The sequence below is a fragment of the Ursus arctos genome, unplaced genomic scaffold, assembly GCF_023065955.2.
Source record: "Ursus arctos isolate Adak ecotype North America unplaced genomic scaffold, UrsArc2.0 scaffold_23, whole genome shotgun sequence".
NCBI lineage: Eukaryota > Metazoa > Chordata > Mammalia > Carnivora > Ursidae > Ursus > Ursus arctos.
In genome coordinates, this window is record NW_026622908.1 from 20,615,588 (window position 1) to 20,834,775 (window position 219,188).

The 219,188-nt window shown below is 39.3% G+C and overlaps 3 protein-coding genes across 8 annotated transcripts; 2 read left to right on the forward strand and 1 right to left on the reverse strand.

The window, feature by feature from the left end:
- Nucleotides 1-1,823: 1,823 nt before the first annotated feature.
- Nucleotides 1,824-18,315, forward strand: DEPDC7 (DEP domain containing 7). Of its 2 annotated transcripts, none has more exons than XM_026512160.4 (9): nt 1,824-1,974; nt 10,566-10,956; nt 12,549-12,676; nt 13,504-13,693; nt 16,073-16,284; nt 17,049-17,191; nt 17,385-17,510; nt 17,606-17,684; nt 17,995-18,315. In XM_026512160.4, exons 1-9 carry the CDS (start codon nt 1,902-1,904, stop codon nt 18,186-18,188), a joined length of 1,536 nt encoding a protein of 511 aa, XP_026367945.1. In that variant the 5' UTR covers nt 1,824-1,901; the 3' UTR covers nt 18,189-18,315. The 2 variants fall into 2 exon arrangements, with proteins under 2 accessions (XP_026367945.1, XP_057173032.1); XM_057317049.1 differs by lacking the exon at nt 1,824-1,974 and adding an exon at nt 2,529-2,695.
- Nucleotides 18,316-22,701: 4,386 nt separating this feature from the next.
- TCP11L1 (t-complex 11 like 1) lies at nt 22,702-59,565 on the forward strand. 4 transcript variants are annotated; one of them, XM_057317050.1, is made up of 11 exons: nt 23,039-23,340; nt 24,582-24,680; nt 26,046-26,232; nt 35,810-35,942; nt 37,262-37,382; nt 38,420-38,640; nt 43,789-43,925; nt 46,104-46,300; nt 49,237-49,418; nt 51,027-51,199; nt 54,737-59,565. In XM_057317050.1, the coding sequence occupies exons 3-11, from the start codon at nt 26,070-26,072 to the stop codon at nt 54,937-54,939; spliced, it is 1,530 nt and encodes a 509-aa protein (XP_057173033.1). In that variant the 5' UTR covers nt 23,039-23,340; nt 24,582-24,680; nt 26,046-26,069; the 3' UTR covers nt 54,940-59,565. The 4 variants fall into 4 exon arrangements, with proteins under 4 accessions (XP_026367942.2, XP_057173033.1, XP_026367944.2 ...); XM_026512157.4 differs by lacking the exon at nt 24,582-24,680 and having other exon boundaries at nt 22,702-23,056; XM_026512159.4 differs by lacking the exon at nt 24,582-24,680.
- A 1,712-nt stretch (nt 59,566-61,277) lies between these two features.
- CSTF3 (cleavage stimulation factor subunit 3) lies at nt 61,278-128,237 on the reverse strand. Of its 2 annotated transcripts, none has more exons than XM_026512156.4 (21): nt 128,012-128,237; nt 114,519-114,620; nt 114,301-114,396; nt 81,330-81,362; nt 80,839-80,936; nt 79,468-79,534; nt 79,350-79,384; nt 79,138-79,264; nt 76,988-77,065; nt 76,053-76,215; nt 73,872-73,981; nt 73,368-73,484; nt 73,036-73,110; nt 71,330-71,473; nt 70,876-70,978; nt 67,218-67,287; nt 65,605-65,800; nt 63,358-63,511; nt 62,619-62,713; nt 62,413-62,473; nt 61,278-61,988 (listed from the first exon to the last, which is right to left on the reverse strand). In XM_026512156.4, exons 1-21 carry the CDS (start codon nt 128,036-128,038, stop codon nt 61,786-61,788), a joined length of 2,154 nt encoding a protein of 717 aa, XP_026367941.1. In that variant the 5' UTR covers nt 128,039-128,237; the 3' UTR covers nt 61,278-61,785. The 2 variants fall into 2 exon arrangements, with proteins under 2 accessions (XP_026367941.1, XP_048069617.1); XM_048213660.1 differs by lacking the exon at nt 128,012-128,237 and adding an exon at nt 83,715-83,748.
- Between the last annotated feature and the right edge of the window lie 90,951 nt (nt 128,238-219,188).

The window sequence follows — 219,188 nt, forward strand, 5'->3', positions numbered from 1 at the left end:
AATTCCTTGAACAGAAATGAGGCCAGGTTTCACGACCACCAGGGGGAGAGAGCATATAGAAAAGGACTAACCAGTTGCCAACCTTTTCTAAATCAGCAGAACAGCGGTGCCCTGAGGTCCCGTGCACTAAGCTGGGGTTCTACGGTCATAGCTTTCTAAGGTTGCATTCTTTGAAACAACCACATGTCTGTATTTTTAGTATTGTATTCTTTGAACCACATGTAGGAGCTTCTTCCAATAAGCTAATGAATTCCCACCTAAAACCGTTCTAATTTACAACCTGATCACGCAAGCATCCTCCTTCTAACCAAACATTGTATGTACCAAAGGTTTAAAATCGTTACAAAATTCCCAAATTTGAAAAGAATGGGCAAGGATCTGGCCGTGGAATTATTGGTCCTTTAGGTCATTCATCCTTTCAGAAGTACCCGAGCAGTGGACCTCTGGATTCCCTAGCTTCCAGTTCCCGTTAACAACCCTCCCTTCCCGTCTTTCCTAGCCTTCACTCCCTCTGCATAGCGAACTCTGTCCCTACCCTCCTGACCCAGAGTTACTTCAGAGGGCACCGATTTCCTTGGCAGTCAGCCCCATGGCCAGCCAGCTGCTCTCTTAACCATGACCTCTAGACATTGCTCTCCTGGGCCAGATACAGATTTGTTTGTTTTTTTTTTTACAGGGAGGGATGCATGAAAAACTCCGCGTATTTGTCATCATGACATAATTTTAAGCACTAACCTTTCAAAAGCAGCTACTAAAATTCTGGACATGAATTAGGTTGTATAATCTTCTTCAAAAAAACCACATGCCAGGGATACCCCTGGTGGCTCAACTGGTTAAGTTTGGGACTCTTGGTTTCTGCTCAGGTCATGATCTTGGGGTCCTGGGATAGGCTCTGCACCCAGCCCAGAATCTGCTAGCGATTATCTCCCTCTCCCTCTGCTCCAAACCCTGCTCCCCATCTCTCTCAAATAAATAAAATCTTCCAAAAAAAAACCCCTAACAACAACAACAACAACAACAACAACACCACTCCACACCAGGGGCGCCCAGGAAGGCTCAGTCCGTTAAGCTTCGAACTCAATCTCAGCTTAGGTCTTTTTTTTTTTTTTTTTTAAGATTTTATTTATTTATTTGACAGAGAGAGACAGCGAGAGAGGGAACACAAGTAGGGGGAGTGGGAGTGGGAGAAGCAGGCTTCCTGCCCAGCAGAGAGCCCGATGCGGGGCTCAATGGCAGAACCCTGGGATCACGACCCGAGCCGAAGGCAGATGCTTAACAACTGAGCCACCCAGTCGCCCCTCAGCTTAGGTCTTCATCTCAGGGTCCTGAGTTCAAGCCCCGTTGGAGTCCATGCTGGGTGTGGAGGCTACTTAAAAACAAACAAACAAACAAACAAACAAAAAAAAAAAACCAAACTCCACGCCCCAGGTGAAGGCACTGAGCAGTTAAGCCACTTGCGGAGTCCCAGGGCTAATCAACGGTGGGACAGGGTTTGCACCCAGGTGGGCTGAGCCTGCGGGGCACTAACCGCTGCCAGCGCCTGGGAGACGCCAAGCAGCGGTGGGAAGCGGGCCGCGTAGGTGTCGGCGCCGGTCACAGGGCCCACACCGAAACGCTGTCTACTTGACTATCGCCCACATCACGACTGAACAGCGCAGGCCAGGAGGGCGGGGGGACCGCACCTTTTCCTGGCCCGCGGGGCCGCAAGTTACACGCTACCGCGGCGGGCACACGTGACCCGTGGCGGGTGGTGCGCGGCGCCCTGGGCGGGCCGGGCCGGCCGGGGGCGGGACCTGACGGGAGCCCCGCCCCGTCCCGGGCCAGTTAACTGGCGTTCGAGGCGCGGGCGCCCACTCGGCGGTGCAGCGGTCGGTGGAGCTGGGTACCTGGCCGCCACGGCAATGGCCACGGTGCGGGAGAAGGCGGCGGCGCTGAATCTCTCGGCTTTCCACAGCCCGGCGCAGAGGCCTCCCGGTGGGTGCTGAAGACCCCTGTCCGGGGCGTGTGGGGGTCTCAAGGCGGGCCGGGGGGGCTCAGGCTACGGTTCTCGCGCGGGACTGGGACCCCGCCGGGTCCAGCGGGCTGGGCGCAGCTGTAGCCACTTGGGCCGGCACCCCGTGGTCTCGGCGTATGGGGTCCCTCTCCCGCGGGTGGGCTTCGGCGGGCAGACCCCGCCGCCCTCACAGACCAGCTTTTTACTTGGTTCCCCAACTTGAACTTCGCCGCGCGCTCGTCGGTCGTGCCAGGCGCTCTCACTAGGTCTCCAGACAGGCTCCACGTCGTTACTCGTAGCAAGGATATCTGGGCTTGGATGGCTCTTTGCCTTCTGTCCCAACCACAAATCTCGACTCCACAATATGGCCAGGGACCGAGCGCCTCTCTTGCCCACTCTCTTCTCCAGACTTCCTGGGAGTGATGAGTGGTTTTCGTTCGAGGGGAGGAACTTGGCATAAAAAGTATTTGTTCGTTAAATTTTCTGGATAAGCAGTATTTCAGTGAATAGAAGTTGTGAACTTTTTTTTTTTTTTTTTTAATGGTTATATGACGTTAGGAGAGACGTTGGTGAATACTGCCGCTAGGTTAATCATATCCTTGGGGGCAATTTGCTTAGCCTTTTGCTTTCTTTGAATCTCCAAACAAATGAACGGAATGGATGATCAGTTCTAAAATTCGGATTCTGGCATATCACAACTCAGTAAGTAAAGGTATTCACATAACACAGCTTTTTTTTTTTTTTCCTCCCCTTTCTAGAGAAGTTACAACCTTTCCCCCTTTCTGTATCTGCTGCGTGGGGTGTTATAGGTTCCCTATCTGACAAAAACTTTTCCTTTGGAAAATACCTACCAGTGAAACTGACTCCTTCCTCAAGAAGACAGTAGTCAGTGAATTGACTTAGGTCATTTGGGTGCATCTCAATGGCTCTAGTCCTGTGTTGACTTATAATTACTAATGCTCCTTTTAATCTTCAAAATGCTAATGATGAATTGTGATAGAGAACTGCTTTTCTAGGAACGGTCATAATATTGACCTTATTCTCCTCCAATTTAGAGAATTCAGATAAGCATATGATGGCTACATTCAGAATTTCTCTTTGTTTTACGTTGTGAAGAGGAGGGATTCATTCATCATTTGAGAATTGAAAGTTGGAAACAGTCTTGGGAAATCTTTAGGCTTACTTTCTGAGTGAAAGAAATTGCCAACTTTTATGTGATTACAACCATAGCGCCCTGTCTTCTCTAACAGCTGAAATACCAGTTCTGAGCTTTGGGCATTTGTGAACAGGTTCTTAGATGGCACAAGAGAATATGTATTCAAGACTGTCAGAGGGAAGAGCTGAAGTGCTGGTTAGCAGATTTGAACCCAAGGAAAAGACCAGTTTCCTGCACAGCAGGTGCAGTGGAAGGGTCCACTGCCTTTTCTCATTTGTTTTGCTTGCTGGGGTTGGAACCCTACCTGTTAGCATTTGTTAATCCCTCTTCCACCTTTTAGTTCCCTGTCACAGTCCCAGGGAGCACAGTAATAGGAGCCTGTACTTCTTGGTTCCTTGCTATTGGCTTTCCGTGTGCTCTGGCAAGCAGCTTTGTACTCTTCTTCGTTCTCTACTGAATAGAGACCCTAAAGGGGCTGTAACGACCAGGGACCTGATTTATGTAGAAGAAATAAATGCTATAAGCTAATTCTTCACCATGTACTTCGAAGACATTTGCCTTTTAATAGAGACAAAGAAGAAAGTGGTATGTTATCCTGTTATCCCTTCATACTGTAACCTAATTCTTTGAATTCACCTGGTGTCACTTTTCCAGGGAGCTCAAAGTACTTCCCATATGCTATCTCATTAATCTGTATGAATTAAAGTAGGGGCCAATGCCTACTTTTGTGGATACTTCTCTTAACCTCTTTTAAAATTGTTCCTATTAGAAGAGATTTCTTTTACATACTCTACCTACTTGCAGCCTTCTTTTTAGAGGTAGTCCCAGGCTTCAGCCTGACATCTCTAATACCATGTAAGAGGAAAACAAATTTGGACTACCAAAACCAATATGCAGTTAAAAACGTTGCATATTGGTATCAGTGTATAGCAAGTTTTTCCCATGTAGTCACAGCTGCCTATTTGAATGCCAAAAACTCAGTTCTCTACATTTATCTATTTTCATAAGGTTTTGGTTAATGTCCAATAGATGTAGTTCTTTTTGTTTGTCTTGACAATTCTGTGAGTAATGTTTTAAAACCTCTTGAAAAAAAATAATTCTTTAAATTCTCTTTAATCCTAAATGACTTAGGGTTTTTTTTTTTTTTAATCTTTTAAGACTTTATTTATTTGAGAGCGAAAGAGCAGAGAGGGAGAGAATGAGCATCAATGGGGGGAAGAGCAGAGGGAGGGGAGAAGCAGGCCTCCTGTGGAGCAGGGAGACCAATGCAGGGCCTATCCCAGGATCCCGGGATCATGACCTGAGATGAAGGCAGACACTCAACTGACTGAGCCACTACATGACTTAGGATTTATATATAATTTTCTGATGAAGAGTTAAATCCTCTGGTATGTGACACATCTTGTCTTATCTGCTAGCAGTCTTTATTGAATACTATTTAAAGCTTGACATCATCAGGTGGTGTGAATAGTTAAAGGATAAATTCCTTGAAGGTAGAGACTCTGTCCCCTTAGTTCAGAGGAAGGAAGAAGTAAGATACCTTCCCTTTTCTTTTTATTTTTAAAATAAACTTTTAGAATTTTAGAATAGATTTAGATTTACAAAAAAGTCATGAAGTTGGTATATAGAGTTCCCGTATGCCCTTCACTCCTTTTTCCTTACTATTAACATCTTACATTAGTGTACTACATTTGTCACAATTAATGAACTAATGGTAACACATAATTACTAACTGAAGTCCATACCTTATTCAGGTTTTCTTAATTTTTGCCTAATGTTCTTTTTCTGTTCCAGGCTCCCGTTCAGGATATTACATTACATCGAGTCCTTAGGCTCTTTTAGACTGTGACAGTTTCCCACTTTGTTTTGAGTTACACATCTGTTCATTGCTGGGTACTGATGGTAGCCGCTTCACGTATATTGTCTCCTGTGATTCTCACAGTAACTGAGAGAAGTGGACCTAGCTCTCTTTTGCAACAGAAAAGTTACGCTGTTTGCCCAAGATTGCATTATTAGTAAATGATGGAGCTGAGAATAGAACCCAGGTATCTGGGACTCCAACACTCATGCTTTTGTCTTACTCTTTGTCTCTTTGTATCCACAGAAACTAGCGCTGTGCCTGCTGCATTAACACAAGTTTCCGTGTCCTAATAGTATTCAATTAACCCACAGTTTCTGAACTTTGGGCACTGTTGACATCTTCTTTGTTGTGGGGGCTCACCTGTGTTTAGCAGCATCCCTAGCCCCTCTACTCACTGAACTCCAGTAGCACTTCTCCTTCCTCAGCTTGTGACAACCAACAATGTCTCCAGACATTGCCAAATATCGAGTTGGGAGTAAAATCATCCACTAAGAACCACTGCATTAACCCTCCTTTACAAATTTTTAGTAGCTGGCAATCATCTACAACTCACAAGTATTGAGCAACCAAATCTATTATGTGAGGCAGTCTAGAAGGCAATTAAATAATTTGAACTTCTGCAAACTATAAGGACATTTGAAAAAAGAAGGCACTAACTCACTGTTCAAGTTTTGTGGAAAACTGCCTAACATGAGCTATCTGAATTCTTTTTTTCCCCCCGTGGGGTAGGGGCAGTCTAATGCCCGAGAATGAAAAGGAGATTGTTACATGTTCATTTCGAAGTAGCTTTTTTTTTTTCGCCATAATTCTGTGTGTGTTTACCTTGCATTGGGATCCACTTTTATAGTGTGTATATGATCTTCTAAGGAGGTGACTAATCCTGCTCATTTGAAGTGATTATGGAATCGTTTTTGCCTTTAAATAGGTTTCACCAGCAGGGCTGTAGTAGATGTGTCGCACAGGTTATAGTTGAAGCTGATTATCCCTTTGTAACTTTTGAGTAAATGTACTTTCTTGACACGTCTCCCTTATGACTTGATTTTTAGGGAATAACGTGATTATTTAGCGTGTATTTATGGAAGGGGAAGATAATTGTTAGTTTCACACATATATATATCGGAGTTCAACGTTAGAAATTCAACTCTTTTATTGTTGGTGAACTTTTCTTGGGTAGATTTCAAATACATGCAAAGGACAGGTCTTGGTTTTGAAAAGTAACTGTTGCTTTCCGGCTAATAAAGATGAGTGCTTGAGAAATGAATGTTAACTAGCCTAGCTTCATATAGCGCCTACGAGCATGTATAGTATGTTATAGATCTAGTTTAAAACAATTTCTGAGCCTCTTGTTAGGCCACCTTCCAAAAAGCTTTTTATCTGATAAGGTCACATTTGTTCCTATGCCTCATTTCTTACCATATTTTCTGTGGTGTTCAATGTCCATATCTAAATGGAGATGGGTAGAATTTCAGTCTCTAAAATCCTATAATCAGATGTTTAGACCAGAAACCAACCTTAAACACAGGGTTCAGCTCTTGTATCAGTAAACGAAGAAACCAACCTATAGAGGTTAAGTCTCTTATCCAAGGTTATCACAGCTAATCTCTAGAATCTTTGATCCTTTCATCATGATGCTTTTAGAACATTCTTGACCAAATGTAAATAAGGAAGCATCAAGATGCAGATAGTGATGGATTTTATTTTATTTTATTTTATCTTATTTATTTTAGAGAGGGGAGAGAGGGGGTTGGGGCAGGAGCAGAGGGAGAGGGAGAGAGAGAATCTCAAGCAGGCTCCACCCCCAGCATAAAGCCCGATGTGTGGCTCCATCTCACAACCCTGAGATCATGACCTGAGCCAAAATCAGGAGTCGGACGCTTAACTGACTGGGGCACCTGGGTTAAGGTGAGCATCACTAGTAATTAGATAGTGATGACTTTTAAAGAAATGTCTAGCTCATATGCAAGTGAGAGCTGGGGACAAGCTGAAGCTGAAATTCCGATGCTAGATTTACAAAGCACTCTTTGTCTACTTCTGGTTTCTTGAACCCTATTTAGAAGTCACAGTAATTTGTCTCACTGGGCTATGGTCTGCTATACCCATATTCATTTCAGCTCTTAGATGATGATAAATAAGTTTCAAACCAGCATGTGGGGGATCTGTGTTCAACTGGTGAAGTCAGCATTAAAAAAAACAGGTTATCCTGGTGTGGGTTTTGGCACATGTACTTGTCAAGTGCAGGGTATATTATGTATTAAAGTATCTGTATGAACATGAGCTAGTTTGGGTCTGTGGGTGGTGGTGCTTGAGGGGAAATATCCCAGGATGCAATGTTGGGAATTAATGGTCAGTGAGAACAGAGGGGACCTGAAAGGGCTGAATTGTATCATGCCTGGAGGACTCTGGAAACATTGTGTGGTTCATAGGTGCCTACCATCCTGCTCTAACCTGTTCTTTAATCTTTTATGCTGTGTTATCCAACCTGCAAAACTTCCTGATTTCCCATATTCAAGCAGCAAGTTAATATGCGGAAATTTATCCTTCTTCCTTCCCCTCGAAGATTAGCCTTTCCCATGTCACTGAAACCTTCTTACTTACCTACTTGTAGCTCAACTCTTATGACTGAGGTGTTTCAAATTTAATATCATTACCAGCCTATTTCACTGCTACTTAAAAGGCCCTCTGATCTCTACAAGCTTGAATCTTATTTTCCTCTCCTCTCCTATTCCTGTGTACTGTGACTAGTATATATTATAGAATTTATGATATCCTACTTTATTTTAGGACTAATGTCTACTGTTTTTATTTATTCATTTATTTAATGACTGCTTTTTAAAAAAAAATATTTATGTATTAGAGAGTGGGAGCAGGAGCGGGGGGAGGGGCAGAGAGAGCGGGAGAAGCAGACTCCCCGTGGAGCAGGGAACCCAATGCAGAACTTGATCCCAGGACCCTGAGATCATGACCCAAGCCAAAGGCAGACACTCAACCGACTGAGCCACCCAGGCACCCATGACTGCTGTTTTTGAATAGCTTTGTTAAGGGTTCACAGTCTTTTTTTTTTTTTTTTTTTTAGTTTTAGTTTTTAAAGTTTTGTTTCTTCTAATCTCATTGGCTTGCTTAAAGCTCTTTCACTAAATCCAAGCCTTCAGTGAAAGGTTGATGCTAATAAAACTGTCCAGTGACTTACTTTTAATATATTTACATTTAAGTCCTAGAAAAAGTATATATTTACTACCTGTGAAATTGGGTTTAACTCAGGAGCCTCAATTTCCTCAAATTAAGATTATTAATAAGTATTTCAGAGAAGTTTATCAGGATTAAACAAGAGAAGGCAGAGCTTGTCATATTTAAGTATTCAAACATTAGTTGTTAATAATAATATAATGAAGACTTGAAAAAAGACTAAAGAGCATACATTAAATTTATTTAAATCTCAGCTATAATCTCTAGTATTTTAAGAAGTTAAGAATATTAACTGTGAACATTCCTTTTATTTAGTTGTTGTGACTGGAAACAGTGCAGCTACTCCTGGGTTCTAGACACCAGGAATGACCTGGACAGATTTTGAGATTTCATTAAGTGCTCCATTCTGGCTTTATTCAGTAGATATTAAATACTGTGCCAGTAGTAAATCTATTTCCAGCTTGGTTTATCTAGTTGATTCTCCATAATTCAGTCCTTAAAACTGCTTACATGACATTTGGAAAACAGGCATCAATCACTGTCTTCTTTGTTTAGTACTGGATTATGAAGTATCTTGAATTTTAAAATATAAAAACAGTCTTGCTGATTATTTTAAACTAACACAATAATTGGTAGTTAAATTACCCATCTATTTTTGGCGTGGGAAGTATACAAATAAATAGTAAAGGGCTTTATCTGTATGCCTGTGTGTATGCTAGTGATTTTCATGGTGAAGATGTTAAAATTTCTAGTAGCTACAAAATGACAGTATAAGTGAATACAGTGTGATGGTTTACTGTGATTCTTTTATTTATTATAATATAACAGATGAATTCCAAATGACCCACTTAAAATTTATGACCCTAATACATTAAGTGGCGTTTTAATGTCCTTCAGGAACTTATCTTTGTCTTCATCTCATACATTCTATTTTATCTAAAAAGGCAGGAAGGTAATTTCAGGTAGCAGTTTCTTTAATTATAGCTCCCCTTATTCCTTACGTTGTACTGATGCATAGTTTTCCTTTTTACGTGACCTTGAGGGAAGTAATAAGTTTTCAACTTCTCTGTCAGAGTATCCTAAAAATAAAGGAAGTAATACACTTAGCAAAGCTGGGGGCTTAAAAATTAGAACCACTGAATATCCAGAGGATCATTGAAAAGCGTAACACATAAAAAGGCGTACTCTGTGTTTATGTAAAGAGAGAGCCAGCCAGCCAGCCAACAAGCTGATGATTAGCTGGACTCTGTTCCATCAGCTTATTAAAACTAAGGGCCATTTTTTTCCTTTTAATTGTTTCTCCTTTTCTTTGTAGCTTTGCCAAATATCCGTTTATTACAACGAGGAAAAATGTGATAAATCTTTGGAAGCATGTTTTCTTTCTTTTCTGTTTGGCTAAAACCTTGCTCAATTTCTGTGCTTTTCCTATCTTTGTGGTAGGTTGTGAGCTCCTATTGGGCAGGAACCAGTTTTCCCTGTTACAAAGTACTTAACTCATAAGCCTGCATAATAGGAAGCTTTAAAAATATTAGTTTACTCCAACCTCTGTGTGTGTGTCTATAACTATACATCTATTTACCGATAAGTGCTTTAAAATGATACAGACCATGAGCCAAACTCCAGTAGCACCTCTTAGAATATAATGTCTGGAAGTTACACTGAACCTCTGTGAATCTATTTTCCGTCTCTCAAATAGAGATTATATCTACCTCATTTGCTAATGACCTAAATGTGAGGCACTCAGTAGAGTTCCTTGCACATAATTAGTAACTGCCACAAGGACCTGCTTGATCTGCACTCCCCCACCCCGAAGACCATTTCCACTCCCCTCTGATCTCACTTCCTACTGTTCTCCTCCTGGTCACCCACTCAGGCCATGCTGGCCTTGTTCCTCCTCTCCTGGCCAACCACACTCACTTCTTGGGCCTTTGTTCTTTCTGTTCTCTCTGCCCTTTCCCCAAATATCTGGATAGGTTGCTTCCTGGTTTTACTCAGTCTTCTGCTCAGATGCCACCTTCTCAGATCTTTCCAGACATCCCCTTTAAAATAGTGTTCTCCTCCTCACCAGGCTTTACTTTTCTCCTTAGCATTCATCCAACACGTACAGACTGTCTGTATCTTCCCACAGAGTAAGAGGTCTGTGAGATCAGGGACTTTATCTTGCTCACCGATGTATCTTAGCCCATAGAACAGTATTCAGCATACAGTAGGCACGACATTGTAGATGAGCTGCTCCTGATTGAAAGTTCAGTAACGAGCTGACCTCATAATTGTTCCTCATTAATAACTTTGGAAATTGCCACGTTTTGCTTAAGGATTGCTCCGACCCGATTATAAATGAACGAGGTTACTCTGCGTTTTTCCCATTGCAGGTTTCAGTGTGGCCCAGAAACCATTCGGAGCCACATATGTGTGGAGCAGCATCATAAACACTCTTCAAACACAGGTGGAGGTGAAAAAGCGAAGACACCATTTAAAAAGACACAACGACTGCTTTGTTGGTTCGGAAGCTGTGGATGTCGTTTTTTCTCACCTAATTCAGCATAAATATTTCGGTGATGTAGATATTCCTCGGGCCAAAGTGGTGAGAGTGTGTCAAGCACTTATGGACTACAAAGTATTTGAACCAGTTCCAACCAAAGTCTTTGGAAAAGACAAAAAGCCTACGTTTGAAGATAGTAGTTGCAGCCTTTATAGATTCACAACCATACCCAACCAAGACAGTCAGTTAGGCAAAGAGAATAAACTATATTCGCCTTCCAGGTTCGTATATAATGTTAGATTATCCTGGGGATATTGGCAGGATTTCTTCTACTTTTTAGCGAGAGGTTGACTGGCTTTATGTTATTTTGGGAATTGTAAATTAGGCCAACGTCTGGGTCTGTGGGGAAATTTGATAAAATACAGTTAATTTCTGTTTATTTGCTATCTCCTGGAATTCTTACTACTCGTATTTTATATTTATCAGAAACAGTCAACAAATTTTGATTTTTTTCTGCTTCAATTTTCAATTATAGTGTAAAAAATATGTTAGAAAGTTTATCCCCAAAGTGGTATGAGAACAGAAAAGGTGAAGGGAGGCAAGTGGGTTATCACAAGAATCCAGGACATGGCAGATGTTGAAGTATGAAAGGCAGGTGGGACCCAGATTGCAGAGGATTTCACTGCAGTCAATCATACAGGTGTTGGGGAGGCCACAGAAAATGACAGTGTGTCTTAGAAAGGTCATCCTGGCAGCCATACTGAGAGCCTGATGGGGAGAGCCAGATAGGAATCTATTCCAGTCTACAGATGAGGGTAAAGTGAGCAGCGGTGGTAAAGAAGGAATCATGTCAAGGGAGCCTGGGGGACAGCACTGTAGAACCCAGGGCTTGAAATGGATGTATGTGATGAGTACATAATTAACTTGGTTATTTGTCATGAAATAAGACGTTTCCCTTTTATTTCCTTCAGCTAAACTGTGTAGAGGTGACCGTGTAACCGAAGCTCTTATAATTCGGATGTGACCCAAGGAGTTTTAGTGTTATTGACTTTCAATTATTTTTAATGTATAGTGTACCAAATATTGTGTATTTTTAGTGTATTTGGTGTATCAAATATCTTAATGTCTTAACTTTCAAGACTCTCTATTTAAAAGATGATAACACTTATTTCTCTATATAGGAAGGATATATGAGGGTAAGATAGGGCAAAATCACTGCTTTCCAGATCCACATTCTTTTTCTGAAACCTTTGGGGCCACGTGCATTTAGAAATTTGGAACTTTGGAGGTTTTAAAAAGATAATTTTGTACAGAGACGATATATTAGATAACACTCCTAGAAGGATCTGGGAGAGCATCTGGTAACCAAACGCATTAATATTTCTGCAGTAAACAAAATACTCATACTAACTGGGATAAGTAAAGACTTTGGTAGTCTCAGGACAGGTTTTGTCACCATGTGAGTTCTGAATAAACTTTAGATTTCTCATAGCTTTTGGGGTATCAGAATTGTAAGTAAAGGATTATAGGTCTATATTTGGAAAATGAGCACTACCCACCAAATAATGCCCCAGAAATAGACATAACTGATAAAAACAGTAAGCATAATGAAGGTGGGATTATGTTTTAAAATTGGAGATAAAAATTTTAGTCATCAAATTGCTTAAATCTAAAATATTCAAAGGAAAAATTTAGAGTATATATATTTAGGCTCGAGAGAGAGAAGGTGGACGCTTTTGTATTCTACTCTTAGAATTTGCATTTGTTGTGTTTTTGCTCTGAAATACACAAACTTTGTAGAAACTCAGCTCTCTGATAGTTAAGTATTTGGGCTTACTAATAAACATTAATTTAAAAAATAAATTCATTTTAGGTATTCAGATGCATTATTTAAGTCATCTGATATCAAATCAGCAAGTTTAGAGGACCTGTGGGAAAATCTGAGTTTAGAGCCTACTAACTCCCCTCCTGTAAACATCTCTGCAACCTTGTCTCCACAAGGTAAGTAAAGATGATACAAGTAAGAAATAGAAGACCAACTTCAGATAAAATTAGTTATTTAAAACTTTTCAATCTTAACCTTTATTAGAATTTAAATATTCAGAGCACAAAGAAAGAGTACACTGTGTATTAAAGCTGTTTATATTAAGTTTTAACAGAGGTCTATTATCTTTAACAAATAGATCAGTGTTGCAATTCTTGAACACTGACTTTTGTCCTATCAGCTGGCAGAGGTTCAAATCTGCAGTGTTTTGCGTGCAGATTTTTACTTATTTAAAATATGCTCTCAGATGTTTCTTTCTCTAACACTTTATTAGGTTAAATAAAATTTTCAAAATCACATTAAAACATTAACAGAACTCTTATGTTCTTCCTTGTCTATCGCGATGGAATGCAGATTAATGACCGATTTCCACCTTCCCTCCCCCATGCCAGTTGTGGAAACCCTGAGTGGAACAATCTGCAGCCAATAGTTTCAAACCAGTTTTCAGATTGAATAATGAATCATTCTTTCTTCCAAAGTCCTTATTAACATGTTATATGACTTGATCTCTTATCTCTGCCATATTGCTTTTACAGTAAAAGAATGAAAAGAATTCCTGTTGTCGAAAGTCTGTTCTCCTACACTTTAAACAAATCTCGAATTGTTTCACTTTGTCATAAGAAACCACTTCATAAGTAAGGTTGACTTTTTTCCTCTTCTTTTCTTTTTCTTTTCTTCTTTTTTTTTTTTGCCACAAATTTATACCTTAGGCTTGCCTAGACAAATATCATGGTGAGCATTAGTAAATATGGTTACTTTTCACTTTGTCATTTTTCCTGTGTAGTTATTAATGAAGTATGGCAAGAAGAAACAATTGGACGTCTACTGCAGCTTGTAGACCTTCCACTTCTTGACTCCTTACTCAAACAGCAAGAGTTTGTATCTAAAGCTCCTCAGCCTAAGAGACAACCTGACTTGGTCAACAGCAGTAACTACCTGGATCGAGGGATTCTTAAGGCTTACAGTGACTCTCAGTATGTGGAAATACATCTATCTCAATAATTTGAGTGTTTTGTAGGAAAATCGTAGATAATGGTTTTAAGAGAATCTTTTGAATTCTTCTGTCCACAGGATCAGATATGCATTAGTCAGTTGATAATTATCAGGACTTGGGAAAGTGAAGAACAAAATTACCTTGGTCAAAATTAGAAAGAGATGTAATTTTCATTATTTTTATGTTTGCATTTTTGTTTCTCACATAACTTGCACATCAAGTGAAAATGATTATAGTCCATCGTCTTATCTTTGTTAAAATGTAGGGCTCTCTGGTCTTTAAAGGAATCTGGAACAAAAGTAACAGATTTGGCAAATTCTTAGACTCGTTTGACTATCTATACTTTTATGCTTCTCCAGAATATCTCGAATATGTATTTTTTAATTAACTAGTTTTATTAAAGAAATGGAATGACAGTGGGGCGCCTGGGTGGCACAGCGGTTAAGCGTCTGCCTTCGGCTCAGGGCGTGATCCCAGCGTTCTGGGTTCGAGCCCCACATCAGGCTCCTCTGCTATGAGCCTGCTTCTTCCTCTCCCACTCCCCTGCTTGTGTTCCCTCTCTCACTGGCTGTCTCTGTCTCTGTTAAATAAATAAATAAAATCTTTAAAAAAAAAAAAAAAAAAAAAAAAAAAAGAAATGGAATGACAGTAACTCTTGCTCTCATATCTGACTATCATTCTTCTGAATATAAATCTTAAGATGTGAAGGCTTAACTTCGGGTGCTAAGGGAAGTATGATTTTTTTTTCCCCTTAAGGAAGAGTTCTATATTCCTTAAACCTTCGATACTTTTCCTGAGTAAAATTATTAAAGGTTAAAATTTTGCATTTTCTAGCTTATTTTTTAATTGCTTTGCCTCAGCAGATCGTGTTCAGTAGTTAGGGAGATGGGAGTGTTTAAAAGAAACGTAACATATTTTTCAGTACTTTTTCACAAGTTCCACAGTCCAATGAACCATTAATAGTTGATTATCAAAAGGTAGTTTAAAACCTTAAGCAAAAAAAAAAAAAAAGTTAATCCCAACATACTAGTTATTGAACTGTGTGTATAATAGGAGGATTACTATTCAACAAGAATTTAAATCATGAGAACTGAGGGGAAAAAAAGATAAATAAAATTGAATAAATCACACCTATAATTCTTTTTTTTTTTGAAGGTGGGGGAGGGCAAAGGGCTACAGAGAATATTAAGCAGATTCCACCCCCAACATGGAGCTGGAGGTGGGGCTGGATCTCAGGATTCTGAGATCATGACCTGAGCTGAAATCAAGTCAGACGCTTAACTGACTGAGTCTCTAGGTGCCCTGCATACCTATAATTCTTAAAAAAAAAAAAAAAAAAAAAAAAAAAAAGAATTTAAATCCTATTCTATAATCTAGTTTTTTTTTTTTTTTTTTTTTTTTTTTAGATTTTATTTTTAAGTAATCTCGATACCTGTCATGGGGCTCGAACTCACAACCCCAAGATCAAGAGTTGCACGCTCAACTGACTGAGCCAGCCAGGTGCCCCATAGTTCTACAACCTAAAGTAACATATGAAGACGTTTTATAATTACCTTACATTTTAAATACAGAGTTAGAAATTGTGCTAGAAGTGCCCTTCAATATCACCTCACTGCATCTTACTGTGAACTTGAAGCTGATGCTCAGAAAGGTGACATGACCTGCCCGATATAATGCTCCTGGGTGGTGGGAGAATTAGTCGTCCTGGGTTCATAGCAGAGCACAGGATTGTTCTTTTTTAAAACTACATATAAAATATATAATGTATATTAACAAGTTGAATATTAAAAGTTATTCTAGAATTCTATTTCTTGAAATGTAGCATTTTTCTGAAGTTACCCAAGTGGCATTTTATTACAAATGGAAATTAATATTTAATTATTTTTGAAACCCTACCTTATCTTCCTCTGTTCTCTCCTAGCCAGAGTGAGAGATGATAGATCACAGAGCTCTGAAGTACAGCACATCATGTTAGAAAAATACTGGCCCAGGAGTCAGATCTGGGATCTAGTCCTAACTGGGACCCTGAGCAAGTAACTTAGAGTTTCTGGGCCTCTGTTGTAAATTTAAGAGTAGACTTTGAATTTTGATATCCTTTTCAGTTTACATTGTATTGGATAGCTTCTGTTTTCACTTCAAAAAGCAAAAGAAGACATATGAAGTCAAACTTTTTGTCTGTCATCCATGATCTTGCTGTATTTTAAAAATAATTACACATATCTATATCTAAGTGTAAAGAAATTTATCCTCATGGCAAACTTGAAAGAGGTAGTAAATTAGGTACTGTGTGTATATTTGTTTTTCTTTGCTTTTTAAAATAATTAAAATAATTTTTTTTAAAATAATTTTTCCCCCGTAGGGAAGATGAATGGCTCTCTGCAGCAACTGACTGCTTAGAATACCTTCCAGACCAGATGGTGGTGGACATAAGCAGAAACTTTCCTGAGCAACCAGATAGGATAGACTTAGTGAAAGAACTTCTGTTTGATGCCATTGGCAAATATTACAGTAGTAGGGAACCTCTGTTAAATCACTTATCTGATGTTCATAATGGCATTGCAGAACTCTTAGGTAAGTAAGATCTTACTGGCTACTGGAATTTGTCTTTTGGAGGAAACAGGAAAATTTAATTATCCTCAGAATGAACCAAAATGGCACTGCTTTAAGCTCGACGTGGATCTGGATTAATCCATGGAAAGTATGTTTATTCCAAAACTTCTAGGTCTCATTTGCAAGGAGCCTTTAATAAACTCTAAAGTTATGCAGGAACTTCTGGTTCGCACAGGAGAACGCTGCCCTCATTCACTGGAAGTTTAATAGGTATAGAGTGGCAGTTCTCTTCTTTAGAAAGCACTACCCACACCACCACACTCCCTACTTCGTTGTCTTCAAAATGGCGGACACTCTGTCCCTCTACCAATGAGCTGGACTGTTCCACATGGTTTGTTGAAAACAAGTTGGGGGTTCCAGAGAATCCATTCTGTTTTTCTCAGGTAGAGTTGGATACATCAGTACTTTACACATAGTGTATCCTCGAAACGTGTTGAATTAATGAAAAGCAGGCTGGGAATTTATTTACAAAGCCAAGAGTTAGATTTAACATCCTAAGATAGTCATGACAAGGATTTAGGGTATCAGTTGCCAGTCTGAGAATAGGCTGCCTTGATGGTTGGTATTGGTCATTTACTGTAATTCCTAGTCATTTTGTTTTGTTTTGCTTTTGCAAATAGTTTTGAGTAAGTTTAGCGTTTAGCTTCAGCTTTACCTTGAGTTTTGTTCCCTCTTTTAGTCATCTTTGGTCAAAATTAAAAGCAGTTTTTTTCTTTTGACTGAAGTGAACGGGAAGACTGAAATAGCATTAGAAGCCACTCAGCTCTTTCTAAAGCTTTTGGACTCCCAAAATAGAGAAGAATTTAGAAGACTGCTGTATTTCATGGCTGTTGCAGCACATCCTTCTGAATTTAAATTACAGAAAGAAGTAAGTCTTTTGTCTAAATGTTAATCGTATTCGAGTAGCCTTAGTACTTACAGGACCCACATGTCAAATTATTTCACATCGGTATCAAGTATGCTGAAATGAGTAATGGCTACTAATATTCAACATTGCCTTTTCTATTAAACTCCTTCTTTTAAATATACATTATTGGGTGTGTTTTGTTTTATTTTTATAGAGTGACAACAGAATGGTTGTGAAAAGGATATTCTCAAAAGCGATTGTTGACAATAAAAATTTATCCAAAGGCAAAACTGATCTTCTTGTACTCTTTTTAATGGATCATCAAAAAGATGTTTTTAAGGTAAAATTCTGAAAGTAATCAAGTTGAGCTTATGTAATAGATAAGGGATTCAATTTGAATAATCTGTATCCCTCCTTTTTTTTTTTTTTTTAAAGATTCCAGGAACTCTACATAAAATTGTTAGTGTTAAGCTCATGGCCATTCAGAAGGGAAGAGATCCAAATAGAGACACAGGTAATCTGAGACATACAGTTTTCATGATCTTCCAGAGATAAATTCCTAGTGTTTATTTGAAAGTGTTTTGTTTTAAGTAGTTGCACTTTAATTTCAACTAAACTTTAAATTCCTCGGACTTAGCAGAGAGCCTCCTTATGTCAAAAAGTAACTTGACCAGGGTTAGAAAGTCAGCAGTGCTTAGCATCTTCAATGCATTTTACAAGCTGGGGAATAAGAATATAAATGTAAAAATATAGCTAATTTTTTTTTTTTAGTTAAATCTGAGGAATAGATTCATTAATTGAACTTTTTACTTTTAAACATAAAGGATATATATATTGCCAGAGAATTGATCAAAGTGATTATTCTGACCATACACAGAAGACAACCAAGGATGAACTAATGAATTTACTAAAGACTATTGATGAGGATTCAAAACTGTCTGCTAAAGAGAAGAAAAAATTGCTAGGTCAGTTCTATAAGTGTCATCCAGACATCTTTATTGAGTATTTTGGGGACTGAGTTTTTAATGTCTGTATATAACTTATGTATTTTAAGAATAAATTATGTATCCTAAATATCTAATCCCATTTGTAATTTTAGATGTTCTAAATATGAAATTGTACTTAATAAAACGTTTTTTGTATAACCTTCCGTGTCTGAAACTATTAGATGGTGTATTGCTATTAAGTATTGACCTCCTTAGGGTGAACTGATATATAAGTACTGTGCCCAATACTTTAAAGAACATCGTAGGAACTTAATAATACGACACTGTGGTGTTTACATAACAAAGTATTAAATAGTAAGGAAGTCTGTAATTACAAGTTAATAGGGGTGTAGTTTTTACCTTGAGAGGTACTCCTTAAAGATACAAGATAGAAACTCAGGCTATGATAAAATGAATTTGCTAATTACTATAAACAGTAGACAAGTCAGAAATTGAACTGTCCTAATGATTTTGAAAACTTCAACATCTTTTAAAGTTTCTTGTGGAAAAATTCAAACAAATATAAAAATGGGGGAGAATAGAATAATAGAATAACTTCCATGTACTCATTATCCACTTTCAACAATTGGCAATTCATGGCCAATCTCATTTAATCTATAGCCCCGTGCATTCCTTGCTCCCACCCCAGCAAACTTCAGACATCCTGTCACTTCATCTATTAAATTTCAGAATGCATGGCTAAAAGATAAGGGCATTTAAAAAAAAATAACCACAATGTCATCATTACATACACACAAACCCACAATTCCTTAATACCATCAAATATGCAGTCACTAGTCACATTTTCTGATCTCAAATGACTTCGACAGTTTATTCGCATAGGGATCCATTAAAGTCCATAAATCGCAATTGGTTAATGTGCTTCTTAAGTCTCTTTTAATCTATATGTTCTTCTTTTAACTCCTCCTTCTTCCTTCTCCCCCTTTTCTTTTCTCTCTCTGCCTCTGTCATTGAATGAACCCGGTCAGTTCTTGAGTTTCTCCACAGTCTGGATTTTGCTGATTGCAAGCCTATATTATCTTTTATCAGTTTCTTCTCATATCCTGTACTTCTTGAGAACTGGTTGTTAGCACTAAAATCTTCAACTTTTCATTCAGGGTCATGATCATTTTGGAACTGCACTGTCAAGATATATTGGATAATCAGGACGCCTGGGTGGCTCAGTTGGTTAAGCGTCTGCCTTCGGCTAAGGTCATGATCTCAGGGTCCTGGTATTGAGCCCCGAGTCGGGCTCCCTGCTCAGTGGGGAGTCTGCTTCTCCCTCTCCCTCTTCCTGCTGCTTCCCTGCTCATGTTTTCTCTTTGTGTGTCAAATAAAATCTTTAAAAAAAAAAGATTAAAAGGAAACTGAATTTTTCTATTTAGACTTTTAAAGAGAGGTAGGGAGTGTGGGGCACCTGGGTGGCTCAGTTGTCAAGCATCTGGCTTTGGCTGAGGGCATGACTCTGGGATCGAGCCCATCAAGCGTCTGGCTTTGGCTCAGGCCGTGATCCCAGGGTTCTGGGACTGAGCCCCGCATCGGGCTCCCTGCTCCGCTGGGAGCCTGCTTCTTCCTCTCCCACTCCCCCTGCTTGTGTTCCCTCTCTCACTGGCTGTCTCTCTGTCAATAAAATCTTAAAAAAAAAAAAAAAAAAAGGTAGGGAGGGGCACCTGGCTGACTCAGTCGGTAGAGCGTGTGACTCGATCTCGGGCTGTGAATTTGAGCTCCGCAATGGGTGTAGAGATTACTTAAAACCCCAAAAGAGTAGTAGAACTGAGGTGCACCAAAATGCTAGCATGTCAGTCTTTCATTTTCTAACATCCAATACCAACAGTCTTTCAATGGGAGGAGGTTGAGGACTCTATAATGTGTGTGATCCCAGTTCTAATAAAGCAGGGAATAATTTTGTCAGGTTTTTTGTTTTTTTGATTTTGTTTTCATATGCAAGGGAAGGCAGCTGTCTTTATGTGAAAAAGAGAAGAGAAGATAGTTTGTGATTTAAGTGTGAGGAAGTTTTCAGAAACTACTGAAAGCGTGGTGAGACCATACTTGGGGTGTGGAGGTGGTTCTTGCCTGGCTGCACACTCGAATCACCTGGGAAGCTTAACACTTCTTTCCTGGCATCACCCCTGGAGTCTCAGATGACCCTTTTAGAACTCCTGCCACCCCTCCCCCAAGAGATTCCAAGATGTAGTCTGGAGTGAGAACCACTAATCTAGAGACTCTACCTCAGCATAGAGCAACTGCGCGAACTGACTTGCGACCTTTACTTTGCACGTAATCGAATGATTATTTGGCAAACAAAACTAACTTCTCCTTCAGGGGAAGCAGATCTAACTGCCTAGTTATTATATTCATGTTCCTAGAAGCAGCAGGATTCTAATAGAATCAAATGTCATGGAAAAATCCAGCAAGATCACAGTTTACCTCAAACTTCCTAAGCAAGAGTAAAACAAGGTTTTAAGAAAAATTGGTCCTGTTTACTGCAAGCACAGTTAAAGTTTTCAAGTGCGGGTCCCATGCTACCCCGAATGCTGTGGGCAACTCTCCTGCATCACTAGAACCGTCAGCTGCCCACTGTGGGCCCTCATTCACTCATCCATGATATCTCCTGGGGGACCCGGCCCCACTTAGACCCCCGATGCCTAGGTGCCTGTGAGCCTTGCCACCACCCTAGCTGAGGAGATGAGGGCTAAGCACTGATCCAAGGACAGCTTACCTATATGCACACAAATCAGCTTGGCCAAGCAAGGAATTCTATATAGAAAAATCAGGAGGGAGCAACAACTAAGAAAGTAGAGACACCAGCCTGTGATTCAGAGGGGTGCAGGAGATTACAGCCAGGAGCAGAGATGTGATGAGAGCCACCCCGTGTGTCTTGGAGAGACAGAACAGTCCTGCTCTCTAGAATAGCTGCTGGCTTTCTCCTGCCAAACCCCAAGTAGCCTTGCAGTGAACTCCCTTTATTTTGAAGTAGTTTGAGTTTCCAGTGGTTGCAGCCAAAAAAATCAAACAAGGTGTCCATATGTTTTTAATATTTAAAGGAAACAATTTCAAATATACCAGAAGATAACAAGTAACCATTACAAGTCAAATCAACAGTTTTGATATTGTAACAATGTCCCCTCCACAAGGGAAAATTGTTTATATTAATCGTTCAAGGAAGGTAGTCGACTCTCACTAGGGGTGTGGATGCTGCGTGGGCAGGGTGGATCTCTCTGGGGAGGTGGTTCTTGTCTGGCTGCACATTCGAATCACCTGGAAAGCTTAACGGTTTTCCCCCCAGAGCTTCATATGATCGTTTTAGAACGCCCACACCCCAGACGATTTTAGGGTGTAGTCAGGGTCGAGAACCACTAATCTAGAGACTCTATTGGTATATTATTCTGGACTCCTCAGTGAGAGCTAAATATTTTCTTGGTGGATCTTTATTCTGGTTAGTTGAGTATCTTAAGGGTTTTGTTTTTCTCTCTCCTAAAGTGAATCCTCATCTGAGGACTTTTATGGGCATGCATATTTAAGAAAAAATACCTAATGTGCTAGTTAGTGAATGGTTTGAGGGTGTTGTGTTGCACTCAGCCTTCAATACTTTAGGAGTAATTGCCCACGTGTGACCTATTTAGTAGTGTTTGAAAGCACTTATTTCACTTCATCTTGCTTTTCTAGTTATTTAAATTTAACAAGTTTTATAGGCTACGGGTAGGAGTCTTGATTATTACCCTCATTTTGCTTAATTAAGGCATGCATGAGTTATGCTCAGTCTTATAGCATCTTTACAAATGAACAGTTAAGAATTGCATAGCTTTTATTTTTTAAGATTAGGAACAAAAGCTCTCTGTTCACGTAGTCTGCTATCATACTGCTAAAAGGTGAGAAAAGCATGTTTTTTCGGAGCAGCCACTAATCCAGTGCGGAGATAATCACGGCGCCCACTACCTGTGATGGAGGGAGATGAGGGTCCAAAATGGGCTTGTCTTAGCATATTTTCCCCTTCTAGAACACAGTTCATAAAATGCTCCAAGTGCTCACTGTTGTTTATGTACCGACGTCGAGCTGAACCCTCATGGGAACTGTTCGTCCCCTTGCCCCGCGTCTCTTCCGGGCTGAAGTCTCGTTCTTTCTATAGACAAAGTGTAGCAACCACTTAGATAAAAGACCGGACCCCCAAACCAAAATGAATCTGTGCCATTAAAGTGGGGCTTGGCTATCTAGGCGGAAGGCATGGCTTTTTTTTTTTTTTTTTTTAAGCCCGAATGAGGTAGAATAATAAGTGCAACTACGAAACATGATGGTAATATTGAAGTTCGAAAACCCGGGCGGGGAAGGCTTTGAATGAGGCTGCGAATAAGCGGCCTTTTGCTTTCATTTGACCGACTCCGCGCAGGCTCTACCACGTGTTTCTCTCCCGCCTCGCACTCTCGCAGCAGCGCCCACCTTTCTGTACGGAAACATGGCGCCGCCCTGCGTGGGGCTGGCACCACCTGGCTCCGAGCCACCGCCCACAAAGCCCCGCGGACCGACTGGGAGCCTACTTCTCACATCTCCGTACGGAAACATGGCGTCTCCCGGCTCGAGCCTCCGCCCACTAAGCCCCCTCGGCCCTCACCGGACCGCGCCCCCCACCTTTCCGTACGGCAACATGGCGCCGCCCTATGAGGGGCGGGCGCCTCCCGGCTAAAGGGCTGCCTCCTCCTTCCCGACGCTTGAGGAGCGGCCGCACTGGCCGGTACCCACCGGAGCCGGGCTGGGAGGACGGCCCGCAGCGGGGCGAGGGATGCGGCCTCGGAAGGGCAGAGGCTGAACGTCCCGTGCTCGCCGCGCATCGCTCCGCGCCTCCGCCGCGGCGCCGGCGCCCGTCTCATTCCCCGCCCGAGCGGCAGGAGGGAGAACTCCGTGGCAGGTGAGGGAAGCGGACGCAGAGGCTGGCCGCCCTGCGGGGCCCGCACGGGCGGCGCCAGGTGGAAATCACAGGCATTTCTTAGCCTCCTCCGGGCCGGTCGGGTCCGGTGCTGTCGGGTGGGGGCGAGGGAGAGGCAGGGACGGCGGTGGGGTGCGGCGTAGGGCGGCCTTTGTCCCACCCCTCGAGGCCGTGCTCGTAGCGCGCCCCTCTTCCATCGCTGCTGCCGGCCCGCCACTCCCTCGCCGGCCCGAACAGTTGTTTACAACGGAATCCGGACGCTGAGAGTGAGTGGCTCTGGGTGCCGGGGGGGAGCGGTTCCCGGCGTCGGTGGACAGAGCGCCTTGCCTTTGCTGAGAGACCCTTTCTGCTGGGGAGTCTCTTGTGGCGGCTTGGGCCCGGCATGTAGCTCGGATAGGTCGCCAGGGCCAGGAGCCTCCTACCCTCGGTTCCCTTTTGGGGCGGAGCAGGAGTTGGTGATCGTTGAATGAATGAGCACGCTGTAAGCAATCCGTGGTTGCTGTAGCCCTGTAATTATAGCTAGCATTTGTGGAAAGCCTGTAGTGTGCCACGGCTGTGATGCACATTCTGCCGTCTAATCTTCCCCCAAATCGAAGAAGTAGGTAGCTGCATTTTACAGATGAGGAAACTGAAGTGCCACAGCTAGTAAAGAGCCAAAATTGGAACCCAGGTACGTCTGAGACCAACGCCCATCCTTCCCACACTCACTGACATCACAGAGATGACACAGCTGTCAACAAATGCTTAGTGGGCATCTGTTTGGAAGATAGACTTACACGGATGGAGCATATGTGGGAAATATGGTTGGTGTTGGGCACGAAGAAGTTAAAAATCTCGGTGAAGAGGTTTTTTTTTTGTTTTTGTTTTGTTTTTTTTCTTTTTAATTAGCAATTTTACAGGCTGGCCCCAACCCGTCTTTCCCTCTTCATCACCTGCCACTTGTTCTGCTCATTTTCGTGTGCCTTCACATGTGCCCTCTGAGTGAAATGTCCCCCCTTTCACCTCCTCTCTCACTCTAGACATTTTTTAATTGGGTGAAATTCTGGTCTTTTCAAAAGAACAGCTCAAATGTCACCTTTTCTGGGAAGGTTATCCCAGCCTCCTTCCAGGTGGAATTTGTTTCTCCCTCTACTATGTTCCCTTAGTGGTTTCACCGTGCCAAGGCTTAAGCTTCACTCTGTCTCCTTGTGAGCATGTTTCCCTCTCCAGACCTATTTAAATAAGTATACATTGAATTGGATCTAAAGCAATGATGCATGCCAGATGTGCGGACACTAGCCTGAGGAGAGTTCAGAGAAAGGGGCAAACACTGTGGGGAAGTGTCCTGGGAGGAGTCGGACTCGAGCTGAATCTTAAAAGGATGGGGTTGGTTTACTAAACTGAGTGTTAGAGAAAAGCGTGCCTTCCTCCTCCCTGCGCAGTAAGAGTTACTTCATCCTTTCTGAGCTCATTCTCAGAATGTGAAGAGGATAAAATTAGAAGTGTGTGCGTTTGTCCTTTCTCATAGAATATGCTGGCAATGTTATCTTTTGGATCTTGGAGCATATCCAGAGCCTAATAGGATTTAGGACGGAGGAGATGGGTGTCTGGAGTGGGATGTTGGAAGGTAAGGGGAACTGCATTAAAGCAACCTTCATATTAATAATACAGGCCTGGTAAAAAAAAAAAAATACAGGCCTGAAAATGTCCATTCCGGTAACTTCATTCTATTTAATGGAGGGATCTGAAATTTCAGATAATTATATCAAGTGCTTCTTCTCTGTCTAATGTGCAGAAGAGAGTCTGCCAGACGTTTTGGAAGCAGTCATCATTTCTTTTGATCCCTGGATTACCCTCCAGGTGTATAATAAAGACTAATTAGTGTTTATGAAAATGTTTTGTGATCTCCAAGTACTGATGGTACCAGTGCTAATTATTTGCAGTATTGCGAATGCAGAAACATTGTGTCTGTCTTTTCCCTTAATTAGAAACACCTTAGGAAGAGAGACCTCTAGGAAAAAACTTGGGGAAAAAACTTGACAAAAACTTTTACAGTAGAAAGAGGCTACAATTTCAGGGCTTTTTTTTTTTTTTTCTTAACTGGCCCAAGTAGTAGTATTCCTGTTCTAACCAGCAACTTAAAAAATTAAAACCGCACCCAACCCCATACATTGTGGTTGTTTGCAACTTCCTCCTTACCATCTTTTCCTGCTGACTGGCAAGAAGTTAATAAAAATATTTGCCCCGGGGCGCCTGGGTGGCACAGCGTCTGCCTTCGGCTCAGGGCGTGATCCCAGCGATCTGGGATCGAGCCCCACATCAGGCTCTTCTGCTATGAGCCTGCTTCTTCCTCTCCCACTCCCCCTGCTTGTGTTCCCTCTCTCGCTGGCTGTCTCTATCTCTGTCGAATAAATAAATAAAATCTTAAAAAAAAAATAAAAATAAAAATAAAAATATTTGCCCCACATATTCTTACATGCTTTGGAAGATTCTACTTTCTATGTGTCATCCCTAGTTATCCACACCACACAATCAGAGAACCAGCTCCTCAGCCCAGTGTGTGGAAGCAGAAGTTAAAAGCATGATTTCCGAAGACTTTTCATATCAGCTCTCAGGAACGAAAGTAAAGAATTGAAGAACTGAATCACTCCTAGATTAAAATGGAGGCAGGCAGTTGATAGTATTATCTTCCAACAATGTACGGTCCTGTTTTCTTTTGACATGGTACTTAGGAGTGGTACAAAAATATTCAAACTCGTCACTCTCTATCTGAGGTCCAGGTCCATAAATTTGATAAATCACCAGCGTTATTTTACAGGTATCTGTTTAATCATTGAGGTAGAATATGATAGCTGGATAAGATCTTCGCAAGCCCATTCATTTTTACAGGTGAGAAAATTGAAACCCAAAGAGAATGGTTTGCCCAGAGTCATGCTGCTAGTTAGCGACAGAGCCAGAACATTTGGTTCACTTTTTTTTTTTTCTTTCCTAGGAAAGTGAATAAACTTAATTGAGAATGTCTGAAAACCCTGACAAGCCCAATATAAATGAAGCAGGAAAATCAAAATCGGATGATTCTGAGCAAGACCTTGAAGATGCTGTGGAAGGTTCTGATGCAGCTCTGCAGAAAACAATGAAGTCGGGCTCTCCCAGCACCCAGAGAGTGCAGAGACCTCATTGTAAGCAAATTTGACTTTGGTTAGAAGCCATATTATCATTGTCTTCAGATGATATTTTGATTAGGCTGCCTTGTACTTGTGGCCCTGAGCTGGGTTCTAATAATAGGATAACATCGCCAATAACTAGTATTTAAGAACAGCAAGTTTCTCAACTGGCAGCCTAGTCACTTGTGGGTTTTCTTTTTTCCTTTTTTTTTTTTTTTTTTTTAGATTTGATTTATTTATTTGAGAGAGAGAGAAAACTCGAGGTGGGGAGGGGCAGAGGGAAAGAGAAGGAGAGAGAGAAGCAGATTCCCTGCTGAGCAGGAAGCCCTGCGGGCTCCATCCCAGGACCCAGAGATCATGACCGAGCCCCCCAGGTGCCCCCACTTGTGGGGTTTCGATTGCTTGAGAAATTAAAATTTTAGGATCATGTCCAGAATATTCCTGTCTTCCTACAGTCTCTATGGCATTCCACTCTCTCTGAAGTGCTCTGAGAAACAGGGTGGAGTGCAAATTGTAGCTTTAATTTAAAAAGCATCTGTAAAGTCTGAGGCAGGTTCCAGCCAGGACTGTGCTTGTGCAGGTTAAAAAAGAAATAGGTTCTGAATGTGAGTGTGGTCACCACACCCTAACTTCATTGCCTGAGGGGTTAGTTCCCACGAGGTTGAGGGGATTCAGTTTGCTGAATGTGTGGTGAAGTCATTTCAGATCCCTGGCAGGGAGCGGGCCTCACGGATGAAAGAGGGGTAATTTCCGCAAGTATTCCCAGCAGTCGCCCCAACTCATGTCTTTTATTAAGAATACTTAAGCTTTTTGAAGTGAGTCCAAAAATGAAAGTTTTAAGAGGGAGTGTCACAGTCTAAGAATGTCAGTGCTGATGTTATCTCTTTAACGTGTAGATGATCAGTAGTTCTTCTTATTTGAAAGAAATATGAACATTTTTGGGGTTTCAGGCGTGTTTCTTTCAATGATCAAAGCCCATCCCAGATAATTTATTAGTCCCCACAGTATTCTTTTTTTTTTTTTTTTAAATTAAGGAAGCTTTACGCTCAATGGGGGCTTGAACTCACAACTCCGAGAGCAAGAGTTGCATGCTTTACTGACTGAGCCAGCCAGGCGCCCCTCAACATAGTATTCTTCTAGCAAACATTATGGGCCCCATATTATTGTGGTTTAGTATCACATACATTTTTTTTTTAAAGATTTTATTTATTTATTCGACAGAGAGAGAGACAGCCAGCGAGAGAGGGAACACAAGCAGGGGGAGTGGGAGAGGAAGAAGCAGGCTCATAGCGGAGGAGCCTGATGTGGGGCTTGATCCCATAATGCCGGGATCACGCCCTGAGCCGAAGGCAGATGCTTAACCGCTGTGCCACCCAGGCGCCCCCTAGTATCACATACATTTTGATAGATATACCAATAGGTTCAGGGAAACATGCTGTTGATAAGTCTATTATGCATGTGTTAGGCCATACAGAAAAAAAATATTTTTGCAGAAAAAAGTTAGGTTCTCCCAGCACCCAAAGAGTACAAAGACCTCACTGTAAGCAAATATGACCTTGGTCATTTTGGTCTCAAATACATATAGTAAGGAAGCTTCTGTTTTCTTGTTTTTATTTATTTTTTAAGATTTTATTTTTACGTAATCTCTGTACCCAACGTGGTGTTCGAATTCACAACCCTGAGATTAAGAGTCTCATGCTCTCCTGACTGGGACAGCCAGGCACCCCTATTTTTCTTATTTTTATTTTTTTTAAAGTAGGCTCCCTGCCCAGTGTGGGGCTTGAACTCACAACCCTGAGATCGAGTCACATGCTCTACTGACTTGAGCCAGCTAGGAGCCCCTGTTTCCTCATTTTTATTTTTTTAAATTTTTATTTATTTATTTATTTTTTATTTTTTAAAGATTTTATTTATTTATTTGACAGAGAGAGACAGCCAGCGCGAGAGGGAACACAAGCAGGGGGAGTGGGAGAGGAAGAAGCAGGCTCTTAGTGGAGGAGCCTGATGTGGGGCTCGAACCCAGAACGCTGGGATCACGCCCTGAGCCGAAGGCAGATGCTTCACCGCTGCGCTACCCAGACGCCCCTGTTTCCTCATTTTTAAAATGAGGAAAATACACTTATCTCTTAGGATGGTTGTAAAGATTAAACGAATTCATATAAAGCATTTAGAATAATGCTTGGCACCTAATAAATGCTCAATAAATATTAATTATTAATACTACTGGCATGTCATCTGTTGCATTTAAAGATACCAGGACTGGGTGCCTGGGTGGCTTAGTCATTAAGCGTCTGCCTTTGGCTCCGGGCATGACCCCAGGGTCCTGGGATGGAGCCCCGCATCGGGCTCCCTGCTCTGCTGAGAGCCTGCTTCTTCCTCTCCCACTCCCCCTGCTTGTGTTCCCTCTCTCACTGGCTGTCTCTCTCTCTGTCAAATAAATAAAATCTTAAAGAAAAATAAAGATACCAGGACTGATTGCTGTAATTTGGATGTATATGGTCTACATGATGGTTTTATCACCTACAGTTTCTGATAAAGGAGGACCATTGGTATAGATCTTTAGTCATTCTTTGATGGCCTTGCCTTTGGCATCCTGTCAGTCTAATGGCATGACTCCAAATTAATGTCAAGCTAACACTAGACTATATTATCTGAGACTATGTAGTTATGTCCGTAAGGCAAGAGTACTTAAGCTGGGACCCATGATTAAGTGTTAGGCGGTCCTAGGAACAGCTAGAAAAGTATATCAACATTTGTGTGCATATGTATTTTTTTAGGAAGAAAGTCATGGAAGATTTCATTAAATTCTTTGAGAAGTCTATACCAAAACGAGATATAAAATCAGTGCCCTAAAATATTCCTCTGGCTTCCTTGCTCTTTCTCCTTATAGTAATAAGTAGGCACAGGGCTGTGAGCCTCTGTGGTAAAGCTCAGACCGCATAGTCTGGGGCCTACCGCATCAGGAAGCAGCACTGATCACACAGATCATAAGTAAGAATTTATAAAATACGAAATTAACTGCAGACATTTGAGTTTATAGTAACTCTAAAATCACTTCTGGAATTCTACAAATTAAAATGTAAATAGCAAAAAGATAACCTTTAACCTTGCAAATTACGATAGAGTAATAATTTATGGGCAGAATTGCTATTGGTAACTGTGATATTGTGATTTATAAAGAAATCTATTTGTTTTTTTGTCCAGTTCCTGGCAAAGAGCTTCTTCGGAATTTCCTAAGTGTTGAACGCCAGAAAGGTGTCTTTTGTTATGTTAATGAGGACTTTGGGAAAGCACCTAGGTCACCTGAGGATGGGGGCTGGTTGCCAGGGGACCCAGTCATGTGATTAGAGAGTTGGAACTTTCAGTCCCATTCCCCAACCACCACAGTGGGGAGAGGGGCTGGAGTTTGAATCAATTGCCAATGGCCAGTGAGATTTTTTGTTTTTTAAGATTTGATAGAGGGAGAGAGCATGCCTGGGCATGTGGGGGGAGAGGCGGAGAGAGAGAATCCTCAAGCAGAGGCCCCACCAAGCAAGGAACCGGACCTGGGGTTCAATCCTAGGACCCTGAGATCATGATCTGAGCTGAAATCAAGAGTTGGCTGCTTACCTGACTGAGCCACCCAGGCGCCCCGCCAATGGCCAGTGATTTAATCAGTCATGCCTATATAATGAAGCCATACAAACCCAAGAGGACTGTGTTTGGAGAGCTTCCGGGTTGGCGAACACGTGGTGGTGCTGGGAGAGGGGGGTGCTCCGAGCACGGGGGCTCCGTGCCCTTTCCCCGTACCTTGCCCCCTGTGTCTCTTCGTCCGGCTGCTCCTAAGTTACATCCTCTTATACTAAACCAGGGATCTGGTAAGTGAAATGTTTCTCAGTTCTGTGAGCTGCTGTAGCAAGTTAATCAAACAAGAGGAGGGAGTCTTTGGAACCTCTGATCTGTAGCACAGGCGACAATGTGGACTTGCGACTGGGGCAGTTTTGTAGAACCCAGCCCTAACCTGTGGGATCCGATGCTACCTGCAGGTAGATAGTGTCAAAATTAAGTGGAATTGTGGGTCCCCCGGCGGGTGTCTGACCACGGCTTGCCCCCGCACACGTTGGAATTTGGGTGCAGAACCTTTAGTAACTGATAGAGAATATTGAAAAAGAAAAAAATGGCTGGCTCGTGAGAATTGGTTGACACTAATCTGAGGTGGTGATTTGATTCTAAGAGGTGATCTGTTCTTTAAACAGAGAGCTCCTCAGAGTAGGTAAGGATCAAACTGTAACTTAATGTCTCCTCTGAGATTCTCTACTTCCATCTGCTTCTCTGCTCACAAAGGATCTTCTGTTCTGGTGTTTAATCACCTGTTGACCAGTGAAAGATGCTGTATTCAGATGAAAAACACCAATTGTTATTCCAGTTAATATTTTCCATTTAGCATTTTGGTTTATTAAATCAGGTCTTTGTGAGTTTAATTAGTAGATCTCTGTCATCCTTAGATAAATGGATGACACCAAGTTCTTACATTTCTAAAAAAAAATTTATTTTTATTTATTTTTTTTAAAGATTTGTTTTAGAGGGAGAGTGAGAGAAGGCACACATGTGCGTGTGGGCGGGGTGGGAAGGGGACACAGGGGAGGGGACGGGAGGGGTGCTGGTGGGGGGGGGAAGGGAGAGAGAATCTTAAGCAGACTCCATGCTGAGCACAGAGCCCAATGCAGGGCTCGATCTCACAACCCCGAGATCATGACTTGAGCCGAAACCAAGAGTCAGACGCTCAACTCATTGCGCTACTCAGGAGCCCCTAAAGATTTTATTTTTAAGTAATCCCTACACCCAGCATGGGGCTTGAATTTACAACCCCGAGATAAGAATCCGTGTGCTCTACCGACTGAGGCAGCCGGTGCCCCTGTGAGTTTAATTAGTAGATCCCAGGCATCCTTAGATAAATGGATGACACTAAGTTGTGTTTTTTTTTTTTTTTAAGTTTATTTATTTATTTAAGTAATCTCCACACTCCGTGTGAGGCTTGAACTCACAACCCCTGAGATTGAGTCACAGGCTCTTCCAACTGAGTCAGCCAGGCACCCCTAAGTTCTTACATTTTTAAAGCTCATGACTAGACTTTGAATTATGGTGTCTCCGTGTTGAGTCAGTCAGTCAATATTTATTAAGCTCCTTCTGGGTACCAGGAATCCAGCAGTGAGCCAGCAGGCCCACTTGGTCTCTTTGCTCATGGAGCTCACCGTCTAGTGAGGAAGACAAAATAACAAGCAATTTCTACACAGTGCAGTAAGTTCTGTGGGTAAACTTTTCCCTTGCTTTCTCTGTACTCGGTCTATAGTAGTTTGGGGTGACATTTGCCATTTGGGAATTCTGAAACACAAAATAGTCCCACCCCACACCCCTGTAATTAGTATGCCATGAACAATTCCTGTGTGTAGATCTGTAATGTATTCTGATCGTGTCTTAGAATTGGAGCTTTTCTGTCTTTGATCAGGTACTCTTCATTAATAAGTTTGGTTTTAAGTACTCTCTAAGTTGGACAGCTCCTGTAAGCGGGTGTCTGATGTTCTCAGCACTTGGTACAAACTGTTTTGTCCCAAGTGTGCCCAAAACCCTGAGAATACTTTTAACCTGTAATTTGGAAGAGTCTCCTCTTTCATAGAACATTCCTTCGGTTATCTTCTTTTTGCATATTAAGAAATAATGGCCCTGGAAGATTTAAAGATTTAGGGGCGGAGGGAGATGGAGAGAGAGAATCCCAAGCGGACTACCTGCCGAGTGTGGGGCTCCTAGCCGGCTCGACTGCACGACCCCACGATCACTACCTGAGCTGAAACCGAGAGTCAGACGCTTAACTGACTGAGCCGGCCAGGCACCCCTGGCCCTGGAAGATTCAAATAACTTGTTCAAGGTCACATTCAAGAGTCTTGATTAGAGGGAGCTGAATTTCTTCCTGACATGCTCTGTCCATTGTGTTTCATGACTAGGTAGCATGTGAACTGTGACTATTTCTCATCACCCAAATGCCCTAAGTTGTTGAAAAATGGTAAATTTATGTGAAAACTTGTTGTGTTTCTGTTATTTTCATAAGTTTAAGATGATTAGACATTTGAAGAGTTTTGCAAAACGAGGGTTAAAACAGAACTTGGAAGCCCTGGTGACGATCCTGAATCTCTAAGAGATAAAAACTTGGCGCGCCGGGCTGGCTCAGTCGGTAGAGCGTGCGGCTCTTGATCTCGGGGCTGTGGGTTCAGGCCCCATATTGGGTATAGTGATTACTTAAGTAACATCTTAAGATAATATGAAATTTAATAACTTCTGATGCTTGTTGTTGATATACCACAATGGAAGTTCCATTTTCTGATAAATGGCAACAGAAAACATTAGCTTGAATAAATTTAATAATCAGTATGCATATAGCAAATTCCTGCTTAGTGCCTTTGAATTTTTAATCAACTTTATTGAGGTAATTTCTACATAATAATTTGACTTTTAAGTATGTATTTGAGTTTTGGCGAATGCATTTACAGTTGTGTCACTACTGCCACAATTATGAGCTGCTAGAACATTTTCATCACCTCCCTGAATTCCCATGCCCCTGGACAGTGAATCTTTCCCACCATTTGATCATAGCGTATGACCCATTTAATGTATTGTTGAATTTGGTTTGCCAAAAAAATTTTTTTTTAAAGATTTTATTTATTTATTGGACAGAGAGAGACACAGCGAGAGAGGGAACACCAGCAGGGGGAGTGGGAGAGGGAGAAGCAGAGTTCCCACTGAGCAGGGAGCCTGACGCGGGGCTCGATCCCAGGACCCTGGGATCATGACCTGAGCTGAAGGCAGACGCTTAACTACGGAGCCACCCAGGCGCCCCCATTTCCCTGATTCTAAAAGGAAAAACCTACAGTGTTCTATCTGCGTGGGGCAAAACCCAGTCCTTCCTCCTGTATTTTTTTCCTGGGTGTCTCTTCTACTAAGCACACAGAGTATATCACTTCTTGTTACCAAATGTGTGGGGTTTTACCCCCCTTCCCCCCACCAAGCAATTTTCTGTGACACCAGCTGGGTGCCTTACACTTCAACTAAATTCTGACACTATTTACCCAGAGATAACATCAGATCTTACAGGTGAAGGGCTTAGTCCCACAGGAATACCCCCCCCCCCAATCCCTCTGCTTTGGACACTAGTCACAAGTCTAAGTTGTCACCTGTGCTTCTGACCAATCAGCTATAGATTGGAGATTCCAACGACACCTCTATGGATTCTATTAATTTGCTAGAGTAGCTCATAGAACTCAGGGCAACACTGTTTACTGGCTTATAAAACTGGTAGATGAAGAGCTTATTGTTTACCGGTTTATTAAAACCAGCTAGATACATGGGGTGGTTTGGGAGGGTCCTAAGTGCAGGAGCTTCTGTCCCTATGGAGTTGGGGTGCATCACCCTCCCAGTGTGGCTGTGTTGGACAACCTGGAAGCTCTCTGAACCCCCTACTATTGGGACTTTATGGAGGCTTCCTCATATAGGCATGATCAATTATTAACTCCGTTCTCAGCCCTTCTACCCTCTCTGAAAATTCCAGCCTTTTAATCATGGCTTGGTCTTTCTGGTGACAAGCCCCTATCCAGAAGCCAGCCAGGAGCTCATTCAGAGTCACCTCATCAGAGCAAAACATGCTGCTTGTGCTTAGCACTTAGGAATTAACAAGGGGTTTAGGAGCCCGGTGTCAGTGAAGGGGTCAAAACCCAAATATTAAAACGAGATGCTCCTAGTGTTCTTATCACTTAGGAAATTAGAAGGATTTTAGGAGTCTTGTGTCAGGAACCAGGGGCAGAGACCAATATACGTATTTTCTGTTATCTCACCCTGATGATGAATGACGCTGAGCAGCTGTTTGTGGCCTACTGGCCACTTGTGGATCTACTTGGAGAGATGTCTGGTCAGATCTTTGCCTATTTTTTACTGGTTGTCGTCTATTTTTAAGTTACAAGAGTTCTTTCTGTATTCTGGATACAAGTCCTTTATCACCTACATGTTTTGCATATATTCTGTCCCATCTGGCGTGCCTTTTCATTTTCTTGATAGGAGTCTTCCACAGAATAGACGTTTTAAATTTTGGTAAATCACAATTTATCAATTTTTATTCTCTTATGTTGAGTTTTTTGTATCTTCAAGAAATTTTACCTAATTCAAGATAAAGATTTCACCTGTCTTTTCTTGTAGGGGTTTTATAGTTTTAGCTCTTATATTTAGGTCTGTGGTCCATTTTGAGTTCCTTTTTGCTTATGTGAGGTAAGGCTTGAGGGTCATTTTCTATACAGAGAACCACTTGTTCCAGCACCACTTAAACTAATCTTGCCTCACTGACCACATGCATGTGTATGTACGTATGTGTGTATCAGTCTGTTTCTGGGTCCTCCCTTCTGTTCACTTGATCCTGTAGATCTGTCTTCATGCCAAAAATACACTGTCTTGATTGTTGTAGCTTTAAAGTAGCCCTTGGAATCAGTTAGTGTAAGTCTTCCAACTTCGTTCGTTTTCCACAATAGTTTTCATTTCTCTAGGTCCTGTGCATTTCCATGTAAATTTTAGAATCAGTTTGGCATTTTCAACAAAAAAGCTTGCTGGGATTTTTACTGGGATTGCATTTTATCAATAGATCAATTTGGCAGAGATTGGCATCTTAATAATACTGAGAATTTTTTTTAATATTCTGTGGAAACACTGAGAAGAATTTTTGTCGAGTGTTCCCAACTTCCCCTTATGTGACTGAATAAAGATTTTTTACCAGACAGGATATGACCAGCTCTTAGATTTGGTTCTTTTTTTTTTTTTTTTTGGTGAGCAAAAGAAAAAAATAAGTGGAAGGTAAATAATTTTTGGCTAACCTAAGACGATCTTTATAACCATTAAACCCCGTGCAAACCAGTGACAATTACTTATCTCGTTTTAAGCCTAGATCTTTTCCCCATCACATAGAATTAATATATCCTTTTAATCATCTTCTAGGTCAGTGCTTTTCAACTTATGGTTTCAAAACAGTTGTGGTGTCATATACAGGGTAGTAGCTTTAGAGTTTTTTGAAGAGCACCTGCTGCCCTAAACTACTTGATGAAATTTTAATTTGGGGAGATTCATTCCTGGCACAGTGTTAGTGGTGGCGTGAAATGTCAACTGCTAATGGGAACAAATGAGGAAATTCTAAATTGGGGGTCTCCTTTCTTAAATTTAGGATAGACAGAAAGCAAAGAGATTAGGAAACAACCCTCCACTTCTTGGAAAATTTGATAGTCTGTGACTTAAGTTTGCCTAAGTCTCAGTTTAATTTAATCATTTCCACTGACCAGCCTCAAAAAAAACAAAAACAAATACTTTGAATGTTGGAAGTGGTCTCTGTTTTTAGGACTCTAGGTTAAAAGAAAAATGAAATGGGTGAAATTCTGTTGTTTGAAATTGCCAGAGTATTTTCATAAATAGAGGCATAACCAAAATTACCAGCTCCCTTCTGCTCACTGCTCCCAGAACCACTCCCTTCTGCTCACTGTCATAGAAATTGTAATCTAGAGAAGCACATCTCTTACACTGGGTTTTGTTACAGCTAGTCCTCCTCGATTTGTGACAGTAGAAGAACTTCTAGAGACAGCGAAAGGAGTCACTAACATGGCTCTAGCCCATGAAATTGTAGTAAATGGAGACTTTCGGATTAAACCGGTTGAATTACCAGAAGACAGGTAAGGCTGTTACTGAGTTACCTTGTTTAGCGGAACTCTGCCATTTACCAGTTCTGGAAAGGTCTTCTCCCCTTGATGTCAGTATATTCAAATGTATTTTTTCCTTTTGTATGCTGTTGCTAAAAAAAAAAAAAAAAAAAAAAAAAATCACAATACTTTTATACTTGGAATCACTAGTGTTTGGACATGGATCCCAGGACCACTGATCATAAATGAAAGGTCTAGGAAATCTCCTGTGGACATCTTTCATGTCAGCTTCCCCCTGTTGCCTAGGACTTAGCTGTCCTATCTGTGTTTTCGTTGTATTGTTTCATTCATTTCTTGTATCTATCACATTGTGCTGTGGTTGTTGGTTTACTGTGTTCTTCACCAGATTGTAAACTCTACAAAGATAAGGATTATGCGTTATTTTCTCTGTCCATATCATATTGAATCTAAAACTCTTGATTGTAAGGTGTACCTTTTAAGATGTCATAAGAAAGAAAACTCATTGCCATTATAATTGTCAAAGTGCCGTGATAAACACTGGGAGTCTGTTAGCCTAGGAGGAGGAATGGCTGCTGGGCTGCCAAGCTGTGTCGTGTCGCCCACATGAGCCTTCTGTGACTTTACAGACATTTCTTCCGTGTTCTGCAAAGATAGTACTTTTTCACATTATAAATGAAGAATCACTTGTTTTGCTCTCACAATATAAAGTCTATATATAAAAATATATAGACTTTTTTTCTTAAAGATTTTATTTGTAAGTAATCTCCAAAGGCTCAAACTCCTAACCCCGATATGATGCTCTACCGACCGAGCCAGCCAGGCGCCCCTAAAGACTGGTTTTAATGAGATGTTATATGTTAGTTGTTACAGTTTGGTACCTAATTGAGCAAGTGTCTCATAGATCTCATAGGAATAGGATATTTTCTAAAATGGAAATAAAGTCCTTCAGCCTATATACATGCTGAGTTGTTATCTTAAACTACTTAATCATAAATATCTTAAGAAACGTGCTGGTATCAGGGAAAATGAAGACAGCAGCTCTGAACACTTCAGTATGCTTTTTATCATATGGCACTGTTACCTGCTATTGATTGGCCCAATGTAATCTGTCAAGTGAGTTGAAAATTATTCTGTCCAGTAAGGTCTTTATTGAAATAAACCACTAAACTTAAAATAAGGCGTGTACTTGATTTAAGTATATCCAGGAAATCTTTCCTTCATCCAGATTATTTTTAAAATTTCTCACCCTCAACCTGTAGAATTTGTGCTTTTGAAAATGATTTGAAGCTCAAATATTTTATTTGTTTTTTTCTTTTTTCATTTGTTTCCAGTTTGGAGAAGAGAGTAAAGGAGATTGTACATAAAGCTTTTTGGGATTGCTTGAGTGTCCAGCTAAGTGAAGACCCCCCGACATATGACCATGCCATCAAGCTTGTTGGAGAAATCAAAGAGGTGAGGCAAAGAACAAATTGTGGTGCTTTTCTGGTGTGTTAGGCGTATTCAGCCTCTCTGTGTTACTGCACCAGAAGACTTGAAAGAAATTGAAGGATAAGTTAAAGTACTTGCTGAAATGTTGATTGAGACTATTTTTGGCTCAATGCCCTTTTAAAAATTTGAAATGAGCTATGATAACCTGAAGGCTTTACTTTTGTAAATGAAGGTATATATATATTTAAAGATTTATTTAGAGAGAGAGAGTACACATGCAGGAGCAGGGTTGGGGGGAGGGAAGAATCTCCAGCAGACTCTGCACTGAGCGCGGAGCCCAACATGGGGCTCCATCTCGCGACCCCAAATGACCCTGAATGCATGACCTGAGCTGAAACCGAGAGTTGGGCGCTTAACTGACTGAGCCACCCAGCTGCCCCTGAAAGTTTCTATTTTTAAAAACAGAATTATTTAAAGAAAACAAAAGTTATTTTACAATATAGGTGATTTATAAACATTTTAATAGGTGTGGATGTGTTCAATTTATAGTGGCCAAAAAGTGATTCAGTCTGTGCGACAGAGAAAGCATTAGGTAGAAGACTCTTTGCAAATACCTTTAGCAGTAGTATCAAAGAAGAAGTGTCCCCGTGGAACTTGGCATCTGTGCTTGGCTCAGAAGCTCACGTTACGTTTTTTCTTGCTTTTGACAGTTTATCTTGTATCTGGCTGACTGCTACATAAACCTTAAATGGAAACTTAAATAGCCGGTGTGAATGATTTGCAAACAGGGGCACCTGGCTGGCTCAGTCGGTACAACATGAGACTCTTGATCTCAGGGTTGTGAGTTCAAGCCCCATGTTGGGCATAGAGCGTACTTTAAATGATTTGTAAGCATGTTTTCTATAGATTGTTAAGGAAGAGGTTAAAATATGTTTCACAGTAGCATTTGTATTACAGTAACAATTGATAAGCCCTTATTTGGGTAATTGTAAATTCCTTTGCATATGATAAAAAATGATGTCTAAGAAACTTTGATCAAACTTGGCTGTGCTCTTTTGTAGACTCTCTTATCTTTCTTGCTGCCTGGTCACACTAGACTGAGAAACCAGATAACAGAAGTCTTGGATCTGGACCTGATAAAGCAAGAAGCAGAGAATGGGGCCTTAGACATTTCCAAGCTGGCGGAATTCATCATCGGCATGATGGGGACCCTGTGCGCACCTGCTCGAGATGAGGAAGTCAGGAAACTGCAGGACATTAAGGAGATCGTTCCCCTTTTCAGGTCTGTTCTCTGAAAGATGAAGGTTCATCACCTGCAGTGAGCTTAAAATACAGAGCTTTTTCTCTTTCTCTTTCTCTTTCTAGATTTATTCATCTTAGAGTGGGGGGAGGGGGAGAGGGAGAGCATCTCCAATAGGCTCCCTGCTGAGTGCAGATGCAGGGCTTGATTAGAGCTTTTTTTCAAATTTAGACTTCAAGGGTAGATACTCATGAGTTAAAAAAAAATTAAAAAGCAAACATTTTGTAAAATATAGAAAAGTAGAAAGACGGAAAAAGAACCACCCATAATTTTATCATCTAAAGGCAAAATCACTGTTAATCATGTTGATATTTTTTTTGTTTTTCCCCCTCAACATTTTATTTTGAAAAATTGCAAACTTACAAAAAAGTTGTAAAAAAACCCCAAGAAAACAAAAACAGTGCAGGTTAACACTCATATACCCTTTACACAGATCTCCCAGGTTTTTTTGTTCGTTTGTTTTAAAGATTTATTTATTTGAAAAAAAGAGAGGGAGTGGGGTGAGGAGGGTTCAGTCTCACGACCCTGAGATCATGACCTGAGCCAAAATCAAGTGTCAGACGCCTAATCAGCTGAGCCACCCAGGCGCCTCCAGACACCGTGACATTTTAGCCTTAAATGTTTGAGCAGGTGTTTCCCAAGAATGTGGACATTCTATATATTCAAAAAACAGAGGCACCTGGCTGGTTCAGTAACTAGAGTGTGTGACTTTTGATCTCAGGGTTGTGAGTTCCAGCCCCATATTGGGTGTAGAGATTACTTAAAAATAAAATCATGAGCAAGGGGGTACCTGGGTGGCTCAGATGGTTAAGCGTCTGCCTTCGGCTAAGGTCAGGATCCCAGGGTCCTGGGATTGAGCCCCGTGTTGGGCTCTCTGCTCAGCAGCCTGCTTGTGTGCTCACTCATTTTCTCTGTCAAATAAATAAATAAAATCTTAAAAAATAAAATAAAAATCTTAAAACCAAAAAGCAGCCAGGACATTGAAGAAACTTAACACGAATATAATCCCATTAACTAACATATAATTCATATTAACTTCCTTTAGTCTTTTGGGTGCTTATTTTTAAGATTTTTATTTATTCATGAGAGAGAGAGAGGCAGAGGCAGAGGGAGAAGCAGGCACCCGATGGGGCAGGGAGCCCTATGTGGGACTTGATCCCAGGATGCTGGGATCATGACCTGAGCCAAAGGCAGACACCTAATGGACTGAGCCACTCAGGCACCCGGGTGTTTATTTCTAAACATATATAATTGTGATGAAATTTATGTAATTTAAAAAAAAATAGGCTGCACACCTAACGTGGGGATTGTACCATGACCCTGAGATCAGGGGTTGCATGCTGTACCGACTGAGCCAGCCAGGCACCCCAAATTTATATAATTTTTATGCTAATATTATTGACAGAGGATTGACATGGTGCTGCCTGAGAATTTGACTTTTGGTTAACTGCTTAGCTCTGTTTTTCCTGTGAACAGATAAAGGTGTGCACATCAAAATGCTACCATGCAGCGTGGCTTATGGGGAAAGTGACCTCTGACTGGTAAATTGCATCTGGAGTAAAAGACATGATAATGAACTATAAAATACTGGATGTCCTTTACATCCAGTACACTTTGGATGTCCTTTAGGGGAGTAGCTTTTATAACAGGTCATGTCCCTAGTGGAGACACTAGAAGCCATGCCGTGGAATTATTACAGAATATATTAGCATATATATATGTACACACACACACACACACACACACACACACACACACACACATAAATATGTCAGCCAGGTGGCCCCCACACGTCTGTCTGCTCTTGGCTGTTACTGTAACTTGCTGAAGAGGAATGCTCGGTGCTGCTTGTTGGCCATCTGTGTGACTGGATGATGCCAGACACGGGGCTTATCGTAATCTCGTGAGTCCAAAATGTTCAGCTGAATCTAAGAAGTCCTCCTGGTGGGCATTGCAGGCCTGACTCTTTCTATAAACATTATACCCTAATCATTTCATTTTTTTTTTAAATTGAAAATGTCATGGGGATAATCGTATATTCATGTGGAGTTGTAAGAAACAATACAGTACACGTTATCCAGTTTCCCCCAAAGCTAACATTTCACAAACCTATAGTGTATCACAACTAGAACATTGACATTGATACAATCCAGGGACCTCACTTAGATTTCCAGTTTTACTTGGATGTGTTTGTGTGTGTGTACATTAATTTTTATATCATTTTATCCCCTGTGTAAGTTTGTGTCTCCACCATTGCATTCGAGCTCTTGGGCAGTTCCAACACCACAGCATCTCTTTTATAACCAACTTAGATTTTTTTTTTAAACTCTCTGTAAGCATTTGCAATGGCTGCAAGATACTCATTTGCAGAGATATGGTTAACTATTACTCTGTTAAGATGGACAGTTAAAGTACATATAATTATTGAATCCTGCCATGAACATCCTTGCACATAAAACTTTTTTTTGTATTTTAGGTTATTTCGTAACTATAAGTTCTTAAATAGGATTACTGTGTCAGAGGATTGGAACAGTTTTAAGACTCTCATTGCATGTTACCAAGTTGCTTTCCAAAAGTTCCTTTCATTTTCAGCTCTTTTTTTTTTTTTCTTTTTTAAAGATTTTATTTGAGAGCGAGAGAGAGAGAGCATAGCTGGGGGGAGGGTTGCAGAGGGAGAGGGAGAAGCAGGCTCCCTGCTGAACAGGTAGCCCGGATGGACGGATGTAGGGTTTGGGATGGACAGATGTAGGGCTTGATCCCAGGATCCTGCGACCGGGACCTGAGCCACCCTTATTTTCAGCTTTCTTCATGTCCTTATATAAGTATTTGGTTCATATAAAAATACTCTGCATTGTGAAGTTACCTCAGGGTTTAGAAAACATTGAAAAGACCTCCCCAAAAGGGGCTTCTGGCTGGTTCAGTCCGTAGGGTGTGCGACTCTCAATCTCAGAGTCATGGGTTCAAACCCCACGCTGGGTGTGGAGAATACTTAAAAATAAAATCTTATTGGGGCACCTGGGTGGCCCAGTCAGTTGGGCATCTGCCTTCGGCTCAGGTCATGATCCTGGGGTCCTGGGATCGAGCCTTCCACTGGGCTCCCTGCTCAGCAGGGAGTCTGCTTTTCCCTCTGCCCCTCACCCCACTTGTGTTCTCTCTCTCTCTCTCACTCTCAAATAAATAAATAAGATCTTTTAAAAAAATCTTAAAAAAAGAACACAAAACACCAAAAAACCTCCTAAAAATGGATTTGTTCATTCATGCAACAAGCTCTTACTGAGCATCTCTTACGTGCTGGGCATGGTGCTGGAGTTAGAAATAGTGAGAGCTGCTTTTTTTTTTAAAGATTTTATTTATTTATTTGACAGAGAGAGAGACAGCCAGCGAGAGAGGGAACACAAGCAGGGGGAGTGGGAGAGGAAGAAGCAGGCTCCCAGCAGAGCAGGGAGCCCGACGTGGGGCTCGATCCCAGGACCCTGGGATCACGCCCTGAGCCGAAGGCAGACGCTTAATGACTGAGCCACCCAGGCGCCCCTAAGTGAGAGCTTCTAATAAGGCCAAGTGAGGAGTTCCTAGGAAGGGAGTCCTCTGAGGAGAGAGCTTGCAGCAAACTCAACCTAAACTCAAATTGCTATTGGGAAGAGAAGGGCCTGGGGAGCCCAGCAAAGTGGGAGTCCGTACACCGTTGAAAGGGAGGCTGCTGATTGTGGCCATGATGGAATGTGGCCATGTTGTCAGATCTTCTGATTTCGCCAGAGACGCTGGAAATGGAGCTTTTTAAAAACACTTTGTGGGGGCACCCGGGAGGCTCAGTTGTTAAGCGTCTGCCTTCGGCTCAGGGCCTGATCCCAGGGTCCTGGGATCAAGCCCTGCAGTGGGCTCCCTGCTCGGCTGGGAGCCTGCTTCTTCCTCTCCCACTCCCCCTGCTTGTGTTCCCTCTCTCGCTGTCTGTCTCTCTCTGTCAAATAAATAAATGAAATCTTAAAAAAAATAAAAACACTTTGTGGGCACAAACGTCTTCGTGGGCTACGGCAGTCCGTGGCTGCCAGCGGGCAGTTTCCAGCAGTTGCTGGCCTGCAGGAGGTGGATTTGGGGAATTGCTAATGAGCATTCAGAGGAGAGGCAGAATGTCCCCTGGAGAAGTGGGCTGTGCCATGTACTTGGGAGGTGGACGGGATGGCAGGGGAGAGGCCATGAATCGTTCTTGAACTGTGTGTCTTTTCCGTAATAAACTCGCCCACACGTAAGGTCATTGTATCATACAGCATTCAGTCAATCCCAGAGGGCGTCAGGGAACTCAGAGGGCATATGACCCTGTTCTTCCTTCCTTGTGGGGCCACACCCAAGCCTGTACCTGGGTTCTCAGCTACCTCCTGCAAGTAGGTCACTCAGCTCCCAGGCTCTGGAGAGAGAGGTTATGGTATGTGACAGGCGGGACTGGGGCATCCTGAGCATTGGGTCAGGTCTGCCCATTGGGCACATTTAGAGTGTGAACTTGCAGTTCTGCCACAAAACTAGAACAGAAACCGTGCCCTGAAACTAAGAGCCTGGGGGAAGAGGAGAGGAGAGAGTTCTTATTCTTTCTTCCCTAGGAAAGTGAATTAGCCTGTGTGAGAGTGGAGACTGGGTGGTCCACTCTCTGCCCTTGAACTTGGGTCCTGGCTGTCCTTCCTCTGTGGCTGCCAGGGGGGCTGACCCAGTGCCAAGGAACCAGTTCCTGCCTAGACAGACAGTGGGGGAGCTGTGTTTGCTTGGAGGTAGGGCGTGGAGGAGTGGGGACAGAAGGCAGCTTAAAAATTTGCAGTCTTTTTAATTCGTTATTTAAATTTTTGTGTTTTCTAAATTTTTCTTTTTCATTAAGGTTATTCGTTGCTTATTTTTTATTAAGTAATCTTTATGCTCAATGTGGGGCTCAAACTCACGACCCTAGGTCAAGCGTCATATGCTCTACTGGCTGAGCCAGCCAGGAGCACTTCTAAATTTCTTTTTCTTAATCTACACACTCATGATTTTCCAACTTGCTGCCTTTTTTGAGATGAAAAGCCTCTCTCAAATCTGCTTCCCTCTTTCCTCTAAGACAGTGCTTACTTGACACGTGCCCAGTTCTAAATGCTTCTCTCCCTTTTCTCTCAGGGCAATTTTTTCCGTGTTGGACCTAATGAAAGTGGACATGGCGAACTTTGCCGTCACTAGCATTAGGCCGCATCTCATGCAGCAGTCCGTGGAGTACGAAAGGAAGAAGTTTCAGCAGATTTTGGAGAAGCAGCCAAGTACGTCTAATGCTTTGTGGTGTCCTGCACTGTTTTTCCATTTCAGGTCTGTAGCTGGTTGCACAACGATACCGTTTGCAAAAGAAAACTAAAATTTTTGTGTGGGAGTGTTCTAATTTCAAGACCGAAAAGCACAAGACTTTGGACTTGACAATTGACAAGCAAGAGAAACAAGTAGAATATAAGAATAGAAATTTAAAAGAACAAAGAAGGCCTAAGTTAAATAGGTTTTTAATGAAAACACCAGTTTGGGGTATATGCTTGGCCTTGACTTTTAAAACATGACAGACTTCTTGTGACTGTTTAATTCACTTTCCCCTCTCTCGGAGGTACATGAAGAAATTTTACTTTGCCTCCTTTCTATATGCAGAAAATCTTTCTGGTTTTATACCCAGAAAAAGTCTCATTTTCATAAGCCTCTCAGACGACTGCAGGAGAACAGGGGACTATAGAACCCAAATCTGTGTTGCATTTCTAGGGTGCTTTATTGAGGGGGTGCGTTTTTCATCAACAGCTGACGTTCTGGGTAAATTACAGTCTTTGGATCCCATTTATTTATTTTAGGATTTTATTAATTTATTAGAGAGAGAGCGAGCACAAGCAGGGGTGGGGCAGAGGAAGAGGGAGAAGCAGACTCCCACCAAGCAGGGGAGCCCGATACAGGACTCGATCCCAGGACTCTGAGACCATGACCTGAGCCAAAGACAGGTGCCAACCCACTGAGCCACCCAGACGCCCCTGGATCCAATTTATTATGAGTCCCATTTAGCCTCTAACTTGGGCAGTCCCGAGGTGAAAATGGCAGTCTCCGGATAGACTGTGTTGCCCGACCAGAAGTTACTGCAGCGCCCAGAGCGGGTGTTCCTCCAGCTGCGGACAGCGAAGGCCGAGATGGCCCGGGAGGGGTCAGGAGAGCAGAGCAGAAGAAACTGTCGCAGAAGACTGGCTGCTGTTCCCGCGGCGCGGGGCGCGTGCCGGCCGTGTGCGTTATCACAGATGGCCCTCACACCGTAAGCCTACGAGGGGCGCCCTACTTCGTTAACCCCTTTTTACAGATGTGGACATCGATTTTGAGAAATTTTTGACCCGAATGGCTGGACCACCCAGTTCACTTTCTCAGCCAGTGTCGTACTGCTCCTCGGGAGGCATCCAGCCTGGCAGCTCCCCAGGCCGAGGAGCCTTGGTGGGAGAGTCAGGTGCCGGCAGCCAAGGGTGAGCGAAGGAGCCGCTGCTGCGGGCCCGGAGCCGGCCAGCCTCCTACTTCCTCCTCACGTGCGCGAGCTGGTGGGCTGCGGAGCGTGCCGCCTGCAGAAGGCTACGGGGACAGGACGGCTGGCCACCGGGACAGCAGTGCCACTGGTGTGTTGACACAGGGGCATCCTGCAGCCGTGGAGAGTGGGCCCCGCCATGCCCTTGGCCGCGCACTTGGTGTGAAGGTGACCTTGGCCGGCAGAGCCGCGGCCCGTTCCGGGCGCCGTCGGAGGGATTTTCTGCTCCCGTCATGTGGGTGAAAACCTCATCTTTCTCTCGTGCCCCTCGGAATCCCTCCCTGGTGCATTTCTCAGCTTAGAAAAGGAGGGAGCAACTGCGGGCAGATGAAAGACACTCGAGACCCTCCCGACAGTGCTCCAGCCGCCGCAGAAACCGCATCACAGGGGTGGCAGAGCTCCCCTCCCATGAGGCTGAAAGCAAAGGAGCTTGGTGGGAGACTCCGATCCAGACAAGGAAAAGGCCTCATTTTCAGTGTGGAGGATGCTTTACACTGGGAGACGCACGCCAGTGTCTTCTCCTGTCTGTGGGCAAGAATGTTTGCATCTCACTGAGCTGGAGTCCTCAGAGCCCCCAGCCTGGCTCCTGCCGCGGTCAGGGTGGGAGCGAAGACCGTGGTTTGTCGAACATCTGTAGGTGGCCAGGCCTGGCCGTGTAGTCACTGTGCTCTGTATTCCCTATCTCGTTTAGTCCTCGGAACTGCCTGTGACGTGGCATCGTCCATCTCTTTTTACTAGGAATCTGATCATCCTTAGCTTGTAATGGGCAATACTGTGATTTAAACTGAGCTTTATTTGATTCCAAAGTCCGTCCTCGATACACACCGCACCCTGGGGATCTTCCCTAAGTCATTCCGAGAAGCGGCCCTCCTGAGTGTCGTAGTAATGTTCGCAGCCTTGTTTTTCACAGATTCCCTGGACTTTGTCACCCAGTGGCTGGAAGAAGCCGCAGATGACCTTATGAATCAGAAGTATAAAAATGCCCTGCCAGCTGCGGGAGGGGCCGCTGGCTCTGGGGACGGTCCTGTGCCAAATCCCGTGGCTGTCCAGAATTATGCATACCTGAAGCTTCTGAAGTGGGACCACCTCCAGAGACCTTTCCCTGAAGTAGGTGCTCCAGAGCAGGCGAACTGCTCACTTCTTTTTGTGCTGCAGAGCTTTTAAAAACTAATGGTTTTGTGATGATACAGTTCTCTTGCCAGAAAATTTCCCTTTTGAAATTGAACAGATCGGTGGCTTTTTGTCTGCTTACAGCTAGAGGACCATTACCACGGTTTAATGTTGAAACATTTTCATCACCCGAGAAAGAGACCCTGTCACTGCCCTTCCCCCTTCCCCTACCCCTTGGCAACCACTAATCTTCTTCCTGTCTCCATGGATTTGCCTATTCTAGACGTTTCGTGTAAGTGGGATCCTGCGATGTTGGCCTTTTGTGTCTGGTGTCTTTGACTAAGCATAATGTTCATCTAGGTTGTAGCATGTATCAATACTTCATTTTTTTTTTTTTAAAGATTTTATTTATTCATTTGACAGAGAGAGCACAAGCAGGGGGAGTGGCAGGCAGAGGGAGAGGGAGAAGCAGGCTCCCCGCTGAGCAGGGAGCCCTACTCCGGGCTCGATCCCAGGACCCTGGGATCATGACCTGAACTGAAGGCAGATGCTTCATCGACTGAGCCACCAAGGTGCCCCAGTACTCATTTTTTTTTAAGTTGTATTTTTTTACTCTCGAATATGCATAATACAAAATTTACCATCTTTTAAATTTTTTAAGTAGGCACTACACCCAGCGTGGGTCTGTACGCACAAGCCCCGGATCAGGAGTCGCATACTCCACCAACTGAGCCAGCCAGGCGCCCCGAAATTCACCATCTCTATGTGTGTAGTTCAGGGCATTAAGGACGTTTTCATGGTTGGGCCACCGTCATCACCATCCTTCTCCAGAACTTTTCCATCTTCACAAATTCAAACTCCTTCAACACCTTTAAACACACCTCATGCCTCGCTCCTCCCTGCCCCTTGGCAACCACCATTCTACTTTGTGTCCCTGGATCTGAGTGCTCTGGGGGCCTCATGTGAATGGAACCCTACAGTATTTGTCCTCTTGTGTCTGGCTCATTTCACTCAGTGGATTGTCTTCAAGGTTCCTCCATGTTGTGTGTGTCAGGATTTTCTTTTTAAGGCTGAGCGATATTCCAGGGTCTGTCCCACGTTTTGTTGAGTCATTCATCAGTTGACAGACATTTGGGTTGTTTCCACATTTTGGCTGTTGTGAATTGTGCTGCTCTGAACGTTTGCAGGTTTTGGTGGGGGCACATGTTTGCGGTTCTTTTGGGTAAATACCTGGGCTGAGAGTTGCTGGGTCACGCGGTGACTCGAAGTTTCCTGCTTGGAGGAGCTGCCAGGCTGTCTTCCCGGAACAGCCGAATCCCTTTCCCTCCCCCAGCAGTGGATGGGCCTTCCCGTGTGTGCTGCTGAGCCGCTCTCCTGTTTTTATACAACTTCGTTAAAACCATAACGGTGATGCTGCTTTTCAGTATCACCTAAAAAATATTGCTTCCCATTCCATGTGGAGCATAGAAAAAACCCAACAACATAAAAGTTTTTCGCAACAAGTACTTCTAACTGCAGTGGTCCTTTAAGAAGACAAAGGATTTCCCCCATTTTGTCTGTAACCTGCGGGTTTGGCGTGTAGACTCGTTTTTGAGGGCACTCAGGCTTTTTATCTCTAGCCTCAGAGCCTGCTACTTCTCTAAATCTTTCTCCTCTAAGTTCCTTATTTTTCCTTTCAAGATGCTGTAAGCCTAAGGCTTCACTCTTGCCTCTGAGTTCCCTGTTTCGTGCCAGAGGAGGCTCTAAAGAGGGTGTTGTATTAAGGGGGGGGGCCGGGGAGGCTCCTTTCCGAATAGTAGCATAATCTCTCCAGAGGGCAGTTTGCAGCCCGACATTTCTTTTAAAATACCGCCGTGCGGTGTCTTCCGTTGGACAGATGTCTACCCTCGGGGTTGACCGTTGGAGATCTTTTGTATCCTAAACCCAAGTCCCGCACAAAGCCGGGGTGCTGCTGTGTAACCAAGTCAAGGGGGAGGCTGAGTCTGGAAGCATCTCTGTTTAACAACAGAGGATCCTGAATCTTCAGAGATAGTTTTTGCTCCTTGAGAAGAATTCAAGGCTAAGACCCTAAATTGTTAGCGTCTTGATCTGCTGTGTCAGACTTTTCTAGCAAGACTGGTCCTTAACATGTATTTGGCTCACCTGTAGAAACTCCCATTGGGAGGCGTATCTCGTCAGCCTTTCCAGTGTTCTTGCCCTCATCCCACGCGGGGCACTTTGGCCTGGGAGACGCACGGGTGTCTAGCATGGGGGATGCAGGCGTGGAAATTCACTCACCGCTTTCTGGGCGGCTTTGGATTGTTTCCTGTCATTCCTCCTTTTTCTACTTACCGTTTGTTTTTCAGTTTCCTTATTCACTTGCTGATTCTTGAGCGCCTCTTTGTGCTAGTTAGTGAGGGGGTGCCAGGGTGAATCACAGTCACGCAGGCTCTCCCTTCAAGCAGCTTCTCCCCTCCTTCCCTCCAGGGCTCTGGCTGGGGTCACTGGCTGCCTGGTTTGCCCTGGACCTGGGGAGGGAGGCGTTCACAGGACTTGGGAGTTCCCGTTTTAAAGCCAGGACGCCCCGGACAAACTGGCATGAGTTGGTCCTCTAGCTCCCCATCTCCTTACTCTTTCCTGTCTCACGAGAGAACTCCCAGCTCTGGGGCGCCGGCTCTGCCGGCCCACTTTAGATCCATGGCCTTCCGCCTGTAGGACGGCCGTGAGCCGGGATCCCCGTTTTGCGCAGAGCTCGGCTGAAGGCATTTGCCTGAGGTCGTCCTGCGCTTCCGTGCCGTTCTTAGTGTGCTCTGGGGCCTCCCTAAGGAGAGGGGGCCTGAGGGGAGGGCCGATTCATGGCTAGGACGTTCTGAGGGGACCTGTGGAGGCGCGTGTGCCCCCTGCTGGCCAGCGCATCTCCCGCTCAGGGATGACTTCTGTCGCATCTGTTACAGACCGTTCTGATGGACCAGGCTCGCTTCCAGGAGCTCCAGCTCCAGCTGGAGCAGCTCACCATCCTGGGAGCCGTGCTGCTGGTCACGTTCAGCATGGCAGCCCCAGGAATTTCCAGCCAGGCCGACTTTGCTGAGAAACTCAAGATGATCGTGAAGATTCTGCTGACAGACACGCATCTGCCGTAAGTGGCTCCTGTGGGACGGGTGGGAGGCGGCGGGTGGCGGAGGCAGACTGCGGTGGGGTCTCCCGGTGGGGGAGACCCTGGGGCCGCTCTCTAGGAGCTGAGAGGAAGCTTGCTCTCTGGTTTTTTTCACCCCAGCAGAACGGATTGGGGTTCATACGAACGGCGTTAGGGTCGCTTCTAGGGTCCGCAAGGCTCTAGGAGCGTGGCTTTCACACGCTCAGGACCCAGACCCAGAGGAAGAAATTCCGCTGTGGCCTAGGACACACTTAAGCACACATGTAACTGAAATAAAAACGTCACAAAGTGAAACTTAACCCGAACTATGCTTAGTACACATTCTTATAACATTAGGAAAAAAAAGATACTGGTTGCTGCCCACTGAATTGCTCTCACAACGTCCTAACAGTGCGGGCAGCACAGCCCTGGGGAGAGGTCCTCCAAGACGCGGGCGGCGTCCCCCCGAGTCACCGGGCCGTCACGGGGCCCGAGCTCGTCTTCCGCCCTTTGCCCGTTCCCCGCGGCCGTCGTGTGCTGCGTCTAAATGGGTCAGTTCATCGAGCAGCGCGAAGCCACACCTGTGCGGGGCAGCGGCTCCGGTCGGGTTCTTGGGTTCGAAGCGTACAGGATGCTTTGAGGAGGAAACACTACCTGACAAGGCCCAGTTCAGAGGATTCCTTGAGGAGAAGGACCCCAGACATTTCCCATCCTTACAAGACGGAGGCATTTTAAGTGTGCCCGAGCCGGGGGTGGTGAGGGCCGTGTGCACTTGCTGGGCTAGGCCGCGAGGGGTTTGCTGAGCTGATGCCCTTGCGCAGAGAAAGCCCTGGGCTGTCACCGAGGTCCCTGGTAAGCAGACCTGGTTGTCTACTGCTTAAAGCTACCGATGCAGGGCCCTGTCTGGTGCTGGGGACCCACTCTGGCTCTCGGGTTGGCACAGAGCTGGGACCAGCAGTGAGTCCCCGGGCGCACACATTTGCTCCCGTGACTTCTGCTGTACAGAGGGTTTAGGCCCAGAACAAAGGCCTTCTAGGAAACCCACCAGCAGGAGGGCTCCCACAGACACTCCAGGAGAGCCTGAGGGCTCTGGAAAATCAAGGTGCGAATTTTCTTAACTTTGGGATTTCAGTGTTATTTATTCTTTTATAGTAGTTAATACATTCCCATGTTTCATAAATCAGAAGGGACAGAAGGGTATCCAATGAAAAGTTTCTCTTGCACGCCTGCCCCACAGCTCCCTGATTCTGGGTCCTTGCCTACTACTCCAGTGGGATTCAAGATACTCGTAAGCCAATTTCAGGCTCATTTCAGCACACAGATGCTGCAAGAAGTTGGGTTTTGGGTTGTTAGCGCTGGTATAGTCTGAGCCCTCCCCTTCCCAGTGTCCTTTCTAGTAGAGTGAGACTCCTGAGTCAGGTGCCCGCAGCCTGAAAGGTTGGGGGCAGGGAAGAGAGTCCTAGATTTTGTCTTTGAACATATCGGTCTGTGAACTGACTCAGATCGTGACTTTTATCGGGGGCCTGGGCTCCTGCTTGGCTTGAGCTGGGTGGATGTGCACTTGACTTACGGGCTCTTTCCTCTCTGCCTTCTTTCCTTTCTGTACCCAAGCTCCTTCCATCTGAAGGACGCCCTGACTACCATCGGGGAGAAGGTCTGCCTGGAGGTGAGCAGCTGCCTTGCCCTGTGTGGGCTCACCCCCTTCACCACGGAAAAGGAGGCCGTGCTCAAGGGCCAGATCCAGGCTGTGGCCAGTCCCGACGACCCCATCCGCAGGATCATGGGTACGTTTGTGGGGAAGACGGACAGCAGGGATGTGCCCTTGGCGGGGCTGGCAGACCAGCGCCTCTGAAGAAATCTGGAAGGTTTTGATTGGTTATGAGGGCTGATGAGTGAGGAGAGAGTGAGTAATCACCACCAGACCGTGAGGACGACCCGAAGTTCTGGGCAGGCGACCGGGCAGCCGTCATTGTTCTCAGGGCTCTGACTTTGGAATCACAGGCTTTGTTCAGAACCCTCCTCCAGCGCTGTGAGGTCATAGAAAATATAGGAATTGGTCTCTGCCCGGGTTCCTAGCACCGAGCTCCTAAAATTCATGTAATTTCCTAAGTGATAAGAGCGCTAAGAGCATCTTTTGTTCTAAGATTGATCTTTGACCTGGATCCTGACACAGAACTCTTAAATCCTTCGGAATTTCCTGGGTGATAAGAGTGTCTTTTGTTCTAATGAGGTGACTCTGGATGGGCTCTGAAAGACCAAGCCATGATTAGAAGCCTGGAATTTTCAGCACCCCCACCCCCCCATTCTCCAAGAAAGGAGAGAGGGGCTGGAAATGGCTATGATGAAGCCACAGTAAATATCCCGGAAGTACAGGGTTCGGGGAGCTTCTGGGTTACCCGTGTAATGGGAGAGTGGGTACCCCAACTCCGCAGAAGCTCCTGCCCTCAGGACTCTCCCAGACCTCACGCTTTGTGTCTCCTGTTCTGGTTTTCATCTGTATCCAAATCCTTTATTATGTGATAAGCTAGTAAACATACGTGTTTCCCTGAGTTCTGTGAGCTGTTCTAGCCAATCAAAATCCGAAGGAGAGGAGGTCATGGGACCCTCCAGTTTGTAGCTGTGGGTGTCCTGGGGCCCTACTACTTGCAGTTGGCTTCTGAAATGGGGGTGGAGGGGCAGCCTCGTGGGGCTGAGCCCCTGGCCTGTGGGATGTGACACTCCCTCCAGGTAGTGTCAGAATGGAGTACGATAGTAGGTCACCCCGCCGATGTCGCAGAGAAGCGCGTGGGGTGGGGAGCCCCTGCCCTCGCCCACATCTGGTGCTGGCGTGTTTGGGATGTGCAGTGTGAGGGAGGGAGGAGCCGGGGTTTTCTTCACAAGCACCTGCTGTGTGGCTTGAGCAGGTGACCGGACGCTCGAGGTTCCTCATCTCTAAAAGGGATAATACTGACAACCCTACACAGTTGCTGGGAAGACCGCCCCGCGTGAGGTCCGTGAACTGCTTCTCAGAGTATCGGCAGCCCATTGCACGTACTCACTAGAGAGGAGCTGTCATTAAGATTGTGCTAGCCGTTACTCTTCCTCATCCCACCCATCGCATACGGAACATTCTGTTTGCTGGTTGATCGAGAAATACCTTGTGTTCATCTAATTTTGGGGCACCTGGCTGGCTCAGAGCACGTGACTCTTGATCTTGGCCTTGTGAGTTCAAGCCCCACGTTGGGTGTAGCGATCACTTGAAAAATTTTCTTAAAGATTTTATTTTTATCTAGGGGCGCCTGGGTGGCTCAGTCGGTTAAGCGTCAGACTCTTGATTTTGGCTCAGGTCATGAGCTCAGGGTTGTGGGATTGAGCCCTGAGTTGGGCTCCACACTCAGCGGGAAGTCTGCTTGAGATTCTGTCTCCTCTCCCTCTGCCTCTCTGCCAATTTGTACTTGCTCACTCATTCTCTCTCAAATCTTTATTTATTTATTTTTTAAGATTTTATTTATTTATTTGACAGAGACAGCCAGCGAGAGAGGGAACACAAGCAGGGGGAGTGGGAGAGGAAGAAGCAGGCTCATAGCGGAGGAGCCTGATGTGGGGCTCGATCCCATAACGCCGGGATCACGCCCTGAGCCGAAGGCAGACGCTTAACCGCTGTGCCACCCAGGCGCCCCTCAAATAAATCTTTAAAACATTGTTTTCATCTAATTTTAAAAACTCCTATTTCTCTTTAGTGTAATTTAATTCTGGAGTCATTCTTTAGCTTTTTTATGAAAGTAAGTAGGTGTTCAACATATAAATAATGAATAGTTAGCAGGCTCAAGCAAAAGCTGAGTGATCTGTGGTTATCCGATTTCAGGTGGGAGTAGAGGCTGAACCAGTGACTCGAGCCTGCTTCTAATACTCTGACTTCCTTTTTATCCTTAACTAATATTTTATGGAAAAAGTTACAGGGATCAACAGTTTTTTAAAAATTACTTCACCCCAGCCCGCATCGGTCACAATGTCATCTGTGGGTCACTCAGGGGGAGCCTCTTGCAGGTAGAAGGACCATCAAGACTAATATTAGTGACTTTGGTAGAGATTCAGGAAAGTGCAGTGAATAGACCCCGGCTAGCAAGCGGGTCCGTGTCCTGCCGTGTTGGGTGTTGAGTAACAGCTGGTTACAGACCTGGGGATAAAGACCAGCTCTGGGGTAGGAATGACCTGAGGATCTCCAGTTCTGTGTGAGGCTTCCAGCTGTGAGAACCATAGAAAACCAAACTAACTTGGGAACGGGGGTGACGGGACCCATCTGGTCAGCAGTTGCTTTGTCACTGTGTATTGGGGTCCGAAGGGTATAGGTCATTCGGACCTGAGAGGGTCCCACAGGGCAGGCGGTGGGCATGCAGTTTGAAAGAACCGGGTGAATATAAATGCCCCTATTGCTTCTGTAGGAAAATCCGCAAGAAGTGTGCCTTGCACGCTCTTTTGGTTGGTGAGGACAGCGCAAAAGCAGCATAGAGAGGAACGGCTTAAAAGCATCAACTGAGGGGCGCCTGGGTGGCTCAGTCAGTTAAGCGTCTGCCTTCGGCTCAGGTCATGATCCAGGGTCCTGGGGTCGAGTCCCATGTTGGGCTCGTTGCTGGCGGGGAGCCTGCTTCTCCCTCTGCGAGCCGTTCCCCCTGCTTGTGCTCATGCTCTCTCGTGCTCTCTTTCTCTCTCTGACAAATAAAATCTTAAAAAAAAAATCAACCTGAATTATTCCTCAGAGTAGCACAAGTTTGCAGATGCCCACAGCTCCGTGACCTTCCACTGGGGGCGTTCTTACATGTGGGCTTGGTGGGAGAAGCTCACAGACCCACAATGCTGGAATCTTTGTTTTTCTTTTTTCGGTTTTGAATTTATAATTCCTGCTTTATCTCCCCCTCCCCGCGCCCGCCCCACTTTCCGTGTGCCCTTCAGCACGGCTCATGGTGGTCTCAGTGTGTCTTTCTCCTCAGGGAGCAGAACCTGCTAACACTTGAGTCTCCTTTTATTGATTCATGCATTTATTCTCCCTTTCCAAATGTATTTTGAGCTTCTCCTGGGGCCGCGTCTCCTGCCAGGCCATGTGCTGAGTGCTGGGGGGGAATGACGAACGAGTGTGCTTCTACCCTCAAGAAACGAACCATCTAGAGCGGGAGAGGAAATGTTCCAAACGGGCTGAATGTTCGAAGTGCACAGTGCGGTCTAGGGGCTGGGCAGGGAAGACTTTCCCGGAAAAGGCGTGTGTGAGCTAAGCAGTGAAGCATAATCAGACGTGTGCAAAGTCACCCTGAGTAAGAGACAACCAGCTGCTTTCTTTTCTATCACAGATTCCCGAATCCTGATCTTCTTAGAAAGCTACCTTGCCTCAGGTCATCAGAAGCCATTGCCCACGGTACCTGGGGGATTGGGTCCGGTTCAGAAAGAGCTGGAGGAAGTGGCTATTAAATTTGTCCGCCTGGTCAACTATAACAAGATGGTCTTCAGTCCCTACTACGACGCCATCCTCAGTAAGATCCTCGTCCGGTCCTAACACGCATGCGTTCTGCGGCCGCAGCAGTATTAGCCTCTGACGCAGAACACCTATTCTCAACTCTAGTGTTGCTTTGGAAAACGGCTCTGTAGTACATTTCTCTGTAACAGCCCTGATTCCAAAAGGAAGAATATTGTGTATCACTGTTGAAAAGAGTTGTTGAAAAAGGCACTGAATTCTATTTTGAAGGTTTGTATTTATGAGTGCAAGTTTACAAATCGAGAAGCTTCTTGTTCTCTTAAGTTTGAGGTAGCACTCCGCTTTGAAACGGCTGACTGCCGTGTGTCTCCACCCGACCTTGTCCCGATTATAGCTGCCTTGTCTTTCCCAGGGGGCTGGGGCCTCTCCTCCGCCATCTGGGTAGTTTTTCTTTCAGACACACAAGAGGATCTGCCAGCCACCCCAGGATGAGAGACCACGCCACGACCGTGTTGAGACTCCTGCCCCTCCCTGGCAGCGACCCTCCCTCTTGCCTCCGGCTGTTGTGTGTAGAAGGGCTATACCTAGTCTTACCGTCCCCCCCACCCCCGTGATTGCTTTCTCCTCCCCGGGCCCAGCCAGAGCCCCGGAGCCCTTTTGTTCTAGAGGGGAGCTTATTGATTTTAAAAAGCTTATTCTTTTATACAGAATTATTTGTGAGCCTGGATGATAGCAGGTATGACTTTTGGGATCTAGAGAAAGGAAATTCTTTGACTTTTAAGCTTTGAAAGTTAAGGAGGAAATATTTTTTTAAACAGTATATATGTTGGTGTAATTTAAAAGACAGATGTCTGGAGTTTTTACTGAAAAATTCACTGATACAATACACAGATGTATTGATTGGATTTGAATTTCGGAAATAGATTTAAGTGTTTTCAGATAAAACAGTATAGTGTAAGCTCACTGATTTCTTGGATAAGGAAGTCATAGAAAATGCCTGGTTTTGGAGCAGTATTTTTTGAGGAACTTCAGTGACTGGAATTCCTGACATATCCTGTGGCTGAAAGGGTAGCTGGGGTCTCACAGATGACCCACTCTGTTAAAAAAAAACAAAAGAAAAGAAAAAAGTAAAAGGTGTGCGTGCATGTGTGCGTGTGTGTGCGTGTGTTTTAGACAGGGACAGTGTATTAGAAGCGGAGCCGTGCAGCTGGGAGTGAACTCCAAGTGCGGGAACAGCACCAGGCAAAGTAATGCAAGGGGTCCCTTACAGCGCTGAGGGGTGCGGTGGGGCGGGGGGCCGGCGAGGTGGCCGCCCCCAGAGGAACACTCGTTCTGTAGACTGTCGAGTGGTCCCAAGCTTCAGAAGAGGGTACGGTTATGTTGGGGGCGTTGTGATTCCTCCAGATACATGCTACAAACTCTCTTCTCATGGTGTTTTCTACTTGCAGTCAGAAATGTGTGCTGTGTTATGTGGTCAGAAGTCCTATCATTAAAGTTGACACTCAAGGACACATCTTCCCTGGTTTCATTGGAAGGGAGTAAAAGTTCAATAAGTAGAACTTTTAAAGGACAAAATCACATGTTTTATAAGTGTCTTCAAACGAGGTCACTTCTAGAATTGTTTCTGGAGGTGAGGTTGCTCTGTGGCCGGCAACAGGGTTGCTGGTTGGTCGTGTGGTACCTCCCACCCCAGGCTGAGGAGCCCGAGCACTCTTTAAGTAGGCTCCGTGCCCAACTCGGGGCTTGAACTCACAACCCCGGAATCAGGAGTCACAGGCTGTACCGACTGAGGCTCCAGCCTCCCCCCGCCCCACCCTTTTGCCTGCCTCAGCCTCCAAGGGTTTGGGGTTTAGTCCCGCACCGCCAAGGATGAAGGGGAGGAGCTTTACCCCCTAATACACGGGGTGGGTCAGCATTCTGTAGTCATTCTTCTTGAATCTTACAAATTCTCCTTTTTTGCCTTCTTTTCTAGGGGTTAGCTTCTTACAAGATTTTTTTTTTTTTTTTTTTTTTGCCCCTCATGGGTTGCTAAATTCACAGAATTAAGTTTGTACCATTTGAAATCTTGATGCGTATTTTACAGGGACCCGCGCGGACTCTCGTGCCCCCTGCAGCCCCCCCCCCCCCACCATTGTCCACTGGTGGAGTTCTCCAAGTGGCAGAGCCAAGAACGGAGGCAAAGCTCAGAATCACAATATTCATATTGAATTGTGTTGTTCTTTGAAGATAAGTGAGCTGTTTTCTTCCTGGAATCTCATAGGATTGTCACTAAGGGCCAGGAAAAATCATTTAGTCCCTCAGGAAATGCTTGTTGAGCATCTCTTTGTAAACTCCCCCCCCCCCCCAAGGTATGTATCGTCTGGAGCAGAAATTATCCCTCAGAATTGAAGTGGTTCTATAGAATGCATTCTGATCGGATTTGACATGATTTTCTATCTGACAGGTTTGTGGAAACAAGCGTCTCTTAGGAAGGTCTAGGTTTATGGGGCCGTAGTACCTTGCTGTGGGTGGAACTGCGTGCCTTGGGCGCTCGGTCCATCACAGCAGGAGTGTTCGATTCTCGGATGGGCTCGTCTGGACTGAATGACTGCCTGGAGCAGTACCTGCCGCGTTGTCAGCTCTTGGTGGGGTGGATGGATTCTCAGCCTAGATGTTTTTCTGAAAAATCTCATTACGTTTAGAGCAAGCTGTACAGTGCGACTGTTTACGTGACCGTCTAGCCCGACTACAAGAACACTTCAGGTCAAGGCGTCTTACTGATGAAATGCAGTAGGCAGGTGCCTACGGGCTCTTCTCTCTGAGGAAAAATCACAGCGACGTCTGACACAGCAGGCATGTCACGTGCACGTACTGGCTGACGATTGAGGGGTTATTCAGCCCTGCTTTTGTGGAGGCGCTTACGTTCATGTCTCTAAAACCGATTCCTGGGAATAAAGTGGGGTCGCTGCCACCCCCTTTCCTGCTGAGGTACAAAGGGAATAGGTGTTTGCTGCTTGATTCCCAGGGACTCTTGGCGTGCTGTGGTTTCTGCGTAGAACGTTTGCATTTCTTTTCATTTTGAGGCCGGTGGTAGAGTGGAAAGACTGGGAGCTGTCCGGAAACCCCGTTCTGACCCCATTTCTGTTATGTACTAATTGGGGCAGATCAGGACCTCTTCCCAGCACATGCAGAATGAAAGACTTGGTCTTTAAACTGCTTTCCAGCCCTGACGTTCTGTGCCGTGTCTCATTGGAGTGACTTGAGCACACAGCGGCAGGACCGTGCGCAAAGCTGATTTAGAGACGGTCTGGGTCGGAGTCTTTCCTCTGTTGCCTTCCGACTGCTTGTGTGATATTGGGCCAGCCGTCCCTTGGGCCCCAGCAGTTCCATCTGTAAAACGGGGAAACGACTCACTCACACTGTGAGGATTAAATTTGATAATTGATATTAGGATGCTCTGTACATGGGCAGGGACTATAATCGCCTTGTTAACAACCGAGGAGAGCATGTAACCCTGTCCCCGTAGGTGTCCCTGTGTCTGCGCCCAGCCTCCCTTCAGTCCGCACATTCCACGGGCTGGACGGAAGGCGGGCTGGACCGAAGGGTTCCTCCTGTCCCGGCCTCGTGCTGTCTTCCGTCGTCTCTTCTGTGCCAGAGCTGCAGCCTTGCCTTTGTTCCTCCCCCGCTTCCACCACCAGCCCGCCGAGGCCGCCCCGCTCTCGCCTCTGTGTTCTTCGAACTAAGTGCATGAGTGAATGAATGAAGGACGGCAGATGACGGGCTGTGAAACCCGTTTAAAGGCACTTATCTCACTGAACACGTGATCTAAATAAAGAACCACATGATGTTTGCTGTTGTGTCTTTATAGTGGATTTTGTATCCTGTAACCGTTTTGTTGGCAGTGCTCAGAACACCTTCATAGAAGCTCGGTAAGCTCATTTAATCCGTCAAATGCTCACTGATCTTTTGCCAAATAGCTAGAGCCCCGGAAAGTAAGTGTCTGGAAGCTAAATGGGCAGGATTCAGTTGCACCTGGTCCCCTGGGGGCTTCTGTTTCTATTGCCTTCAGAACCTGAGAACCAGGACTCGTCTGTAGGCCTGGTGTAGGTTTGAAGTCAGATGTGTCTGGAGTTAGGGGCACTAGTCACACTTCACCATCTTTACGTTCATCTGAACTAGACACAGAACGGTTTAAGAGTAACTTCTGACTTAAGAACAACCCTAGAATTGAAGAAGCACCTTCCTTCCTTTTTCATTCCTGCCGCCTCTGCTTTCCGAAGTGCTGTCTTCGTTGTGCTCAAAGCAGAACTCTGGTCAGGGCTCAGGGAAGAAAATTTAGAAAATGGACGAATTGTTTTTCTTGACTTTTATTCCCAAAGCTTGGTAAGGTCGCCCTTTTGTTGAATATGTCAGATTTTACTTAGATCAGGAACATGGTACCTGAGTTTTGTTACTTTGTATAAATGATCTGTCAGGACTTCTGAAATTTTTATTAAATAGAACTTGACTTAAAAAAATAATAATAAATAGAACTTCACTTGCTGAGCGTCAGGTAAGAGGACTGCTGACATTAATGAAGTTTGCTTTGGAAACTGAAATGTAAAAAACAAATTTATGAACATGGTAATTATGCTTTTACTGTCGTGTAAATGAACTCTTGGTTTAAGCACAGGCCAATAGAGGGTTATAAAATCACCAAATAAATTCATAATTATTGACCAAGGTTAATATGCTGACAAAAGTGTATTTTTTCATTCTTTCCTAATGGTACAAATTTGGTTGTTGAGTTTAACATTTACTAGGTAGCTACAACCTTTTACTTTACTTGGTGTGGCAGTATAGATAAAACCTCTTACTTGAAATTCAGCGCTAAAGGCTAGAGTTTGACTGGTTTTGTTCAGGAAGGACTTAGAGTCCTTACATCTTACTGGGTTCTAGAATTCTCTAGAAAATGTCATTGCTTTTATAAAAAGGAAAAATATGGATATCTTTTGGAAATTTCTGGGTCTAGCACTATGGACATAGGTGAGTTCCTGGACAAGTGGGACTGGCTGTATGAGCGTCTGCACATTAGAGTTCTAAAAGTAAGTTCACATTTCTAACGTGCTACTTGATCAACTGTGTCTGCAAAAGGAATGATCAAATACTCAGAATCATGTTAAAATCTAAAAATTCATATATGTATAGCAGAACAATAGAAAATGGTTTCTCCTAACAAATAATCCTTTTTGTGTTTAAAGATCAAATAACATCCAGGGGGGAAACATCTTAGAAATAAGTGCAGTAGAACAATTATAATACCCCTGTGGCTGCTCAGCGGCACTTTTCACCAAGCTAGGCACGTGCGTGTTTTCTCTGTATTATGATGCTAAAAAAATCATTTTTCATGCATTCATGTAGCTTTGTTTTGTCGCTCATGCAGACATTATTCCAGATCATTACAGGCATTTGAAGCCATTTGTCTTTAAACACTGCCCCAAGACAGCGCTTCAGGAGGGATTCCGTACCTCTGTGTTTTAACGCCTGTGAGGCTATTTGGTACTACTTGTGCCTTTCAGATTGTTTTGGTGACAACCATATTAAAAAAAAAAATACACAGCTTGAAAACGATACTTGAGACGATAACAAAATCTGAATTAGAGGTAGCTAACTTTGCTTATAGGCTATTTTACCTTTAATGGGAAAATACGGGAGACATATGCTTATGAATTATGTAAATATTACCTGGCTACATATAAGCTTATATGCAAGAAAAGGATTCGAGATAACGTCTTTTCCATTACAAGCAAGAGTTTTATAGAAATATTTGAAGCCGATTTTAAAATGTTTTTAATCATTTTTGAATTCAAACTCTAAATTGCATACCCAATATGTAAGAGTTCTTTGTAATATTTTTCCTTTTTTTTTTTTTCTTCCTTTTAGCTTTTATTCTGAATCATAGCCCTTAGGCTCAACTAGTTTTCTGTCTAGTAGTATTTCTAGAAAGGAGTCAAGAGGAGGTAATGTTGCTGACAAAGAGCGAAACCCCATTTGGGGACTTACCATTTAATGCTGTCTGTGCACAGCTCCCGAGGAACGTGTCCCTGAGCGCCGAGTACCTTCTGAAATATATGTGTGGGAACAAGACAGCGGGTGGTTAGAGGAATCCCCACACACTGCTTTTAAGAGACACGAAAGGGGCTATATCTGCCTCAGATTAATTGGGGGGGAAGTACATTCATATTTGAGGATTTCTAAAATGTTTAATTTGCCTCTTACAATTAGATCCCTCTGTTTTCGGTTAGTACTGAGACCAGGAGAGGACGAGTCGGTAAGTGCACATACAGTAAATACAAGATGACTTGTCTTTGTATCGGCATTTATTTTTAAACGGTATTGGCTGCATAAAGTAAGTAGCTATGTTAAATAAATTCTGAATGGAAGCAGCAGGAGGCATGACATTTTTGAGATCCCTTTATTTTTTTTTAAAGGATTGTTTTAAAATTTTAAACTACAAAACCGATTCCATACATTCTGCCATAAATAAAAACAAACAATAAGGCAGGACTCTACATAAGCAAACTGAGAACTGTTTTCAGAAAATGTGATAAAATGCTTTACAATCATAAGCCATCCAGTTTTTAAAATAAAACTGTGGAAAACTCACAAATCTTCAAGCGGCACATACAAGACACCCTTGAAGAGGGAACAAAATGTGGTTCTGCCATTTTGTGCTGTTCTCACATTTTTGAAAACCTAGTTTTGCTTAGAGCACAGGTCTGGTCCATATTCTAAAATTCACACAGGTTGGTTTTTTTTCTCAAGAACCATATGATAGAGGCACCAATGACAATACAACTTTGTTTCCAAGAACCTTGTAACAAAGCATTGTCTCTTTTAAACATATGACTTAAGAGGCAAAAGGGAATCCTGGAGAAGTTTTCTTCCAGAGGCAGCTTGGAGCCCGCTTCACCGAATCCGCTTCTGCTGCCGCGCTCTGTAGATGTCATGGACAGGGGGGACGACCGCTCCCTTTTCTTCGTCGTCATCGGAATCCTCGTTGGGCCTCTTGACCGCCTTGGTGAGTACGGCGTTGCTCTCCACCGGCCCGTTCCCCTCCACGGCCAGCTCCGGGGCGCCCCCCGTGATGATCCGCACGGCTTCCTCCACAGCTGCGCAAAGCACACGGAAAGGACTGTTGGGGGGGTGCTGCCGAGTCCGCTCCGGGGAGAGACTCTGCACGCGCATTTGGGACACCTCGTGGCTGATTTCAGAGCCTACTATTTGGCAGGGCAGGGGAGGGCAGTAGTGATACTACACTATTAAAGGAAAAGACAACAGCGGGTCTTACAATGACTTTCAGAAGCCCCGTGTACTAGTGCGTGTTCCCACGAAAAGATCCGCTTTTGTGGTTTTACTCAGTGGCGTTAGAATGTGAGCGAGCCTCTCTGTACCAAAGAGGGTTTGATCACCCTGAGGCTTCACTGTACTGCAAGATGGCTAGCTGGATTTGGAAACTTCAGGGGCAAAGAATAATAATCTCCTGCCTACGGGACCGAGTGAGTTCGGCCCTAAAGTGGAGCTTTCGTCACTTACTATTTGGTATCTTGCATCTTCGGAAAATTTCCATCAGTTCATCCACTTGTACAAAAGGACCCTATTTTGACACAAAAAAATTTTAATCCCCAATAATCTGACAGGTTAAAATCACACTACTTTTCATTTTCCGTGAGACGAGAAAAAGCACACGATTATTATAACCCCCAGAGCAAGTATTATCCAGAAACTAATAGTAAACAAACCTGGAAGCAGATGGGAGGAGGGAGAAGTTTCATTAGAACGACGGCTGCAGGCGGCACTGGGAACACGCCCCCAGGAACAGGGTGTAAGCCGGGTGCTGTGACACAAGGAGAAGGAGGAATCAGGATGGAAGAATTTCTAGACAGAGCTAAAATCAGAAGTAATTTATATAGAGCGTTCTAGGTCTGTGTTGCTTTGTTCAGGACATTTTAAGTTGCTTTTAGTGCTTTACAGGTTTGACCAACTGAAGTGGAGGAGACAGAGCCGCCTCACCCCCAGGGCCGCTGGGAGGCAGAAAAGGAAACAGTCCAGGGGCAGGACTTCAGTCAGTTTTTGTCAAAGACCATTTCTAAGCTTCATAAACCATGTGTTCGGCAACCCTGTTTAAACTCAACAGTATGTTTAATCATACGGGCCTTGTTCAAATAGGATCTAGAGGGACTACTCCCCGTTAGTAAGTGTAAGTAACACCAAGCAGCGTCACCGACGTGAGCGCCCAGTTGTACGGGCAATTTGTACGAGCAGCATTTCTGCCCAAACGAGTCACTGGAATCTGGATCGTTGAGGGTATTTTTTTAAAGACATTCTTAACTTGCTTCAAAGATTATAGCCAAGTCACTTGTCAGAGTGACCCTGAGTCTAATAATTAACCTGCAATGGAAAGGTCACATCACTCCCCCCCACCTCTGGGTTAAATCAACAAACAGAGGTCTCAGTACTGGATCTAAAGTCATGGCTTACGTGCTAAATGGCGTGGCTGAAATGGAATCATCTGCTGAGTGTCTGGTTTAGGGTATTCTGGTTTTCTATCCACTTCATCTTTCAGAACAGGCACTATAGAAGGAGCTACAACTGGGTCTGGAATTATAGCTGCTAGCTTAGCACGGGAGACATCCTGAAAATGCAGAACAGAAGAATCCTAAACCTGAAAAAGGGACTTGAGTATAATTGTGCAATTCTACAATCTTGAGGATACACTGTGAATAACTGGGTTAAAATCACAGAAAGAGAACTGAGAGGGAGAAGTCAGAAGTGACGGTAAAGACTGTTACAAACACTCAACCAGGAAAGCCGCACGGCTGTCGAGGTGGGCACTTCATAACCTCCCCTAACCCTGCTCAAGCCTTGTTCGACCCCGTGCTGCTGGGTAGCACATTTGCAAGCTTTTTTTGAGTAAATACCTGACTGGGCACCAGGCAGAGAGTGGGGCAATTTGTGAGAAAATTTACAATTTCAGATATTTTTCTGACCCTTCCCTTCCACTAGAATTGAACAATATCAGTTTCTTTAAGTGAAGCTGGGTTAAGTGAAGTCCCACTTCATGAAAGCTAAAATAATCACTAAACTAGTGATTACAATTTTGTTAATGAAATAAATTATTCCCAACATATTGGTTCAGGGAAGAAAGCCGCACCATTTGTCCAGACAGTTCTAGCCATTTATTCCCTCTTTGATGAGGCAAAAAGTAACCTTTCCATTTCATAGAAGGGACTGAAGCTCAAAGAGATTCTGATATTTCCAGTAAAAAGTAGAGGAGACTGGGAGCACTGGCCTCTGACCACAAACCCATCCACCATCCTCTTTAGTTATCAGCAGTGCCTCACCAGGGCTGAGAACAGTTCTCCCAGGCAGGTCAAAAGGGACAGTTTGGCCACCTACCAGGAGGGGCCCTGCCCCAGGGGAGTTCCTCTGCTGCAGGCGCTGGTGTCTGTCTGTCCAGACCCAAAAGAGCCCCTTTTGCCATCATCAAGGTAGAAGAACATTTCCCTTTCTCAAAATTTGCTCATAGGCGGTTGGTGGCAAATGTACGAGTAGGCCCACTGGGAATGGCTTTGTTCCTCCCCCTCTCATGTTTTATATACATGGGAGTATATTTAATCCTTTTCCCCCAAAATAGTTGAAATAGAAACAGAAGAGAGAGAATTCATATTTAAGTAGTAGTACAATGGAAATAGTAAGAGCTCTATTTTCATTAATCTCCATTTTCATGTTGGCGAAGTTGAAATAGTCCTTGCCAGTAACTTCACACAGGGGTCTTAAAGGTCTTCTGCTTCTCATTGAGAAGTTAAACTAGAAGCTGAACTTAATGATCCCTGAGCAGTCGCCCCTAGTTCTAGAATAGGAAGCTGGGGCTGGCACAGAACTGGGGCTTCCATCAACGAAAAGGTCTGAAGATCAATATGGGTCATTTTCCCCAAACATTTAAATCTGGTTCACACCAGACCAGTGAGACGCAGGCCAGAAGAAGATGCTGAGGAGAAGATGGTCAAGAGCATCCTCATGCTGGTGGCTTAAAGGGACCAAGCTAGGATCTTGTGGATATGGCTTCCCTTCGGATTTCCATCTTGGTCTTTGTTTTCATGACACAGGGAAGAAAAAATCAAGAAACGATAGAACAGTGTTTTTCTCAGCAAGGGCTATTTCTGGAGCTTCATAAACATTAATCTTTCCCTGTGGCCTGAACAGTTTCAGGGGCCAGATTTCTTTTAGGACTCAGTTGTCTATATAGAGGCGCTCCATCCCAGATAAGCCCCTTTCCTCAAGCGCCCCCTGAAGTACTGTTTCAAGAGATAAATCCCTTCAGGAACCTTATGGACTTATTAACAAGCTGTGAGGCTTCTTCATTATACCTACAGGAGCTGCATTTGGTTTGAGATCTGTCAAAACACATTCATCAATTTTAAGAACTATTAGAAAAAACATAATACCTGAAATGACATTTTTCCTTCCTTCCACAATACCTTCATGGGCCCACCAGACAGAAGATACAGGGCTCTGGCGATTTCAGGGGAAGGCCGAAAGTGTTTGTTAAATCTCACTCTAATTCTCATTTTGTTCAGTACTTTTGATACTCAGTGTTTCATAAACTCAAGGAAAATCCCTCAACTTTTTTCCTGTTTTCTGAATTTGCTTTAGAGGGATGTGTATCCATAAACTATCCTAAAACACGGGAAAAGTAGGGACACTACACACCTCTCAAGTACATACCTTATAACCAAGTGCTTTTAGTTCGCTTGCTGAGCAAGGATATAAGTCCATGAACTTGTATCTGTCCACCAGTAAAGCTGTTTCTTTGCCTTCATACTCTTCTTTGAATGCCGTAAACCGTCTTTTCTCCACTTTGAGTATGCTAGCTAGATCACCGATGTTACTTTCGAAAGCTAGAAATCGGGCCCAGATTTCTCTGTAATAAATACGAACAGTACTTAATCACTCTGGGTTTGGAACAGGGAGTCCATTTACCAAAAAAGCCTGAAGTTCTCTCCTCCCTTTTTTTAATTAGAAAAAGCTTTTTTACAAACTGAGGACTTCAGAGGGGAGGGGGGTAGGGGAATGGGATAGACCGGTGATGGGTAGTAAGGAGGGCACGTATTGCATGGTGCACTGGGTGTTACACACAACTAATGAATCATCGAGCCTTACATCGGAAACCGGGGATGTACTGTATGGTGACTAACATAATATAATAAAAAATCATTAAAAAAAAAAAAAAGAAAAAAAGAAAAAGCTTTTTTAATTAAGATTTCCAAACTACAGGACAGTATAACAAATACCTACAGATCATCATCATTACCTAGATTTCATCATTGTTAATATTTTGCCATATTTGCTTCATCTTCCTTTTGCTTAAGTATTTGAAAGTAAATTATAGATATCAGAACAAGCCTTTTTTTGAGATTTTATTTAGCACATCTTCCTGTCCCCTTGTGGTAAGAGACACATGTACCTTAAAGAGGGGTAAACTCTGGGTGAAAGAGCTGAAAAAGGAACACATACAGACTTCCAGTTTCTCCTGAAGAATGTGGCTTCACCATTTTGTTTAGTGGCATGAATTATTATGTGGAACACATTCTTCACGCAATATATGAATAAAAATATATCCTAAAACCTAACATGATTGCTCTTTTTTTCCTCATTAACATGGATTATTTGGGACATATCTGTACCTCAGAACTGTTGTGACAACAGCCAAAATTAATTCTCTGAGACTCTACTGAAGTGTCACTAAACACCTCTGCCCTAAAGTAACACACTGAATGCCTACTGCATACCCAGAATAGAACTAGCACAAAAAGCCTACGTTGGCAGACATTACTGTTACTCGATGAGATAAGGTTTGGAAAGGTTATGAAATATATCCAGGGTATAATCGACTGAGCTGGAATTTGAACCCAAGACTCCAAAGTCTCATTATTTCCACCGTATCACTATACCGTGTTCATCTGTTTGACAAAACTGACAGAGTCAAAAACATAAACCAGGGATGTAATATGTCAAACAAACTTTCAATATGTAAGAGTTTTTGCCCTCGAGTAAGGTAAAATTTTCATAACTTTTATTTGTTCATATCAGTTTCTAGGGCATAGTAAACTAGGAAGATATATTAAAACAATAATAAATGGCTAACACGTCTCTCAAAACAATTTTACTCAGTATACAAACATTCCAAAAAAAATCTTAGGCAGGCATTTGTAAATTAACCTTCAAGAGAGAAGGAAAATTTCTCCTGAAACTTACAAACAAACGTTCATCCACAGATCACAATTCAAGTATTAAAGCTACCATCAGAACCCGACCAACAAGTTTTCCCAACAGCTTACCCAGACTTCTCAGGAGGAAGGCTTCCAGAGGTTAAGACTCGTTCAAACAAAACTCGGGTATTATTGTCCTCTAGGATATAAAAAAAGATTTTAAATATTGAAAAATTACATTTTACAATCAACAGTGTATTTACACGTGTCGTCTCGTTTAATTCTCACAAAAATCCTCTGCAGAAAGGTAACTATTTCCCCAGTCTTTATAGATGAGTTAACCTGGGGTTCAAAACGATTGAGTTGGGGATGCCTGGGTGGGTCAGTCCATTAAGCGTCTGCCTTTGGCTCAGGTCATGATCCCAGGATCCTGGGATTGAAGGCCCGCATCGGGCTCCCTGCTCAGTGGGGAGCCTGCTTCTCCCTCTCCCTCTGCTGCTCCCCGTGCTTGTGCGCTCTCTCTCTGACAAAATCTTTAAAACAACAACAACAAAAACAAACGACTGAGTTGATCTGGCTGTTACTGAGCTGGAACTAGAAGCCAGGTCTTTTTACCTGTAGTTCAGCCCTCCTCCTGTATAGACTGCATTTACGTCAGACCAGTTATAACAGTGTGATATCTGCGCAAGGTATCCCACTGGCTTTTTATCTTTTTTTAAAAAATATTTATTTTCTTATTTGAGAGAGAAAGAGAGCATGAGCGGGGTGAGGGGTAGAGGGAGAAGCAGACTCCCCACTGAGCAGGGAGCCCAAGGGGGACTCAATCCCAGGACCCTGAGATCATGACCTGGGCTGAAGGCAGACACTTACCGACTGAGTCATGCAGGCGCCCCCCCCACTGGCCTTTTAAAAATAATAAAAATTATATATCTGCTGATATTGTGTCAGACGACAGTTTTAAAATACATGGAATGTGATGGATGGCAAGCTCAAATTTATATATAGGTGATTTTCTTATTTTGCATCACCAGGACTACTCTCTATATAACTAAATTCTTATATAGGTACAATTAAAATTTAAGTCTTGGGAGGTCCCCTGTAGTGGAAGTGGGAAAAATGTGACACTTCTTCCTAAGGGATCTATTAAAATTTAAGAATCCAGCAGTACATTTACTAACAAGCCTTGAACTGTGTATTTTAAACGGGGGCATTTATGGTATATAAACTATTCCTCAATAAAGTTGTTTAAAAAAAAAATACAGCAGAGTGTTGGTTTTTATTGCCTCAGGGTAGTTATTCGGTGTTTGCTATAGTCCCTACGCAAAGTTAAACCAAGAGATTAAATGTATTGAACCAAAGATAGCACCCTATTCATGGCTTTCATCTTAACATATTGTACTTCAAAAAATAAGTAAATCTTGTATTTTATTCTTTTGGTTTAACCCAAGCTTTGCTCCAGACACACTTTCTACCATTCCACATAACTTCCCCACTGCTTTACATGCTGTGTTCTCTACCTGGAATAAATGCATTTTCCTCTATCTTTTCCTGGCTAACTACTGTTCGTCCTTCAAGACCCGTCTCATGTTGCCCCTAGAACGGCACTGTCCAACAGAAATATAATGCAAGCTGCATATATAATTTAAATTTTCTGCTAGCCACATTTAAAAGAGTAAAAGGTGAAATCAATTTTAATGTATTTTATTTAACCCAAAGATATCTAAATTATTTTGGCATGTAATAAGAAAATTAAGATATTTTACGGTTTTTTTTTTTAATTTTTGTACTGACTCTTTGAAATCTGGTATGTATTTTACACTTCCCACCCCATCTCATTTTGGCCTAGCCACATTTCAGGGGCTCAATTCTTAGTGGTCTAGTGGCTATCACAACTGCACAGCACAGCTCTAGAACTTAAACCGTACTCTCTTCACTGTGCTTCAAAGTAGTTCATTCAGGGCTCTATTATAGCAGCACATTTTTTTTTTATGATTGCCACCATCATCCTAAGTAGTTAACATTTACAGTATGCATACGACATTCCATGTATAAGTCAAACACATGCAAAAAGTCATCTAAATCTCTCAACAATCCTATGAGAGGCACTCTTATGACCGTTCTGCAGATGAGAAATGGGAAACAAGATTATATACCTAACCCCAGAACTCACACTACAACTAAGCACCAAACAATGATGCAGTTATGTTTACACACCCGATTCCCCCATGAGAATGCTCTGAGAATAGGAATGGAGTCCTATTCACCTTCGTATTCCCAGACTGCAGTAACCAGAAGGTACTGAATAAATGATGAATAGATGGGTAGATGGATGAACAAATGAAAGAACTGTGTAAAACACTGATTTTTGGAAGACAATGCTGATATCAGATATCTGCATTTTTAGAATAACATACTAGTAACTATTCTAAAAAAAAATACAGCAAAATAATTTGCAATTGTTGAGGAACTTTTTTTTTTAAGGAACATTAATTTTTTTTTTTTAAGATTTTATTTATTTGACAGACACAAGCAGGGGGAGTGGCAGGCAGTGAGAGGGAGAAGCAGGCTCCCCACAAGTAGGGAGCCTGATGCGGGGCTCGATCCCAGGACCCTGGGATCATGACCTGAGCCAAAGGCAGACACTTAACCGACTGAGCCACCCATGTGCCCAAGGAACATTAATTCTATAAGAGAAAAATTTTTAATTAAATGCTCTGTCTCATTTTTCAGAGTTAAGTCCTTTTCCAGAGTGTAAAATCACTAAGCTAAAATACCAAATCGTATTTAAGTTTTATTCTTTTCCACTACATAGGTATAAAGAATGCTATATTTTTTAAAAGTATCATTCAAAGCATTGCTATATAGCTGTGATATCTCACTCATTTACATGGCACATAATTGTACATTTTTTCTTTCTTTCTTTTTTTTTAAAAGATTTATTCATTTGAGAGAGAGAGAGAGAGAGACAGAGAGAGCACAAGCAAGGGGAGAAGCAGAGAGAGAAACAGACTCCCCGCTGAGCTGGGAGCCCAACATGGGGCTCGATCTCAGGACCTGGAGATCATGACCTGAGCTGAAAGCAGATGCTTAACCATCTGAGCCACCCAGGCGCCCCTGTACATTTTTTTCTGAAACCAACTTTTATACCAGATCATTTCAAAAGTCAAGAAATTACATGTACTGGACTACAGGTAACTAGACTAAATGAGACACATACATACATATACATTATAGGAATCCCCCAGCTCAGTGCCTGGTATAAGGTCAGATATTAGTAAAAGACGGCCATTATTATTACAACAGGATAGAGAAATAAAGATGGTAATAAACATAATGTTTCTTTTTGAAATCTCTTCCCCAACAGCCTCCAAGCACTTCACTTTACTACTCGGGCATCTTTGAGTTTTGGTGGCTAGATATTTGTTGTCTATTCCTCCACCCCCACCCAGGAAATAAGAGATGATTTGCCCAGAGTCGTCAGAGACGAGCATGAGTGACTCTTTTTCCCAAGGCTGAATTTGTGGCTTTATCCTACTGGTGATGGGACTTCACTGAGGAGGTATTAAAGACCATTCTGCAGAGTCAAAAGCATCTACCATTACTCAAATACAAATTCATGGTGGAGGCCACAAATATTTCCTGAGTGCCTATTAGTGCCTGGTTCCAGGGTGACAACAGAATTAGAAAACATTTGAGAAAGAAAGAAACCCAGCAACATACATTCAGAGAATGATACTGATGGTTTAGTATTAATTACATAACCATTATAGATCTAGAATTGACTTACCATTGAGGTGAGAAAGATAGTCAATATAGGCCAAGACATATTCTGGAATGTCTCCATATTTCTTTAGACCCAGCTCAAAAATCTTAAAGGCAACAGATTTGTCCTAGAAGTAGAGAGGAATGTACTGATTTCTATGAAATGTCAGACAAGATACTCAAAACAATATTAAAACTAGGACACCTAAGTAAGTTACATTAAGCATTAAAATGGAAATTAAAATCATATTAAGTAAAAACTGCTGAGTTAAAAACCAGGGTGTTTAATAAGGCATAAATTAGCCAGCAGAGGGGATCTGGACGATGCTCCATATACTTTTACACAGATACACTTAGACTTCCTTTATGATCCGGAGCAATTAAAACTTAAGGACAGAAACTAGGACTACCTTTCTTTTGATTAATGTATCTCAGATGAAAGAAACTATTTTACCTTTATATTCTATTTCGGCACTTACCTTACTACAGTAATACTCCATGAGTGCTGCAGTGACATAGACATGGTGGCGGGTTCTGGTATCTTCTCTTGCTTTTTTAAATATCATTCTTCCAGATTTGATACCTTCTGCTCTTCTTGCAAATTTCATATATTGGATATATACCTATGCAAAAAAAAAAAAAAAAAAAAAAAAAAGCATTTCTTTACTACAGATTAGGGAGAATGTGATCCCTGTAGCATCCAAAACAGTATCACCTCATTCCCATACTAGTATGTTTCCCATATAAGAAAACAATCTTGAATACCCGAGATAGCAGGAAGTAAGCTTATAGATAGTGCTCTATTTAAGTCCATAAGCAAATTTTTTCTGGTATTAAGGATGCATGCAAATTAATTTTTTAATGCAAATGAATTTTTAAAAATTGATACATAATTCACATACCACAGAATTCACCCTTTAAAGTGTACAATTTAATGGTTTTTAGTATATGCGTGAGGCTGTACAATCATCACTACTAATTCCAGAATATGCAATTAAATTTTAAGGAAGGAATAAAAGTAAAACTACTAGAAACCTTCCATTAATAAATGCCAATACCTAGAAACGCAAGATTTAATCTAATACAAGCATGTTTAATATGTTTAACTTTACATTTTCTTCGTTTAGTGCTTTAAAAGCCCACTAACTCTATTTTTTCAAAGATCATATAATGTAACTTTACTGATAAACTATTAATGAGCCATTTTATACTCAGCACCACAGAGTGTCCAATACATGATAAGTATGTAATATTTGTTCGATGAATAAATCTTTCCGGACTAAGAGTAGAGTTCTGATTTGCCCAGTTTTGACAATGTCAAACTACCTTACCCAGTTTTGACAGATGGATGGATGAAGGGATGAATGAACTATGAGTTCCTTGAGGAAAGAGATTTTCTCTAACTTGCCATTATACTTCTGGAATCTAGCATGGTGCACGGAGCAGTTTGCTACATGAATTTTGAAATGATGAATAAATGCAAGCAATGGGAACAGTGGAATCCCAACACAAACAAACAAAAAGCAGTATAGATTTGACTTGAGGCAGAGGTCCAGGGCCGCATACACTGGCCTGTCCCCCTCCCCTCTGGGTGAAAGATCTTCATTGCATTTTTACAGAAACTCAGGGCTCTGAAAACCACTGTTATGGAGCAGAATTCAGGATAAAGTGAGCTCCTGTCCAATTCCTTCCCAGACTGTTGGCTTCTCTTGTTTCCATTTATTTAAAAAGAAATATTTATTAGGCAACAATTATGTGGCATAAATGACTTTACACCACGATCATGAGGAAGACGTCAGAGAAAGTACCACTGCTTCATACTGCTGCATTTAAAAAAAAACTGAGGGGGCGCCTGGCTGGCTCAGTTGGTAGAGCGTGCGACACTTGACCTCAGGGTTGTGAGTTCAAGCCCCACACTAGGTGTGCAGCCTACTTAAAATAAGTAAAATAGTAAGAAAAGAAAGAAAGAACAGATCAGTAATTGACCAGGAAGGGGTCACATGAGGGAATTTCTGTGAGGTGATTGAAGCGTTTTGTATCTTAATTGTAATGGTGGTCCCATGACTCTATGTTATCGGTCAAGATTCATAGAAGTATGCCAAAAAAAGTGAATTTTAATGTATGTAAATGAAAAATCTTTGTTAAAGCTGACTGCAAAGGTGGTAAGAGACATAATGTTACTCACCAAGGTGGGGTCAATATCCTCAATTGCCAGAAGTCTGTTATATATACTGTGAACTTTCTCGTACTTCATGCGACTCTAAGGTGGTAGAGAAGAAGTGGATATAAATATACATTCATAAACAAGCAGGATTTGAGCTCTGAGGAATCCAGAGGCTGCACCCAACAATGGCACCTGCTTTGAGCATAAATATATAATGAGCTGAGGACTAATAACTGTTCATTTTGCATCATCTCTACTAAAACCAATATGCCTGGCAAAGAAGCAGCCAGAAAAAAATTTAGTCCTGTAGTAAAAAATCCAATTATAAGAAAGTTCTAAATATGGTTACTGACCTCTTCGTAATCTGCATACGCAAAATAAAGAAGCATATTCTTCTTTAATAAAGTGCTTATGGCTCTTTCATATATGTTAGCAGCTTCATCACTAAATAACTTGGCGTTATTCATATCCTAGGAGAACAAAAAAGAAAGTTCACTCTTTAATAATTTTCATACAGCTGAAAGAGAATGAAATAGATACTCTCATATATACATATGGACACATATGCATTTCTGGATTCTAAAAAAATTCCAAAGACTTCTTCCATATGTTACTTAACATACAGAAGAATCATGCAAGTATTCTAAATGGTTCATCATTTTAATAGATTAAAAAACAACCCCTATATTTTAATTCTAAGGTAGCCACATATAACAGTGTCACTAAGCTTTATATTGACATAAGAGTCACATTTTCAACACCTATACTTCATCACCAAAATTCAGTGTTATGTTTTTAGCAAACTATTGCTCTATTAAAACCATGAAAAGGCCAAACGTTGGGAGAGGAATACTCACCCCCTTTTCCGCCAGCAGTTTACTTGACTGCTCAAGATACTGGGCAGCTTCATACCAAATATCAGGGTGATGGCCCAGTACAAGCAGGCACTGTTCATAAGCAAACATAACTAGGGAAGACATTCACAACATTCAATTAAAATAAATACTATTTATGAACTATCAGTACAAGCATCACTATTAACTTAGTAGGCTAAAACAGGGCCCTCAATAATGAATGATAATTAGAAATAAAAGCTGTAGTGATTTCTGGAACCACTATCCACCCAAGCCCCATCAAATCAAATTAGTATTTACTGAACACAAACTATATGCTAGGGAATGTGAGCGATACCCTCTGTATCAGTGACTAAGACTTTCTATACTCAAGGAGCCTGCCTGTGTTGGGCAGGTATCACGAAGGCAATTATAAAAAGCAATCACTATTATGAGGAGGAAAGTGCAGTGCACTCTTGAACTTGCAGGCGCAGAACTTAGCATAGTTTAGGGACTCAAGAAAGGCTTCCCTAAGGAACTGACATCTAAAGCGAAACCTGAAGAAGGGACAGAATCTGGTCAGATGAGAGAGTAAGGGGAGCTCAGGAAGGAACAGGGAACATGGTGTAGGCAAGGAACACTATCTGCAAAGGCTTATAGATAAGAGTAAGACAAGACTGAGGAATTGTTTAAAGTTCCAAATTCTAGTTCTGACAGTAGCAGTTGTTTCTATCAGACTAACTCTCCTGAAAATAAAAATCATAAACCAAAAAATACATGAAACATATTTAAAGGCATGGGAGACAGATCAAAAGAAACCAATGGCCAAGACAGAAACCAAAGAACATTGAACCCTTAAAAAATCAGAACCACACAGGGTAAGACTTTTCCCCTCAGGGACACATCACTGTGTGTATAGTTCTGGGATAGATAGATCTCAAGTCAAATACTGAAGTCTTGCTGGCTTGAGGCAAGTAACATTGCATTCTGAGCTATGAGAACAGGTAGAAAATTAAGGGGGAAAATCCCCCCCAAAGAGAGAACCACAGAGGATGGAGCCTGAATATCTGAGCATAAATGCCCTCAAATCTTTAGCTGGCCTCCAACATATACTTACACAGGGAAGAATACAAAGAGCTCAAGTGGAAAGCAAAGCTGGAAGGCTGACAGAGCTGTATAGGTTTCTCAGCACCTGCCCACTGTAATGGAGATCAAGTTTAGAATCTGAGTCCCATCAAGTTAGAGGGTCTGGGCAAACACCTTGAACTTCCCATTTTGTTTAAGGACTAAAGACTTTGTCCCAGGACAAAGAGATTTACTGTGAAATTAAAAGCAAAACTAAAACAGATCCATCCTAACAAGGTCCAGGTGATCTTGTCAGTAATTTAACTCCCTGCTAAAATGAAACTCAACATTTTTCAGAGGAAGATGACAGAACCCAGTCTTTACAATGTATCGTTTGTACATTTGTATAATGTCCAAAAGAAAAATTTTCAATGTCTAGACTCTGACAAAACAGGAAGATGTGACCCACAGTCAAGAGAAAAAGGAACCAACTCCATGATGGCCCACATGTTGGAAATCAGCAAATGAGGACTTTGGAACTACTGTTATAGATATGTTCAAGGATATAAAGAAAAAGATGGTAATAAACCCAGAAACTCAATAGAGAAATGGAAACTATAAAAAAGAAACTATAAAAAAATACAATATTTTTTTTAAAGTAGACTCCATGTTGGGTGTGGAGCCCAACATGGGGCTTGAACTTATGACCCTGAGATCCAGACCTGGACACTTAACCAACTGAGCCATCCAGGCCTCCCTTTTTTTTTTTTTTTTTCCTTAAGTAGGTACCACACCCAGTGTGGAGCCCAATGCGGGGCTTGAACTCATGACATTGAGATCAAGACCTGAGTTGAGATCAAGTTGGAGACTTAACCTACTGAGCCACCCATGTGCTCCCCAAAAGTTCTTGAATGGAAATTTATAGAATTGAAAAGTATAATATCTGATGAAGAATTCACTGGATGGGTTTAACAGCAGTTTGGATATGATAAAACACAGATGGAGATAGATCTATAGAACTTATTGAATCTGAAGAACATAAGAGAAAAAAAAGACTGGAGGTAAAAAATAACTTATGGGATAATATCAAGTGGCTGAACATACATGTAACTGGAGTCCCAGGAGGGTTATTCTTGTTACCTCTTTTTGTGATAAGCGTCTGATCTTCTGTACGAAGAGGGTTGCTCTTTTCCCATTGTATGTATTTCTTCCACATATCCACCTGCTGGGCTTCTTGGGGAGTATTCTGAGGAGGCACTGAGGGAGCATTGCGGTCCAAACCTTTCATTACTGTCTCATATTCCTAGATAACAAGCATTTAGAATTCTGCGGTGAGCCTAGGAACAACTCAGATATATGGAATGGAGTTGATCCATTTGGAATACTTTGTTCCAAATGCCTATTTTCCCCAAATACCACTTTGTTAATGTAATCTAAAACTACCGAAGAGCAGGGAGAAAGATAACAGAGGGTTACTTACCGAAGAACAGGTTCCCAGGTCTGAGTGAACAGAACACCCCTGGGCCCTCTCTGCAGGTGATCTAGGAGGTCACTCTCCAGGACAGAGGAGTTGACAGAACAATATGACTGATGATCTGGTGGCATCATTATTGCCATCTTTGGAGAAACTGTCTGTCTTTTAAAATTTCAATAGTTTGTATTTCTAGGCTATCTTCCCTACTTCTAACAGTGTCAATGAATGGAAAGGTATGCACGTAAGACAAAAATCTGGCCCTGAGAGCTATGAGACCACAAAGCAGTACAGTATTCAGGTGTGTATGAGCACACTGGAGGAAAGCATAAGAACTACTTCACCAACTGTAGGCAGAACCTTGTCTCCATGTCCTGTTCAAGTATTTTAATAATTTCTTCCAAACTTGAGTTATTCTATTTTTGTCCTTCAACATGTGTGTAAAGAGGTATTTCATTTCAAATATATCTGCTCAGATGATGAAATTAATTGTCATTGGTTAAGACTGCTAATAATTGAAAATGTCAAGAAGAACACCAAACAGGGAAAGCTCTTGTATAAACAACATACTCATCAAAAGAAGTGAACTGTTGGAATTCCATACCTTTGCTACACGCCTAGCATTCATATAATCTCGACTCCTATCTTCAATCATTTTCTTAGCTAAATGAATATTGATACCCTAGGAAAAAACAAAGAGAAATGTATATTATTTTAAAATTAAGTATGTTTTAATATTAGCACAATACAGTTAATTTGTGCATTTACGAAATCATTTAAAATTCTAAATTTTAAAAGATTTTGTTAATAAAATAAAGGTCAATCACATTACATGCTTCAGGGATCAAGGAGGATCTGCTTATATCTGTTAGGGGCTGGTAGTAAGTCTCCATGTATCAAGAATTTCTAAAGATAAGGAATGATTTAGAAAGGGTCTATTATGCGGCGCCTGGGCAGCGCAGTGGTTAAGCATCTGCCTTCGGCTCAGGGCGTGATCCCAGCATTCTGGGTTCAAGCCCCACATCAGGCTCCTCCACTAAGAGCTTGCTTCTTCCTCTCCCACTCCCCCTGCTTGTGTTCCCTCTCTCGCTGGCTGTCTCTCTCTGTCAAATAAATAAATAAAATAAAATAAAAAAAAGAAAGGGTCTATTATTTCATATAAAATTCTATTAATAAAAAATGCTATACAGATTCATCAGGGTGAATAGCCAGCACTTTGCTTTAAAAGCCCTTTTCTAACTAGGTCTGTGTTAACTTTTTTTTTTTTTTAAGATTTTATTTATTCATTTGAGAGAGAGAGAGCATGTGTGAAGGGGAGGAGCAGAGGGAGAGGGAGAAGTAGACTCCCCACTGAGCAGCGCCCCCCCCTCTCCCCCCCCCCCCCCCCCGGCCCCAATGCGGGGCTGGATTCCAAGACTGAGAGATCATGACCGGAGCCGAAGGCAGAGGCGTAACCAACTGAGCCACCCAGGCGCCCCAGGTCTGCATAACTTTGAAAATAAATGCAGAAGTAGCATGGAGATATAAATGTTATCTTTCATACTTAGTAGTTCTCAAATAGAAGTTCAAGCATTCCTGTTCTCCAAGACCCTTTAGGGGGTCCAAGGAAGTTTCTAAGAGGCTACATGATGCTCAATATCATAACACTTTGGATTTAGAAGCAGATATGAAAATGTTCTATTAAGCAAGGTAGAGATTTATAAATATATAAAACCAGACCACTCTTCTCACTAAATTTTTTCTTGTTTTGGAAAATACAGTTTTTTAATGCTATTTATGTTAAAATGTTAGGAGTATATTATTGCGAAATTCAAATGAATTAAAAATTTCTTGGAAATTTCTCAGTTTTAACCTCAATATGCTAAATACTGATAGATAAAAGTCACATTAACATTAAAAGTTCTTTGTAGAGTTCAACAATTTTTAAAATCCCCAAACCAAAAAACTTGAGAACAATTTCTCATGCCTATGAGGGAACAGTTTCTTTTTTCTTTTTTTAAAGATTTATTTATTTGACAGAGAGAGAGAGTGAGAGAGCACCAGCAGAGGGAGCAGCAGGCAGAGGGAGAGGGAGAAGCAGGCTCCCGACATGGGGCTCAATCCCAGGACCCTGGGATCATGACCTGAGCTGAAGGCAGACACCCAAGGGACTGAGCCACCTAGGTGCCCCGAGAGAACATTTTCAACACCCTATTACATAGTTCTTGCCCATCACAACGGATATATGAGAAACCTTCTTTTAACGATACAGCTTATTTGGCATGTATGTTTATATATATGAGCTGATTAGCTCAGCTGCTTAAAAAATATGCCAGTGAGACAAAGATCTTGGACTGTAGCCCCACTGCAAGCCAATAAATCACAGCACTGTAACTACATGAAAGACCTGCAAGGCAACTGATCATTACTACCGGAAACAATTCTAATAAGGTCCCATTTCATAAGAGATGAATGACAATGTGTATGTATGACTGTGTGGATATGGTTTAGCATTGAATATAAGTGGTTTTGTATGAATTATAATTTCTCCTAGTAGTAACTCAGTAATATTAGAAGACTCTCAAAACCTGACAAAAACTTTAGGGGTAGTTCTCTGATTACAATCAGTATAAAAACAGACCTGTGTAGCACTAATATCCAGGTACCTTATACTAGAGAGGCTAGAATCCATAAATCCGCAATGCATAAAAATTAAAAACAAACAAAATTAAAAATGGCCTAGTTATACTAATGAACTACTCTGGCCTACTTTACCTCTTCATACTTGTTATAGTCTCTCCAGAGTTGTTCAATGTTGATCATTGGATTAACACAACCTCGTTGATAAACTCTTCGGACAGCTGTTATTCTCTGATTTTCTGCATAAGATCCAACAGCTTCCCTGGCAGTGGATTAAAAAAATGCCATCAATTATATTATAGTTAAAGCAACTGTCACATGAAAAAAAAAACTGTAAGAATACTTACACGCCTTTTAAGAAATTGATGTAATCCACCCAAATCTAAGAAATAAAATAAAATGTCAGTATCTTTCTTGATATTTTCAAATTTATTAAGTATATATATGGAAAAAATTTAACTCTACCTGATAAGACATAATTTCCATTCCAATTTTATCTAGTGCAAAGTCATATGCTTGAGCCATTTTTTCTCTGAAAAAAATGTGAAAGACATGTTTGCTTATTTTTGAGATTTTATTATTTTTTAAGGATTTTATTTTAAAACAATCTCTGTACCCAACGTGGGGCTTGAACTCACAACCCCAAGATCAAAAGTCACATGCTCTACCATCTGAGCTAGCCAGTCACCCTCTTAAAGATTTCGTTTTTAAGTAATCACTACACCCATTGCGGGTTTCAAACTTATAACCCCGAGATCAAGAGTCATATGCTCTATTGACTGAACTAGCCAGGCACCCTGAAAGACATGTTTTTTTAAAAACAAGTATTTGTTATTAAAATATATCTACAACTAAAACATATGGGGCGCCTGGCGGGCTCAGTCGGTGGAGCATGTGACTCTTGATCTTGGGGTTGTGAGTTTGAGACCCATATTGGATGTAGAGATCACTTAAAAATAAAACCTTTAAAAAAAAAATAAACCAATCATAACTTCTGATCATATGATCAAAACAGCATTTGAACCTTTGTATAAGCAAAAATGTAAAGATTTCTAAGTATATAAAGTAGTTTTTTGTGTTTAGTTTGTCAATGTCATTAATTTATATACTTTATTTTACCTACTGTTTGTGAGCTTATCAAAGATAAAGCCCCTGTTTCACTTATCCTTATATCCTTTCGATTGCCTAATCTTACATGTAGCAGATTCAAATGTGGAACTATCTGTTCTCTGATTAAGGAGGTAAGTTATGTCTGAAGATGTATCAGCTCTGAAGGAAAATTTAGGAAGAAAGAACTTCCTCTTCAACATAAGATAAAAGATAATGAGGAAAAGGAAATAAAGATAGAATTCTGGTTATAGAAATAATTTGCTTGTTTGTTATACACAAGAATAGCTACTTGAGAAAGTCCATTATTGAGTTTCCGTGAAGATGGATCCGCGGGTGTAAGTCAAGTGGGGAGTTACACTACGAGAGAACTGTCAAGATGCCTTTGAATACGTAGGCAGCACGCTGCATTGTAAGCTGCCAAGAGTAGTGCTATGACAAGTAATAAGACACTTTTTATGAAGTTTGACAACAAGCCTGCCGACGAAGTGATCTGGTGTTGCAAATGTACAGTGTTTCAACATAGAAGAAGGGCTTGGGTGATTCAATTCTCCAGAATAAGACTTTCTTTGAAGCACGTGTTCCGAGTTCTACTGACTTCGCAGAGAACCCTCACTTTCTGAATTCTTAAGTCTCTTCTCCTCGGAGTAAAGAGAAGGTGTGAGTTTCTGTGGGATTGACTGTGTGCCTGGAGATGACCTGCATTCTTAAGATCTTGTTTTAACTTACTTGTAACTTGGCAGTTTACCCTTGGTCTCTCGAACATATGAAAGATAACACTTCCATAAATCAATGTGCAAAACCTTCATAAGGCATCTCTGAAATAGCTATAAATACAAAAAATATTATCAGAATCCACAGTTAAATAAATTCCACATGTACATGGGCAAAATTGAACATCAAAAAAACAAATTCAGCTGTTTTCATGAATTTATCTTCTTACAGATAAATGGTAAATTTAACAAATCCCTCCTATTTTCAGTTTAGATAATCAAAATCATTCTGATGATTTTGGTCAGTGGAGTATAAATATTTTCTTTTCCAAAATTTTTATTATGAACATCTTCAAGCATACAAAAAAAGTTGAATAAGTACAATGAACTCCTATATAATCACTACCTAGATGCAACAATTGTTACCATTTTACTATATTTGCCTATATGTGTTAAGTCCTAAGTTAATTTCAGCATAAAATTCAAAATATGTTTATGAGGACTCACCTTTTCAACCTTGTCGTAATTTTTAGCTTTTATCTGAAGAGAAATAGAGAAAAATACAGAATTAACATTACTGTTTTTTAAGTATTAAAACACCATGCCAGAGTTTTTTGACTAATCTTGCATCCCTACACTTATGCCTTATGTAAATAGATTCTACACATACAGCTTTTCATACAATCATTTATGTTGAAATTTTATAAATTCCAAATTTTGTAAAATTATAGTTACAAGGAGGATGCAGAAATATATACAAGACATAGCTGAATAAAGCTTTATGTATCTACTGAAGACAAACTTTACTTAAAGCTTATTTTCCCTGAATAGCTACTACTAGAACAAACCGAGTATGGTAGCAAAAAGATTTGCTAACTTTGACTACAATTAAATTTTAGTCACCCAGTCAACCTACTATATTCTAGGCATTGTGGTAGGAACTGTAGCTACCACAGTGAACACGACATGTACAGTGTCTACCTGTGTCCTCAGAGGACTTAGAATTTTATGGGGAAAAGAAGAGCCAAAATGGGGGAAATATAGGGTGCTCTCGGTGCACTTAGGGGGAGCATAAAACTCAGACTTGGGGATTTGCAAAAAACTTCCTGAACAAAGTGAAGATGTCAAGGATGAGGCATTAGGCTGGTTAAGGAAGGGAGGAGTTATTCCAGGCAGGAGGAATAACATGTGCAAAGACCAAGGTTAAATATTATTAGATACCCCTTTCTTTGAGTATTTTCATCAGATGATACGTGGATAATTTGGTTCGAGAAATCTTGGCTTGTGGTCCTTTTCTCTCTGTAGTATATATAAATTTTCTCAGTTCTCTGGCTTAAGGTGATATAGATGAGAATTTTGATGACAGACATTTTTTCTTTTGCTGATAAGTTGCTCTTTCTCTCTGGAACTTGTAGGATTTCCTCTTGATCTTCGGAATTCACAAATTTTATGAGGATATGCCTAAGTTTTGCACTTTGAGGCAGCTCAGTCAGGCTCTGGAGTCAGACGTCTTGGGTTTACACTGACTATCCGCTTAACCTTTTTCCTTATCTGAATAATGGGGACGATGGTACCCATTTTGTAAGGCTGTTAATAAGGACTCAGTGAGTTAATATTAAGCCATTGGAACACTGCCTGGCAAAGTGAGCACATAGTAATTGCCATTTATTATTCTATTAGCACAGATTCTGCCTGGAATTCAGCATGCCCTCTGAAGTTACAGATACAGGTATCTTTCAGCTCAAGAATTTTTAAAAAAATTACTGCCTCTCTTCCATCTGTTTTTTTTTTCTTTTAGAACTCCTATTATACACATTAGATCTCCTTGTTCTATCCTCAAAACCTATTATTTTTACCCTGTCTTTGAATTTTGGTCCAGGTTTAAAACTATTTCTTCCACTAGATTTTCCAGCCCAATAATTAGGTCTCCATGTTACCATTCTCTTCCATTTGACTTACTGCTATAATTAGTTCAAAAATAATGGGTTTTTGGCTCATTTTTAAAAAATACTGTACTTTCAATATCATGTTGTTCATATTATTTTGTTGAAGTTATTGTTTCTCTCCTCTATTTTGTTAGGGGCCTGTCCCAACAGTTTTAGTTAGCACTCCTTTCTTGTTGCTGGATCCTTAGAGGCGTAGCTGTTTTTTCTGTCTATTCACTGAAGCTCAGTGTTGGCAGACCTGGGTAATTGACCCTTTCTATACCATAACAGCTATGTAGCAGGTGTAGACAGCAAATAGGCTGTTCATAGTTCTTGGACATAGAACCACAAAGAAATCTTTGCTCAAGAGTAGGGAGGATTCAGTCTGCTGGTTCTGCTCCTTTTCGGTTTCTTGAAGCCACGCTGATGTCAACATTCCTCTGGGGGTACAGTTGAAGCATTCCAAGTATTTTTATGGGTCTGTTTCTTACTTTTTGCCTTAAGTTCTCCACCAGCCCTCTTCTTTGAGGCTGTCATAAAACCTGAGGTTTCCTTGTATTCGTCTGCTTGGCTCAGTAGAGGTAAACAGGTTGCACTGAAAGTAGGAGTGAAGTAAGTTCAAGTCACCAGCTTCCCAAATGCAGATGACAAATTATATACAGTTCTCACAACTGGTCAGGAAAACCAACACTCACAGAGAAAACTGGCAAAGAATATGAATAGGCAATTCCCAGAAGAGAAAATGCAAATGGTTAAAAATAATGTGGCAACACAAACTTCCAAAATGGGAAAAACAAAATAATAGATATCACTTTATACCAATCAGTATGGTAAAAGCTTAAGAAGGATATTAACACTACTGAAGTGGTATGAGGACAGAGAGCTCGTACACTGCTCAAGGAAATATGAATTGTTATGACCTTTATGGAAAACCATGGGCAAAGTCTATTCAAATAAAAAAATATACCTTTTGACCCAGCAATTCTGCTCTCGGATCGACCCTATAGAAACAAAATCACCAGGATACAAAGGTGTTGCACAAAGTTATTTACTGCTAACTTTGTAGCAGCAAAAAACAGTTAACAAAGTAAATGTCCACAAATAGGGAAATAGTTTCATAAATTATGGTGCATCCACATCATGCAATATTATATATCCACACAAAATGAATTAAAGCTATATATAACAGGTAACTTGGGAGAGTTTCCATATGATTTTATTGCATGAAAAAAGATTAAAATGTGTATAATAGAATTCATTTTTATAAAACAATGATCAAAAATAAATCTTATTTGTACATCTATGTTTGTAGATGATTTTATGAGCATGGAGAAAATATAGTATACACACAAAGTTGATAATACAGTTATAGCAGGCAGAGTTCTAAGGGTAGAAGAAAGAATAGAGACAAGAAAAAAGAGACTGTACATATATGATTTCATTTATGCATTTAAGTTAAAAAAATATATTTTTGTTTAAGAAATATAAACCAAAAAATCTGGTTTTTTTTCTACATGAATTGGTCCTCTATCTTGGATTCATTTATTGCTTCAGTTGGTTTTACATTCAACACATGTATGTAGAAAAACTATAGAATTCTCTGGTCTTGAATACCTGGTCACTGATTGTCATTCATTAATTCAACCAATAAATATTCAACAGCCCCTCTCTAGAGCCTATACTGATGGCATTAACATAGCAGCTATAATCTCATTACTTTTTAAACTTTGAAAAATTTAAAATATCAACCTGCTTTGGTAAAGCAGTGTGATAAAATGGAAATAATTTGATCACCTTGTATCAAATACTGAATTTCTCCCAGCATCGGTGTTCCCACTTATAAAACAGGAATGATAAGAACATGTACCATAAACAGTTGCCAAGGACTGAAAAGAAAATAAAGCATCTAGACATTCCAGATTTATAAATCATACCAATTAACAAAATTAGGAACTAAAGGAGTATAAACTTTTCATTACATATTCTCTAAACAGAGCTATAAAAAAAAAAAAAGCAATGTTGTTATAATTGGCCCCATTAGAGAAAAGCAAAGGTTATGCTGCAGATCATATTCAAATTCCATGTTGGTGAAAAATTCCACATTGCTGAAAAACCAGCACAAGAGCATGTGAACACCCTGCTTTTGGTCACCTTACTAAGCCATTTTCTTTCTTTAAAACATTATTATCCCAGGTGTTACTGACTAGTATTTACATGAAAACATCTTACCCAGAAGTTAAATATTCTTAATATTTAGCAGTTATATAGGCTTGTACCAGAATCCACCTGATAACAAAAGCTTGGTTTAAAATTCTAAAATAATGAAAAAGAAAAAAGAAATTAAAATAATGTAAAATTCTAGATACTGCCTTGATCTTTGACATCAGAGATTCCTGGATCTGTCATTAGCCAATGGAAAATGCCTCCATTTAATAAGCCCATTAAATACATACACATAATTTTACAAAGCTTACTAGAACTTGCTCATAACTTATCTATTAAAAGTAATGCAATGGGGGCACCTGGCTGGCTCAGTTGGTAGAGCATGCAACTCTTAATCTTGGGGTCATGAGTTTGAGCCCCATATTGTGTGTGTGGGGGGGAGCTTACTTAAAAATAAATAATAAAAGTAACATTAAGTAATTTTGAAATGAAAATAACAGGGGCTCTTAGAAAAATTATCTCTGTCTCCCACTCAAACTTTGATGTGCAAACAATCACCTGATTAATGTGAACTTCTGGGGGCGCCTGGGTGGCTCAGTTGGTTAAGTGTCTGCCTTCCACATAGGTCACAATCCCAGGGACCTGGGATCCAGCCCCTCATCGGGCTCCTGCCCAGCGGGGAATCTGCTTCTCCCTCTCCGGGTCACCCTCTCCCCTGCTTGTGCTCTCACTCTCTCAAATAAATAAATAAAAATTCTTTTTAAAAAAGGAAAAAAACAAAGTGTGGACTTATGTTTTTTTAACAGGAATCCCAAGTTATCCTAATGCAAAGATTTTTTTAAAAGTAGATGGATTTATACCAAAATATGAATAATTTATGTGTTAGTGTGATGGAATGATTGTTTTTTCAAAGTTTCTAATGTGGCTATATTATTTCTGTAACTTAAAACATCATTAAAAGAAAAAATTAAGGATAATTTTTAATAATTATTCTTCTGATTTATCTACTGTTGATCATAAGAATTTGTCATACAATTACAATATTACTTTTTTGATAAATCATTTTAATTTTACCAAGACATGAAAAGTTGCTATGGAGGGAAAGGAATAAAAAAATTTTTTTTAATTTTATTTGTCAGAGAGAGAGAGTGCACACAAGCAGGGGAAGTGGCAGGCAGAGGGAGAAGCAGGCTTCCCACTGAGCAAGGAGCCCAACGTGGGACTCAATCTCAGGACCCTAAGATCATGACCCAGCTGAAGGCAGATGCTTGGCCAACTGAGCCACCCGGGTGTCCCAGGAATAAAAATTTTCTAAGTGTCAACTTCCGAGGAATTATTTTTATTTTATAAAGGGGGGAGATAAGTGGAATACTATGAAGATTAATTAAACTTTAAATTTAATAGAATTTGGGGTTATTGGAGTTACTGGTTATTTGGGGCAGGGTAGTTTTGAACATTTCCTATTTCCAGTCGTTTCTTAATTTCCACAGTTATTTCCCAAGCATTCACTGAACGTGTCTTGGCTAATTATTGGAAGTCATGATGATTTACAGCAGATTATTTAGTTTTGTAAAATATAAACTGGGTCAGAAGAGAAAAAAAGTTTAATAAACCTTTGACTAACTGTGGTAACATCTATTTTTAACAGTTTAGATTAACTACACCCTTACCTGGAACATTTTTATATGGAAATCTAAAGGAGCCCCAATATTTAGCTGTTCAAAATTAAACAATTTTCATATTTCACTGAACATTTTGTAAATGTCTGGTGTAAATGCCTATAAAACTAACATTTTTCTTATCAAATAAACCTGTATATGTCAACAGCATTTTGGCTTATTTCCTCAAATTCAATTTTTTTTTCTTATAACTTGGGAAAAGAAAACAGATCCCATAACATCAGAATTTTAAAAAAAGCATTATTTGCAAAATTTTTAATTATAATAATCATTAATAATTGTAAAATTAATTTTAAATGGCTCAAAAACATATTTGACAAATAAACCCAAAGACAGGGTAACTATGAACAAGCAAAACAATCTAAAAGAAAATCTCTATATACTTTGTTTAGGTTTTTATATAATAACCAATTAAGAAAAGTCAGTGCCTATGGTTTTGTTTTTTAAGATTTTACTTTTAACTAATCTCTACACCCAACATGGGGCTCAAACTTACAACCCTGAAATCAGGAGTCGCATGCTTCAACTGAGCCAGGCAGGCGCCCCAGTGCTTATGTGTTAAGACAGTACTGGGCTACCCAACAGAGGCGGGGCTAGGCCTCAGCTCAAGTGAATTTATGTGGCAGTTACTTATAATAAATATGATAAAAAATAGAATTGTAAAGCTGCATTCCTAATTTGTTCCCTACATCTTTTCCAAAGTAAAGCACATGCACTTTTGTGGAATTTAAGACAATTTAAATTGAGTTTGAGCTACAGAAGTCACCTCCTCCTGCTTGTCTTAATTATCTAAAAAGTTTGGCCCCAAACCTGAAAGCTGAAAGCAAATGTATCCTTATTATAAACCTATCTTCCATTCCTTTACTCTCTCCCCCTGCTCTCCAATCTTATATCCTGAGAAAAGTCGTGGAAGATTACAGAATATAAGTAGTTTTTAAGGAATTTGGGAAATACTGAAGAATGACACTTAAAGATAGACCAACAGTTTTTAAGTTGCTGGAATAGCTGCATAACATTCTCCTTTCCACCACCCAGTCCCAATATCAGCAAAGGAGTGTCTGCAAATAAATTCATTTTTATTTAACGAATAATTGCGTGCCTATGTGGTAGGCACTTTTCTAGCACTGGAGACAGAGTGGTGGATTCAACTAAGTTTTGTAACTCATGGAGTTCTATTTTCGTGAGGGAATCAGGTAAATAAAGAAACTAGGTAGTTTTAAATTTTTGTTCATCTGTACTTCCTATTTTTTCCTAACATTATTTATTAATTTCTATAACAGAGCTTTTCTACTAAATGTAGTTACAAATGTATGCCTAAATATACATACACAGATTTAGATAAACCTGTTTCTTTTAAATTCTACTTTCAGTTCTCCAAGCACTTAAAATGTGTCACAGAAATAATATATTGTTAAATATGAGTGGAAAGTATAGACCACTGTTATCGTCTCATATTATTGAAATTAAAATGTGCTAATAAGCAGGGGCGCCTAGGTGGCTGTCCGTTAAGCGTCTGCCTTCAGCTCAGGTCCAGCGTCCTGGGATCGAGCCCCACCATCAGGCTCCCTGCTCCGTGGGGAGCCTGCTTTTCCCTCACCCTCTGCCTGCCGCTCTGATTGTGCTGTCAAATAAATGAATAAAATCTTTTTTAAAAAATGTGCTAAGCAAAAATATGATTATCTTTAGTTCTAGATTAAGTTTACATTCATTTCAATACTTCATACTAACCAAATTAAGTATTAATTGATCTTCCACTTGTCTGAACTAACTAAAAAGTATCCTCGGGCGCCTGGGTGGCTCAGTCAGTTAAGCATGTGCCTTCAGCTCGCGTCATGATCCCAACATCCTGAGCTCAAGCCCCATGTTTGTGGTCAGGCTCCCTGTTCAGCGGGGAGCCTGCTTCTCCCTCTCCCTCTGCCCCTCACCTGCTCACGTGCTCATTCTCTCTCTCTCAAGCAAATAAATAAAATCTTAAAAAAACAAAGTACCCAGTGTATGCATAGGATTTACCGAGTGGATATAAGAATATGAAACTGAAGTCTTTAAGAGCTTGTAATCTACTTGACACATAGAAGTAATTATTGGAAAGAACGCAGGAATAACTTTATTTTGTATATGTTCCATGTCCTATAAAATTCAGAGGAAAATGAGTTCTACACAAATCGGAGTTACTAAGGAAAATTTCACTGAGCAGGTGGAATCCAGGCCATTAATGAGAAAAAAAGGTTTGTGTAAATCAATGACACGAGTTTCTGGAATTTTCTGTGGAATAGTGGAGACATCCACACAAGAAAGAATATGTATTAGGAAAGCAGGTTGGCTAATTGTGGTAGAGGTCCACTACAAAGGGCCTAAAAAGCTAAACGGAGTTTAAATCTGATGCACAAAAAATGGGATGTCACCAGCAACGAATGTAGAGAACTATGGCTCATCAGTAGTAGGATGGGAGGTGCAGATGAAGACTGAGGTGGCTTTCGTGCTATGGGACGAAGTAAGCAGGCACTAGTTGACAGAATAATAGCTAAGAGGCTGTTGCTGTCATTCTTAAGTGGGGTAACAGTAGCCTGAACTTGGGGGAAGGGAAGTAAGAAGAGCAAACCAGTTTGAGGGAAGAGCAACAGACGTATTTTTTCAAAAGAACAAAAATAAAAATGTTATGGTAGTTGTTGTAAAGTTTACTTTTTATTAGATTTAATATGAGATAACCTTACAATGGTACCTGACTAAAAAGTTTAAAATTAGGACATAAGGTATTTGTTTTCAAATTAGACTGGGGTTAAAGAATCTGTGTTCTAGTCATTTGTTTTAAAAGAACTTATATATATATACCAGAGTACATAATGCTTAAGACATTAGGTATATTCCCTAACGCAGAGAATATACACAAAGACTAATTTCTAAAAATATGCATTACCAGGCAAAGGAAAAGAACAGAACCCTGAGTACACAAGATGAGAGAAAGGACAAAATCACATCTAAGTAGTCAACATTGTAAGAAAGAGAACTGATAAACGGCAGGATGTGCCACAGGTCAAAAGGAATGAGGGAGTAAAAAAGATCAGTATATCTGGTAATAAAAGTTATAGCTTGTCTATTACAAATTTAAATTTAAAAGCTGAAACAATTTCTTAGAAGTTGAAATCAGTACAAAATACTGCTAATACTAGCAGCATTTATTAAATACTTAATGTATGTTAAGCACTACTCTAATAAGAGTATATATATGTATTAACTCATTTAATCCTAGAATAACACTCAAGTAAATAAAGTACTATTTTTATTAAAGATGAGAAAACTGAGGCATAGGAAGGTTTAGTAACTTGCCCATGATTGCACAACTGAGCTCTTAGCAACTACACTCTATATTGCTCTTTAGCAAGATCTACGTATGAGGATGTTCACTGAAAGATTGCTTCTAATACAGAAATTTGGAAACTTAAACCACCAAAGGCAGAATGACTAAGTAAATTATGCTTTGTCTAAACAATGGAATAGGGTATACATATATACATAAAACTTCAAAAGCAATGATGTGGATTTATAATACTAAATAGAAATATCTAAAATACATTATTTTAAAAGTGGAATTTAAAAAATATATACACGTTTGGTATGTTTACCCATCTACTTATCCTCCTCACCACCACCCCCTCTCTATGCAGAGCGCAAGAGACATAAACTAAGGAGAAATGCACACAAAACTGTTACCAAAACTCTTACCACGGGGACAACTGAGATTTATCTCAGTTACATATTTCCATAACACATTTTCTGTAACACAATTTTACTGCAGTAATGATAGTTGGGTTTTTGTTAAGAGAAAATCATAGTTGATTTGGGGCAGTATGTAATCCATTGGTATTTTACTCTGGTTATAAACATCTCCATTTTAGATTCATTTTTAAATGCTCCGAAATTCTCGACCAGGCCTACAAAGCTAAAAAATTAAATTATTGATAGGTAAATCAGGCAAAATTGATTTCAACCAAAACCACCAAAGGTAAAACTTTCACCTAAATTTGATTTTGCCCCAATTTACAAGCATCTGTCAACAACCATCACTTGACATCTACAGACGCAGCCTGTTTTACTTAATGTCTAAATTCTTTGCTCCCAATAAAAACATTTTGTCAACATTATGCCAAACGTTATTTTTCAAGAATATCCTTCAAATTTTGAGTAAAGGAAAACAGAGCAGGATGTTTTACTTTTTGAGAAAAATAATTTGGTCTTAAGTATCAAAAATCACTATCAATCGGCTCAACTGGTTTTGCTACTCTAGCGCCATTATGCCACCTCCCCATCATTCCCTCAAAATTGCTTTGTGGCATAGAAATTCTTACATTGGGGGTGCCTGGGTGGCTCAGTCAATTAAACATTGACTCTTGATTTCTGCTCAGGTCATGATCGCAGGGTTGTGAGACTGAGTGGTGCGTTGGGCTCCACGCAGGGTGTGGAGCCTGCTTAAGATTCTCTCTCCCTCAACCCCTCCCCCGCTCACACTTGCTCTAACCACCCCCCAAAACCAAGTACATTAAAATTGAGAATGAGAAATAAATACAATCATTTGAGATCTCTGAGCATTTGCCCCAATTTACAAGGCATCTGTCAACATCTGTATTAGCTAGTCAAAAAACCAACTTTATTATAAGCTACTGATCTCAAAAACAGTATCAATTCCAAAATGCACACCCTGAGTAATGTTAAAGCAGATGTACTGTTTCACTTCCCTCAAAGGTCTAACAGTTTCTTTCCAATCCATTTAGACTATTTTCTATGCTACCTTAATTTTCAGCTTTTACAAATCGTCCTCTTAATAAAATGAAAACCCTTCCAGGCAAACTTATTATTCAGTAATATAATTTCTCTAAGATTATCACAAGAACTTTATGTATCACCTTAGAAAGTATCTTACTCCGCTCATTTGCTGATAGTCATACAACTTTTTTTTTTTTTTTTAATGTGTGGAGTGGAATTTTTTTTTCAGTAATCTCTACACCCAACATGGGGCTCAAACTCAGGACCTCAAGATCCAAAGTCACATGCTCTTCCAAGTCAGATGCCCATGGAGGGGAAAATTTTTGAAGTGGAAAGCCATTTACTTAAAACTCCTTACAATTCTTTCTTCTCTTACTATACTTCTCACTACATTTGCAATTTCACAAACTGAGAACTGCTATTTTAAAAATTAATAATTATCACTGGACAAAAGCCATATTTTAGCCACTCCTCTACTATGAAATCATTATAGTTTCACCATCAATTTCCTTCCCATTTTGGTAATTTCATATCAGAATACCATTTCACTTGCCAATTTTCAATGGCATCATAATTTTTTCTATTCATTTCCTGGACACTAATTCTCTATATGCTTTTACATTGCTAAATCAACTATAACATTGATAGTAGATATGTAGTATCATGGGTAATGCTTCACCTGGACTTTCTTAAAATCACTTCTGGAAAAACAAGATTATGCTTCCATAATGAAGTGGATACAAATTTAGTGGATTACATTTCAATACTTTTGGAGCAACTTGCCTATTCTCCTTATCAACAGATTTCCTTTTTCTTTTTTTTTTTTTTTAAGATTTTATTTATTTATTTGACAGAGAGAGAGACAGCCAGCAAGAGAGGGAACACAAGCAGGGGGAGTGGGAGAGGAAGAAGCAGGCTCCTAGCGGAGGAGCCTGATGTGGGGCTCGATCCCAGAACGCCGGGATCACGCCCTGAGCTGAAGGCAGATGCTTAACAACTGAGCCACCCAGGCGCCCCTCAACAGATTTCCTTATCAACACAGATTTATGAATGTGAAAAAAATCCATTTTCTCATTCTACAAAACTTACACTGCATGCCTCAAACTAAAATATTACATTTTTTTAATCAGTGCTTCTATTCAAATACTCTTAATTTTAGATCAGAAATTATATTAAACTCTGCAGTTCTGCCCGTCATACCCTTGTCATTTTATCCAAAAAAACCCAGAATCAACATTTGTATGACTCAATTCTAACTTCCTCAATCCTACATGCATAGTTATTAAAAATGACCTAATTCCATGTTGCACTTAAAAATATGCTCACCAAATAATCCCCTAATCATCTTTTCCACCAAATTTGTACATTTATTTAATCTTTCCCTCTCTATTCCTGGGCAAACTATATAGTGGCCAATTTTACTAAAATTCGGAGGCAATTTAAAAGGCCATTACCTGGCTCACTTGAAAGATCATGGCAGCAAACTTTGATAGTGAAATACCAATTCTAAATAGTCAATCTGAAGAAATTATTACAAATGTGTAAAGGTATTTAAGTAAAAGCATATTTGTTAAGTTTCTTATAAAGCAAAAAACTGGAAACAATATAACGTACAACAATAAAGGACTGGTTAAATAGCACAGTATCTAGAATGGACTATTTTGGCTTAAAAGCAATTTGATATAAGTAACATGTGGAAAACCTAAGTTACAAAAAGTCTTAAGATTTTATAGATAGCTACACGTAGAGAAGCTAACAGTGGTGTAAGGTAGTGGGAATACAGTTTCCCCCCTTTAAACTTTTCTAGCTTTTCTGCAATGCACATATATTTTGTTACCCTTAAAAAAAAAAGAAAAATACAAGTTTTATTTTCTCTTTTAAATAAGGACAAGTTCACCTTTCCTCTCATCTTTTCTCTTAACTTCCATTCATTTGATGCCACTTTATTATGCTTGCCTTTTAAAATTGAACCATTTAATTCCAAAACTTTTATTCACCTATATATTTAGCTTTAGTGACAACTGTATGGGAAAGTCTGCTCTAGGAACTGTATTTTTTCAGTATTCCATTGGCTCATCTGAAAACAGGTGAGTCAACATCATAAAAAAAAAAATCCCACAAAGGTACTGACTTTTATCAGTTTATTTCACAGCACCTAGAATAGTGCCCAACAAAGAACATTCAATAAACAGTTGCTAAATCAATGTGGATATATCTATCACTCTTTGCATATTCATTCAAAGTTAACTTGTGGAATTAATATCACACTAAAATATCTATGGAAATGTAAAAATGTAAAGGTGTAACTTTTATAAAAAGCTATGAGTTCTGTAATTCTTAAAACTTGAACTGAAAAACCCCACCTCCATAAAACGGTTTAGAAAGAATATTATGTCAATTTAGAATAACAATTTTATAAAATAGATTAAGGACTGATTAAAATGCTAATATGGATTTTGAAAGATTTTCACATGGCTTAGACAATTCCATGCAAATACCCAAATGAATTTTTTCATTAATTCTCTTAGAACTTTTTATTCCCATGTAACGCTGCTTCAAATAACCACCTGAAAGATGAGAAATTGGGGCTCCAAAGTGAGGTTTAAATAGGTAGACATAACAAATTTTCAAGAAAGAAGATCGAGATTTGAATCCTCTTCCTCTATAATGGACACGTTCCAAAATTCAAATTCTGGTTTTACTTTTGAGTTAAGCCCTACTTTAAAATTTTAAGTATTTATTATCTCCAGAATGTTTATAAATCTAATAGGTACTGAAGTTTAAAAATTTTTTCCTTACTTCATACGTTCCTAAGTGCCTTTCTTCAAGCAGGCCTATAAAGGCTTAACAAAAGCATGCCCTATTTTCTCTGCAATTTATATAGTTTGAAATGTTTGACTTATATTTTACATTTTTATCTTGTCCAAATATATGTTTGTGAGGACACCTTCCAAAGTGATACCACCAAAAGTAAAGAATTAAGCTCAAGTTCTATATGGAGCACTGCCATTAAGGTTTCAACAGACAAGAACGAAGGATTACACTGGCATTCCTGCTATACAAAACAGACCCTCACTGTGCTGTCACTTAAATGTAAGGAAAGCTGAAGGGGAAAAGAGCTGAAGAGCAAGCTCTGGATCAAGATAATATTTTAGCTTATATATGACGTCTGGAGGCTCCTGTCATCTAATAAACAGATGGCCATTTTTTCCAGCAGATTCTAATATACAGGTCTAATTTTGTCCAGGCTTTATGTGACAGTTTAGTGCAGCTGTCAGATTATAAAAATCTATGACACGTAAGAAGTAATAGGAAAATAAGTTTCATACTGCCCAGTTTCGCTAAGAAACTAAGCTGACAGGCCTTTTCTAACCACTACCTAAACCTAAGGGAGGACAGAAGCCAGGAACAAGACCATTGCTGCCCCACCCCCATTCCCTCATTAAACAATATGCACAAAAACAAGGCATAAAATAATGTAGGGATGGACTTCAAAATGGCTACATTTGAGGTACACTGTTGGAAAGGAGGGGATGCATGTTGGAAATCCAGATTTTGTTAAGTGTTTAATTACCTCAACAATTGGGAAAACTAATTTAAAAATGTTTAATGTTAAATATAGTAAAAAAGTTTCATGTTAAATAGTACAAATATAATCCATAGAATATAAAATTCACTTCAAAGGGATTTCTATAATTCTTAAAAGTGCCTTCATGGGTTTGATGCCTGTTTTTAATTAATAGCTCAAGAAAATTAGTACTGTGAATCAAGACTGTTCTTCACGAATATTTTATGGTCAAATCAACTTAAAGGAAAAAAGCAAGTAACTAGCAAAAGAAATACATCCTTACAAAATCTACTTAAAACTAGTATCATTATATTCAGGTATTTGAGTCTTCTCATGTCTTTCTAATGCTGAGCTGCAAGAATATAGAAAGCTCAAGACGTATGTGAGAAAAATAACTTACAAACATATAAGATTTAAATAGGAAATTATAGGGTTGATCAACTTAATTAAAATCTAAGCACAAAACATGTATTTGAAACAAAAGTATTGAGAGCAAGTCAAGAATACCAAAATAACAAAGAAAAATCCTGGTTTTTCATCTCAGAGCACATTTATCATTTCTTTCGATCTGACACTGGGAAGAACATAAGCAATAAAGAAAACATACTATTTAAATGTTACGTCAAAATTACTTCAACTTTTAAATAGCAAATTGTGAAGCATCCCTTAACTCCCCTAATACATAGCGTTTCTGCAAATAAAAAGCAAAACAGAAAAATGTGGTTAGGTTATCAGGGCTCAGAAAAAGAAATCCAAAGAGTCTTTAAACATGTAAACATGCTCAATCTCATTCATAAGAGAAATGCAAATTAAAACCACACAGAGATTATTTACCTATAAATACTAGCAAAAGTTTTAAAGTGTAATAACATATTTCATTAAGAGGATGTGAGGAAGTGAGGTTTTTCAAGAATTATCAATGGGATTTTAAATTGTTACCACCTCTGCGGTAGGGAATTTGGATACAGAAAATTCAAAAAAAATCCTACATACTTTTTGATCCAGCAACTCATCTAGAAACTTAATCTACAACATATTCACACAAATGGAAATGACATGTAGAAAGACATTGAATGCAATAATGTTCGTATTATAACAAATCTAGGAAGAACCTAAATATCCCTCAGTAGAAGATGGGTTAAACAATAAAGTACTTATAAAAAAAAACTTTTAAAATTAACTTTGGTAAGCAATAAAGAAAAAAAGCAAAGTGCAAAACAAAAAAGGGAATTATTCATGTAAAAGTAGAGGAAGAAACATAGGCTGAACATTTGTCACTGAGGAAAAGATGGGTGGCTCAAGGACAGGTAGATGAAAAACTTTTCAGTGGGTCTCTTTGGTATCTTGGATTTTTGAACCATATTTAAAAAAATATATGTATTTTAAAACTCTAAACAAACCCTCCAAATACTCTAAAAATGTACAAAAGACATAGGATATGTATTATGCACACAGAAATTACAATCTCCCTATTTCATTTATTTATTTATGAAGTAAGCTCTACACCCAACGTGGGGCTTGAACTCATGACCCTGAGAACACATGTCAGATGCTCTACCAACTGAGCCAGCCAGGCAGAAATCAGATGTATAATATTGTTAAACTATTTAACTAACAATATATCCCAAGGCAAAGGATTAGTTTTGCAACTTCTAAACACGTAGAAGAATTTAAGCATTTTAAAAAGAAATCTATCACAAACTGATAAAGTACAGAGGTACTACCATAAAAATTTAACTCAGATAATTTCCAAACCTAAAAATGGGTATTAAGTAAAGAAATAAAATACTGGTATAACTCAAGATTATTTAAAGTGTTTTATAAGGTATTAATCACACCTATTATTGAAATGGTTATACATGGATAAAAATACATGGATAAAAATATGACTGAAAGTCAACAAACTGTTGAACATAAACTATAAGCTTCTGGCACTAAAGCAATCAAATAAGATTTACCAAATTTATTGTATAAATTAACATAAAAATAAAATTCATAATTGCTTTCTTGTTAAAAAATGAAACTAAAAATATACCATTAATTGCAATTCTAATAAAGGCCCACTCACTTATGAGAAGTTTCATTAGAACAGAATGAATTTGGGGGAGAAAACTTACTAAGAAAACAAATATTCAGGGTAACCTGATGAATACTTACTTAAGATTCCGTAACATACATATATTCTTTAAGCTTGAGGAAACTATATATAATTGGAAATGTCCAAAAATACATGTATATCTTTGACGATGCCAATGTTGTTTTATTAATCTTGCCTAGAATTTTTCATCTCCATGAAGATTTCTTTCCTATAGAACTTTGACAGCTGTTTTCTCTCAGCAAACCGGCAATTGCAATGTCTTCTGGCTTCCATTGCTGCTGTTGGGAAGTTGTTGATCAACCTGCCAATCCTTTGGTCATTTGTCTTTTTGTATATAGCTGCTGCTGCGATTTTTTTGTCGTTTCTACGGTTGCATTTTCGTGTATCTAGGTGGGAAGTTTTTTTTTTAAATCTTATTGGATCAATTGAGCAACCTGAATTCTGGAAAATTAGCATATAGCTCTTCAAATTGTTCTTCTGCCCAATCTCTCTTCTATTTCTGAAACTTCAAGTAGACACATTTTCACTCTATGATTTGTGGCTCTTAATCTGCTTTCACATTTTCTATCTCATGGTCTCTTTAAGGTCTAATCTGGATTCTTCGGTTCTCTCTTCAGTGTGTCCAATCTGTTAAACGCAATTCAACCTTAACTGAAGTCTTTGCAGATCTGTTTCTGCTATATGTGGTTTCCTTACATGCTTAGTTTTTAATAATTGAAATCCTTCTCCTTGGAAAAATATTTGCGGAGATTTTTTTAATGGTTTATGATGAAGGTGCATTCTTCCAGAAAGGGTTTGAGTAAGCTCATTGGTTTATTAAGAGCCTAACTCAGGTTGAGTCCACCTTACATTCATGGTTTTTCGTTTTGTTTTTGAACCACCCAAATGCTGTTTATGTTGACCACAAATCCGTGCAAGGGCCAACTCAGTGTTGTAACATATCAGGACTTCCCCATTCCACTGCTCAGGATCACAGCAAATGTCCTCAGTCTCCTAATGTTAGGAATATAGATTTTTTTCTGGTTCACTGTCACCCTGAGTATTGCCTACACAGTTTTAAAGGGGAAGAATGTCTTGTTGAGCAGGACTTGGGCTTTGATTGTTGCCTGAGCGCCTAGAATCATTAACGACTGCAGCCTGCGTTCTCCCAGTGTGGCAAAGAATCTCAGGGTAAAAACAGCTGAGGTACTCTGCTTATCTCCCAGTGTTCCTATTCTTGTTTTCTGTATTTGTTTTCCAGTTAGTTTTTGGCCTAGCAATTCCTTACTATCAGTTCTTCAATCAGGCTTTTAAGATGTTTTTCAAATTCAGTCCAGCAGTCTTAGCTGCTTTCAATGAGAGAGCTGATCTGAGCAATCGAGCTCACCATAATACCCAAATCTTCAATATATTTTATTACCATCTAGCTTTCAAAAAACTTGGGAAAAATTGTATGCAAACTATTTTAAAAAGTAACTTAAAACTTTAAAATCCAATGTTCATTGAAACACTAAATCCCAAAGGTTAAAAAAAATAGAATTGAACTAACCAAATCTATTTCCTATATTATAGAATTCCCAAGTAAGTGTAATTCAGTTCTCTGAAACACTTTATGAACCCAGCAATTTAATACTTGCTATGCCCAAGTAAGTGAAGCTTGGGTGAAAATCACAAGAACAAAAAGTAAAATGATAATTAATATTTAACACAGAATTCTACAGCTTTTTTCAAAGACAAAAGCTAGAGTAATTCACCTTTGTATTTGTTTTCAAAAATAAATCTATATAAAGTTAAGTTTATGTATTAAACAGGTATTTGTATATTTTAATATTTAATATAATTTAATAATATTTTAATATTTGCAAAAGAATTCCCGCTCATCAATTAGATGTTGGCATTGTGTACATATACGTTAGTCAAAGTTGTGAAACGGGGTGGGGAAGAATTAGAATGTCTATGCTTTACTAATCTGACAAAACCACCTGTGAAATCTGGTCAATCAACATGTGAAAATTCAAGTTTTAATCTCATATATACATATACAAATGTCTCAGAAATTTCATTCCAATATAATACTGCTAAAACTTTATTATAACTAGTCAGGCATTTACCTCATACCAAGTTTTAAAGTTTTATCTGCAACTATTTCAGAATCACAAGCAATTTTTTTAAAGTTACCTCAAAATAGTAGGTAAATTAGTAATACCCTTTAAATTGAGTAATTCTTTAAAAACACCTTTGTGTCATACATCAAGATAATTCTAAATGTCACTGAAGCTTATTCTATAATACCTAAACAGCTGGGGGTATCAGACAAAAACACTTTCTTTGTATTTTTAGAGAAACTATAAAAACACTTCTTTTAAACCTGTTAACAGTAAAGCTATTAGACGTTTAATTTTATAAAAAAAAAGAATACATTTTGTCATAAACTGGTACCATACTCTAATTCTTAGAAGTTAAAATTCAAGGGGCGCCTGGGTGGCTCAGTTGGTTAAAGCGTCTGCTTTCAGCTCAGGTCATAATCCCGGAGTCCTGGGATCAGGCCCACGTTGGGCTCCTTGCTCAGGAAAGTCTGCTTCTCCCTCTCTCTCTGCCCCTCCCCCAAAACTCGTGCTCGCTCTAATAAATAAAATATTTAAAAAAAAATTGAAATTCGAGTTGTGACACAATATGATAATCTCAATTTTACTTCCCACTGCAATTTTTCATCCAACAAATATTTAGAGTACCACTGTATATCAAGCATTGTTCTCAGTTCCTGAAACATAACAGAGTACAAAAAACACATTATAAACACAGTAAGTAAACCATTCAGTGTATTAGGAGATGCCTATTACAGGTGGAAAAAATAGAAGAAAGATTGAGTTTTGACAAGTTACGAATGGGGTGGCAATTTTTAATTCAATAGCCAGAGCGGATCTCATGGAGAAGACAACATTTTTTCTTGAAGATTTGAAGAAAGCAGAAGATTTACTTAAGCAGCTATTTGGATAAATAACTTCAGAGCAGACAAGAGCTAATTTGAAAGAAAAGCCTGGAAGTGGGAATATGTCTAGATCATTAAGGAGGCCAGTGTGACTGAAGAGACTTTACTATGTGAATTATTTACCATACAGATATCAAGCACAAATTTTTATACTTAATCTGGTATCCCAGTATTTATTCCTCAAACTGATTATTAAAAACTAATCAACCTATCTGAATTTGACTAATACTTGATGTTCAAACATATAAAATTTACAGATATAAACTCAGTTAAAATGTATCAAATTTGTTATTACTATACCAATTTCCACTTGGAAGAGAACCCTAGTTATTGTAATAGTTTTGAAGGTTCCAGAAAATAGCCAAACTCAATCAAGCACCAGAACTCACTAATTCAATGATCAAAGTTCCAGTATAATCCTCAATTACTCTTACAGTTATAAAACCACTATTTCATGTAATACCATTCTAAAAATATAAATCATCATTATCACATCAATATAATTATTAATACTTCCCTCATTATTTCAACACATTGCTATAAGTAGACAATACTCGCACCCTAACAGATTTTTGGACTTCATAAAAATTGAAAACTTAGAAACGGCATAGATTTACCAAAAATATGTTTGGAAACCAGCTCTTGTGCTTTTTTCTTAATTTTAGCCAGTCTATATATTCCAAAAATAGCCACAAGACACCAGGACATGAGTTCCAGGGTTTTCCTCAAAATTAAGTTTCAATCTTTGACAGTAAATGTGACATTTAAAAATCTTGGTTAATTGTCCCTTTGATACAACTATCCCTTTTAGTGCACACTTGCACATTAACCTCTACGTTTAACCAAATTGAGGTAGTAAAGTCTCATAATTTTTCATTAATAGAATTCATACAACAAATAAGCAATCTTCTTTTCTGTGCATAAGTCAATCTGGAAACTCTATGTTACCGAATAAGCTAGACACTGGTATGTAGTGTCCTACGGCTGGCATTTAGTAAAAACAGATTTTACTTATGGTAAACACTTTTCTAGGAACCAAACTGTCTAAAGCAACCACTCAGGTTTTATCTACCTACAAACAAAACAAAACAAAACAAAACAAAACAAAACAAAACAAAAACTAATTTCTACCTTTGAAAGGGTTTTTTTCTCCCCCAAAAGAACACTCTGGCCAATTGTTATATTTTCCTCAAACTATATGAAGACTATTTCAGGGAATAAAAGGTATCATAGCTTCTTAATTCTCTTAGTTTCTTAAGACTGAAATGCCAAGTAAAAATTAATGAAAGCAAAAGAGAAATTTCTAACCAACATGTATCTTTCTTTGAAAAGTGAAAAGGAAACTTCCACTCAGCATCTAAATTTATGTAGGCATGATTTAAAACAAGAGCCCAGAATTATGTGCTCTCAACTTGCTATTTTCCTAGAGCAAAATTACATTCACCTTACTATTTTAGCCATTATAAAGTTTCACATATTTAGGCTTTTGCTCCAGTTCTATTTCTAACAGCTTGTGTGCAATTATTAACTATCTGGCCCATATTTTTTGTAACTGAGAAATATTTCACGTAATAGTCATAAGTCATCTGTTTGAAACAGTGGGAAGGGCTAGAAAAAAAATTCAGCTTAGCAACTATCAAGCTGTTTCAACTGCTCAAATAAAGCAATGTTCTTTTTTCTTGCCTCTGTTGAGCCTTGGCACTGGTGGTTCCCTTTGCCAGGGATTCACAAATTTCAGGCCTGTTTAAAAGTCTTGCTGTTCTAGATTTCCTGGACCAACCTCACATATTGTTTTCTCTTATCATAGCACCTATGAGCCATACTGTAATTTCTCTCCTGTAACAAATGTAAACTTGTTCACTGAGATGTTCATAGCATCTTGGTGTCTAGCATCCATTCATTCAGTAGACACTTGAGAGTTAATTCCCCCATCATCCCCTAATATATGAAGTGAAAGCAAGGCCTTAAACAAAACCTTTTCATGTATTTTGCCTGTAGCCACATAAAAACCTATGAAAATACACAGATGGCGTGGGGCCTAAAAATGTACCCAATGACTTTTTTGAGAATCTATAAATTCAACAGTTGTACTACAGAAAAATAATATAACACTTTGAGCAATTTTAATGAATATAACCCAGGCAAATACATCAACCAACATCTGTTAAGTCTTCATTCCAGTAAACATCCACTGTCCTAATTAGGGTAACTTTAAAGGCTCCACATATAAAAATACTTGCCAAAAGGATATGCTAATAAAATTCTGCATATTTTAATCTGCACAGAATCTCCTAAAGGTTAAGCTACAGTTATACTTTTCTCCCTATTCAAAAAGGATTAGAATAAGCATCACTGAATACACTGAAGTGAATTCCTACAGTTCTTCCATTATGAGAAACTTAAAACTGCAAAACTTTGTAGGCAGATAATTTGAATTTTTACATTTCATAAAGGTGTATTTAGGATCAATTGAGCAGTATCAGGAAGATGAATAAAAAGGTATTTCAGTATTCAGTGACATAGACGGGAGATGTACTCAATATTTCTTAATCTTCTAATTCTGATACACTATAAATTACCAATAACTGGAAATGTTGGTCCAGTTTCAATAACTATGACTTTCCCATTAACTGTAGGAGTTAAGATCCTCTTTCACAACTTTTAAAAAGAACACTAAATATTGTCGTGCCCCTCTGACTTCAATTTTTCATTTTTATTTTTTCATGGTTTTTTTCATAATCAAGTATTTTAAAGATTTCCCCTCTTAAAAAAACCACACACACACACACACACACTCTCTCTCTCTAAATAAAACAAGTCTATCAGAAAACTTACTTTGCAAGACTTCCACACTTCTATGGGAAGAAAAGATAACTGTTTAGTAAGCAGATATTCGGAGGCTAATATTCTTCACTAAATCCTAAATTCTGGCCTTGATTTAAGAAAATTCCATCCTAATAAAACTCATGACTGCTCATTAAGAAATAGAAGGTAAATAAATGTATTGTTCTCATATTAATGTTGAATAGTTTTAAAGAATGAGTTCTTACAAATTATAAATCCAGAAGTACTAAGATTTCTGTGTTTGTATTCAGAATTCCTTTGTTATTTGAAATTAAATCAAAATATGTAAGGCTAAAATTTTTTAAAACTGTGAAGGGTAAAAATACATAAAATAACAAACAAGAATTTTAGAAGATTTTACAAACCATAAGATGAAGCTGCATGGGAGTTACTGTACCATGCCAACTTCTAAAACATTTTTCACAATTGTATGTAGTTGTGAGTGGCTACACATAATCTGTTTTTTTCAAAGGACCAGATGCCCAGACCCAGGAATTAGAACACTGCACTATAGACCTCTTTCCCACTTATTTAAACATGAGTTTTGTTGATGCTAACGAAGTTAAATAATCTAAATCTCAGAAAAGCTGATCATCTGAAAAAAAAAGGAGGGATAATACACACCTACCTCAAAAGGTAAATTGTGATTAATCGGATATCCCACTTAAGTACTAAACACACTGCCAGAATATATTAAAGGACCAATAAATTTGAGCTATTACTGTTGAGGCCAGTAAACAGAAAAAAGGAAAAACCATTCTAAGATACAACTGAAAATCAACTATGAATTTTTAAAATGTAACTTGAACTCTTTACTTCTAAGAATCTGTTTTAGAAAAATCTTTCACCTCCAAAAATATCTTCCTCATATACATTTTTCCCTTATGTAATGTCCACAGATTTTTGTTTTCCATAAAATTTAGTTTTGTAGATCTATAATGAAAATATAACCTAAGAGAAAAACATCTGCTTATATTTAAGAACTCTAGTTCAACTCCATGCATATTTTAGGTAAGAGCTACAAAAACTATAAGTTATTACAAATGTATTTAAATTTAGAAAATAAGTTGCCTCTTAGGACCCTGGGATCATGACCTGAGCCAAAGGCAGATGTTTAATCAACTGAGCCACCCAGGCATCCCAACGTTACAACAGTTCTAAAGACAACTCTTGTCTAGAATAATGGGACTTTTCCATTTTTATAGATTATTGGAATCAACACTTGAATTCACATTAGTTTCTCCTATTCTGATGGGGTAAGGATGAAAGTGAGAAATAGAAAATCTGTGTGGTAAATTTAATTAAACACAAGGCACAGCAGAAAAAAGACCATTAGGGTTAAGCGACTGACTCTTAATGTCAGTTCAGGATCTCAAGGGTTGTGAGAACAAGCCCCAGGTCGACTCCACGATGAGCATGGAGCCTGCCTGAAATTCTTTCTCCCCCTCCGTCCCCCCACCCGTTCACATGCATGCTCTCCCTTAAGAAAAAAAAAGTTTAAAAATTGGAACACTGTAAGGGCATAAAATTCGAATAATCTCATCCATCACAGAAACAGGGAATTTTAGAAAAAAGGCAATCTGGGACAGCTGAAAAATGTAAACATGAGCTGCATATTAAGTTATATTAGAACACTACTGTTCTTTTTCAGTGTGATAATGGTACTGTGGTTATGTAATAAAATATTCTTTATTAAACAGAGAAAGACAAAGCATGTATGGCAAAACATTCAGTGAAGGTAGAAGGTGTCTAGGTATTTAATATTCATGTTATTCTTTCAACTTAGATAATTTTAGAATTCTCATAATAAAAATTTGAAAAGGGAGGGGTGCCTGGCTGGTTCAGTCAACTCTTGATCTTGGAGTCATGAGGCGAGTCCCACACTGGGCATGGAACCTACTTAAAAAAAATAAAATAAAAAGTAATAATAAATAAATGAATGGATGGCTGGCTTGCCTAAGGTGACAGGAATTCAATGGGAAGAGCTTAAAGTACAAAATCCTAGGTCACCAGATTTCAAATTCCGTGCCATTTCTATTCCTCCATACTACCCTTTATAACCTGCAAATTTCCCACATTTCTTTCAGGAAACTACCAATTCTTCAAACATCTTTTCTGCAATACCAAAAATTGACAAGGCCACTGACAGCCAGCTTTTAGGAAAATACCTCTTCCACGGTTTAAGCAACCTTTAATTGTTAATAGAGAAATTATTTCCTTTAAAATGTTAGCTTTCTAATCTGTGCCTCAAGCAGCAAAAGAAATAATTTAAGTACTTTAAAAAGATAGCATTTGCAAACACAATGAAGTACTTATCTAGATAACTTTACTCGTTTTCTAAACTGTTTTAAAGCCAAAGACGTGACGATTTAAAAAAAAAAAACACATTCTTATCTGAAGTGACTTGTGCCATTTGGCCAACTAACAAATCAAAAAGATACTCATTTTCTGTGGCTTACAGTGGTTCTCATAAAAATACAAAACTAGTTAAGTTTTTATAAATCTAATGAGTTGAACAAATGTTATCTTCCCCATGTGACTTATGACAGAATTTGAAGGCATTACTGATAAAGTATACAATCTGGTAAACTTGCTACAATCATAAACCAGTGAAATCCTGTATATCATCACTTTTCTAACTACACTAACTACCGTTTAAAAGAAAATAATGTGGAGAGGCACCTGGGTGACTCAGTCGGTTAAGCGTCTGCCTTTGGCTCAGATCCCTGTTTCTCCCTCTGCCAGCTCGGTCTCTCTCTCTTTCAAATAAATAATAAATAAAATCTCAAAAGAAAAAACCCAGTTACCATTAAAAAAAAAATGGAAAGAAAAAGTGTGGAAGTAAAGAAAAACTAGTACTTTCCAATAGTTTTCAAATATAAATAAGCTTGAAGTTTGGGTCATGAAGAGTACGTATTTACACTGAACAATAAACATAGCAAAAAAACTAGATTATCTGTCAGAAGAAAAACATCAATGATTCCTAATAGAATTGTTAACAATTTCAAATGAAGTGGGTGGCTGCTGAATGAGAAATAGGATTTTTACAGTCGTAAATTATCTCCCCATTATTTTATTAATTACGAAAGGAGAACTCGTGACTACACAATGGAGAAAATGGTCAGCAGACATCACAAATAAGGGGTAAGTGAACGTCATGTGCCCCTGGATGAGATACACAATCATCTGCAGCTTCTCAGCTACACTGTATGTAACTGAATCTAATGAGGAAATACCAAACCTAAAGTTGAAGAACAGTTCAACATCAAGAGACTAAAGAGGAATGACAACTATATACAGTAACTTTGAATAAGACACTAATTTTATTAGAAAATTGCTATAAAGGGCATGACCAGAATAATAATAAAGGCAGAACATGGACTGTAGATTAGGATTTTATTAATGGTTAAGTTTCCAGAATTTCCTAAATGTATGAGAAGATATTATTGGAAAATACACTAAAATGGGGTGCCTGGGTGGCTTAGTGGGTTAAACAGCCGACTCTTGATTTTGGGTCAGGTCATTATCTTACGGTCCTGAGATGAAGCCCCGTGTCGAGCCTAGCAGATTCTCTCTCCCTCTCCCTCTCCCTGGCTCTTTAAAAAAAGAGAAAAAAAGGAAAGAAGAAAAAAAAGAGAATATACTGAAGTATTAAAGGTTGTGATGTATGCAACCCAATCTCCTACGGCTCAGGGAAAAACAGAATTGATAAAGCGTATGTCAAATGTTAAAAACTGGCTAATCAGGGCAAAGTGTATATGAGAGTTCTTGAATTGTTCTCACAACTCTTCTGTAAGTTTAAGATATTTTCAAGAAACAAGTTAAAAAAGCAAAAATGGCAGTTTATAACCGATAAAAACAAAGTTTTAACTTGTTATTCAACCCATATAACAAAGCAGATTAAACCATGTACTCCCCAGTGACTGGCATACAATCTGAGTCTTCCACTCTAATGATTAAATAGTGCTATTTTACACATTTTCTCACCTAATAACATACCCTAATTAAGAGAACCATAAAACCCCAAGAAATCACTTAAACAAGATAAATGAATAATAATTTTAAAAAATGGTAGATGGAGTTAAAATAAATGTACAGATAATGCAGGAAATGTTTTTTGTTGACAATCTTCCCCCAAATACTTTTAAGCTCTCTCCTACAATATTGTCCATACTTTCATATTTCGTTAACGTAATGAGATTTTGACATTTAAGTGTTATGAAATTTAGATATTACTCCAGTTCTTCTACAAATATCATTGATGCAAATATTCTCAATTATAAGATGGAAAGAGCCAACTCTCCTAAGGACAGATACTGACTGGAAATAATAAAATTACCATTTCTAAAAAGTCTTATTTAAAAGCTACCAAAAGCCACTAACGGAAAAATTTTTTTAAAATAAGTAAACATTAATTAAAAATGGTTGAGAAACAATGCACTCCTCTGTGTGGTGAAAAATTCAGAAACCTGACTACAAAAATAGCTAAAAATAATGACCAGTTCTTTGTTAGAACACTCCATTTCCCATCCCCCAAAAGAATGAGTAGTACTTATAAAGACTCAAGTACTAATTAAATGAATGGATGGATATTGGCTAATCTGAAAAAATGAAGATGTGCTGGTGTTAAGTTTAAACTCTTTCAGGGAAGGGTTAAGGGTTAGTCATCAAAAAAAGCTGCAGTAATTTTAAGCCATACTCTCTAGCTTAAGTGGTCCTCCCTGAACACATGGGGCTCAGAGTTTGTACTTAGATTATATTCTCTAAATAATCAAGTTTACAGAGCTAGAAATTTGGGTTTCAAACCCAGGAATAAAGTCGGCAACTATAAAACTGTCAAAGTTCAATTAACACAACCACAACCCTGATGGCAGATCTAAAAAATAGTCACCACACTGTCAGGAATACTACCACGCACACAACAGACACTTCGAAGATTAGTTCTAGATTGATTATATATTGAGTGATCTATCACAATGTAGTCAAAAGAGCAAGCCAGGAGACTAATCACTTTATAGTACTAATACAGGTAGTATTCTGTGAGGTATGAAACACACTCACAGTAATGAGATTCAATTATTGCCCTTTTAAGCCTGTTCCTCAAACTAGATGCCAGAAACACCTATTTTCCACCTGCCCATCCTGTGGTGATCGAGTCAGCATTAATGTATGCGAACTGACAAACTTGCAGGTTTTAAAAGCTTCCAAGGTGATCCTATACCACTGTAGTTTCTAAACTTTGACTCTAACGGATATCTTATTTCACTCACATATGAGTTGGCTAAACTAATTCATCTTATCTTCCAGCTCTGAATTTTGGATTTAAATTTAATGTCCTCTTGGGGTTTAAATATACAATACTTGCATATTCAGTTTAATAAAAAAGAATTTTCGAGAAAATCCTAATCACAAAATGGTCAACACTTTTTTCCTTAAAATTCAACATGAAAAAGTTACAGAAAATGTCGCCATTAACAGACCTTTTCCCTTAACACTATGTGAGGTGATGGATGTTAACTAAATATTGTGGGTATCATTTTACTACATACGTATGTATTGAATCTTTATGTTGTACACCTTAAACTTATGCAGTGCTATGGGTCAATTGTATCTCCACACAACTGTTGGAGAAAAAAGACTATTTCCCATCTAGAAATATGTAGACTTACAATGTTATCTGTATATGCTACGACTACTATCTTGTATTTAAAAAAAAGGTCATAACTGAACATGTTCTATCACATAAATAAAAGTATTAGAAATTCTAGCTTTAAAAAAAGCTTTGGGACTATTCTATTGGCCTTACTACATTTCAAAGTATATTTCAAAACTACATTTCAATCCTGTCTTTGGCATTAGATTTTTGTTTTTTGAACTATCACTTAACATTACCAAATTGAAAATTTTTCCTTGTGGGGGTGATGGGGGTCAGGTGGGTCTCCTAGCATACAAAACGGTAAAACTTACCCCAGGTTATGGTTCCCTGAGCCTTAGAAAAGCCGTTTAGTTTCTCAACAAGTTGTATTCAAAGCAAATTCACAATTTTGTTGAAATTGCTGTGGATTCTGAATATGTGGGGGAAAAAATTTATACAGACTTCAATTTATGCCATTATAATAACTGTTTTCTGTTTCAAAGTTGCTAAGAGCATGACTGTTTAGTAATAAAAAGGTTTAAAAAGTAAATTATTTACAGCAGATAAATGCATTCTTGTCCACATTTTGAAATACAGCTTTTTGTAGACATCACCAGTATATTTTAGACATCTTCATTTCTTGGAAGTGCCTTGAATCATACTCATTCAAAAAGGAACAGCTGTTTGCAAGTTGAAAGCACACATTAAACAAAATAAAAAACAACAGACCCATTAGAAAATATTCGAGCCTTTGACTTTAAGAGGTCTTTTTCCTTGTTTTTTAAGAGAAAGTCAATTAACCACCACCTGGTTCCCTTATGCTCAAGTTAGAACCAAAAATGCACAGCACCCTCGAAAGGCTTTTCTGTTAGGATTAATTTTATTTCCAATTACGGAGGTTTTACTCCATAATATGAGGAAGGGCTTATGTGTTTGTGTTTATTCACGGATGCCATGCTGCAGCATAATTTTAATTAATACCTCTTGGAATAGGGGAGGTGGGTCGTATACCAAAACAGTCCCCTAAGATCTTGTTGATTACACAATTAAAAAAAAAAAACACTATTAGATATCATATATTAAGTATTGTTATTCCACAAATGCCCAAGAAATTTAGGCTGGAGCATCACCCACAGGGAAACTACCAACTGTGTGATCAAATAGTCCTTTTTGTTCCATAACAAATTTTAGAATATGTGTACTTTTTATTAAAATCTGGTTAGAAATGCCTTTTCCACATTTTCAGAATATACCATAGATCTTATTACACACAGTAAAGTAGAATAAGAAGAAGATGGGTTAAAAATCTGAGTCTTGGGGCGCCTGGGTGGCACAGCGGTTAAGCGTCTGCCTTCGGCTCAGGGCGTGATCCCGGCGTTATGGGATCGAGCCCCACATCAGGCTCCTCCGCTATGAGCCTGCTTCTTCCTCTCCCACTCCCCCTGCTTGTGTTCCCTCTCTCGCTGGCTGTCTCTATCTCTGTCGAATGAATAAATAATTAAAAAAAAAAAAATCTGAGTCTTTTGCAGAGGAAAAAAGATGAGCATTGCTTTTTCAATGTTTATCAGTGACTGCAAAGATTGTAATTTTGCTTTATAAAGTAGAGAAATAGAAATACACAAGCAATTAGGCTGATTAGTACAAGGTTTTGTTTAAAAATAAATCACTACATTTCACATAAAATACTAAATTATCTAGAAGACAAAGAATAGAAAACAAGAGTTTAGAAAAAAGAAATGTTATCTAAATTAACTATGTCCTTTGGCAAAACAGTTTTATTATACATTGCCTGGGTAAAGAGAAAAGCCCTCAAGGAAAAAAAAATGTATAGATCAAGTTAGTATCAGTGACAAAGCCTAAACATCTATGCTACAATAATGGAAGGGAATATGGATGGGATAAAATATTTCAATAAAACCTGAAATAAAAGTGCTACTTTTAATAGTAAACACACAAATATCTCCTTTGTTTTAAAAATAGTATGTAATTATTCAAAGCACTTTCGGATATATGATTACTCATTTCTGTGTTTGCAAGTCATTCCTGTTTTCTTTTACACCCCTACACTACATTTATACATGCATTTAAGAAACTATAGGTTAAAGATCATGTTGTGTTTTAGAGTACAATCTGAATAATCACACAGACATGGACCAACATTTATTACAAACAGGAAAAGAGCAGATCTATAAGAAAAGAGTACAGATTTTTTAAAAAGAGATTGCAAGCTGAAGTATAGAAAAGAAATTATAATCTATATGATAATGCAATAGTTTTATCTGCATTTAAAAAATCACATTGCTCAGTATATACAAAACATTATAACAGTAGTTTGAACTGCTACTTAGAGGAATTAAAACAGTATTGACAGCGGAGAAGTTTATTTCAATTTAGGTCACTCATGTTCCATCCTGAGTTCACTTCCATTTTCCAAGAAGAAAGGTATTTTTTAAGAGTCATTTTTCCCAAGTAGAAAGGTTATTTTGAAAAACTGAAATGTATACTTTACAACCCATTTTATAATAGGATTCATGTTTTTAAAATTTTTTAAATAAAAAGCAATCAATTCTCTACATACTTTTATTAAAGAATTACAGCTTTCACAGATAGCAAAATACATTGTTGCTATTACCAGAAGCATTACCTTCTTCATTTCTCCTTCAGCTACCAATAAAAATCATGTTCCTTTCATAGGAAAATTTCTTATGAATGTGGCTCAATTCAAAACAAATTACTTCTACGAGTAAGATACTGTAGCTTATGTGCTGTCATACTGATTACCTAGCTACATGAAAAGCTACAGAAACCACAAGGGGAAAAAAGAACTTAAAAAAGAATATGGCAAAACCATAAATGTTCTCAATTTTGTGATATTTAGCAACCCTTCTGACCCCTAAAAAAAGTGGTTCTTTAAAAAGCAATGAGGCTCTGACTGGGTATTCCACTTAATTCTGATGTTTCTATATAATTAACATATGTAACACTAAAGTAATCTGGCCTAATTCTGAACTTACATAATTATAATAAATACACAGATGCTGATCCTAAATGTCCTTTCATTAGAACCAGAGAACTTTATCTCCAACAATTTCTATGCTTTAGCAAAAAACGAAAAGTGGGTAATGAATTAAGAATGATAGTTTAATAAAGCTATCTTTTAATTTTACACAAGTAGCTAGGTACTGCAGATGCCACTGATGAGAAAAGCTGATATACTGGCAAACATGAAAAATATCAGATTAGTGTCATTAACGTCTTTAATAAAAATTATATTATACTCTCATTTGCAACTGATGTTGATGTTTCAAATTTAAAAGCAAAAAAACCAAAAAATCGCTCTTTGCTAACTTTGTTCTGAAGTAGGATTTACAAATTTCTCTGGGGAAGCAAAATTATCTCTTGTTATCAATGATGTATGTATTTTCATCTGAAAAGAACTAAATGTATTTGGACTCACACACATAGGTCTGGCTGACCATAAATAAATGAAACATACTTTTCCCACCACGAAGTACTGAGTTACAACAAATGTATCAAAAAAACTTTATTTTCTTGAGAGTGCATACAAAATGTTATGTAAACACTGTTAGTATTACCTTTAATGTGAAGACATTCTTATTATTACTTCAGATTTCAATGTATTATAAATAGGTAATGTGTCTCCTCCAGAAACATTAAAGGCCACACTGGGTGATATGACCAAAGAAAACTTTAGCCTCTTACAGGCTAAACAAAGTACAAAATATGAAAATAAAAAAATAAAGAGCATATAAGGAAAGAGAAAAACACAGCTCAGGATACGCATTTCTGAATCAGCATTTTAACATTTTAATTCCTAAACCGAAAATGTCAATTTTACAAAACACACATATATATATTCTTTACCATTTTTTCCTCAAAAGATGTTTTATACATACATTCATATTTGTGTGTGTATGTGTGTGAAATAACTGCAAATATTACCAATTAAATAAATCAGGCAACTGCTAGCAGCTCTGAAATATTAAATGAAATGAGCTTGTTATTATTTGGACAATTTTCAGCCCCTTGAAATAACATCTGGTCTTAGGATTCTTTTTTAGAATGCAGTTGGTATTTTTAGCTAGAAATGGGAGAAACAGACTGTGTTCATACTCACAGAATGGAGTATCTAACTGCCAATTTCAGTTTAACTTATGCTATAATAAAATGCATGAATAAATACCTGAATATTTGAGAAATTTCTAAAACTAAAGTACTACTTCGTTATACAAAAACTATTATGTATCAATTATGTTCATTTCTGATGAGTTTGCATATAAGCTAATGTGTTTGTGAAATCAAACTGGAATGCAGACCAAGTACAGGTGATCCAGGTTCCTTGCTTTAATGAGTATTACAAAGCAGCACTGGGTTCAGCATACTTCAGACAGCCCTACTCACTCACCTGGTGAATTCCATGCCAGTCTACTCTGATGATAAAATATATTAAGGAAAGAAATGGTCCCAAAGGATAAGTGACGAAACCTTAAGGATATGGTCTTGGGCAAAAACCACAACCAAACTCCACGTAAGGTACAATCTCTCACACAAACACACATACCACATACACAACCACACAAAAAAAATTTAACACACACACACACACAATGTTCCTGCTATTCTCCAGTAATTCCCTCCCACTCCCAAAGTAATATACTATAAACTATAGCACAAATACAGTAAGTACACTGTAGCCTCAATTTAAACTGGCTGTTGGTTGGGTCCATCATGAGGAACACATCACAGGCAGCACTGTGTTGTGAAGTCTGTTTAGTACTACTGATGACTAAAGCCCTCTGAATAGGTCCAAAACAGACCCATGTATTATCAGATTTTAGTCATTATGGAAAATGTTATGATGAGGCTGCAGTGTATTTGATTAGACTGAGAATTTATATTAAAAAATTAACATTCAAAATAAGAATACTTCATAATATAAGTTATAAGAAGAAATGAATAGAATTTTCACTGTAATGTGGATACTATTCCCATCTCACCCCTTCCATCTTGTTAAATTATAACCTGAAAGATGATTACTTGGTGCCACTGGTATCAATACATTAACGCTTTATTATCATCTTGACTGCTAATTCCAGTTGTCAAAAATGAACATTTCCCTTCTAATCATAATCAAGAATGAGGCCCTTACTCTTTAAAATAAACATGCCTGACTTAAAATTTCAAGATAGTTAGAAAGCAAGAAAAAGAAAAAAGTATCATTGGGTAAATTATGATTACACAGATTTGAATCGCATTAGCTTATTCCTGAATAATGTAAACTTTATCCTATTAAAAAACCTTATCTTTAAATTACCGAAATGCTTACATTTATTGACAAACCATGCATTTCACAAAATTAAAACCTAACATAATTTTTCACCTAACATGTTTCATTTCACCACTCAATATAGTTACCCTATGAAACTAAGTTAACATTTCTGTATTTTCTTATAATACCATTCATATTAGTTTGTAAGTAGGAATAAAAAGAAAATGAGTTCTAAATAAATGACACAGGAGGCAATAAATTGACACATGACAAGTAAATAAAAGGCTAAAGCACTCCAATACCATTGAAACTGTTTTAATGTTGTTGCAACTCCAAAATGCAACAATCATCAGCTTGTAAAGACCCAAATTTCAAAAATTCATTTTAATTACTCCTTCAAACCTATTTTACAAAATAAAGGCAAGAGACATTTAAATCCTCCTTGTCCTAGTTGTGCTATCTATGTTCCTAACTTGTTTTCTATCATTCTAGTGTATGCTGCAATTCCCATCAGATGCTATATAAGAAAAAATAAAAATAAAATATTAACCTCTGCTTCAATGTATAGTTTCCAGAATCTGCCAGAACTGGGGAACTGGGCAACAAGGCGTTCATAAGTCTTCCGTGCTTTGTCTATAGGTTGATTCTAAAATTGAAAACCAATAAACAGCATTTACAATGTTAGGATTATGAAAATATTATTTACTGCAGAACCAAGTAGTGTGATTGGACCCATAGAGAAGGAAATGTAATCCTATATCACTAAACCTGTGCCTCTCGAATGAGAATGCTCCAAGCGTCAAGGTCATATGGATTCTCTTCTAATTTCTTTTCGGCTTTCTTCACCTTCTCTGGGACATACTCAGCTGCCTGGGGGAAAGAAAAATAAGGAACTGATGTTACTGTTTTAAAAGTTTCATGCCTAATTTAATTCAAGCACAGTTATCAGTCCCCAATACAAGCATAAAAATGTCCTCTTACAAAAGAGGCCTGCATTTTCTACAATCTGTATATACTATGCTATCATAAGTCACCTGCATAAAAACAAAATTTAGTGATCACATACTTTTAAAAGCCATTATTATAGTTAAACAAACCCATCTTTTACATTAAATATAGAGCAGCCGTTCTCAAGCTTTGTGGTCTCAGGATCCCTTTTATATTCTTAAAAATTACTGAGTATGCCAAAGAGCTTCTATGTGATTACTTCAATATTTACTACAATAGAAATTAATGCTGACAAAAATATTAAATATTTATCCATGTACAATAAAAATTATTTACATGTTAACAGAATACTTTTATGCAAAATAAATTTAAAAATTCAGTGAGAATATCCTTATTTTATATATTTGCAAATCTGTTTAGTGTCTGATTTTTTTAAAATGTAGTTGGATTTTCCTATCTGCTTCTGCATTCAATGTGCTATCACACCATGTAAAAATTCCACTGCACTCTCACGAGAGATTAAGAGTGAAAGGGCAAAAAAAGTGTTTTAAATTTATTATGAAACTGAACTCACAGATCCTCTGAAAGTCTGAGGAACCTCCCGGGTCCCTGGACCAATTTTGAGAAACACTGCTATAGAGCATTCATCCTGAGCCACAAAACGAAAAGCATGAAATGACATGGAAATTGTATTTTGATGTAAAAAATGTTTAAAATCATGTTTAAAAAAATGATTCACAAATTGTATATACAGCATCATTAAAACTATGAAAAAGAAATTTGCAGTAAGAGATTTGTAAGATCATACTAAAACGTTTAGTGGTCACGTGTGGGTGATAGTTTTTTATTATAAAAATATAATCTTCAAAAAAGTAATGTCTAAAATAGCCAGCACCTGAGGCAAAAATACAAGTACTACTTCTCAAATTGTTGTTCAGAATACCACTTTGTGCCACAAAAAGAAAGTGATATTCAAGTAAGTCAGATAAATGTTAATTTATAAAAGTTGTTTTGTCTTTTTGCAGGACTTCTTGGATCTATAATATGGCAATACACAATAATACTCAAGAGAAGATGGGGGAAATACTGCCCCAACAGCTTTCTTTTTTTTCAGTGCCAATTAACATCTCATAGAAAAAGAACATCAAAACTCCAGTTGGGAAAAAATTTTTAGTCATGGGTTTAGGGAAATAAATACACCTGGAAGAAATATACACTTCTTTGGAATAAATCAGTGTCTACCACTAATAAGTCTACATTTTATTTAGAAAGAAAAACATGTTTTAAAAGACCAATGTAATTTTGTATGAAACTTATATTTTACTAATATATAAGAGCTCTGTAAGTAGGCTAGCTCAAGAAACTAAAACTGGAAAAGTTTAATAGAGGAGGATTACTGGCCCCAATCACATATTAAAACACAAAATGACACGGCAAAATGGTTTGGTAATGGTTCATGAATTACTGGTTCATGATGGTTGAGAAAGAGAATGATATATGGAAAATTAACAAATAAAGGTGATATTTCAAATCAGAATACTGGCTTATTCAATGTACGGTGTTAGAATAAATGTATAATCATCTATTAGAATAACTGCAGTGAACTTTATCAAAATAAAGTTCAATTCCTATTTAACCCTTTCTACCAGAGTCAATTTCAGGTAGATCAAAGATTTCAACACTAACAACAAAAAAGAACTAGAGGAAAACATACTGAAATGGATCTTTAAGGCTTTTCAGAAGCCTTTGAAGAGAGTACACTTAATTCTGTTTAAATTGTGCATGAAAAAGTATAATAAAAGTCAAAAGACAAGCCTAAAAAATATCCAACATATTTGACAGAGTACTAAATGTATTCATGTACGGTCAATAAAAGACCAGCAACTCACAAAGAAAATGGGCAATGTACTGGAATAGTTCATAGAAAAAGAAATACAAATGTAAACCGTAAGACAGGGATCCAAAGTGTTTTATAATCAACACTGCACTGGAAAGGGTATGTAAAAACAAATATTCTCACATTGTTGGCAGGGGCAAGTAGCAATGTGATCAAAATTTAACATGAATGTCTGACTCTGAATTCCACTTCTGGCTATTTCTCCTACTGTACACATGCACAAAGATGTATACTGAAGAACAGTCAACTACTCAGCTGTTTGCTGTTGCATAAAACTAGAAATAATTAAAATAATCACATACAAAAGAACTGACTAAATAAATTATGGAACCTGTAGCCACCAAAAAGAACAGAGCAGGGCAGGTCTATAGACAGCAACACAGAACTATTTCCATAATACTGGGTGTAAAAAAAAATTGGAGGTGAGGGACGCCTGGGTGGCTCAGGCGGTTAAGTGTCTGCCTTTGGCTCTGGTCATGATCCCAGGGTCTGACTGAGTCCCGCGTCAGGCTCCTTGATCAACGGGAAGCCTGCTTCTCCCCTCTGCCTGCCAATCCCCCTGCTTGTGTCCTCTCTCTCTGACAAACAAACAAAATCTTAAAAAAGGAAAATTGGAAGTAAGCTGGGGAGAGACAAACTCGCAGAAACACTCACTTTACAATGTATATACTCTTCTGGTTGAATTTTTACTATTCACCTGAGAAATATTTGCTCAGTGCCCAGAATGTGCCACACATTGTTGAAGGGACACTTTGAGATACAATAAAATAAAGACTTCTCCTTTCAAAGAGTTTACTTACTTCTTGAAAAAACTTAAGAAAAATATTTTAAAATAAAACTAGGATCTTAGTTTTTAAGATACCAACTATGAAATGTTAATGATAAAATAGGAAGTGAGATACAGGAACTTTAAATCGGAAACTAAAAAACAGCTAAGCTGTACTTGAATTGCTTTAGTCAATCAATACTAACAACTAGTGTTTCAAAGCAGTCTGATGGGAGGTCTATTCACTCAAGATCCACCTGCTGAAAATTAACCTACCAAATTAGGTAACATATACCATAATCTGTAAAAGAACAGAGAAAACTCAAAAGATGGCATCTAATATTCAACGAGCAAAATCACAGCAAGAAGTATAAATGTACCCTTGCTAAATAAGTCACTCCTTTGTGATTCTCAACCCTGGCAGCACATCAGAATCACCTGGGGAAAAGATGTGCAAGCCCCACTATATAGACCAATTAAGTGAGAATCTCTAGGAACAAGCCTGAACCATCACTACTTTTATTTTTTATCACTATTTAAAAAAAAAACCCAAACTCCCCAGATGGTGCTAATGTGCAGCCTCAGGTGAAAACCATAGCTCTCCAAGGGTTTCCTAACCCTTTTTGGTGTCCCAGAACTTTCCAAAGACTTTCAGTAGACTTACTGAAGCCTATAGGCTCTTTCTCAGAATAACGTTCTTCCCTCTCTCTTTTTTTTTTTTTTTAAAGTAGGCTCTACATCCAATGTGGAGCTTGAACTCACAATCCCAAGATCAACTGTCACATGCTCTACTGACTGGGCCAGCCAGGCACCCCTCTCAGAATAATGTTCTTAAATACACAAAATAAACTATGTGAGACTTCAGAGGAAACCAATTATACTGAAATATAATTACTGAAATATTTTTAAACAAAGTTTTACACAGTAATAGATACTTAACACATTAAATAACAGGATCTAGCAATGAGTCTAGTGATGAGGACAATAATATCTGGAATATTTATGTCCAGTTACAGTTGTTGCTAACACTGCTATTGTGGTTTCTTGTCTACGTTCATAATGGAAGGAAAGGTTCAATTTCAGTTAGAGATTAGTAAAAATAAAGACTTTTATTCTCCCCATCCAACTTCACAGAACCCCTAATATTCTAACCAGACACCTAGGGGATGGGGTTAACAATGGACCTAAGAACCCATGCAAAGGATGCTGGATAGCAGATGTTAAAAAAATGCATTAATCACTCCTTGTTAAGTAATAACCCCATTTCATAATAAGAAATATAACTAAATTACATAAATCTACCCAAAGTCCAGTTAGAATCTGAAAGAACCATGGCTCAGCTCTTTTCAAATCTGTTACACTCCTCAATATTTTCCTCTTGCCAAGGGTGTAGTTAAATGTTCATAAAACAATCTACATAGATAATTCTCAATCAAGTGCATTAATTAACAAGGAAGCTAACCAAAATGGCCAAGAATACACTGTGGTAGTTATGGCCACATTTAATTCCTACAATAAAAAGTCATTTATCATCATGAACCAGTTGGGTAGCCAAGAGCATAACACTTTTGTTCTCTTGCCTGGGCATATTTCTATAGGGCAAAGGAAATTTAAACAGTTTTCTAGTATTCCACAAGGGGACTGGACCTCCATAAGGAATGGAATTGTATTACTATTTCCTTAAATCTACTGCTGGATCAGAGGAATAGGTCAGTTTAAGAAAATTTAGGACAAGTTTCCAGTGCTCATTTGAAATGGAATGAGGTCGGAACTCTGTTTAGTATAGCGAAAGAACAGCTGTCCCATGGTTACACGTCCCTAAAACTTATTACAATAAGATAAGAAATTCTATCAAAAATCCAGCTTTTGCCTTTGGAATAAACTATGACCCCACTATCATTCTTTAGGGAATGTTAATGGAGAGTGGGATGGAACCCCAAATCAAATGACCAGGGCAAAAGCTGGAGTAGTTCCCAAGGCACGCATTACCAATTATCAGTAGGACTTTGGGAATGCTTTGATATGCATAATTTTAAAAACCAGAAAATAACACAACTGTATGGTGTATACAGAGATACACACCAACATACGCTATTTCAAAGGGGTACAAAACCCAGAAAAATGATGTACTTTTTTTTTTGGTATAAGGAAAAAATGTTACTCAGGAACTATTTCTAGCAACTGTTCTATGAATTGTTTTTCTAGTAGTAGGGTATTGCTAACATGACAACTAACTTATTTTCTCTGTGAATAATAACAAGTGTACAACTGGCTAAAAGTATGAAAGAAGGGTAAATCCATTACATGCGACCTTTTAAAATTTTCCCTTTAATAATGTTTTTAAGGCATAATCATACACAAGTCACTCATTTAAAGTATACAATTCACAATAAATTTTTTTAAAAACATCTTAGCACCCAATAAGAACCATCCTAATAGCCATTACCTTTCCCAAACCCCTAGTCCTAGGCAACCCCAAACTACTTTCGGTCTCCAGAGACATGCAGGTATTTCATGTAAATGGTATCATACAAACATGTGTTGTTTCTAGCTTTTACTTTGCATGTTTCCAAAGTTCATGTTTCATCATGTATCAGTATTTTCCTAATGCCAAGTAAAACTCCATTGTATGGATAATCCCACAAATCCCACATTTTATTTATCTGTTGATGGCCATTTGGATTGTTTCCAGTTTTTGAGTGGGGTTCATTTTGTGTTTTTCATACACACACACACACACACACCCCTACAGGTGAAACTGCTAGGTCATATGGTACTTCTATTTTTAACATTTTGAAGAACTGCGAGACTGTTTTCCAAAGTTATCGAATCATTTTACATTCCGACCAACAGTGTTAAAAGAGGGTTCCAATTGCTCCACATCCTCACCAACACTTGTCTTTTGATGATTATGACCATCCTACTGGGTATCAAGTGGTAACTCACTGTGGTTTGGGTCTACATTTCTCTGATCACTAATGAAGTTCAGCATTTTTTGATGTTCTTACAGGCCATTTGTCTTTGCAGAAATGTCCTTTCATATTTTTTTTAAAGATTTTATTTATTTATTTGACAGAGATAGAGACAGCCAGCGAGAGAGGGAACACAAGCAGGGGGAGTGGGAGAGGAAGAAGCAGGCTCATAGTGGAGGAGCCTGATGTGGGGCTCGATCCCACAACACCAGGATCACGCCCTGAGCCGAAGGCAGACGTTTAACTGCTGTGCCACCCAGGCGCCCCGTCCTTTCATATTCTTAGCCCATTTTTAATTGGGTTATCTTTTTATTGTTGAATTGCAAGAGTCTTTTGTATTATAGATACAAGTCCCTTATTAGATAATCAGATTTTCAAGAAGTTTCTCCCATTATGTGGGTTTTTTCACTTTCCATGTTTAATCATTTGTTATGTGAAGCCAACCCAGAGAAACAGAATTTGACAAGGGCCTCACAGGCACTATACACTATCTCAATGGTTCTCAAACTTTTTGTAAAGAATCACTCTACATTCTTAAAAATTGAAGAACCAAACAAAAAATTTTTTAAAATGTGGGCTACACCTATCAATATTATATTAGAAATTAAAATTAAGAAAGTTTTTTAGTTCATTTTAAAATAATTTTATTTAAAAATATTTTCAAAAAAAATAATAATTAGTGAAAACAACAGCAGTTTTATGTTTTTGTGATTCTTTGAAGTCCAGCTGAAAAGAAGACGTTATCTGCTTCAGCTTGCAATCTACTGCAATATATTGTTTTGGATGAATCATGACTATATAACTACAGTTATGAAGTATATGACTACATATGTTGTTGGGAAAGGGAAAAGCACTTTTAATAGCCTTTTCATATAATTGTGGATAGCTCATGTAGCCTCTGAAAAACTCTAAGTTAAGCTTTACTGAAACTGCAAACCAGTTTCTATACGGCAGCTTAACTAATATTAAGGGGTTGATTAATCGGGGGTGCGTGGGGGGGGATTACAAACATGATCAATGACTGAAAGAATAAAATAATCTAATTTATTTTGCCCATTCCCACCAAGGAAGTACAACTTTCACAGAAAAAAAGGTAGTTCTCCTCCAAATGGCTGTTTTTGTGGTAAATGGGGAGGGTGTGATGCTAGACGTCATGCTGAAATTTTAAAAATAAAGATCAGCGAATATTTAACCCAAGGGATAAAACATCAAAAGTACAGGGGAGAAGATGGTAAGTTAAAAGATTTAAACCTATATAAACAGTTTTTGACCATGACGAACAGAACTGGAGGATGAGTCTCTAACATGGTTTTGTAATGAGTATTTTCCACTATTAAGGGTAATGACTGACTAAATATACTACAGAGAGGAAAACCATAAAATACTATCAAAAGCCGAACATCCTCAAATAATCTGCAGTTTCTTCTCCACTTATTTTATCAAGAATGTATTCAAAAATAACTTTTAAGGTTCAGATATCTTCAACCCCTACGTGGTTTGCAAGCTTTCGATTACATAAAAACCACCTGTGGTACTTGTTTCAAACGAAGATTTCAAGTCTCACACAATCTGTTATAGTAAGTCTGAAGTTAAGGTGCATGCACATATACTTGTATAGAGCACCTAAGTGGTGATGCTGCAATGGACCATGGACTCCATTTGGAGGAAACACTATCTAATCTATCTGTTCTGTAAATACATTTTTCCAAATGTTGTTTCTTTAAAAATAAAGTAACATCAGATCTAAGTCAATTTTTTTTCCTAAAACATTAATAAAGCTGAATAAATTATACTATCTGTGTGAAGTCTTTCGTCTCCCTTGGTAGTTAACCTTTATTCAAAATTAAAAATAGACCAGTAGAACTTTGCAAGACTATCCGCAAGCAGTAATTGAGACGATTCATATGGCTAGAGAATAAGGCAGTTTATGTGACAGGTGACATCAGGACTGAATGACAGTTTAGTCCTGTGTGTGTTCCCTTACCAGTGCAACAGAACTCTGTCAGATTTTTTTTTTGGTAAATGAATCTGAGTATGTATCCTTCATATAATCCCTTCGACCTTTCCAGAGACTAAAAATTTACTAAACACGTAAACAATTCAAAACTTGAGAAAAAACAGGCTAAAGACTATTGATCCAAATGATACTTATCATATTTGCTTATTAAATCTGCTATTCATTCCCTAGGAAACAAATAGACGCGAACTACAGATAAAAATCTCAATCTTTTAGAATTCAAAAAATGTGTCTTTGGACCAAAAGTAGCCAAGATATTAATTCACTAGATAAACTAAGTAAAACATTAGAACATAATCAGGACATAGTTTTGTCCTCCTGGCTTTATTCAGTGTTTACTGATTATAAACTATCCATTAATCTAAATATTTGCTAATTCAAATCCCTTTTTACATCAATTCTCACACCATTACCAACTGCCCGGCAAAACAAAACAGAAAGACTCAAATTCAAAGCTAGGTCTTGCTAAAGAGAAAAGATTTAGAGACAATGGCAGAAAAGCTTAAAACTATGCTGTTTTGTCAATATCCACTTAATAGGTACAAAAATCTCAACCCAGATTTTGCAATTCTGGAAAGTTTATCTGGGATGTAAGCTGTACTTCTGAAACTCCTATATTCTTAATGCTGAAGGAACACACAGCACCCTTCTATTGTACTAAGGAAAACTAATACATACACAGATCAATCTCTCTTATGAACAATTATTGCCAACTAGAGTATTCTACATGGTCGAAATATTAACAATAAAGATGAACTCAATTTTGGCTGCCCCCAAACTGTTATACCAAGTATCACAACAGGAGGAAAAGTAGGAAAGATTGTTAAAAACACATAAAACTAACTGGGCCCTAAGAACACATCGTCTAATACACATACTTGGCCCTTTCCCCTCCCTATTCTTAACCGCTCCCCCTTCCACTTTGACTTTATTCTTTTTTTTAAAACAAGATTTTATTTATTCATTTGAGAGAGAGAGCGCGCGCGCACAAGCAAGGGGAGAGGCAGAGGGAGAAGCAGACTACCCGCTGAGCTGGGAGCCTGACGCAGGCTCTATCCCATGACCTGAGCCACCCAGGCGCCCCTCCACTTTGGCTTTAAAGTTGTTTTGACAATACCATTCATTATCTTTTAACTGCTAGGAAGTACTAATGGTTACCCAACAAAACCTTAAACCAGGTTTCAGGTTTCAACACCGTATGTGTTTCATCTTTCATCTTAATAAGTATATAGCAGGGAACATTTTTCATTATTTTCCATATTGTCCCAAACTTATTTTTCACCAAAAGACAACGATTTATGGCCTCAAGTTCCCCTCTTTAAGAACTACTGATAATTATGCTTCTTCAAGTCTTGCAAATTTTCCAAAGTGAGGATCATTTTGTTTATATTATAGGCCTTCCTAATCCTAGGTAGGTTATGTATTGTTTTAAAAATGAAGTCTTATTTCTAAAAGATGTGTGCAGAAACAGAAGTTTAGGGATTTAAAGGCTGATATGAACTGTCTTGGCTGAGCACATTTCTCTCCCTCTTCTCATCTAACTTTAGAACCCCCCCACGCTTATGCCCAAATTATTTTACTTTGTATTACTTATGCACCTGTCCTCCGAAAATTAAATTCTATGGGAATTTGTAACGTATTGCATGGAGCCTAAATGCAAAATTCATCCATTCATTTACTGAACACCATTAAGTATCAAAACAGAACTTCCTCGATTCCTAGATGCAAGGATGAATAAATAAGGCAGTCCCTTCAACTAAGGTCCAAACCCAGTGGAGGAACAGCTAAATACTGTAGGGGTACTGCACAAGGTAAAATGGAGCTAAAAGAATGAGATCAAAAGCTGAACCAAAGCACTAATGTATGTATGTACATATGTATGTATGTGTGTATAGATACACACACACACACACAACAAAAATATAGCCATAATTCCAAACATGAACCAGATGTGTTTTCATTAGGGACGTGGGGAGGAACCTACAAGCACATAATAGCTCTATCACCACTGAACTGGCTAAAACAGTAATCAAAATTACCGATGAAAACTGCCAAGGTAATTTAAATAGCTCTCTATGCAAAATGGAACTTCCTCACAAGACTTTAAAAAAAAGAAAAAGACTACAGTAAACCTTAGCAAGTGATCCTGCTTGTTTACAATCATTTCCCTCCTCCAGAGGGCACAAAGCTATAGATTCAGTATCAAGACAGTAATGACCATCCATATTTTTGAATAACTAATTTAAGTTACTATCAGGTTTATTCAACCAACTTTTTCTTGAGCTTCAATGCTATAAGGCTAAAAGAAATCTATACCTATCTTGCCATATTCTTTGTCCATCACACCCCTTGGTGTTTTTCCAAAGCAAACGCACCATTCGGAGTGGCTTTGGTGGTTTTTTTTGTTTTGTTTTTAACTATTCTTCAGTTCTATTTAGTCTCTTTTTCTTGTCTGTCATTTCAGCTCATTTTAGGTGCTCCTTCCTCTAAATATTCACCGACTAGCTAAAAGATTATTGAGGAACACATCACCAACCCACAGAATACTAACTGCAAAGGGAAAAATAATTCTTCACAGTGAAGAAACCCAGAGATCATCACCCTACCCAAAGCAAACTAGTTGACTCATATTTTTAACCAGGTCACTCTTGAATGTATAATTTAATTATCATTTCAGTTACAGCTGAATAATACAATATCTGGGCTTTGCTGGAAAGTAATGAGGATTGGGAGAGCAAAAGAAAGTATGGGAAAAAACAAGATTAGCCACCAGTTCAAGCTCTGATAGGAACATTATACATTATACTATTTTTTTTGCATGTTTGAAATCATTACAAAGTTAAAGAAAAAATTATATGAAGATAACGCTGACAATCAGATGTCAAGAACTGTCTTTTAGGTTAACGGAAGAAAGATACAGGAGCCATCATAAAGGTCGGGACAAGTTGAACATCCAAAAGAAATATAACTATCGCTTATTTTTTTAACACTAAATACAGAGAAACCCATGAATCCACAGTAATCTCCTTTAAAAAGGAGAAAGGAAAATGGGGCGCCTGAGTGGCTCGGTCGGTTAAGCATCTGACTCTTGATTTCGGCTCAGGTCACCATCTCAGGGTCCTGAGACTGAGCCCCACATGGGGCTCTGTGCTCAGGGCAGAGTCTGCTTGAGATTCTCCCCTCCTTCCCCCACCCTTGCATGCTCTCGCACTCTCGCGTGCACGGGCACACTCTCTGTCTCTCTCTCTCCAAAATAAATAAATAAATAAAATATTTTAAAAAAGGGAGAAAGGAAAAAAAATTCTTTACAGAAAAATATGAGCCAGTCAGTAAAGACAGAATAGAATTTTTAAAACATCATTTGCCACCTTCAATGTAATAACTGGTTTATTCAAGAATTATCCACTGACAAATAACTAGTTAAAAGGTTACTGAGGAACACAAAATCAACCCACCGATTACTAACTGCAAAGGAGAAAATAATCCTTCACAAGGAAGAAACCCAGCAGTCATCACCCTACCCAAATAATCAAACTTAACCATCACTAACAGTGGAACAATCTAACAACTTGGCATGAAGTGCCTTTTGATGTAACATTATACCGTTCTACCCAAAATATTTAAGCCAAATATTATCAAAGCTCTCAGTTTAGACTTAACCAACCACAAAATTTTCAGGAAATAACAAAAGATAAAGGGACAAGTTAAATGATACCACACACACAAAAATCAAACCAACCCAGAAAATGATAAGTTTTACTAGAAAATTGTCTTGAATTCTTCAGACAATATCCCTGGGTGGAAAGGGGCGGGGGGGGGGGGGGACTATTCAAGAGACATAACTAAACGATGCATGTAAACTCAGATTAGATTCCGATAAAAAAAAGTAAAAATAAAATTAAAAAAGAGAGAAAGAAAATCCTATGAATCATACTCTTGGGACAACTGGGGAAATGTGAACAGGAACGGGGCTTCAGAAATGATACGATATTACTATTAATTTTCTTAGTTGAGAAAAACGGTATGGTTATATAACTGCCACAATGTCCTTTTATAAAAGAATGATGAAATATAAGGGGCTGAAATATGTGTTGACTTACTTTCAAATAAGTATATATATGTAGAGATAAAACAAGTATGGAAAAACGGTTAACAATTGTTGATTCTAGGTGACGAACTGTATTGCAGGCGTTCATTGCACTTTTCTTTCAACTTTTCTCTAGTACTAAACTTTGCACGGTAAAACTTTTAGGTTAATTTCTTTTCCTGTAAATTTTCACCACCATCTCTTCCATTTAGAACACCACAGTTCTGAAATATTCAAGGTCATGACATTTCGGTGTCTATAATTTTAGGTAAATTTAAGAATTAACAAGCTCTGCAAACTTTCAGTGGAACCTTAGGACATTACTACTCCTCAGCTTTCAAGTGACAAAATATGAGCCCATCTCAGAAAAACTTTGGTAGGTATACATAAACGGATTTAATATAGTAATTTTGAGACTTCAGACTTTACATTCTTGGGCATTGTGACAACATGTAAAATGTAAACAGATTTCAGTACTGAAATCAGCCAACGAGTAAACACAAAATTTAATTTAGCAAGCTTTCCGACATAATGACATTTACAGTCAACCAGACTATTCAAGAGGAACTGTAACTTTGCCTCATCTCTGTCAACCTCCAAGAACAGCCTCTACCTTCTAAGCTAGGGACTTAAAAAAAAAAACAAAAATCTAAGTGTAGTTTGTAACCACGGCAACGGGAAATTTCAGGAAATTGAGACTCTGCGGGCTAGCTAGCCTCCATTTTAAAAACTATTTACCTAAACATACCAGGACTTAAATCGAAAAACTGAATGATATCTTTCATAAGGTTGTTTCCTCTTTCAAACTAAAAGGTAAGTATTTCCCAAAATTCTGAATAAAGAGCAAAAACAAATCATTTCACTAAATATGATTTTCAAAATATTTATAGGTCACTCACATCCAGTACTAAAGCAGATGCTTTTATTTACAGTGGCCAAAACAGACTTCTCATTTCCAATTTATCAAATTCTGCAATATTTGTGTCTCTTGAAAAACGAAAATGAAATGTGGACAGAAGAAAGAGAAGCAGGAGAAAGCCACACAATTCCCAAATCTCGGCATAACCATGCTCTTCTCCTATAGGGCTTCTTTCTTCATTCGCACTGGCAAGAGACTATTTCTCCAGATGAGTTTCATCTCAACATTATTTCTCAAACTGGTAAACAATTTCTGGGCATATCGGAGAGGAGGCAGAGGAAACAGTCAAGTTTTTCGAAAACAGCGACTACACGTTAAAGTAATCAATTCCTAACCACCCTAATATCAAAACAAAATGGTATCAAAGGAAGGCATCCCACAGCAGTAGCCCCCTGAACCTAAACAGGACGAAGCAGCTTCCTGGCTATTGTTTAAATCAAGTATTTGTTCATATTAACGCCTAAGACAGAGAAGCCAAAAAATAATTTCAAATCTCAGTCAGCTCTTGCTCCCCATTCCCCCATTCCTCTGTACCCGGTCCTCCGGGTCATTAGACCCCAATTCCTTCTTCAGGCGAACATGGCTGGAGTACTCGGACGAACACAGACGTGAAGAGAAGAGGTCGCCACGAGGCCCCACCACTCTCTTTCCTCACCTGCTCCGGGGCGCCGTCTCCTGACATGGCCTCAGCTGATTAGAAAGGAAGAACTGGCCCGCGATGCGAAGCTAGAAAAGAAAAATTAAACTAAAAACCACCCCAGACCAGTAAAGTTACCCCCTGCCCAGCGGAGCCAGACCGCCAACACGAATCGCCACCGCCCACTCAGATATGAATTAAAATGGCTGCGCCCCTGCCGGACGATGAGAGAGGTGTGGCTTCTGCATTAACTTCCGGGGCAGTGGGTGGAGTTAAGAGCCCAACTCGCCAGTTACTAGGCCGCGCAGATGCAGAGAGAACCCAGAGGTGGGCCCAATGCCTATGCTGACGTCACGACCCTGGGCTTGGGGAGCTGTTGCTGAGCTGGCTACAACCGGCTGGGAGGCGGGAAACTGTTTAGCCTGGAGGTTCGCGCGCCTTTCGGAATTTAATTATCAAGCTGTGGAACCTGGTTCTTCACTGTTGAAGCCTGACTGCCAGTCAGGTTAGTTCAGGCAAACTGGCCATCTCAGAGAGCAATGCTAAGTTTAATGCCTTCTAAACTTTGGAGATAAGGAATATATCGAGGTTTTCTATGGCCTAAACTCATGCTTTCTATCCTTCTTAGGGATTAGAGGAACAAATCGAGCCCATATTAATGTATACTGCCACTATCTACTGTTGTGTTTACGATTTTAAAGTCTGAAAGCCCCGGGTTTTAAGCTCAGCATCTCACCATGATTCCTTGTATGCAAAGCGGAGATAAACACTCTCCACTCTCTCTGGAGCCAGACTCCATTCGTTTGAATCCTGGCTTCATTTGAATCCTGGCTTCGTCTCTCACTTGGTAGGTAACCATGGAAATTTTAACTTTGTGCCTCAGTTTCCTTGCCTATAGATAGGAATAACAATAGTACCCGCAATTTAAATAAGGTGTACAAGTGAAAGTGCTCAGAGCAGTTCCGGCATAGTCCGAGATTAAGTGAGAGTAGGACTCCTTTCAAGCTAATTTCCAGTTAAAGATCATACTGTGGGGGCGCCTGAGTGGCTCAGTGGGGCACCCGGATAGCTCAGTCCTTAAGCATCTCTCTTCGGCTCAGGGCGTGATTCCAGAGTCCTGGGATCGAGCTCCGCATCAGGCTCCTCTGCTGGGAGCCTGCTTCTTCCTCTCCCACTCCCCCTGCTTGTGTTCCCTCTCGCTGGCTGTGTCTCTCTCTGTCAAATAAATAAATAAAATCTTAAAAAAAAAATCATATTGTGTCTCCTTTTATCCTCCTTGCTGATAGCGGCCTACAAAATAAACTTCAACTTTTCCAGTACACACCTTTTTGGTCTCCGTGCCTCTGCTTGTATTTCCACCACCCTTTCTGTAGCCTGAATTCTTACCCTTTCAAGTAATCAGACACATGAACAAAAGACGTATATTAACACAAAGACGTAAATGTTTATTGCACCATCCAACAATAGAGGATGTTAAATATATTACAAAACATCTCTACAATGGAACGTTATGGGGCGGATAAACTGATGCTAACCTACAATGACTGACAGACATCCATGATTCTAATAAGTGAAAAGGATAATGTACAGTGACTGACAGATAATCCATGATATTGTTACCCTAAAAAGAATGCAAAAATAGTGCATATTATATAGGGGATATACACACACACACACACACACACACACACTACCTTAAAATATTAAAAGATTAAAAATAGTTATCTCCAGATTTGGGTGTCACATAATTTTTCTTTTTATCTGTTTTCTGAGTTTGTCTGTGATTAGTTAATGTAAGAATAAGTCTTTAAGAATAGTATTCACGTTCTATTCTTCAAAGTTGGACTCAAATGCTGTTTTTCCTAGTATTTTTATGAAAAACTTCAAAGAGATAAAGTTCAAAGAATAATACAATGAATGCCTATATCCCCACCACCTTGATCCAGTGACTAACATTTTGATGTGTTTGCTTTATATGTATGTATTTACATGTATGGTTTGCTTTTTGCAAAATAATTTGAAAGCAAATACAAACATCATGACACTTCATCCAAAAACAAATCAGTTTATGTTTTCTGAGAATAAGGACATTCTCCTTCGTAACTACAGCACCATTATCACACCTAAGAAAATTAATAATTATTTCCTAGCATTATCAACTATCTAGTGTATATTCAAATTTTCCCAGGCATCCCAAAAATATCTTTTTGGAGTTTTTTACAAATTAGGATCCAGTAAAGTTTCAAGCATTGCATTTAGCAGTTATATCTCTTTAGTCACTTTTATTCTAAAGATAGTCCTCTCATCTTTTCATTTTTTAAGTTTTTTAAGAGACCTGACTGGTTTTCTCTAGGAATGTCCCATATTCTGGACATATCCAAAAGTGTGCTCTAAAGGAGTGATAAGATTCAGGTTAAACATTTTGGCAAGAAGGGGTGCGTGGGTCACTCAGTTGGTTAACCGGCTGCCTTTGGCTTAGGTCATGATCTCAGGGCCCAGAAACGAGCTCCATGTGGAGTTCCCTGCTCGGCAGGGAGTCTGCTTCTCCCTCTCACTCTCCTCTGTGCTCTCTCTCTCTAATAAATAAAGAAAATCTTAAAGACAAAAACATTTTGGCAAGAATATGTCACAGGTATAGCTATGTACTTCATTTTCTATTATGTCAGGAGATACATCAAACTACTAATTTGCTGCTAAGTTTGATCGCTTGTTTGGGTGGTGACTATCAGATCTCTCCTTTAGGTACATTTCACCCTTCGTAGTTAACAAGCAGGTAATTGCAGAGTAAGGCGCTGGCACAATGCCAATCTCCTGTTCCCCAATAAATTCTCACCTATTAAAAAATCTTTCCTGAATTAATAGTGAAATACTTGGTGATTAAATAAAAAGTTTTAAATTCTATTTTTCTTTCTACTTTAAAGTTCTTCTGTGAAAAAGAAAATTCTTCCTCACTAATACGTAAAAGCAGGGCAACTGCTTAAATTTTTCCCTTTAATGATAAATTTCCAAAGTAAAAGTTTTGATTTAATATCTCCTTCCAGTAGTAGAAAATGAATTTTTTTCCTGGCTTTTTCTCTTTGAGTATCATTGTGGACTCATGAGTTTTTTAAGACTTAAGTTGTTTCAATCAATTGTAATCATTATTCTTTTGGGGCCAGTACAAGTCCCTTTATAGTGGGTGACTGGGTCCCATGTCTTTTTGACATGATGCCATTAGTTTTGGAAAACTTCCTGACTTACTGGCACAAAATGTCTTAGACTCACTTATGTATCTTCCCTCTTACAGAATTGTACCCTCCCTGTCACAGACCTAGACTCAGTCATTTCTCCAAGGTACCTTGGTTCCTTCAGTTTCGAAATAGTAATAGAAACAAAATGTGGGCAATAGATGTTCTCTTTGCTACTGGGTGCCATTGTTTCTGGGCCTTTTCAGTGTTCAGAGATAGGAAATGTATTTTTTAAATTATAAGTTCATATACTGATTTCCAATTCAAATTTAACAGATTGTCTTTTTTCTTTATTGATTATACATTTGTATCTCATTTCTCTTACTCTTGGTCCTTACAAAATATATTAAGAAGTTTCTAGATGACATCAAAATAAAAAACTTCTGCATAGCAAAGGAAACTATCAACAAAACTAAAAGACAACCTACTGAATAGAAGATATTTGCAAATGACATATCTGAAAAAGGGTTAGTGTCCAAAATATATATAGAACTTATACAACTCAACACCAAAAAGCCAAATAATCCAATTAACAAATGGGCAGAAGATCTGAACAGACATTTCTCCAAAGAAGACATACAGATGGCCAACAACCACATGAAAAGATTTTCAACATCCCTCATCATCAAGGAAATGCAAATCAAAACCACAATGAGATATCACCTCACACCTGTCAGAATGGCTAAAATCAAGAACACAGGAAACAAGTGTTGATGAGGATGTAGAGAAAAAGGAACCCTCATGCACTGTTGATGGGAATGCAAACTGATGCAGCCACCTGTGAAAACAGTATGGCGGTTCCTCAAAAATTTCAAAACAGAATTACCATATGATCTAGTAATTCCAGTATTGGGTATTTATGAAAACACTAGTTCTTAAGGTTATATGCACCCCCATGTTTATTACAGCATTATTTACAATGGCCAAATTATGGAAGCAGCCCAAGTGTTCATCAATAGATGAATGGACAAAGAAGATGTGGTACACACTGCCACACACACAATGGAATAGTACTCAGGCATAAAAAAGAATGAAATCTGGCCATTTGCAAAGCATGGATGGATCTAGAGAGTATAATGTTAAGCAAAATAAATCAGTAGAGAAAGACAAATACCATATGATTTCACTCATATGTGGAATTTAAGAAAGAAAACAAATGAATGAAGAGAAAAAAGGAAACAACCTAAAAAAGAGACTCTTAATTATAGAGAACAAACACATGGTTACAAGAGGGGAGGTGCGTGGTGCAATGGATGAAGTAGGTGAAGGGGATTAAGAGTATACTTACCTTGATGAGCACTGAGTAATATATAAAATTGTTGATCACTAAAAAACAAGAAACTAAAATTTTCTAGATTAAAATACTAATACTAAAATATCAATATCAATACATTTACTGAGTGATGTTTAGGACTTCTTTAAAATTCTTTTTGTCCTTAGAGTGTGTGCTATTAAGGCTGTTCAGTCAGGGTGGCTTAGTACAAAAGTTACTTGAAATAATTCTTGTCTCTCTGAGTTTATGTGAGCAATTTTACATACAGTTAGGTTCAACTGTTTCCATTTGGCTTCAATTTTATTGTTTGCTCTTTTTAGCTGTAATTTTATTTTTAAACATAAAACCCCCATTACATGATTCAAGAATCAAAACTGTGTGAAGAGTTATTCTCACAGGAGTTTCACTTCAATCTCTAGACCTTCCACCCACCCAACCCCATTCCCATCCTCTATAGATAATCATTTTTATTAGTTTCCAGTTTAATCCTTCCAGTGTTTCTTTTTGCAAACATAAGCAAGCATATATTTTGCTTTTTTCTTACACAAAAGGTCCACAAGTCTACACTTGCTTTTTTTCACTTGGTGTATTGTGGAGGTCACTCCCTACTTTACCAGTAAAGGTTTTCATCATTCTTTTTTGTTTATTTAACATTTGTTTAGTACTCCACCATTTGGATTACTATAAGCTTTACGCAAACTTATTGATGGAAATCTGTGTTGTTCCCACTCTTTTGCTCTACAAATAATGCTTCAGCAAATAATGCTGTGCATATGTTTTTTTATATTTCTGAATATGTATCTTTGGGGTACATTCCTAAAGCGAGATTGCTGAGTCAAAGGGTAAATAAACATGTAATTTTATTAGATTTTACCAAACCCCATTCCATGGGAATTGTGCCATTTTGCACTCCCCAAGTCTGTGTATTTATTTTTCCCATAGCTCCTTCAACAGTATGTTGTCAAATTTGGACTTTTGCCAATCTGACATGTAAGAAGTGGTATCTCAGTTTTATTCACATTCCTTTGTTTTTTTTTTTTTTTTGCAAGGGAGACTATAATCTTTTTATATGTGTAAGGGTTATTTCCTTTTACTCTGAAGTGCCCGTTCATGTTTTTTGCCCATTTTTCTATTTTTGGTCTTCATTGTCTTGATTTTTAAAAGTGCTCTCTAAGGGCACCTAGGTGGCTTAGCTGGCTAATCGTCTGCCTTTGGCTCACGTCATGATCCCAGGGTCCTGGGACTGAGCCCCACATCAGGCTCTGCTCAGCGATGAGTCTGCTTCTCCCTCTTCTTCTCCCTCTTCCCCTGCTTGTGCTCTCTCTCTCTCTGCCAAATAAATAAATAAAAATCTTTTTAAAAAGTGCTCTCTATATTATAGAGATTAACTCTTTGAATGTTATATATGTTGTAAATATTTCATCCTTATTTCTCATTTTTCTTTTAATTGTGCTTTTATGGATTTTTTTTTTTTTGTGGGGCAATAGGAGGTTGGGTGGGTTTTGTTTTGTTTTGTTTTTGGTTATGTGAAAAATGTCTTTTTAATTGTTTGGGGTTTGGGGACGAAGAAAGAAGGGCTTTCTCCATTCCCAAGTAATAAATTCATTCATGGTTTTAGTACTTCTATGATTTCATTTTTTTCCATTTAGACAGTGTTGCTAGAATTAGCAAATAAAAATACAGCACAATCAGTTAAATTTGTATTTCATATAAACAACAAATAATTTTTTTATATAAGTATATACCAAGAAGCAAATGTAGGCAACTCTGTGTTTTAACCGGCAATCCTACATTTGGATATATTAGGCAGCGTGAGTCCAATCTTATCTTCTCCCAAATACAAATTCCATTTTCAAAAAGCAAATTTTAATGAAGGAGTAGTCTTAAATAAATTAGTGGCAATATGACATTTTGCCCCGAATACTGTGCTTTGCATCTTTCAAGAATTAAGAACATTTTCCTACCTAGCCAACATAATACTATCACATTTAATTAGATTAATAATTCCTTAATCTCATCTAATATCTAGTACATATTCAGATTTTCCAATTGTCCCAACATTTTCTTCACATTTGGTTTACTTAAAACAAGAGCCAATTTAGGATGACACATTACATTTGGTTTTTCTGTTTCTTAGATCTCTTTTAGTCTAGAACAGTTCCTTTTTTCACAACACTGATTTGTTGAAGAGACTGAGCCAGTTAGCTGTCTTCTATTTTTTTAAAGATTTATTTATTTATTTATTTATTTGAGAGAGAGGGCACATGCAATTGTGAGCAGGGGGAGAGGCAGAGGGAGAGAGAGAGAATCCTCAAGCAGACTCCCCACTGACTGTAGAGCCTGATGTCAGGCTCAATCCCACGACCCTGAGATCATGATCTGAGCTGAAACCAAGAGCTGGACACTCAACCAACTGAGCCACCCAAGCCCCCAGTTAGTTGTCTTTTAGAATGCATGTTCCACCTATGGAGTTTTCTCATTGCTTCCTCATGATGTCATCCCATGACTTTCCTGTTGCAGGTGTGGTTAAAGTCCATTAAATAACATAAAACTTTATACTGGATTAGGGTGGAGACAGTCTGATTCTGTTATACTCTTCTTGCAACTAGAAAGTAATTCTATGGAACCACACACATGTTAGGTTCTTCATCAATTATTCACCTCATGGTTCTTACGCTAACTGATAATTTTTGACTTGTTAATTTAGAGGTTATTTTATTATCATTTTCTAATTATATGATTGGTTTTATGTTGATTTACTAGCATTCTTATGACGAGTTTTCCCTTACGAACCGAGCCTACTTAGTTTATTAGAAAGCAGGTTAAAGACTTAATTCTTCTCCTCTACTTATAAAATTTTAAGTAAAGGAGTGAATTAATAATACGTGCTTCTGATGGGGACAAATGAATTTTTCCTGCATTTTTCTTTTTGGGGTATCATTTTGGAATTCACAGACTTTCATAAATTCAATGTGTTTCCATAAACTACAACCAAGAGAGTGTGTTGTCCTAGAAGCCACACGAAGAAAGTTTATCAAGAAGAAGTGATCCTCCATGAAACCATGAGCCAGGTGCTAGGTCAAGTAAAATGAAGATTGGGAATTCTCCATTGGACTTAGCAATATAGAGATTATTGATGACTTTGACCACAGCAGTTTTGAAGGAGTTATGGGGCAAGTACCTGACGAAGTGGATTTAAGAAAGACAGAGAAGAGAGGAATTAGAGAGCAGTCTTTGAAGGGATTTTCCTGCAAAATAAAGCAAGTAAAGGGAGGGGGAGAATAGCTACTGGGACAGTGAGTCGAGAGAGAAATTTTTATTTGTTTTGTTTGTTTACGATAGATAGCTTTTAGTAAGTAGACAGAATTCACTGGGGGGAAAAGGTCCATCATTCTGTATCTTGCTTTGTTTGTACAGTCTGCCTTGTGAAGAACAAGAGCCCGTAAGAATTTTTTAAAAAATCAATTTCTGTCAGCAGTCTCATCAGGCTGCCCATCCCCGGAGACTACTTCTATTCACCTTATATTCTTTATCCTCACTGCCATTCCATTAGTAACCACTTCCCCTTCTTTTAAAGCCCTGCCAAAGTGTATTTCTTCCAAATGCTTCTTATTTTTTTTAACATACTGAGATGTAATTCACATATTACATTGTATTAGTTTTAGGCATACAACATAACGATGGCTATGTGTATAAATTGTGAAATGATTACCACAATAAATCTAGTTAACATCCATCAACACACATAATTACAAATTTTTTTCTTGCAATGAGAACTTAAAATCTACTCTCTTCGCAACTTTCAAATATACAATATAGTATTGTTAACTATAGTCACCATGCTGTACATTACTTCCCGGGGATTTACCTTACAAATGGAAGTTTATACCAAGAGTAATATTTGTCTGTTGTTAACGTGGGAGAATTAACAGCAAAATTGTATACTCGTGGGAAGGATACAGTAGCAAGTAAAACCTAAGAGATAAAAGGGAGAGTTGCCAGAGTAGGAGAGGTGAAGGGAATTTGAATGCTGTGCATAAATGGAGGAAGTACTGTCTTGAGATAGAAGAAGCATAAATAACAGATGGAAAAGTTGAGTATGTGAGCGTGGATGCTGAGACATGGTTAGGTGTGTTGGTGAAAGTCTTTGGAAGTTCCCTGTGATTACTTCCATCTTCTGGTGAAGTAGGAAGCACGATCACCAGCTGAGAATAGGTTTTGGAAATGAGGATTTGGAGGTTCAGAAGAAAGGCGAAGACATGAAAAGATAACATGGGGGGTGAAGGTGAATTGACTAAGGACATGTAGTAAGATTGCCTGGCAAAATATAGGGTCCACTTGAGGCGTCTGGCTAAGAATTTAAAATGGACCAGCCTGCTTTTGTGTTTTCCTCCAGCCACAGTTCAGCCACACAAATCAAATAAATATGTGGGTTAGGGGAAGACAGCTGTATTTAAGCAGAGGTATGGTTTTGTCAAATGAACGCGAAGAAACAAAAGGGAGAAACATGAGTCAAAATGTTTGGAAGGGAGTGTTTATAATGACTGACCACGGAATTGAAACTGGGTAAGGAGGGGAAATGAGGACATCAAAGGGTGAGGGACAGTAGTATCACCAGATTTGAGGACCTATGGTGGCATTAAAGATCTCTAGAAGGAATAAGCTGGAAAGATAGGAAGTAGAGATTAGAGAATGGAATGAAGAAAAATGAGATCGCAGAGGATCTGTACTTATTGATAATGGCAAAATCAAGGTTATGACCATAGAGGTGAGTGGCTGAGGTAGGTTGAAGGACAAGACCAGTGGAGGTGAATTCAAGAAATTGAACAATGTGGGTGTTGGACAGTTTGTCTAGGTGTAAGTTGAAATTAACAAGAGTGAAGAGTAGTACTGATGAGAGAAACCAAAAGCCAGGAACTAAAATCTTTGAGAAAGATAAGAATATTTCCAAATATTAGTAACGATTTTGCTACCATCAATCACACTAATGAATGAAGTCTAAGGTTTCTCTGTAGCAGAGGTTCTTAGACTTTTTGGTCTCAAGATCATTATAAACTCTTTTTAATTTCTTTTTTTTTTTAATTTTTATAAGACTTTACTTATTTGAGAGAAAGAGAGCATGGAGGGAGAGGGAGAGGGAGAAGCAGACCCCCCACTGAGCAGGGATCCCGATGCTGGGCTTGATCCCAGGACCCTGAGATCATGACCTGAGATCATGACCTGAGCCGAAGGCAGACACTTAACCAACTGAGCCACCCAGGCACCCCTAAATTTTAGTTAACATACAGTGCAGTGTTGGTTTCTGGAGTAGAATTCAGTGATTCATCACTTACATACAACATCCCCTGCTCATCACAAGTGTGCTCTTTATTTTTTTTTTTTAAGATTTTATTTATTTATTTGACAGAGAGAGAGGCAACGAGAGAGGGAACACAAGCAGGGGGAGTGGGAGAGGAAGAAACAGGCTCCCAGCGGAGGAGCCTGATGTGGGACTCAATCCCAGAACGCCGGGATCACGCCCTGAGCCAAAGGCAGGCGCTTAACGACTGAGCACCCAGGCGCCCCATACAAGTGTGCTCTTTAATACCCATCTAGCCCATCCCAACTCTACCTCCCCCATCAACCCTCAGTTTGTTCTCTATCATTAAGAGGCTCTTACAGCTTGCTTGCGTCTTTCCTTTTTTTCTTTTCCCCCTTCCCATATGTTGATCTGTTTTCTTTCTTAAATTCCACATATGAACAAGATCATATGGTATTTGTCTTTCTCTGACTTAATTCACTTAGCATAATACACTCTGCTCCATCCATGACGTTACAAATGGCAAGATTTCATTCTTTCTGATGGATGAGTAACATTCCATTATGTATACATATACTGCATCTTTATCCATGCATCTGTCTCATCAGTCAATGGACATTTGGGCTCTCTCCATAGTTTGGCTATTGTTTATAATGTTGCTATAAATATCAGGGTGCATGTACCCCTTCAAACTTGTATTTTTGTATCCTTTGGGTAAATACCTAGTAGCGCAATTGCTGGATCATAGGGTAGTTCTATTTTTAACTTTCTGAGGAACCTCCAAACTGTTCTCCAGAGTAGCTGCACCAGTTTGCATTCCCACCAACAGTGCCAGAGGATTCCCCTTTCTCTGCATCCTTGCCAACACCTGTTGTTTCCTGTGTTGTTAGTTTTAGCCATTCTGACAGATGTGAGGTGGTATCTCATGGTAGTTTTGATTTGTATTTCCCTGATGATGAGTGATGTTGAGCATCTTTTCATGTGTCTGTTAGACTCTGGATGTCTTCTTTGGAAAAGTGTCTATTCAGATCATTGTAAACTCTTAAACATCATTGGGGCCTATACAGAAATTAACACTGAGAAAATGTTAAAATATTTGTTTATTAAATAAATTAAAAATAATGATAATATTACAAGTTAACATATATAACATATGTTTATACAAAGTAACTATTTCCCCAAACAAAAAATAATTAGTAAGAACAGTGCCATTTTACAAACCTCTTTAATATCTGGTTTAATAGAAACAGCTGGATTCTCATACTCCCTCTGCGTCTAATATGTTCCCATGTCATGAAGCCTCTGGAAAACTGTCCTATACACTCATGAGAGAATGACAGTGAAAGCTGACAAACATTACTATGATATATTTTGACCTTGTGGCTACCTTGAAAGATCTACACAGTCCCATACAGCAAGATATGGTACCTTCTAGGCCTATCTTAATTTAAGTCCCAATCACTTGGAGCTCCCCAACAACATGGACAGTTTCAGTATACACCAGCCCTGATTTAATTAAAACGTTGCTGGTATTTTTACTATACTGTTTTTACATATTTTAAAAAATTCTTTCTTTAAATTCAATTTAGTTGGGGCACCTGGGTGACTCAGTTGGGCATCTGCCTTCGGCTTGGGTCGTGATCCTGGGATCCTGGGATTGAGCCCCGTACTGGGCTCCCCAGTTGTTGGGGAGTCTGCTTCTCCCTCTCCCTCTGCTGCTCCCCCTACTTGTGTTCTCTGTCAAATAAATAAATAAAATCTTTAAAAAATAACAAAAAATAAATTCAATTTAGTTAACATACACTGTATTATTAGTTTCAGGGGTAGAATTTAGTGATTCATCAGTTGCATATAACACCCAGTGCTCATTATATCAAGTGCCTTCCTTAATGCCCATCACCCAATTACCCCAACCCCCCACCCTATTTTTACACATTTTTAGTACCAATCCTGGCACCCTCCAGACACTTCAGACTGCCTGTCTGAGTAGTCTAAGTCATCTTCCAAAGTATGAATTATTACTTTTATTAGTGCTTGATTACAAAGTGGCATAGATTTTTATTTTTTAAAAAATATTTATTTTAGAGAGAGTGCACAAGCAGGTGAGGGGCAAAAGGAAGGGAGAGAGAGTGTCCGACGCAGATGTGTCGCTGAGGCCTAGCCCAGAGCCCAAAAATACGGGGCTCGATCTCACGACTCTGAGATCATGACCTGAGCCAAAACCAAAAGTCAGATGATGCTTAACTGACTGAGCCACACAGATGCCCTGGCATAGGTTTTTAATAATCTGTTCTTAACCCATTTTTCCCCATGTAAGTCCTATTTTAAGCATGCAATTTTGCAGAAGATCAAGTTTTTTCAGGAAAGTGTCTACTGCATTGTAGCAGAAATGTGTATATGTGCATATATTCTTATCTCTCCCTTCTTTATTTTGTGGTTCTGCACTTTGGTTTTATCAATTTTATCACGGATAAAGATCTCTCCACATTCATACACAGAGATCTTCATTCACTTTTATGATTGTGAAGAGCTCTATTGTAAGGATATACCATAGTTTCTTCAATTCCTTCCCTATTAACAGATTGCTCCAATCTTTTGCTAATACAAATAATGCTATTACAAATAATGCCACAATGGATCACAATATGCATATGTTGTTTCTAATTGTGGAGGTATATTCAGGATAGATTCTAAGAAATGGGATTGCTGAGTCAAAAGGTGAATGTGTTTGTTATTTTGGTAAGTATTAGATATTTCTATTTTTGTTAGCTTGTATCATTTTCCTCGCTTACCACCAATGTCTGAGAGTGCTTATTTCCCCCACAGGCCTCCCATAGAGTATGTTGTCAAACTTTCAGATTTCAAACTTTCAGATGATTGCTAATATACTTCCCTATTAGGACCACCTTTGCTGTATCCCAAAGATTTTGAACAGTTGTGTTTTCATTTTCATTTGTTTCCATGATTTTTAAAAATTCTTCTTTAATTTCCTGGTCGGCCCATTCACTCTTTAGTAGGATGCTCTTTTAGCCTCCATGTATTTGAGTTCTTTCCAACTTTCCTCTTGTGATTGAGTTCCAGTTTCAAAGCATTGTGGTCTGAAAATATGCAGGGAACGATCCCAATCTTTTGGTACTGGTTGAGACCTGATTTGTGACCAGGATATGATCTATTCTGGAGAATGTTCCATGTGCACTAGAGAAGAATGTGTATTCTGTTGTTTTGGGTTGGAATGTTCTGAATTTATCTGTGAAGTCCGTCTGGTCCAGTGTGTCATTAAAAGCCCTTATTTCCGGGGCGCCTGGGTAGCGCAGTCGTTAAGCATCTGCCTTTGGCTCAGGGTGTGATCCCGGCGTTCTGGGATTGAGCCCCACATCAGGCTCCTCCACTGGGAGCCTGCTTCTTCCTCTCCCACTCCCCCTGCTTGTGTTCCCTCTCTCGCTGGCTATCTCTCTGTCAAATAAGTAAATAAAATCTTAAAAAAAAAAAAAAAAAGCCCTTATTTCCTTGTTGATCTTTCATTTGGAGATCTGTCCATTGCAGTGAGGGGGGGTGTTAAAGTCCCCTACTATTATTGTATTATTGTCGATGTGTTTCTTTGATTTTGTTATTAATTGGCTTATATAATTGGCTGCTCCCATGTTAGAGGCATAAATATTTACAATTTACAATTAGATCTTCTTGTTCTATTGATACTTTAACTATGATATACTGTTCTTCCTCATCTCTTATTACAGTCTTTGGTTTAAAGACTAATTTGTCTGATATAAGGATTGCCATCCCAGCTTTCTTTTGATGTCTGTTAGCATGATAAATGGTTTTCCACCCCCTCACTTTAAATCTGGAGGTGTCTTTGGGTCTAAAATGAGTCTCTTGCAGATAGCGTATCGATGGGTCTTGCTTTTTTATCCAATCTGATACCCTGTGTCTTTTGATTGGGGGCATTTAGCCCATTTACATTCAGGGTAACTATTGCAAGATATGATTTAGAGCCATTGCATTGCCTGTAAGGTGACTGTTACTGTATATTGTCTCTGTTCCTTCCTGGTCTATGTTACTTTTGGGGTCTCCCTTTGCTTAGAGGACCCCTTTTGATATTTCTTGTAGGCTGGTTTGGTGCTCACAAATTCTTATAGTTTGTTTGTCCTGGAAGGTTTTTATCACTCCTTCTATTTTCAATGACAGCCTAGCTGAATAAAGTATTCTTGGCTGCATATTTTTCTCATTTAGTACCCTAAATATATCATGCCAGTCCTTTTTGGCCTGCCCGGTCTCCGTGGATAGGTCTGCTGCCAATCTAATGTTTCTACTGTTGTAGGTTACAGACCTCCCATCCCGAGCTGCTTTCAGGATTTTATCATTGTCTCTGAGATTTAAGTTTTACTATTACATGTCAGGGTGTTGACCTATTTTTACTGATTTTGAGAGGCGTTCTCTGTGCCTCCTGGATTTTGATGCCTGTTTTCTTCCCCAAATTAGGGAAGTTCTCCACTATAATTTGCTCCAATATACCTTCTGCCTCTCTCTCTCTTTCTTCTTGTTCTGGGATCCCAATTATTCTAATGTTGTTTCACTTTATGGTATCACTTCTCTCTTGAATTCTCCCCTCATGATCCAGTAGTTGTTCATCTCCCTTTTTCTCAGCTTCTTTATTCTCCATCATTTGGTCTTCTATATCACTAATTCTATCTTCTGCATCATTTATCCTAGCAGTTAGAGCCTCCATTTTTTATTGCATCTCATTAATAGCCTTTTTTATTTCAACGTGGTTAGATTTAGTTCTTTTATTTCCCCGGAAAGGGATTCTCTAGTGTTTTCTATGCTTTTTTCTAGCCCAGCTAGTATCTTTATAATTGTTATTCTGAACTCTAATTCCAACATCTTAATTATATCCATACTGATTAGCTGGTACCTGGCAGTCAGTACTGCCTCTTGTTCTCTTTTTTGAGGTGAGTTTTTCCATCTTGTCATTCTGTCCAGAGAAGAATAGAAGAATGAGAGAACAAAATACTAAAAGGGGAACAACCCTAGAGAAATATACACTAAACAAATCAGAAGAGACCCAAAATCAGGGGGTGGGGGCTAGAATATGATCAGGTGGGTGAATAGAACAGAGCCATAAACTAGATTTTGGGAGTATTTTGGTCTCTTAGAAGAAACTGCATCCCAAAATTTTAAAGAAAGATAAACTTATATATATACAAAAATAAGGTTAAATAAAATGAAGGGATAGAATATGACTATAAAAATGAAAATTAAAAAAGATTTTAAAAAAGGAACTAATAAAAAGTTGGTTGAAAAAGGAAAGAAGAAAATTTTTTTAAAAAAGAAAAAATAAAGAAAATTTAAAAAATTAAAGTTGAAAGATTAAAGAATCAAGGGGAAAAAGCCATGAATTCTATGCGCCATATTCCCCTAGCACTGGAGTTTTGCTGTTTTCATTGACCAGTACACTTGGTCTTGGCTGGATGTTCTAGCTGATCTTCTGGGGGAGGGGCCTGTTGCATTGAATCTCAGGTGTCTCTGCCCCAGCGGAATTGCACGGCCCTTGCCAGGGGCCAGGCTAAGTCATCTGCTCCAGTTTCCTCTATGTGGCTGTTGTTCCCTGAAGGCTTTCCACACAGCTTTAGAGGATGAGAATAAAAATGGCAGCCTCCCAATCTCCGGCCCCAGAGTCGAGACTCCGGGCCCCACTCCTCAGTGCGCCCTCAGAAAAAAGCAGTCACTCACTCCTGTCTCCCTGGTCTCCGGCGGCACTCTATGCTCACCCGGCCTGTGACCGAGAGTTTCTATCTCTGGCACATGGCCCTGTTTGGATTCTCCAAACCCAACAGATTCCCGCTCCTCCTCCTGGGGGAGGAAGGGGAGTCTCCCCGGTTCTGCCCTTGTTGGGACCCCGCTCGGACAGCAATGGCCTGACTGTGACGCGGATCACGGTTATGGCCCCCCGTAGCTGAGAGCCCACTCCTCGGCTCACTCTTGGTGGTGGCTTCCCGGCTTTGTCACCTGGGAGCTCTCCGGCACTCAGGCAGCCCTGGTCTTTCTGTGACCCGAGGGTCCTGAGACCACACTGTCCCAGCGAGGATTCCACCCCGCGCTTAGCCACTGGAGTGACGTCCCCCACCGGAGCGGATTTCTACAAGTTCCAGTTTTGTGCTCTGAGGCTCTGTCGCTTGCCGGTAGCCGGCTGACGGAGGCTCCTTCCCCCCACCGCGGTCCGTCTTCCCCTGTATCGCCTCAGATTCGCTTCCCCGCATCTCCTACCTTGCAGTAAGTGGCCGTTTTTCTGTTCATAAGTTGCTACTATTCTTTTCTTCAATCTCCAGTTGAGTTCGCAGGTGTTCAGAATGGTTTGATAGCTGTCTAGCCGAACCCCTGGGAGGAGACGAAATTAAGATCCCCACTCCTCCTCCATCTTGGACTCTCTCCTATTCAACATTTTTAAGAATTTTACTTCATTCTTTTCATTAACTCCTAACAACATTTTAGAGCTGAAAATAATTCCGATACTCAAATTGTGCAAGGTTGGCCCTTCCTAACAAATTCCAAGGCCAATGTTATTTAAGAGCAAAGCTGGAAGAATCCGAAGTGAAAATTAGCAAATTGAAAGCAGCACTGAGATTAAAAGAAAATATAAAATACAGGATAGTTAGATATGTGCATAAGGATGGATTAACATTAGGAAATCCATTAACAAATATGTTGTCATAATAACAAAAAAGAAAATAATTATCATTTGTTAAAAAGTATTTGATTAAATTCCACACCCATTAAGCATTTAGGAACAGGGAAGTCTCAGAGGTCATGTGGGCCAGGGATGACCCCAAAGAGTAGGAGTGGGGGTGTGTGCAGGCCTAAGGGTCACCGCTAAGCACGCGGCCAGAATCCGGAGCAGGAGACTCAAGGATAGGCGCAGGCGCAATGGCGTCCAAAGAGGAATAATCAGTAAAAAAATCTCAACATGGAAAATGCTAGCCAGGAAAATGGAAGAAAGAATGAGAAGAAGCAAGTTGCTCATAAAGGAGAGTCCTCGGCCCTCCATTTGGAAGCTGGTGACTATTGTGTGCCTTGAGTAAATCCTAGGCAGTTCGGTGTTAGGCAGGCAATCCTGCAGTGTAGGTGGGACGTGATTCAGAGACTTGCAGAGCCTCAGGCAAGGATGAGAGAAGAGAAAACGGAAAGGCTTGTGGAGGAGGTGAGACAGCTGATGCAAAAGCTGAGGGGAAAGTAATTCAGTCATAGCCCGCAGGCGATTAGCCCTGACTCTCCTTACCATGACCATCACGTTGTGTTTTGCCTGATGCCTTCAATCCTGATGTTTCCCCTGAAGTTATTAGGAAGACACACCTGGTTCCTAAACTTGCATGTTCTCCGTGTACCTCGTTGTAAACCTTTCAACGTTACATGTCTCTTGTGGGTCTCCTATAACCGGCTTCTAATTGAATGTTGTATTTTGACCCAGTCTGTAAGATTCTGTCGGCAGGGGAGTTTTACCTTATTGCATGGCAAGATGCTCATTATATATTGTGAAGTTCATAAAGCAGTTTAAAGAGGTCGGGGGGCGGGGGGAGAAAGGGCACCCGGGTGGCTCAGTGGTTAAGTGTCTACCTTCCGCTCAGGTCGTGATCCCGGGATCCTGAGATCGAGTCCTCCACTGGGCTCTTTGCTCTGCGGCGAGCCTGCTCCTCCCCCTGCTTGTGCTCTCTCTCTCAGACAAATAAGTAAAATCTTTTTTTTTTTTTAAGTGAATAAGAGAGAGAGAGAGAAAAGAGAAAAGAAAAGGGAATTTCTAAAAAATAGGACAGAAGGAAACTTCCCCGTTTGATAAAGACTATTTCCTGGAAATCTACAGCAGATCATTTTAAATTACAGTAATGGTCACGTTCACTTCTGCTAAACACTGCACTGGAGGTCCCAGTTAATGCCAAACGAAGTATAAATGTTGGAAAGTGAGACAGATCTGTCAATATTTTCAAATAAAATGATTTTCTACCTAGAAGATACAAGTAAGTCAATTGATAAACTATTAGAAATAACAATAAAATCCAGTAATGTGGTGAAATAAAAAATCAACTTACAGAAATTAAGAGCTCCCTATACTCCAACAGTAATGGATTAGAAAAATGTCATAAATGATAAAGTGTACTCATGATAGCAATAAAAACCATATAACATCCCAGAACATCTGCTTTTTCTGGTCACCTATTAGGTCCCAATTACCTAATGCTGTGGTCAGTCTTATTTGATCTACCAGCAATATTTGACAAAGCATATCACTCCTTTCTTTTGGAAACATTTTCATCGCTTCACATCCAAAATACGTATATACTCATATCTTGGTTTTGCCAATATGTCATTGGCCAAAATTACGTATATTCACACACGCATGTATGTGTCTCTCTCTTTATATATACATATAAATTATATATATATTATATATCTATATATATCATTCATATATGTAAATTTAACATACACTTTATATAATATAAATATAAATCATAAATTTTAATATAATTATAAAAATATATAAATTATAATGTGATAAATATAATATATATTATATATCCATATATATTATTTATATATATGTAAATATAACACATGTCAGCCAACATCATTCATAAGACAAATGCTATTAACACATATACTGTAATATTTTATTCCTATAAATTTTGCCACTTGCAGTGTTTCCATGAATCCCCCAGGTGGCAGACAAATACAATTTCCACTTGATTAAACTAACTTGGTAAGAATATTACTTTCTTACTGCAAATCAATTAGGAATATTAATCAGAATTCTAGAATACAGGCCAAGTATACTTACCATATGATTATGGAACTAATTTCTGATAACTTACATTAGAAGTTCATTAGGAACACACATGGCAATTGTTAAATTGCTGAGCAATCATTGTAATTAGGCACTTTGGTGAATATATATTCTACCTGACCTACCATCTTAAATGTTTAGAAATGTATCTGCTGGGTATGAAAGGTAATATTGGTCCCTTGGGATCTGAAAAAAAATCAATTAAGCATCACTGATAATAAAGCAAAAGCTCTGTTAACCAACTAATTGGGTTTTTAAAAATTCTTTAGAGATTTCTACTATTTTTACTAATTTTAAACTCTTGTCAGTCAAAATTGTCCTAAAAGACTCGGTATTTGTTATACTTACCATAATTTACCCACTTGCTATATACATTAAGCGTACCCCACCTCCTCACACTCGCAGCTATATTTTTCTAATGTTCAGTCTGCTTTTGATGTTTTGATGCATTTTATAAAAAACGAGCATGAAAACAGCTAGCAGAGGGATGGGCTTTCAAAATAGTTTGAAGACTTGTGTGAAAAGGACACAAATATAACAGGCATTTTATTTTTTAAAGTATCATTAACACTACCAAGTAATGAATTCTCTATGTACATGATAAAAAAGACTGGAAAAACTATTGACTCATCTTGAATTGTTAATTAAACACATCTCTTATGTATTTCCTAAAATTAACCTGACTCTACTGCCGGCATTTAAAGTGATTAAAAAAGTAAAAAAAAAAAAAAAGAGAGAGAGAGAGAGAAAGAGATAATCAGTTAAAAACCATCTGGGCATTGTTAAATTATATTCATTGTTCTAAATATTGAAAAAGCTTTCTTAAATTAGTCAAGAACTAGAACAACAATATTGGCAAAGACCGGGAGAGGAAGAAAAAAAAAGCCAGTTATAATATCACCACTTTGAAAAACAGTTTTTATTTCACATAGTCCCTCTTTGTGTTCAATCATAGGCACACATTTTTCCTGTTGCAGAAAACATTTGGCATATACAATTTTGATTTCTGTGAAGAGCTATTTTTTTGTTTTTAAAAATGTGGGGCCAGAGGGTACGGGCTGGCTCAGCTGGTGGAGTGTGGGACTCTTGATCTTGGGGTTGTGGGTTCCAGCCCCACAGTGGGTGTACAGATTACTTAAAAATAAGATCTTTAAGAAAAAAATTGGGGGCTGATACTAACTAGTATGGCATAGACTTTATACTGTCTCCGATTGCCTTTTTTTTTTTTCTTTCTAAGATTTCATTTATTCATCTGACAGAGAGAACGCAAGCAGGGGGAGCTGCAGGCAGAGGGAAAGGGAGAAGTAGGCTCTTGGCCAAGCAGGGAGCCCAATGTGGGGCTGGGGCTCGATGTGGGGCTTGATGTGGAGCTCGATGTGGGGCTCAATCCCAGCACCCTGGAATCATGACCTGAGCCAAAGGCAGATGCTCAGCTGACTGAGCCACCAGGCACCCCTCCAATTGCCTTTTAAGAGACGCTAAACACTTTTGTCAGGGATGGGCCCCAAAGTCAGAATCTACCCTGTAGATAGACTCCCCACTGATGACTTAAGCAATCCATTTACACGTATCCTACTTGAAAGGTTGGAGAAAGAAGAGAGACGCCAGAAGAGAAAGAAAGATCATGTGGACTCTGGTGTAACCAGTCCTTGAACTGTCTCAGTTTTGAAATGGCTTAATAATTTTAAACCATACATGCCCTTACAGTTAACCCCCTTTTCCCTTAAGACGAATGAAAATCTGTTCTTTGTAACCTAGAGTGTGACCCGACCACATTTTGATAAATTATCGATTCGTGTCCTGTTTCCCCTTCTTATTCGGTTTCCTCACCTTTTATGGGAGCTTGTTCAGCAAATGATTCATTTGAAATAGAAATAATTTTTTAAAAACAGATTTTGCCAACTTCTCTGAAAACAACTTGATATTGCATAAAAAAAATTTAGAACTTGGCTTCCACAGTTTCATTATTATCCTCGATCCTGAAAATTGTATAAAAGATGTATTCATTTTCTGGGAGAAAAATCCACAATCTCCATAAATTTACGTTATCTAAAATGCCATGTTTTCGGGACATGAATTTGGCCCACAAAAGACTCTCAGTAAAACATGTATGCCTCATAATCTTTGGTGAAATAAAATTCTGCACAATAGTACAATTCTACCACTATACTCTGTGGGGTGCTTTTCATCCAAAGACTCTTCTAAATTCCTTTTATGAGGCAACACATACTTTCGACTCTATGATGGTCATTTCATTGTTTACTGGTAATAGTACACAGAAGGATGGAATGTGCTATCCCTGGCACGAAGAGTTCTGCTGGAAGTTTAGAGAGAATAAAATGTCTCCATACTTCAGTGACTACAGAGAAAACACTTGTGGAAAAGAGCAAAGTTCCAAGAAGTATATATTTATTATCTCTGTGCTGGTTAGCTGGAACTCTTCGTCAATGAGATCATGGTTTTAATCCTAATGTGGCTCATTTGTCTTTCCTAGCGCCCTTCATCATAGCATGCATCCGTAGCCCCAGCCAACTGCTTGACAATGGCTCTTCTCGGTCCAAAGGGGGGCCTGTTAAAAGAATAAAATAATCTGTGCAACTCCACCACTATACTTGAAGAAATAATTTAAAATGCTTGTCCAACTGACAGTGGATTGATAGTTATTATTTCATCTAGACACTTAGCTGTACTATAAAAAGTCACTGCCTATAGATACACAAACAATTTCTTTTTTTTAATTTTTTTAAAGATTTTTTTAAATTTATTTATGAGATAGAGACATCCAGCGAGAGAGGGAACACAAGCAGGGGGAGTGGGAGAGGAAGAAGCAGGCTCACATCAGAGGACCCTGATGTGGGGCTCGATCCCATAACGCCGGGATCACGCCCTGAGCTGAAGGCAGACGCTTAACCGCTGTGCCACCCAGGCGCCCCTACACAAACAATTTCTAAATGATCTAGACGAACAATTAATTGATTCTGCACAACAGAATATATAAATGTTTATATATATTTATATATAAACTACAAGTATAAATAAATATAAATATATTTATATATTTTATATATATATATACATATATATATATAAAATTCTGCACAATACCCAGAAGTGGAATTGATGGATCCTATGGTAGTTCCATTTTTAATTTTTTTGAACCTTGATACCGTTTTCCGTAGTGACTGTACCAATTTACATTCCCACCAACAGTGTGCAATACCATCTTAATAGTGATGGGATTTCCCAAGTGTGTTTCTTTGTGTGTCGTACAGATAGAGCCTTATTTATTATTTTTTTAATTTTATAATTGGAAGTTCATACTTCCGACCATTAAGATATGGCATTTGTCTCTCTGTGTCCAATTTATTTCATTTAGTATATGCCCTCAAGGTCCGTTCATGTTGTCACAAATAGCAGGATTTCCTTCTTTTTTATGGCTGAATTGTATAAATATATATATATAATATATACATATATATACCATATATATCCATATATATCATATATACTTGTATATATTTTACATATATTTATAAAATTTAGCCATATTTATATATTTTTTCTAATATATTTATATACTACATTTACATATATACATTTATATATTCTCTATTTTTTATATTTATATATATCACATCATCCTTATCCATTCATCCATCATTGGACATTCAGGTTGTTTTCATGTCTTGGCTATTGTAAATAATGCCACAATGTACATGGGGTTACAGATATCTTTTCAAATTAGTGTTTTTGTTTGCTTCAAATAAATACCCAGAAGTGTAATTGATGAATCATATGGTAGTTCCATTTTTAATATTTTTGGAACCTCCATACTGTTTTCCATAGTGACTGTGCCAATTTATATTCCCACCAACAGTGTACAAAGCTTTCCTTTTCTCTACATCTTTGCCAAAGCTTATTATTTCTTGTCTTTTTGGTAATAGCCATTCTAACAGGTGTGTGGTGATAATCTCATTGTAGTTTTGATTTGCATTTTCCTAATGCGGAGTGATGTTGGACACCTTTTCATGTACCTCTTGGCCATCTGTATGCCTTTTTTTGAAAAATGTCTGTTCAGATCTTCTGCCTGTTTTATTTTATTGTATTTATCTATTTTGCCCATTTTAAAATCAGACTGTTTTTGGCCATTGAGTTGTATGAATTCTTTATATATTTTGGATATTAACCTCTTATCAGATACATCATTTTCAAGTATCTTCTCCCATTCTGTAGGTTCCCTTTTCATTTTGCTAATGGTTTCCATTGCTCTGCAGAAGCTTTTTGTTTGAAATAGTCCCATTTGTTAATTTTTGCTTTCGTAGCCAATAGAGTCTTTTTTTTTTTTTTTTAAGATTTTATTTATTCATTTGAGAGAGAGACAGAGAGAACACAAGCAGGGGGAGAGGCAGAAGGAGGAGGAGACTCCCAGCTGAGCTGGGAGCCCAGCATGGGGCTCAATCCCAGGACCTGGAGATCATGACCTGAGCCAAAGGCAGACGCTTAACCATCTGAGCCATCCAGGTGCCCCACCAACAGAGTCTTAATAAAATGAAGGAAAAAAGGGTTTTAAAAGATTAAAACTCTGAGTGTTCTAGTTTTAAATCAGAATCATTTGTTTGAGGGGCACCTATCTGGCAAAGTCAGTAGAGAATACGACTCTTGCTCTCGGGGTTGTGAGTTTGGGGTCATGAATTCAAGCCCCATGTTGGGTGTAGAGATTACTTTAAAATAATAAATAAGGTAAGAAAAACCCCATACCGTATGAAAAAAATCGTTTGTTTGAAGCACACCAAATCAACAGTAGCAGAAAAAAAAATAGATTATCACTCCTTTGGCTACCTTAGTCACATACGTAATAGTAAAGTAATTTGGTACCATCTGCATATCAGAAAGGATGAGACTTATCCCTTACACCTATCATTGAACTACACCTATGTGAAAATTGGGTTAATAATGATTGCTGTAAGTATTATTCAACAATAAGGGGTTTTTTAGTAAGATACTCAATCACGAATTATGAATTCATGAAATACCAATACATTTTCTCCAATAAAGTTAAATCTTAAAGAGAAATCCAGTGGGGCATCTGGGTGGCTCAGTCAGTTGAGTGGCGGACTTGGTTTTGGTTCAGGTCAGGATTTCAGAGTCATGTGATCAAGCCTGCCTCGGGCTCTGCTCAGCAGGGAGTCTGCTTCAGGATTCTTTCTCCCTCTACCCACCCCCCCAAATAAATACATTAATTAATTAAAAAAAAGAAATCCACTATGGGGGCTAATTTAAAAAGTGCACAATTTTTATAAATGACAAACAAACCAAACCATAGTTCTAGCAGAAGTTTCTCATTTTGGAATCAAATTTTTGTGTAGGCATGTATTGACCTACAAGAAGTTCGGTACAATGTGTCACTCAATGAGTCTCACCTATAAAATAATTGGCCTTGACATTTGGGAGTCTAAGTCTTGTCATGGAGAACATTTTGGGGATAGCTTCTTCGGTCCTTGTACCCCTACTTATCAGGGACCGTTACTATGGTTCTTTTTAGAAAGGAGAAGTTGTTCTTTCTTCCTCTTGCATCATGGAATTTCTTTATCCCCAATCCCTCACAATGTCTGAAGATATTGGAATTCTTTAAAAGTCTTATATTTAAGTATTTAATCCGCAAATCTTTATTGAGGTCTTTTTCTGTACTTTCAATCTTCTTTATACTGTGATTCAGGGCTAAGTAGGATATAGTCTCTGCCTTCCAGAAACTCAATATTGATTTAAATGACTAATTACTAAATTCCCTTAAAAAGTATAAACAAATTCTAGACTTACTTCAATAAAAGTATTTAAACATTAGAATGCAAGTGTGAGGGATGCCCGGGTGGCTCAGTCGGTTAAGAGTCTGCCTTTGGCTCGGGTCATGATCCCAGGAGCGTGGAATTGCATCGGGCTCCTTGCTCAGTGGGGAGCCTACTTCTCCCTCTGCCTGCCATTCCCCCTGCTTGTGCTCTCTTTGTCAAATTAAAAAAAAAGAATGCAACTATGAGAATGATGTTAGACATATTAAATATGAAGCTGTCAATTACCCCAAACTGATCTATAGTTTCAAGACAATTATGATCAAAATATAGCAGAATTTTTTTAGGATATTGATGAGCTAATTCTAAAATTTATATGGAAAAGGAAGAACAAAGGTGAAGGTCTTACACTATCTACTTTCAAGACTTATTAAGGCAGTCTGATATTGACAAAAGCACACACATACACCAATAGAACAAAACAGAGTCCAGAAATAAATTCATACAATTTTTGACCAAAGATAATTCAATGGAGAAAGGATAGACTTTTCAGCATATGGTATTAGAACAATTGGACATTTATGTGCAGAAAAAAAAAATCTCAACCTATACTTTACACTTTATACAAAATTAACTCAGAATGGATCACAGACTTTTAAATAAAACTATAAAACTTTTAGAAAACACAAAGGAGGGGCGCCTGGGTGGCACAGCGGTTAAGCGTCTGCCTTCGGCTCAGGGCGTGATCCCGGCGTTATGGGATCGAGCCCCACATCAGGCTCCTCCACTATGAGCCTGCTTCTTCCTCTCCCACTCCCCCTGCTTGTGTTCCCGCTCTCGCTGGCTGTCTCTATCTCTGTCAGATAAATAAATAAAATCTTTAAAAAAAAAAAAAGAAAGAAAAAAAAAAAGAAAACACAAAGGAGATTTTTTTTTTTTTACCTTGGGTTAGACAAAGAATTTTTAGATACGATGCCCAAAGCATATTTAATCCATAGAGGAAAATATTGGTAAATTGGACTTTATCAAAATTAAAAAGATTTTCTTTTCGGAAGACACCCTTAAGGGAATAAAAAGACAAGCCACAAACTGGGGGAAAATATTTACAAATCACATATCTGACAAAACAGTTGTATCCAAAATGTATAAAGAACTCTTGAAACTTAATTTAAAAAGTGAGCCAAAGATTTGAATAGCCACTTGACTGGAGAGGATAAACAGATGGCAAATAAACACGTGGAAAGATGCTCCATTTCATTAGTCATGAAGGAAAGGCAAATTGAAACCATGATCGGATATGGCCGCAAACCCTATTGACAGGCAAAACGCCCCCACCCGCTCTTGCAGTGCTGATGAGAATGCAGAGCGGCTGGCATCTAATACGTTGCTGGTGGAAATGTAAAATGGTGCAGACATTTCCTAATACAGTGTGGCAATCTTTTCTTTTATAAAGCTAAATATATATACTTACCACATGACCCAGCAATCCCACTCCGAAGTGTTTTCCCCAGGGTAAATAAAAATTGTCCTCACAAAAAAACCATATAAATGTTTATAGCAACTTCATTCATCATCTCAAAAGACTGGAAACAAACCAGAAGTCCATCAGCTGGTGTTGAATAAATGAACTGTAGTGCATTTTTATTATTAAAGAAATGCTATTCGGCAACTAAAAGGAAAAACTATTGATATGCAGAATGGAGTGGATGAATCTCAAATACATTACTTTGCTTAGTAAAAGAAGGTCAAAAAGACCACATGCTGGGGCGCCTGCAGTCGTTAAGTGTCTGCCTTCCGCTCAGGGCGTGATCCCGGCCGTTCTGGGATCGAGCCCCACATCGGGCTCCTCTGCTATGAGCCTGCTTCTTCCTCTCCCACTCCCCTGCTGTGTTCCCTCTCTCGCTGGCTGTCTCTCTGTCACATAAATAAATAAAAAGTCTTAAAAAAAAAAAAGACCACATGCTGATTGATCGCATTTAGGTGACATTCTGGAAAAGGAAAAACTACATGGGTGGAGACCAGATTGGTGATTGCCAGTTAATTTCATCATGCCCCTGTGAAAATTCTAAATTTGTATGATCTTCCTTCTTTGTCTCTTTTGCTGAATACTCCTTATTTCCCAAATTTAGAATGGTCTGGGTCTCAGTTCCTGGAACTTTTCTATCACAGCCTTTTCTTGGTGATCACATTCAGTTCCATGGCTTCAAACACCAGCTATATGCTAACACCCACATTCAAGCAATACCTCTATTCTGCCCTGCAGACTTATTAAACCAACTGCCTATCTGACATTTCCACTTGGGAATCTAACAGTACCTCAAACTAAACACGTCCAAAACAGAACTTCTGATCTTACTCCGCAAACCCTGTCTTCTCCTAGGCTTTACCATGTCAGAGAATGGCAACTACATCTGTTCAATTGCTTAGGCCAAAAACAGTTCAGTTGTCCTTGACCTCTCCCTTTCTCTTGCACCCTATCCTAGCAGCAATTCTAGTAAATTCCATCTTCAAAAAACAAAAAAACAGAAAAAATAAAATCTGAGCAGTTCTCTTCACCTCTCCTGCCCCTACTCTGCTGCAGGCCATGACGATGTCTCATCTGGGGGTTACTGTGATTGTCTTCTAACTGGTCTTCCCACTTCCGCCCTTGACCCCTATGTTAGTTCTCTGAGAAACAGATGGCAAGACATGATTAAATGTACAAATGGGAAACCCTTGCGGGAGAAAATGAGGAGGGAGTTAGGAAAGGCTAGAAGAGCTGTTGGACTGTGATGCAAGTTTGGGTCCAAATGGAGAGAAGGAAGGTTGCGGGGCGGGGAGGGGCAGTCTTAGGCTACTGTTCAGTTAAGAAAAAGTCCTTGTGCCAAAGTCATCTGTCAGAGGAGTCCTGTGATTCTTGGTGGGAGAGGGGGTGCTGCCTAGTATCCCTGCTGTGCTCAGCCATTGGCTAAGAGCAGCCAGTGCAAAGCATGGCCTTAAAACACCACAGCTGTGGCCCTCAATCAATTATGCAGGAAGCCATTGAGAGTGTTTTCCAGTAGCTACCATATGCCCTTCAGTCTATTCTCTATACAGTTGTCAGAGTGATCCTGCTAAAATGTAGCCAGATCATTTCACTCTACTGTTCAAAACCTTTTAATCACTTCCCAATTCAGAATTAATTTAAGTTAATTTAGAATTAAACCAAACTCCAAACACGGGCCACCTCCTACTATAAAGAGGTGAGATCAATAGGTCCTCAACTTCTAAACTGAAACACTTGGGACAAATGTGGGGTAGTCTGACCTGGTAGTGTGCTCTGACCAGATTTGGTAACAGTTGGGAAGTCAGATGTTGGCTTCTTAGAAAAAGTACAGTTTGACTTCTCTGGAATCCTGTGATATGTTAGACCACCTTCTCAGAGTGTTAGGTCACAGGATATAGAGGGGATTGTATCCACATACAACACATTTACTTTTCCAGTAAGGAAAGTATGCATGCTTGAGGTTTTCTTGAAGAAGTACCCAAAGATTCATCTATGAACAGGGACTCTTAAGGTTGTAAGTAGATAGGAATTTCTCTCCTTGTCTCCTACTAAACAATCTGACTGACTCTGTTTTCAATTTGTCACTCCTGGAGGATATGGATGACTCTTCCTGGAATTAATGTACAAGGAAATTAAAAGGAACAAGGGCTACTTGGAGAAATGGTCAATTCCAAGGCTGGGGCAGGGAAAGACAAGATGACTTGGGAACATCTTATTGTATCAGAAAGTAAGGAATTGCTGAAAAACTAAGGGGACATAGGAGCCAGCTTAAAGGGGGTCCCACAGGTCAAATACTGGTGAGTTTGAGCAACAAAGTAAATAATAATAGGAATGGGTTATAGCTCATTGGTTGACAAAAAAGAAGCTATGAGTCCCTGTTACAGAAAAAAAATCACCATTTATAGACCCTGTAATAATTGACTTATAAAAGAATCATCAATAAATAATACAACTCTTATGTGAAAGACTGATGGGAACATGATAGTCATACAGTCTCAAAGTATCACTCTACAGAATACTTGCTAATTGCAAAGGGAAAAGATATCTTCCTATCAGAGAAATTGAGGAGGACCTTAAAGAAATGAACCAAGTTAACAACAGTGATGAAGCAAAATAACTGTAAGACCCCCCCTTAGGTTTGATGATTTACTGGAAGGACTCAGAAAACCAAAGTTGTTATTCTCACAGTTACAGTTTATTATAATGAAAAGATATAGATTAACATCAGCAAAGTGAAAAGGAACATGGGGCAAAGTCTGGGAAAAACTAGGAACAAGCTTCTAGTTGTCCTTTCTCAGTGGGGTCACACGGAGAGCATTCAATTCTCCTAGCGGCCATGTGTGACCGTATGTGTCAAGTGTTGGCAACCAAAGAAGCTGACCCAACCCTGGTTCTCCAGGTTTTATTGGGGGCCAGTCCTAGAGGCATGTATCACCATGTGACTGACCTTAGGAACCTAGTCACCAGATTCCAGAGGTCAAACTGATGCAGCATAGACCAGGGCCTGAGGCATATGAAAACAGGTATTCACCATAAATCAAATTACTAGCATAAATTATCGGCTCAAACTGATACAGGATGGCCCAAGGCCCAAGGCATACAAAAACACTCTTTTTCAGGCAGGATATTCCAAGGGCTCAGAGGTTATCTCTCCGGAGCTGGTCAAGGTCCAATCCTTGCTTTGGAATGTGCAGAGTCTGAGCAGCCAAGCCTGCTGGGTTAACCCTTTATGGCATACCACCTAATAGGAAAAGGGCACAAATCAACAACGTAGTAGCTGCCAAATTTTTAACCTAGATCTAGTTATGAGAAAACCATTGAGAAATCCAGATTGATCGACATTTGGCAAAACAATTGTCCTGACTCTTCATAAATGTCAATGTAATGAAAGACAAAAAAAGGAAAAGAAAAAAAAAAAAGATGGGTGCTATTCTAGATTAAAAGAGACCAAAGAGGGGCACCTGGGTGACTCAATCAGTTAAGCAGTTAAGTGTCTGCCTTCGGCTCAGGTCATGATCTCAGGGTGCTGGGATTGAGCCCAGCCCCAGGTTCCCTGCTCAGTGGGGAGTTTGCTTCTGCCTCTGCCTCTCTTTCCCCCTCCTTGCCTGTGCTCTCCTCCGGGCATGCACTCTCTCACTCTCCCTCTTAAATAAATAGATAAAATCTTAAGGAGAAAAAAAACAAAACAAAACAAAAGAAAAAAACAAAGGAGAGACCAAAAAGATGTCACAACTGAATACAATGTGTGATCCTTAATTAGGAGGTCCTTGGTCAAAACAAAATATAAGACATTATTGGGACAATTTGGGATGTTTGAATATGGTAGATAATAATATTGCATCCATGTTAAATTTCCCAAATATGACAAAGTCTCTCTCTTTTGACTGAACTTGAGTCAGGCTCTTCTGAGTCCTCTTTCTGACTATGCCCCTGACCTTGGGCTCTGTCCTTGGCACATCAAGTATAGTTTTAGCAAGAATCCTGCTGGGTCGGTATATGGAAAAATCTCTCATCCATCTGACCACTCTTGATATCTGATTAAATTTGTCATCCCTTACCTTTCGTATCTTATCACCCTGGCCTGCCTTCAGCAAGAATCCCATTATTCAATTTATTTATGTTATTTATATTTTATTAAATAATCTCTACACCCAACATGGGGCTCGGACTTATGACCCCAAGATCAAGGGTTGCGTATTCTACAACTGAGCCAATCAGATACCTTCCATCATCGGGTTTAGCCATAATCTCTCTGATGTTTCGTTTTAGCAATTTTCCATCAACTGACATTCACCCTGCTTCTTCCTTATAAATTCCCATTTGTCTTTGTTGAAATTGGAGTGGAGCTCAATCCCTCTCCCATATCACAAAACCCCATTGTAGTAGTTCTCCCTCAATAAAGTCTGCCTTATCATCTCGAACAGGTGTCATGAATAATTTTTTCTTTAATAAGTGTAACAATTATATTATGATTATGAAGAAGATATGCTCGTTCTTAGGATATACAGGCTGAAATATTTAGAAGTATCATAAAGTCTGCCACTAACCTGTAAATAATTTAGCAAATACTTATATATGTATATGTGTGTATGTACAGATGTGTGTATGTGTTATATATATATGTGTGTGTATATGTTATATGTATATATGTGTATATGTAGGAAGATAGAGACAGAGAGAGGGAGAGCATATTTGGCAAAATGTCAACAATTAAATGAATCTAGGATGAGTATTCATATTTACAATTCTTACAAGTTTTCTGGTTTTTACAATTTTTTGAGAGAGAGAGAAAGAACGAGAGAGAGAGCAAAAGCAATGGGGAGGGGCAGAGCGAGAGGGAGAGGCAGACTTCCAGCTGAGCAGGGAGCCTGATACGGGGCTCCTGGGGCTCGATCCCAGGACCCCTGGATCATGACCTGAGCTGAAGGCAGATGCTTAATGCACTGAGCCACCCAGGCGCCCCTGGTTTTAAATTTGTTTTAAAGATTTTATTTTTAAGTAATCTCTACACCCAACGTGGAGTTTGAACTTACAACCTTGAGATCAAGAGTCAGTTGCCTGCTCTATTGACTGAACCAGCCATGCACCCCTACGGGTTTTTAAATTTTATAAAACAAAGAGTTGGGAAAAATAATTCTATTAACGTTGGAGTGGGAGAGGAGAAAAGTGTTAGAGGAAGAATTTTTCCAGGAAGACAGCTATTGGGTTTCTCTACCATGATATTTATTTATTTGTTTTATTGTGGCAAAACACATATAACATTAAATTTACCACCTCTACCATTTTTTTTAATGATTTTATTTTTAAGTAATCTGTACACCCAGCATGGGGCCTGAACTCACAACCCCGAGATTAAGAGTTACACGCTCCACCAACTGAGCCAGCCAGGCGCCCTCCCCTCGACCGTTTTCAAGTGTACAGTTACATATATTCACATTGTCGTGCGACAAATCTACCGCTTTTCATCTTGAAAAACTGAAACTTCACACCCATTAAACCCTAATTTCCCCCCTTTCTGTTTCCCCAGCCCTTGATAACCATTTTTCTACTTCCTGCTGCTAGACTGTGATTACCTTAGGTACTTCTTATAAGTGGAATCATACAACATTTGTCCTTTTGTGACTGGCTTATTTCACCGATATAATGTCCTCGAGGTTCATCCATGTTGTAATAACAGGATTTCCTTCTTCTTTAAAGCTGTGTAATATTCTACTGTGTATATATAACACATTTTCTTTCTCCATTTATGCATTGATGGACATTTGGGTTGCTTCCACCTCTTGGCTACTATGAATAATGCTGCATTGAAAGTGAGTGTGCAAGTATCACTTTGAGATCCTGCTTTGAATTGTTTTGAAGTCCCAGAAGTGTTATTGCTGGATCATATGGTGATTCTTTTTTTTTTTAAGTGAGTTCAAGCTCTGCTGAGCATGGAGCCCAATACACGCTTGAACTCATGACCCCAAGATCAAGACCTGAGCTGAGATAAAGAGATGGACGCTTAGCCAACTGAGCCACCCAGGCGCCCCTTGGTAATTCTTTTTTTGATTTATTAAGGAATCTCCATACTATTTTCCATAGTGACTACCTCATTTTATATTCCCATCAACAGGGCACAAGGGTTCCAATTTCTCCACATTCTCACCAACACTTGTTATTTTTTGTTATTTTGATAGTGGCCATATCTCATTGTGGTTTTGATTTGCGTGACTCTTATGATTAGTAATGTTAAGCATCTGTTCATATATTTGTTGGCCATTTGTCTATCTTCTTTGGAGAAATGTCTGTTCAAGTCCTTTGCCCATTTTTGATAGGATTATGTGTTTTTTGTTGTTGAGTTGTAAGAGTTCCTTATATATTCTGGATATTAGCCTCTTACCAGATACATGATTTGCAAATATTTTCTCCCTTTCTATAGGTTGATTTTTTTACTCTTTATTGTTTCCTTTGATGCTCAGAAGTTGTACAGTTTGATGTAGTCCCATTTGTCCATATTTGCTTTGTTGCCTGTGCTTTCGGTATCATATTCAAAAAAATCATTGCCAAATCCAATGTCCTGAAGTTTTTCCCTCTATGTTTTCTCCTAGAAGATTTGTAGTTTCAGGGGCGCCTGGGTGGCACAGCGGTTAAGCGTCTGCCTTCGGCTCAGGGCGTGATCCCGGCGTTATGGGATCAAGCCCCACATCAGGCTCCTCCGCTATGAGCCTGCTTCTTCCTCTCCCACTCCCCCTGCTTGTGTTCCCTCTCTCGCTGGCTGTCTCTCTCTGTCGAATAAATAAATAAAATCTTAAAAAAAAAAAAAGATTTGTAGTTTCTGGTCTTACATTTAGGTCTTTAATCCATTTTGAGTTAATTTTTGCATACGGTGCTGGAATAGGATCCCCAACTTCATTATTTTGCACGTGAATATCCAGATAGCTATTGGCTTTTAAAATTCTTTTTACTGAATGCCTGGCAGAGATCTTATTATAATGTCATTATATGTTGATTACTGAGGGCATGATAGTGGTCTTTTCTTCTTTGGTTTTTCAGTTCAACTTGATAGGAAAAGTTATCTCAGTCTGATTATATACAAGGAATGTGTAAATTTTCTCTGTAAATATATTTGAATATATAAGCAACAAGTACATTCTTATACATCTTATAAATGTGTAGAAGGAAAAAATCTGAGTGACTCTAGTAGCACTCAGTAAATGCTAATATAGAAAAGTCAATTGGATAGAAAAAACAATAACAATAGGAAGAAAGTAATTTATTAGTTAATTTGCTTACACTGTATTAAGAGGGCTTTGCTTAGAAAAACAACATTGGAAAACAAACTCATGTGTTAAGTATCTCTCTGGAAAAAAATAGATGAATGTCTTAGGTAATAGGATAGTGGAAGATGGGACAAAACAAGAGGCATTTGGATTAATTGAATTAGTGTCCTGTTGAATTTACGAATATAGTGTCCTGCACACGCACAGACATAGATCAATAGCAGCTTTAGGGAAGCATGATTAGACTGCACCTGTTGGAGTCCTCCGTGAATCCAGGCCTTGTTTAAGGCTTCCAGTTGGAGCTGGCAGTTGTTGTAGGGATTAAATTATTTAAAGCCTTCAGCTGGCTAGTGTAGGCAAGCAGTAGCTTAGAAAACACTTAATCTATTTTTTAAAATCTGTTCCTAAGTTTGCTTTGCTTAGGCTGGAAGACTACATGCACCACCCACCTGCCACATTCTGGAATCTTTTTGTCAGAGAGGGTAAATTTATCCAAGAAGGAAAAAAAAGATCTTTAAGGAATAGTCTACATTTTAATACGATATGCTTATTTTGAGCGTAATTTCTTTGTAATAACGATTTTGCTAAGCAACTAAAAAGGCACTGATGAAACTTATTTTCAAAAGGGAATTACCAAATTACTTATTTCAACAATGATCTCTTAAAGTTCTATTTTTAATCATAGTTAGAGGGGCTTTTGGTAACAATGCACGGCCCCTTTCAACAGGATCATTTTTAAAAGGCAGCTCCATATATATTAAGTGATTTGGTAGCCCATTACAATATATTCAACTTCTTTTAGAAAACTAGCATTACTTAATAAACTGCACTGTGCCTTGAAGTGACCTAACAAAGAGTTCGGATAAAACCTTCTGGACAATTCTGAGGCAGAGGATTTATATATAATTTCTGTTATATATACAATTTATATTTATATATTTATATATAATTAATCATTACCTAGAGGCCCAGTGTATTTTTTTCCCTGATGAAACCTGCAAATATCTTCTTTCTTACTAGAATTTTTTAGTTTAGTTTGGGCCTCTATCATTTGTTAGATGCATGGTGGTTGAAATTAATACATTTCCAAAATCAAGAACTATGTTTCTGACGTCATTCACTGTCCAAAGTTCTTTCTTGGCTGCCTCTAAAATAATAAAGCTGTTATTTCTCCAAATTGCTGGATATGGAATAAAATCACTATGGTGGGCGTATACTCTTATTTTTCTGAAATTTACATATGGAGTTTTTGAAACAGACAAACCCCAATGGACTAGGAATAAAGTATTGAATGTAAAAGTCTAAACTTTTTAGATAGCAGGTCTCAAGATCTCTTACTTGTAGAGCCAACACATTTTGTCACCTTCTTTCTTTTCCTCTTTAGAACTTTTCATTACTTAATTTTTAGAAGGTTTTTTTGGGCATGATAAGACGAAGGCCAAAATTTAGATATATAGCCGAGGAAGAAAATCAAGTTAGGACAAACTGCCTCTTTTTTTTTTTTTTTTTTAAGATTTTATTTATTCATTTGAGAGAGAGAGTGAGCACGAGCAGGAGGGAAAGAGAGAAGCAGGCTCCCCACCGAGCAGGTAGCCCGATGTGGGGGCTCCATCCCAGGACCCTGAGATCATGAGCCAAGCAGAAGGCAGACCCTTAACCGCCTGAGCCACCCAGGTGCCCCCAAACTGCCTCTTAAATAGAGAAAATAAATGAAGCTATTCTAGTGCCATTTCTTCCTTGGCTGCAAGTATTACCCCCCGAAGAAAAGTGGAATAGGATTTCCTGCCAAATGGCGGCAGCCTTTGGAGAGCCAACTTGGGCAAATCAAAACAAATAACCTAAACACTCACACCAGCTACACTATCATGATGTTTATTTAACTAATTTCATTCAATCAAGAAGAGTTTCATATTTTCTCCCACGTGCTTGCTTTAAAAAATGTTATCATTGGGCACTATCCCAGAACCCCACGGGCAAGGCAGTCTAGAAGTGCCAGCTCCATTCCGATTTCTAGGCCCCCTCCCTCAGAGCTTCTTTCTTGCTGTTAGCAGGCTCCCTAGGGATTCGGCTCTCCTTCCTCTGCTCCTCACAGCTGTCACCGCCTGCTCTATTTCCTGGGCTTCCTCCCCCACCCAGCCCACCTAAAACTGGTTGTGGTCTGACCCACTTTCTTTAGCTACCCTCCTTCCTTTCTGTCTCTGAAAATAAGTATGAGGCCTGTTTACACACTAAGGGAACAAAGTACATGGAGGAACCTACAATCCAGCTGTCTGCCTTTGTCATCCACACATCCTTTGTGGGAGACCCGTCAACCCTCACGTGGCCGACTTCCCCTTGAATCTCTAAAGAAAAGAACCAGTGTGTTTCTGTAACTTCTCTTTCAGCTATTTTGTCTTTCAGCTAGTACCGCTTTCCCTACAGTGGTCGCTTCCTGAGTACGCAAGGATTGTTGGCATGAAACAGTTCCATGAGAAAATCCTGGGCTGCTGCCCCCAGAGCGGCTGTTGAATGGCGTCAGAAGGGGAAAAACACCCTTCACTTGGCTGCCCTGGACCCGTTACAGTCATTTAGGGTCACCAGCCTGGGCTCTCTAGGCATCTGAGTCTTCCCTTCCTGCCTTAGGTTTTTCTTGGCTTATCAAGATCAGTCAATCATGTCTATAAATTTCTAGTGTGTACTATTAAAAAAGTACTATCTGGAGTAGGTTGGAACCTTGATTTCCCATATATTAGATGCGTAAACATGACCTTCTCCACACGGGTTTTAACTCTTTGACTTTGCTCACCACACTCTCACCCACACCAGAGACCACTGGTAACCATTTGTGGCCACTGCCTGAACTCTTCACTCAGGTAAGGATTCAAGATCTCTTTCCTGTAGTCTGCTTTCTACATCTCACATATTGGCTCTCCTCCAGTCCCAAGCTGATTGAATTTGCTTTCTGGCTTTCTCTTATCTTTCCCCATTTGGATTTAATGATCAGGTTTCCTAATTTTTTCCTGGGACCTGACCTGGTAACTCCATAGAATACTGCCTCTGGCAATTTCCTTGGACCCAGCAGGCAAATTAGATTAAGTCCCTTCAAGAGCAGGGGGCATGTTGTATCTCTCTTATCCACAGTGCCAGAATGGTGTCCTCTGGGTAGTGTGCACTCAATCAATTTTCTTTAATGATGAGAGTGTGGAAGATTATGGCTTTGACAACTAGTTCTGCCTTAAGAAAACATTCCATATAATGAGCACTGAGAAGTGTATAGAATTGTTTAATTATTATATAGTACACCTGGAACTAACCATACACTGTATGTTAATTGTATTTGAAATTTTTTAAAAAGTGAAAAAATAAAAAAGCCCTTCGTAAGTCTTTATCCTTGCAGGGATGTGATAGTGTTAGAATTACAGAGGGACAGCATGGTGTAGTGTCCACGATCATGAACTCCGAAGCCAGACTTCTGTGTTCAAATCCGTGCTCTGTCACTTTCTAACTATGCAGCCTTGGCCAAGTTACTTAGCTACTCTAGGCCTCGGTTTCCTTACCTGTAACCTGGGTGTAATGACAATACTTACTTCCTAGCATTGTTACGATGATTAAATGAGTTAACATTAGTAATGAACTTAGAACAGTATCTAACACATTCCAAACACAAAACTTTTTATTAATCAGACCAAAAGAGTTTTTTAAAAAGATTTTATTTATTTATTTGTCAAAGAGAGAGAGAGAGCACAAGCAGGGGGAGCAGTGCGCAGAGGGAGAAGCAGGCTCCCCGCTGAGCAAGGAGACCGATGTGGGACTCGATCCCAGGACCCTGGGATCATGACCTGAGCTGAAGGCAGATGCTTAACTGACTGAGCCACCCAGGTGTCCCTCAGATAAAAAGATAATTTTATTTTTATTTTATTTTTAAGGAAGTACCATATACTTCTTTTAAAAAAGATTTTATTTGTTTATCTATTTGACACAGAGAGGGAGAGAGAGCACAAGCAGGGGGAGTGGCAGAGGGAGAGGGAGAAGCAGGCTCCTCGCTGAGCAAGGAGCCCAATGCAGGGCTGGATCCCAGGACCCTGGAATCATGACCTGAGCTAAAGGCAGATGCTTAACCGACCGAGCCACCCAGGCGCCCCAAAAAGAGATTTTTAAAATAAATAATTGATCTACTTCTACCCTCCTAGGTAGTATTAAAATATTATCATTTGAAACAGGTCGAAAATGTTTTTTTTTTTTTTGAAGATTTTATCCATTTATGTGACAGAGATAGAGACAGCCAGCGAGAGAGGGAACACAGCAGGGGGAGTGGGAGAGGAAGAAGCAGGCTCATAGCGGAGGAGCCTGATGTGGGGCTCGATCCCGGAACGCCGGGATCACGCCCTGAGCCGAAGGCAGACGCTCAACGACTGCGCTACCCAGGTGCCCCGAAAATGTTTTTATGTGGCTCAGCCAACTTCCAGAATGAATTTAATTATAATTGCTTTGCTTAATATTGAATGTTTTCAGTTTCAGCTTTAATCACTGATGACAACCATCCAGTGGATAACTGAGTGTGTTGTGTATTGCTCTAAAACTTAGCAATGAGGGTCTTTTTTCTTTTTTACCAAGTTTCTCTAAAATGGAAATATCTTTCACATAAAATATTTAAAAAGTGTGTTTATTTAAATATAGTCGAAACAAAGTGTTTGTTTTAAATTTTTTCTACATTTTTTCTTTCTGGATTAAGACTTACTAAGATATTGACAACATCCTAAAGGGGAATGATTAAAATAAATCATGGTACATCCTTTAAATGGTCTACTATGCAGCTGTTTTAGAAGAACGCAGTAAATTCGTATAAACTAATATGGAACAGCCACCCAGCTATATTATGATAAAAAAGGAAAGCGTAGAACAGTATGTATGGTATACACGTATATGGTTTTGTAACACTCAAATTATAAATAAAAAGTACTTCATTCTGTCCCTTCACTAACCCTTTAAACCTTGGAGGAAATCTTGGGGAAGATCATAACCTTTTTGGTCACCCTTAGGAAAAAAAAAAGATCAAAATTCCCCTGAGCACTTTAATTTCCCATAATACTTTCGTCTGTAATGAAGCTGGCCACTCCAGTGAAATACCTGAAACTCCAAGCCTCAGTAAAGTAGAGCTCAGCTCTGCTCTGCGCCTGAGGAAAGGGGAGGGCTGGGAAGCTCGTTGGCTTCTCAGCCTTGGTCTTAACCGGCCCCTTCCCTGCTTCTCTAAACTCCTCCAGCTCTCCAGGTTTGAAAGAAGAGGGAAAAGTAAAAGACGGGAAAGGTCATACCTGATTGACAAACAGGTAATTCTAGTCGGGGGCTTTTAGGAATAGCAGATTCTGGTTCCGATTCTCGAGCTCTTCTGTGGTTTTCTCAGAGATCCTCCAACGTCCAATTGCAGTTCCTGAGACGTGGTGCTGGCCTCTCTCTGGCACGCCACTTATACCTCTAACCCTCGGCCCATGGATGTCTGAGGATGACACGCTCTGTCTGTCTGTCTCTCTCTTTTGGGATCTCATGTCCCTCTGGGCAGCCCAATTGGGTAATGTTTTTATGCCAATTTCAACCTGGTTTTTGCCCCCGAATCCACTGAATCCTCACGTTAGTGCAGCTCACTCCCAGGAAAGCTTAGCCTCTCCATTCTCGGCCTCTTTGGACCTACAGCCATAGCTTCTCACCTTAAATCTCCCAGCTGTGCATACGATATCATTCCACCATGTCCTCCAAACTCTGGGGGATGCCATCTAGCCCAGCCCTCCAAGTGGTCCCTTGGAAGGTCTTTTTTTGTTGTTTTTTTTTAAAGATTTTATTTATTTATTTGAGAGAGACCACACATGTGGTGGGGGGGGCACAGAGGGAGAGGCAGACCCCCCTGCTGAGCAAGGAGCCTGATGTGGGGCTCCATTCCAGGACCCCGAGACCACAACCTGATCGGAAGGCAGATGTTCAACCGACTGAGCCACCCAGGCGCCCCTGAAGGCTTCTTTTTGGTTTAAGGTAAGGGAAAACACCATCCTCCTGACCCCCAAGGGCATAAGGAAACCACACAAGATTGACCTAGTCCTTTCCAAGGAAATCCCCCTCTCTGGGGGATTCAACTTCAGGTTTTATACCCTCAAGAGTGGCCAAGGTTTGCAGAGCTGGTTTTTGATTCTCTCCTTTGTAAGTCCTGTTTGGAAGGTAGCCACTCTCCTTGGAATGTGAGTGTATGTGGTAGCTACTGTTTTCTCTTAACCTTTGAGGATGCAGCTGAAACTAAGAAAGGATCTCATTATAGCCTCCTATTTATTACGTATCTGGATAACATCTCTTCAAGGATACCCTCAAAACAGCTGCTTGCCTCCAGGGGACGGAAGGGCTGGAGGAGAAGGATACAAAGGGAGACATTTCCCTGTATAACCCCTTGTATCTTAAATTTTGTTCCACGTGCCTTTGTTATGTATTCTATATATGTAATAATCTCATCCCCAGACGCTTCCTCTTGTAAAGTCAGAGCAAAAACACACTGAAGAATGATATTTGTTTGTTTTAAAGCAAAAGTATAACTCAAGGCACAAAGTGAAGAATTGATGTAATTATAAAGATTTCCAAGTCAAGAAAGGCACTTTATCTTGAATCCTCCATGCATTTTAGTTCTGTGTTTTGTTTTGTTTTGTTTCGACTAAATTACATTATCGCAATTCTTCATTGATATGTCTGCCTTCTTGGTACCACCGAACTGATAAATTATGGTTGATTCAGTTTTACTTGAATTCTGTTTCACATTTGATTTTGAGTCACGGAAGAGTCAAGCTGTAAGGAAACTTAGAAAGTATTTGACTGTTCCTCAGGTCTTGGGTGAAGACGCTGAGGCCCTCAGAGTGTGTCATCAGAGCAAACACATACCCCAGTGAACCTCCTGGAATGCAATGAAGCCGGCCTGTTCTTTGTCGTGTGTGTGTGTGTGTGTGTGTGTGTGTGTGCGTGCACACGCGCGTGTTTTGTTTTCTTCTTTTTTATTTTAAAGCAAGTGTTGAAGATAAATGAGAGCATTTACTGCATTCTATAACCCAGTGCCAACCACTGTTCCTGCCTCGTGCTCCCCTTAGGGTAGGACTCAGTACTTCTCATTATATCTCAAAAGAAAATCCATTCTACAAGGCACTAGAGGGAAAATTTTGTAGAGAAGATGGATTGGAGGATTACATCATATAGCACACAATAAAATTTAATAAAAAACCCCATTAACCAGCTCTGTTCTCTCCCCAAGTTCATCGCCAGACACCAGCTATCTTCTCTCCCTTCTAGCCCTGTTTTTCAGGCAGACTTGTCGGGCTGTGCCTGGTTACAGTCAGCGTTAAAGCCCCTGGGATTTCCCCTCTGAACTCCTAAATCTCTCTTTTTTTCTCCCACAGAGCAATTCAGCTCGTTTCTGGTTTCTTCATTTGGGCATCTTCACACCTGAAATCCTGTTCGGCTAATAATGCACTTCCAGTAGAAGAAAGTAAGTAGTAAATAACACGTTTAAATCTTCTTTGTCTCAAAACAAATTTTTTTCCTTTCCCATTAAGGAAAGCAGCCATAAGTAAACATTGAATCCAGGTTTATGTCATTGAGGACATTTGGTGTCACAGAACCCAGACAATTAGATGTATAAAGACCTCAACTTAGGGGTGCCTGGGTGGCTCCGTCAGTTAAGCGGCTGCCTTCAGCTCAGGTCATGATCCCAGGGTCCTGGGATCGAGCCCCATGTTGGGCTCTCTGCTCAGCCGAGAGCTTGCTTCTCCCTCTCCCTCTGCCTGCTGCTCTGCCTGCTTGTGCTCACTCTTTCTCTCTGTCAAATAAATAAATAAAATCTTAAAAAAAAAATAAAAAACCTCAACTTAAAAGATGAAGAAACTGATACCTAGAGCAAGAGGCACAGAAGACTGTTAGTTATCCTCCAAAATCTGTTCGCCCATCTTCCATAGTGATGGATACATAGTTGGCGTGCCCACGTGACTAAACTGTCACCAATGGAATGGAAACAGAGGTGCCTTGTGCAGCTTCCAAACCACTTCCTTAAAAGGAATTTGCTGGCTCTTTGCTTCCTCTCTTTCCCTGTCTGTTGAGCTGGAAATCAGACTTGACAGTGACACAGCTCAGGTCATTCAGACAAAACCAATGCCTAGCATCATGCTACTCTAAGTGTGGCCCACGGGCTAGTAGCATCAGCAGCAGAACTTGTTAGGATAGGCCCCACCCCAGAGGTACTTCATCAGAGCCTGCAGTTTAATGAGACGCCCAGGAGATTCACGTTTATATTAAAGTGTGGGAAGAACTGCTTAGAAGATAGCGGAGCCATAAGATGGAAAGAATCAGGGTCCCTGATTGTCAGGAACTGAACTACCCTGAAAGCCACCTATGTTCTGCCCCACCCCCCCCACCTCTTTTTTTTTTCTTTTTTTTGGTGGTAAGAAAATGCACAACATAAAATTTACTGTCTTAACTATTTTTGAGTGTACAGTGCAGTGTGTTAAGTACATTTGAATTGTGCAACCGTCACCATCATCTGTCCCCAGAACCCTTTTGATCTTGCAAAACTGAAACTCTGTCCCCATTAAACAACACCTCACCATTCCCTCCTTCCCCCAGCTCCTCGCAACCACCATTCCATTTTCTTCCAGACCCGCCTACTTTTGGACTGTTGAGAGAGAGCGAGAGAGAACAACTTCTAATTTATTTAAGCCACTCTGTTTTGGGGCATATGGCTCAGATTCCCCTCCTGCAGGACTGCAACACTCTTTTCCTCAGCTGCTAAGGGTATTTGCATATGGCAGCCTTAGCTCAGCTCCTCTCCAGAAATTGCCCTTGGCAATTCTGAGAATTTAGGTGAGATAACTTACCCAAAGTTGTTCTAGGGTCAGCCATCCTATATCCAATGGACTCAGGAGTGAAGGTACCAGACCTCTTGCCCCAGTTTGAGATTACTCTGAAAAATCATTCCAACTACAAAGCTTCCCTGGGGTTACTGTGACTGCATCACAGTTATACTTTTTCCTCTGCCTAATTCTGCTTCCTCTACTCCCCGCCCTGGGGTTGATCCCATGAATACTCCCCAGTAAATCCTCGTTTGGTATCCTTGCCCAAAGGATAAGAGCTATCACAATAGGGAAGGCCACGCCTCTTTAAACTACCAGCCAAAGTCGTAAATTAAAAAAATCACTTTCTGGGGGTAATGATAGAGATTGTTGGCCTTATAAGGCCACTTATTTTTCCCTTTTCAAAAACTGAAGTATAATTAATATACAGTGTTACATTATTTCAGGTGTACAATATAATGATTCAATAATTCTGCACTTCACTCCGAGCTCATCAAGATAAACATGCTACTCTTAATTCTCTTCATCGATTTCGCCCATCCCCCCACCCACCTCCCCTCTGGCAACCCTGTTTATTTTCTGTATTTAAGAGTCTGGCTTTTTGTTTGTCTTTTTCCTTTGTTCCTTTGTTTTGTTTCTTAAATTCCACATATGAGTGAGATCATATGGTATTTGTCTTTCTCTGATGGACTTATTTTGCTTAGCATTATACTCTCTAGATCCATCCATGTTGTTGCAAATGGCAAGATTTCATTCTTTTTTATGGTTGAGTAATATTCCATTGTGTATCAATACCACATCTTCTTTATCCACTCATCTATGGATGAATATTTGGGCTGCTTCTGATACAAGGAAACTAAAGGGACTCCATGAAAATTGCTTTTTTTCATTCCTTTTCCTGCTTCTATTCCTGCTAAGACCTACGTCTTCACTTACACATGTCTTACAGAACGGATGATGTATACCCTCCTTGTAAAGGGCAAGGAGTTGATGATTTCTTTGGATTCTTCCAGCACAATCGGTAATATCTAAGCAGTGACCAGGCAGGGTCATCGTGAAATTTTCCAAGACCACTGACTCACCAGACCCCTGGCTTCAGGGCATAAGTGACTTATGAAGGACAGCTAAATACTTGTCTTTGTTCCTGGATGCCTGAGAAGATGCTTGCACTGGACCACAAGCCTCAATAAAAACCCCAGACTCCAAGCAAAAAGGAGACTCACTCTTCTTTCCTTTGCACATCTCCTGATGCTCTGTCTGTATCTATGCTCCCTTTACGTCTTCAATAAATGCTGCTCTTACTTCCTCTCAGTCTGCATTTGATTTCTATCCTGCACAAAGTCAAGAATCCTCTTGGCTTGTCCTGCAGGACCCCCCTGGGTCCTTGGAACCAGCCAGTCTGCATCACTCACATATCTTGGTTTTTGTAAAAATGCTGCAATAAACATAGGGGTGATATATTTTTTGAATTACTGTCTTCATTTTCTTTGAGTAAATACCAAGGAGTGGAATTACTGGATCATATGATATTTTTATTTTTAATTCTTTAAAAGATTTATTTATTTATTTATTTATTTGAGAGAGGGAGAGAGAGCACAAGAGTGGGGGGAGGGGCAGAGGGAGAGAATCTTTAAGCAGACTCCCTGCCGAGCATGAGGCCTGACCCAAATGGGGGCCAATCTCACGACCCGTGAGATCATGACCTGAGCCAAAATTAAGAGTTGGATGCTTGACTGAGCCACCTAGGTGGCCCTTTATTTTCAATTTTTGAAAACTGTTTTATTTATTTAAGTAATCTCTTTACCTCACATAGGGCTTGAATTCAGAACCCCAAGATCAAGAGTTGCATGCTCCTCCAACTGAGACAGCCAGGCACCCCTATTTTTAATTTTTTGAGGAGCCTCCATATTGTTTTCCACAGTGGCTGCATTTTTCTCACCAACCAGTGCATGAGCATTCCTTTTCCTCCACATCCTCACCAACACTTGATATTTCTTGTGTTTTTTTATTTTTAACTATTCTACTATATAAGGCAATATCTCATTGTGGTTGTGATTTACATTTCCCTAATGATTAGTGATGTTGAGCATCTTTTCATGTGTCTATTGGCCATCTGCATATTTTCTTTGGAAAAATAGCTATTCAGTGGGAAAAATATGCAGCCAAGGATACCTTATCGAGCAATGCTGTCATTCAGAATAGCAGAGATAAAGAGTTTCCCAGACAAACAAAAACTAAAGGACTTCATGCCCATTAACTAGCCCAGCAAGAAATATTGAAGGGAGCTCTTTGAATGGGAAAGAAAGACCAAAAGCAACAAAGACTAGAAAGGAACAAAGAAAATCTCCAGAAATAATAACTTTACAGGTAATACAATATTACTAAGTTTACATCTAACAATAATCACTCTGAATGTAAATGGACCAAACACTCCAATCAAAACATACAGGGTGTCAGAATGGGTAAAAAAACCAAGACCCGGGGTGCCTGGGTGGCACAGCGGTTAAGCGTCTGCCTTCGGCTCAGGGCGTGATTCCGACGTTATGGGATCGAGCCCCACATCAGGCTCCTCTGCTATGAGCCTGCTTCTTCCTCTCCCACTCCCCCTGCTCGTGTTCCCTCTCTCGCTGGCTGTCTCTATCTCTGTCGAAAAATAAATAAAATCTTTAAAAAAAAAAAGTTTAAAAAAAAAAACAAAAAAAACCAAGACCCATCTATATGCTGCCTACAAGAAACTCATTTTATTTTATTTTATTTTAATTAATTAATTTAATTAAAAAAATAGAAACAGGATTCTCTTTATTATGTTTTCTGGTAGTACTAAAAATGTATTTAATTAATTTCTTAAAAACAATTATATGAAGCAGAAATTAAGAAATGAACATTATCAGCACTGCCTAAAGATCTTATCACACACAAACATATGGTAATATGTGTATGAACATAAATACAGATATACTATATATGTCACTCATATAACATGTATACATAAGAATTGATTAATATATTAATATAAACATGTAAATAAACGATGACACTTGACAATTATGTAAATTAGCCTCTATTTCCAACAGAAATACCCATGTGTTTAAAACGGGACAATTGAGATCATAAGGTTCTAATGGTGCTGAAATTTAATAGCAAAATTCCAAAACAGATTTTTAGCAAAAACTGAGAAATTGAGCATAAATAGCTTACTTAAAAATCAAATAGGCATTTGATATGAAATACATAATCATTAACACACTTAAAACTTTCCTATTTGGTTTTATAAATCAATCTATATAGACTTAGTCAAGATATTTTCTTATTCATATTGAAAATGAGACTTTATTTTACTAATTAACTGGAGTGGAAAGTTATTCTAAATATGTATAAAATTTGAAAAAGAATATTACATTTATGCTTAGATTATAACAAAATATGTGGTCAAATTATATTATGCTAATTACTAATTTATACTTCAATTTTGCAAGAAACTCATTTTAGACCTAAAGTCACCTGTAGATTGAAAATGAAGGAATGGAGAACCATTTATCATGCTAATGGATGTTAAAAGAAAGCCTGAGTAGCCATACTTATATCAGACAAACTAAATTTTAAAACAAAGAGTGTAACAGGAGATGAAAAACACTATATCATAATAAAGGTGTCTATCCAACAAGAAAATCTAACAATTGTAAATATTTATGCCCCCAGCTTGGGAGCACTCAAATATATAAATCAATTAATAACAAGCATAAAGAAACTCACTGATAAGAATACAATAATAGTAGGGCACTTTAACACCCCACTTCTAGCAATGGACAAGTCATCTAAGCAGAAAATCAACAAGGAAACGATGGCTTTGAATGACACACTGGACAAGATGGACTTAACAGATATATTCAGAACATTTCATCCTAAAGCAGCAAATACACATTCTTTTCGAGTGCACATGGAACATTCTCCAGAATAGATCACATACTGGGTCACAAATCAGGCCTCAACAAGTACAAAAAGATTGAGATCATACCATGCATATTTTCAGACCACAACACTAGGAAGTCAACCACAAGAAAAAAATTGGAAAGACCACAAATACATGGAGGTTAAAGAACATCCTGCTAAAGAATGAATGGGTTAACCAGGAAATTAAAGAAGAAATAAAAGTTACATTGAAGCAAATGAAAATGAAAACATGACAGTCCAGAACCTTTGGGATGCAGCAAAGATGGTCATAAGAGGAAAGTATGCAGCATTACAGGGCAACCTTAAGAAGCAAGAAAAGTCTCAAATATACAACCTAACATTACACCTTAAGGAGTTAGAAAAGCAGCAGCAAATAAAGCCTAAAGCCAGCAGAAGAAGGGAAATTATAAAGATTAGAGTGGAAATAAATGATATAGAAACAAACAACAACAACAAAACAACAGTAGACTAGATCAATGAAACTAAGAGCTATTATTTGAAAGATTTAATAAAAGTGATAAACGCCTAGCCAGACCTATCAGGAAGAAAAGAGTAAGGACCCAAATATATAAAATTATGAATGAAAGAGGAGAGATCACAACCAACACCACAGAAATACCAACAATTATAAGAGAATATTATGAAATATTATATGCCAACAAATTGGGCAATCTGGAAGAAATGGACAAATTCTTAGAAGCATATAAACTACCAAAACCGAAACAGGAAGAAATAGAAAATTTGAAGAGACCTATAACCAGCAAAGAAATGGAATCACTAATAAAAAATCTCCCAAGAAATACAAGTCCAGGGCCAGATGGTTTCCCAGGGGAATTCTATCAGACATTTAAAGAAGAGTTAATATTTATTCTTCTCGGGCGCCTGAGTGGCGCAGTCATTAAAGCGTCTGCCTTCGGCTCAGGGCGTGATCCCGGCGTACCGGGATCGAGTCCCACATCGGGCTCCTCCGCTATGAGCCTGCTTCTTCCTCTCCCATTCCCCCTGCTGTGTTCCCTCTCTCACTGGCTGTCTCTCTGTCACTCTGTCACATAAATAAATAAAATCTTTAAAAAAAAAAAATATTTATTCTTCTCAAACTGTTCCAAAAAATAGAAATGGCAGGAAAACTTCCAAACTCATTCTATGAGGCCAGAATTACCTTGATTCCAGAACCAGACAAGGACTCCACTAGAAAAGGAGAATTACAGGCCAATATCCCTGATGAACATGGATGGAAAAATTCTCAACCAGATACTAGCAAATCGAATCCAACAGTACCTTAAAAGAAATATTCACCATCAAATGGGACTTATTCCTGGGCTGAGCGGTAGTTCAATATTCGCAAATCAATCAACGTGATACACCGCATTAGCAAAAGAACGGATAAGAACCATATGATCCTCTCAATAGATGCAGAAAAAGCATTTGACAAAGTACAACCACCATTCATGATAAAAACCTTCAACAAAATAGGGATAGAAGGAACATACCTCAGCATCATAATTGCCAGATACTAAAGACCCACAGCTAATATTATTCTCAATGGGGGAAAAGCTGAGAACTTTTCCTCTATGGTCAGGAACAAGACAGGGATGTCCACTCTCCCCACTGTTATTTAACATGATACTAGAAGGCCTAGCCTCAGCAATCAGACAACAAAAAGAAAAAAGAGACTTCCAAATTGGCAACGAGGTAGTGAAACTTTCACTGTGTGCAGACGACATGATACTCTGTGTAGAAAACCCAAAAGACTCCACCAAAAAAGTTGCTGGAACTGATAGACAGATTCTGCAAAGTCGTAGGATACAAAATCGGTGTACAGAAATCTGTTGCATTTCTATACACCAATAATGAAGAAGCAGAAAGAGAAATTAAGGAATCGATCCCATTTACAATTACACCAAGAAGCATAAGATACCTAGGAATACACCTAACCAAAGAGATAAAAGACCTGTACTCCGAAAACTATAAAAAAATTGGTGAAAGAAATTGAAGATGACACCAACAAATAGAAAGATATTCCATGCTTATGGATTGGAAGAATATTGTTACAATGTCCATACTACCCAAAACAATCACAAATTTAATGCAATTCCTGTCAAAATGCTAACATTTTGACTAGAGCTCGAACAAATAAACTACAATTTATGGAGCCACAAAAGGTCTGAAATAGCCAATGCAATCTTGAGAGAGAAGAACAAGGCTGAAGGTATCATTATCTCAGATTTCAAGATGTATTACAAAGCTGAATAATCAAAATGATAGGACATCGGCACAAAAATTGACACATAGATGAATGGAATAGAATAGAGAAACCATAAAGAAACCCACAATTACATGGCTTATCTGTGACAAAGGAGGCAAGAATATACAATGGGGAAAAGACAGTCTCTTCAACAAATGGTGTTGGGAAAACTGGACAGCTATATATAAAAGAATGAAACTAGACCAGTTTATAACACCATTCACAAAAATAAACTCAAAACGGATTAAAGATCTAAATGTGAGACCTGAAACCATAAAAATCCTAGAAGAGAACACAGGCAATAATTTCTCGGACATTATCTTAGCAACATTTTTCTAGATCTGTCTCCTAAGGCAAAGGAAACAAAAGTAAAAATAAACTAGTGGGACTACACCAAAATAAAAGCTTTTGTACAGGAAAGGAAACCATCAACAACAAAAAAGACAACCTACTGAATGGGAAAAGGTATTCGTAAATAATTATGCAATAGTATGTAAATATCCAAAATGTATAAAGAATTTACAGAACACCAAAAAAAAAAAAAATACAATCCAATTAAAAAATGGGCAGAGGACCCAAATAGACATTTTTCCTTTTCTTTTTTTTTTTTCTTCCAAATTTTTATTTAAATTCTAGTTAGTTAACATATAGTGTAATATTGGTTTCAGGGGTAGAATTTGGTGATTCCTCACTTACGTATAACACACAATGCTCAACACAACAAGCGCCTTCCTTAATACTCACCAGCCTTTTAGCCCAACCCCTGCCTACTCCGCCTCCATCAACCCTCAGGTTGTTCTCTATAGTTCTCTTATGGTTTGCTTCCCTCTCTTGTTTTCCCCCTTCCCTTATGTTTATCTGTTTTGTTTCTTAAATTCCACATGAGTGAAATCATTTGTTTTTATCTGACTGACTTATTTTGCTTAGCATAACACACTCTAGCTCCATCCATGATGTTGCAAAGGGCAAGATTTCATTCTTTCTGAAGGCTGAGTAATACTCCATTGCGTGTATATACCACATCTTCTTTATCCATTCATCAGTCAATGGACATTCATTCCACAATTTGGCTATTGCTGATAACGCTGCTATAAACATTGGGGTGCATGTGCCCCTTCAAACCTTTGTTTTTGTATCCTTTGTGTAAATACCTAGTAGTAAAATTGCTGGGTCATAGGATAGTTCTATTTTTAACTTTTTGAGGAAATTCCATACTGTTTTCCAGAGTACTTTGCATTCCCACCAACAGTGCAAGAAGTTTCCCCTTTCTCCACATCCTTGCCAACATCTGTTGTTTCCTGTGTTGTTAATTTTAGCCGTTCTGACAGATGTGAGGTGGTATCTACGGTAGTTTTGATTTGCATTTCCCTGATGATGAGTGATGTTGAGCATCTTCTCATGTGTCTGTTGGCCATCTGGATGTCTTCTTTGGAAAAATGTCTATTCATGTCTTTTGCCCATTTCTTACCTGGATTATTTGTTTTTAGGGTGTTGAATTTGATAAACTTTTTTATAGATTTTGGATACTAACCCTTTATCAGATATGTTTTTTGCAAATATCTCCTATTCTGTAGGATGCCTTTTACTTTTGTTGATTGTTTCCTTTGCCGGGCAGAAGCTTTTTATTTTGGTGCAGTCCCAATAGTTCATATTTGGTTTTGTCCCCTTGCCTCCAGAGACATGTCTAGTAAGAAGCTGTTATGGTCAAAGTCAAAAAGATTACTGCCTGTGTTCTCCTCTAGAATTCTGATGGTTTCCTGTCTCACATTTAGGTCTTTAACCCATTTTGAATTTATTTTTGTGTATGGTGTAAGAAAGTGGTCCAGTTTCATTCTTCTGCATGTTGCCATCCAGTTTACCCAATACCATTTGTTGAAGAGACTTTTTCCGATTGGATATTCTTTCCTACTTTGTAGATTAATTGACCATGTAGCTGTGGGTCCATTTCTGGGTTTTCTGTTCTGTTCCATTGGTCTACATGTCTATTTTTGTGCCAGTACCATACAGATTTTTTTGTTTTGTTTTTATGATTTATTTATTTATTTATTTATTTATTTATTTATTTATTTGAGGAGAGAGAGCACAGGGGAGTGGGGAAGAGAGAATCCTAGGCAGACTCCCTGCTGTGAAGGGAGCCCGTGATGCAGGGATGGATCTCATGACCCTGAGATCATAACTTGAGCTGAAATCAAGTGCTTAACTGACTGGGCCACTCTGGTGCCCCAGTGCCAGTACCATACAGTTTGATCACTACAGCTTTGTAATATAATTTGAAGTCCAGAAATGTGATGCCTCCAGCTTTGCTTTTCTTTTTCAAGGTTGGTTGCTTTTGGGGCTTTCGTGGTTCCATAAAAATTTTAGGTTTGTTTGTTTTAACTCTGTGAAAAATGCTGGTGGTTTTTGATAGGGATTGCATTAAATGTGTAGATTGTTTTGGCTAGTATAGACATTTTAACAGTATTTGTTCTTCTAATCTATGAACATGGAATGTTTTTCCATTTCTTTATGCCCTCTTCAATTTCTTTCACCAATTTTTTAAAGTTTTCGGAGTACAGGTCTTTTATCTCTTCGGTTAGGTGTATTCCTAGGTATCTTATGCTTGTTGGTACAAATTGTAAATGGGATCGATTCCTTAATTTCTCTTTCTGCTTCTTCATTATTGGTGTATAGAAATGCAACAGATTTCTGTACACCGATTTTGTATCCTACGACTTTGCAGAATTTGTCTATCAGTTCCAGCAACTTTTCTGGTGGAGTCTTTTGTGTTTTCTACACAGAGTATCATGTCGTCTGCACACAGTGAAAGTTTCACTACCTTGTTGCCAATTTGGAAGTCTCTTTTTTCTTTTTGTTGTCTGATTGCTGAGGCTAGGCCTTCTAGTATCATGTTAAATAACAGTGGGGAGAGTGGACATCCCTGTCTTGTTCCTGACCATAGAGGAAAAGTTCTCAGCTTTTCCCCCATTGAGGATGATATTAGCTATGGATTTTTTTGTATACAGCTTTTATTATTTCAGGTATGTTCTCTCTAAACCTACTTTGTTCAGAGTTTTTATTAAGAATGGATGTTGTACTCTTTCTGCCCTCCTCAAATAAATAAAAAAATCTTAAAAAAAAAAGGGGGGGATACCTGGGTGGCTCAGTCAGTTAAGAATGGATGTTGTATTTTGTCAAATGCTTTTCCTGCATCTATTCAAATGATAACATATATATATATAGATAGATAGATAGATAGATAGATAGATATGTATTTTTTTTTAAGTAGGCTCCATGACCAGTGTGGAGCCCGGTGCAGGGCTCAAACCCATGACCCTGAGGTCAAGACCTAAGTGAGATCAAGAGTCGGACACCCAACCAACAGAGCCACCCTGGCACCCCTGAAATGATCATATGGTTCTTATTCTTTCTTTTATTAATATGGTGTATCACATTGATTGATTTGCAAGTATTGAACCACTCTTGCAACCCAAGAATAAATCCCACTTGATCACGGTGAATGATTCTTTTAATGTATTGTTGGTTTGGATCTGTATTATTGTTTTGATAATTTTTGCATCCATGTTCATCAGGGATATTGGCCTGTAGTTCTCTTTTTTAGTAGAGCCTTTATCTCATTCTGGTTATTAGGGTAATGCTGGCCTCTAGAATAAATTTGGAAATTTGCCTTCCTTTTCTTTCTTTCTTTTTTTTTTTTTTTGAATAGTTTGAGAAGAATAACCATTAACTCTTCTTTAAATGTTTGGTAGACTTTTATGAGCATGACTGACCCAGTTGGAAAAGCCCATGACTCTTGATCTCAGGGTTGTGGATTCAAGTCCTGCAGTGGGTATACAGATGACTAAAAAAATAAATAAATAAACTTTAAATGTTTGGTAGAATTTGCCTGTGAAGCCATCTGGCCCTGAATGTTTATTTTCCATCTGTATATCTTCTTTGGTAAAGTGTCTGTTCAACTCTTCTGCCTATCTTTAAATTGGATTGTTTGTTTTCTTATTGTTAAGTTTTAAGAGCCCTTTGTGTATTTTAGATACAAGTCTTTTATCAGATATGTGTGTTGTGAATATTTTCTCCAGGGGCTCCTGGGTGGCTCAATCAGTTAGGCAGCTGCCTTCGGCTCAGGTCATGATCTCAGGGTCCTGAAGAATAATTTCTTTTCCAAGCCTATCAGAATGAACTTGCATATATTTTTAGCCTTGCCCCAGGGTTATGTTAACTCTTTTCCATGCTCTATCACAGTATATTCTGAAGGGACCTGGGTCATGTGGACATCCCTTAGACTATCGCATTAGTCCATTTTACTGATGACATCATGTTAATTCAGCTGGAACAGGAAGAAGTGTCAAGTACATTGGGGCTTTGATAAGACACGTGCACTCCAAAGTGCAGGAAATAAGCCCTACAAAGCAAGGTCTTGCCACACAAAGTGTTCGGGGTCTAAGTAGCCTTGCTACTTGATTATGCTAGAACGACCCCTCCAGAGTAAAAGACAGGCCTCCATTCCAGAATCTGATTCCAAGGGACCCGGCAAATGATACGGGACCTCTTGTGGCAGGTCAGTCAACCCTAACACTGTAGGTAATATTCATCGAATGTTTACTTTTTTGTAATCCTTTTTCTTTAATCCCTATACCACAAAGGGGGACACTAAGGTACAGAATGGTTAATAACTTGTCTGACTTTACCCAGCAAGTGACAGAGCTGGGCTTTGAACCCTGACATTCTGTTTTCCAGAACTCACACTCTTAAATCATTATGCAATATTGCCTGTCCATATCCAAGGTTAAGACAGTGACAAAAACTGAGCCTGAGTCTTGGGTTTCCTGAATGCCAGGTTAGTGCCCTTTTCATTCATCTCCTCTCCATTTCCCCAGTTGTGGGTGAAGTTTTTCCTATTCTCCAATTAGGGCTGTGTTCTCCATCTGATGTAGTAGTTAAGAGCTTGTGCTGTGGTCTCAGACAGACCCGAGTCTCCGCCACTTCTCAGCAGTGTGTCATTGAGCAGATCACTCACATTCTTCAAGTTTTGGTTTCTTCACATGTAAGTCGGAATAATAACAATAGTATCTGTTTCATGGAGTTGATGTAAAGATTACATGATATAATATTTAATATGTACGGTAAAACCCTAGGACATAAGCTTCGATAATGTAGGTGGCCTTATCATTATTTCTGCCTGGCTTCTGGAGATCTAAGCTCTTTCTTCGCCTTGCTTTACCCTTAGTTTCGGCTTCTCATTCAGACTGGGGAAATTTGATTCCTGAGAGTTCATTTTAATCTGCTCACTCAAGCTCAAAACATTGACTAGCAAATGGAAAGAACACTGTGATTTGCCCTGGTGCAGAAACCATAGAGGGATTTCTTCGCATCTCATAGTTATTCAATATGTAGACACAACGATTGCATACGTGATTACATAAAATAGAGGACCGTTCATTTGTGCCTGAAGTATCATTATCACCATGTAATCAGGAAGACAGTTTTTCTTTGAAGGCAGTAGTTCTAATAGAGTTATCCCTCTTTTACAAATACACATACTTTATAACATCTCCTTTATTATCCTGAGATAAAATGCATTAGTACAATAAATCATTTACACATATAATAAACAATGAAAGCCCTAACTTCAATATAAAAGAGAAATGAAGGGAATGTATTTTATAATAAAATATGTATTTCAGGGGCTCCTGGGTGGCTTAATCAGTTGAGCATCTGACTCTTGATTTTGGCTCAGGTCATGATCTCAGGGTCGTGGGATCAAGCCCCATGTCAGGTTCTGTGCTCAGCACAGTCTGCTTGTCTCTCTCTCTCTCTCTCTGCTCCTCCCCTGCTCTCTCTCAAATGAATAAATAAAATCTTTAAAATATACATATCTCAATATATCAGTGCTCAGGCATGACTACATTACGGAACAAAGAGGCAGTTGGATGTTTGCAGCTGTCCCTAGAAACATGCGTGGCATTAGTAGCTATAAATGTGGACTGCTAGAGTTGTGTTGAAATGGTGACTTGAATGGTGAGAAAACTGTGACTATCAGTGATTTATTTTTTCTGAAATGATGAAAAATTTGCTGCAAAATTTTAAACAAACCAAAATACAGCCTTCTTTTCCTTTATCTGCAAGGTTGTGTTTCTAAGAAATTCGGTGTGTGTTAGAATTGGGAGGAAAAATGAAGGTAGGCTGTAGGCACAGGTAATTATGAATAGGTGGTTCACTGATATATCTGGAGAGACCTCAAAAGTTGTGAGGGACCCAGAATAATTCTTTGGAGTGGACAGCATCCTTGGCAACAGTGCTTCTAATCATTATAACATCTGAAGATTCTCCCTCAGAAGCCAAAATGTCCCCGGAGAAGTTCCACCTGCTTTGAGAGCCACAGCCATAAGAAAATGTCATTATTATGTATGGTTTTATTATACCAGGGCACTGGCACTCAAAACTTCCCCGAAATTTTTCTTCAATATAATAATTATTTTACACCTTCTATCACCATTTTACATGAGGAAACAAGCTCATAGAGATTAAGGCACTTGTCCCTGGTTGGCCTTACCCCACCTGCTTACTACACCCCCCACAGGGAATGCATTGGAAAAGTGTGCAGTCTCTGGCCCAGGGCTCAACAGTGAAATTGCTCACCTCCATCTCCTGGAAACCCCCTAAGTTCTGATTTCAAGGACTTTACTGAGCTGCTTTGCTGGTGGTATTTGCCTTTCCTCAGACCGTCTCTGAAGGCATCTGCCTCTGTCACCCTCCATGCTTCATTTCCATGGTCACTGGCTGCTGCTCAGGTCTTTTCCCTCAGCCTGGCTGAGATGGCAGAAGTGTCCTCCCCTGCCCCACGTTCTTTTACGAGGTCATAAAGCCTAGTTCCAGTTTCCTGAAGAATTTCAAGGGGGCAGTAACTGTTTTATTTGATTTGGTCATTGTTCCAGGCCACTCTCCCTGGGAGTCTGATGTGGGCACCCGGGACTGGCCTGGAAGGCTCTCCGTCACTCCTCACTTGATAGTGTCCTTCCCTGCCATATACCAATCATGCTTTCCTCTCCAAGTGAGTCCTTGGTTCAGTTGTTTGGGAACTTAGAAAGGGGGCCATTTTTTCAGCAGCTCCTTGAGGGGACCTCAGCTCTGGTTTCCTAATATTAACTTCATGTGGAATAGAATACAAAATATTCATGAATATTTGGGATAAAGCTCATGACTTAGAGAAATTCCTAGCTCCTAGATATTCTGTGTGTTCTCTATCCTTTCCCTTTCCCCTCCTCTTCTCCATCCCATCCTCGGACTATCGGAACTATACATTCACTTCCCTGTTTCAGGGATAAAAGCTAGAGCAGCATATCTTCTATATGTTATGTTAATCAGGTGTTCTGGTAACAATCTACTGATCTCCCCCAACCTTTATTCCCACCCCAAACATGTGTTCTCAGACAATGCCTTGCTTTGCCACTCATTCCAGGGTGACTTGCTCTGAGCCTCAGGGTGGGGTCTCACCTTATTTCATATTTATATCACACTGGTACCAAATATAGTACTGGCATTTAGTAAGTGCTCAATAAATATTAAACAAATGTATGAATGAGTGAATAAATGAAATTCTCACTCTTTTGAGGTCTGAAATGGAAAGTTTTACCTTACCATTAATTAAACACAAATTAAAATAAGGGATACCTACTACCACCATTTTGTTTGGCAAATAATTTTGAGAGCACAGAATACAGTCTTAGTATGGTAGAAGCAGGTGTGCCGGGTAAAGTACTGTGCAGGCACTCTACAGCACTCAGCAGCCCTGGGTTGGGAGAAAGAGCAGCAGGCTGATATTCATAGTAAGACTGTACCTTGGGGCTGCACTGCTGAGGGACAGTTTGGCCACATGTACCAATAACATTTTCATACTCATGAGTCAGTAATCTATCCTAGAGAAATGATTAGATACACATTAAAAATTTATTGATGGTAACATTATTTATAATGAGAAAACTTGGAAACAAGTATATAAAATATGGTACTGGTTAAGTTAATTATAGCATGTCCATAGAATGGGTGATTATAGAATTATAAACTAATATCTTCAAAGAACATTTATTGACATAGGAAAAGATTCCATAATGTATGAAAAATATAGGAACTACAAAACATGGCCGAAACAAAACTTAAAAGGCAGAAATGAGTAGGAAAACATCTTGTTTTCATGGATTGGTACATATAATATTGTTAAAATGTCAATACTACCAAAATTGATAGAGATTTAATACAATCCCTATCAAAATGTCAGTGGCATTTTTTTTTTGCAGAAATAGAAAAATCACTGCACAATTCATACAGAATCTCAAGGGACACCAAATAGCTGAAATAATTTGAACAAAGAACAAAGTTGGAGGTCTCACACTACTGATTTCAAAACTTACTACAAAGCTGCATTAATCAAAACAGGTTGGGGCCAGCATAAAGACAGACATGTAGACCAATGGAATAGAATAGAGAGCCTATAAATAAACCCTATCATATGTGGTCATATGATTTTCAACAAGGGTGTCAACACTATTAAATGAGGAAAGGACAAACTTTTCAACAAATGGAGATAGGAAAACTGAATATCCGCACGTCAAAGAATGAAGTTGGATCTCTACCTCACACTTTATACAAAAATCAACTCAAAATAGACCAAAGACCTAAATGAAGAGCTAAAACTAATAAACTCTTAGAAGAAAGCATAGGGGGAAAGCCTCATGATATTGGATTTGGCAGATATAAAACCAAAAGTACAGGCAACAAAGGTGAAAATGAATAAGTTAGACTACATCAAAATTGAAAACATCCATCCATCATAGGACACAATCAGCAGAGTATCCAGTATATATTTAGAACTCCTAAAACTCAACAACAACCAGAAAAACAAATAACTCAATTTAAAAATGGGCAAAGGACTTCAATAGACATTTCTCCAAAGAAGATATACAAATAGCCAACAAGCAGATGTGAATATCACTGATCATTAAAGAAATGCAAACCAATGCCCCAATGAGGTAGCACCTCACACCCACTGGGATGGGTATAAGAAAGAAAGAAAGAAAGAAAGAAAGAAAGAAAGAAAGAAAGAAAGAAAGAAAAAGAAAACAAGTGCTGGTAGGATGTGGTGAAATTGGAACCCTTGTCCATTGCTGGTGGGAATGTAAAATGGTGCAACTGCTTTAAGAAAAAAAATATAATGGGGGCACCTGGGTGGCTCAGTTGGTTAAGTGCCTGCCTTTGGCTCAGGTCATGATCTCAGGGTCCTGGGATTGAGCCCCCTCATTGGGCTCCCTGCTCAGTGCGGAGTCTGGTTCTCCCTCTGCTACCCACCCCCATTCTCTCTCTCTCTCTCTCTCAAATAAATAAATAAAATCTTTAAAAAAAAAGAAAATGTGGTATATACATATGATGAAATATTATTCAACCTTAAAAGGAAGATAATTCTGATATATGCCACAACATGGATGACTCTTGAGGACATTGCATTAAGTGAGCTATGTCAGTCACAAAAAGGACAAATACAGTATGATTCCATGTATAAAGGTACACGGAATAGTCAAATTCATAGGGTAGAATGGAGGTTGCTAGGGCCTGAAGGAAGAGAAGTATGGGAAGTTATTATTCAATGAATCAGATTTGCAATTTGAAAAGAGTTCTGGAGGTTGTCTGCACAATGTGAATATACTTATCATTACTGAACTAATCACTTAAAAATATTAAGATGGTAAATTTTATGTATATAAAATATTTTACCACTATTAAAATAATTTTTAAAAGATTTTATTTATTTCTTTGAGAGAGAGTAAATGAGAGGGAGCACAAACTGAGGGTGGGGGGAGAGGCAGAGGGAGAAGCAGACTCCCCACCGAGCAGGGAGCCCGATGCGGGGCTTGATCCAAGGACCCTGGGATCATGATGTGAGCCACAGGCAGATGCTTACCCATCTGAGCCACCCAGGTGCCCCAAATTAAATTTTTAATGAAAATTTAAACATAAAAAATAAAAAGATTAATTGTGTATATATGGAATTATTTCAATTTAAAAATACATGAAAATATAGATGAACAAATATATGAATATATAGAGAGAACATATACTGTATATTATATATTACTATATAGAGAGCTAGAGAGGAAAAAAACTGAAAATAAATACACCAAATTTTAGCAGTGATTCTCTGTGTGTCAGTTGAAATAAGAACGATTTCTATTTCCCTCATACTTGCTCTGTATTTTTCAATTTTTTACAATGAATATACCCAACATATCTTTTAAATCAGAAAAATATTTAAAAATAGAAATAGTACTCTTGATCACCGGGGTGACTCAGTCAAGTGTCCAACTCTTGATCTCAGCTCAGGTCTTCATCTTGGGGTTGTGAGTTCAAGCCCCACACTGGGCTCTACACTGGACATGGAGCCTACTTAAAAAATAAAATACAAGCAAACAAAAAACCCAATAGATACAGTTCTCTTAAAAATTAAACACTTGTTTGGTAAAACCCATGGTAACTTTTTTAAACAGGTGAGACTGGTAAAGATCAGGAAAATATATTAGAAACATTCATGACAAGATTAATATCCACAAAACATAAAAAGCTATGACAAATCAATAAAAAAAATAAACTTCCCCAAAGAAATACAGGCCTTTTGCTTATAAATAATCAATTCACAGAAGAAAATAAGTAAAAATGGTGCATGAATAGAGGCTTATTGTCATTAGCAACCAAGGAAATATAACTATAGCAATAAAATATCCTAATTAATCTGGGTGGCAAAAATTAAAACAATGGATAACATCAACTCTCAGTGGATATTCAAAAATAAGGGCACTGTTCCACTGTATTGGTGGGCCTACACAATGGCTAAGCGTTTTTGGAAATCAAAGAGGCATTTATGTATCAAATTTTAAAATTCACATGTACTTTGACCAAAGTTTTATTTCTAAGAACCCATTCTAAAGAAGTGCTCTCACATTCACAAAGAAGTGTGGGTGTATACTCATTGCTTTTGCATTTTGGAATAACAAAATGCCTAGAAATAATCTAAATGTCATAAATGAGTTAATAAATTACGGTAATTTGTACTGTGTAATAGTATCCTGTAGTTACAAATGAACCTCGTAGGTCTCCAGGTATTAACCTGCAAAGAATCTTGAAGACATAAGGGAAAGAAAATCATTATAAAAGTAAAAAAACATTTGGGGTGCCTGGGTGGCTCAGTCAGTAAGGTTTCTGCCTTCGGCTCAGGTCATGATCCCAGAGTCCTGGGATGGAGCCCCGCATTGGGCTCCCTGATCAGAGATAAGTCTGCCTCTCCCTCTCCCTCTGCCCTTCCCCCTGTTCTTGCTCTCTCTCTTGCTCTCTCTCTCTCTCAAATAATAAATTTTTTAAAATCTTTAAAAAGAAAAAAAGAAAAAAACATTTGAATGTGTATACATATATACAAGTACATATATAACATTCAAACCTAACTGTTTAAAGAGGTTTTCTCTGGGGAGGAAAGAAGGACTTGAAGGTAGATGAAGAGCGATTTTTGTATTTTGTTCTGTATATTTCCCTATTGTTTGCATTTACAATGAGAATGTGTTCATGTAATATTTGTGAAAAGATTTTTACCGATTTTTAAAAAAGATTTTATTTATTTATTTGACAGAGAGAGAGAGACAGCCAGCGAGAGAGGGAACACAAGCAGGGAGAGTGGGAGAGGAAGAAGCAGGGCTCCCAGCAGAGAAGCCTGATGCGGGGCTCGATCCCAGGACTCTGGGATCACGCCCTGAGCGGAAGGCAGACACTTAATGATTGAGCCACCCAGGCGCCTCAGGATTTTTACCAATAAGTAAAGACAAAAACATTTTAGGTAATAAAGATGTTTTTTATTTTTTAAGATTTTATTTATTTATTTGAGAGAATGAGAGAAGGAGAGAGAGAGAAAACACAAGGGGGGGGTGTCAGAGGGAGAAGCAGACTCCCCGCGGAGCAGAGAGCCCAATGTGGGACTAGATCCTGGGATTCCAGGATCATGCCCTGACCCAAAGGCAGTCGCTTGACCAAATGAGCCACCCAGGTAGCCCTGAAGATGTTTTTTAAATCAAAGAAAGCAATTGTTTGGTTTTAGCAGGGAAGATTAGATTTTTCAAAGCAATAATCTTTTCTTTCTTTTTTTTTTTAAGTTTATTTATTTATTTAAGTAATCTCTACACCCAACGTGGGGCGGGAACTCAGGACCCTGAGACCAAGAGCTGCATGCTCTTCTGACGGGGCCAGCCAGGTGCCCCTAGAGCAATAATCTTTTCTAAAGTCAGAGTTCTGCAGACGATGAAGTCTGATAATATAATGCTTCACTTACTATAATTCTCATCAGTTCATACTGTTTTCTCAGCCATTTCAACATGCAAAAGTTTTTAGCGATCGCGAAGTTGATGGCACTTAGTACTCAAGGCACATGTTCTATAAAAATGCGATACAGTTTTAATGGTGTGAGATATATCAGTTTGGATACTGTCAGCTGCCGATAACCTAATTAAAGTTTACTTAAAACAGTGCTTCTAAGTGTCCCATAGGTATTTGGGCAAAATGGTCCCACCCATGGGAGGATGTTTATCTCCAGGCACCAAATGCTACCACCTCCACCCAGTCATTGAATAAATAAAAACTGCCCACCCCACCAGCACCTCCACATTTCCAAATCGTTGTGCAATACAGCTTCTGACTAAGGGCTACTAGCTTCCATAGTGAGGACATTTATTATTGTCATGAAACAAGAAGCTTGAGACATGGTGGTTCCAAGGCTGAAGCAGTAGCTCAAAGATGTTATGAAGAACCCAAGATCTTTCCATCTTTTTGAACTCTGCTATCTACAATATGTCGATTTCTCACCCTCAGGCTAGCTTCTCATGGTAACAAGATGATTGTTTTACCTTCAGGACTAATGCTCTCAAACAACTGTGTCCATAGACAAGAAAAGGACAATTTTTTCATGGGTCCCATTTTAAAAGGAGAATAAATCTTTATCAAAGATCCCTCGATAGACTTCCCAGCCAGTCCTGTAACCAGGACTGGGGACTTGCCTATGCCCTCCCTACCTAGAGAGGAGAGGGGGAGAGTGCTCTCTGGTAGCTGCAGCTTTTATAAAGGGGGGCAGCCTTGGTGGCCAGAGTGAATGGCACTGGTATTTTAATGTCTTCATATCTGATTGATGTGAAAGATTGTCTTCTAGTCAAGAAAAGATGAATGTTCCAATGAAGGCATCGTACTGCATTTTGTTCTGGAAAAGACAAACGTTCCAATGACTTAGTGCTTTTTATTCTCTTATATCATCATACTCAACTTCCATTTTTTATGATCTTTATAATCAGCTGGATTCAACAAGAGCTTCAGAAGGAGACAGCATGAGAACTAAATGACTGGGGTTCCTGGAAGCCGCACTACTGTGTCTCCTCTGGCTTTACTTTTTCTCTCAGGCGGCTGAGCTGAAGTTGGTATAGGTAGTATAGCACAGTGGCTCTGGTTTATGCCTTCTGGAATATTCCTAGCTCTGCCAAATGGCAGCAATTTGGTTAAGTTTCTTCATCTACAGGCACTGAAAAAAAAATCTCTGCCTTCATGGAGCTTGCATTTTAACCTAGGGATACAAACGATATTATAAAACAGATTTAAGGTAGGTACCATGTTAGAAGATGATTGCTATAGAAAAAAAATAGAGTAAGGGAGACCTAGTATATTGGGAGGATGAGGGCAGGCTGTGGTATTGCAGGATGGTCAAGGGTAGTCATCCTGAGAAGGCGGCATGTGGGCTAAGATTTGAAGAAGTAAGAGTGAGCCATGCGGACGTATGGGTGAAGAGTATTCCAAACAGAGGAACAGCGAGTCCTAAGGTGGAAGTACTAGGACGAGAGAATGACTGGTGTTTGCATGAAAATCAAGGATGTTAACGGTGGCTGGTGAAGTGATTAAAAGAGAGAATAGTAGGAGATAAGGTCATAAAAGTGAGGAGAGCACAGATGATGCAGAACCTAGTTGGTCATTATTAGGGCTTTAGCTTTTTATTCTGAGCATGATGGGGAGACAGGGAGGATTTTGAATAGAGGCGAGACATTATCTGACAGACTTTTTTTTTTAAAGATTTTATTTATTTATTTGACAGAGAGAGACAGCCAGCGAGAGAGGGAACACAAGCAGGGGGAATGGGAGAGGAAGAAGCAGGCTCATAGCAGAGGAGCCTGATGTGGGGCTCGATCCCATAACGCTGGGATCACGCCCCGAGCCGAAGGCAGACGCTTAATGACTGCGTCACCCAGTCGCCCCTATCTGACAGATTTTTAAAAGAACCCCCTGATTACTTTTCACGTGCTGAGAATGGAGGATGGAAGCAGGCAGATCTGTTAGGGATCCACGGTAGTCATCTGGGCACGACAAGATGGTTCGGGCTAGTGTGCTGGCAGTGGAGGAGGTAAGAAGTGGCCAAACGCTGCACATATTTTGAGGGTAGAATTGGTAGAGTGTGATGGTAGACAGGGTATGTGATCCAGGGCTTGGAGTTGCCATCAACTGAGACAGGCAAGACTGTGGGTAGAGGAGGTGGGGCGTAGAATGTCTGAAGTTTTATTTTTAGGTAAAGTTTGAAATGCCTGTAAGACATTCAAGAAGAGATGTCAAGTAAGCTGTTTGCTATATGAGCCTATAGTTTTATCGATAGGTCTTGACTTGGCATACACTGTATGTCAAAGCCTTTAATTCAACGCCTGGAAAGTGATAAATGCTCAATACTGTTAACAACAATGATAATGATAATTTTCATCACTCATCCCTGAGGGCACTCTGACTCCCAACTTAGCCACCCTATACCTTTAATTTAGCTAAAATAAAGTTAGGTTTCCACTATTCCATCTTGATTTTTATTTATAGCACAAACAAAATACTCCAACATTAGAACAAAGTTTAAAAAGAAATAAAAACCTCATAATCTCACTAACTATACTGTTTTTATTTTTCCATGGGTTTGTCTTTTGTCTTATTTTGAAAACAATTTAAAATAGTTGCATCATCACATATATATACACATGTATCCTGGTTACTTTAGTAATGTTATTCCATAAGTTATTTTTCAAGTTGCTACATAGTTTCCATATTTATAATTTTTAGTGGTTACAAAAGAAGCCATATTTACTTATGCCTTTTGCTCATTGGACTGTTAATCTAGCAGTCTTGTAATTAGGGCTGCAACCTCGTGCACTTACGATTTTTTTTCCTCCTAGGATATATTGCCAAGAACAGAATTACCGGGTCAAAGGGTATGAACATTTTTATGACTCTCAATATATAATACCAAATGGTGAAAGTGTTGTACCCAATTTACAATGGCAAAGGTTGGAGTTTGTTCATAAGAAAAAAGAAACTAAAATCAAGCACATGAAACTAGAGTCATTTATAAAACAGATTTCCTAACTCCATTTTTACGGAAGTCTACCCACACTTGTTTTTAGCCAGACTACGCAGGCTCAGCTCATTTATCCAGCCTCCTTGGTCTCTATGTTACACTTAAATTTTAGCCTGAGTTAGGACCTGCTTGCTGCTAGGTACGGTGAATGCTCTGGTATAATCTTTTTGTTGCTTATACTGAGAATTGACTTTAAAAATAATTTTATAATTAAAGACTCATATTTTCCTCTTTATATCCTTACTCTCTTGTTTAAATGTTCTAGTTTTATGCCTGACTCCAGCTCTTTTAATGCAGCCAGGGATAATCAATGATTTAATCTGGCCCCACCCCCACTGGCCTGGTTTAGGTTCGCTATTCAGAGACATTTAAGAGGCAGAATTAAGTGGCCTTGGTGATTAGCTGAATAGCTAATGCCCTTCCTCTTAAAGGGTGAAGAGAAGCAGGAGTGGGGAATACTGAAGTGAAAACCAGGCAAGCTGACTCAGACTGGGTTGGTTATGCCTTCAAGGTAACATGCAAGGGCTGGAGCAGTAAAAGCTAGTATATCACTTTATTCGCCACAATAATGTGGCTTAACAAACCACACCAAAACTCAGTGGTTCAGTCTCCAATCATGTTCTTCCTCTTCCTGTCTCTTATTTTCCCTTTTCTTCCTTCCCTGAATAATTTGGTCCTGAAGCTATTGGGTAGGGCTGGGCAAGATAACATCCATGTCTGGCTGAGTAGGGGGCAGCTATGGCTGCCAGAGCAGACTCTGACCAAGGCGAGGGCTGGAGCGTGAACAGGGTAAAGAAGGCGTCAGCTTGGGTATGGCATCCCAAGCATTCAAATCCTGAGTAGCGTCAGAGAACATCTGCATGGGGGAGGAGGTGGCAGAGATGGGGGATTGGCTACATACAGAGGGGTTCATAAAATAGTTATATTGAGGATAATGGGAGAATGGTTTGTTGCTCTTGGAAAAAAGAGGCACAAATATAGAAAGGAAAAAAACTAGAATTAATCCTGTGCTACTGGTTTGGAGTGGGAAGTATCATGTTGAACTCATGGTTTTCAATATACTGTATATATTATATATACTGGAATGAATTCTATTCAGTTATATATATTTCATTGACTAATACTATTATATGCATATATATTCCAGAATTAGTAGTAATGGTTGCGCAACATAATGAATATACTAAAAGCCACTGAATTGTATACTTTAAAATGGTGAATTTCATGTTATATGTATTATATCTCAATAAAAAAAAGTATGTGTATATATTAGTAGGTAAATGAGAGAGAGAAATACAGATGTAAATGTGTCCGTATATACATACATACATGCACATTGCCCAGCTCTGTCCACTGAAAGAAATGCAGTGACCCCAATAGCAATGAGCATGCCCAGTGACAAGATTCTGATCTTAAAATATGCTCTATTAAAAAGAATCAGGACTGCTTCAAAGAATGGTGTTTTCTAGGTCTGGCATAAGAAAAGGACAAGATGATCTCAGGATATCTTATTGTGTCAGAAAGTAAAGAAGTAGTCAGAGAATGCTGGAAGTAGTCAAAAGATGCAGAACCAGCTTGATGGGGCCCCCATTGACCAAATCTGGAGGAATTTAGATTCAAAATAAACAATGAAAATAAGAGATAACAGTCTCTTAAATAAAATACAAAACCATGCATCTATACTGATCTAAATCATTGACTAAAGTAGAAGTTTGCTGAGGAATAGGGCATTTACAGAGTATCCACAAAATACTTGTGGAGAAGCTTGGCGGACACCACTTTAATCAAGCATGAAGCGAACATCATTTGTAATGAGACAAATTGAAGTCAGGTGCCACTGAACAAGATGAGGTAGGAAAGAAACAGCATCATCTCTGTGATGTTCCTGCCAAAAGGGGAGGAGGGCATACGCACAGAAGGAGGCCTGGTGGGGAGTATCAAAAGCCAGGTGTGGTGAAGAATGCAACTCCACAGAGGAAAGGCCTGATGCCCTAACTGGGCAAGGAGAGCATCCACTTACGGGGGTGGCCTGGTTTGGGGCATCAGAGTGCAAGAAAGTTAAGAGGAGTGGCCTGAAGTGGGATGTTGGAGCCCAAGTGGGCTGAGGTGGTTGTCCATGCAGGGGGTGTGGGAGGAAGGGCCTGAATGGGTAAGGGGGGCTTATGTGTTTAGGAGGGGCCTGGACCAAGGTATTGGAGCCCAAAAAAAGTGTCTGCATGGAGAGGAGGCCTTGTGTGGGGCATCAGAGCCAAACAGGAGGAGCAATAATTAGACCTAGGCATTTTATATACAAACTGCAGAAAACCAAAGACAAAGAGAAAATCTTGAAGAAGCCAGAGGGCAAAAAAATCACCTTACCAAAAAATTACAGTGAACTTGTCATCAGAAACCATGTCAGCAGGAGTAGAATGGAGTGAAATATTTAAAATGTTGGGGGGAAAAAAAAAACCAAAACCCTACCAACCTAACGAATATCGTGAATAACATAGTGATAGTTTCCAGTGAAATTATCCTTGGAAAGTGATGGAGACATAAAGTTTTTCACAAACAAACAAAAACTGAGGGAATTCATTGCAAGCAGAACTAACCCGCAAGAAATGTTAAAAGACATTTTTCAGGCAAAAGGAAAATTATATAGGTCAAAAATTTAGATTTCCATAAAGAAAGGAAGAGCACTGGAGAAGGAATAAATGACAGTAAAATAAAATCTTTTATTTTTCTCAGTCTTTTAAAAAATTTTTTTTTAAGAAACGGGGAAGGGCAGAGGCTCAGAGAGAAAGGGGGAGAGAGAGACGGGGTGAGAGAGAATCCTGAGCAGGCTCCAGGCCCAGCCCAGAGCCTGACGTGGGGCTCGATCTCAGGACTCTGAGATTATGACCTCTGACCCGAAATCAAGAGTCAGTCATTCAACTGACTGAGCCACCCAGGCACCCCTATATTTCTTAGTTTTAACTGATTTTAAAAAATAACTATTTGTTTAAAGCAATCATAGTAACAGGGTACTGAGTGCTTAGAGCATATGGACAAGTGAAATGAATGACAGAAATATCCGAAGGGACAAGAGGGAAGAATTGGGAATATTCTGTTATAAGGTATCTGTACCATATGTGAAACCGAGTAGTGTGATTTGAAAGTGTACGAGTAGTGTGATTTGAAAGTATACTTGTATTAGTTAAAAATGTATATTGTAATTTTTAGGGCAGCCGCTAACATTATTTTTGAAGAGTGAATTGATACGTTATGACAAAAGATAAAATGGAATCATAAAATGTTCCATTAGGACCATAGAAAGCAGAAAAGAAAAAAAAAACTGAATGCAACAAGTAGAAAACCAAAAGATAAGAGGAGCAGGACATCTGCCCAAGTGTCAGAGATTACGCTGAGTGAAGAGGGCATCCATGCATGAGGGTGACCCAGAAGGGGTTTTTGGCGGGGGGTGGGGGGTAAAGTAGGGTATGGAGGGTATCAACACAGGGAAAGGGCTAGCAGCGATGGAAGATTGGCTGTGTAAAGGGAAACTTTATTAGATAAGTAAATATATTAAAGATAATGTGAACCAGGTTTCTTGGTGTCAAAAAGAAATTATGTGGGGTACCTGGGTGGCTTAGTCAGTTAAGCCATGGGCTCTTGGTTTCAGCTCAGGTCATGATTTCAGGGGTTGTGAGATGGAGCCCCGTGTTGGGCTCTGTGCTGTGTGTGGAACCTTCTTAAGATTCTCTCTCCTTGGGGCACCTGGGTAGTGCAGTCGTTAAGCGTCTGCCTTCCGCTCAGGGCGGGATCCCGGCGTTCTGGGATCGAGCCCCACATCAGGCTCCTCTGCTATGAGCCTGCTTCTTCCTCTCCCACTCCCCCTGCTTGTGTTCCCTCTCTCGCTGGCTGTCTCTCTCTGTCAAATAAATAAAATCTTTAAAAATAAATAAATAAATGAATAAATAAATAAATAAAATAAAATAAATAAAAAAATCTTTAAAAAAAAAAAAAGATTCTCCTTCTCCCTCTGCCTCTCCCCCTGCCACATGTTTGCATGTGCTCTCTCTCTCTCTTAAAAAGATTTTTAGAAAAGAAAATATAAATATGGAAAGGGAGAAAACTAAGATGAAATTTCTAGAATTGGCAGTATCAGTATGAATTCATGGATTTCAATAAATACAGATAGGTATCTAAATACATATGGATGTAGGGGCACCTGGGTGCCTCAGTCGGTTAAGCGTCTGCCTTTGGCTCAGGTCATGACCCTGGGGTCCTGGGATTGAGCCCCACGTCAGGCTTCCTGCTTGGTGGGGAGCCTGCTTCTCCCTCTCCCTCTGCCTGCTGCTCCACCTGCTTGTGCTTTCTCTCTCTGTCAGATAAATAAGTAAAATCTTGAAAGAAGGAAGGAAAGAAGGAAGAAAGATGTAAATGTGTGGAGGTCTCAGTTTGTAGGTATGTATATATATATCCGTATATTCCCTTGCTCTGTCTTGCTGAGAGGACCTAGAAGCAATACCCACCAGCAATGAGCACACCTAGGGCACAGGTACTGAGTTCTCAATCCCGTTCTCCACTCAAAGAACCAGAGTCCCCTGAAGAAATGGCTGACTGGACGGCTGGTGCAAAGGAAAGAAAAGATGAGCCTGGACTCTATTATGTTAGAAAGCAAGGACATGTTCGAAGAATGATGGAGTCATGTCAGAAAGACACAGAAACCAGTATCAATGAGCTTCAATGGGCCAAATGGGAAAAATTAAGCATTGGGTTAGAAGCCATTAAATAAAATGGGAACTATGAGTTCATCTTATAAATAAATGAATAAACCGAAAATTTGACAAGGAGTTGGAAATTGACATAGTTTCAAAAAACTGGTACAAAGTGGTTGTTACAGAGGGGGAATAGAAAACTTCGCAGTGGAGAAATCAGTGGACGTCACTTTTTGTCAAGTGACCAAAGCGACTATCATCAATAATAAGGGAACTCTGTGCCGCAAGCATGCAGCATTATTTCAGACGCATTCCGGCCAAAGATGCATCACCGAACGTATTACCGAGGAAACATCCGAGAAACAGAGTTTGAGGGAAATTCCACAAAATAACTCTCCTGGAATTTTCAAAAGTGTCACAGTTATGAAAATTCGAGCAAGACTAAGGAACCATTTCAGGCTAAAGGAGACTAATGAGACCTGACACTAAATGAAAACACACGACTGTGAAATGGATCCTTTGGCAATAAAGACCATTATCAGGACAACTGAGAGTGTCTAAGGATTAGATGGTGATAATGAACCAGTAGAATTTCCTCATTTTTTTTTTCAAACAGAGGGGTACAGCCCGTTTCTCTCTTTTTTAAAAAAAGATTTTATTTATTTATTTGACAGGGAGAGAGTTCATGAGCAGATAGAGAGGCAGAGGGAGAGGGAGAAGCTGACTCCCTGCTGAGCAGGGAGCCTGACTCGGGGCTCTGGGCTTGATCCCAGGACCCTGAGATCATGACCTGAGCTGAAGGCAGACGCTCAACCAACTGAGCCGGCCCCTAATTTCTTCGTTTTGATAGTTGTATTATGGTTATGTAGAATACTTGTCTGTAAGAAATACACACCTAAGTATTAGGGGGCCAGTGATGGGGCATTATGTTAGCACCTTACTCTCTAATGATTCAGGGGGGAAATTCTTTGTACTGTACTTGCAAGTTTATTGTAAGTTTCAGATTGTCTAAAAATAATCTATGTGAAAAAAAAAACAAGTAGAAAAGTTTATGTCATTGTATATGTGTAAGCAGAGAAAGAACTATAAAGTTACACATTAAGCTATTAACTGTGGTTAATTTTGGGAGGGAATTATGCATTGGAATATGAGTGAAGAGGGACCGTTAAGATGTTACTCTATAATCTTCTGTATTTGTAACTTCCAACAATAAAAAGTCCAGCCATACTTCTGAAGAAAAAGGACCTCACTTGAAAGGACTGAACTCTGAAGAGCCACCAGTCGTAAATATACTTTTTTTTTTTTTAAAGATTTTATTTATTTATTTGACAGAGATAGAGACAGCCAGTGAGAGAGGGAACACAAGTAAATATACTTTTGGCACTCTGAGGCACCCAGACTGATGATTTTAAAAGATTTTTAAGAATAATTTTCTATATTAACTTCCACTGTAGAACTAGATACAACACAGGTTTGAACTTCATGAGTCCACTTAAACACAGGTTTTTTCCCATAAATACAGAATGGGGGCACTGGGCTGGCTCAGTCAGAGGAGCCTGCGACTCTTGATTTCAGGATCCGGAGTTCGAGCCTCACATGGGCTGCAGGGATTACCTAAATAAATACATGCATACATGCGGTACGGTGCTGTAAATCTATTTTCTCCTTCTTATGATTTTCTTAATGACATTTGCTTTTCTCCTGCTTACTTTATTGTAAGAATACAGTAGGTAATACATAGAACAGAGAAAAATATGTGTTAACCTATTGTTTATCTTATCAGTCAGGATTCTGATCAACAGTAGGCTATTAGTAATTAAGTTTGGGGGGAGTCAAAAGTTATATGTAGGGGGGCGCCTGGGTGGCACAGCGGTTAAGCGTCTGCCTTCGGCTCAGGGCGTGATCCCGGTGTTATGGGATCGAGCCCCACATCAGGCTCCTCCGCTGGGAGCCTGCTTCTTCCTCTTCCACTCCCCCTGCTTGTGTTCCCTCTCTCGCTGGCTGTCTCTATCTCTGTCGAATAAATAAATAAAATCTTTAAAAAAAAAAAAGTTATATGTAGGTTTTTGACTATGTGGGGAGTCCATGCCGGTAACTCCCGCACTGTTCAAAGGTCAACTCTATAGCAGTTTGCTTCTGTCTGTAGACTGTGTTTTGAAAGAGTCAGCCAGCCTTATCATAGCTAAGCTTAGCTGCCAATTTGGTTTTTTGTTTACTTTTTATAACCGTTCCTTCATAGATGTTTGGGAAATTTTAAGTACTTGGTTCAACAGAACTTGCTTGTATTGTGTTCACATGACCAGAGGCGTAAAGCAATCAGCACATAGTTAACAAAGAAACAAAAAGGCCTGAGTACACTATTGGGAGGGGCTTATATACTAAGTATAAATAAAAGCCTGAACTCGGTTCATAACTCCTGATGAGTTCACAAGAATTTAATAACTGTGGAGGGAAGGGTTTTACACTGAACTTTACATTAATGCTAGACTAGAATTTAAGTTGCCCTCAGTTGTACCAAGTAGACACTATAAATGTAAAGAAAAAAAAAAGGAAGAGGAAGAGGGAATTTAAAAGCATATACAGTGTTTTCTATCAAACCACAAAGTTATGCAATTACCATTTGTTTCTGTTTTTTTTTTTAAGATTTATTTATTTGAAAGAGAGAGAGAGAGAGAAAACGAGCACACAAGCAGGGGGGCAGGGTGGGGGGGGGAGAGGAAGAAGCGGACTCCCTGCTTAGCACGCTGCGATCAAGGCCCTAGCCGAAGGCAGAGGCTTAACCACCTGAGCCGCCCAGGGGCTCCTGTTTTTTGTTTCTTGTTTTTCAGAAGTCAAAGAGAGTGTGTAGGCAAGGTTCTTGGATGACATAGGTAAAGAAATTTGTTCTCGGAAGTTTTTACCGTCACGTGCTGCACGTGTGTGAATGTTAGATGACTCACCATACTAGTGAGAATGCAGTACTCTAAGCCATCCCGGGACCTCGCTTCTGGCCCTGTTTTTCCACTGACCTACAGTCACTGCCACATAACATTTAACATTGATAAACACAGCAACAAATATATACATTTAGGGAAACTCTACAACGTGGGAGGCACCTGATGATGAAGGAAACTTGGGGTTTGGGAGCCATTTAGTTTCTGACTTTTTTTTTAAACACGAAATTAGGTTTTAGGCTTCTTTTGCAATGCCCAGAGTACCTAGTGCAGCGTTTGGCTCCCAAAAGTACTTGTTGACTTTAGAAAAACTTACTCTGACATGTGTCCTTAGAGACCTATTTCCCCGTCTTGATTCCCTGAGGCTGGAGTAAAAATAGAACATGACCAAAATGTGTTGCAGAAACAAACTTCTGGAAATATGCAATACTGGGTCATGCTTTTTTACCCTTTCTACCAATAACCGCAGTACAGCTACATACACAGAATTGCAATTTCACCTCATTTAAGTTTTACTAATATCCTGGAAACAAAGATCAGTGTAGACACCTAGTTTTACAGTATCGGAATCTAAGAGTTCTTTCTCTCTCCATTAGTAGTGCTTTCTCACACACAAAAATACTCCAGAGAGTCCACGATTTGACTTTCACGTCTACTAATATTAATAAATACAAGTTTTCAAAAGATGCAGGGCTTGAACTCATGACCCTGAGATCAAGAGTCAGATGCTTAACCGACTGTGCCACCCAGGTGTCCCTCGAAAGACTTTAAAGAATAGTTCTCTGTATTCTCTCCAATAAAATCTTATGTATAGTCTTGCACCGATTTAGAGAATATTTTAATTATATTCACTATTCAAAGATCTATTTCTTTAAAGGTTTGAGTTAAATGTCATTTTCTTCAGAATAGGCCAAAGGACCAGTTATTATTATTATTTTTTTTTCTTTTTAAGCCACCAGTATTTCTATTTCTGTAGCATGATGGTGGAGACGGGGCTCTGGTGCCCGCTGCCTTGTTGTGGGGCTTCATGTCACTACTCATTCACTTCTTGTGAATTCAACTTCCTCAGTTGTGCCTCAGTTTCCTTATTTCTAGAAGAGTGCTAGTTAAATCGATCCTTATAAAGTGATTGTGAGGATTATATTATATAATGCTTAGCACAGCATCCCTGACACAAATGAATCCTATGAAAATGTGTGTCTAACGCTGTAGTCAACTTGGACTACGGCGCAGGGGAAAATGGATCCAGATTCCTAAGAGTTTGAACTCTTTTTTTTAAAAAAGATTTTATTTACTTATTTGACAGAGAGAGAGACAGCCAGCGAGAGAGGGAACACAAGCAGGGGGAGTGGGAGAGGAAGAAGCAGGCTCCTAGCGGAGGAGCCCGATGTGGGGCTCGATCCCATAACGCCGGGATCACGCCCTGAGCCGAAGGCAGACGCTCAACCGCTGTGCCACCCAGGCGCCCCTAAGAGTTTGAACTCTTAAACCAGCTGGCACTGGGATAATTAGGTGATAAGCTAAGAGCTAACATCTCTCTGTTCAGAATGAATTCAGAGTAGGGAGACATTTTTGTGAGTGAAGTCCTTGGAGGGATTTTATGGGAGAGTAGAGTTTGCACTGAGCTTTAAAGAATGAGAAATAATAAGAACTTGGAAACTTTTGTAAAACAGAAGCAACTTGTAGCAAACTTTTTTTTTTTTGGTATTTGAGGATTTCTTGGGAATCACTCATATCTAACTATTTTGATGATTTTGTTTATGTGAAATATTTATATTTGTTTAAAATGCTTAATTTCTTTATAAATGATAACACTTATAATCTAATGAGAAAATCCAATTAAATAGTAAGTACTTAATTGCAGTTCATTCAGAGCTGAAGAACAAGCTAGTGTACTAGCTACTAATAACTTCTCTGCATGGATTTGCCTCTCTTCATCCATCCTAATGGAAAACGTGGATCTGTCATACAGCTTAAGAAGGTATAACTGATCTGCTAGTACCAGGCTTCGCATCAGAATTACAGGTGTTCCGAATCCATGAAGACATTGTTAGAGAGTTCTGTTTAGCGTTCAGTAGGCAGTAACATACTATGAACCTTCACTGCATATGATAATTTTAGAAAGAGACGTAGGAACCCAAAGCTGAAAAAGACCCTGTGTAACCATTTAGGCTGACTTCAGCCTTTTCTGTGTTTTTTTTTTTGATTAAAAAAAAATTTTTTTTAAGTCATCTCTACCCCCAACATGGGGGCTCAAACTCACAACCCCGAGATCAAGAGTCACATGTTCCACCGACTGAGCCCACCAGGCGCCCCTACTCTGTGTTTAAATTAGGAAACGGAGTCAGATTTTCCCAAGGACCTAAGTAATGAGGGAGGCACATTAATTCTTCCAGGCCCCTCTGGGGTACCATGTGATGTTGTTGCCTTCTTAATCATCAAATTGCCTACAAAGTGGGAAAATAACGTCCCCAAATGGGATTCCTAGGATTAGGCCTATTACAAGTTGAGAAGCAGGGAAAGCATATCGTCACAACCTCTGTCAAAAAGCTCTAGCTTTTTTTAAAAACACATTTTTCCTATTTAAGTTCCCCAGTGAGTTCATAACAGCTTCCAGAACCATCCCATTACTAAGCCTTTCTACCACTGTGAATACTACTCAGTCTTCTGACTCTGTTCCCCTCCAAGCTGTGCTCTATGCTTCACACTTTTGGCTCATCAAAAACCCTGGTCCCATTCCTTTAGGGTCTTACTGCACAACAGTTACTTAATTTAATAAAATTATTGTACTGGGGAATCCACAATTGCCTCCCTGCCTCCCTCAGTATTTTACTGAAAAGCCTGTCTATTGCTAGGAGCGTTCAGAACATTGAAGACCAAGAACACTCTGTTCTTGAGAAATGCTTTTCCAAACGTCGACTCTGATAAGGTATTTCACCCCCAGCAAATCATGGGGGTAACAATCATTTTTATAAAGTACCCATAACGAGATGGAGAAAAGAACAACCTCGGCAAAATTTAGATCTGTTAAAATGTATTTGTGGCTTAGAAATCTATTGTTAATTTGCACAACGTGTTCTGATGACAGAACGACTTCCTAAATTTGAACTTGAAGTTGACATAAAGGGAAGCAATCCGACACCTCTGTTGCAATCAGCCTATTTTCAACAGTCAGGAAAACAAACTCAAATAAAACTTATCTCTGAGTTTTTGGTAGGGTAAAGCTGAAGGGATGGTTTCCCTTTTCCTTACCTGGGCTTTTAAAGCTCGATGAGGACATTTTTTGGGAGTTGCGTCCTTTTGTTATAATGAACGTGGCAGGCAGATAGGATTCACGGAGATGCCTCAATGTCTGAAAATTTGCAGTTTCTGATAAAAGCTGGAAATTCCTATTCTAAATGGAGTCTTGGTAAACAGCCCCGATACATGTTTACTAAATTGGTTTAATTACTGCTGATTCTCACATTCTGCCTTTGAGTTGAATCCTAAATATTTGACGGGGTTAGCACGTGGGATTCCCAGGCAACAAATAAAAAAGCTATCTTTGCAAATCTCCCCACCACTTAAAAAAACAGTAATAAACATTTTGAATTTACAGAAAGCACTTGTTTCAACAAATTGGGCTGTTGTCTCAAATGGGAGGAAGCTTTTTGCTAATTGGATGTCTTGGCATTATCACTTTTATGATGAAAAATGGTATAGCATTTTAGGTATCTTTTGCCAGGAAAACAACTGTAGAGTAATGCTAAGATCGAAATAGGCTGTTTGGGAAATGATTCTTCAAACTGCAAATGCTTACAGGTACCATCTGTTTAATAAATCAAGTGGCCAAATGAGAACAAAGGTATCACTGTGGCTGTATACGTTGCATTTTTACAAGGAGCCAAACAAGAAAATAAAAAAGAGATGAATGGTGATTTTGTGTCTGCTTTCTGTGAATTAAAGGGTATCATAAGGATGGTGAATATATTTTTAATATACATATGTCACTTCATAGCCCTCTGGAAAGCAGACATCAAGATGGAAGAAGTGCAAGGGATTTATTAGGGATAAGGCCTGTGAAAGATAAAGGCAAGAGAGAGCAGACGTCTGAGATGGAAGTCTGGCACCCGTGGGAAGAGCAAGGGAAGAACTGAGAATTGAACAGGAAGAGCTTTCGGCCCTGTTGTGGCTCTGAGAAAGTCTTGGCCCTTCCTACAGAGAGTTGCATGCAGATTGCCAATAGAGGAGTTCTCTGTTGGCAGAAATGGGCCAGAACCTAGGCCCCCAACTCTGCTCACTCATTGGCTTAGAGCTGCCTAGGGGGAGCGCGTCCTGGGTCTGGATGCTGCCACAAATCCTAAATGTACTGTAGCTGAAGAGTCCCAGCTCATTGCACTCTTCAGCAAGTTCTCTCTTGCAAGGATCTCTGAGCAGTGCAACTCCCTCGGTGATGCAGTATGCGTTTTATCATGCGTATCTTCATCATGTTGGTGATGAAGGAACTAGAACTCCATCCGGGTCAAATTTTTTCTGCCTTGACTAGTAAAACATCAATATTATTTTGCTAAATTTGCAATTTTTCTTTGCCAATAGGTGTGTGACTTATCAACCAATATACTACCCTTGGATTCAGATGTCTTGCTTCATGCTTTCTGAAGCTGGTTCTGGGTTTTCATTTGCTTTGGATAAAAATTAATTTGTAATACAGAACATCATTTGTCATCTCATGAGAATATCTTATTATAGATAGAGTCCATGATTATTGTAAGTTTTGGGCATTTCTCACCTAACTTCTATAGAATAAGGCAATTGTTAGGTGTTATTAGCGATGCAATTTTGAAACAAACTTATCACAAGTCTTTGCATTTCTGAAAGAGCAGCTTGAAGTTCCAAGCACAATGTTTAAAAAAAATAAAAACCAACAATGACTCCTCGTGACTATATATTTGTGTGATGAAGAGTATTGTGATATTATACAACCAAAACAAAGTATACAAGTGGATTGGAGGCAGAGGCAGATTTAAGACAAATGATGATACATAAGTTCTGATTTCTATTTTTCACATTCATCAAAATGGCTTCATTGCTCCTTTTGATTGATGTGATCAAGTAAATATAAGTGAGAACTTATAAAATAAATGTATGTCGAAATTTATTCTGCATACGATGTTGACTTAAAATGGATTTTACAGTTTTATTTTGTTTTAAATATGTTATTTATCTATTTGAGAGAGAGAGCTCATGAGTTGGGGGTGGGGGGGGGGAGGCAGAGGGAAAGGGACAAGCAGACTCCCCGCCGACCTACCAGACTAGACCAAGGGCAGGGCTGGATTCCAGGACCCCAGGATCATGACGCAAGCTGAAGGCAGACGCCTAACTGACAGCCACCCAGGCGCCCCTGGAAAACCCCGCTTTTACACTACAGACTAAAGGAATGCATTTCTTGGGGTGGGATAGAGGGTAGGAGCTTTTGTAGGAAATAAAAAATACTGAAAAATAAAAGAGGAGAGCTCCTCAAAGGTGAAATGTAAACTGACAAGTTTAAGACTTGCCTTGTTATCTTCAAGTCATCAGCTGCTGCCACACCCCATCTTTGTAACTCAGTGGAATTGGAATTCTCATGTGAGTGGGAACTGTGGTTGGCAGTTTCCGTAATCCTCAAATCAGTGCCACCAAACCTCTGGAAAATCAAAGGCATATCCTTCTTAGTAATTGCTTCAAAAGATGGAAAGGAACATACAATGAAAAAAAATTCCCCCCTTTTCCCTCATGCTGACTTACCCAGGTCATTTTCTGGAGAGAGCACAGGTGTTAGTTTCTTGTTTATTTTTTCAGAGCTTTTCTATGTATTGACATATATGCATTTATCCATAAATCTTTATCTGCCACACTAATGGGAGCATGTTTTTCACATTGTTTTAGACCTTGCTTTTACCACAATATAGCTTAGTGGTTGTTGCATGTTAGCACATAGAAATCTGTTTTATTTTTATTTTAATGGCTGCACAGTATTCCATTGTATGGATATGCCATAATTTACCCGAGTTCCTATTGATGGACATTTGCTTTGTTCCTAATCTTTTGCTATTATAAACAGTGGTGCCAAGAGTATGTATGTGTGTGTGTGTGTATATATATATATATTTGTGAAATTATATATATTATATTAATTATATCGATATATTAATATAATTAATATTAAATATAATTAATTATATTAATATATTATATATTATGTATATAATTTCACAAATGTATGAGCATATCTGTAGGATAAATGCCTTAGTCTTTTTTTTATATCAAGTTGGTCTTTTTCTTAATGATTTGTAAGAGCTGTATATTCATATAAAGGAAGTTAGCCTTTTATGTATCAGTCCCTGATTTTTAAAAGTTCATGTTAAAAGTGGACTAGAATCTTTCAATATTAAGTTTTCAATTTCTTATGAATATACATAACATAAGGGAAAGAGGGAATTGTGGGGATCTCAGGTGAGGCTTATCAGCTGAAGTTTCTTTATATAATAGGATATTTTCCTTTACAGTAGAGTGAATTATTATCTGTAAGGACGTACTACATTTGTTATAGTAATGATCCTATGAAATAAATAGTTCTTTTAATATCTGTCCATCATAGCAATAAACTTCTTTTCTACTTGACACTTTGTCATTTTCCTGAATGCCAGTTTTAACAGCCTGTTACATTAAGAACTTGAAAACATATTAAGAAAGTGAAACATAAGGGGCGCCTGGGTGGCACAGCGGTTAAGCGCCTGCCTTCAGCTCAGGGCGTGATCCTGGCGTTATGGGATCGAGCCCCACATCAGGCTCCTCCGCTATGAGCCTGCTTCTTCCTCTCCCACTCCCCCTGCTTGTGTTCCCTCTCTCGCTGGCTGTCTCTCTCTCTGTCGGATAAATAAATAAAATCTTAAAAAAAAAAAAAAAAAAAGAAAGTGAAACATAAGCAAAGTTGGGCTTTTGTAATATAATTCCTAAGGACAGATGCAAAGCTGTAATACAACGGAGTATTTCAGGAGCAAATAGAGCTATTCTGTAACATCTGATAAGAAGTTAAACCCTACTGAGCTATAGATACTTTTGCTGGCATTCAGCAGTTGTGATCTGCAAAATCTGAAAGCAAACTTTTGTACCAAACTACTTTTGTTTTATCAAACGAAATAATATCCAAGGAGTTTGTTTATGTTTATTTTTAGTTTTTTCAGTTGTTTATTTTTGATCCTGTGACTCAGGATTAAAATTTTTTATGGGGGGGAGGGGCAGAGGGAGAGAGAATCTTAAGCAGGCTCCACGCCCAGCATGGAGCCCGAGGTGGGGCTCGATCTCACAAGCCTGAGATCATGACCTGAGCTAAAATCAAGAGTCAGATGCTTAAACGACTGAGCCATCCAGGTGCCCCCCATCCAAAAAAAATTTTTAAAACCATCTATTCTCAGTGTTCATGAACTGATTTCCTTTACTTTTCAGAGTATTTTTCATTTTGACAAGAAAGGAATAGCATATGAAAAGATGCCATTTTCCTATGATGCCAGTTTGGGCACACTCTTTAAAGAACACTAACCTTTAGAAAGATATTTATCTACTTGCAAGGAGCATAAACACCAAGAGATTTTCCGGACTCTTCCCTAATTTGGGGGATTTTTGTCAAATTGCCTGCATATGTTCACGTACTCACACTTAATTAGTCAGAATTCTTCTTTAGAAAAGGCTTGTTTTAAAGAGAAGCACAACAACTGTGATATCTTTGGAACTTATAAATATCTAGCCCAGGATTTCCTTACGCTTGTCATCTGTTTCCTCACTTCAAAAGTTGAAACAGTGTTAGGCTGCATTTTAAAAATGCTGGGTTTGTTTTGCCAATACAGGAAAAGCAACACTTCCTAATTTGCTTAGATTCATGCCCACATAATTTGAAATTATATCAGCTCCAGATAAGTACTATTGTAATAGGGGAATTAACAGGTTGATTGTGTTTGCATACAGGTGGATGTACATGTGTGTCTGTGGTGTGACTGTGTATTAGTAACGTGGTAGAGGATTTTAGAAAATCAGTATGGGGGCGCCTGGGTGGCACAGCGGTTAAGCGTCTGCCTTCGGCTCAGGGCGTGATCCCGGCGTTATGGGATCGAGCCCCACATCGGGCGTCTCTGCTGGGAGCCTGCTTCTTCCTCTCCCACTCCCCCTGCTGTGTTCCCTCTCTTGCTGGCTGTCTCTCTCTCTCTCTGTCAAATAAATAAATAAATAATCTTAAAAAAAAAAAAAAAGAAAATCAGTTTGCATGTCAATTCATTTTTTTAAACACTTGTGACCCACAGAGAGACCAAACACACATTTCCTTAATTATTCCTCTTAATAGTATTTTTCTGATCTTTAAATCCTTGAGTTAGGATTCATTAATAAGTATATTTTTATCGGAGCATGGTATTTCCTAAAATGGTCTTTTAAGGTGAGTTACACATTAGTAGGGTCTTTTAGATACTAATAGTTGCCTATCATCATTTATATAAGCGTACTAAAAATAATTGTATGTATCTAGCTCAAAATTCTATTGTATGTGGAAATTTCCCTTATAAAATCTGTGGTAAGTGGTTAATCAGGTTTTTTAGTTGTTGTTTTTAGAGAGAATGTATGGGAAACATCTAGAACTGTTCAGTGGATAATCATTAACTTTATTCAAAGATTTGCCATAAGGATTTTTTTCCTCCTGATTGTTTATATATTTTACTGATTATGTGAGTAAAACATGTTTATTTTTATGAATCCAAACAAAACAAAGTTAAAGTTTACTGTAATCCCACTTCTCAGTAACAATTAAGTGGGTGTGGGTGTGTATATATATATATAAAATAATTAGGTATATATGTATATTTTAGCATATATTAACATTAATATGTTTATTCTACAGAAATAGATCATATTAACATTTTTAAACAATGTCTTTGATATCTTTTTCTGTGAATAAAAATAGATTTTGGGTGAAAGAGGTGAAGGGGATTGAAGAGTACACTAAATCATGGTGAGCACTGAGTAATATATAGAATTGTTGAATCACTATATTGTGTGCCTGAAATTAACATAACTGTGTGAACTATACTGGAATTAAAAAGAATAGATTTTATGCTTATTTTTTTTTTTTTTTTAGATTTTATGCTTTGTAATCCTGAAATGTATTCCATTATATGGCTGTACCAGTTACTTATCCAAACCCCCTGTGAGAGTTACAGTACAGTCTGTCAGGCTGCAGTTTCATTGTCAGAGTCTTCAAGGAAGCCACTCCTTTCTTTCATGCAACAAAGTTTTATTAGAGTCCACCTCTTCAGCTGCCCTTACACTCTAAAAGGAAGATACAAAATAAACAAGCATGCTAGCAAGCGAACAAGACTTTTTTAGAGGATGATAAATGCTAGCCAAAGGCCAGTGTGACTAGAATGCAGTAATTGAGGGGCTGAAGTCAGAGAGGTACGCCTGCCTCCTGGTCCACGGAAGGAAGCGCCAGCGTTACCTGCATTTCACTGGCTAGCTTTGGGAGGGCTCTGGCTGGAAAGCTTCAGCGTGTTCCTGGCCGCTCACCTGCCTTACCTCTTACACCACTCTTTCCCTGGTCCCTCCTCCCTAGCCACACTGGACTTCTGACTCTTCCTGGAACATGTCAAGCTCTATTCTGCTTTGGGACCTTTGCATTTCTTATTTGATCAGCCTAGAAACAACAACAACAAACCAAAGCACTATTTCTCCATGTACTGGTGCGGCTCCCTCATTCCTATCACTGAGGTCTCCCCTTGTACGTCCTATCTAAAAATGCTTCCTCCCTACCCCCACCCCCATCATGATGTCTCTGTTCTAATCCCTAGGAACTCTCTATATCTTTCCTTTGCTTAGTTTTTCTTTGGAGCATTTACTGCCCCCTGACTTTATTTATTTCTTTACTTGTTTGAATTCTGTCGGCTCCGCTAGAAAGGAAACACTCGTAACGGCATGGATTTGTCTGCTCTGTACAACGTTGTATCCCCAGTGCCTAGAACATTGTCTGGAACATAGACGGTGATGTTATTAGTTATCTATTCTATGCAACATATTACACAAAACTTAGTGGCTTAAAACCATAAGCATTTATCTCACAGTTTCTATGGATCAGGAGCGGCTAAGCTGGCTGGTTGTGGCTCAGGGTCTTCGACATTGTCGTCAATGCTGGCCGAGCCTGCAGTCATCTGAAAGCTGCCTGAGGTTGGAGGGTTGGCTTCCAAGCTCTTTCATGTGATTGTTGGTCACAGGCCTCAGTTCCTTGGTTTCTCCATAGGGCTGCTCTCAACATAGCCAGTTATGTTGAAAGGATGAGAGAGCGAGAGAGCAATTAAGGTGAAAGCCACGGTACCTTGTTATGACCTATTGTGAAGTTGCGCACCATCATTTATTCATCATTCTATTTGCTAAAAACATGTCACTAAGCCCAGCCCACACTCAACGGGTAGGGAATGAAGGTCCATTTCTTAATGGGAGGAGTATTACAGAATTTGTGGACATATTTTAAAAACAAACAGAGAGTTGTATGAATTGGGTTATATCTTTAAACAATCACTGGCTGCTGTGTGGAGAATGGACTCTGGGGGGCAAAACAGAACCAATGAGACTGACGCTGACGCTGATGCTGATGGTGGCCAACATTTATTAATTCATTTTCTGTGCCAGGAACTGGTGGAAGCACTTGACAGCTATTAACTCGCTTAATCCTTAGAACAACCTTATGAGGCATGCATCGTTCTATTGTCTGCATTTTATAGGTGAGGAAGCTGAGCACAGAGACATGAAAAAACAGCAGTGTAGGTGAAAGATGATCTGATACAACAGCTCTGATCCGGAATGTTTCAAATGCCTTTATGTTCTCCAATTTATGACCCCAATTCATCAAAGTTAGCACAAGGTATTATAGAAATCTCTAAATTAATTGAAGATAATACCACAGCTATGCAAGATAATACACTCATAAATATGTACTATAGATTTTAAATTTCTTCCAATGATTCTAGAGTAGTCCATGGTCTATCTCTTGTTTTCAGTAATAGAAGTATATAGTTATGATAAGAGTAAAACCATGAGGTTTAAATTTTATTTTATATGTTTCTGGGGCAAGAAATAACAGATTTATAAACACAGTGACAGTCATGAGTGTATTTATCCTCTTGTAGGTTTTACAAAACAAATTTATTTTGTTTTTTCGAGTATTTGCATAAGTATATCTTCAGCCTCAGAACTTAATGTGTAATTGCCACGCAATGGAATAATTTTTTTCTGAATCTAGGTGATGTAAGCAAGAAATAATATTTTCCTATTATATCAACTGTATAATATCTACGTTAATATACCATTATTTTAGCTCATTGTATAATTTGTATTTTAAATAAAATAAGCTACATGTAAACAGATTAGATTTACCTTTACACAGTTTTGATACATTCTACTGCTTGTCATGCACAGAATGAATGAAGAGTCTTCCTTATTTTAAATGAAATTCTGTAGGCTGCCTACAGATCAAACATGACCTTTACACTGTAATCCTTATGGTGTTGATTAAAGAAAGTGTTTGTTTAGATTTTGTTGCATATTTTATTTCATTTTACGGCAATGTGAACTAATTGTACCGTGCACAGGAAAATATGTCATTTTTATTTTGCTTTCATAAGTTGATTGCTTCTCCCATCATCTCATAGGCCCTTTATGATACCACCATCATTCTTTTTTGTTTTGCATTTTTTTCTGCAAATATGCTTCAACCCTACTAGAAAAGAAAAATGTATTCCTGCATTAATCCCAATAGCAGTTTTATGAATAATGTTTCTTCTATTATTTCAAAGGAGTGAGCAGATTTCTGTGCTATATGAAAAACAAACTGTGAAGACTGACCGTGCTTGAATAGGGCTCAGTGTTTAAAGAAACAAACAAGATGTACCACAGCATTAATCTCATGGATATCTAATAACATACATAATCATTGTGCTACATAGTAATTTAGATAAATGGGTAGTAAGCAGGTGACACAGATAACTATACTTATATTTAATGAAGGCAAATCAGGAATTTGGGGGGTCAGTTGGGGAAAGAGGAAATGTGAACTTGGTCCGAGCAGAAATTTCAGTAGATAATAGGTTATTAACCGACTGGAATCCAGACAGTTGGGACTCCAAAATTTCTGGTTGGGGCACAGCCACAGGATAGACTTTGGTATTGAGGGCAACACGATGAATTCTCTTCTCTCAAGGAACATTGTCCCTTTCAAAGTGGGACAAAAACTAGAAAGGGTGGTCTAGACATACAGCTGAATGTAGTAGAGGTAGGAAGAGAGGTTTAAGCTTGTGAGTGACTGATTCCTTCTTTCAGGAGAAGAGAAGAGGCGGAAGAAAAGCAGAGAAGGGAAATCATGAGGAAAACCAAATGTTTCTTTTTGTAGCTCTGACCTTCCCCTTCTCTAACTTCTGGGGCTGATCTCAGAAGGGACATGGGGCTGATCTCAGAAGGGACATGGGGCTGATCTCAGAAGGGACATGGGGCTGATCTCAGAAGGGACATGTTCTTCAAAGGGGACAATGTGACCCTGAATATCTTCTCCAATTAGCCTGAAATTTTACTAATTAGACATTCTTAAACATTTTGATTCACCTAAGCTTTACATTGAGCCTACTATACATCAGGTTAGCATAAGTGATCTCATTTAATCCTTAGCTTCTTTGCAAGGTAGGTGTTCATGGACTACGAAGATAAAGAAAAAGATTGAGGAAGGTGCGAAATGTGCTCAAAGTCACACATCGACTCAAGAGTCTCCTGATTCCTCCTTGTCCAGTTTCCTTCGACCACTTTCTAGGTGAGTCAAAGGACCAAAAAGGAAGGCTGTATCAGCAGGGCTGCTGTGAGGCGTAGGGGGATGGGAGGGTATGATTCACACTGCAGACATCTCAGATCTGTGTTTTTATTAAGACACTTCTCAGACATATGGCAGGAAAGTGTGTTGCCTTAACAAAATTGATATATTAGGACAATTTTCTGACAGATGGAAGCAAAGCCTCATGAAAAGTGCCTTTTCCAATTCCAACATTGTCTTTGAGTTATTGGCTGCTTTGGCTATTTTTAAACATAAAATTAAAAAGCATGTTTTAAACAGGATAGAGTAGTCCTCCCTTATCCACAGGGGATACATTCCAAGGCCCCAGTGGATGCCTGAATTCGCAGATAGTACTGAACCTTATATACATTATGTTTTTTCCTATACACACATACAGTTATGGTAAAGTTTAATTTATAAATTAAGCACATAAAAAGATTAATGACAATAACTGGTAATAAAATAAAATAATTATAACCATACACTATAATAAAAGTTATGTGAAGGTGGTCTCTCTCTTAAAATATTTTATTGTACTGTACTCACCTTCTTTTCCTGTGATGATGTGAGATGATAAAAGGCTTATCTGATGAATGAGGTGAGGTGAGGGACGTAAGCGCGACATAAGGATCATGTAGCATCAGGCCATCACTGACCTGAAGGTACCTCAGAAGGAAGATTGTGTGCTTCTGCATTGCAGTTCACTGTGGGTAACAGAAACCAGGGAAAGCAAGATCATGGAGGATGGGGGACCACTGTACTTTTCCTAAGATTAAACTTGAATTTACTTGGGGAATGAGCAAAAACAGAAGCAATTTTGATGTTAAGAATATCTGGGTACTAGGTGGGAACCAGAGTGTCACAGGGGGACACTTTTGGCTGCCAGAGCATCATTTGAAGCAGTCTGAAGGGAGTGGCTTTGATCAACAGAGGGAGAAAACCAGGTATGTAGGGGGAATGGAATATGAGGGGCATCACAAGTAGATAGGAAAAAAGCACCAAAGAAGAAAAAGGAGAGTACCGATCCAAACATCACAACCTTACCCAGACTGCCTTTGTTGTCTGTTCTGAAAGTCTTAAAGGCATGGGTATTCTCAGGTCATTCCCCCGCCTCCCCCACACTAGCAAGCTGAGAGCAGCTCCCTATTTTCTGTCACCCAGAACCCCTGGATTGACACGGATACAGAGTAGGTTGTGATGTGATATGAGAACAGACCCTCACCTAGAGGATTTCTCCTTAAATGCCTGAAATTTCACTAACCCAGAGGACTCTGTGTTAGCAGGCAGAGTTTTTGTTGTGGTTGTCACTTGTCATAGTTGTTACATGGCTCTGCATGACTGAACACCTCACTTTTGTCAGGTGAGCACAGTTTCTTCTGGATGATCCTTGCATACGTCCTCATATATTCCACTATGGCACAGGATCTCAGAAAATAGGGAGGGCAATTTACTACCGGGAGTCAGGTAGTCGATACTGCATATGGAGGGACTGGCTGTTTTCCTAGTTCAGGTATAAAGGGAGGAAGGAAGGAATTTGGGAACAGATCAGGGAGTTCCTATTTTGGGACAGTCATTTTGATGAATCAGATGGAATGACTGAGGCAAGAAGACAGGGTGTGTATGGTCTTGGATAAGGAATGAAAGCCGCCGGAGTCTCTATTCTCACTTATCAGAATCTTGGTTCCTTCATCTGTAAAAGGAGAAGGTGGGACCTGACAAGCTTGGATGACTCTCCTCCATGTACCATTTTAGAGGATTATAAAATTCTACTTTCCTTTTAGAGCTTAATGTTTGTTATATCCATGATTTGATGCTGAGACCTGTCAGGAATACGATCTTTTTTTTTAATTTTTAAATTTTTTTTTTTTAAGTAGGCTCCATGAATATTATTGGGCTTGAACTCAAGACCCCACGATCAAGAGTCGCATGCTCTACTGACTGAACCAGGGAGCCATATGAACACATGCTTTAATTTAAACTCTTCCCAAGGGGGAATATAATCTCCTCTATGACTACATGTTTTATAAAAACATTTTCAAGAATGCATTTCATGAAAATTTTTGATTTGGGGCAGACGCTTAAGGTCACACAGCTTGGGCACAAATCCAGCTCTGTTATTTACTGTGCAAACTTGGACAAGTTTCTTAATCTCTGTGCTTCAGTTCCTTCACCTGTGAAATGAGAATAGTAACAGTTATCCTTGAGTTATTAAATAAAAACATTCAGAACAGTGTGTGGCATATGGTGGGACCTAAAAAGTATTTGTGGGATGCATGAATATCACTTAGGAATGGTATGTTCACTCAAAGCTTTTTGGAGGAGGGAGCATTTGTCTTACTTTGAAGGACAGGTGGGATCTCAATGAGAGAAGGCACTATTGATGACAGAAATGTCACAAGCGTGGAGAAATAAAAGGTACCATTGGCAAGAGAGAAAAGCACACTTTGGTGGGGTCATAGGGCCTATAGGAACACAGCGAAAAAGGTTTTATGGATCCAACTATAATGTGCCTCAATAGCCAAACTAAAAAATATGAACATTTTTAGTAACTGAAACAGTCTGAAGGTTTGTGAGCAGGGACCTGTAAAGATCAAAACGAGATGGACTGAGGTGGACTGAGACACCGGGATATAATGTGCAGCATAAGGAATATAGTTAATAATGGTGTAAGAACTTTATATGGTGGCAGATGGTAGCTAGATTTATCACTTAGCGATGTATGTAAATGTTGAATCATTACGTGGTACACCTGAAACTAATATTGTGTATCAACTACACTTCAATTAAAAAAAGTTAAGAAAAAAAAGAAGAAAATAAGGTGTAGGATTTATTCATCCGTTTTGCAGTTCCTTGGTTTAAACATTTTTTTTCCTTTTTTTTATTTTAAAGATTTTATTTATTTATTTGACAGAGAGAGAGACAGAGAGCGAGAGAGGGAACGCAAGCAGGGAGAGTGGGAGAGGAAGAAGCAGGCTCCCAGTGGAGGAGCCCGATGTGGGGCTCGATCCCAGGACTCTGGGATCACGCCCTGAGCCAAAGGCAGACGCTTAACGACTGAGCCACCCAGGCGCCCCAAACATTTTTTTTTTCTAATATAAAACCTATGCTAGTCCATTATATTGCATTAAAGTACATTTAACTTCCAGGGATGAAATTCAGAAGCTCTGGAGAGAGAGAACAAGGTAAACAGTGTGGGTGCTGACAGGCCTTTTCACTCCATGAGCTGGTGCCTGTGGGCAATGAATTCAATCAGACCTGAAAGAGAGCCTTACATTTTGGCAAAACCTATGGAAATAATGTGCCAAGGATTATAAGGATTCTCCAACCATGGAGCTATCGTTTAGGTTGCATGTGAGTGGGTGTGTCAGTGTTTTTACCATCTTGGAGGAAGAAATTAAGGATTTAACTGAAAGCTTTAGAAAAACTTAAACAAAGGGAGTAATTGGTAGATTCCATCTTAAGAAGAGGATGAAACTGGTAAAGTGAACAAGTTATCATCTTCATAAAATTTCTGAAGTGCTCTCAGAGGCAGAACAGGTGAAAAATTGACTTTATGACTAATTACCAGGAAAAGACCATTTAGAAGGACATATTATTTGCACAAGGTTATATACATAAAACAATGTACACTGTACTTTATGAGCAATTTGGATAATTTTCAAGGATAAATTTTACTACATGAGATTTTTGCTTTCTGCTGACTGTAATACTGAACTCAGATTCAGATAAGATTTGTGAACTTCCAGTTTAAGAAAAGATTATTTTTATCTGTTTGAATTATTATTTATTTATTTTAAAAACTGTGTGTTTTTTTAGGATTTATCTATTTATTTGAGAGAGAGAGCGAGAAATAGAGAGTGCGTGAGCAAGAGGAGGGGCAGAGAGAGAGAGAGAGAATCCTCAAGCAGACCCCTTGAAGAGTGCGCAGCCCAACTTGGGGCTTGATCCCAAGACTGTGAGATCATGACCTGAGACGAAATCAAGAGTCAGAAGCTTAACGGACTGAGCCATCTGGGTGCCCCTATTTTTATTTTTTATTTTATTTATTTATTTATTTATTTATTTAAAAGATTTTATTTATTTATTTGACAGAGAGAGACAGCCAGCGAGAGAGGGAACACAGCAGGGGGAGTGGGAGAGGAAGAAGCAGGCTCATAGCGGAGGAGCCTGATGTGGGGCTCGATCCCAGAACACCGGGATCACGCCCTGAGCCGAAGGCAGACGCTTAACGACTGAGCCACCCAGGCACCCCTCCCTATTTTTATTTTTTAAAAATATTTTATTTATTTATTAGAGAGAGAGAAAAAGAGAGAGAAAGATCACGAGCGGGGTCGGAGAAGGGGAAAAGGGAGAAAGAAGGACAAGCAGACTCCCGGCTCGGCAGGGAACTCAACTCAGGACTCCATCCCAGGACTCTGAGATCAGGACCTGAGCGGAAGTCAGATGCTTAACCGACTGAGCCACCCCGATGCCCCCATCTGTTTGAATTTAGTGGAACAGTTACCTTTTTTCAAGGAAGAGAAATGGATCTTTGGGCTGCAAGGAGTTACTTGAGTGGGCCTCTCAGCTATGCAAATGTAGGTAGGAGACACTCCTGAACGTGTTTTCCATTCCAGCTGCCCCTCCCTGAGGCCCAGGTATACAAAACTGATCTCTAGCAGGAGGTAAATTATTTGCATAAGGAGGCCAGGACTTTTGGGAGGGACTAAAAGGCAGAAGCCCCCTCCCGACCTCTCCTGCCTCAGACTTGTAGTTAGGGAGCTCTTTCTGGCTGACTAGGTCCTCCTCACACCCTCCCAAACCCCCAGTGGTGGGAAAGGATACCTAGGGTCTGGAGGAAAAAAACAATAATGAACCCCTAACTTGAGGAAGGAGAGTGCGCGTTGATGCTCCAGGCTCTGTGACAAATTGCAAGGTTTTGCTTTGGAGAAGTACCAGCATCGCACGGTCGCTAAGGCTGTGGAAGGACCCTTCTCTCTACTGACCCGTAGATGTGGTACGGTGGGGCACGAGGGCAGTGATGAACACAAGGTAAGTGCAAGGAGAACTGGCTTCCTTTGGCAGGAGTAATTTTGGGGTTTGGGGGTTGGGGAAAGACCGAAGAGAGAGAGAGGTCTTAGATTTCATGTCTGGGTGAAATTACGCCATTGTGACTGCAGCATATGCATTTATGGAGTTTTATACTGCTAACACGGAAAATCCATTCTTTCATTTTACAAATACAAGTTCGTCTCGAACAACATGGGTTTGACCTGCACAGTTCCACTTATATGTGGATTTTTCTCAATAAATATAGTACTGTTAATGTATAGCTCTTTCTTGTGATTTCTTGTTCTTCAAATTAATTATTTTTAAAGAAGTAATCTCTATCCCCAACGTGGGGCTCAAACTCATGACCTTGAAATCAAGAGTCATATGCTCTCAACTGAGCCAGCCAGGCGCCCCTGTGATTTTCTTAACATTTTCTTTTTTCTGGCTTACTTTCTTGTAAGAATACACTACGTAATATGTATAACATACAACATGTGTATTCATCGAGTATGTTCTCAGTAAGGCTTCTGGTCAACAGTAGGCTATTAGTAGTTAGGAGTTCGGGGAGTTAAAAGTTACACGCAAATTTTTTTTTTTAAAGATTTTATTTATTTATGTGACAGAGAGACAGCCAGCGAGAGAGGGAACACAAGCAGGGGGAGTGGGAGAGGAAGAAGCAGGCTCCCAGCAGAAGAGCCCGATGTGGGACTCGATCCCAGAATGCCGTGATCACGCCCTGAGCGGAAGACAGCCGCCTAATGACTGCGCTACCCAGGCGCCCCTACATGCAGATTTTTGACTGCAGGAGTAGGGGGTCTGCATTCCTAACCCTGGAGTTGTTCAAGGTATTTATTGAGTTCCTTTGTATGCCAGGAAGTGAGCTACCCTCTGGGGATAGAGCAACCAACAAAACAGACCAAAAATTCTGCTGCCAGGGAGCTTACCTTTGCAGGGAGGTGATGAGGAGGGACGGAAAATCTATACCGTAGTACCTTTGATGGTGGTAAGTCCTAAGGATAAAAATAAAAACAGGGAGTCTGGGGCACCTGGCTGGCTCAGTCAGAAGAGCATGTGACTCCTGATGTTGGGGTCATGAATTTGAGCCCCACGTTGGATGTAGAGGTTACTAATTAACAAATAAATTAGTAAATAAGTAAATAAACTTAAAAAACAAAACAAAACCCAGGGCGTTTGTGTGTATGTATGGGTGGTTATCACTGAGGAAGTTGTCATTGAGAAGGTAACATTTGGGCAAGGACCTGAGGAGGAAGAATGACTGAAGTCTTTGAGGAAGAGTATACAGTAGGGTCACAAAAAGTAGGAGGTGTGTTCCTTGTGGACCAGTTCTATGCAAAATCTTACCATTTTAGGTCTGTTATCAGGTTTTTAGCTTTTACTCTGAATGAAATTGGAAATTATTGGAGGGAATACTTAAACAATACAGAAAAGTACAAAGAAGAAAAATAGATAGTTCCCATACCCAAAGCCAATGGCTTTTTTGATCATATCGCGTCCCTCCTTAAATCCTTCAATAGCTTCCGTTGCAGGTAGAATAAGGTCGTAAATCCCAACCTGGACTTTGCTTCTTCCTCTACCTTCATCTGCTTGGATTTGTCCTCTCACTCTGACTCAAAACTGTCTTCCAGTTTCTCAAAATTTCTGTTCTCTCTTGCCCTTTTCTACATGGCTTTTGCATATGTCTTTTGTCTTAAGTGTTCTCTGCTTGGGCTACTTTGCACACATCTTTTCAGATCTCAGCTTTTGTTCATTCATTCGACCTATGTAGTTGCGCACAGTCCCGTGCTTCAAAGGCCCCCGTGATGGGTTCGATCCTCTGCTGTTACCATCTTGAAATCCTTCATGATTTTGAACAAGGCACCCCACCTTTTCATTTTCCACTGGGCCCCGAATGTAACTTGTCTGCCTTGCTGTCTTGGAGTTGGGCATACAATGATGTACAGAAAGAAGGGCTTGCGGGGCGCCTGGGTGGCGCAGTCGTTAGGCGTC

Excerpts from the sequence above, each read along its gene's own strand:
- DEPDC7 (XM_026512160.4), top strand. The coding sequence starts at position 1,902 with ATGGCCACGGTGCGGGAGAAGGCGGCGGCGCTGAATCTCTCGGCTTTC. Across the intron at positions 1,975-10,565 it reads CCCGGCGCAGAGGCCTCCCG|GTTTCAGTGTGGCCCAGAAA; the intron begins GTGGGTGCTGAA and ends TTCCCATTGCAG. Across the intron at positions 12,677-13,503 it reads TGCAACCTTGTCTCCACAAG|TTATTAATGAAGTATGGCAA; the intron begins GTAAGTAAAGAT and ends TTTCCTGTGTAG.
- CSTF3 (XM_026512156.4), bottom strand. The coding sequence starts at position 128,038 with ATGTCAGGAGACGGCGCCCCGGAGCAG. Across the intron at positions 81,363-114,300 it reads AACTATACATTGAAGCAGAG|ATAAAAGCTAAAAATTACGA; the intron begins GTTAATATTTTA and ends ATTTCTCTTCAG. Across the intron at positions 80,937-81,329 it reads ATTACGACAAGGTTGAAAAG|CTATTTCAGAGATGCCTTAT; the intron begins GTGAGTCCTCAT and ends TTGTATTTATAG.
- TCP11L1 (XM_026512157.4), top strand. The coding sequence starts at position 26,070 with ATGTCTGAAAACCCTGACAAGCCCAATATAAATGAAGCAGGAAAATCA. Across the intron at positions 35,943-37,261 it reads GTTGAATTACCAGAAGACAG|TTTGGAGAAGAGAGTAAAGG; the intron begins GTAAGGCTGTTA and ends ATTTGTTTCCAG. Across the intron at positions 49,419-51,026 it reads CTGACAGACACGCATCTGCC|CTCCTTCCATCTGAAGGACG; the intron begins GTAAGTGGCTCC and ends TCTGTACCCAAG.